This window comes from Molothrus ater, chromosome 3 (genome assembly GCF_012460135.2).
Source record: "Molothrus ater isolate BHLD 08-10-18 breed brown headed cowbird chromosome 3, BPBGC_Mater_1.1, whole genome shotgun sequence".
Taxonomy (NCBI): Eukaryota; Metazoa; Chordata; class Aves; order Passeriformes; family Icteridae; genus Molothrus; species Molothrus ater.
Window position 1 is genome coordinate 107836320 of NC_050480.2, and position 250698 is coordinate 108087017.

Consider the following 250698-nt stretch of genomic DNA (forward strand, 5'->3'; position numbering starts at 1 on the left):
TTCTTTATTTTTTGCAGAGTCCTTTTCCCCAGCAAATCCAACCCCTGCCTTCTCCCCAGTCTTCCTGACCCCCCACCCTGTCATATGCAGGACAGCAATTAAACACATTTTTTCCCTCCTTTCCCCAGATGGAACAAACCCAGCAAGACTGCAAGCTCTTCAGGGCTGAAACCATATTAAAAGCCACTTAGCTATAACCTATTAGCTATAATTCTCTATACTAGCTATATAAAATATATTAATATGGATATATCACATACATATTAACTATAATAGCTACATTCAGCTCATAAGTAAGAATAAATACAGTATTTCAGTGCCACTGGAAATCAAATTTGAAGGGTCCATCTGGAAAAGGATGCAATTTCCCATATTGTCAGTTCATCAGCCTTTCACTCAGCCCCTCCTTCTTCCTTGTCAGAGATCGATATAAACCCATCACTGGGTTTATAGACCCATTCTGGTCTTTAGTGCAATGATTGGCTCAAGCCCAAAACTGGGGCTTGACTGGGGCCCTGAGCTGTCTCTGGCTTGGAGCACCAAGGAGTGTGGCTGCTCTGGAAGGGCAGTGATCCCCATGTGAGGGCCTGGGACAGGAGTGTGGGCAGACTGAAGAGCTCAGGCAGCTCTGACCTTGTTAAATTTCCCCCGTCCAGCTGCAGGTGAAAGACACCACCAGAGGTGAAAGACACCACCTTGGTGGAGATATTTACAGACACTCCTGCCATAGCAATCAGAGGTTCTAGAGGACAGGAAGCAAAAGAAGCAGGCACACAAAACAGAAAAGAAAAATAAGCTGCAATCCCATGAGGTGCATAAGAGCTTTCAGCATTATACATGGATTTTACACAGAAGGCCATCAAACTACAGCCCACAAGGACACTGATCTTAAAAGGAATTCAAGTCAGGCACCAAATTACCTTTGAAGACCTGGACTTTAATTACAGAAAATGGTGTAAAACCTGCTGATAAATGGCTAATGCCTACCAGGAGTTCTGCAAGCTCTCAGCACAGTCTACCTCTGCTCTGAGGAACACTTCATATCAGACTGCAGGGAAAGAAAAAAGAATGAAGCAGAAGTTGAACAATGTCAGCCTGCACTGCTGAGTAAGAACAGACCCACTAAATGTAAACACATTGAAATACTAATTAAAGTCACAGACCCCCATCAGCAGCCTAGCAAAATCCACCAAACCCCTAGTGGAATGGATCACACATTTTGGGATCAAAGCTGACATCTCAGTAAGGTCACAGGAGTATGTGTGGCTGCTTTACCTCTCTCATCCTGTTCCTCCACCATGCTGGCAATGTGCTTTTGCTTACAGTAAAACTGTGTCAGAGGCCTCAGGTCAGTGCCAGATGAACAGGGCTAAATTACTGTGGAGTTTGTGTTCTGAAAATAGCTGCATGTTCTTTTGATATTTTAATTTCAGTAAAAACGCAAATTAGCAGAGAAGAAAATATCCCGTCTGTCATCCCAGTAGTGCTTCAGGTTGGCTCATTTACTGATGGCACTTTGCAAGAGGACACACCTTACAGGAGCCTGAGAATTTTGGAATGGAGGCTAATTCCAATGAGAAAAAATTGCTGTGTTGCCTGTAATTTTGTGTTCGTTTCCTGAAACAGGAAAGACAACAAAATCAGAGTAGTGACAACAGCCTTAAAAAATTAAGTTGAAGATGCTGTTGGAGACATAAAAAGGCACAAAATACCAACAAGTTTTAGAAAATATATTTAAAAATGTGGATAGCAGGTCTGTGACAGCAAATGTCACTGTTGTGTCTCAGAATAATGATGCCTTCTTCTTTGTATTACTCACACAGCCCTGCCAAAGGACTTTTCTTCCTCATTGTTCAAAAACTTCATACTAAAACACTGAAACTGCCATGTTTGAGCAAAGACTCCACCAAATCTATATTCTATATCATGTTTTGTGATTCAATGAAGTCCATTTTCGTGCTACTAACATGCTTCAGACTGTCTTTGTAACTGAACAGCCATCAGATAATCTGCTTTCAGAGGAAATTCTTCCTGCTTCCTAAAAGAAGGAAGGTTCTCACAACATGCTTTCCCCCCATTTTAATTTTTTTTAATTCTTGTTATTATGGTTTTAATTGCTATCATGAGCTGTATGTGCTCAGTTTTGAATCCTACTAGTCCAAGCAATCACACAAAATGCATTTGTTGTTGTTGTACTCAGGTGTATGTATCCCTCTGAACTCAAGGTTCAGTCTTACTCCTCAAAAACCATCTGCGTTTTATACAACCCAGTAAAGAAAATATACAGTTTTTGTCACAAGAAGTTTACATATTTCAGCATGATGAACACAGACTTTAAGTCCAGCTTATGCACACTAAGCTATCTGAAAAAAGTCCACGCTGTGCTTTCAGTGAGAGTGGATGAAAAGCGGGAAACAGAACAATTGCTTTACAGAGGCGTTGCTTCCTTTAATAATTTGTGCCACATAAAGAATACTTTTCACGCTAGGTCATTCAAGAGAGATTTTGGTGGAATGTGATCATTCAGTTTATGCAGCAAAACCAAGCTACCACGATTTAATTCTGCTGTGTGCTCAAATTTTATATTGTACACCCATCAGTTGTTAAAGCATAGCTCCTGCTAAGCTGAAAGCATAAAAGAAAGAGTCTCATTTCACTTCTGAAAAGCCTGAAGATGTTTTATTCATGTATTTGTAGCACATACATTGCTTGAATTCAAGACAGAATTGAACGACCCTTCACAGATGAGATTCTGTTAGTTTAGGATTTTGATTGGGCAGTAAAGAATCTCTCAGGTTTTTTCTTCAGCTCCAGGTCATTCATTCTGGACATTTTGATGAAGTCTAAACCAGAGCAATTATTCATTCATGAGCAGGATGCTGAGGGTTTCACTTGGAAAACTGAAGGCTGATAACCAAAGTAAGGATCAAGTATCTTTCCTGAGGCTAGTGCATAATGATGAAAAGAGCACATCTCAAAGCACGTATTGCAGAAAGCCTAGTGCTGCTGTAGATAAACTGATGGATTTAAAATAAGCAGCCCCTTCATCTGTCGAGGCTCAGTAGACCTCTACAGTGCATCAAACATAATGTGTGTTCTAGAATGAAGAGCTTTGTGCTGCTACGAGGCAGAGCTGACAGCTCCTGTTTCAAAGTTATCTTTAATGCAAAAACAAGAAATGTTCCCAACTGTATCCATTACAATAAAGATGCTGGGTGATAAAGTCTGCTGCCTAAATCATTTCAGTCATGTATGGGAAATCAAATCTCTATAAGCCTGAATGCACACAAAATGCAAATCACTCCTAACTGCCTCTAATACAAGCACATCCACATCCATCCTCAATTTCAGATACAAGGTGTTATTGTGAGCTCACTGCAGAGCCTGGTGTAACCTGAGTCCAGAGAAATGCTGACTTGGAAAGCTGTGTGACAAAGAGCCCAGCCCTGAAAGTGTGTGTTCCCATGAGCCCTTACAGAGGCAAACAGGCTGCATAAGAACGACTCTGGGGAGAAATTACTCCATATTAAACAGTGTACTAATAATATTAGAGAGCAGGCTGCAGTCTCCAGCTAGCTTGAGAGTATTTGCATTGTACAGGCAAACCCTAATTTGATGGATTTGCCTAAGAGTTGGGAATGGCTTGTCAAACAATTCTTTTATTGAGACATTAACAATGTCCCATCCCCACGTGGACAAAGGGAGATTACCTTGGTACAACACAGCATTGCCTGTACGTTGCTCTGGTGTGGAGAAAGGCTCAGGGGACAGGGCTGTGTCTTGCTGAAAACAAGGAGGCCACTGGCAGTGGTGTTGGATCTGGCCCAAAATACTTCACCTTGCAGAGATTTTTGCTGAATGGAAGTTGTTCATTCAAAGTCCCTGTGGATTTCTAAACTAGCTGAAAACTGCAATTTGGAAAAATTTAAGGGCTATTCAGAGTATGATGTTGAGAAGGAGTAGTAAGCTGCACACAAACTGTAAGTGCTCATTTTAGGTATTTCCATTCAAATAATAACACTGTACTTTATTCAGGACTTGTGTATCTAGCATATGTTTACAACGAAAGCAGAGCCATGCATCAGACAGAGCAGTATTGTTTCAGAGTCATTGCAACATACACTGTCCAGACACACTTCAGCTGGACAGACCTCTGAAAGTGAGAGGCACAGGTAAGAGCTAGCTCTAGTTATTGTAGGTGTCATTTCAAAAAATTAAAGAGTTGTGAAATGTGTAGGCTCCGTTGTGCTCCCTCCCCTCCCGCCCTCCCCGCTCTGTTAAATGCATCCATCACATCCTCCTTCCCTGGGTGGATTTCTTCATCACTGATTCCATTGTCCTGTGATGGAATGGAACAGAACAAAGGTTACCAGATCATTTTTCTAAATCACTCATCTGCTCTGGTGAAAACTCTAAAACTCAAGAGAATTTAAATAGCTTAAATGCTATTGAAGAGCAATCTGGCTCTATTTCTCAAATTAAAAAAAAAATAAATTAGAATTTTGAAAAAGGCATGGCACCAATTCAGCCAAGAATCCCATTATGTCTGATTATTTCGCAAAAACTTCCAACACGTTCCTTTACTTCTTTTATTGTGCTGGCATATCATAGAATTAAGATCCATTGTTGCAGCCTTTTTCCTTGTCTGCCTGTCTTTAGAGAGAGATTATTTTTAGTTTAATGTTTTTAAAAAGGGTCCACAGCCGGGTTGGTCGGTTTATCTTCCTGCTTTCTCCTGGAGCATTTGGAGAAAAGCTAAACAAAGGAACAACATGCTTTGATACTCCCTGCACGTTCCAAGATTTAGTTAAACAGCCAGCTTTGATAAACTTATCCTGCTCCTTGGTTTGCTCAGCCTACTGGAAAAGCAAAGGAACAGAAGCAAAGCCCTGCCACGCCGCATTCCCTCCCTCTGCAGCCTTGGGAGGCCTCTCCAGGGGTCTCTTTCCCTCTGACAAACGCAGCCTAGGCATGCCTAAGTGCTTAGGCACTTGGGAATGTGTTTCTCCACATGTAGGGAGTGAAGGTAACCACAGAGAACAACCTTGGGCCTTTAAGGGGTATTAGAAAGAAACATACCTGGGAAACAACACAGACACTGTTTTGGAATGTCAGGAACTGCAACTATTTGTTACTGAATGCTCATCTGGTTAATTTTTGCTTTAAAGCAATTTTTGCACAAATTCCTACCTCTTCCAGTCTCTGTCCTTCATCAAGCATGGTTCAGTTTGTATTATTGGGATACACCTACTGTGTTAGGGTAGTCTGTGGGAGGCAGAAACCTTAAGCAGTTAATTCAAATTGCTTGATATCCAGTAGCTGAGAAACAGCTTTAGCCATCATAAAGAAAACTGCTCATTGCCACCAAAAGAAAAAGAAAACTCTGTCTAAGCAATGTTTGTCTAACATGAAAACACAGTCATGCTTTAAAAGGGAAGAGTCTGTATAAGCATGGAAAATTTACTACAGTTACTGGAGATGCTAACCCAATCTCACTCCCTGGTTTCAAAGCAAAATCCAGACTCCCACAAAACCTTCACAAAACCTTCCAGAGAAATAAAACTAATTACACTTCAGCATTTCTAGACCTTGAGGTTTTTAATCACATATACCATCTTGCTTAACAGTTCATTCACTTAACACAGGCAAGGTACAGGTTTTTGTAGAAGTGTCTGGAAGTGCATCTAGAATGCATTGCCTGCCCACTGTTTTATTTACAGGTTTTTGTCAATGAAAATCAGTAGCTAATAAATCAAAGCATTATTACACAAACACAAAATACAATCATTAACACTTTACTGGATACAAATGATAAGCATAAGGAAATGTCCATGTACGCTCACTGACATGAATCTGTGTTAGCCTGCTACTAATATATGATACTGTGAATTGATGGTAATATAACTGAAAGACAGATGTGTATTAAAAAAAATTAGAGAGCCACTCATGTTTGACATGATCTTATACTGAGATAAATATCTACAGACAGTGGTATGATCATGTACATTCACATGTGATCATATCAACATAGTTAATTTTTTTCTGACAAGGTATCATCATCAAGGTAGATGAACCTCCTCAACAAAGCTTGCTAAGATCAAGTACCAGATAGTATTTTCTAAAGTGTTGGATGATACAGAAACAATCTGTGCAAGTGTAGCAATTTTGATTCAGAAAAAATTTTTAAAAAGTAGTATTTACAAAGGTAATTTTTAAATTCAGTGATTAAATTAAGACTCCAGTCTTCATATTCCAAACACCTGTTCATTTAATTTCTTTTTTTTTTTGGCGGTTTGCTCTCCCCTCCCCATTCCTTCTCCCCACCACAAATATTAGCCCAGGTTTAAAGTAGACTATCACAATTAAAACTCTTCAAAAAACAGTAAGTTATTCACCTTGTGCCAAAAAAAAAAAAAAAGAAAAAAAGAAAAATAAAAGCAACACTATAACATTACTCATAAGATTTCATAAATCCTTCATAATTAAGGAAAGTTCCAGGAGCAAAAAACTTATACAACTTGGGAGGAGAAATAAAGGAAATAGGAGACATACATCCATTGACTTGTTTGTTTGTTCGTTCTTTCTGAATTTCATTTACAAAAAGCTCCTGGTACTTTTTCTAATGTTTCCACACCTCCTTTCTCTGGCACATATGGTTTAATATACAAACAATTTAAATAAAATGTCAAATTCAAATTCCCACCATAAATAATTCCACTCTTATGAAAACTGGTGGGGTTTTAGCTATTTCAAAACTAGCCCTGCCTGGCTAACCATTTGGTTAAATAAGAGGATTCTTGCAAAAAATTTGTTATTCTATTTTAGCCTTGTAACAATTTAATACAAATGAAATCTAGAAGAAACCCTTTTCACTGATGTTGTTTCTTTTTCATACATCCTAATACCCATAAGTTATAACCATACAGGCTGTGCAAGAAACAGAATTATTTGAGCTTTTCTGTGTTTTCTAGGGATTCTATGAGCCTGATGATGTTTTTGAACTTAAACAAAAAATAAAAACTCTTGAAGTCCTTATTCTAAATGGTAGATAAACTCTCTAGCCTTTTTTCTTCGTGGACTGTTATTATCCATCCTTATTATAGGATACTGTATTTCTTCTCAGGTTTAAATTTGGTTTGTCAGCACTGTCTCTTTTTGTTTCCATCTTGTTTTTCGGATTCCAACTCATTTGGTGAAAGAGCTCATAATTTTACTTCCTTGCTGAAGCTGATCTTTTCACACTGGTCAGCTTTGAAAGTCAGAATACTGAGTGCTTCTCTAGGTCAGACTGGTACTAATTTGAGTATGGAGTGGAACCAAGCTGGTTTGATGTGGAGTTTGGATTGATTTCTTCTCATGCTGGGTTGGAGATCTAGCCATCTCGGGCGGTTCAGGAAACGGGGTGGGGAGTGGTAGCCATTTCCATGCCAGAGTCTCTTAACAGCAAAAATACAGAAGAGAAACGGAGAGAATGAAAAAAAGACTTGTGGTTGAGTGAAGAGAATTTCCATGTCCGTGAGTGGTGGTATTGTTCACTGAATTTGTGACAGCTGACAGAGAAGTGGAACTTGCTGAAGAATTGCTTGAAGGTGTTGGACTTGTTCCATTGGGACCACAGTAGATCTAGAATGTGGAAAGGAGGGGAAGTAACAAAAAGGGTTATATTGTCTCTTTTTAAAAGCCAGAATACATATTAGTAGCAGTGAACACTGTGTAGCCCCCCTCAGACACAGCACTCCAATGATACATACAATGCTCATGCCTTTCATTGTGCTCTTAAGGACAAAGACATTCTGAATTGCATGTGGGGGATTTGTTAAAGAAATAAATCTAATATTTTTATAAATGTATTTACATGACCATCACTTTATGGAAATCTCTTAATTCTTCTCTAAATTAGAAGACACATAGGTTTCAAAAAACCTCACCAAAAAAAAAAAAAAGTGCAAATGTAGAGCTATGTAAAGGCAGATCTTAGGATAAGAAAGACTTTCAAGCAACCATGTGAATTGCAGTCTGTGTTTGCAGACCAAGCCACAAACAAAAATATGAGGAAACAATGGTCAAGAATTTATTGATAGTGTTTCTGGGGTTGGTCTGCAGCTTCCTTTGAAGCAATGGTGGGGCTTAATGTGCGTGGATTTAATATTTCAGCCTCTCTTATCTTGCTGTGGTAGCACGGAACTGCAGAAGTTAGAACAATGAAACCATACTGATTAAATCACAACCTATTGGCATTCTAGAAGACACAAAAAAAAAAGTGCAGTGAAAAGACCATATATTAGCAAATTTTAAAATGCTGACAGAAAGCAAAATAAAAAATACCCTTTTCCCCTCATAACTCTGCATTATTGGGACAGAACAAAAACTTGCACTCTGTGCAACCTCAATATCAAGTTATTTCCTATATATGCACAGGAAAATTTTCAAAGATAACCTAAAGTATGTTTATTCCTGTGAAAAAAAAGCATGTGAAACACAAGGATGAAAGACAAGATCAAGAATCACATTATCTCATCCCCAAAAATGAGCCTAATACAGAAAGCTTGGCTTCAACCCCATGGCAGCAAACTTGTACCCCTCCAGAGCATTCTGGTAAGCTCTTAGACTTAATTCAAGTAAAACCATATTTTTTTAAAGAGGTTAGTTAGTTTAATAAGTAATTCTGTCCACAAAAGGTGTCCTTATTTTCTCATGTTTCTAGTACTGCTGAGAAAACAGATTAGCAGGGGGGAAAAAATCAATCCCTCAATACTGTAGCAATGAAGTCTATGTTAAATTAATTAGAAAATTGCATAAGCACTTTCTTTTGGTATTTCCTACTAAAAAAACCCATACAATAGAAAAACGTAAGAATGGTGTAAAGCTTCTGGTATTTAGCATTTCTGGCAATCGGCACCGTGCTGGAAGCAATTTAGGACAGCAGGATAAAAATCGCTGTGTTGAAGTTTCTGTTAAAACTGGTCTGAAAGTGATCAATAGTGAATTGCTGAGTTAATAACCTACAAGGCAAGTCCCAGCCTGCCCTGGAATTTTTTTGAGTCTTCATACAAAGACTCCACCATCATTCCACTCTTGGTTATGTATATTTTAAGTTCTCTTGGTTTTAAACAAAAAAACTAGTTGCCCAGTATTTGCTCTTTTTTTCGGTGGAAGCAAATGGGCTTATGTCCAAGATCCCCAGCATCACAGTAGATGGGACCCCAGAGGTTTTCTCAGCGTGAATGTGATAAATGTGATAAATACCGGCAACCCAAAGGGTCTGATCCTTCCCTCAATCACTGCCAAGGGTAAGACTCCACTGAGCACAAAGGAGAAGGGATAATGCCCTTCCTTGCAAACAAAGAGAGGAGGAGGGCACACGATCCAGCAATGCCGTTGCTGTTCATTTTTCTGATACTGTGCTATTCACCCTGTTGAAGAGGTGGTCTCTAGGAACAGCACACCGACACGGAACCTGCGAGCCCCGCTCGGCTTGGCCGCTCAAAGAGAAGCGGATCGCTCCTGCATCCATTACCTTTGCGCCAAGGGCACGGCTCGGCCAGCGCAGCAGCCAGAGCCTGGCGCCTTCGCTTCCAGCCCCTGAACCTCCCGCTGCTGCCGAGAGCCCAGCCCAGGAGCAGCCCCAGAGCCCCGCAGCTTCGGGAGGGGGAAGGACCAGACCCGGGTCCCGCTGCAAAACCCGCGCCTTCCCGGAGCTCTCTCGGCTTGGGAGGGATCGCTCTCCCTCTGATCAGGGGGAATGAACGCTCAGCTCCCGCTCACACCGCGGTTCTGCGGCTTTCCCTCAAGGATCCCACGGAGAAAAAAAAAAAAAAAAAAAAAAAAAAGGCGGCCAACTCCAACTTGATCTTTTTTGATTTGACCGGGGTAATCCACGGCACCGCCACCGCCGTCCCAGGGCTCCGGGCTCGCCCCGCCGCCCGCCCGCGCCCATCCCCGCCCGTCCGCAGCCGGGGCTGCCCGGGCTCGTTCCTCCCGCCCGCCGCCGCCCCGGGGCGGAGGAGCCGCCCTCCACCCACGGCGGGCTCCGGGATGGCGTCCACGAGCGGGAGCTCCTCTCGGGGGAAACCCGCCCTCCGCCGCTGCCGAGGCGGCCGGGGACGGTCTCGCCCTGGGGCCGGCGGAGGAAAAGCGCCGAGCCGCTCCGGGGCTCACCTGCGTGGGAAGGAGGAGGGCAAGGAGCAGGAGCCCCAGGCCGAGCCGCGCCGCCAGCGCCGTCCCCATGCCCATCTGATGCTGTCCCGGCGCGATGCTGGTGCTGCTCCTGCCGCTGTGGCTGCGGGCGAGAGGGATGCGCCGCTCCGCCGCGCCCGGCCCCTTTTATAGCGGCGCGGGCTGCCGTGAACGCCCCGCCGCCGCCGCCGCCGCCTTCCCTCCTCCGCCCCACACCTCTGCTCCCGCCCTCCGCGCCCGCCGGGCCCCGCAAGCCGCTGCCGCCCCCTGGTCCCGCGGCGCTGCGGGCTCCGCTGCCCCTGCCCGGGCTGTCCTGCCGAGCCCTCTCCGACAGAGCCGGAGCTCTGCCTGCTCCCCTGCGTTCTTACAGGCGCTGGCCCCTCTCTAGTGCCGGCGTCGTGCTCTGGTATGGACGGACCGGCACAGGGCTGTGGCGCTTGAGCTGCAGTTACTCCAGAGAAACACTTCTGTTTTTAAAAAAAAGAGTGAAAGAAGGAAAGGTAAAAGCGGCTGTAAATATTTCTAAATGGCTGGAGCAGTGGAAAAAAAGCTGGGGAGTTAAGATCCCATCTTGTTTGGAGCTGCCTCACCATCAGTGCTCAGGCTTCAGACCACAGGTTGCAATTTCAAGCACTCTTTGGATCTAAAAATTTTATTATTACCATTATTCTTTAAAGAAACCTATGTTACAAGTGGAACACAAAGTTCTTCCAGCTCTAGACTCTGTGTAGGCGAGGTTCTACCTTCTGGCACAATAAATGCTGTAGACTGATTTGGTGAGACCCTGACACGACCTTTCAGATGTCTCACTATATGGACAACTGAACAAAAATAGTCTGTATCCACTTTATAAGCTACAAAAAAGAAACACCCATGTGCTGGTTCTATTGTCACAAAACAGTTGTTTCTATCTAAGATTTTCTGCTGGCTCAGACAAAACAGGTTTCAAAATTGGGCAGATTTGTGTTTATCTCGGAACAAAGTGTGAGGAGATACCCAAGTCCAGCACTACAGAACTCATTGGCCATCTTCAGGGGCTGCTTTTGAAGAGCTTCCAAGGGCATTGCTAGAACTCAGTCCAAAAGCACAGGAAATGTGAAGAGATGCACTGTAGAACCTCACTGTAGAACCAGGTGCTGGGACTTGTGTTGGACAAGAATATTTAGTTCCAAACTAAGTGTTTCATTAATTGCTTCAGAATGCCCAACAAAGCTATGGTAATTTTATTTTTTCCAGAAATAAAGGCATTTTGCAAGCTGTACCACCCAAGATATCAATCCTTATTCTATACCAGGACAAAAGAGCTTTTGAGAGCTATGCTAGGTCTGAAGCACTTCTGAAGCAACATTTCCTTCATTCTGATCACAGTCATAGTCTAGTCAATTATAGAGAGACAGTCTGTCAGGAGAGTAACTATGGGAACAGTCAACAAATTGATGGTCTTATGTCTCTGAATATTCACTGGTTGTGAATCCACTGAAAGCTGGATGCCAGAAGATGGGTTTTCATGATTATGGAGATATAAGGAGAGAAAAAAAGAGAACTGTGGTGGACTTAAAATGACCGAGGAGTGACAAAGCTGAAAATATTTCTATCACTACTTTGCCTTGCCAACAGTTAGTTTTGGTTGTCATAGTTAAATGACTCACAAATGGGGGGCAAGGTCACCTTTTCACTCAGTAGATAAGCCTAACACTTCAGAAAAGTGAAATTCCCTGTGAGAGAAGTCATGTGAATCACAGCAATAAAGTCAGGGCTCACGTGATTCTGACACCAGATTCTGTGGAGGAGATGAAAAATGAAGGGAGTCCAGTTAGGGCTCAACAACAGCTAAAGCAAAGAATATTCTACTGTAAATCTGACAGAGATGGTTGCCATTATTATCTCTCCCATCTTGTTTGGGAGAAAAGGAAGTGATACAGCTGTTGCATGATCCCATAGGGATCATAACTGGCTGTTCCAGGTTGAAGCAGCAGCTGAGACACTTAAATGTCAACACCAGGACAGATGAGAATGAGAGAATAACAGTCAGATGGCCTTTCCCATTCTCTCTACCTGGGCATCTTGCCTGAGGTCTGTAACTGAAAAAAAGAGGATGATGCACAGTTCTTGTAAGGTGACATGAACCAATACAGCATGATACAATTGACTATTATTATTATAATTATTATACAGTGTATTGCATTTCTGGTGCTTTAACAAGTTTCAGTGAAAATGAGGGTATCTTTCTTTTTGCTAAAAATATTGTAAAGTCTGTTCCTCTATTTAAAAATGAAGAAAAATACCAAGGGTTAAAAACATTTGGCAGAAATTATAAATTATAGAAATAGTAAAACTCTGTAAAGTTTATGTTTGGAGGTCAAAAAATGCCTTTTTGAAGTATTCCTGAAATACTAATATAAATAAGGAAATGTACTGTCAGCAAGAGAGAAATGCTAAAAATATTTTAAGCCAAAGATTTTCATTAAAGCTTTTGTCATTGGAAATTATAATGCCTAACACTCCATTAGATTCATACAACCAACTTTCCCCATTCAGGAAAGCTGCAATATTGATTCCTCCTGAACACATGAATCATCTGCATTCCTAATTCCAAAATCTTTTTTTTACAGCTGAAATCTATCATGAGGTCTGCAAAAGATGTATCTGAGCAAGAGCCCAGGATCCAATATATGGATTTTTTGGCAAGGCAAGGAATGCTGTGAGCTGAGAACCATATGAAGTGAAGTACTGCTATCTGGTGGCCAAAAGGAACTTCAGCTATTTTTCTTTCAGAAAAGACAATGTGCTCCCTCAGTCAAACACCCTTTGATAGCAGTGTGCTCTTAGGGTTCTCATCATGCTGAGACACAGTGTTAAATATTGTTGAATCCCCATTGTTCTGCTTCCTTTAGTTTTTATCCATAGGTCAGCACCTCTCCTAGTTACATACATAGAATTTGATTAGAAAGGTTAGCAAAGAGAAGGGAGAAAATGACCTTGATCTTTTGAGTTAAATGTAAGTTCATGTGTATATTCCACCAGTGACTTTTAAGTCGATTGAACTTTACAATAGTCATAGTTCTCAGTTCAGTGAGCAGAAACAAAACTTGTGCTGCTTTGCATAATGCACTGGAAAACAAGATCAGCTAAAATAACTGGCAGAAAACCCCAACAGTTGTCTATAAAAGGAGGCAGAGAAGTCTACAAGACACATAAGTAATTTATTCAAATATACTACATTTAAATAAAAAAGCTTTAGCAAAATAAGTGGAGACAGAGCATTAAGTGGAATTAATGAGAAATAATTTTGAGTTAACCATTAATTTACTCTTACCTTTACGATGCTAATCTTGATTCATCTAAAATATTTTATGAGCATCAATTACCAGTGAGAATCACTGGATCTTGTGTTCCCCCAGCCAGCTCTTTACTCTTCTTGGTTGTACATAGACTAGAACATAGTATTTATATATTAGAACTTACTACACCTGTGGGTCCTCTCAGTATCTTCACCCTTTTCAAGGTGAAGCAGCTACTGCAGCTACTCAGGCTACTGCAGCTCTTAGTACTCACCTGAGTCATATTATGAGTTATTTTAGTTAATACCCACCTGTGAACTCATGTTTTTATGTAGTAGAACCTGATGTTTTTTCAAAAGACAGATTTGGAGAAATCCATTTTTGCAGTGTTCATCAACTAGCCCACATATGCTGATCTAAGCTGGCATAATCTGGTGATGTTTCCTTGATATCCATTTTTAGCATATGGTTATGCCTTGAGAAACTCACAGGTCAATATTTCCTAATATTTCATTAGTTAGGCTGGTCCTTCTCTTGCTGCTTGTTTAGTGGAAAGGACCTGTGTTGCAGCAGCTCCAGCCATATAATCAAAATTTGCCAGATATTTTGAAGCACCCTTCCTTACATTTGCATCTTCATTACCATTGCAGAACAAGACTGAAATACTGATGGGACTGGCTGAAACTAATTTTAGACAACTGGACAAAGCTGTTTGGCATGTGTCTTGGATAAGAACTTGGAATATATTTATTGAGGATTGCATTTCTTCTTCCAGTGAAGGGATCATATTAGATTTTTATTAGTAAAGCTTTTAATGGAAGGCTTTTAATGATTGGTGGTAATGTAAATCTCCATTTATTGGTAATAAATATTGATTAAATTCAGCTACACATGTCTTCAGACATGGGCCTTGCTGCCATGATGCAGAACCAGGATTCCAGCAGTGGCACTGTTTCCCTTCTGTGTTGATCTGAGACAAAGGTGTTGGGCTGGTGAGTTAGAGGTATAGTTATAGAAATAAGCAAAACCATGATTTCCAGACCTGGAATTGTAAGCCTGGAAGTTTGAGCAGAAGGGAAATTGTGATTCCAGAAACAGTCTCAAGAACAAATGTGTAAGGGTTGCTGCTTTAATGGCCATGGATCTTTTGACTTCAAGGGATGGTGTCAGCCTACACAATTAGGTGTGGCTTCAGATCTGCTTGAAAGCACACCTTTCTCCTTAAGTCAAACAAACTCTTGGGTGACATCAATACAAACAAATTAAATGGCAGCAGAGCCTGTTCTTTGGCCTTCAGGCCACCTGACATGTCTAACCCTGTCCACACTATTAAACTCTCCCAGTCTCCAGAAGATGGAGGCTAAGTCTAAACTGCCTGTTGGTACATAGCTGTCCCTGGCCTGAGCCAACTCCTGAATTTTCCATGGTCAGGAATTGTTTGGGAAAATGCTACTTGGAATAGGAGAAAAGCAAGACAGAGCTTTCCTTCACTCATGAGGCATAATGTCAGATAACAGGTCTATAGACATGAAGAAGTAAAAATGACCAAAGGTCATTTATTCCATCTTCTGATTTGAGGAAAGTTTAAACATTACACTCAGAAAAAAACCAGTGAAGGGTATTCCCCAGCCCATAGGCCTTCTGTTTGTTTGACAAACTATCTTTGCATAATATTCTCTTAAGTCTTCTTGCTGCAAGTTTACATTGCACTGCAACAATTTATTGCATTGCATAGTAAAGTGCACAAATAATAATGATGACCAGATTTGTAGCAAAGTGTTTACTGGCTGAAAACATATCAGACACTTTGCACTGAGAGAAGGAAGGGTTGCATGACAGCAGCCATCTACATCTAAGTGAGTCTCCCTGGAAACCCTTGATGGATGATGAAAGGAAACAAGTGCTTCTATGACGTAATTTATCTCATTTCAACACACACATCTGAAATAGATTAATCACTTCCTGGAGATGCTGACATCTCTTCACCAACTCCTAAAAGAGTATAGATGATTCACTCTGACATTTGCCACTATATTTTCCTGTAGTTTGAGGAGCAGATTCAATTCCTTCAAGCTTTCTTCACAGGATTTTTATGCTTTTTTTGTTACTTTCCTTTGTACTCTCTCAAATCTGTCTTAATTAGATCATCTTTTCCAAAGTAGCACACTCTACTCAAGATAAGACTTCATCATACAAGAACTCCATTGATGCAGCTTAGAAAGAACAATTTTTTCCAACTGTTTTGTTTTGTTTTTGTTTTGATGCAGTTTTGAGATTATCTCACTCCGGTTCTTGAGCAATAGTGCAATGTTAGCACTTTTCCCATCTCCCTGAATTTTCCTTCTATGATAAGACTTATTTGTAATTGCAATTATTGCAGCCAAGTTCTTCTTACCATTATCTTGAGCCCTAACTGTGATTTCTTTCACTGGATTTGATATTCTGCATTACCTCTCTTACCTGGGGATAAAAAGTTAGCTATCCTCATACTATGCTGCTACTTTGCTGTGCTTCTTTCCACACAAATGAAAATATATACACTGAAAATCTCTGCATCCTTATTAGTCATTTTAATCATCATCATTAGTTCATGACTGCTGGGATTTCTTCTATCCCTGACACTTTACAAGACCCATGTTTTCGGCCCTGCATATGAAGCATTTTTTTTTCTGATAGCAGGGAAAGTCTTTATCTTCTTTTGAGAAATGTTGAACACTTGTACCTTGCAATTTGGACCTTACGTATTCTGCTTCCATTTTTTTTTCTGTTTGCTATTGTTTCCTTGGTTTTATGGTTTGGTTTTTTGTTGTCATTGTTTATTTACCACCTTCTCTTTGCCAGTTAACAGGGCAGATTTTTACCCACAGTTATCAAGAAGATAGTCTGTATGAAAAGAGAGCTGTCTTATGGAGTGCCTAGGCTCAGAATTAATTACTAATCATGACTGCTGCATGGCATCCTGAAGGGTTATTCTTTTGTAATCTTTTCTAGGTAATTTCTAGTTTGAGTAGAGGACAGGCAGAGATAACAAAGTAACTAGAATGAGCCATGGAGAAATCTGATAAACAGGAAGATCTAAAGTTGGATGGGAAGACACAATATTATAAACCAAAATAAGAACAAATAGGATTAAAATGTGTGTAAAGTAGATCAGCTATTCTTACTACTTCATAATAGAAAAAGGGACCAGTCTAGGATTTGAAAAGAGGAATTGCTGAAAGGGAACATGTATCATGTATCACTGGGAGTGTTAAGACTTCATGTATCTTTTAAATGGTGAATACTTTATCACTTGGTATTGTTATGCAAGGCACAGAGAAGGAGTGGTCACACACTGATGAGAACACCCAGAGCTGAAACAGCTAGTGTTGCAAGGACATGCATCCCGGGAGATAAAGCATCCCAGATCTTCCTACCATGGGATTTACACATCTTTTACACCTTTGGAGCTGAACATTGTGAAAGGGCAGGACAGCCTTGACACCAAGCAATATTATTCTATCCCTCCTTATTGCACCTTTATTGATATTATTTCTTTATATATGTGTGTGTGTGTGTGTGTGTGTGTGTGTATCTCAAAGGTGCATTGAAACAGATAAAATTTTCTGTTTACAGATGCTAATCAAGAAAATTTGGTCCCTGAGTCACACTGGAAGCTGAAGTCCTTTGCTCAGCCTTTTTTCTGCTTTTAAAAGCAAACATGACACAAAATATTGTTGGTTTGGTTTTGCTTGGGGCTTTTAGTTTGCTTGTTTTAAGGAAACTTTAATTATACACAGATGGAGGAACAACTGAAATTTCCCTACTGGAAATTAATAATGCTAAACCTGTGTGTGTATATCTTGAATTAGTTGCTATCAATAAGAAAAGAGAACATTATTTTCTAGTAACTAAAGACATTAATCTGAGAAGAATACAGAAGAAACAAAGAAGTAAACAAATAATTCAAACTACTTAACATTTGCTCATGGACTATGTTGTTTTATGGCTAATAAATAAGGTTCAAATAATGAATGCTTAATTGATTGGGTTTGGGTTTTATTGCATTTGCCACCCACTGTTAGTGTAGCTAGATAAATCCTAGAGCAGCAACCAACAGCAGCAGGACCTGAACACGTTCACTACAGAATGAATCAAAGTCTCAAATCCTGTCTTAGGAAACAGCACGATAACTTTTCCTACAAAAAATTACTGTGTTTTAGACAATTAGCAAACAAGAAAGTGAGGGTGAAACAACAAAACAAATCTCATTGCAAAGCTCTCATCAAACTGGGAATGAAAGAATTAGCAGTGAAACTGCAGAGCTTTTAATCTTGGTGCAGCTGGATTTAATACCAGACTGGCTGAAGGAAGTTACTCACTGTTTTCCTCCCACTTGCTTAACCACTGATGTAACACCAGTTTTCACTGGCAAGGCAGCAATGTGTTTCTGGTTTAGGTGGTTCACCATGCTCTGACTGCTAGAGTGGCCTCACATCACTTCTTCAGTGCTAGTCAGAGCAATCTGCACTATCCACCTCCATCTTCTTTCTTATCATGGCTCAATGTAGCCTCTTACTTTAAAAGATAATAAAGAGTACAAAAGCCAAATTAGTCAGGTAGTGAAAAGGATGATGAAAAAAAGAAAGAATGCTACATTAACAAGTGGTTGTACCTCCATCACTTAAAGAAATACAAAACAATACCTGAAATTTATCCACCTTCCCCTACTCCCCTAATAACCCATCTTTAATGTCTAAGATGGATTTTCAAGGAATAAGTAAGCTGCAAGTAAAGGTGCTTTGTGAAAACTTGCAAGGGATGTCAATGTGGCTGCAGGGAAAAATGGACAGAAGTTCATAATGCAGTTGTTACCACAAGAGATGAAATGGCAACACAAAGAGTTGGTAAGTAGAAAGAAACAGGGGTTTCAGTGTGCTGGGATAGGAGCTGAAGACATTAAAGGTATCCTAAAGAGAATAAATACAATGTTTTATAGTAAAAGATAGCACAGTAGATTATATGGGCAAATGTGTGAGAAAGGGAAGTTTAGAGCAGCGTGTCAGCTGAAAAGGCAGCACTGGAAGAGCTGGAAAGGGAGATACTGCTGCATTATTTTTCAGAGAGGGGCTTTAGAGAAACAGATGATAGGATTATTTGGTCACAGATTGAATGCAAGTAACCAACCAGAGGAATTGTCTCTAGGCTATGGACTAAGAAAAAGGAACATCTAAGCAGTTACAACAGGTGTGACATTGAAAGAGGTGAATTAGCAGTCAGGAAGCTCATTATTCAAATGAATATGGACAAACTTAAAGGTGATGCTCGTATGGGAACACTCTGTTTGGCCAGGCAGCATAAATATGCATAGAACACTGTCCAGTCACCTTCTCACCTTGAAATAAGCACTGTAAGTTAAAAAGCGTGTGGTCTCAACAACGCAATGCTGGAGCTAAATCTGCAGAGACAAGTGATCTGGTGAGATGTGCATTGCAGAATGTTAGTCAGAGCTACTCACAGCACTCAAATGGCAGCATGGGGCTCTTTATTTTGAGATGCAATGAGTGTCAGCAGATCCAGCGCTGTCACTTGACTGACCTTGCAGGAAAACAAAAGTAACAAAAAACCCTAGGCAGTGGGGAGGGAATTCCCAGTTACAGATTCAAACATACAGCTCAAAAGCTACTGAGAAATTTTTCTCTGAGCTATCAAACCTAAAAGACTAATCTCCTTGTGAGTGAATGGCATAGGGAGTATAGTGAAATATACAAAATGAAAATCAAACAAGAGAGGAATTACCCTTCCTAGAGAGGAGATGACTCCACTGGAAATAAAAGAAATTAATCAATTCTATGAGAATAGCCATGGCAAGAACACATTTGGTCAGACTAATTATAAAATAAAAAATAGACCACCATGAATCTGCCAGAGATAAACGATCACTGTTTCTTACCGAAGCTGAAACTTTTGACTGTATGTTGCTGAGGTGTTATATTTAAAGAAAAAAAAAAGAAAAAAAAAGTAATCTGAAAGCAGCTTAAAGAACATCCTGCTGAGAGATAGCTATGACTGATGTGAGCTTGAGCAAAGCCTCTCGTGCTGGAAGCCTGAGCCCGTGACTTTGAGAGGAGCTTTTCAGTGCCATCTAATGGTAGACTGAGAAAAATTACACTGAGGTCTTCACCCCCTCGGAACATTTTGGTTGTAAATACAGTCCCATATATATAAAGCAGGATTAATCATTCTTAACTTAATTTTTGCATCGTTTTTTATTAAAAAGTGCATATACTGACCCAGGCTGGGAGTTCCCTTTCATGACCCTTCAGCTCTGTAGCACACAGGGAATCTGACAAGAAGACCTGAGAGACACTGAAGTTCCAATACAGTCCAGGGCTGAATGAATCCTGGGGTGGTGGTGGTGGGGGGAAATCCCAAAAAACTTTGGTAAGCATCTGCTTTCATGACTGAGATGTAATAATAACATGATGTACTTTCCAACCAGCACAACTGGAACAGTTGCCCTCATAGCTGGACTAGGAAATTAAGCAAGTGTGACAGAGGTGATGTCTCTGTTTGGGGTTGCGAAATGATGAGATAAATCAGACTTGTGATGCCTGCTCATGACAACCAAGTCACATTTCCTCTGCATCTGATTAATTTCTGCTTCTGTGAGATGCAACAGTGTCATCATATTTTAAAATATAAAAGACAGGGTGACTTCAGACACACTCTTTACCTTGCCATTCAATATGAAGGGGTAATAAGGATGTGTAATACCTGAACAACATAGAAAGGCACTAATACTTATATTTTGGTTTACTAAGAGTAAGTTAACTTCACTCTCAGCAATGTTAGATCATTACTTTAATCCTAATGAGACAAATAAAATTCTAAAAGATTTGAAGAGAATGGGATGTATGGAAAGACAAGCTTGGGGTGGTTTTTGTTGAGTTTTGCTTAAGTGGTTTTTTACTCCTTGGAGAAGGTAGCATTTCTGATTAGGGAATCCATGCTGCTCTTGGCATTTTTTTGTTTTGACTCACTATGTGCCACTATGAATGCAAAAAAGTTACTCTTACAGTTCTTCCCCCCCCCCCCCCCCAGTAAATATGTATGTATATTTTATGATATATAGGGGGAAAGTGCTAAAAAAGTTAGAGGCTATATTCTCAACTGAAATTGGTCAGAATCTCACAGAACTTGGCACTGGAACATTCAAAATACATAAAGACACAAAGATGTTCAGAGATTTCTTCCCAGTGAAGTTTCTAAGGAGGGGAAATAGCTTTGCCCATTAATTTTTCCATTACCAAATGTCCCTGACATAAAAACCTCCCATTCAAACATTTTATGACAAAGTTTATACAGGTGAAAAATTAAGCAAACACTTATAATACCTGTGCTAATTGCACAGGTGCTGTTCAGCAGTAGTTCTGCAGTTATATCACTTTTCAGATTTGCCAGTTTTTTTCCAAGGGATGACTGGTCTGTCAGGTGAGGTGGCCAGCATTTTGAAGCAAAACTGTAAATTTGAGGAGCTTTTCCATTTGCCAAAATTACCCTTAACCTTGTGCAGCCACTTACATTAAGGCAAGATACTACCAATCTGGTTGCATTCTGTATGGATACAAAGAATTCCCCAAATGCTGAGAAATCAGAGCATTCAGAAGCACCAAGAGACTGGTGCACAGCCTAGAGAAATCTGGGAGAAGGCAGAAGAGGGGATGGACCTCTCCTAGTTTCTGAGCTCCACAGAAAAGGAATTATGAATTATCCCCAGTAATGGACATGAAGAGTAAAAGAGGGAGATGTTATGTGAAGGAAAGTAAGGATAAGGGAAAACATGAGCCACAGAGGGGTTTGCATTAAATTGTCATGATGGCCAAGCCCTTCAAATCAATCTGTGGTTGGAAAACTTGTGCATCTGCTGGAGTGATTTCCCCAGTGAGAGATTTTAAATGTTTTCCTGGTTTGGGCATTTGGTCAGAGCATGAGAGCATTTTTTCCCTGAAAACACAGGAAAAAAAACTTCCCTAGAAAGCTGGGGAAATTATAATGGGAAACAGCTCCAGCACATCTCAGTGGAGCAGGAGACCATCAGTGGCTGGCCTAGCTGTCCAGCAGAGAACAGGCAGAGGTGGCCCAAGCACAGAGGGCTCCTCCCGTGGAGCCTCCCGGTTTGCTGAGGAGGGATCGGCAGGATACCCGATTCAGCCTTCTGCCCTCTTGCCTCTCTCCCAGCTCCCTTCAGCCTCTGCTCCCAAACCAGAGGGCACAGAGAGCAGAAGGGGAGAGGCAGCCCCAAATATCTAGCGGGAGGATGCCAAGAGGATGGAGCCGAGTTTTCTTGGTGGTGCCAACTATTAGGACACGAGGCAACCGGCAGAAAATGATGCACAGGAAATTTCACCGGCACATGAGGAAGAACTTCTTTACTGCTGGGATAACCAAGCACTGGAACAGGCTGCCCAGAGGGCTTGTGGAGTCTCTTCATTCACTCAACAACTGCCTGGACACAATCCTGTGCCCTGTGCTCTGGGAGGAAAAAGTAGTGCAGTCTCTTCGACATGACGTGATCTTGAAAGCTGGTCTTGACTTTTGAACCTTTTATTGCTGGAATAACTCAGTATTTGTGAGTTTTGGTTTGTTTTTTTTTTTTTTTTTTTTTTTTGTTGTGGTTTTTTTTTTTTCCGTGTAGCTTTTTTGACTCTCTAAATATATATTTTGGATGTATGGACATTCCTGTTTATCTCACCCTACCTGCCTCGAAACAGCCTGCTTGAACAGGGAGTTGGGACCAGATAACACTGTGGTGCCTTCCTTCCAACCTTGCCCATTCCGTGATTCCGTGAGAGGCTCGTCGGCTCGCAGACCGGCGGGCACGGGGCGGAGAAGGGGCGGCCCCCGCGCCGCCCTCGCTGCCCGTCCCGCCCCGGGGCGCCGAGCGGGTCCGCCGAGCCCCGGCCCCGGCAGAGGGCGCCGAGCCGGGGCTGCGGTGGCTCCGGCTCCGCCTCCGGCGGGCGGGCGAGCGGCGGCGCGGGGACGGCAGCGCGGCCCGGGCCGAGGCGCCCCGGCACCCAGGTAACGCCGGCCCGCGGGCCGCCCTCCGCCGGGGCGGGCGCGCCAAGGCTCCGAGGCGGCGGGGCCGAGTCGCGGAGGCGGCTGGCGGCGGCCGGCGGCGGCTGGGCCGCGGCCGGGCCCCTGCGGCCTCCCGGGGCAGCCGCCAGGGAAGGCGGGGCCGCCCGGTGCCGCCGCCACCGAGCGCCCCGCCGGCGGGTCGGGGGTGCCGGGACCGGCTCTGCCCGCCCGGGGGTTCCAGCGGGGCGGAGAGGGCGCGCCTGCGGCGCCGGGCGGGCTCACCGCACTCCCGGGCCGCTTGTACCCGCTGGCCTGCGCGGAACAAGCTAAGGTCGAGCGCTAAAAAAAAGAATAATATTTGTTTGCACGTTCTGCAAACAATATTTGCAATAATATTTCTTCGCACGTTCTTGCATTTCCAAATAGCTGTTGGAATTTGCCCCCGAACTGAGGAGAGGCCTGTGTCTTCTGCAGTCGCTGTACCGTCCTACAATTCAAACTATTTGTCCTATATTTTAAGGTCACATATTTAGATATAAGAAAAAAGCCAGGGGAGGTGTGGTTATTTTTATTTGGCCAGTAATTGCTCTCATTGATCAGGGCTTTTTTCTCAGCCACAAATACCGGCTCATTTAATGTTTCGGCAGAGGTCACTTGGGTGCGGGGAAGCCAGACTCTAATCTCGTAAGGAAACACGTGTTTCCCTGGATATGAGATCACAGTAAAGGCCAGCGCAGCGCCCAGCTCGTAGGGGCTGTAAATCAGTGTCTGAGAGCGTTGAAAGACATCTGGGGTGTTTTGGGGGTGTTTGCACCTCCTTATCCCAGGTCAGAGAGAGGAGCAGCAGCGTTGTATTGATCAGTCTGACACAGCAGCACCGGGGAGCTTTCATATGAGCCTGCTGTTGCCAGTGCCATTCCTGGTGTCACGCCTGTTGCGGTACATAGAGCCGTGTTATTTCTGCCGAGCACTACCGCGGCGCCAGTTCCCATCTGGAGAAACAGGGGGGGACGTTGTGCAGTGTTTTGCCACGCAGGGGTGTTGTGGTCCAAGCAGAAACGGAGGTTAAGCAGCTTTCAGCTTTTCTGGATTTGCTTGCTTGCAGTGTTCAGCTACTTGCTTGTATTGACAATGACTCATGATAATTAGAGATCTCCCCGTGCTTTTTATGACACAGATAGCGGCGTTACTGTGTATTTTGTGATTGTATTTCAGATGTAGGGAGCAAAGTGCCACAAATGTGTTTGCACAGTTAATGTTGAACACCAGAAAAGTAATTACAAATGAAGTATTCTGCTGGGCTTTTCTGTGTTTGTTTCTCATTGGGGTCATCAAAATGACCCCAATGTCTTAGCTCTTTGTAGTGTTGGCCAGTGTATGAGAAAGTCGGATCATAAAGCCACCTAAAGCCTTGTGCTTTCAGGTGATGCATCACTATATGGGGAACTGGATACTCATCTTTTTGTAGTAAGTGTTATGACATATGTAGGGAAATCCTTCCAATCCATCAAAGCAGTTGCTCATTTTTACATAAGAATGTTTGTTTTATTTTAGGTTATGCTATGACTGGCTTCAGACTCCCCATCAGCACTTTGAGAAAACTGAATGTCTGGTTTGGACTGTGGGAGAAATTTCCCTCAAATAAACTGTATCCCACTTGGAGGAGAAGCTTATTCTGTAGCTGTCAAGCAAGCACAGTAAACTACAGAAGATGTTTCAGTTTTTCCCCAGTCAGACTCAGTGCACTAAGACTCTCTCCGGAGTATATCTCAGTACTTTCTCTGAGGAACAAAAGCAGCAAAAGCTCTAAAAAGAGCAGACAAAGCTTACAAGAAGAGGAGGAAGAAGAGGATGAAGATGAAAGTAATTTGGAAGATGAATTTGAAAATGACCCCAATGTAGTAAAAGATTACAAGGATCTTGAAAAAGTAGTGCAGTCTCTTCGATATGACGTGATCTTGAAAGCTGGTCTAGACATGGCAAGAAAGTAAGTACAGAAGAAACAACTTGCTACTGAGAAAGATGTCATGCATCTAAAATTTGACTTTTGATAAGTTTTTACTGCTGGAATAACTCCAGTATTTGTGTGTGGGGGGGTTTGGGGTAGCTTTCTTGACTCTCTAAATAGATGTTTTGGATGTATAGATGTCATGCATTTAAATTTGACTTTTGATAAGTTTTTACTGCTGGAATAACTCCAGTATTTGTGGGGGAGTTTTTTGGGGTAGCTTTTTTGACTCTCTAAATAGATGTTTTGGATGTATAGATGTTCCTGTTTATTAACCTCCCTTGAAATAGCCTGATTTTGCTTTTCCCTATCTCCAGTATTTCTAAGATTGCTGAGGAGGCATTTGGTAATCACTTCCTATTTATTTAAAATTAAGGAAATGCAAAATACTGTACTGTGTAATATGAAAAGGTCTAATTTGAGATTGAGGGAGTAAAATAATGCACTATTTAAATGAATGGAGAAATAGGGGCTGCTAAGTATAAGTTTCACAGGCCACCAGGTAAATGTGCAGTCTATAAATGTATCACAGTGTTTGATCTAATGCCACCTGCAGAAGTCTAATATCACTGTGTTGTTGGAACAGAATATTAGTATAACTTGATAACTAACAAATTATTAAACTGGCTGGTGCAGGAAAGGGGATATTATTTATTGGATATTCAGGAGACAAATCTCTAGAAACAGCTTTTCTGGCACAGAGCAACTATAGGCTATTATTTCATTTAGTATTTGTGAAAGCCCTTTTCTTTACTTCCAGTTCAAATCTGAAGGTGTCCTTTACACACAAATTAGAGGTGTAGAAATGTGCCTTGCCTATGAATGGTGGTGTTGTGTTTCTGCAAAGAAACAATTGCATTTTGTTTGCTGCACACTGTAACTGCAATAAAACCTTGTTTTTCTTCAGTAAAGTAGAAGATGCATTCTACAATAATGAACTCAGGCTGAATGGAGAAAAACTATGGAAGAAAAGTAGAACTGTAAGACTTTTAAATTTTTTTTTTAATATAGTACAAGAAAATATCTAAGGCATCATCTCCCTCTAGATCACTCTGCAAAGGTGAATGCACAGCATTGCTAACACCACTTCCACCTGGGGGGGATGGTGTGACCATGGTTCCCTGGGTAAAACTTTATTCCCTAAGGCAGACAGGAAACTTGCGTGGCTGGAGAGTCAAATCTAAGTCTGAAAGTCAGGAGAAGGCAGCAAGGACGGAACATTTTAAGCTGCTGAAGGAAGTGATGATACCACTATGAGAGGTTGGTGGAGTAGCAATTATTAAATCTGAGATATTGGTGGAGCAGGCACATGATTAAAGAATAAGAGGAAGTTTGATGATAGAAAGGGATTGAAACTGGAGTAGCTGAGGGAAGGTTGTTGTACCTGTAGTAGAGCACACAAGACCACAGTTAGGAGAGAGCCAGAAGGATCACCAGACATGTACTTCTACCAACCCTTTCTTTATGTGAGGATGATCCTCAGTGGTGGCTACTGTCATCAAAGGGCAATGTGGTGAGAAGTTTTGATTCCTGATCCCACAGAGTTAAGGCTGGTTTATGAGAGGTGTACTGCTTCTGTGACTTGTGAGAGGAGCACAGGCACTTGCTGAGCACTCTGTTCTTTGAAACACTTTAACTGTTTTAAAGGCAGGAAGAAGAACTTTGCACTTTCCTGGTTTGTGTCTGTGTTGACAGGAAATAAAGACATACATGAAACCTTTTTCAGAGTTAGGTGTTGGTTGTATTACACGGAGCCTGAAGCTCTTGGCAGGGGAGGTCCTGAGACATGTAATTGTGTATTGCCACGGCTTTCCTGGAAGTTCATCACTGGAGGATCTATAATAGGTCTGGTAGTGGCTGCCTTCCTCCTCTCCTGTGAGATGGGAATATTAAGTGGAAAGAAAGGAACATGGCAGGGATTTGCCCAAGGAATGTTTATAATCACTCATCTTCTCTTTCTGTTTCCAGGTGAAACTTGGTGACACACTGGATCTCATAATAGGTGAAGATAAAGAAACAGGAACTGCAGTAGTTATGCGGGTAGTCTTGAAAAAATTATCTGACAAAACTGAAAATGAAAAATACAAAGTTATTTTGAGGCGTTGGAAAAACTTAAAAGTGCCCAAACAGGATGTACTTAAGTAACAAGGGGTTGCATGTGGCAGCATAAGATTTTTGCAGAAAAACATATTTTTTTGTTAAATATGAATTTTGGTTGAACAAAATTACAGTACCCTTTTTTAAGGGCTTGTGTCAGAATGTTATCTCACTCTGCTGCGTACATCAATAATCATGCAATAAAGCCTGTCACTTTTTGCTGGTAGCTTTGTCTTGTGGTACTGTAAGTTAAAAGATCCAACACTTACATTTCCAGGAAGTTTCTTATAAATAATGAATCAATAAAGACTGATTTGATCACTATTTAATTGCTGTCTAATTTTGTTAATCAGAAACGTTCCATTAAAGCTGACATCACATCAAGCAAAATGGCTTTGTTTTATCTCTGTATTCATGAAGTAGGACAAAAGCCTTCAATTATGTAAAGTTCCTTTTTCATTATTTAATCTTAATTAAAGGTTAACAATACCAACTCCATGCTTACATATGCTGCTGCTATACCAAGAATACAGCAGGATACTGATTGCAGTGACATATTTCTAAGCAGGAAAACTTCATGGTGACAGAGAATCATAGAATCAGAATAGTTTATGTTGAAGAGACAAGATCATTGAGTCCAACTATTAACCCAGCACTGCCAAGCTCATTGCTAAATTGTGTCTGTAAGTGCCACATCTACACACCATTCAAATACCTCCAGGGGTGGTGACTCCACCACTTACCTGGGCAGCCTGTTCCAATGCTTGACAACCCCTGCCAGTGAAGAAATCTTTCCTGATATCCAATCTAAAACTCACCTGGTGCAACTTGATGCTCTTTCCTCTTGTCAAATCATTTGTTGTCTGGGAGAAGAGACTATCCCCATTCCCATCACTCTCTGGGGTCCAGCCATCCGGAAAAGTTTTTACCCAGTGAATGATGCACCTGTCCAAGCCATAAGCAGCCAGTTTCTCAAGAAGGATGCTGTGGAAAATACCAGAAGCTTTACTAAAGTCCAAGTAGACAACATCCACAGCCTTTCCTTCATTCATTAAGGAGGTTGGTTTATCACAGATGGAGATCAGGCTGGTCAAGCTGGACCTTCCTTATATCTCCTTTCCAGAGTGTTTGTAAGGCTTTCTTTTCAGTTTTGCAAGATTTCGTTTCCCTTCCCGAAAGGAAATGTTATTTCAATGGGGATCGTTTGGGCAAGCTTTGGTTCCTGTCCCTACTCTTGATGGCATACCATGCCTTTTGATGGCTTTCACTTTGGCCAAGATTTTTTATTTTTTTTTAGTATCCATGCCATGTCCCTCATACCTTCCCCTCCAAGTTGTGTCTTCCTCCTTGACTTTTTTCCCCTGCTTTTGCAACATCTGTGAGCTTAGTTTTGGCCTGTTTTGGTCCTTTGCACTGCACCTGATATAATCCTGGTCCATTTTCTTGTAGTCACCAAATTTCCCAATTTTTTTTTTCTCCTCCAATTGCAATTCCTTTGATGGTATCTCTATTCCAGAGTATTTTCAAGTCCTTCCTTTCTGTTCTGGCCTTCAGCAAGGATCAATTTTGGCAAGCTTTGCTGCATGTCCCTGCACTTGATGGCATGCCATGCCTTTTGATGGCTTTGACTTTGGGACAGATTTTTTTTTTTTTTTAAGTATCCATGCCATGTCCCTCATATCTTCCCCTCCAAGTTGTGTCTTTCTCCTTGACTTTTCCCCCTGCTTTTGCAACATCTGTGAGCTTAGTTTTGGCATCTTTTGGTCCTTTGCACTGCAGCTCATTTCCTCACAGACCATTTTTTGAAGACACTAAATCTCCCAATTTTCTGGGTTTTTTTGGGTTTTTTTTTCAATTGCATTTCATTTGATCATATCTCCTTTCCAGAGTGTTTTTAAGTCTTTCTTTTCAGGTTCGCAAGATTTAGTTTCCCTTCCCAAAAGGGAATGTTATTTCCTAAGGAAATGTGCAAGGCCAAATGGGACAGGTGCAGTGCTAACCCAAAGGGCACAGGGCACTCCATGCCCTACAAAGCTTAACACAACTTGCCTGGGAAAAACCTCACAGCTTTCAGGGTCTAAAGTCATTTGGAAACTTTAGGGCATTGCAGTGTGGGGGAAACTCAGCATGGTGCCATCTTTGAAAGCCTTCACTTTCCCAAGCAGATGAGATAGGAACCCTGGCACAGGGACTTGTCTGATTTTTAACAATTTATGTCATATGTCCCAAATTAAACTTGTAAAAAAATCCAGCTTTGATTTCTTGCTCCCATCACCTGGCCCACTCTGGGGCTCATCACTTTATGCTTAAGGCAATGCCATTGGAAAAACAAACATGGATTTCAATGCCTGTGAAGCATCAAAATAAACCCCACTTCTCCAGCATCTGGGCTGAATGTTGCAGTACACAGACTCTCAGATTAAAAAGGACACTGAGTCCCCTGACCTGCTGAGCACATCCAGGGCTCTGCATGATCATCATAGGCAAAAAAGGGACAGAAGAACCCAGATGCTGAAGCCTGACACTGCTCAAACAGGGATCAGTATCAATATCACAACGCTCTCCACTGCAGAAAAACATCTCTGCTGTTTCTGACACCCAGCACAGTCCCCCCAAACCAACATTCAAATAGTCAAGAGTGACACTGGCCCTGGGTAAGGGGATACCCAGCACATTTACATCCCTGCACCTGCCCTGCTGCCCACAGCAGAGGCACCAAAATCCCTAGAGTGCCTTTAGCTTAGGCATGGAATCCTGCTCCTCTATTTCACATCTGAAATTACAAGTCATGGCTGTGAGGATGTTCACCTCTATGTTCAGCAATTAGGTAGAAAAGGGCTTTGGCCATGACACCCCTACCCACAGCACAAGGCAGAGAGCTTGAGTAAGTAGGCTTTGAGTAGGAAATGGGCCTGTCCTAGAAAGAAGTCAGCCCTTCAAGCTAAACATCATTTTTTTCTCTAAACAAACCAAAGTAGGAATCTACTCATAAGAGATAATATCACAGAGGAAAAGTACAGAGATCTTTTCTTGTTTAGAGAAGAGAGAAAATGCTGGGGGTTCGTTTCCTGTAGGCAGAGAGCTCTTGCTTGGGGTTTCATTTTTCTTGCCTCCACCACAGCATCAGATGAGATCTCCTTGGTTGCTGTGGTCCTGCTGTGCAAGGCCAAATGGGACAGGTCCTGTACTAACCCAAAGGGCACGGGCAGTCCATGCCCCACAGAGCTTAACACAACTTGCCTGGGTCTAAATTCATTTGGAAGCTTTATGGCACTGCAGTGTGGGGGAAACTTAGCATGGTGCCATCTTTAAAAGCCTTCACTTTCCCAAGCAGATGAGATGGGAACCCTGGCACAGGAACTTGTCCTGATTTTTACTCTTTCCCACCATATACCACAAATTAAACATGCAAAAGATCCAGCTTTAATTTCTGTGTCTCCCCATTGCATGTTCCACTATGTGTCTCATCACCTATTCTTAAGGCAATGCCATTGGAAAAACAAACATGGATTTCAATGCCTGTGAAGCATCAAAATAAACCCCACTTCTCCAGCATCTGGCTGAATGTTGCAGCAGCCAGACTCTCAAACTAAAAAGGACACTGAGTCCCCTGACCTGCTGAGCACATCCAGGGCTCTGCATGATTATCATAGGCAAAAAAGGGACAGAAGAACCCAGATCCTGAAGCCTGACACTGATCAAACAGAGATCAGTATCAATATCACAACACTCTCCACTGCAGAAAAACATCTCTGCTGTTTGTGACACCCATCACAGCTCCCCCAAACCAACATTCAAATAGTCAAGAGTGACACTGGCCCTGGGTAAGGGGATACCCAGCACATTTACATCCCTGCACCTGCCCTGCTGCCCACAGCAGCGGCACCAAAATCCCCCCCAGCAGCAGCAGCAGCTCTATAAAGCTCCTCTTGCCATCCCTGACACTCCACCAACAGCAGCCACTGACCTGCCTCAGGCTCTGCTGCCACAGCCCCCTTGGCCAGCACAGCTCTGCTCCCCAGCTCGCACCATGGAAGCTTGTCACCCTCCACAGCAATTCAATGTCACTGCATATGGGGCCACAACTGTGGCCATCATCACCGTGGAGGTGTTTGTGGGCATGTGGATAAATGCTTTCATCGTTTGTGTGCTTTGCATTGCCTGGGTCAAAAAGAAAACCCTGAACTCTAATGAGAAGATCTTGCTGCTGCTGGGATGCTCCAGGATTTGGTATTTGTGCCTCACATGGATATACCGCTTCCTTTCTATGATTTATCCCAATTTCCTTCAAGTTCAAACCATACGTCAACTAATTAGATCTTTGGCAACCTTTTTTAATTATTCCAACTTGTGGGTCTCAGCCTGTCTTTGTGGTTTCTACTGCATAAAAATTGCCAATTTCAGGAACAGGTTCTTCATCTACCTGAAAGTAAAAATTGACAGGATGGTGCCCTGGCTCTTGTTGGGGTCAGAGACTGTAGCCTTGGCTATCAGCATCTTTATCTCTGACCTCTCTGAAACTCTCCAAAGGAACAACATCACTTCCACCTGCCAAGGAAATTTTTGGGAAGTAGCTATCAGAAAGGATATACATCTTTTCTCTACTTTTTTACTCTCTGGTTTTGTATTTGCTGCTTCATTCTTGGTAGTCATCTTTGCTGCTGTTTTCCTTCTCTTTTCTCTCTGGAGACACAAGCGCACGATGCAGACAAGCTCCATGAAGGACCTCAGCATGGATGCCCACATCAGAGCCATGAAATCTGTTCTCTCCTTCTTAGTGATGTACAGCATCAACTTTGTATGTTTGGTCTTGACAATAATTTATGCCACGAAGAAAGAAAATATCATGAAACTCCTTTTATATATATATCTGTGTGCTTTTCCAGCTGTTCATTCTCTTATTCTGATTTTCAGTAATCCCAAGCTGGAAAAGGCACTGCTGAAGATTCTCTCCTGTGAGAGAATGTGTGAGTTTTTCATCAAGTAGGAACTGTGATAACAGCTGGAGTCCATGCAAAATCTTGAAAACTGTAGAAAACAAGTAATTTAATTTCTGATGCAGCTCTCCAGGCAGTGTAGATGATATTGATGTTCACTCTTCAACATCCAAGTTATGAAAACTTCATTTGTATCTTTTGAGCTAAATTATTGTGAACTAAATACCTTTTTATCATATTTAGATTTAGCTAAATCTTTGAGACATAAATTTTTTATTAACAAAGTCATTAACAAATTTTTTAGTAACGATGCCTAAGCCCCTGTGTGGTGAAGGGATTAATGGGGACATGAGTCTGCTGGTGGGGTGATGGATCATCAGGCAGAGCCCCTTTACCTCTGCCTGGGCCCAGTGGAAGAGGGAGTGATGCTAATTAAGTGTTCAGCCCCTTCCCAAGAGTCACAGCCTTTGCAATCACAACCCTGGGTATCCCTCATCTCCATAGCAGCTGGCTGCCCACCACCATTCACCATGGCAGCAAGGAGGTATTTTGACTGCAGCCTCACCTGCATTTCTCCCAAAAGTATCCATTTGGCATTTCAAACCCTCCCTGGCAGAGGATGAGACCATGACCCCACTGTGCAGACAGGACAGCAGGATTGCTTTGCTCTCCTCCCCAAACAGGGAACACCTCTTGGTTAAGATTTGCTCTTTTGATTTTGTCAGATTGTACCCTGGTGAAATTCTGTTCATAGGCCTACCTGGTGGTGAAGTTGAGCTTAATGAAATACCCACTGCTCTTCTGTTTTTCTTCTTTTTTCCTAAATATATTTAGAGCTAGTCCAGTGAGTGTATTTATTAGTGGCAATTCCAAATTTGTATTTCTACAATAAAATGCATGAGTTGTGATTCTGTGAATCTGAAAGTTCTTATTGAACATGACAAGACTTACATGTTGAATTTGCCATAATCAGAAATTAAACTGAGCTGCACCCAGGCCCTTTCATCTCTGAGGACCAGCAAGGGCTTTATTTTCTGCTAAATTTCTATACTCTTAATGGAACAGAAAAATGTGCAAGACTGGAAGACAAACTGGCTGCAAAAAATGGAATAACAATCCTGCCAACCTGCCACAAATGTTTTGGTATTCACAGAATGAAATGGCTGCAATGAATAGGTTTCTCTCTATTTTGGAACACATTTCCTTCTGTTGTGGCCCTGTGCTGTGGCATATATTATGGGCTGTATCAGTGCCTGGCAGTGGCTGATAGCTCAGTGTGAACACGCTGAGCCCTGTCACTCACCAGAGGTGGTCACTGAGCCACAAAGAGCGAGGCAGGAACGGCCCTGGGGAGCTCAGGGGGTGCTGAGCCCCCTTCCCACTCCAGCCCTGCACGTCCTCTGTGCCTCACTGCCTGCAAGGACAGGATTGCCTGCTCTGTGGGACTGCTCTCCTGGCCTGCTCTGACCTGGAGATGAGGTTGGCTTTTCCCAGTGCACTGTGGCTCAGTGAAACACCCAGCTAACAGGCTTTGCTCTCAATCAGGGAAACAGCTTGAGGAGTCAGGAGTGGAGGAGACAACTCATTAAGATCTGACTGCAGCCCCCATTCGACTTGCCCCTGTGCTGCTATGGAGGAGGAGGTGGAGGAGCTGGAGATGAAGAAGGGAAGTTGAGCCTCAGATGAAAGGAGTGTGGAGGGAGTGTGATCAAGTTTTCCATTTCTTCCTCATTATCCTGCTCAATTTTCTATATTTAAATAAATTACATTCATTTTCCTGGTGTCAAATGCATTGTGTACATGACAGTAACTGGTGAGAGATCTCCCTGCCATTCTTTCAAACCCTGAGTATTTTCATCATGTTTTTCACCCCTTCTCTTCCTGTGGGCGAGAGAGAAGGAACACCTCAGTGGAGTTCTGCCTTCTCCCTTAGGGCAACCCATCACAGCAGGTGAAACACGAAATAGTGTCAACAAATACAAAACAGAACCCGAATTGGTCATTTCTACCAGCAGCTCAGGTCCAGAGGCAGATTGTAAGCAGCTCTGCAAGACACATCTTCCCTGTGAAAGGCCTTGAAAGGACAGGAACAGCCACACATCCCTTCTTCCCCAGCTGCTGCTCATGCACTTCAACCTTTAACCTGACAAACCTGACCACTTTCACAGGAAAAACCTGGAAGATCCATCTCATACCCTACATCCATTGCAACATCCATCCCTCACAACCTCACATGCCACAAAACTCAGCAGGCAAAACCCAGCACCTTGCACATGTTACCACACAAAACACCACAGCCCCAGTGAACCATGCTGGGGTCCTTCTTCCATCCCCATGAAACCCCTGAGGATGTGACAGCCAGCACAGAATCCCTGTCCTGTGCACCAGCCCCACTCAGCTGGCACTGCAGGGGACAGGGTGTCCATCAGCACAGCCACCATGCACAGCCCATGGGGACAGATGCAGGATGTGCCCAGCCTGGAGAAGCTGACACACGAGAGGCGCCAGAAATCAATGGGAATGGCTGCTCAGCACTGGCCCAGAATGGAAAGCTGTTCTGGGTCACATTCCAAGTCTTTATGGTGGCCAATCAATGCAATTACGAGCATGTGATATCAATATTCATGTAACATATTCCTGGCTCTTATATCCCACAGAAAACATGGCTATCATCATTTGGAAGAGAGAAAATGCTGGGGGTTCATTTCCTGTAGCCAGAGAGCTCTTGCTTGGGGTTTCATTTTTCCTGCCTCCACCACAGCATCAGATGAGATCTCCTTGGTTACTGTGGTCCTGATGTGCAAGGCCAAATGGGACAGGTCCTGCACTACCCCAAAGGGCACAGGCACTCCATGCCCCACACAGCTTAACACAACTTGCCTGGGAAAAACCTCACAGCTTTCAGGGTCTAAAGTCATTTGGAAACTTTAGGGCATTGCAGTGTGGGGGAAACTCAGCATGGTGCCATCTTTGAAAGCCTTCACTTTCCCAAGCAGATGAGATGGGAACCCTGGCACAGGGACTTGTCCTGATTTTTAACAATTTACGTCATATGCTCCAAATTAAACTTGTAAGAAGTACCAGCTTTATTTTCTTAGCTCCCATCACCTGCTCCACTATGGGACTCTTCACTAACTCTTAAGGCAATGCCATTGGAAAAACAAACATGGATTTCAATGCCTGTGAAGCATCAAAATAAACCCCACTTCTCCAGCATCTGGCTGAACGTTGCAGCAGCCAGACTCTCAAACTAAAAAGGACACTGAGTCCCCTGACCTGCTGAGCACATCCAGGGCTCTGCATGATTATCATAGGCAAAAAAGGGACAGAAGAACCCAGATCCTGAAGCCTGACACTGATCAAACAGAGATCAGTATCAATATCACAACACTCTCCACTGCAGAAAAACATCTCTGCTGTTTGTGACACCCATCACAGCTCCCCCAAACCAACATTCAAATAGTCAAGAGTGGCCCCGGGTAAGGGGATACCCAGCACATTTACATCCCTGCACCTGCCCTGCTGCCCACAGCAGAGGCACCAAAATCCCCCCCAGCAGCAGCAGCAGCTCTATAAAGCTCCTCTTGCCATCCCTGACACTCCACCAACAGCAGCCACTGACCTGCCTCAGGCTCTGCTGCCACAGCCCCCTTGGCCAGCACAGCTCTGCTCCCCAGCTCGCACCATGGAAGCTTGTTACCCTCCACAGCAATTCAATGTCACTGTATATGGGCCCATGGCTTTGGCCATCACCACCGTGGAGGCATTTCCTGGCATGTGGATAAATGCTTTCATCGTTTGTGTGCTTTGCATTGCCTGGGTCAAAAAGAAAACCTTGAACTCTAATGAGAAGATCTTGCTGCTGCTGGGATGCTCCAGGATTTGGTATTTGTGTTTCTCATGGTTATATGTCTTTGTCTCAGCAATTTTTCCCTATTACCTTCAAGTTCATCCCATATTTCCACTAATTCAAGGTTCTTACAGCTTTTTTAATTGTTCCAACTTGTGGGTTTCTGCCTGTCTTTGTGGTTTTTATTGTATAAAAATTGCCAATTTCAGGAACAGGTTCTTCATCTACCTGAAAGTAAAAATTGACAGGATGGTGCCCTGGCTCTTGTTGGGGTCAGTGATGTTCTCCCTGATTATTGGAATTCTTGTCTACAACACTATTGATAAAGCTATCTGTAAAAACCTCAATTTCACCTGCCCAGAAGAACTTTGGAAAGCAACAATTGAAATAGACGAACATTTTTTCCGTCTTTATTTTCTCACTGGTTTTGTACTTGCTGCTTCATTCCTGGTAGTCATCTTTTCTGCTGTTTTCCTTCTCTTTTCTCTCTGGAGACACAAGTGGAAGATGCAGACAAGCTCCATGAAGGACCTCAGCATGGATGCCCACATCAGAGCCATGAAATCTATTCTCTCCTTCTTCATAATGTACAGCATCAACTTTATGTTTCTGATCTTGACTCTAGTTTATTCAATGGATTACCAAAGTCACGTGCTATTTCTAAGTTTCTCAATTCAACATGCTTATCCAGGAGTTCATTCCCTTATTCTCATTCTCAGCAATCCCAAGCTGGAAAAGACACTGCTTAGGATTCTCTCTTGTGTGAAGAGCAAGCTTTGCATGAGGTAGAAACTGTAACAAATGCTGGAGCTCATGCAAAATATCTTTAGAGAAAACAGTTTCAATTAATGCTCATTGTAACTCTCCAGGCAGAATAGACTGTAGAGAAGTTCAGCCTAGATGTTAGGAATATATATTTCAAACTCTTTAAACTAATGTTAGTAGGAGGCAAATGAATTTTTATTTGCATTTAATTAAAACAGCTCTTAGAATTAAATTATTGTACGTAGCAAAGTCATTTAGACCTTGTACAGGTGCTGGATGCAAAAGGACAATAATCATGCTGCAAACCTGGCTCAAACATTTTAGTTTTCACTGATTGAATTGACTGAATGAAACAACAGCTTTATCTCAATTTTGGTATATCCTTCCTTCTGCTGTGGCCCTGTGCTGTGGCATATATTATGGGCTGTATCAGTGCCTGGCAGTGGCTGATAGCTCAGTGTGAACACGCTGAGCCCTGTCACTCACCAGAGGTGGTCACTGAGCCACAAAGAGCGAGGCAGGAACGGCCCTGGGGAGCTCAGGGGGTGCAGAGCCCCCTTCCCACTCCAGCCCTGCGCGTCCTCTGTGCCCCACTGCCTGCAAGGACAGGATTGCCTGCTCTGTGGGACTGCTCTGACCTGGAGATGAGGTTGGCTTTTCCCAGTGCACTCTGGCTCAGTTACAGCCCCAGGAAGGTGGGTTTTGTGCAAGGTGCAGCGTGGAATGAAGCCACAGCTTCATCTCACAGTGACCCACAGGCAGATGTACAGGGTGCCTGGGCCAGGAGCTGCAGCTGGGGGCCTGTGGAGTCTCAACCAGGGTGATGTCAAGGCTGTCCCATGCTGGGAAAAGCCAATTCCAGGCACTCTAATGGTCCCAACACCAGACGTTGCTCATCTCATCAGCGACCCTTGTGGCTCCTCTGGGAAAAGAGAAGTCCTGAAGGACTGCAGGCCATGGGAGAAAGCCATGATGGAGCAGGAGAAAAATGAAGGAGACAACTTTTTATGAACTGACAACAACATTCCCTGTGCTCCTGTGCTCCTGAGGAGAAGAGGTGCTAGAGAATCTCTGAATGAGTTAAACTGAGCCAGAGATTATTGCTGGGGGCAAAGATCAAATATTCTAGTTGTGTGCATGTTCTACATCATCCTACTCTGTTTTCAATAGGCAATAAATTAAACTGATTTTCCCTGTGTCAAGTCTTTTTTGTCTGTGAGAATAACTGGGGAGTGATTCCCCTGTCTTGGTCTCATCTCATGAGCAGTTCCATCTTATTTTGCCCCCTCGTCCTATTCCAGAGTGAGAGTCAAGGAGTGACTGAGGGGGGCTCTAAGAGCTGCCCAAGGACAACTCACCATGAGAGTGAAATGTGAAATAGTTCCAGTGTGGAGGAACACATTCAGTGCAGACAGCTCAGGGAGCAGCTGCAATGGGAGGGAGCTGCAGGTTGTGGGGAAGTGCTGGGAGTCCCAAGCATGGTGCCAAGCCTTGCACAGCAAAGGGCACAGGGACTTGTGGCACCAGCCAGCTGACTGGACACTTAAGACACCCCAGTCATCATGTGCACAGACAGGAAGGACACAAAATCCCAGGGATTCAATTGTTTGGGCACCTCCTCAGAGGCACCTAGCTTGAGCTGCTTTTGTGCTACAGTGCCATGATTAAAGTGCTTGAAAGATCCAGAGGCCTGAGACTCCACTATGGGAAAGCCAGTGCCAAGCTGGTGAGGAAACCTGGTCTGGCTGTGAGCGTGGTGTGTGCAGGGAGTGGAGTGGGGCAGCTGCCCACAGTGAAGGGGCTTTGGTCCCTGCAGTGACAGTCTCTGGTGCTGGGCCGTGACTGTCAGAGGCTGCCTGGGTGGTGAGACAGGAAAATTTCCTTCACACCAGCATGAACAGAGCAGAACCTGAACTGGTCACTTATTTTACCAGCTCACGCTCAGAGGGTTGTTTTACCTCACACCCAGTGCCAGGTGTGCATTTCTCATCTCACCTGCCAAAAGCTTCCTTCCTGCTTCTGAACTGAGTGATACAACCATTTAGGCCAGAGCAACCTCTCAACCACTGCAGTATCACTTTTTCCAAAGACCACACAGACTAGCAGGCTGCCTCACGAAACTACCCAACTCTCCTTAAATAGCAACTCCCCAGAAACAAGCAAAGAAATAATTAATGCCACTTGATAACATGCCAATCCACCTTCTGGAGCTAGGAAGCATTTGGAGTTGAATTTATATTTCCATAACAAGTTCATGACACCTGCCCTGAGGAGATTTCATTTTGTTTTCCAGGGTTCTGAAAAAATTGTGGCCTTCTGCATATTGAAGGCCAGTTATGGATTGAATAGATTTTCTCAGAAGAAACTGGGCCACTAATAGCCTAACCAGTTGGCTAACGAAGGCTAATCCTCTTGGATTTCCTATAATAATGAAGTATTCTGGAGAGGGAAGCTGTTCAGCCTAAACCAAGCTCAGATGGAAGCAATGCAGTCTGTATGTGATGTCTCTCAGATCTTAATACAGCTGTGTGTCCCTCCATATGCATAAAATCAGCAGTCTGATGCATTTTGAGATGCACAAGGACATTGAAAAAAATACACAAAAGCTGGTAGATACGTCCTGGAGAATCCTTCCCGTTCTTCAGTGGTGCCAGAGGGCATGGATTTGAACAAAAAGCAGACCCCTGTCTTTCAAGCACCTGATCCATATTTTCTTGATCTCAAAACTCAGCACTGGAGATTCTGATTTATAGACACCTTTACTTTTTTTAAGGTACCATATTCCTCACACTGAGCTGATTCCAAGCCACAGTCACAGTGTGATCCCACTATTGTAATATTTTATCCTGGTTCTGACCAGGACAGGGTTAATTTTTGCCAGGGTAAATTTTTTGTTAATTTTTTTATCATCTCCAGGTAGATGATATAGTTGTTCAGGAGAGGGTTCAGTTCAGATGATACAGCAATCAGGAAAGGGCAGGGCCAGCACTCAGGGGTTATTCTATGCCACCTCAAGGACAGGGGGCAAGAGAAAGGCTCTGTCTGTCAGATCAAACAGAGAACAGTCTCAAAATCACAACGCTCTCCACCGCAGAAAAACATCTCCGCTCTTTGTGACACCCAGCACAGCCCCCCCAAACCAACATTCAAATAGTCAAGAGTGACACTGGCCCTGGGTAAGAGGATACCCAGCACATTTACATCCCTGCACCTGCCCTGCTGCCCACAGCAGCGGCACCAAAATCCCCCCCAGCAGCAGCAGCAGCTCTATAAAGCTCCTCTTGCCATCCCTGACACTCCACCAACAGCAGCCCCTGACCTGCCTCAGGCTCTGCTGCCACAGCCCCCTTGGCCAGCACAGCTCTGACATGGAAGCTTGTCACCCTCCACAGCAATTCAATGTCACTGCATACAGGGCCACAACTGTGGCCATAATCACTATCTTGGTTTGAAAAGACAGGTATCTGCTAAGGAAGGCAGGAGTCCCCCTTGAAATGGAAAATGTAAACCTTCTCTCTCCAGCTTACTATAATTTTGAAATTAAGGGGCTCTCAGGAAAAGACAGGGGAATAGGAATAGCAGTTCTTTACTAGGAAAATTAAAAATACAAATGGAAGGTACAAAAAAACCTACTTACAGAGTCAGAACACGACCTGAGACTTTGTGGGGCAGGGTATTGGTAGCAGCCTGATTGAATGGTGGCTACAGCCCTTCTGCAGTGCCAGGTGTAGTTCTGTTGAAGCAGTGATCCTGTAGAAGGGTGTAATTTTCTTCTGAAGGTGCAGTGGTGATGTAGATCGGCGTAGTCTTCCTCTGGGAATCCAGTGAGAAAAGGCTGCCTCTGGTGTTCCAAATGTCAGATTATATCCAGGTAGGAATTCTTGGCTCAGCCCCCTGGGCGGAGCATCTCTGAGTTCAATTCTTGTCAATAACAAATTCATTTAGATCTGGTACATGGGCTGGATGCAAAGGGGCAATAAGAGTACTGCAAACCTTCCTCAAGAGCTTTGGCATTTGCTGATTGAAAAATGACTTAATTTAGCATCAGGTTTATTTGTGTTTGGGTTTATATTTCTTTCTGCTGTGTCTCTGTTTTTTGCAATATTATCACTTGTAACACTGGCTAGGGTGGGTGCAACTTGAAAGACTGCAGGCTATGGTGACCCCATGTCAAAGCTGCCTGATCCTGAAGGACTGCAGCCCATGGGATTCACACTTGAGCATGGGAGAAAGTGAGGAGGAAGGAATGGAAAACTTTTTGTGGACTGACTGCAACCCTCATTTCCCATCCCCCCACACCACTGTGGCAGAGGAACTGGAGAAGCCAGGAATGAAAGAGTGAATTTTAATTTGTGAAGATGAAGAGGAGAAGGCAAAGGGTTCTAGTTTTATGTTTGTTGCTCATTATGCTACTCTATTATCAATAGCCAATAAAATAAATTCATTTTTCTCAACTCAAGTCTGTTTTCTCCATGACAGTAGCACCTTCTATTCTCCTCTTGGCCTATTGCAGAACAAGAATAAAGGAGCAGCTAGGTGGGGGCATGGCACCCACCCAAGCTCAACAAACCCCAGCATATTCTCTGAATATGAAATAATTCCAGCACGAGCAGAGCAGAATCTACTTTTTTCATTTCTGTCACTAGCTTGGGCACAGAGGGACACTTTTTCCTGTGCCTGGTGCTAGTGGTGCATTTTCCACCCATTCTTGGCAGGGTTTGTTTGGCCTCCTGTTCTCCCAGGAGGAAAGTATGTCAGAGGTGGAGACCAAATATCTGAGGCCTCCCTCAGGCAAGGGAGGAACTAAAGCCCAAGATCTTTTGGACACACCATTCCCCTGAGCAGAGTCATAAAAGGGGCTGGGGGCACTGCTAAAAACAAGGCAGTGCTCCAATGCTCTTGGAAGTCACAGAGAAATGAAAGAAGTGATGAGCATCTGTTCCCTTTTGCTGGGCCAGGAATGTGAGTTACAGCCTGTTCAACCCACGTGTCCAAAGAAAGCCCAACACCAATGTCTCCCCTTCAGCCAGAAGAGGCAACTACAGGTATCTGCTAAGGAAGGCATGTAACAACTACATGTTACAAAATGAGTGCTTGAGATTGCTTCAAAAATCACTGGCAGGGGTATCAGTAAAAAACAGATTTAATAATAAGCAAGAGCATGATGAAGTTTGTTGGCAAGATTCACTTTACTACTGCCTAGATAGTTAAGGCACACCAAGGGAAAAAACAGGAAAAAAAAATCCCATCAATCAAAACAGAAATGAACCAAGGACTATCTCTGTGTGTTTGTGTGTTAGTGAGTGTTTAGGTGTGTGCAACAAAATGGTAGAAAGGGCAAGGATAGAAAGGAATACAGCCTCAAAGCTTAACAGCACTCAAAAGTACTTAACTTTCTTCTTAAATTTAACCATTTAGCAAAGGAATAACACTTAACAGCATTTAACTTAGCTTTTAGCTTATATTAAACTTATTTACAGGCCTAATTTACATAAATATCTAAGATACTTAAACATCTAAGAGAGCAGCATTTCTCCCATATTTGTCAAAGCACATTCACACATGTATGCAAGGTACCTGTGAAAAATTCCCCTCAAAGGCAGTGAAATATTTGCTTTGGATGTCTTTACATCTCATCACCAGGCCAAGAGTTGAGCCTCGAGGAGTGGGGGATAGGCCCAGGATCAGGTTGTTGGTCAGGGATCTCTGAGTGCAGCAAACTTGAGAGTTCCCACCTATGTGAGGCCTCACTGGTCATGGCACACTAGGAGAGCTCAAAGGGTCTCATTTTGGACTCTCATGTTTGTCTAAAGGGCTGCAAGAAAGTGGGTTTTAGTCATAACAATGTTTCTTCCTGGCTGCACTTCAGTTCGACACTCCTTCTTTGAAAGTGTGAGAACTAGGATGTTCTGCCATTCAGGCAAAAAAAGTGATTTCTTAGGCTGTTGATAAAAAAAGCCCAGGATCTCATTAGGCAGCAGCAGTTCCTGGGAGCAGACAGTAGCTCTGATAAGCTCAAGAGGAGCTGGGCCCAGGTGCTGCTCACCAAGGCTGAGGCCTAACAGAGCATTTCTCAGATCACAGTCTGAAAAGGGGAGGGGGAAGCACCACCTCAACCCCACTACCAAAAAAAGAGAGGCACCACCAGAGGCTACAAAAGAGACACAACACACTACTGCTTCCCCCTTTTAGTTCCATTTTTGAGCAGAGGTTGTGCAGTTCTCCACAAAACATGGCAGGTTTCTCTCAAGCTCTTCTTTTTTGAGTTCCCAGTCGTCATCTCTCTGGTCTAAGGGGGATTCCTCTGTGGCAGTTCCTGCTCTCCACCTGTACAGCACAGACACAGCTGCACTCACAGGTGCCCATCTGCAGGGGTCAGGGGTTGTGGCTTGGTCTGGTCAAAACCCTGATGCCATCAACACTTGAGAAACACCACAGTGTGTCCAGCATGGTGCAGCCCCAACCTCCCCCTACAAGGAGCCCCTGGGCCCCAGCACTGCCTGCATCCAGACATGGACATTCCAAGTGTAAGTCTTGCCCAAGAGAAGACAAACCCTTTCCTCCTCCTGCAGGGCTCTGATTTTGTAGGCACTCAGGATTCAGGAATCTCTGTCAGAAACACCATCTAATATCAGGAAAAATCCTTTTTCTTTAATACTGCAGCTCTGTCCCATCACTGCAATGCTGTCCTGGCTGAGAGAATGGAGCAAAGTCAGAGGTTTGACACAGATGCACTGCTGCACCATGTCAGGTTTATATACTTCTTTTTTTGGTGAATTTAAAACAGTGCCAAAATTAGGTGAAAACAAGAAGGGAGGATGCTCTGAATTATTTTACTTGCAAAATATCTGCATTTCCTCCCTGCTTGTAGTGAGCTGGGACTGTTAAGAAGAGATAAGGCAGGAAGGGTGCAGGAGATCAGCATGCAGGTTCTTGAGATTAGGATTTCCTGCCCTCATTATCTGGATGGAGATCTCAGCCAGATTCACAGACACCAGTTCAATCTGCCACTCCTCAGCATCTGGGTTATCACCAGGGCACATTGGGAACATCTGCTGGGGCAGAGCTGCACTGCTCAGGCTGGCCAGCAGTAACACAGCAGTGACACAGCCATAACTCAATTGAAAATGGTACAGGATAAGCAGCCTGGAGATCTGGAAAAAGCAGGCTTTATCTAAGGCAAGTCATACAGGGATTCCACAACAAAAAAATCTTATTTCCCAGGGTGTCACCTGGGATAGGGGCGATGGGAAATTTTCCTCTGTGGGAACTGTTTCTCAGAGCATTCTTTCCAGTTGTTAAGGACATAAACATAACATTGTGCATTAGAGTTGATACACAGCTGTAATGGAATGGGCCAGAATTTAGGCAACCATTCACCTAACTAGCTAGCTAACTAAGGCTAATCATCTGGGATTCCCTATGTCATAAAGGGAGAAAGAAACAGATTCTGGAGAGGAAAGCAGCTCTGCCTGAACAAGCACAGATGGTACCAATTTATTATTTGTATGACGTGATTCAGATGCCAATACAGCTGTGTGTCCATCCAGATGAACAAAAACAGGAGTCTTGTGCCATTTGAGATGCACAAGGGCATCCAAAATATACTCATGGGTGGGAGATACAAAGTGTTGGATAACCCTTCCCTTTCTCAAAATATTCTGGAGGGGGTGGATTTGAACCAGCAGAAAACACCTGCATGTCAAGCACCTGATCCGTATCTTCATGCTTGAAAATCCAGCACTGGAGACTCTGATTTTATAGCATTATTTTTCTAAAGTGAAATATTCCCCACAAAGAGTTGAGGTCAGGTCCCAACCATGGTATTGTGTTGCAATTTAATTTAATTAATTAAAATTTTCATTTAATATCCCGGTACAAGATCAGTCCCAGCACAGGCAGTTCATATTCACATTCCTGTTGTAATAGAAATAACTTTCATATATCTCACAACCATATGGGAAGAAGGAAGGAAGGAAGGAAGGAAGGAAGGAAGGAAGGAAGGAAGGAAGGAAGGAAGGAAGGAAGGAAGGAAGGAAGGAAGGAAGGAAGGAAGGAAGGAAGGAAGGAAGGAAGGAAGGAAGGAAGGAAGGAAGGAAGGAAGGAAGGAAGGAAATTCCCTATCCTATACTATGTTTTTCTTCTATCAGCAAAACCATAGAGGAAACACACATCAAAGCATAAGGCAGACAACAGGAGTATCAGGAAATTAAAATTCCCTCAAGGCAATGCTCTACCCACCATCAATATAAAAAGAAACCAAAATAAAGAATAGTTTTGAATGAACACATCCAAAACAGACTTCTTTATTGGAAGTTACCAAGAGACAGAAAAACCCAGATCCTCAAGCCTGACACTGACCAAACAGGAATCGGTATCAACATCAAAACACTCTCCACCGCAGAAAAACATCTCCGCTCTTTGTGACACCCAGCACAGCCCCCCCAAACCAACATTCAAATAGTCAAGAGTGACACTGGCCCTGGGTAAGGGGATACCCAGCACATTTACATCCCTGCACCTGCCCTGCTGCCCACAGCAGAGGCACCAAAATCCCCCCCAGCAGCAGCAGCAGCTCTATAAAGCTCCTCTTGCCACCCCTGACACTCCACCAACAGCAGCCACTGACCTGCCTCAGGCTCTGCTGCCACAGCCCCCTTGGCCAGCACAGCTCTGCTCCCCAGCTCGCACCATGGAAGCTTGTCACCCTCCACAGCAATTCAATGTCACTGTATATGGGCCCATGGCTTTGGCCATCACCACCGTGGAGGCATTTCCTGGTATGTGGATAAATGCCTTCCTCATTTGTTTGCTTTGCATTGCCTGGGTCAAAAAGAAAACTCTGAACTCTAATGAGAAGATCTTGCTGCTGCTGGGATGCTCCAGGTTTTGGTATTTGTGCTTCTCATGGGTATATTGCTCCCTTTCAATAACTTCTCCCAATTACCTTTTTGTTCAACCCACATTTCAACTAATTGTATTTTTTCAAAGCTTTTTTAATTGTTCTAACTTGTGGGTTTCTGCCTGTCTTTGTGTTTTTTATTGTGTAAAAATTGCCAATTTCAGGAACAGGTTCTTCATCTACCTGAAAGTAAAAACAGACAGGATTGTGCCCTGGCTTTTGTTGGCATCATTGCTTTCAGCCTTGGCTATCGGCATTATCGCCTATGACATCGCTGTCTCAGAGCTCAGTATCAACCACAATTCCACTGGGCAAGGAAATTTTTCAAAAGTTAGAGGCAAAATGGATGAAAATTTTTTCCAGATTTATTTTATCTATGGCTTTGGATTTGTCACATCTTTCACAGCAGTTACCTCTTCTGCCTTTTTCCTTCTCTTTTCTCTCTGGAGACACAAATGCAAGATGCAGGAAAACTCCATGAACAGCCTCAGCATTGATGCCCACATCAAAGCCATGAAATCTATTCTTTCCTTTTTTATAATGTATAGTATTAACTTTATATTTTTGATTCTGTCACTAATTCCTTCAACAAAGGAAGAAAAGTATGTGGCACTTGTTAGTTTAGTATTTCTGTATGCTTTTCCAGGTGTTCATTCCCTTCTTCTGATTTTCAGCAATCCCAAACTGGAAAAGACACTGATAAGGATTCTATCCTGTTTCAAGTGCACAAGGATTGCATGAGGTAGGAAGTGTAATAAAAGCTGGAGCCCACACAAAATCTTGGTATTTCATTATAAGACACAAGTCAATTTATCTCTAAGGCAACTCTCTGGGCAGTGTAGATGATACAGATGTTCTTTCTTTAGCACTGAAGTTAAGAATAAATCTTTCAAATTCTTTGAGCCAAATGAGTATGAATTAGATTATTGCTAGTACTTCATTTTGGTAATTCTTTGAGTTCAATTCTTGTCAATAACAAATTCATTTAGATCTGGTACATGGGCTGGATGCAAAGGGGCAATAAGAGTACTGCAAACCTTCCTCAAGAGCTTTGGCAATTGCTGATTGAAAAATGACTTAATTCAGCATCAGGTTTATTTGTGTTTGGGTTTATATTTCTTTCTGCTGTGTCTCTGTTTTTTGCAATATTATCACTTGTAACACTGGCTAGGGTGGGTGCAACTTGAAAAATTTGCAGTCTGAGGGGCGCCCATATTGGAGACATCTGATCCTGAAGGACTGCAGCCCACAGATGGGATCCACACTCTAGCAGGGAAGAGAGCATGAAGAGGAAGGAGTGGATGAGAAAACTTTTTACGGACTCACTGCAACCGCTATTCAATGTCACCCTACACCATGTCGGGGAGGAGGTGGAGAAGCTGGGAATGAAAGAGTGAATTTTGAGCTGTGATGAAGAAGGGTGGAAGGACAGTTCTCTAGTTTTGTGCTTGTTACTCACCATCCTACTCTATATTCAAGCAGGAATAAATTAAATTAATTTTGAGTCTGTTTTCTCCATGACAGTAACTGGTGGGTGATCTCCCTGTCCTTATCTCAACCCATGAGCTTTTTCCATCTTCTATTTTCCGTCTTGACCTGTTGCAGAGCAAGAGTGAAGAAGAGGCAGGGTGGAGGGTCTGGCAGGTGTCTAAGTTTAACAATCCACAAAAGGTCATGTAAATATTAAATAATTCCAGCATCAACAGAACAGAATCTAACTGCTCATTTCTTTCACCAGCTCTAATTCAGAGGGACAATTTAGTGCATACTCAGTGCCAGGTGTGTATTTTTCATATTATCACCTTCAAAAAGATTTGCTCCTGTTCATGAAATGAGAGAAGCAACCTTTTAAAGCAGAGTAACATCTTAATCACTACAATATTTCCTTTTCCCAAGACCACACAGTCTCCACAGGGTGTGGTAGGTACAAAGTCTTGGTGAATCTCCCCCCTTCTCCAATGACACTGGAGGGGATGGCTTTGAACTAAAAGCAGACCCTGTGTGTTAAAGACCAAATCCACACATTCCATGCATTGAAAACCTGGTATTTGAGACTCTGATTTTAAATTATTTTGTTTTCAAGTGGCCAGATTCCCCATGCAGAGCTGAGCCCAAAATTCAGCCATGGTGTGGTCCTGCACAGTCCCAGCCCAGATAGTTCAACTACACACCAGTTGTAATAGAAATAAGTTCTACTCACAAAGATATGGAGAGAAGAAGAAAGAAGCAAGCAAGCAAGCAAACAAACAAACAAGGAAAAAAAACCCAACAACCCCACAGAGGTTTTCTATTCATTCAGGAAAAGAGGAGGAAACTCACATCAAAGCCTTAAGCGGAGAACAGGCACTATCAGGAAATCAAAAATTCCCTCAAGGCATATAGTCTGCCCATGATAAATGTAAAAAAAAAAAAAAAAAAAAAAAAAAAAAAAAAAAAAAAATTAATGCAATCAAAAATAAAATTGGACATAGTAGGTGACAAAGGATCAGAAGAACCCAGATCCTCAAGCCGGACACTGATCAAACAGGAATCAGTATCAAAATCACAACACCGCAGAAAAACATCTCCACTCTTTGTGACACCCAGCACAGCCCCCCCAAACCAACATTCAAATAGTCAAGAGTGGCCCCGGGTAAGGGGATACCCAGCACATTTACATCCCTGCACCTGCCCTGCTGCCCACAGCAGAGGCACCAAAATCCCCTCCAGCAGCAGCAGCAGCTCTATAAAGCTCCTCTTGCCATCCCTGACACTCCACCAACAGCAGCCACTGACCTGCCTCAGGCTCTGCTGCCACAGCCCCCTTGGCCAGCACAGCTCTGCTCCCCAGCTCGCACCATGGAAGCTTGTCACCCTCCACAGAAATTCAATGTCACTTCATATGGGGTCTTAACTGTGGCCATCATCACCGTGGAGGTGTTTGTGGGCATGTGGATAAATGCTTTCATCGTTTGTGTGCTTTGCATTGCCTGGGTCAAAAAGAAAACTCTGAACTCTAATGAGAAGATCTTGCTGCTGCTGGGATGCTCCAGGTTTTGGTATTTGTGCATCGTTTGGATATATAAATTTCTTTCCTTTATTTATCCCAATTACCTTTATGTTCAAAGTATACTTCAACTAGCTGTATTTTTTCAAGCCTTTTTTAATCATTGCAACTTGTGGTTTTCAGCCTCTCTTTGTGGTTTTTATTGTATAAAAATTGCCAATTTCAGGAACAGCTTCTTCAGCTACCTGAAAGTAAAAATTGACAGGATGGTGCCCAGGCTTTTGTTGGGATCAGGGATTTTAGCTTTGGCTGTCAGCATCGTTGCCTATGACATCGCTGATAAACCACACTGCAACAGAAATGCCACAAGACAAGGAAATTTGGGGACAGCAAATATCAAAATGGATGAACATTTTTTCCCTTCTTTTTTTCTCGCTGGCTTTGAATATGCTGCTTCATTCCTGGTAGTCATCTTTGCTGCTGTTTTCCTTCTCTTTTCTCTCTGGAGACACAAGCGCACAATGCAGACCAACTCCATGAAGGACCTCAGCATGGATGCCCACATCAGAGCCATGAAATCTATTTTCTCCTTCTTAGTGGTTTACAGCATCAACTTTGTATGTTTGGTCTTAAATATGGTTTATGTCACGAAGAAGGCAAATCAACTGACATTTCTCATTTTAGTATTTCAGTACATTTTTCCGGGTCTTCACTCCCTTATTCTGGTTTTCAGCAATCCCAAATTAGAAAAGGCACTGCTAAAGATTCTTCCCTTAGAAAGAAGTGTAAAACGCAAGGTTTGCATGAGTTAGGAGATGTAATAAAATCTGGAGCCCATGCAAAATGGTAATATTACATTATAGAAAACAAGTAGTTTAATCTCTAGTGCAACTTTCCAAGCATTGTATGTGATACAAATGTTCTCATCACTGATATTAAGAATATATAATTCAAATACTATGAACTAAATTAATGTGACTTACACAATATATTTTCAATTATAATTTCATGTAGATAATTATTTGAGTTTAATTATTGTCAGTAACAAAGTTTATTTAGACCTGGTACAGGGGCTGGCTGTAAAAGGGTAGTAAAAATACTGCAAACTGGCCACCAAATGCTCTGGCATTTTCTGAATGAAACAACTGAAATCAACTGCAGGGTTTCTCTCTATTTTGGAACACCTTTCCTTCTGCTGTGGCCCTTCTGTGTGATATATTATGGGCTGTATCAGTGCCTGGCAGTGGCTGATAGCTCAGTGTGAACACGCTGAGCCCTGTCACTCACCAGAGGTGGTCACTGAGCCACAAAGAGCAAGGCAGGAACGGCCCTGGGGAGCTCAGGGGGTGCAGAGCCCCCTTCCCACTCCAGCCCTACGTGTCCTCTGTGCCTCACTGCCTGCAAGGACAGGATTGCCTGCTCTGTGGGACTGCTCTCCTGGCCTGCTCTGACCTGGAGATGAGATTGGCTTTTCCCAGTGCACTCCGGCTCAGTGAAACACCCAAGTTTTGTTCTGGATCAGGGAAACAGCACGAAAAGGGAGTGGAGGAGACAACTTACTGGAACTGACTGCACTTTCATTTTCCTTCTCCCTGTGCTGCTGTGGGGGAGGAGGTGGAAGAGCTGGGGATGAAGGAGGGAAGTTGAGCTTCAGATGAAAGGGTGGTACAGGCAGCGGGTTCTAGTTTGTGTTTATTTCTCATCATCCTACTGTACTTTTAGTGGGTAAATAAATTCATTTTCTGCACATCAAGTCTGTTTCATCTGTGACAGTAAGTGGTTAGTGATTTCACTCTATTTTTCTCATCCATCAGCTTTCCATCCTATTTTCCACCCCATTTATGGGTGACAGTGAAGGAACAGCTGAGTGGGCATCTGGCTGCTCCCTGAGGGCAACCCATCACAGCAGGTGAAACATGCAGAATGGAGCAGAACCTGAACTGGTCACTTTTACCACCAGCTCAGGTCCAGAGGCAGATTGTAAGCATCTCTTCTGGACACATCTCCCCTGCGAAAGACCTTGAAAGGACAAAAAAAGCCACACATCCCTCCTTCCCCTGCTGCTGCTCATGCACTTCATCCTTTAACATGACAATCCCAACCACTTTCACAGTAAAACCCTGGAAGATCCATCTCATGCCCTACATCCATTGCAACATCCATCCCTCACAACCTCACATGCCACAAGACTCAGGCAGGCAAAACCCAGCACCTTGCACATGTTACCACACAAAACACCACAGCCCCAGTGAACCATGCTGGGGTCCTTCCTTCCATCCCCATGAAACCCCTGAGGATGTGACAGCCAGCACAGAATCCCTGTCCTGTGCACCAGCCCCACTCAGCTGGCACTGCAGGGGACAGGGTGTCCATCAGCACAGCCACCATGCACAGCCCATGGGGACAGATGCAGGATGTGCCCAGCCTGGAGAAGCTGACACATGAGAGGTGCCAGAAATCAATGGGAATGGCTGCCCAGTGCTGGCCCAGGATGGAAAACTGCTCTGTGTCACATTCCAAGTCTTTATGACTGCGAAGAGAAAGTGTTAAAAATGCTTTTGCCATGGAAAGCTTTGATGAGCAGAAGCAGAACTCAGTACCACTTGCACACCATTCCTATTTCTAGAAATATGAAAATGGCTGAAAACAATGCTAAAAAAAAAGCAGTGCTCCAGTACCCTTGGTAGTCACAGCTGTCTGAAAGCAGCAAGGGAGGAGCACATTTTCCCTTTTGCTGGGCCAGGAATGGAAGATTCAGGCTGTTGGACCCATGTGTCAAGTGAAAGCTCAGCATTAACATCTCAGCTTCATCCAGAAGAGGCAAGTACATCCCAATTCCAAGAAATGAGACAGGCATCACCAGAGGCTGCAAGTCCATGTAGAACCTCCTGGTTGACTCAATGACAGAAGCAAAGATGCAAAGGCCACAGACATCAGCAGAGCAAGCAGAACCACATTCCAAGATGCTTTTGTGAATCAGGTAGGATCAAGACTATTTTTTTCCCTGGCAATATGTGTAAATTCCATTGCAGTAACTCTAAACATTGCAGTGATTTACAGTATTGGTACATTTAAACATATCCTTCAATTGTTTTTATTTTTGAGATCAGGTACATAGAAACACACAGAGAGGCTGAAGCACTCCTAGCTCTTAAGGAGATTGTTTAGAGCGTATCTCTAAGGATGCACTCTTGTAGCCTTCTGCTTCTTCCATTCACCCAAATATCACACTAAAGATCCACCTGAGGTCTGCCAGTGCCTTTGCTCTGCATTGCAAGGATCAGAGGCACCAAACAGGCAGGGCACACTACTGCTTCCCATTTTTTCCCCCATGTTTCTTTAGAATAGAGGCCGTACACTTCTCCCAAAAACATGGTGGATTTTTCTTAAGCTCTTCTTTCTTGAGTTCCCAGTCTTCATCTCTCTGGTCTAAGGGTATTTTTCTCAGTGCAGCTTTCCTGCGGTAGTTCCTGCTCTCCACCTCTGCTCTGGGAGAGAAACCAAGAGTGAGCACAGCACACACATCTCTGTTCACAGGTGCCCATCTGCAGTGTCAGGGGTTGTGTCTCGGTCTGGTCAAAACCCTGATGCCATCAACACTTGAGAAACACCACAGTGTGTCCAGCATGGTGCAGCCCCAACCTCCACTCACAGGGAGCCCCTGGGCCCCAGCACTGCCTGCATCCAGACATGGACGTTCCAAGTGTAAGTCTTGCCCAAGAGGAGACAAACCCTTTCCTCCTCCTGCAGGGCTCTGATTTTGTAGGCACTCAGGATTCAGGAATCTCTGTCAGAAACACCATCCAATATCAGGAAAAATCCTTTTTTTCTGTAATAGAACATTTCTGTCACATGAGCGCAATGCTGTTCTAGCTGCCAGCACAGAGCAAAGTCAGCAGCTCCATATTGATGCATCTCATCACGTGGGCTTTCTATGTCCTCCATATTGATGCATCTCATCACGTGGGCTTTCTATGTCATAGAATCACAGAATGGTTTCAGTTGGAAGGGACATTATCTCATTCTATACCTTCTGCCATGGACAGGGACACCTTCCCCCAGACCAGGCTGCTCAAAGCCCCACCCAGCTTGGCCTTGAACACTTCCAGGGATGGGGCAGCTACAGCTTCTCTGGGCAACCTGTGCCAGGGCCTCACCACCCTCACAGGGAAGAATTTATTCCTAATATATCTAATCCTACCTACCCAGGCCATTCCCCCTTGTCCATGCCCTTGTCCAAAATCCCTCTCTTGTAGGCTCTCTTCAGGTACTGAAAGGTGCTCTAAGATCTCCACAGAGCTTATGTTTGGCAGTGGTGGTTGATGCCCCATGACAGCTGGTGTTTAAGAGGCATTTGGAAAATGCCCTTCATAAGATGCTTTGAATTCTGGTCAGTCCTGAAGTGGTCAGGCCATGGGATTAGCAGTAGGTCCCTTCCAACTGAACTACCCTATTGTCTTTTATTAAGTATCTGCTCCCAAGGGCAAGAAATATTTTTCTATAATCTTTTAAATATTAACATTTATTTATTTATTTATTTATTTATTTATTTATTTATTTATTTATTTATTTATTTATTTATACATGAGTATATGTATGCCCTGCTCTCAGACAGCAGGACCCTTTGGTGCAATTTCAACAGCTGGCCCTTTGCAGAGAGGCTGGCAGCAGACACAGGCTGAGGGGTCTCTCTCCCCTTCTTGGCAGGTCTCATAGCATCAAGAGTAAAACCCTTTTCACACAAACCAAATCTAATGCAAAATACACATTTGCTATTCAGAAGCAGCTGTTTTGAAAGCAGCTGTTTCCTAACTTTTGCATGTTCATGCAAACCTCAGTGAGTGGTACTGATACTCAGCAGCGGAATATTCCTAATATTTGCATGTTAATAATATTTCCATGTTGATACATGTAATATTTCCATGTGGGTGCAGTCTCAGCATAATTCAGTGGCCCAGCTCAGGTAGTTCACGCAGCTGGCAACACCTGGGGACCAACAAACAGCATGCAAGGGTCACGTGGTGCTAGAGGGGGCTGAATTTGGATTAATGAAGGATTTGGATGCTCATAGGCCTATGTAGATATGCACATCAGCCCTACAGTTGGTGCAGACCCTCAGATGGTTTTAAAAATTGCTTTTTCTCTCTTTTTGCATGACAGGCAAATATCCAAATCTGATGGGGATGGTATGTAACAAAATGTTCCTACTATGTGTATCCCACACACACCACTGTGTGGAGAGCAGAGATGCTCTGTGCTGCACAGCATTTTGTGCAAGCACACACTTAATTCTCTGTCTCAGGTGTACACAGTGCTGCCCTGTATCCTTTGGCACTGCCTGACCCTGGACATCACCTCTGGGAGCTTCTGCACATCTGAAGGAGCAGATGGTAATTGAAATTACACTACAAGTGACAACTGTTCCTCCTAGTTTACTCCAAGTTAGCTGATGTGACACCAGTGTGTGAGGGTGAAAGCATCCACTGTGGTCATAAATGATAGTGGCTGGTTTTAAAAAGTATTCCTGAGCTTCAGTGATAAACTCTTGGCTGCCCACAGGCTGGGTTATGGCCATGAGGTGATTGTACAGGCTCTGTGTGTGTTCTAGACTGGGCATTTGAAGCATCTTCCTAGTCATTAGATCTGCCAGCCACGCTGAGCCATGCAGCTGTGGGGTGAGTCAGGCCAGCATGTGGTTCTGAAAGACAAGTTTTCCACCTTAAATCGTGAGTTTTCCACCTTAAATCTGAGTCATTCACCTCAGAAAGCCCTTCAGCAGCTGACCTGAGTCACCATGGGCTGTTGCTAAGGTGTCTCAGACCACGATGTCAATCTGGCAATCAACCTGTCAATCATTCTCCCAGGCACCTCCGCCTGCCACAGGCATTGCCCTTTGGCATCGCCCTTTGGCATCATCCAGGCAATTCCCCTACCCCTTGCTCCCATGGCTCTGGAGCACATCCAGGGCACAGCAAATGCTACAGACTTGGCAGGAATTACTGGTGAGATTAGTGCAAAACAGACAGCATTGAATAGGCAAGTAATTGCTATAAATTTTTCATGCAAGGGGCAGAAGTCTGCAGACTTTCACCCTCTGGGTTAGATAATATTTACCTGTTCTGGTATAGAAACTAAGTATGCCAAGAGCTGAGAAGAATATAAAGAGAATCTCCACTGGAAGACAATGCCCCATTCTCAAAGGTCTGGCAGATCTGAGCTTTACTACCTAGACACTGGCTAGGTAGTAAAAAAATCTAATCTAAGCTTCATTATCAGCTGCTGGCTGCCTAAATGCCTTTAAACTGAGGGTCTGAGAGTAAGAAGAGCTGATACATCTGTGTGGAAGGAAAGTTGTGAATAGTGGGAGATTACAGCATGTCAGTTCCAAAACCAATAAGACTTTAGCCCTAAGATGGTCTGGATGCCCCATTCTGGCAGCGTTCAGCTCCATCACACTGGAAAGGGCTTTGAGCAATCTGGTCTAGTGGAAAGGGTCCCTGTCCATGGTAAGGAGTTGGAATGAGATGAGCTTTAAGGTCCCTTCCAACCATTCTATGATTCTGTGTTGAGTGGGCAGGTAAAATGCAAAGCTATTAGCAGCTTCCAACAGCCAGAGCTTGGAAACCAGAGCTTGTGTCTCCACTACAAAGTTTTCTGGGCTCTGTACAGGGGAATTTTGCACAGTTTGGTTGTCTTTTCTTATGGAAGGACTCTGATGTGTCAAGATAAAAGGTGGGCACTGGGCATTTCAGCAGGAACCAAGCTGAAGAAGTACAACAGAAGGACAGCAGTACCTACAGAAAAGTTTATATGGATTAATGAAAAGTGGCATTTGTCAAGCACTGGCCTCCTCAGATATTTGCCTGTCACCATGCCTGATTTCAAACTTGGCAGCTTGTGTGCTGCACTGACAAGCTGAGACTTTCGAGTTGGATAAATGCCTATTTAAAAAAAAAACAAACAAACAGGATATATATGATTCCAAAGGCAGTCTTGAGAATGTGGAAGAGGTGCCAGTGAAGGATGATGATGGGACTGTAATGTCACAGAAAAACCCAGGGAGAAAACACTTTTGGGAGCTCTCAGCACTCCAGGGTCTGGCACGTGTATCTTTCATGGGCAATGTGTTGAAGTAAAGTAGTGTTGGGACTGTGGCTTGCACTGAACAAGTTGGTTGGCCTCTGGTGATCTGTCCCACTCCTTTAGAGAGATGAAGGATGGGACACAGCTCAAACCTCTGCAGTAAAGCATCCTGATCCAGGAAAACACCTTTGCAAGGATGAAAATACTTGTGAGCCAAGCCAACAGCTGAAAAACAGGAATGGTAATTGGGAACCATTAAAAAACATATTTATTATGGCACGTGCTGCCACAGTGCTAACTGCAAGCAATTAAGACAACAAAGATTTTCCCAAAATTTGGAAGTACTATATGACCATCCTATTAACTGGTCTAATTTACAGTGATTATGTAAAAAAATAGGGTGTTTTTTTTTTCTTTACTATAAGAAAGCCAAATTATATACATATAAATATATATACACACTCAGACACACACACAGAGCTGCCGAGGGCTGTTCCTAAACAACTCAACCCGTGTATTTGCTATTCACCACTGTAAGGGGTTAACACTTGTCAGTTGTGCTTTCATTTCTGTTGCTTAATAATGGCTCTGCAACATCCTTACAAAAACAATGATGTCATGAAGTGGTAACGATTTTGAAAACATACCAAGGGAAACCGCAGGAGGCAGGGGAATAAAAGAATGTCTTCTCACGGCTTCCCCGTGACAGGCCCGTGTTTGCTCATCCACTACAGCTTGTGTGTCACGGCTTTAGCAGGCTTTGGGTGGGAAGATAAGTAACACACTTTGTGTATTCTGTGGTCCTCTGTGGAGCAGCGAAGTTAATTTTCAGTGCAGCCGCAGCGAGACCTGCCACCACTACTCACTTTTCCAAGAATTTGGAGCACTCCCGGTGTCCGTAGATCTCCGCGAGCCTCCGGGGAGTGTCTCCGAAGAGGTCGGCGGCATCCATAGCAGCGTGCAGGGAGTGAAGGGCGCGGAGCACCCGCAGCTTCCCCGCCTCGGCAGCGAAGTGAGCCGCGGTCCAGCCCACATCGCTCCGCAGGCAGTGCCGGGCACCGTGATCCACCAGGAGCCTGACCAGGTCTGACCGCCCTGGCGACGCGCAGCAAAACCAGGAGAGCAGATGCTTTACAATTTATATCTTCAGGATGCACAAGGCGGTCACACACAGCTGGTCATAATTCCCTCAGACACAGATTTCACCCACCTGACTCATATCATATTTATATATCAGGGATACTGAATAGAAAATGCTATTATTTTCTATTTTCTCCCAAACTCGACTGTTTCCAGAAGAATTTACAACAAAAACACCAACCAAATCAAAAAACTTTTTAATTTCTGAACAGCACATCTCAAGTAGTCATTGACCAATTAGCTATTTCATTGTTTCATTTTGGTTTTTAGTTCAATTGCAAAATAAAATTTAAACATTGAGAATGGGAAAACCTGTGAACAGCTTTACTAAAACAGAGTTTTTTTGGATAGCAAGTCGAGAAACTTCTACTTTTTCATTCATTTTCACATTTTTCTAACCAATGGAATTGCTTAAAGAAGCAAAAAAAGTTATTTCTACACCATTTCACACTGCCTTGACTGAGCTAGACTATTCCAAATTACATCTAGGCTCTGTCAGCTTCTCACCATCATTTTTGTTAAGAAGATCAGTCCCCTTTGCTAATGTTCAAATGCCTGATAATCCATCAGGACAAAACAAAAACATGGTCTTAAGTGTAAAACGGAAATCACACACTTGATTTCTGAGCAAAGACAGATATGATGACATGAGATCCCAACAAATACTGTAGCACAGAGAAGTAGAGGTCCAGTTTCCCATTTTACACTGTGTGCAATTATACATTATTTATTGTTGCATCATCTATTTTTGCGCTGCAAAGGGATATTTGAGTTTATCAGACACTTCTGAAGGTGAAGGACCAAATGGGAGCTGCAAGCAGCTCTGGTCCTGCATTGTTCATTCAATCATGTGGGATATAAAGAGCAATGTAAAAACACAGTTATTATTTTGTTCTGTTTGGTTTGATAAATACCTGGTGTAAATACAGTGGGTTTGACCTCCTGCTCTTTCCCACGGGTGTACATGAGAAATAAACTCAGGGAGTCATGTCTTAGAAAAGTAAGGGGGGAAAAGCAGCCATTCCCAATGTGTACATCATGTAAATTGCAAATTGTTGTGTGATGGAAGAAAAAAAGCTAAAAATCACTTCAACAGCAGTCTCATAAACTATTTTGTAGGCAAAGTTCCCATTTAAATGCATATTTAACTTTTTTTTGCACATTAGGGACAAAATTACCAAACACAAGCTGAGATTTTGCCAGCCTAGATACAATCACAGGTGATCAGCATCACCTTTTATGATGTCCATTTACAGAGGTAGTGGAGAGCTGGGGGTGCCCTTACCTTTGGCAGCAGCCCAGTGCAGGGGGGTCCTGTCATGCCAGTCGACGTCCTTCTGGTTTGGGTCACAGCGCCCTGCCTTCAAAATCTTTTTCACCAGGTCATAGTCACCCACAGCCACAGCTTCATGGAGCTCTGTCATGCTGCAAGAAGGCACCTGGTAACAGAGGAATGGTCATTCAATGGTGTTCACTGATGAGCAGCTCTCTCAGCAGCTTCAATAGGTCAAGCAGCACCTGGATTAAAAATGAGACAGGCACCGGTGAGAGACCAAGATTTGTCCAAAAAAGGGTAAAAGGAATGACAGGGGAAAAAAAAAAAATCTTCAAACCAGTGATCACAGACTGATGGTGGCTTTTGGTCTGTAGACACAGAAATCTACAGCAAAGTGCAGTCCTTTATATAAAGGACTTGTAGCTAAAGCCACATTGAACATTTGCCACAGGTTTGTTGTGCTCACTAACCATGGGAACTGGCTCCTCCCTTGCCAGTGCTGCAGATCTCTTACTGGTAGCATTTTATTGCAGAGAAAATCAGCAACATCTATGCAAGCATCCTTCTGATGTTGTGAAAATGATAAAAAGGGATAATAATAATTAAGCATATAAAAAGAGATGATAGGGCAAGGATGAATGGTCTTAAACTAAGATTCATAGCCTGTTTTACACCTAGGTGGTTGGACTGTGTAGATAAGATCCAAAAGAAAGACCCATATTTGTCTTCTACTGAGTTTGACTCCTCCACATCTGGGAAATCTGAATATATTAAAAAGAAAATTAAATTTTGGAGCCCCTAGTGGGCCAAAGAAGTATCATGGGATCTCTGTTACTCTAACCACCTGTGTACTGCTTCCTCCTCCTCATTGTCTCTCACTAACATTGAAGAACCTGTTCCTTTAGATTAAAAAAAAATCTTCTGACTTGTTCTTTCAACAGCATCAAATCTATCCTGAAAATGTCAAACTTTAATGCATCCAGCCCATCACTGAAGTGAAGTCTGGACAAGAGTACAGGAAAAAAAAATCTTGGACCTTTTCATACAACTTTCTTATTCTTTTCCAGCTTTTGCTCATACCCATACACATAGGGAAGGGAAGCTGCTGATCCCAAGGCAGGAGCTCAGCAGCTCTCCAAGGAGACAGTCCAGAGGGGCAATTTAATAAGCAATTTAAGCCAAGCCAAATTCTACCTCCCCTCCTCCCCTGCTGCCTCCCTTTGCCTGCCTTGCAGCTCATAAGGGCATTTCGCAGCTGTCGATCTCTCACAAAATTAATCTTTTATTACTGGTGCTAAATTAATCTTTTATTACTTCAGGTGAATTCCCTGAATTCAGCATTACTGAGGGGGCAAATGCCGGGACTATGCAAAGCGGGGTGAGTACAGATCTGCCCCACAGGTAGGAACCTGTGCTAAATTCCCCTGCAGCCACCCCAGATGTCACACCCAAAAGTGGGATCTGCCTCCCTAGACTGCGGCTATCCCCTTTATAAGGACAGAGGAAAAGATTTGTATTTTTACAGCACAACCTTGAGCCAAAGCGCCGTCCCCCACTGCTCACCCGGCCACAGGCATTGCAGCTCCTCCACGGGGTGTTGCAACCCATCCGGGGGAATTTTCTCTTGGGGTTTCTGCTGCTTGACCCAGCCCCAGCCGGGAGATCCAGAGCTCACGCACAAGGAGCCCACACATGACCCTGTCCCTGCCGTACCGGGGCACGGCCCAGCACCTCGGCAGCCGCGGGCTCCGCCGGGACGCGCGGGCTGTGCTTAGCATGGCTCCATGCCAGAACTTTGTTTTCCAGGCCCAGGGAGGATTTCTCTCAGAAAGATTGTCTCAGCTGGAAACTAAGGCAAAGTTTGGTCCCTCCCCTTCGGGGAGAGCCCGGCAGTCGCTGTGCCTGCCACAGAGGCGGCGTCCTGAGGGAGCAGCCGCTGCTCGCCCGGCTCCGGAGGGCCGTGGGTGGCCAGAGGGGACATCCTGCTCCTCGGGACGGCGGGACGGGAGCAGGGGGCGGCCGGGACCCCGCACAACAGGTACGTGAAGCCCTGCAAAGAGCAAAAAAAGGATCTGGGGGGAGCACGGGAGGAGCAATAGTGACGTGAGGGGAATTTTAAGGAGTTAATTTCTGCGCAGCGCCTCACGCAGCTTCACTGCTCGCACTCCCTGTCCCCAGCCCTCGAGGGATCGCGCTCCTCTGCTTCCTTTCTTCCTTCCAGCCCCTTATCCGGCCCCAAATCCCTGTGCGTCCCTGCGGAAGGGTGGGAGTCACTCCGGGTAACGGGGTGACAGGGGTGACGGGGGACGTGTCGCTTCGCCTATCCGTGTGTGGACAGCATTCAGGGAAATATAACCCACCTCAAACACTGCTGTGCCCAGCATGGTGATGGGAGGATGCAGCAGTCCCAGGCTGCAGCAGGGGAAACTCCGACTAGATGGAAGAGGAAAATATAATTCACAGCGAGAGTGATTAAAGTGTGCTTCGGGTGTCCAGCACTGAGACATGCAGATCTGAGGCAGCCCCATGTGTGCCCTGCTTTGAGCAGGGGTTTGGATTTGGTGACTTCCAGCATTCCTTCCCCACTAAATTCTTCGGGGAAGCTGAGGGGGCCAAGGTGTAGGAGGTTTGAGTGCTCTTCCAGCACGGCATTCACCGTCTCCAAACTCAGCATCCCCATACGTGCACGGGACCCTGTGCCTCAGCTGCTCTTGGAGCTGGTGTGGAGAGAAGGTGGTTTTAGGACGTGGTTTCCCTGGTGTGTTTCAAGTCCAAGCTCAGGTACAAGGGACAAGTCGAGGACTGCCATGTCAGCCACACGGACCCGCCGGGACAGCCTGCCTGCACTTTACCCTGTGACACAGCCATCCCAGCCTGGTGGCTCCTCTGGGTAGGGATTGGGGGTGGTGGTGCTGCCTGGGCTTGCACTCACCAACCCCGCTGACGTGGTCACAGCAGCCCAGAAACTGTGGTGATTTACTGCTGGGGACATGTGGGATCAAACTGTGGTGACACCCTGCTGGGGACACATGGGATCCCCTAACAGCAGCTCCAGGAGGAATGGGACATGCTCAGATCTCCATCTCTCATTAATTGGTGGCCTCCCCTTTCTCTGCCTGCTGGGAGCAAAATACTTTTCTGTCTTCAAAATCAGCTGATATGAGGGAGGAAGAGACTGCTGTGCTTGCAGAGAAGTGAGAGGAGGGAGTTCCCAGCAAGCACATTTCCCATTACAAAGTCCTGCAGCAGGCCTAAAACAGCAAGTGGGTCAGAAAAGATGCTTCACTGCCCAAAATGGTGTATTTAAAAGCAGGGACAAGAGCTGGAGCTCTCATGTAAATGTTGACATAACTCTTAAGAAAATAATCCCCCAGATTCAGTGAATATTGAAATGTTTTGGCTTCTGGGATAGGGACTAAGGTGATCCCATGCTCTGGTGATGAGAAATGGCAATTTCCAGGGTCAGGTCTGCCAGGGGATGTATTTAAAACCTTATTCAGAGCTCAAAAAGGGGACAGTGATGCTTCCATCTGCTATGGGGTTTCTTACTGGGAGTGCTGCAGACATGAGCATGGGGAAGTGCCCTTCAGCAAGGCTGGGAGGCCCTGGCCTAGCCCAGGATATAGGACCATCACCCAAAAACTTGGGAATTGCCCAGTTCCACCTTTATTTCTCAGTCTCTATTTCCCATCTTGAGAAGGGGGATGTACCATCCTTCCTCAGCCCCAAGGCTCATGGTGATGTGCTGTCAGTGATTGACTGAGGTCAGCACTAAGCCACACCAAAATGTCGGATGGAAGCAGCCTTTAAAACATGCAGCATTCTTGTTTACTGGGAAAATAACGTAGCTTAGATCAATGAAAAGCCACACATTTGCATTTCAGTGACAGCCTCAGCTTTTTACACACTGCAGCACAAAAGGCGTCAGTGTGAAGGACTCCTTCCTTCAGCTCCCCCACATTCCTCAGCCTCAGCTTCTCTGCTTTGGCAGCCTTCAAATAAAGTGAAAGCCAAGGTCAGGAGAAAAAAAAAAAGAGAAAATATAAAAGGAAAAAAATAAAAGAGAAAAAATAAAAGAGAAAAAAAAAAAAACAGAGGAAAAAATAACTCCCTCAAACCTAAAACCAAAGGCCCTGGTAAAACCTCCTTTCCTGCTGCCCACTATCCAAGTGAGAGCTCCTGCCTGGAAACCACTCGCTGTTTGCCAATGGCTTTTGCACTTCCCAGACCCCCCTGCAGTCCCGTTCTCCCTTTCTGGAGAAGCTGGTACCCCTGCACCCCCCAGGTCCTGGGACAGGCACATATGGAGGTGGCAGTGGCCAAGTTTTGTCAGGCATGGAGTGAGTTTGCCCCATCCTCTGTCCTGCAGCAACAACTTCCCACAAGACACATGGAGATGTTGGGGTACCTGAGGAACATCAAGCCCACTTCAGAAGGTACAGGGAAGAAGCACAGTGACACCCAGGACCCCATCCTGTTACTCTCACATGGAAAGTTCTCCTGCTGCAAGTCCCTGGAGCACTGGAGGGGAGAGTTTGAAGGACCTGGTCCAAAAAAGGGCAATGTTGGATCATATCCTCCTGCCAGTTTACACAAGACCATGGAAGCTGTGCCAATTTTACTGACATTGGATCAGCCTTGGAATTTAACAAAAGCCTCCATGTTTATCCAAGTGTTGGGAAAGGCTGTAGGAGCTGCTTCCTGTGCCCTTTCAATCCCCGGCTCCAGAACTGCTGCGGGAACCACCCAGCAGTGGCCACAGCATGTCAGCTCTGGAAAACAAACCCAAACACAGGAACTAAAGGCAAAACCACCGTGGAACACAAGGAAGCCATTATTTCCCTGGTTGTCATCATCAGCAGGAATGTGGCTGTGCTGCTGGAACTTCCATTTTATCTGTTTTATCTATTTTATTGTACTTGAAGCGGACCCAGCTCTGGTCGGGATGCGTGAGGATACCAGCCGCTAAAAAATGAGGAGCAGGACACTCATCTCAGGTCTCAGCTACTGTACAACCAGCACAGTTAAGAAATTCCAGACTTAAAGCACACAGACATATAAACACACAGCCTGATTTCTTAGAGAACATAAGAATTTGATTTCCAGTACCATAGGAGGAGAGCAGGGGTGATGGATGCTGTTATCCCACATATTTCTAAGGAAATCAATTCCCACGGTTTAACAGTCTACAGGGTTATTTCTCTTCTGTTACAGATGCTGAATGATAAAAAGTAGGTTTCATACAAAAGGAATGGGCTGATGATATAAACTGCAGAGGCTGACAGGCTGGAGGTTTGATATCTCCTTTTCTACAGTTCCTCCAAGGGCTGGACACATGGGGCAGAACAGGAGTTCAGCATCTCAGTAGTAAAATCCCCTGCATAGTAACTGTGCTATTACTTAAATTCCCCCAAAAGAGTAAAGCACAGCAGAAACACTGCTTTAACCTGCACCTGAATAAGGCACCTTCTAAATTTCCCAAGAAATGATGGCACTGTTCTAGAGGAAAGGGAAGCTGTGAAGGTGTTTAAAAGTCAGGCGTCAGGTGTGAAACTTTTTTTCAGGTTGTATTTCTTACCATAAGCAAGATGCACACTCTAAGAAAAAGGTTAAGATGTTGTTGAGGTTATGGTTACTGAAATAAATTAAAAGTACAAACAGCAGTAGCAGGCAAATGGTTTATCCACCTGTTTAGTGTCCTTTTCTTAGTATCTATTATTGCTTTAATAATTTTTATGCTTAATACAGCTGGCTTATGAGATTGGAAAGAAATGTAAACATTCTGTTTGCCTTATAAAAACTTGGCATAATATTTGGTGGCATATTGTAGTCATGCAATACAAAACGTACCTCAGCTGAATACTTTTTCTGTTCAAAAAAGCCACACTAAGGCATCCACATCCAGAGCTTTGACAGTAGCTGCACTCCTCCGGCTCTTTGGATTTAGGATGGACAGTCACAGCTCTGCTCCTAAACCTACTGCCAAATCCTTTCATAGCCCCGGGTAAGGGAAAGAGAGCATTCCTAGGATAAACATGTTACAACTCAGTAATAGCCTTCTAGCTATTAAAATAAAACCAGACTTACATAAGTTACATAAAAACTTAAATAAAAAAAGTTTAGAAAGGTGGCAAACAGGGCTTACTGGACCATTTACAAATCAGAATAAACTCAGAGAAACTATATCATAAAGCAGTCCACACACTTCTTCACCAACTAAGAAAAAAAATCCAACAGTTTTATTTTTGTTTTTCTGCTTTTTTTATCAAAAAGGAACAAAGTTCCCAACAGCCCCTGGCTAATGTACTAAATGCAGAAGTTCCCCCAAATCTGCAGTTATGGTTACACCAGCTTTTGCTCCAACACTTCCCCAGTTAGATCCTGGTCCATAAATGATGCATAATGGTAATCTGGAACCCCACACAGCAAAGACACAACTCATAGCATCAAACATCCCTTCACAACTTCACATGACAATAAAAGTTTTTTGTTTGTTTTGTTTTTAATTCTGTTTTTGGCTAAAACTTTTAACAGTTCCAGAAACATGGTATTTGGCCTTCTTGTTTACTGCTGAGCCCCAGAAATCCCCTCCTTGTTCCTTGATATCAAAAGAAAACCCTTCCAGAAGTAACTCTGATTCCTGTGCATTCACCAGCTGAAGGAGGAACCAGGACAACCTCTTGGAAAAAGAGCAGTGAAGCAGCTAAACTCAGTCTTAAAACAGCCGCTCAGCTTGGCTTAAAACCCCTTCCAGCAGCTGCTATTAAGCTGCCAAGCACTTAAGTCTGACCTAAATCCTCTCCTGCGACTGGGCAGAGACTTTTCCAATCACTTTTGCTTTATGGGATGTAAGGATGATGGAGATGCACTTTTAAGGATGAGGGAGCTGGGCACGATGATGGAGCTGAGATGTGTCCTGGGGTGATGCTGGTATCCCCATCTGTCTCTTGAGCCCAGAAATAAGTTCTGCACCTTTAGATCTGAGAGTGAAGCGGAGGAGAAGAAAAATCTGCTCTAAACCAGGACAGCATGCCAGGGATGATGATGGAGCTGGACCACTGGATGTATTCTTGAAGCAGTGGATGTGTAAAGGTTGTTCCTCTGCGTGGATGAATGGAACCATCAGGTGTGAAAGGGAGCCAGGAGCAGGTCAGTACGACACTGGAAGCGCACAGTTTCCTTCTGGCTCCCTTTGCAGGTGTGTGAATATCCCGTGGTGGTGCTATCGGTGAGCGTGTCCTGTGAGGCAGGGCAGCCCTAGGCGGCCAGGTCGAAGTCGTCACGCTCCTGATTGTAGTCGAGCACCTTCTGCCGCAGGCGCGACGCGTCCACCCAGGTGATGAAGTCCTCGACAGCGCGGGGCACGAGGAGCGCGGGGTCTGTCACCACCTCGGGCCCCACGCGGACGTGCCCCTGCTCCACGAAGGTGACGGCGTGGCGCAGGTTCTGCGCCATGCGCAGCTTCACCAGCAGGCACGGCAGGCGCCGGCGGCAGAAGGCGGCGGCCGAGAGGCTCTCGCAGACGGCCAGCGACTGCCGGCTGTTCACCAGCCCCAGCCCGTACAGCTTCTCCAGCAGCGCGGCCGCGCAGCGGGCGCGGAAGGCGGCGCTGGCCGGGCCCAGGTCGCGGAGGCGCCGCGCCAGGGCGCGCACGGCGCGGGCCAGCGCCTTGTACTGCACGTAGTCCTCCCGCCGGCCCACCCGGTACCGCCGCAGCGCCCGCACCTCCGCCAAGTTCCCGCCCGACACCTCCCAGTTCACCAGGTCCAGCCGCCGCAGCAGCTTCTGCTCGTGGTACTTCAGTTTCCGCACCATCTTCGCGGGACCGGGATCCGCCGCGCCTCAGAGGGACTTTTCCGGGGCGGAGCGGCCGCCGGCCCCGCGGCTTTTCCGGGGAGGAGCAGCCGTGACATCGCACTGGGAGCCCCGCCCCGGGCGGCGGGGGTACCGGGAGAAGGATGGCTCCGTGTCTCCTTCCCCAAGGAGAAGGCGGCAGATAGAGCCCAGCCCGGGATGCGGCTGCTTTCCCCCGCGCTCTGCGCATCGCCGAGGCCAGCCCGGCGCGGAGGGGTCAGCCCAGGTACGGCCACACCGCCCTGTCACCCGCTCCGGCACGGACAGCCCGACCTTGTCTCGCCAGGGGCCGAGCTTGGGATTCGTCATTCCTTCTGGAAGAATGGCAGCGGCGTTGTGTTTCTCTGTGACATCCCACTCCCCCTGATGCACAGGCCGGTTTTTCTCGAGGAGCGGCAGAATCCTTCCTCTGTGCGGTTCGTAGCACCGCAGATCTCCCGAGTGCCGCCGCGGGCTCGCCATCCAAAGGTTTCATCCCACTTTTCTGTAAGTGCACGGCGCTGTCTGCTCCTTGGGATTCAGGATACAACAAGGAAAATCCCCAGTAGAACAGGTCAGGTTGACAATTCGGGATTTCTTTGTTTCTCACAAGCAGATTTCTGTATTTGCTCAATCTTGGTTTTCCTAATTCTGGATTTTCAGCGTGCTGGATTTGTTTCAGTGTGGGTGGTCTTGTCACAGAGGCCATGATGGTATCTTGATTTGCTTTTGTTTTTTCCCCCAGATTCGTCGGTGAAGTCACCAGTAGAAATGTGGAGCACTAACAGCACTGAGAAGTTTTACAGGATCCCTGAAGGAAAGGGACCACACTCAGTTGGATGTACAGACCTGATGACAGAAAATGCAGTTGAGGTAAAGCTCTCGACTGTTTGGATTTAAGCCACAATGTTAGTGAAATAACCGGCTGCAGTTTTAAAGCAGAAGGTCTTGCCTGTGTGCTCCATGCTGACACTCACAGCTGAGCTTTCTATCCTCTCCATCCTGGTGTAGGATGTGTGCTGGGCATTTACCAGATGGATGTAACCTGCAAGCCTTTCCCATGGCCAATTCCTCCCTCTTCTAATGTCCTTGCCTTTCTGACTCTCCTACAAAAGATACTGCAAAGAAACTGTGTCATTCTGAGACCCACGGGGTTCTTCCCACCCACCCCACTGCTGCCTCCTGTGCTGGGCTCCTGAGGAGACTCCACGCACAGTCTCTGTGGCTGTTCTCATCACAAAGATCTCAACAGGATTTGGCAGGGTTTGGAGATGAGCCTATGTAGTGTTTCAGCTGCAGGGTAAGAGACGAGATGTCTATTGAGATTTTATCTCTCTGAAGATGAACAGGATGTCAATTTTGCAAGAGGTAAGCACAGTGAGAAGCCACAATAGTAAGACAGGGGCATTAACCAGACAAGTAATGAGCTTCATTGTGAGTTTTCTTCATTGTGAGTTTCATTTCAAATCCTCTTGCCTTTGAGAGAATACACCTGCATTTACACTGTGGTTTTACTCCACAGAGTAGCCAGATGGAGTGAAACTTGAGATCAGTTTGTAATGGTTCATATGTTTTCCTTTACTGAACTTACGCCATATCAGCACAGAGAAGTTATGAGTTTCTCTTTGCAGTCACCGCATGTGAGGTTTTTTACATAAGTATTATGAACAACTGCAGTTCTCTCAGGCATAAATAATGAACCTCTTCCCCTTTCTGGTAATCAGTTAGTCATTGGGGAGGTTCACTGGGACTGTTCTGAGATCAAGTTGATATCACTACCAATGTGGAGGAAAGTTCTTCCACAATGGTCTCTGTGTCAAAGGTTGATTTAAGTTTGATAAGTGAATAGAAACAAGCTTCATTAAACAAACTTTTGATAAACGGATAAATTAGTGTTCAAGAAATCAGGCTTTATTTCAAAGCTCATGTTTATTTTGGCCATGATTGTAACTTGCAAAACCAAAAGTACAGCTGGAGCAAGACAGTGAATTTTAATGGAGTATTGCAAATTTCCTTGCAAACCAGGAATTAAGAATGCAAACTGCACACAGTTCATCTGCTGGGAAGTCTGCTTTGTAGCATTGGTACATTGCTGCTGTCTGTGAAGGAAAAAGACTGACAAGGGGATATGGAAGGTCCTCGTGAGTGTGGAAAGCTTGGGTGCTTTCCTGGGATACCTGGAGTGCAGACAGTAAGAGATTTGAACTGGTGGTGAGAAACAGAGGCAGATGAAACACAGGCCAACAAAGTTGTGTTTAGAAGGATGGACTACAAGACACTTGTGAACATCTTGATGAGGAAGAAGAGCAATTTATTGTTCTTCCTTGCTGTGCAGCTGTCCAAGGGCTTTGCTGACAACCTCTGCTCAGTTTAGGCAGGAACACTACAGCCACGTTAGAGAGCTTTATTTTCTCCAGACTGAATGGCTCAGCTCTCTCAGCCTGTCATGCTTGGAGAGGTGCTCCAGCTCTCAGGTCATCTTCAGTCACCCCTTAAACTTCAGTCAGCCCTATGAAACTTACCAAAGCACATCATCAAACCATTCCCAGTGAAGAAGACGGAAGAAAAGATCCAGCAAGATGCTGGATTGAGCAAATAGGTACTGCGTGTTTGTAATAATTAACTTAATTAAATGAAGCATTTCTAATAAGCCTTAAGCTAACCTAGAGAAGGTGATGTGTATCTCCACCTGTGATGATGTCTATCTTATGTTACTTTAAATTCATTGTAGGCACAGGAAAATTGTGACATAGGATTGGGATCAAAGCCTGTATATGATAATAATTTTCTCATGAGATTCTCATCATTCTCTTGAACTGCATTCTTGCAACCAAAACCTTTTCTATAAATGTTTTAGTCTTCCATTTCCTCTTCCATATAGAAATAAATACCAATATTCCTTTTTTTTAAAAATTTTTCCTAATCCTAGGGAAGCTTTTTGCGCCTGTATTATCCAGCATATGATGCCACAGATATCGAAGAGGCACGATGGATTCCGGACAAAGAATACTATCAGGGACTCTCTGACTTCCTTAATATGTACCGAGTTGTAGGAGAAAGGCTCTTCCATTACTATGTTGGTAAGACTCCTTCTGGTTTTATTCCTTTATTCTTGTCACTGCCTCCGTGCTCCATGAGTAGGGTGTTACTGCTGCAGGGCTGAAAAAGAGTTTTTAGTTAAAAAGTGTGGTTTTGTGGGATGGGTTTGTGTAGTGAGAGTGCTAAATGTGACCCCAACTCTCAGCAGTCCCTGACTGCTGTAGATAGAAGTGTGAAGTGTCTGGGCAGTTTGCTCTAGGTCAGCTGCACTTGTGTGTTGCAATTTAAATCCCACAAGGAAATGTGCAAATATACAAAAGTCAGAGAGATCCTAAGGTCTGAATATCAGCAAGACCTAGATGCCTGACTATGAAGATTTCAGAGATATGTAGACCTTGTGCCAGGCTGTGGATGGGAGAAGACAAGTATCTTCTGCCAAGTAGAACGTATTTTCAGAATCAGATCCATTTTTGCTTTCTATTTTAAAGATGAGTCTTGGCACCTTATCTTTAGGTGATTGCTCTGATATTAGTGATCACTACATTCTTGGGATCTTTTCCACAGGAACAAATGCTTTCTCTCATTCCAGTAATAATGATGTACACTTCCATTTTTATTTATAATGATGTACACTTCCACTTTTATTTAGGTTCAGTGACCTGTCCTGCAAAGTCAAATGCTGCTTTTAAGCCAGGAGAAAAATACCCACTTCTTGTTTTTTCCCATGGACTTGGAGCTTTTCGGTAATTTTGCAGTTTGTTGATAAACTGGTTTTGTTGTCTGTGGAGACAGCAGTCTCCAAGGGTGGTTCTGAACAGATTTCAGTAGGGAGGTGAGATCCTTGTGGAGCTGAAACAGATTTGAAGAACAGGCTGCCATATGTCATTATGCCCCCACTGAAACAACAGCAGGGCTGGTGTATGGTTGGTCACAGAATAATAGAACAGCCTGGGCTGGAAGGGGCCTTTAAAGATCATCACTGCTGTGGGCAGGGACAGCTTCCCCTAGACCAGGTTGCTCAGAGCTCCATTTGTGTTTTACCTTTGTTATGAGGGAGGGGAAGATATTTACCAGCCCATAAGGATGTTGTGAAAATTAGCTGCTTAATTTTTGGACAGCTCTTTGAAGATGCAAAGTGCTGTATGTGCTACTTATTAAAAATCAGTGGCATCTTCCTTTCTGAACAGACAGTAAAGCAGTACCAAGGTTTTGTGAACAGGCTGTGGTGCCTGGCATACGAAATCTTGCTTTGCTGGGTAGCAAATTCAAAGAGAAGAAATATTGAGTGGAGACTAGTGTATACCTAGTGTGGTCAGCATTTAAAGAGCAATGGAACTAAAAGAATGACATCTCACCAGAGTGTGGTTTTTATTGCAGGACAATCTATTCTGCTATTTGCATAGAGATGGCTTCTCAGGGCTTTATAGTGGCTGCTGTGGAGCACAGGTGAGTGTGCTGGGCATTTTGGAGTTCTGATGGAAAGCAACTTTCTCACATTGAACAGAATGTTATTTATTCTAAAGAAGAATTTCTGGATTTTTTTAAAAAAGAAAAACTAACATGTCTTTTTCAGCCCTGCCCACACTGCCCATAGCTCAACTCTTCTCCAAACAAAGGGACTTTTGTTTAGATGAGCCTGAGAATGAAAAGTCTTGGGGTAGATATCATTTGTCATTTTTCAGATATGCTATTTGTTTCACTCTTTTTGTTAGAATATAAAGTAGGTGAAGAATATAGAGGAGGTGGGAGTTTTGCTGGGGTTATTGTATTATTTAGAAAGTCTGTGTACACTTGGGTTGCAATTGCAACAGCACTGGTTGATAGCTGAATCTCTTCAGATGAGTGAAACTGGAAACTTTTGTTGACTTCATCTCAAACCAAATGGAATGCACACCCAGAAATAACCTCTTGGTATTACAGAGATGAATCTGCTTCAGCCACATATTATTGTAAAAGAAGGTCCGTTTCTGAGTCTCAGGAAGAGTCTCCGCCTAACATGGAGAAGGAGTGGATCTACTACAGGAAACTGAAAACTGGCGAGGAGGAGCGTTGCTTGCGGCATAAGCAGGTGCCTGGGCTGGCTCTGTGCTCTGGGAAGTGTGGCAGGAGGGCTGTGTTTGGGGCTAGCAGAGTCTCCCTTTGGCCAGGGGAGCAGTCTTCTGCCATGGCTTGGGGAGATACAGAAATTGATTGAGTCCTGCACCCCTGAAGGTGGAACAGCCAACAATAGCTTTCTTCAGAGCACAAGCTGCTCCCTCAACAAAGCTTTTTCCTGAAGTTGCACTCTTGAGCTGAGTCATCTGTTTCTCTTCTGGTTCCACTCAACTTTCTGTTTTTTCTCTGTCTCTTACACTTTTGCTGCCCAGCCCAGCCTAAGAGTGACACAGAGTTGAGCTCAAGTGTTTGTGTGGCCTTAGGCTTGCATTAGCTTTCGTTTACTGTTCCATGGAATGATGAATCATGGCTGCTCTGAGTGGGATGTTTGTTTTATAGTCCTTACCACACTTGAAGGTGTTTTTAACAATGTAAACAGCGCAGACTTCCAATTTATTATAAGCAGTATCCAAGCTGGATGTAATGTGGCCATTCTGACAAGCTCTTCCAAGCATACACTTGACCTTTAAAATATGGGAGTGGTTTTTCCAGCTAATGAAAACTTAGCCAGGGAGGTGCTTCTCTTTATCTCCCTGGGCCATACAGACAATAGTACAAGAGTCATTTCCTGGATGAGTACAATGTCCTACCCATGAGTGTGAATGTGTAATGTCTGAGCTTGGAAATAGCCTTCAAAAGCTGTTGTCTGCAAATTTCACAAGTAGAGAAGTCAGGAGATTGGGATTGATTTGAAATTCAGTGATACACAGACATCTTGTTGGCTGCCTACACACTGTGGTTCCTAAGATCACAACTATTCCTTGGTTCTTCTTGAAGCTTTTCTTTTACTGACATAACAGTTGAAAACTGTTCACATGGAACAATGAAAATCTTTTTTTGCAACAGCTTCACTACAGTTTTCAAGGATGAGTATATATAAAACATGGGATGGGCTTCACTTTTTCTTAGTATGGTTTATCCAATGTAAAGACAGTTTAAAGGCTATTGTGTGATGGGGCAGTGATAGAATGATATTTGCTTATCCAGCCTGAGAAGCATCAATGAGTCAGCCTTCCTTGGAGTTTTGCAACTTAAGCCTTTGTACATCCCAACAACTCCTTTTCTTAGGCAGTGACAGGACAGAGTTGATGGCCTTTGGTGCATGTTACAGGGATGAATGCCTCTGTGTGTAGAGGATCTACACGAGAGCTTCAGCTCTTTACACCACCAGAAACTAATTTTGTTGTTTGTCAGATGGCTCCATTCTGCAGTTTAGAATAGTGGGGGAAAACTATCAGAGTAAGTCTTGTGCTCAACTCGAGCCTGGCAGTTGTCTGATGATTTCTTTCACTGCTCTACCCCACCCTCTCTTTCTCCCTAGGTGCAGCAAAGAGCACAGGAGTGTATCAAAGCTCTCAATCTCATTCTTAAAATCAATTCAGGAGAGGAAGTAACGAATGTATTACATTCAGACTTTGACTGGAACAGCCTAAAGGTGAGTGGAAAGTGCCACCTGCATTTTGTTAAACACCTAATAATGCTTCTGATTTCCCCCTTCCATTTCTAAACTGGTTCATGTAAAGTATTCTGAAGATCACTGTGTAATCTCTGAAAATATTCTCAGGTCATCCAAAGCTGGATAGAGAGTAACAGAGCTGAAATTATGCTCTTCCTACTTCAGTTGGGTCTAATGCCTAAAAAAATTATTCCCTTTAAAAACATACGTTTGGGAAAGAAAGTCTCTTACAGCACCTGGATTTTTTTGACAGGATTCTGTTGATACTAGCAGAATAGCTGTGATGGGACACTCTTTTGGTGGTGCTACAGTTATTGAAAGTCTCAGCAAAGAAATAAGATTTAGGTAAGTATGCAAAACGAGGCCAGAGACATTTGGCACTTGAGAGGTCTGGAGCAGGGCACTTTACCTAGGATCCCCTAACTACTGATTGACTTCTGAAGAACAGTGTTGTTTGGCACGTCTTGCTTTCTCCAGCAATGCTTTTTCCAAGTGTGGGGCTATGGTGGAACATAACAGCTGCATCTTATTATATCATGATGCTGTGGGACCCTGCAGTCCAGCTGCACCTGGCAGTGGAGACCAACATATGGAAAGAATGGACTAATTCTCTTCCCCCAGAGTAGAGATAATTATGAAACAAAGTGATTCATTTACCTGTTCAGTATCAGAAAGACTTTCTCTTTCCCATGTCTCTTGCAACTCAAAACATGTTCAGAACTTCCAAACTTTCTGCTTCTGTGCCAATATCCAGATGTTTTTGGCAGGTGTGGCATTGCCCTCGATGTGTGGATGCTTCCTGTAGGTGACGACATTTACCAAAACAGCGTCCAGCAGCCGCTGCTTTTTATCAACTCTGAAAAATTCCAGTGGGCTGAGAACATTTTAAAGATTAAGAAGCTCATCTCCAATGACACAAACAAGAAGATGATCACTATCAAGTAAGTGCTCAGGAGCCGTCATTTCCATCAGTGGTTGAAGCTTGTGTTGGAGCTGTGCAGTTACAGGTAGCTGCAGACAGACAGACAGACAGACAGTCTCTAGAGCACAAGCCTGAGGAGGAAGAGGAGCTGTGGGAGCTGGGGATGTTTAGCCTGGAGCAAAGGAGGCTCACGGGGACCTCCTCACTCTACAACTCCATGACAGGGGGGTGGAACCAGGTGGGGGGTCAGGCTCTTCTCACAGGGAACAAGAAGAAATGTCCTCAAGTCATACCAGGGGCAGTTCAGATTGGATATTAGGAAATATTTCTTCATTTAAACTGTTGTTAGGCATTGGACAAGGCTCTTCAGGGAAGTTGGGGAGTCACCATCCCTGAAGGTGTTAAAGAGACATGTAGATGTGGCATTGAGGGACATGGTTTAGAGCTGGAATGGCAGTGCTGGGTTAATGGTTGGATTTAATAATCTTAAGGGTCTTTTCCAGCCTAAATGATACTATGACTGTCTGTCCTCATGGCCCAGGTTTTCACTATATGTTTAAATGAGCCATACATCCCCTACAGCAGGGAGAAAAACCTCTCAAAGCAGCCAGGAACCCCAAATTTAAGACACTCCAAGGTGTGCATTCCTGCCCTGGGGCACAAGCTTTGTGCTGAGCCTTGAGCCTGCATTTGAACACTTGAAAGCATTCTGGGAGCAGTTCTGCAGCCAGAGGAGGGATGGCTCTATCCTGCACCACTGAGCAGGGAGACAACTTGATTTTGATGCTTTGCCAAACCAACTCTTTATTGCTGTTGTTACAGTGACTTAGAGCGAGCATGTACAAACCTTCCTCCCTTCTGTGGTTAGTGCAGAATTTCCTGCTAATCTTGTTTGTGAGATTAACCTGTTTTATCTTCTCTTAAAGACAGCACAAGACATTTGACTGAAGTCTTGCATCTTTTAATCAGGCAATTTAATGTAGTCTTACAGGCCTGTTGATCATTTTTCTCTTTGCAGGGGGTCAGTACATCAGAGCTTTCCTGATTTCACCTTTGTGAGTGGAGGAATCATTGCAAGATTTTTCAAATTAAAAGGAGAAATAGATCCAAATGAAGCTATTGATATCAGCAATCATGCTTCATTAGCCTTCCTACAGAAACATCTGAGTAAGTATCTGTTTAAAGCAAAGTAGGAAGTTGACTAATATTTCATTCCTGTGAAGCTTTTTATATAACTATTCTGTTTAAAACAAGATCAAAATAAGTGTGTCAGTGGAAAAAATAAGTCAGAGTTCTTCTAGAGGTTTGTCAGTTATTTTTGTGATCTTGGCAACTCAGAGGAAAATCACTGACATTTTGTTCTGGTACAAAAAATCTGGAGTATCATTTTTTCCTCCTTAAAACATTTTTCCTTCCCTACTTTGCTAAATTGATTTCATTTTTTAGTGTAGTTTTACAAAAAGCTGGTTACTTAACTCATGGCCACTTGGTTTTCTTTCCCCGCTCCTATAGGTCTTAAGAAGGATTTTGATCAGTGGGATTCACTTGTGGATGGCATAGGACCCAATGTTATTCCTGGAACCAATATTGACACATCTCCAGCTGAACCTGAGTAAGGAATACAAAGGAGTATTGTATGCCATGGACATCAGGACACTAATATTGGTCAGACATTGCTGAGACATGTGGTGGTATTAAACACCAACAAAGCTTTTGGGGTGTGGGGGAAAAAAAAAGGCAAGGCACTAAGTTACATAATCATAAAAACAGAGGTTTCTGTTCAAATGAGTTAGTGGGATGCTCTGAAATACTGTAATAGGGTAACTTCTGCTTTGTAAGCAGCTTGGGGAAATCACTTGGTATAATTTAAATGCTCTTTCTGGTTTTGACTAGAATCAAGTTTGCAGAAAGACAGATTGAGCTCCAAGGAATTCAGGTTTGTTTACCAAGCTTTATGTCAGTTTGCATCCAGCAAGCCTTTCCTGCAGGGTAGGGGGAAAGAAACAAAACAAAAAAGAACCCCAACCCACCACTTTCCTGTTTAGATTCTAAGTATTTCAGCTGTGCTCTGATAACAGTTGGGAGTTAGAGATGCCTGTGGAGGGTGGTCTTCAAGACTGTGTCTTGTTAAAATAAGTCACAGTAAAAGATACAGGAAGGATTTCAGCTGACAGCAGAGGAAGTCCAGACACAAGACTCCTCACAGGAGCTTAATCCACTTAAACCTAAGTATGTGTTTAGTGCCATACGTAGAGGATGATGTTTATATCTCAAAAGCTTTTCCCTGGGGCACACTAGTAGCAACTGTAATTGCCTGTGGGCAAAGCTCCAGCAGCTCCTCCCTTGTCTGTGTTTCCACTATCACTCAGTTGGACTGCAGGGGAAATACAGATGTGGCCCCTCTACAGCTCCCTGTATGTGCTCCTTGTTAGCACTTCTTCAGCTCCCGAGGTCTGGCCAGGTAGTAAACACTCCCCAGACACTCTGCTTTCGCCAGGTACTCACAGTGGTCTCTAGGGGACTCAGTTGGCTCCCACTGACAGATACAGACAGCAGTGGTAGTACCTGGACAAAGATTGTCAGCAGCCACCTGGGTAGTCTTCTTTTAGGCTCTCCTTTTTGGATCAGAACTGCCTGAAGCTGCCCCATGGAAGGGTGTCTTCTAAATTCTGTTAATTTCAAAATCAGCTTACAAACAAAACCACTGAAGCAAACAAATTAAGAAATTAACAGTGTAATTAAGTATTTTACATAATCTGTGATCTTAAAATGAGATTGTAATAACACCTAAGACGTGTCTTTCAGAATTTAATTAAATTCTCCCCAGCCTAGTGCTGTGTATTGTTTCTATTAAGCAAATAAACATGTTTGTCTTACTGAGTCAGCACTAACACTTGAGATCTATTATGAGATTCACTATCAGCCACCTTGGGTTTCCAAGTCCTTGTTTCAGCATGAAAAATCTACAGCTGCTGAAGAGGAGGGAAGCAGCTATGCTACACAGGAGCATGGAACACCACTATAAAATAGCACCCCCTTTTCAACACCTGAGGAGGGGAGTAAAAGGTGAGATCTCCTCAAAACAGCAGCAGGTCCTTAAAACAGCTCAGCATGTTGCACACATGTGGCAGCAAAACCATTCCATTGGGTCTTCTTCATATTTATAGGAAAAGCTTCATCTTTCATTAGTACAGCTGCAGCAAGTTCAATTAATTAAGTACAATTAATGTTTCAAAACATTCACCATAGCTCACAGTGCTCTAGAGAGCTGGTAAGGGTCAAAACACAACCAGTGACTGCAGAACAGCCCTCACACAGCATTTGAACGTCTGCACAGGAACAGACACAAGTCATTAAAACACAGAAACAAACCAATACATGCCAGCAAAGCTTTATTCCAGCTTCTTCCACTGCTTTGGAACAGCAGCAAATGCAAGACTTCAACCCAAAACAACTATGTTCCCCTATGGAGAGAAAAAAAAAACCTCCCCACCCCTACCCCTCAAAAATACCCTCAACTTTTTTTTTTTTTTTTTTGAGAAAAAAACACTTAACAATGCAACTTTTCCAAAAGCAAACATCAGAAAGCAGTGCTGTACAACACAATAGCATATACAGAAACTCACAAGAAACTTCTGTTGAAGAACCACCCACCAAAAATTCCATACAAGTCAGTGCACCCCCAGTCAAAAAAAAAAAACAGTCGAGGCAATTTCTTATTTAGGAAATTACAGCTATAAGAAACAAGCTAACAATAACAGTTTAGCAACAACAGCTCTAAGAAAACAAGCTGAAAATAACAGTCTGCCAACACTATTCCTTTATAGGGAAGCTCAGCAGTGACAGGTATTTGGTCAGTTAGGTAGAAAAAATAAGCCACTCAATGCTCTGCTGGTATTTTTGTTCCCACAAACACATTTGCATGGGAACATTTCATACACAGGCACTTGTTCAGCTTCATGTGGTCAACGTGCCACTTGGTTTCAGCACTGCTGGAGGACATGAGGATCTTCAGCTAAATTGCTACTGCAGCCAGTTTGCTTTTCTATAAGGAATAAATACAGATTAGACCCATCAAGATGTTTCTATAAATGTGTATAAGGGCATAAAGATCAAAAGGGCTTCAGACTAAATACTACTGCCATAGTGGACCATGTTAAAAGACTACACTTATTATACAAAGATAAAACAGCTGAAACAGCAGAAGATGAAGCAGCAGTGCTCTCAGTTTTCAGTTATGAGTTCAAGTTATTCCATCCCTCAGTGGGCTTGCATAAACCACTGCAGGAGTTTTTGCACCCTGAGTACTTCCTACTCAAACTGCCTTTCCAGGCAGTGGCAGTGTGTGCAGCAGGTTCCAGCTCTGTGACATGTGGGTGCATGACCCTGACTCACCTTTCCTGTGCTGGTGCTGAGAGTGCACACACTAACTCCATGCAAAGAGTTCAAGAACAGAAAAAAATCCACAAAATCAAAAATAATCCTGCGTTTGAGGGATGCAATTTTGGGAGAGAGCTTGCAGACTGATCATTTTAACATTTTATCAAATTCTTTAACTATCATTTTTCTTGCTCAACAGGCAACCCAATCTCTGTTGCAGGCTTCCTAATTTGTTACCCATAAACCAGTAGTTATACCGAAATACAATCACCAATTAATACCTGAAAGCACAAATGCTATGCCCACTTCAACTCAGTTTAGTTTTCATCAGGCAACCACAGAAATAAATTGCCGAGACAGGTTTTGGAGTCTCCATTCTTGGACAGATTCCAGAACTGGCAGTAAGGTCTTTCTTTAACAAGCTGATCTAGTTGGCCCTGCTTTCACCACCAGGAAAGGCCCCTTTCAACCAGAACTGCTCTACAATTCCATAATAGCATACAAACAAAAAGAATCTGTACTATTTATTTGGTACATTCAAGAAGTGTTTACCAGTAACACTTCAAAATTTTTAAGTAACAGTAAAGATTTACAAACTATCCTTACAACAACTAAAATGGTATTATTCTCGATTTAGATTTATAGATTATGGGACTGGGGCACTCAAATGCTAAACTAAATCCTTAATAGAGTCTGCCTAGCAGTTGCTCACCTTGCCTCAGAAACATGACCAAGAACAGCATGCTGATAGCAATGCTCAAAACCCTGCCAAAATCTCTAACTTGGGTCAACCACCCCAGCTGTTCCAAGAGGCTCAACTCATTAGATGAATAAATAAATACTAAATTGGTTTGTAGTCCAGACACAGTAACAGCTTTCATTCCATGTAGTCACCCTTAAACTGACATACATAAGGTAATGCTATCAAGAAAACCCCAGCAGTATCAACTACATAAGCTCAAATTAGTGTTTCAACTGTATTTTCCAAAATAAAGCATTTCCTAGAAAATTAGAAACCATTCAAACACAGAGTACACAAACCACGTGGGGGCTTAAGGTAGACTTACCTTGAAGTAAGGACTCCTCTGGTAAGGACTGCAAGTTTTCTGTTGCAGGGGTTAATGCCTACACAAAAAGGGATCCTGTTAGGAAGCTGGCACTATTGCCAAGACTTCCATTGAGGTGCTTCCTTTAATACTAGACTAACTTCTTACTGGACTCCTATTTACCATTGTTTTTCTCCCTTATAACTCACTTCATTAGTCTTCTGCCCACTTTTCACTTGGATACAAAGACTGCATGTGAAGAACAAACTGGAAATTCATGCTGTTATCATCACCAGCAACATGGCTCATGACCTGAACTTTGGATGAGTTTTTCATCCACTGGTAGGTCCTTCATGAAGAACACTGGTGAAAACCTTACTATTCCTTCCCAATTACTCCACAACAGAAGTATTTTTCATGACTTAGCAGTTAGCTAGCAGCCTCTCTTAAAACCTGTACTGTCCTGCCCAGCCCAGTACCACACTGCCATACCTCCGATGATCTGCGAGCCCCATCAGGAATTCCGTTCCAGACGTTCTCAGGATGCACAATCTCCTCATTGCCACTGCAGAGGTTCAACACCTGTACAGACAGAGCCAAAGGGGATCTAGCACAGCAGCAATACACCCAACAAGCAAGACACAGCTGTAGGAAAACACAGTTGAGGACTCTGTGCCTCTGGGAAGGCGTTGAGAAGTCTGGATCTTGTAAAGAAGAACAAGCTGATCTCTAATAAAACTGAATGTAGGGACTGAGATTGCTCAAGGCTCTTCCGGGCTCCTAACCCAGGCATAGTGAGAAAAGGGCAGCAAAACAACTACTAGATCAGAACCAGAAGGAAGCTGATGAATGAATGGGGATATCATTACATGATAACCCCTGACACTGTCTCTCATCTGAATGCACCTGAGCTTAGTTTTAGACACCCAAGGGATCTACCAGCACTAGAGCCGACTTGTACAATCTCAGACATTCCATCTTCCAAAAGGATGCTTTTATGAAACAACCTTTTGGATTTGCAATCTTAAATTATAACCTAGAGGTCATTTTATCTAAGTATAATGTCTGTGCATGTTGTACATCAATACACACTCCCCCTGGACTGAAGAAAGACGTTTCATTCATCCCCCAGCTCAAACAGCAGTAGAACAAAGCAGCTCACTGCATTATTCTCTGCTGTTAAAGTTAATTCCCACCAACCACTAATGCAATATACATTTCACTGAAGCAGGAATAGTTGTGGATTCATTATTACTTGTGGTATAGTTTGAGTTTCTTCCCAAGTTTCTAGTGCTCTAGCACTAACTCCTCAAAACACCAGTAAAATAATGGCGTGTTTCATGAGCATGTAATGGTAACACAGCTCTACTGCAGAACACTAACTTCAGGCCAGACAAAACCACACACATGTGTGCCTCAAACTGGAGCCAGATCCTTCAGTATTCCCAGTCAATAAAAGAGCATAAGATGTGAAAGGAACATCAAATGTTTGCATTTATCATCAACTCTATTTCAGACACCGCTGTTTCTCTCTAGTCTATAAATTCAGAATCAGCCTTTGAAATACTTAAAATTCTGTAACAAAATGTAAAAAAAATATTTATTTAGAGTTTAGAGAAGGATTAGATTCTTAAGACTGCAGAAAGAGTATTCAAACCACACTTACCTTGGTACCCTTCTCAGATACCTCCAAAATGCGAGCATCACACCATTTGAGAGAAGTCCACACCACACATTTGGAACCAACAGCAAAACCCTTCAGATTACAAGGATAGTCATGGTGTGCTACAAGAAATGGTAATTTTGCAGTGAAGGAGGAAGGAAAAAAACCTCACAAAACCCCACAAAAATCAACCCTCAAAAATCAGATATCTCAAACACTGCTGCCCCACCCCCTCCAAACTACTTGATATTTGAAAGATAAAAATTTGTCATCCCAAACAGTCTGGAAAATGCACTTCATGTTCAGAAATGGATTTCCACTCAAAATCATTAATATTCCCAAGTAAGACTAGTTGCTGAGACTGTCACACTACCCATGAGAAACTAAATTCAGTCTGCTGTCCTTAACTCATGAAAGCATTAACACTAATAAAATATCTTATTAGGGAATAAAAGTTGGGTTTTTTACAAGAAAGCTATTCTCATTTTTGAACGGCACAACATTTTGATTATTTAACTCTTTAAAATCAGATACTTTACCTGCACTGCAGTCAGCCAAGTTCTCATTTTGCTTTTTGTCTTCCCCAGGCTTACAGCCTAAAGACTGAACACACATATTTTCACTCTCTTTAAATGAGTCAGTCAAGTCTTGTTCCATCCATTCTTCCACAGAGTCACCTTTCCTCTTCTGCCACCCCTTATGTTTCTCAACTTTACAGTCACATGATTTCACAGAGAAAACAGGCCTTTGATTTGCTGAGTCTTTTGAAAGAAATGAAAATTGACTTCCACTATTTGCAGAACTCTGTAGCACAGCATGTTCCAGCCCTAACAAATCTTCCTCCCTGTCTTCCTCAGGAGGCTGAACATTAGGCAGCAACAGTTCCAGAAAGGGCTCAAATTTGGCTCCTAGCATCAACTGCTTGTCATGCATCTTCTGGTGCAGCTCTTTCTCAGGTCTACCACCAGATGATGACAGCCTTAGGGAAGGAGGGTCTGCTTCCATCCAATCACCTAGTATAGCTTCTGCTTCATGAATTCCAGACAAATTCACTTGCAGTTTCTTGGTCTCCTCTCCCAAAGAAGGCTGAACATCAGATGGAATCAGCTCTACTGACTTCTCTCTGTCACTAACTGGAGGCACCAGATTTTCTTTCTCATTAAGTAATGGCAAAATTTCAAGACAGTTCAGAGCTGTCAATTGCCCTGTCTCCTCCCTCACATCTGGCAGCACCAGCAATTCCTGCTTCAACACTGTCTCTCTTGTTTCACTGCCTGATGCTGCCTGCATTTCAAGAGACTTTGCTTCCAGTGCTTCCTTTGTTCCTTCACCACAGGAGGACTTTTCCGTAACTCCCTCTAGCCCCTGTAGGAGCTCATTTAGATCATCACATGGTAAGTGCATTTCTAATGGATCCAGTTGTCCTAATGTCTCTGCTCCACTGCTTGCAGATGGCTGTGCCTGGAGCACTGGCAATCTCTGCAGTCCCTGTTCTTCTCCTAGGAAGAGGCTGGCTGCTGGAGCACTGCCTGTCACTTCTGCTTTCAGCTCAGCCTCCTCTCCAAACAGTATTTCAGACAGGTCTTGTTCTTCAGCTTTCATTCCATTGCCCACAGTATGAGAGTTGCAGTTTCTCATTGGTTCTAGCAGCATACTGTTAGCACTGTCACCTTCAGACAGAGGCATCTCTTTATCAAAACTGTTCTCACGCTCTCCTATTTCACATCCACCATCAGCCTTCCCACTGGCAGCTCCCACTGACACACTTGCTTCTGCAGTTTCTAAGCACTCAGAAGTTACACTCAGGAAAGGATCAGAACAAAATAAAGCACTTTCACTTTCTTCCTGAGCTAATCCACAGGCAGCAGTAGTTTCTTCGTTGAGACAAAGACCCAAATTGCTGTCTGAACTTCTGTTTTCCTTTAGGGGGTTGCAAAGGTTTGAGGAAGCACTGTCACCAGTTTCTTTATTAGCCTTCCAAAAAGGCTTCATCTCTTCATTAATACTATTGCCAGAAGCTTCCAGCTTGACAACACACAGAGGGATTTCAGAATCTTCATTTTCCAAAATTTCTACAACTTCAGCTTCTAATACAAGGTTTTCAGTCATATCATAAAACTTCTTATTTGCTTCACTAAGCCATGAGCCATCTGGGGGACTGAAACCTGAGAGACAGCAAGCAAAAGCTTGCCCAGGCACTCCGAGCAGTTCACATGGCATCTGTCGGATCATCTCCAGCCTGACGTCTTCCTCGCTTCCGTAATCCACGTGTCTAACGACGACACTGTCATCATTCACACTGCTGATCTGAGCTCTGTAGAACCACCCATCTTGACTGTATTTTGCTAGACAAATATCTCCACTTTTAATACAAGACTTGCCATCATTCAGAGAGTTTAGTCCAAGCTTTTCAGCTTCCTCTATTTTTTTCTCTATGTAGCTCACGTCTTTGGTATCAGCACGGTGACACCAGAAGTATCCTGGACTATTTACTACTGTGACGTAAATTTTTAAAGTCTGACCTGCCTCTGGAAATTTCCAGATAAACGATTTACAATCATTTACACCAGAAATCTCATTTTGTACCTGAGGAGGCAAAGGCTCACAGCCAGTGATCATGTCATGGTTCTCTCTTTTATCAATTTTTCTTCTTGAGAAAAGTCTTTCTCTACTTGCAAGATCTTTATCAGCTAAATCCACTGTTATTATACCTTGATGGTCACTGAGAATAACTTCCCATTTATCCTCAACCTTCTTCACAAATTCACATGACAGCAGGATTTCACTTGTTCTCTTGGTGAAGTAAAACACTGCTTTCTCTGTCCAGTCAGCATTTTTTTTGCATTTGAGTCCACCTAGAAAGCAGTGAATGCTCATTGCTGGAATAGATGACAAGTTCTTAGGGAGCCTGCGTGCTTGATCAACACTAATCACAGAAGTGTCGCCATAATCAATATAATGTACCCTTATTGAATTGTCAGAAGTCTTCTCTTTTACTACAGCTCGATACCACAGGCTGTCTTCTGAATAAACAGCACTGATTAAATCTCCTGCTTGGAAAAGCTGTCCACAAGGGTCCTTCACTGACTTCCCATTGTTCAAACTTTCCAAAATGTTGTTAAGCTGAACCTCGTCGCTCCCTAATTGAACATAAAAATCCTGTGGGTCACTGACATAAGACACATACACTAAGGTTTTAAGAGATGGCACTATCTTCTGTGGTGGCAGATCAGATGCATTTTTAAGCATTATACAGCTGCCTTCAGCATCAGACTTAGTATCTGACAGTGTATCCATCTGGGAAAAGAGCAGAGACTCCTCCCCTACTTTATTCAACAAAACAGTGTTGTTCTTACTGTTAAGCACCTCATTAGGTTCTAGCAATCCAGCACTCTGTCCCTTCACAGAGTGCTGGAAAAGGTTTACAACTTCTTTGAAGTGTCTTTTGTTCCCTTGCTCTTGCTGGGCTTCAGGTCGACATTTTTTTCTTTCAAGAGGCCTGCCTGCACTGAAAGGGGACCCTGCAGTCTCATTCCTCCCATGCACATTTGTATTTCCAGCGCACAAAGTCTCACTGTGTACACGACCACGCACTCTTGTACTGTTTAGACTTAGCTCTTTCAGTTTTGTATTAATTTGAGTATTTCTATCAAACAACTCAACCAGCAGTGTATTATCAGAGTCCTTTGCTACCACTATTGCTTTTAATCTCTTTTCCAGGACAGCTTCTTTAAACCATGTTTCAGCTTCCTTAGAAACAGATGATACATCAGACACAGAACACTTTATGGCCTGCATTGGCACAAGCAAGATATCAGAAGCATCATTGGGTAAAATAAGCAGATCATCTGTCTCTATTGTCTCTGTGTTCCCAAAATCCACAAAGAAGACTTTAGCCCTAGGTTGTCTTTCTAGAATTACTCCCCTATACCACTGACTGTCAGAGTACCTTGCCAGACACAAGGTCCCAGACTTCCCCAAGGATCCTGAGCTGCTCACTCTCTCACTCAGGGAAGTAATGTTATCAGCCAGCTGTGCCAAGGTATCTCCACACCTTTCAAGCTGGCAGTAAAATGTCCATGGATTCTCAACATGTGTAATATAAACATCTTCCTCACTCCCAATTTTGATACCGTGACTAGAATAATAGAAAGAGTGAAGATGGACCAAAGATTCCAGATGCTTTTGAGGAAATAAAGGCCTGGCTACACCTCTCTCAGTGAGAAACTGGCAAGCACTCTGAAAAGGTGTGATTAAATCTACAATGTTAAACAGGTCCCTATTTATTGAAGCCAAGGCAAAGATTGTACACTTTAGGTCAAGGTCAGATGATGAATCAACAACAAACTGACGAAAAGCCCGAATTGCTTCTTCATCCCAAGCAAAAGGATTCTGACCATTGGGTTGGATTAAGTTGTAAAGGCTGCACCTGAATGCCTGAGCCTCTAACCTAAGGAAGCGTTCATTAATTGCACGGAGCTTTGTTAGACACACCTGCTCTCTGTTGCCATAGTCAACATATATGACTTCTACTTTTTCTGCACAAACTCCTTCACTAACTATTAAAGCCCTGTACCATTTTTTGTCCTCTGAGTACTGGGCTAAACAGACAAGATTTGGCCAAACATGTGGCTTGGATGAATTTTTGCAATGCTCCTGAATTTCATCCATTAGTATCTCAAGGTCCTGGCAATTTCTACTTAACTGACACCAAAAACAACTAGGACTCTCAACATATGACAAAATAACATTAACTGTACTTCCCACTTCTAAGTGACCTCCACAAGAGGAGCCTGGCTTAATTTCCACATAGTTCTGCCTCAAAGAGGTGTGCAGATTTCCCTTACCCTCATAGTCTTGAGAAAGAAGAGATTCACTATTTTCAGAATTATGAATGGTTGCAATAGGGCTCTCTCTGACCATCACACCCACATGAGAATCAAATATTCTATCACTGCTCTTTAGATCACATTCTTCTCTGAGCCTCTTTTCTGCATTTAGTTGGCTTTCCTCTGCAGCACACACTAGGGAAGAGGCCTGTGTCACAGACTCATCTGATTTCTTGCAAGTCTTGGGTATTTCATACCTCTGGTACTTAGCATAACCCCCCTGGGCCATGAGTTTACTTACGCCCCCCTCTCCTAACTGGGATTGGTCAAAAATTTCAACCATGTATTTGTCACCCTGCACATTCAAAAACCAAACCTTTAGTTCCTTATTCAGTACCATCTCCCTGAATGCAGACACAGCAGCTTCACTCCAACTCCCTCTTGGAGGGGAGACACCTGCCAAGCAACATTTCAGAGCTAAAGCAGGCAGTTCCCTGAACCGAGGGAGCAGCTCCTTCACAGCACACAGATCCACAGTTTCTGTACTGCCTCTGTCGACCAGGTGTATTTCCACCCCAGTGTCCAGCACCCTGGTAACCACTGCTCGATAAAAGACACCCTCGTTCCCACTGGCACAACAAAGGGATCCAGGCTGTGGGTCCCACCCAGCACCATCCAGCTTTGTGGAATGGGAATAAAAATTCCACATGCTCTGCTTCAGCTGTCTGAATAGCTGATAATACTCATGGAGCTGCAGCCAGAACTCAGATGGGTCTTGGACGTGGGAGACCTGTGCACCGTACAACATCCAGGTCTTCAAATACACACCAGCTACAGCAGCAGCAGCCAAATCCCCATGTGCTAAAATAGGAGGTACTTCTGGTGGCAATCCCAACTCTTCAACTAAGGATTCCTCTACTTCCAGCTGCTCATGATCCTCAGTTTGGCTCACATGACTGCTGGCCAGGCAGCAAGCCTGAGACCCAAAAAGATGGTTCAAATCAACACCATTTTCCCCATAGAGAGTCACATAATAGAGATGCTCAAAGGAGTTAAAGGCTTTGATGTGAGCACTCACTCCTCTGCCGAGCACCAACGCTTTCAGCAAATCAACCTGCAACGAGGACCAGCCACAGCCCCCATCCGAAACACCCTGAAGAGCACACGCGTAAGTGACCACAGGCATGCGGAAACACTCGGCAGGCAAATGGCGCAGGTTCGCTCTGGTCACAGTCTCCTTCTTGCCATAGTCCACAAAGATCACGAGAGCTGCATGCTGGTCCTGCTCCCCAGCAATGAGCTCCAGCAGAATGGCACGGTACCACTGGCCATCCATCCCACGGGCAGCACAGGGCGAGCCCACTTTGGGCAGTAAGTCCTGCTCCCACCTGTCGTAAGCATGGCACATGGTCTCAGAAAGGCAACAGATCTCCTGTGACAGGCACTGCAACTGGCAGTAAATGTGGTGTGGGTCCGAGACATGGGTCACTAGGACAGGCTCTGTCACACCCAACTGAAGCTGAGGGTAGTAGTAATCCAAGGCAGGTGACAGAGGCTGGTACGAGAACAACACATGGACAAGCTGTGGAACTGCAAAAGCTCCAAGGGAACACGCTGGAGGCTGCTGACAGAGCTGCTTCTTTAACTGGCCAGAAGGCAGGCAGCGCCTGAGCACCTGGCAGAACCAGCTGGGAGAGACACGTTTGGCCAGGCCCAGCTGCTGCATCTGAGCCACGAGCTGGGGCAGCTCGAGCACGATGACCTGCGGCATTATAACCTCCTGCACCACACCAGACACCTCCTTGCCTTGCAGGAAGCTGAGGAACTCCATCGCCTCCACAGTCCACTTGGACACGGGTGAATCGCCACTCGCTGTCCCCTCGTTACTGTGGGAGGGCATGACTTCGGCCACGACACAGCCCAGCACCTCCGGGGGCAGCTGGAACAGCTCTGAGCAGCCCCGTGCCAGGTAATAGGCGGATGTGGTCACCACGTACCCCTCGTCCAGCAGGAAAACACGGTAGCCCTGGGCACTACAACTCACCACACAGCAGCGGTACCACACACCCAACACTTCCACCAGTGCCATCTCTCCCGGGCACAGCCTGGTCCCGCTGGCCCCCGGCCCGCCGGACTCGGGGCGGGCCGCCAGGCGCGGCCCTGCCGCCGCCTGGATCTCGCGGTACAGGAGGGCATAGTCAGCCTTGCTTTCCCCCAGAAGCCCCCACAGCCGCAGGATGGGCACCTCGGATGAAGCCCCACGGCACGGACCCGCAGGGTGACGGTATCACCGCGGCCGAGGGACCCCGGCCCGGAGCTCATCGCGAAGCCACCCCGCCCCACCTCCGCTCCCCGCACGAGGCGAACGAACGCCTCGTCCCCCGCCCCTCGGCCTCATATAGAGCACGCGCCGCCCACGTGACCCACGGGGAGCCGTTAGCGGCTGCCCCAGCGGCCGAGTCCATTTCGATCCTCTCGGTGGGGTGGAGAGCGGCGCAAAGCGAAAGGAGAAAAGGAGGGGTGAAGCCAGCTGAGACGTGGCGCCGCTCCTGCTATGCTAAGAGTGCGCGGAGGCGCCACGAAGAGGAAGGTTACGGAATTATGTCCGGGGCGCCGCGGGGCTCAGAGCAGAGCCGGGCGGAGCTGCCCTCTCGCACGGTGGAGCGCTCCACGAGGGACGGGTGGCGGCGGGACGGCGGGGGCGGGGCGAAGGAGAGAGCGCGCCGAGCCCGCTTAGTTCCCATTGGTCAGAGCGGCGCCGGAGGCGGGACAGGCGTGCGGAGCTTGGCGGCTATTGGCCAGTGGCGGCCTGGGGGCGGGGCGTGGTGTGAGGGCGGCAGCCGTGGCGTGAGGACGGGGAGCTGGCGCTAGACACCCGTCAGGAATTGCTAACAATTCACAGCCGAAGAGAGAGATTTATTAACAGTTAAAGAAGTCTTTCTCTACGAGATTCTTACGAGGCATTTTTTGGCATTATTTTTATTTTGAGCTGTGCCTCAAGGGTCCGTATTGGGACCAGGGTTATTTAGTATGTTCATTAATTGCATAGATGAAGGGTTGGAGAGCACCCTCGGCAAGTTTACAAGTGACACCAAGTTGAGTGACACCAAATCCTCTGAAATCATTGGGATAAATAAGACCCTCTAACGCTGTCTTTTTAGTGTTAGCGAGTCAGGCATTATTTTATTCTTGGCCAAGAGGGGGTTGTGTGGGTGTGGCTGACAAAATCCTGGTCTCTACAGAGATGCAGATACAGAACCTTTATGTTCATTTATATATGTATTTTTAGCAAGCAAATTAATATTCACTGGTTCTAAATGACAGAATTCTTGTTCATTAATTAGTATTCTGTCTTCTGTTGGATATTGATTTCTCACTTCTGCAAATTAGTCTATAATCTTCAGTCCCTTTATTATCTTTTTTCCCAGGCAGGGACTTTCCAGCACACATACTAAGTCTTTGTTAGTCTCTTTTTTGTCTGCTGTTTTCTACAGAATGTCTTTGTGGTCCATAAATTGTGCACTCCTTGTATCCAGTTTCATCAATAGACCTCTCTTCCAGCTTTGTTAATTGAAGCGTATCAAGGTTATTCTAACAAAACTTAGAGTTTCAGTGATTTTCCCAAGCTGTGTGCCCATAAAAGTAGTTTATGGCAACTTTGATAAATGCAGGCTAAAAGTGGTTTTACACACTGGTTATGATGATCAGAGAGGCTGAGCAACTGTCCTTCGTGGAAAGGCTGAGAGGGTTGGGATTGTTCAGCCTGGAGAAGCTTCAAGGGGACCTGATTGTGGCCTTCCAGTACCTGAAGAGAGCCAGCAAGAAAGATGGAGAGGGACTTTTTAGAAGAGCCTGGAGTGACAGGACAAGGGGGAATGACTTCAAACTGAAGGAGAGCAGGTTTAGATTGGCTGTTAGGAAGAAATTCTTCACTGTGAGGGTGGTGAGACACAGGAACAGGTTGCCCAGAGAAGCTGTGGATTCCCAATCCCTGGAAATGTCCAAGGCCAGGCTGGAGGGAGCTTGGAGCAACCTGGGATAGTGGAAGGTGTCCCTGCCCATGGCAGTGGGTTGGAACTGATTTTAGAGGTCCCTTCTAACCCCAACTGTTCTATAACTGTATGATAAAAGTACTTATTCTGTCTTGTGAGAAAGGTAAAGCTGTGTATCCATCACTGGCTTATCGGGCTAACAGGATGGCAGCAGGAGCAGCAGCTTTGCTGCTTTGTCATTGCTGGTGCTAGAGTACAAGACAGAAAGAACTTGGATTTGATTCTCAGGATGACAGAAAAATACCAGGATTTCTGAACAAAACCTTTGGATTGATGCACAGGAGATTCTGCCTGAATACGAGGAAGAACTTTACTGTACAATGACTAAGACCTGGAGTGGATTGTCCAGAGAGGCTGTGGAGTCTCCCTCACTGGAGATATTCCAGAACTGACTGTGCAATCCTGTGCCCTGTGCTCTGGGATGACTCTGCTTGAGCAGGAAGGTGGAACCAGATGAGCCACTGTGGTCCCTTCCAACCTGCCCCATTCTATGGTTCTGTGACTCCCTAATAATGGTGAGATGAATGTTTTCCAAGCTGGAAGCACACTCCCAAATGCATACAGCCACAACTGAACTACAGCACAATCAGAACAAACAAGTGCAAGCCAAGAAAATACCCAAACTGTGTTCAGTGAGAAAATGGCACATTGGAGACACTGGTCGCAAAGACGTGAAGAAATCCTGGGTATTTATTCAAAGAGCCACATTTTCTACATTAACTCAATTACTAGATGTTACTAAATCAAAGCCAGCTTTGTTTTATCTACTCATGGCTGCTTTTAATACTGCATTAATTCAATTCAATCCAGTTCTGGGCCCCTCACTTTAGGAGGGACGTTGAGATGCTTGAGCGTGTCCAAAGGAGAGCAACGAGGCTGGTGAGGGGCTTGGAACACAAGCCATATGAAGAGCGACTGAGGGAGCTGGGGTTGTTCAGCCTGGAGAAAAGGAGACTCAGGGGTGACCTTATCACCCTCTTCAACTTCCTGAAGGGTAGCTGTGGTGAGCTGGGGGTCGGTCTCTTTCTCCGGGCAACAACAGACAGAACAAGAGGACACAGTCTCAAGCTGCGCCAAGGGAGATGCAAGCTAGAAATAAGGAGGAAGTATTTTACAGAAAGAGTAGTCAAATACTGGAATCATCTACCCAGGGAGGTCGTGGAGTCACCATCCCTCGAAGAGTTTAAAAAAAGACTGGATGTGGCACTTGGTGCCATGATCTAGTTGAGGTATTAGAACATGGGTTGGACTCGATGATCTTAAAGGTCTCTTCCAACCTAGAATTTCTGTGATTCTGTGATTCTGTGATTTTTGACTCTTGATTGCCAAAGGTGAACCTAGTGACAAACAGCACTAGTCTCCTTCTCCATGAAATCTGGAAGGCTTTAGGTTTAAAAATAAATAAATCACTCCTGTTGAAACCTTTTGCATTATTGAAGAGAACATTGTATTTCCATCGAGATTTAAAGTGGACAGAGTGCACATTTCCATGGAAAATGACCCAGTCTGCCACATCAGCACTGAGATTGTCACAGGACAAGTAGTTCAGCTTGCTCCTATGGAATATCCTGAGACCTTTGAGCATTGCAGAGCAAATTAGGCTTTTGAATTTCTGGGAACAGGACCACATTTCAATCATGATCTTACTCAAAGAGTTGAGTGGAGAGGTCAGGCCGTCTCTGGGAAGTAAGAGGAACACAAACCCCTCCACTTTTTGTGCAAAGCAGATTTGGAATCAGGTAAACTGCTTTTATCTTTTTTAATACCTAGCACTACAGGCTTGGTTTGCTGACACATCAAACTAACAAGAGGTAGTTCTTTATCTGTGTGCAAATTAACAACAAAAATTCCCAAATATTTTTATAGATGCTTAGCCACAGAACTTGTTCAGTGCATTGATCAACCTGCTCTTGTTTTTTAGCAATAGAAAAACAAAACATTTAGCAAAACCATCTCCATTATCAAACAGACAGTATTATGTTCTATTTGCTTGGTAGAATGTTTTTTATTCCTGTTTCCTGGTTCAGAAAGGTGATGCTGGCTGGTAGCTGAAGTATTGTTGTGACAGTTTTATCCTGTGGATAATATAAAATTCATGTAGAAGTCTGATAATCAAATAGTATCCTTAAGTCATGGCTCTTCCCAACCAGTAAGGACTGGGTTTGGAGCAACAAGCTACACATGTGATCCCTACCCTGTGGAATGAGAATTCAGCTTTTTGACTGCTCTCCTCTGTGAATATTGAAGGTTTTAAAAAGAAGTAACTCCACACAGCCTTCTGATTTGTTCATATGTAAGCCAGAATACCAGTGACCAGGGTGCCTGTGAAAGCAAACACTGAAGTTAGAGGCTTAAAACAAAAGTAACCCAATAAATAAATAAGCCCATTAGATTAAACTGTCTCCTCTGAAAAATCATATTCTTAAGTTCAGTCTCAAGTTGCTCTGGTTCCCAGAGAGGTTCCCAAGCCTCTGTCTGCTCAGAGAGGCAGAGCTCCCCATCCCTGAACTCCCCATCCCTGGAAGTGTTCAAGGCCAGGTTGGACGGGGCTCTGAGCAAGTGGAACATGTCCCTGCCCATGGCAGAGGGTTTGGAACGAGATGATCTTTAAAGTCTCTTGAACCCAAACTATTCTACAATTCTATGATTAAGTCTTTCATACAAAAATTGTAATTTTACATAAGGTTAGGGCTGCATCCACACTCCTCACATTTTAATGCTAATTGTTCTTGTAAAGAGAGTTAAAAAGCACGTACCATTCGCATCCAGGTTGGTGTAAAGCCTTTGTACAGAGACATGAACCCTTCACCCTGGACAGTCTGAATCAAGCAGTCCATGGAAGATTTATAGAGCAGACCTCTAGCAATGTGCAAGGAGAACAAACAGTGTTAGGATTACACATACACAATTAAAAAATAAAACATCCCCTCATAAAAATAATTTGTGCTGAGATTTTTCTACAAGTCAGAGTGCTTTTGTGAGCTCCTTGGAGCCTAATCCAGAACAGAAATGCACTGGTTATGCTTAGGTGGCCATCACAACACCCCCTAGACATTTACTAAATCAGTAAAATCATCTGATTAGAAAGATGAAGAGCCAAGTATCAACTTAGCCCTTCACTCCCAGTGACATCAGTCAGACCCATGGTTTCAAGGTGCTGCTGAAAAGTTGGTCTGCAAAGTGTCCATACCTTCCCTGCTTATCTCTTGGCTGGTTCATTATCCGGGTTTTGACCACGTCAGCAGGAGTTCCCAGAACAGCTGCTACCAGCCCAGAGCAGGCACTGCCAACAGCAACAGATACTTAAGGAAGAAACCAAGATGTATCATAAAAATTTCAGCATTGTGATTCCAGTTCTTATAATAAAGATATATTAAAACAGCTATCATCGAATCATGAGTAATAACTCATAACATAAACTTGATTTGGGAGACTGCTCTTGCTCAGATGTCCTCCCAGTGCCAGCATCCCTCACCTCTGTGTGCAGTTCTGAGTGAGGGATGAAGGACCCACAATAGGCAATTCATAATATTGTTTATATAAAGCAGATTTTTTCATCACTTAAGAGAGTAAAAGAGGATGTTCTGCCGAAGTTGTGTCACTGTGCTCCCACAGATTAGAGCAAAGGTATTTAAATGCACCAACAAGGCACTTCTAGTGAGGGCAGTTTTGTAGCAATGGTTACATCCTTTCTCTTGTGTCTTCTATAAAGTGATGTTCTCTAACGAAAAAAAAATAATTCTAAAGTTGCATTTCATCAGCAGTATCAAAATCAAAGAATAGGGTCTTCTGCTGGCACAGAGGCAGATGAAGACAGCAAGGCTGGAAATGCTCCACAGTGGAAAAGGGGCAATTGGAGAATACATCACCTGCTGACACTGTGAGTCACACTATTGTCCACAAGTGTCGTGTTCAGAAGCAAGAAGTGTTTCACTGTGTCATAAGTGGTCAGATCTGTAAAGAGGGTAATGAGAAAAAACAGCACTGTCAGGAGTGAATGGTGTGTGCTGTTCACAACACAGGATGTTAATTTCCATTGAGGCTCCTGCCTTTGGCACAGCTGGCACTCTGCCCCACTTTTTAATGAGGGCTGTGGCACCTGAGTCCCGTCTTTGGACATGTGAGTACATTCTCCTTTCTGCTCCCATCTGCTCTGACTTACCTTACAGATGATGCTGAACTGTATCTGGGTGACCCTCACCAGCCCTGTTGCTGGCTCAGCTTCCTGGCTTGGTCTCACACCTGCCTCATCACCACACACTTCCCTACGAATCTGGATCTTGGTGAAGCCTGGCTGCCTTTGCTGGCTCTGCCCTGCTCACCTCACTTGGGCACTGGGTTGTGGCTGGTGAAGTCCCTGCTTTGCTGGCCGTGGGACCCCTTCAGCTTCTGGCTCACTTTTCCTTAAATTCAGGTAAAAACTGTTACTTTTAAGCCATTTGATTTCCACAGGACCAAAACACAGGCGCACAAGGCAGAGGTCACCTGCAGGGTGCTCCAAATAGGGCCCTAAGACAAAGGGAGCAGCTGAGCTCCTTTTTCTTAAAGATTTGGTGGGGCCTTAAGTGCTGCAGGCCAAGTTATTCCATTTACCTCCCATATTCACCAGAGCAGCTCTCTGGACATTTGGTACCCATCCAGCCCAAAGTCCCCTTACTCCTCCTTCAGACAGGATCTTCAGAAATGCATGGTGCACGCCCCGAAACCTGAAATCAAGATGAAACCTGTGGGTAGACAGCCCAGTGAAATCTTTGCATGGAATTTATACCTGCAAGGATCCATTTTTGGATCTGTCTTTGACTTTCATGCCACAATATTTTACCAGAGATACCAGTTGCCTTGCAAAGCAGTGATCTGGTCCCTTACAGCAGACAAGCCTTAGATCCCACACTGGATTACAATACTAAATTTATGTGACACCAACTGGAATGCAAAGAGCAGCACATCCTGCTATTTGCAGAAGAATCTCAAGCCCTGCTGTGTGCCAGCCTTCCTTGTGCCTGTGCATCCTGCATGAGCCATTTCACTTGTGCTTTCTTCCATCTTCAGAAAGTGTCCTTCCCTCCCCATGGTGCAGTGCTGGCAGGAACGTGCTGCAGCACGGAGGATGGGTTTGTGGTCCCTGGGACCAATAAATCAGAATAAAGAAGATGAGTATAAATGGAATATGGAGGAGGTCTTGAATCCCTCCCCCTTTAACTGCCCAGAGACATGGGGTGCTCTCCCTGTAAAAGGGCACAGAGCAGCTAGGGAGAAGGAGTGGCAGAAAACACAGAGCAACACACCCTGGGCCAAAGAGTGATCAGTAACAGGGGAAGAAACACCAGCTCTGAGAGGAACCAACCGTAACGGCTTTCCCTTCCAGCTTCCTTTTTCCCTCCATCTGCATCTGCACCTTCACCAGGTCAGTTGGGCTGGCAAAAAACTGTCCAATGGCACCCGCAGATACGCCTCCAACCACAGCTTTCCTGCCAAATGGAGAGAAAGTGTGCTCCAGAATACACTGAAAATCCTCACAGGTCACAGTGCTCAAGCTGAAGAGTTCAGCAGCACAACCCAGGTGGAACAAGTGTTAATGGTTATTCCATATATTAACAGCCAAAGCAAAAGTAATAATTGTGGTGGCTACAGGTTGCTAAAGTAGTCAGTAATATTTCTGTCAATTTTCAAAAAGGGTTTAATCCTACCTGGGTGGGGAAAAAACCAAAACAAGGTTACATTTTGCTCTTTGCTTTAGGTTTAAAAGGCAGGATGGCAAAATACACAAGTAAAGGATGATGCTCCATGTATTATAACTGAATGCCCACCTGAAATTCCAAACTGCTTGCTGTTAAATAAAACTTTTCTTTCTCTCCCACTGCTACTAGATGAACTGTGTTAATTTTATAGGTCTATTTATTTTAGTAAAATCAGAAATTTCAGTATTATCCATAGGTCCCCCTTCCTGCAGCATTTGGCATGACAAGTTATTTTGCAGTAGATTTTTTCAATCCCATTCTAAAACCAGATACATTTTAGACCTAAGATATGGCTGTAGGTCTCCTACAGTAAGGACAATCCCCAAGCAAGCAATAAACATGCATGAATATGTAACATTACCAGAGAGGAAAGCTTTCACCCTCTGCCCTGCCAAGCACGGAGTCACGGAGATGTTCGTAAGTAACCATCCGAACACCACTGTATACTGCGGAAAACAAAAGCAGGAGACAGTTCTTGGGTCTGCCACTTCTGGAGGTCACAGTGAGAGAGAGACCAAGACCTTGGTTTATGGCACTCCAGAGCTCAGCTGGTCACTGCTCTCGTGTTTGTGATCCGAATGGGGAAAGAGGGGTTTGCCTGGTGTCAGGGGGAGAGCCAGGGCGTTTTAGCATCAAAAAGTCTCTGGCTGAGCCAGCAGTCTGCCAGGAGGCAACAGCAGCTTTGCCTGCACCCTAAGGAGATGGGACTGCATCGCCTCCTTCTGGGCTGATGCCAAGCAAAAAAACCTCCACAAGTGCTCTTGAGGTTTTTTGTTGTCATCATATTTCCAACTAAAGCACAGAAAGCTGTTACTTGTGTCAAGCTGTTACTTGTGTTTGCAAAAATTGCAAATTGTGCTAATGCATTTCTTTTAAGCAATTGTATTTTTCCCTTGTGCTTGCAACCTCATCATTTTCCCATCTTTTTTCCTAATCTGTCCCCACTTCCCTCACATATGAGACATTTTTTCTGAGAACTCTGAGTGTCTGGACTTCCTGAACAAGACATGCAAAGATGACAGAGAACTTATATTTTGTTCTCCCAGAAGCCAGAATAAGGCCATGAAGGAGTGGAAAAGGGAAGGAAGAGATACTATTGATCTGAAATCTTGTATATTTCAAAGTGGGATTGGCAAGGCTAGACTGAAAAGTCCTCTCAGATTTATTTAAAGTACAAGAAAACATGGTAAGCTCACTCCAAAAGGCTTGGCCACAGAAGGCAGGACCCATCGTGTCCCATCGCGAGCGGATATTCACCTATGTGGCGGTAGACGGCCGGCGTGGCTCCTTGCCAGAGCTTCCATACCCCCTCCTCCTGCGCGATTCCAGCCGCCGTGCGCAGCATCCCGCGGTACGGGACTGCCGGCCCGGCCGCAGCCTCACCTTGGATCTGCAGCCGGGTTTTCGTGAGATCCAGGGGAAATGTCACTGAGGGGTTGAAAGAGTTGATTTTTCTTTGATTAACCTTCATTGACCATGAAAAGGAAACTCCTGAAGGAATAAGGCCTTGCTAGTAACTTAGGCAACAGATCTGCCTGCCTCTTCAGGCTTTCTCTGGAAGCCCAGCCAGTGCAAAGCTTAAATTAGTCACAACTGCACTGAGTTAACGACTGCAGCCCTTCGGTCTCCGAGGCAAAGACTTCATCCTGAAAAACCCTCCCTCCAGCCGCGGTCAGGTGGCATAAAACACTTAGATTATGGAAAAGCCACGACTAGCACAGTGAAAAGCAGATTTGCTGGAGCAGAACACTGAGGAATGAGGCATCCGGGGACTGATGTACCCCTGCCCCCCGTAAGTAAATCTGACCCCCCTTCCCTCTCGGAAAACCACGGTGAGTTGTACCTAGTTCTGCCACAGCCGCTGCACAGGCTGACAGAGCGAATTTGCTGGCTCGGGGCCATCTCTCTGGAAGAGGTAAGCTCCTCTCTTCTTCTGCAGGTGACATCTAGCATCTCACATGAACCGAGGGTAACCAGCCACCCTGCCCGGCTGTGTCCGCAGCAGGAGCGGGCCCTAGCGCAGGGCAGCTCGGGGTGGTTTAGGAGACACGCTGCGGAAGGTCATGTTTCTCCAGCGCCAGCATCGGGAACTGCAGCAGCCCGAGTGGTTCTGCAGAGCTGCAAGGTCCTTCTGCAGTGACACAAGAGACTCCGGCGCAACAGGCTCCTGGGAAATGTAGTCTGTCACCAAGGCTGCTCTGTGCCTGGAAACCGGTGCTGCAGGTACAGACACACGGACGGATTTGCCCATTATTTACATTAAAAAGAGTAATTAAAGTTCTCATTAATGAGAGCTGAAGATTACGCGTGGGGTCTGTTTGCTTTGCGGGGTGCTGTCATTGGCAGCACTGCCTGGGGAGCCCCAAATTCTGTTCCCGTGTCAAGCAGCTGCAGCTGGAAGGGGTTAATTGATCCTGATCTGCTTTAGTAAGAGCTGCATTAGTAAGAGCTACGTGCCGAGCTGGGGCTGCGGATTAGGCACGCAGCACTGCACTTTGAACAAGGATCCCAGCAAGCCTGGGATGGCAGAAATTGATCATTTCTCAGAGCTCTTAAGTGAAAAGTTTAAAGCTTTTCCTGGCTGAGTGCTGAAGTCCTGTTATGCACCAGTCATAATTTCTCTTAAATTATTGTAGAGCTTTTCATTTATCATTAAGGCCCTAAGTTAATCATTAGCCATTAGTCAGTAATCCTCGTGCTGATTTAAGGATTTTTTTTGGTCACAGAAACTTATCCCAGAACACCTCCCCACACCTCTGACTGCCTAAAGCTTTGGTGTGTGGTCCCTGCCAAAATAATTCAGACAAATTAAGGGAGCATTGCAGGTGAAATATTCAGTTGAAGTTGGATGAATCTATCTCATTGGTCACCAGTAATTGGTATTAAATTGGATCCTTCTTGGGGTTAAAATTCATTAGAATTCATGCAGGGATAAAACAAACTCCTGACAAAGCCGTGGTTAAAAATGGGGACAGGGGATATTGCAATCTGATGCAAATGTGCCTGGCTGCATGGAAGGTATGAGTGTTCAGAGCCTGTTTCTGGACAGTTCATGCCATCTGCTGTGGCACTTGGTGCCTCCCTCCACAGCTGTTCTGTGGGCTTGGGTCAGTTTGTGCCACACTCTATCAGCCTGTGTACCATCAACTGTGATGTGGGTAGAGAGGACCTCTAGAGTTCACCTGCAGTCATCCTACAGTCCTCTGTCACAGCAGGGAGAGCTTTGGAGTTACAGCAGGTTGCCCGAGGTATTGTTTGGTCCCCTGAAAACCTCCCAGGATGAGGGTTTCACAATCATCCTTTAGCTCTACACCTCTGGGTCATTCTGTTTTCTCTATGACCATGCTTTAGGGAGTGGAAAACAACAAAAATCCCTCCTTAAAGTAAACCTCATAGCACTGCAGCATCCTATGGAAGGAGCAGCTCTCCATGGTCATTTCTGGCCTGAAGAAATAGATTCTTTTTTGAACCAGATGATTGGAGGATGGCTGTGAAGAGAAATATTCTCTTCCCACAGGACCTTTGAAATGAGCCTGACTAGAGGCAGAGGCTTGCATGGACAGCTCTGTGGTATGTGGAAAAGAAAAGGGCCAGTACTCATGGAGATCCATCCAACACCTGGAGTTCCTACATCCCCAAATCCTGAGAAGACAGCACCAGCAGAGAGGACCCTTCCTATTAATTTATTTCCATTCTCAGTGAGATGGAGTTTTTTGTTTCTGTCCCAAACCATTTTGACCAAAGGCTGCATATAGAGGGAGAGAGTGTGGACTTCAGATGGGGTGGAAGCCCAGCAGCAGGGTCTGGGCCAGCTGTGTGCTGCTGGAGAAAGGCAGCCAGACTGCCCAGTGCCCTCACCCCTGCCTCTGTGTTAGTTCACTTGGAAAAACCATTAAACATTAACCTCTGCCCAGCCTGAGGAAAGCTTGGCAGTGACTGCTACACATTCCTACTGGCTGTGTCCTCCTCACAGCAGTGCCTTGCATCTCATGTCCTTCACCAAATCATGCCCTACAAGTACAACCTAAACAAACAAACAAAAGGGCCAAAACAAAGACAAAAGCCTTTAATGAATGTCTTCACAGAGGCTTGAGGAACTCTCTGACCTGTATATATAGATCACTTTAAACTCACTACTTAGTCAGTTAATAAAAATATAACATGCATGTAATGAAAAGATGCATTTTCTCCAATATTACAAGGCCTTTAGTTCTCTTATCACTTTACCCCTTTATAGGAAGAGAAACAATTTAATGGATAAATAAAACCAGGAAATAAACATATAAAGAGCTGTGATAGCTAAACACAGAGGTGTAGAAATATCACAGTTAACAGTGATTTATCTGTTTGTTCCAGACAGTTTGCAAAATGGAGATCAACACCTTAAGTTTTACAGCTGACGTGTGTGAGCTTGTTCTTCTGCACCTACAACCAACATGTAACATCCCAAAGTATTTCAAAATGACTGTTTAATGAAGAACATACAGCTAATTTTCACAGCTCTTAACTCCTACTATCAGGTATATTTCTGCTGTGATACTTTTACTGTACTGCCTGTCTGCACAGATATAAAGGTTCCTGTTTGTGCACCTCTTCCTGTACAGGAAGGGAGTTAAACTGTATTTGTATCTGTATTTGTTTATGCCCATTGTCTCATGCCCTTTCACTGGGCACCCTGAGAAGAGCCTGGCTCCATCCTCTTTGCACCCTCCCTTCAGGTGTTCATACACACTGAGAAGATCCCCCTGAGCCTTCTCTTCTCCAGACTGAGCTGTCCCAGCTGCCTCAGCCTCTCCTCAAATGACAGATGCTCCAACCCCTTTTTGGCACTTCACTCTTGGCAGAGGATCACCTCCCTCAATCTGCTGGCAGCACTTTCCCTGATGCAGCCCAGGGTGCTCAAGGTCCATCTCTGACTTGTATTCAACCTGGTGTCCACCAGGACCCCAGATCTGCAAAGTTCCTGTCCACCCAGGTGCCCCCTCAGCCTGTACTGGTGCACAGTGTTGTTCCTACCCAGTGGCAGAGCTTGCCATTTCCCTTTGCTGAACTTCATTTATTTATTTATTTATTTATTTATTTGTTTGTTTGTTTATTTTTGCCAGGAAAAGCTGGACCAGGCACACCTTGGTGTGCCTTCTGAGCCGTTATTCTCTGATTTTGAGATAAGTTCCTCTCTGCCCATTTTCCAGCCTGCTGGGGTCCTCCTGAGTGACAGCACACTCATCTGGTCTGTCAGCCCCTCCTCCTGGTTTTCTGTTCTCTTCAAACCTGCTGAGGGTGTGTGGGGGTAGATGCTGACAGCACTTCCTAGGGGCTTTTTATACTTAATGTATTCTGCAAGTAATTTTGACGTGCCACTTTCACACATGCAAAGAAACTAATCTGACCTCTCCGAAACCTTGGCTTCTGACATGGCACAGATATAATAGAAGTGGCCAGCAGGTTTTGATCTGTCAGTTCTACCTCAGAAGCGTTTCTCTGCTTCTCAGACACTGGACACACATCCAGCCTTTAATGAGGTATCTCAGACAGGTGAGATATCCCTTTCTTAAGGTTTCTGCTTCAGGTGATGCCTGCAGAAGTTTCTTGCCATCTCTGACCTGCTGAAAGCTAAATGTCTGCAAATCACAGGATCTCTGCTTTGTAATCTCAATACTGCATATTTTTTAAATTGAAGAAGGCTCTGCACTGCTTTGCCAGTGTCCCTGGCCGTGTCCCTGGCTGCCCGGGTGGCCTTCCAGCAGCCGGTGCAGAGTCCAAGGCTTAGCCAACAGCAATATCTAGGTTTTGCAAGCAGCACAGTTGGTCCTCATCCCAGAACAGATCAGAACTGGCTCTGCCTTTAACAGAACAAGGGCTGGTGCCCTGTGCTGCTCAGGGTTTTCCCGCTGTCCCCGTGGCAGCGCTCGGCTGCAGGGCCGCTCAGAGACGATGAACTCGGAGCGCGGCCAGCGCGGCCATGCCGGGGCTGCGGCAGGCGGAGCAGCGGCCGGGCCGGGACGGGCGGCCGAGAGGCAAAATGGATCTCGCTGTGCTCTTGGCAGCGCTCCTGGGACTCCTCATTGTCAAGGCTCTTTTGTTTCAGCTGAGAAACCCGAGCTCCCCTCCTTGCATCAGGAGCTGGATCCCTTGGTTTGGAGCTGCGTTTCAGTTCGGGAAAGCTCCTCTGGAGTTCATAGAGCGAGCCAGGAACAAGGTAATGCGTGTGCTGGCCTGCCTGCCTGCTCGTGGGTGCGTGCTCAGGGTGGCTGCCTGCAAGGGGAAAGGCAAGCAGAAACTCCTGCGTTCAGTTTTGCCCTTTCCTGTCACGTTTTATAACGTCAGGAACATTTCAATGGTGAAGAATCGGCTTAGTGCCAGCAGCATTGGTGAGTTGTGGATCTGATCCAGGCACGATCTCTGTGCTGTGATCATCCTGTTTGGACCTCTGCCGTTTTGCTTTTGCAGTCTGGCTGTGTGTTAAGTCTTGGTTTCAGATAATGTGGAAAGCTCTAAGCCAAGTGCTGGGACCAGCAAACTACTTATTTACGTGCCTAAAGTTAGGTGAGATTTTTGAGCACCAGCTGGTGTCCCTCAGCATTCAAGCAACACACAGATGTGCTTGGCAGATAAAATTTTCTGTCCTAAAAATCTTAACTAAACATAGACGTCAGGATTTACCCCTTGGACTTGAATTTCTTTTTCTGTGTCTGTCGGATAGAAAGAGATCAAATTCTTAATTTCTAGATATTTAATAATAACTGACATAAACCCCAGTTTCCCACTTTCATTCAGGGATTATATCACCTGCTACTACAGTGTTATCAGCCTTGAGTGTTCCATGCTGAAGGATCACACAGCCTCACTACTTGCAAAAACTAGCTGAAAATGAAACCACTGTTACATCCTGAAATTTGAAAAAAAAAAAAAAAACCCAACACCACATCAATAAATAGTGGATCCCATTACTTTTTCATTTTGAACTGCTAGATTTCATATTTGTATTTCTTTTGTATTGTTATAAACTCATGGTATTAAAGCAGAGGATTAAATCTGATCTTTGAGAACAACAAGAGCTGTCAATCTTGTATTAAAGCACATTAGGTGCATCATGGGGTAAGCTTAGAGGTATGATCTGGAGTTTCTTGGCTTCTCTGTGCTTCACAGGCCAGTTTAAATTTTATATTACCGTGTCTTTGCTGTAGCTTTCATCTGTGCAAATGCACACTCATTGGCTCAGGGTTAATTAATTTTGGTGTTTGCCTGGAGACCCTCTAGGCTCCAGTTTGATGCTGTGGCAGCTGCTGACACCTCTGCACACTCCAGGAACACCTGAAGGACTTTATAAACCTCTGGTTTTGTTGGGACAGGAACTAGAACAAGGAGTATTTTCAATGGCTGAAAACTCAAAGAAGGAAGAGAAGGCTTTCTTACATCTCTTCCTTTATTGTGTGTTTGCTGGTAGGGCTTTTCCTTTGACTTTTAATCCAGCAGCTCCTTCTGACCTCTCCCTGTGCTCCCCCTGGGCCAAGGGGGATGTCTCCATCCATCCCTCCCAGGTTGGCCACCTGCCTGCAGCACCATCCCCTGACAGTCTCCCTGCCTCTGAGGAAGGCCACTTGTTTGTTGTCCCCTTCCTCTCCTTAAACCCTCCTCAGGCACTGAAGGTCTCCCTCCCTTCCCACCTCCCACACTGGCACACTGTGCTGAGGCCAGGAAAAATAAATCTTTTCCTGCCTGCTCCCTTTTAAAAGAGTAGGCACTGTTGGAGAGCACAGCCAAACCAAACACGTGCTGCTGCCAAAAGTGTCATTAGCAGGCACTACAGGGCTTGCAAAAGACATCTGCAATAATTCCAGGCTCCTTGATACTGCCAGAACAAGGTTAAGTGTCCTTAGTATGAGCTGCCCTCGTAAAAGATGTTACAGACTCAGGCTTTAGGCAGTGTGAAACCTCCTCATCTCTGCAAGGTCATTATCTTCAGGGGAGACTCTTGCAATTCCTCCTCTGGATTAATCCTTCAGACTGTCAAAGTGACACTCATGTCTTTCTTAACTCCTTTCTTCCTTAATTCCTTTTGTGTCTATCCTTCACTGTTTTTTCTCTCAAGTTCTGGGTAACACAGTAAAGTTCCACTGCTTCCAGCCTGCCCTTTGCTTGGAGTTTGCTGCTTCTATTTTCCTCCCACAGAAGAACACGTGGGCTGGAAGAATTGTCTCCTTTCCCCCTTGTGTCATCATTGGGACTAAGAAAAGAAAGTTCCCCTGCTCTAATAAAATATTTAATCTCTCATCTAATAAAAGATACCACCTCTTCCTCCTAAAGCTGCCTGGTGAGATAAGTTTTGTAGCAGTCTGGAAAGGACAGGAAATAACCAGAACCACCATGCCCCATAAAATACAGGGTGATCTGCTTAATGAGGGGTTCAAAGGGTGTGGCTCCCCAGTTCTCCTGGCAAATGTGGTAAGAGTTAGTAAGAAATTTCAAATTCTTCTCCTCAGTTTGCTAATTAAGCTAACAGGAGAAGTTCAGTTAAACCCAGGAGATTGCTGTGCACTGTTGTAGGGACCTGTGGGATCCACACATCCCTCTCAGAGACAGTGTTGAATTGCTGTGTCCCAGAACTGTTGGCCTTTCTGTGTGTGGCTGGGTGAGGGATGCCTCACTGGGTTACTCTGCAAGGGACACCTGGAGGGGAGCAGGCTGGAGAAGGCTTCTGGTGGAGCATTTGCATACTCAGTGTCCACAGCTGAGTCACTGAAGGTCTGTGACTGGTCCCAGGTGTAAAAGACCAAAATGCTGCAGTCCTTGAGCTAGAGAGGGGACATGGCATTGACCCTGTGTGTGTGCACACCCAGTGCTCCCAGCAGAGCTCTTGGTGCAATGCAGCTGTCTCAGCTGAGAGTGGTTGCTCCCTGTCAGTGCCCCTGGGGAGATTGACTCTTTCCCTGATTTCCTTTGGGATTTTGGAGAACATAATTCTGAAGTTTTTATTTCTCTGGTGTGTTACTTTCTTTAGGCTTGAATCTGTCTCTTACTGTGGCACTGAAGTGTTTCCCAATCTTTGGAAAAAAATTTGCTTTCATGAGTGAAAGCAATAAATCCTAAAAGGATTTTTTTTTTCTTTCTATATCTCTCTATGTTGTGGAGTGTCCTTAAAAGCTGTTTCAGAGCAGTAACCTGGGTGCAGTGCTGGCAGCAGAGCCTGCACTCCATTGGTACCTTCCCATAACACAAGTGCATTCCAGGAGCTGATTTTATTGCAGTGTAACATCAATGTAATTACACATTTTGACAGATGAACAGTTTGGTTATTCAGGTGTCTGTCTGGGACAGCAGCCATTAGGTGATGCTCTGTAACAGGGTGTAAGGAGCACGCCCAGGTGAGAGTATGTAGCCTCCTGCTTTTTCTTCCCAGCTCCTGGTTTAGGGATTTGCTGGGCTGGAATTTGCATCTATATGATTTGACCTAATCTCTTTTGTTACCCTGTGTATAAATTTGGCTTCACAGCAATGCACAGCAGTGAATCCTTAATTTAATCATGACTTATATAAATATTCTGTCTGTTTTTAAATCATCTAACTCCTAATCTCAAGCCCATTAGTTTTTACGTTATGAGGAACTGAGAATAATGATTATCTTTTCCTCTTTTCCTGGGATCTAAGTTCACTTAATCTCCTTTTATTCAAATATTCATGCATGTTGTCCATCCCTTTGACTTTGACTGGCTCAGAATATCCTGCTGAGATGGAATGGGCAGAAACACAAATTAAAGATGCAGGCACAGGATGGGTTTAGATGTTTCTTGTCCTTTTTCCTCTCCTTTCCTAGCAAGATAAGAGCTCCAGATTAATTATCATTGAATTGTTTGGGTTGGAAGGAACCTTAAAGATCATCTCATTCCAACCCCTTTGCCACAACAGGGACACCTTCCACTATCCCAGGTTGCTCAGAGCCCTGTCCAACCTGCTCTTGAACAATTCCAGGGATGGATATGCACAGCTTCTCTGGCAACCTGGGCCAGGGCCTCACCATCCTCACAGTAGAGAATTTCTCCCAAATATCCAGTGCAAACCTACTTGCTTATAGTTTGAAGCCATTTATTAGCACTTGCATAATAGATTTTGGAGTCATTTCAGAGTGTCATTATTCTAAGCCCTCTTCTGTGATATTTCTAGGTCTTCTCATTTTTTAGACTCTCAAATGACTCCGGATCATGAGTAAAATTTTAGTTCTTCTTCCAAAGAATGAATTAGAAAATACTTCTAACACCACACAACCTTATGTCTCCCTAAAAGCTGTACTGGGCTCTTTTGCAGTACATCCTATTTATCCACTACTAATTCCAATCTTTAATAATGTTTACTGTAATTTTTTGAGTACCAAAATGACTCTGAGGCTTCCCAGGTCCTTCTGGCACTATGTTTGCCTCTCCATCCTCCTGTTGCTGAGGATGATTTAACAGATCACAGTAGGGAGTTCTGCAACTTCTTATTTTAATTCCTCAAGAGTTCTGAATTGAAATATTTATCACTGTTTTACCTAGAACTTGTTTAAGTCTATTCTGCTCAATACTTCCTTCAAAACAAGGTCTCACTCCATCACTCAGTGAAAGGCTCCAAGGTGGGACTTGTCCTACACTGATGCAATCCCTAACTCAGGTTCCTTCCCCACTTGGTTTCCTTACACCTTGAGTGTTTGTCAGGCTCAGCAGCACCCTGGGAGACTTCCTGCATCTGGCATGCTTGGAAAAGTCTCTGTTGTTGGGGAGGCAGATTGCCTTTATTAGTTTGATTCTCAAACCTCTCTTAGTAGTTTAATTTTGCTTTGCATTCATCAAATGTCATATTTATTTGGACACAAAATTCTGCTTTCTGAAAGATTTGTTTGAATATCTGCCATGACAGTGTTGCTCTGTGAGGCTGACTTATTCTGGAGAAGGTCATCTATGGAGTTTTCTTTTTTCAGTTTTGTTAAATATTGGTCTAATTTTAATGATTCTAAATAGATTGCAGGAAGTTGGATGAGATTCAAACCTAGATTGTTGTGTGGGTGTTTGCAGGTTACCAGGATGGTCTCTGGACATGTAGTCAGTGCGGTCAGTGGAGTCCAAGGGCAGCTCAGCTCCCTCCAAAAACAGGAGTGCAGGAGATGGTCTGGTGAATTGGTGTTTGGGATCCCCTGACTGCACAGACTTGATTTCTGTTGTCTATTATGGGAACTCAGACATCTTGCTCACATGTAATCACCTAAAATAAAGTGTTCCAATCTTTAATTGAGTGTGACCTTAATTGAATAATTAAGTGTTATTGCAGGCTGCTATTAGTTCAAATTTAATTTTATTTTAAAATTAATTAAAGTACATTTTAATGTTAATTTAAAATTTTAAACATCTAATTTTTAAGCATGGTACAAATTCACTGATTTTTATCCAGACTGATGATGAGGACATGGACATCAAAAAGCAATCTTAGAAGTTCAGCTATTATAGAGTCACAGAATCACAGATTGGTCTGTGTTGGAAGGGACCTTAAAGCTCATCGTGTTCCACCTCCTGCCATGGGCAGGGACAAATGCCAGTGGACAGGTGCTCAAAGCCTCATCCAACCTGGCCTTGAACACTTGTTATTAAAACAATATTTTATTTATTATCACCCAGAGAGTTTGAACTGTCATTCTTTCTTTAATAATTTGCAGTTGAAGGACACAATCAAAATTCAACTGAGGCCAGGAGGAATCTTCTCCTTGGCTTCAAAGAGCTTTTGCTGAAGCAGGATTTACACTAGAGACACCAACAGCAAAAGAAATGGTTCAAGCCAATGGCATAAACAATGTGAGCAAGGTAGAATGATCTTTATATGCCTACATCTGACAGACAGAAGGTATTACACATTTGTTTTCTAGTTTAGAGTATTTACAAACATCAGTGATCATTTTGACAATGTAGGAACTCAGAATTGAATTCCTATTGCTGGAAGTTTCAAGAAGGGTCTAGGATATTAGATTAAGGGAAGATGAAGTTATGATTTATGGCATCACAAACCTTTCATGAACATCAATCTGTTCTGCTCAAAGGTTGTTAGCTATTTTGATATTAATCTCTACAAGAAAGAAATCATTGGTATTAGGAGAAAGGACAGGGGGGAGGAAGGGAAAGGAGAAAGGAAAGGAGAAAAGGAGAGGAAAGGAGAGAAAGGAAAGGAAAGGAAAGGAAAGGAAAGGAAAGGAAAGGAAAGGAAAGGAAAGGAAAGGAAAGGAAAGGAAAGGAAAGGAAAGGAAAGGAAAGGAAAGGAAAGGAAAGGAAAGGAAAGGAAAGGAAAGGAAAGGAAAGGAAAGGAACCTGAAATATTAAAAATATGCAGGAGGGTGGACTTTTTGCTAAAACAATGTAGACTGAAATTGTAGGATTATGGATTTTTACAGTATTGGTACTTTGCTGTAGCAGCCAAAGTATGCAGAAGATAACCCATACCTTGAGTTCTCTAAATCCACGTAGGTTGTATTGCTTGAGCTACAATGTAATTCAAATATAAAGTGTTAATTTAAGAGAAGAAATGTCTTTACTCTGCAAGAGGTCGGGCACTTACCACATTCCCTTCTGGTCATAAGTCTGCAAGTTTTGATCTGATTCATGTTCATCCTGTGCAGTTCTGAGCCAAGGTGTGCAGAGGGCAGGAATGACCAGGTCCTCCCTCCTGACCTCTCAGCAGCACTGAAGTCGTGCTGGGGCTCCTGCAAAATGTGTTAACAGTGTACTGACAGGAAATCTTTCTTTGTTCCAGCATGGACCTGTGTTCACAATATTTGCTCTGGGAAAACGGTTCACTTTTGTGACTGAGGAAGAAGGAACTGAAATATTTTTTAAATCTGAAGACTTAAATTTTGAACAGGCAGTACAGCAAGCTGTCAAGAATGCAGGTAACTGAGACCTGTCTCTTTTTTAAAAGGAAACCAAATCTAGTTACCCAGGAACATTAAATCCCAACCAAAATCCTGTTGGCTTTTGATCATGCCTTAAATGCTTATTTTAATCCATGACCGTGATGTGAAATGGTGAAATTCAGTTTCTCCATGACGACCCAGTACTGTAAACCAGCTGAGGGATTTGGATTCAGTCTCAAGGAATCAGAAGTTTCTGATCCAGGAAATGTTATTATTTTCACCATCCAGCAACCCCAGTTTGAGATCAGGTCCTTTGCCGTGGCTGGATGCCCCACATGCATGTACCTTGTTAAGAGCAATTGTAGGTAATCCTATCACTTCACTGGAAAATCAGCTTGCAGCAATAATTAGTTGCTACACAGTAGTACAGCAGTCATTAGAATAGGATGAGGTGTTTATGAGGATGTACTTCCATAGCATGGAGACACAAACTGGGGATTTTTCACTTCGTTCAGTTTTGTGGTGTGCCTGCACATCTCTGTACATCCCACTGGGGGGAAATCTCTGGATTGTTGGTTCTGGCACTGAAGCTTCACGAGGCAGGAAGATGTTACACAGACTGGGAGAAGCAGAGCCATTACCAAAAGCTTTGCAAGGTTACAAGGAAGCTTCCAGGGAATTTTACTTTGGGAAAATAAGGGTTAAGGCATTTAAATTACAAGTTAAGTGTAAAAATGTTCACTCTATCTTTCAGTGAAAAATCTACTTCCAAAAACGTTTCTGTTTCATTTTGTATTTAGTCTCTGTTCCTGCAGAAGCATTTTATGACAACCATGGTAACCTCTACAGCATGATGAAGGGGAAGATGAGTCCCAGTAACCTGCACATGTTCTCAGGCACTTTGTGTAAGGAGCTCCATGAGCACATGGCTCACCTGGGCACAGAGGGCACGGGCGACCTCAATGACCTGGTAAGGTAAGGGAGTTTTGCAGCACATCTCTAACTCAGGGGTGTCCTACATGGAAGGGAAATATTTCTGTAAAGCAGCTGGAGCTCAAAAGTCTTACAAAAGTTTTGTCAGGATGCTCATCAGAGCTTCATGGTTTCAAAGTGGCTCACAGAGTGGACAGGGCTTCATGTAAAGGTGTTTCTCCCAGTTAGGAGAAGCGTCTGAACTGCCTGTTTGGAAGAAAAAAGAAAACACAGCATGTTCCAACAAACCCTGTTTCCCAAAAGATGGGATAAAAGCTTCACATTATTTCTAAAGAACTTAGAAAAAATGCTTAATCTTCTGCAGGATGAGAAATTTCCATGTTTGAGCCAAGCTTAGCTTGAAGCTTAACTATGACCTTCTGCAACTGACTTGGCTGCCAGACCTTCACATTAAAAAAATTGTTTCATGTGACAGCAACAAAGCTTTTAACTCTTTCTTCTTCCTGATTATCTGGGAGAACACCTGTATCTTGTCTGTCCATCTGTACTGCAAGTTGAATATTCATGGAAACATAGAATAGTTTGGGTTGGAAGGATCCTTAAAGATCCTCTTATTCCATCCCCTGCCATGGGCACCTTCCCCTGGAGCAGGTCACTCAGAGCCCCATCCAACCTGGCCTTGAAGACTCCCAGGGATGGGGACAGATACTGCCTTTGGTTTGGACCTCTTTCTAACACTCACATTCACATTGTCTTTTGCTGCCTTTTCCTGCATTATACAGTAAGATGCAGCTGTTAGTGCAGTTAAATCACTTGGCACCTCTCACTCCAGTTACTGCAATTTGGATTAACTGGGAAAAATGTGGGGGAGAGGGGCTTTGAAATCTTGTAGGGGGTGATTGGTTCTGTTTTGCTAAACAAGGCAAAGCAAAAGTATTGGAATACAACACTGAATAATTGTTATTTAGCTGTCTCCAAATGAAATCCATAGAGCCACCAGATGGCCCCCTCTTCCTTATTATCAGAAAAGTGAGCACTGTTCCCTGAAATACTCATTTAGCAGCATCTGGGACACAGCAAAGGCTGCACAAGAGTTTCCTGGAGTACAGGAGAAGGGTCTGAGGAAGGAGCTCAGAGTTTGCAGGATAACAGAGGAGAAAGCAAGAAAGAGTGAGATGAAAAGAAACCAGAAAAGCATTATCTGCCCAGGAAAGCTGCAGCTAGAGGAAGGATGTTTCAGGATGTTTGGTCCAGAGGGGTTTGTGCAATGCCCAGAAGGTTCATGTGGGTCAAACTGAACTGAGAGGGGTGGTTTATGGGGAGAAGGGGACCTCGGTGGCCAGAGCCTTTCTGCTCCTACTCGAGTGACCAAACCCTAGCAGGTGAAGTTCAGCCATGTGTAGAAGACCAGCCTGAGGTCTGTGAGTCTCCTGCCTCTGTTTAAAATCTGAAATAAGTGGGGGGCTGAGGTGTGAGCCTTGTGCCAGCCCTTCCATATTGGTGTGACCCTTGAGTCCCACAGCTTCCAGGGTGGGCAATCCAGCATGCTAAAACTGCTGCAACAGCTTCCTGTGGCCCCTAAGTCTTGGACATCTTGTCCTTGCAGGCATGTCATGTATCCTGCAGTGGTGAACACCCTGTTTGGGAAGGGCATCTGCCCAACCAGTCCGAGTGAAATCAAGGAGTTTGAAGAGCATTTTCAGAAGTATGATGAGGACTTTGAATATGCTTCTCAGATGCCTGAGTGCTTCCTGAGGTAAAGGGGCAGAGATGATGAATGTGGTGTACCCACTACAGACATTTATTTTGCTGCAGTGTCAGCCATGGGAGATATTTCCCCTGGAAGATGATGCCCAGTTTATACTGATGGTATGCCCTCAAGTGAAGCAGCTTTTTAGCTAAGTGCTTCAAAAAAGTTCTGACCTTGTCTTGTGCATTTTCTGGTATAAAGCAGAAATAACCTGGCTTAGGTGAGCTTGGACCTGACAGGGAGCGGCAGAATGGGGTAAAGAGCAAAGGCCTGAGCCTAAATGTGAGTCCCAAGCTCAGGGCGCCTCCAATGAGGTGTCTTTCTGCTCTTTTCCACACTTCAGCTGTTTTCCCAATACCAGTCCCAGGTTATATGTCTGCACTGTCACAGAACTGACCTTGGGTGGAAACACCTAAACCCTGAGGAGGGGCTTCCAGACACTGTCAGTGCTCTCAGGGCCATCATTGCACCTTTAGCACCTCAGAATTCCTTCAGAAAGAATTGAGGATGCTCTAAAAAAATGGCCTTGATTTTCTTCAAGAGTATCATTCTTTAAACGATTGCCCTAAGCAGTCTGTCCAAATCACCAATGAAAACCTGTAATAAAAAGGTATGAAAATGTAGGAGTGTTGCAGTCCCAGGTCCTGGCTGCAAGAGGAGAGCTGGCCAAGGTGAAGGCCCTGGATGTGCTGTTCCTCATGCCAGTCATCACTTGGCTGTTCATCAGCTGACTGCTGCCCAGGGGCTTTTGGAAAGCAACCCAAGGAGGGCTTCTCATGGAAAAGGAAATGTTGGTTTGTGCTGCCTCAGTTCAGTGCTTCTTGTTTGTTGCTTTTCTTTACAGGAACTGGTCTAAATCCAAAAAATGGCTTCTAAAATTATTTGAGAAAGTAGTGTTGGATGCTGAGAGGACCAACCCTTCAGAGACCGCATCCAAGGTAAACATCCGAGGTTAGGAAATGAGATGACTTTGTTGTATATTCTGACTGAAGCAATGGAGGGCAGGAATTACTTCAGTACTGGAAGAAATAAGTCAAATATGTCAGCTTTTATAGCTATACCCAAATGTTCCAGTATTGCTGTCACCTGCAGTAGGACAGACCCATAACTTTGACTCCTGTTCCTCTATTTAGTTCCTTTCAAGCAATTCTGAGAATTAACATCTTTCCCTGGGGAATTTTAAGGCAAGGGGTCAGAGCTATGACCCATCCCCAGCCTGCAGTACCACGCTGCAGTGAGCAGTTGAAAGAGGTGAGAGAAAGACCCTTCAGTTGTTCCATTGAGGGCACCGTGCTGTGAAACTTCAGAACCTTACGTGTGCTATTTATAAACCCTGGTGTAGAGTGAGCAGATCCTTCAACAGCCAGACTGGTAGAAAATAGCAGATTAGTGGCTTGGGAGCCAAGTACCCTAAATATTGATTGTGTCAAAGCTGAGATAAGTTGTTCCCCTGGTTATTCTCCTGAGCTCTGGCAGGAATTCTGCCGATAGGGCTGACAAATGTGACGGCAGACTGGCCTGGGAATTTTGATCTACCAAATGGTTGTAGGACAGATCATTAAACAAAACAGGTTTTATTTAGACTTCAAAAGCTTTACATACTGCCATTTATTTAATAAAATAAACCAGATCAGCAGAAAGAAAGAGAAGGCTGGAGAGGAGCTGGTGGTGGGTAAAGAAGGTGCAGGAAGTGGGCAGCACAAACTTGATGTCTTAGGTTGGATGGGAATTTGGAAAAAATCAGCAATTTTTTTATTCAAGATTGGCCTTTTCCCCTCTGAAAAGTAGGCAGGAAGGTTTGCCTCAAGTGCATGGTTGCCCTGCGTTTAGGGAAATACTGTAAACAAAAGCTGATCCTAGAACATTAAACAGTTGCTATAGTTCCAAATATCAGCCCATTGAAGTCACTGCTTAGGTCACCAACAAGGTGCCTGAAACTAAGGAGTTTGCTGATGTGTCAGACCATCTCTTCATAAGAAGCACCTTCTGGGCATGATCAGAGAGAACATTTTCTTCATTTCCATTTGTTCAGCTGGCTCATTCCCATTTTGAGCTTCTTTAAAGCAGAGGTGTAGAGAAGGGATTAGAGATTTTTTTTCCTTTCTTTCACATACAAGCAACAACGGGGACTGAGGGAACCCACTCCTCTAAAACTTTAAGGAAATGGAAAGCAGTGAAAGTATTCAGGAGGAATTCATGTGGTGCACTGAGTTCTCCTTGCCCTCTGCCTCTGTGAGTTTCACTTTCTTTTAATAGCTGTCATCTCTACATTGTGCCTTCCAAAAAAGCTATAACTAACATTACTTCTCTTTGAGAAGCTAGTCCTTGAGCTCTGCCCTGCCTGAGTAGGCCCTGCCCCAAACTACATTTTAATATATTCTTGGAAATACAGATTATTTTCTTTTATTTTTAACAGACACTTCTACAACATCTCCTGGATAACTTGCAGGGAAAACATCTAGCTCCCAACTATGGTCTCCTGATGCTCTGGGCTGCCCAAGCAAATGCTGTGCCTGTAAGTACATCAGCTGCAGAAACACCTTCTCTCTCTCCTGCTCCAAAGCCTGGATTTGGGGAGGAAAGGCTTTGAAGCAGAGGTCACACACACTCCATGGATTCCAAAGAAAGGATTATCACGCCCACATGCATCACTACAAATATACCCAGGCTGCAGTGTCACAGAAGCAATGACAAGAAAAGCTCTTCTTGTATTTTTCCGAAATTATGTTGTCCCCTGTCATAACATTTCAGGAACATAAGCCTCACAGCTATTAAGATCACAGTCCTAAGCTGTGAAGAGCATTTAACTCTGTTTTGAAGCACTGTGGCTGTATTATAGAAAAGACTATTTCAGATACCCTGGTGTTACCAATTGTAAAGAATATCAAAAGCATAATATAGAGTAACTTCATCTGTGTGTAAACCCTCAAGTGATTTTTTCTCTTTCATTTTTGGGAAATCTGCTGTACAAATGCCAGTGGAAGAAAAGCAATAGTTTGATTCTAGAGCTGTTAAGTTTTGTCTGTGTTAGAAAAGGATTTGCTGGATTAATGATACTGATATAAGTATGCTAACAAGCCCAATATATCTAAGACAGCTTAGGCTGACCAAAGACATTTACAGGAATTTCTCAGATGAAAAATCCATAGCAGCAAAAACATCCTTTATTTACCATGACTACTAAGCTCTTTCCAGCACAGTTATGTCCATTACAGATGTGATTTAGAAAAACATGATAGTGAGTTATTTTTATATGTTCCCCTAACGGATATATCTATGTTTTTTGGAGATTGGATATTACTGCAGTTTAGCCTAAGGGAATTTCATCCATTTCAGTGAGGTTTCTGTGGATTCACGTGTTGGCATAAGTGGGAGGCATAGCCTGCTGTCTGTTATCAGGATAACTGACATTCCTTCCACAACACTTACTTCTGTAATATTCAGCTGTAAATAGACATACAGATATTTTTCTGTTCCTCAGAATAGTAACAACCACTGTTCTGGGGAATGAAATGACGAAAGAAAAGGCCTTTCACCTTCCAAGGGCATTTTTTACAAGCACTTTAAACCCTTTTATCTAAAACAATTCAGTTATCCCTTCTTAGCCCATGGAGAGAAGCCACAGTGTCCAAATGCTGTACAGGAAGGCTAAGCTACAAGATTTGCTTTTCAGAAGGAGGGCTGCATCCATGTCAGTCTGTTTGGGAAATAACAGTCAGAGTTTCATCCCTCACCAGCACAGATGGCCCACGACCAGATCTGTGTGCAGGCTGCACCTCCCGCTAGCTCAGCAAGAGGAGAGAGACTCCTGGCACTGCTGCCAGTCCTTCTGGTTTCATCCTGCTTAAGAGGATTTTCTCCTTTCCTAAGTTTCTTGATTTTCAACTTCATTGCATAATCAGTTAGCAAATTATTTCTGAAGGGGATATACTACTCCTTGTTTTGCTGTTAATTAAAACTTTTCCTGCCCATTTTAGTGTGACTCACTATGACAATGCCCTGCAAATTATTTAACCTCGTTTCTGCAAATGCTAGTATGAATTTATTTTTCTTTCATTCCTGCAGCTAAAACTAATCATGCATGATGATTTAGTAGTTCATTTAACACCTAGTTATTTGAAAATAAAGGATTCTGTGTTTCAAAGCTCAAGGCCAAAGCTATATAATGTTCCCTAAAGATGAGTACACAGCAGATGACTAGACATAATCTCCCAGGAGCTGAGCCCTTAGATATGGATTTACCCAGGAAGCACAGCTCCCCATGCATCTCAACCACAGCAGGCACACACAAAAAAAGTCCAAATGTTTTCACCTGCCTCTGTGATTTGCTGTTATTCTGTTCCATGTCCCTCAATTCAAGGATTTCCATCTCTGTTTAGGTTGCATTTTGGACCCTTGCTTTCATACTCTCTAATCCTGCCATTTACAAGAAAGTCATGGAAGACCTGGCTTCTGTTTTTGGCAAAGCAGGTAATAAATGTGATTTTGTCCTTCTGGAAGCTGGAAGTGATTTATCCTGTGTTGGACCAGCACAGGGCACACTTGGTCAGTGGCTGGGAATAATGAGTGTTCCAATTAAGGGTGCTGCTGATAGCATAGACAGCTCTCAGGTCTTTGCTCATATATGTTCAAGATGTATTTCTAAGCAAAAGCATCTCTGATGTTAGCAGAAGGAAGTAGGAAAAGAACAGTATGTGTTTGTCTTTTCGTTCCTATCAGAAAAGAACGCTGTGCTTGTTTCTTCATTCCTATCACTTAAACTTAGATTTGTATTTCCCAGTCTTGTGCTTTTTCCAGGTACCTAATAGTTGAGGTCTTTCAGTTCAGGTGCTTTTAATGGTGTGCTGTTCACCAGAGTTACAGCTATTCATGGTTAAAAAATAGACCAGGAACTGTTCTCTTTTCTGTCATCAGAAGCAATTTTTTCCAGCATGGCTCACCCCCCATGAGTAATTTCTTTCCCTCAAAAAGCAGTAACCTCTTTCCCTCAAAAAGCAGTCCCATGTCTTTGTTGACATGGATCAAAACATTATCAAAAAACATGTCAGTAATTAACCAATAAATAAAATTCCTGAAGCCTTTCCCCTGGCCTGGTTTCATTTTTTAATGTTAACAGAGCCCAAGAGCTCAGCCATGGCTTCTTGTCTTGGTGCCTACAGTCCCTGAGATTTCCATGCAGTATCCTATGAAAGTACAGAAAAACTCTGAAGACTTTTAACTTCCAACATGGCTTTGTTTAGCCCCTTCTTGAAGTCTTGAAGTATTTCACCCACAGTCCTAAAGCAAGACATGCCAGCCTGTATCAAAGCAAGTATGGAATGTAATGTTTATGTGAAGTATTCTTTCTCATGCCACAACAGGTAAAGATCAACTGGAAGTGTCTGAGGAAGACCTGAAGAAGATCCCTTTCATTAAATGGTGCACTTTGGAAGCCATAAGGCTGAGGTCTCCAGGTGCAATCACCAAGAAAGTCATAAACCCAATTAGAATTAAGGTGAGGTTTGGTTGTGGGGTTTTTTTCCCCCAAAGGATGCTGTGTGATTTGTCTGGAAAGGGTCTTCCCAATAGATCTGGTAAAATTACAGATATTGTGATAGAGATATTCCCCAGCCTCACATATATATTCTTTTAAATAGATTTATTTATCATCATTAATTTATGAGTGGTTTGGATTGTCTGGCTCACAGTCTTGCCTTCAATTTTGAATTGATTTAAGATTGAATTGAATTGAACTAGAGATACAATGGCATATAAAAGAGGAATCAGACACCACAAGAATAGTAGAAGGATCTACATTTTAGTTACTGATGAGACTCCTTTTTTGTCCTCTTCACTACCATTCAGAAGGAAGGTGTCAGCATTCAGGAATCTGGCAAAGAAATGTTTGGGAAAAAACCCACACTCTTAAGGAATCAGTGCTCATAACTATTTAAGATTACTGATCAAATTATCAGTATAATCTATCTACTGTCATAGAAGGCTTCCTTTGAGTTTCTTTGCATTGAAGGAAGTATTTATCAAAATATTTAGAAAAAAAGAAAACAGCTCACATAAATCAAGAAGCAGGAAAGACAGAAATAATGCTTCTGATCTTTTGATATCTAAAAAACCCAAATTACAACACAAATAATCTTTCCAACTTCCCTATTGTTTAGGTTTTATGGAAAAAATACCAGCAGTAAGAAGAAACTTCAGACATGTAATATGGCCACCATGGCTTTATCACTCTCACTTGTCTTTACTTAGGATCTTCTACTGCTGGTTGAGAACTATCAAGGAGGGACTGTTTGTGAGATTTTTAGTTCTTTTCTTAGAGATTTTTCTCTTTTCAGAATTTCACCATCCCTGCAGGTGACATGCTGATGTTGTCACCATATTGGTTGCACCGGAATCCAAAATATTTTCCTGACCCAGAAATGTTCAAACCTGTAAGTTGTCACTCTTAGTGTGGATATTTTGCTGCCTCTTCTTCCCTTCACTTATTTTACAATAAAGCACATGGACAAATGTGCTTAAATCTGGCTGGAGAATGGCCTCGAATACAGGGACATAAAGGAGGAGCCTGTAGGAAGAAAAAATTCTTTTAAATTTAGTGACATGTTGCAGGTACTATAGTAGTACTTTAGTATCACTTTGATCCTGATCTTACCATTCTCTGTAACTCCCTGAAAGGAGATTGCAGCCAGGTGGGGGTCAGTGTTTTCTCTCAAGTAAGAGCTGATAGGATGAGAGGAAGCAGCCTCAAATTGTGCCAGGGGAGATTTAGATTGGATATTAGGAAAAATTTCTTGACTGAAAGCACTGTCAGGCATTGGAACAGGCTGCCCAGGAAAATGGTCACCATCCCTGGAGGGGATGTGTAGGTGTGGCAGCTGGGGATGTGGTTTAGTGGTGGATTGGCAGTGCTGGGTTAATGTTGGACTCAATGATCTGAGACGTCTTTTCCAACCTAACCAATTCTGTGATTCCAAGTATTCTCCTCTCCCTGCCGGATGATTTCTCGTAGGTATTATCTCTGCTAATTCAGTAGTTAATCTAGTTTCTTGATTATTATTCCACTGCAGGTGGCTGTGTGGGCAGGCTTGTAACTGCTCTTTTTAGCACCATCTAATATAGAACAGTTTGTCTTTTTTATAGAAATACATCAAGAAGTAATTTAAACAAAACTTCCCTTCTAGCAAACTCTTCCTGATTTGAAATCCCTTTTAACAATTCCTGCTTCTTTGAAATCTGAAGCTGAAACTCTGATGCAGCAGCTTACTTTTTTTTAGTAACTTTATTCTAAAGAGCAAGTTAGCTTGTTTTTTAGAAACTCTACCTTTTTTTCAAGAGGGATAGATGAGTGCCCTTTGGACATTGTCATTCCAAATATATGACCTTGCTTCATCACCACGGAGATTGTTTTTCTTCTTTATTCGATTTTGATGCTGACAGGTTTCTTCCTCAGAAATCTCTAATCAGCCTTAGCTGAAAAAATCCCCCTAAAATAAATAAATGCAAGATGATGTCTTCTCTGGGACAGCTTCATCAGAGGAGTTCACCACCAGAAGCTTGACAGGGTGTTACTTGGCAGAGTAGCACTGAGTTCGTGGAGGCTGGTACAGTTTGTCACCCAGCAGTCATGAGATGTGCTTCTCTCAGTGTCACCCACCAGAACTTCAGTCAGTATTGCCTTTTTCCTTGTGTAGTCCCTTTCCTCTCAAAGTAATTTAGGATGGAGCAGGGATCCCTTTGGGTACAGACAAGCTGTTTTTTGTGGAGAGTCTTTCATCTTCTCACACACTGGCTTACACCAGTTAAAGCTTGTAGACCTTGCATTTGCCTGTCTTAGAAATGTTTTTTCTGTGCAAGATGTGTGTGAACTATTTGTGTGTCGTGACACAATTTTGTGGCTGAGGCTTCCCTCAGTACTGGTTGAACATTTGCATTTGTAGATACATTTAAAAAGAGAAGGTTGCATTTTAATAGCTCAAGATGCAGGATTTAGGAAATGGGGAGGTATAGGAAAACTGCTTTAGGGATAATTTTGAAAACTTCTCCAGCATTTTAAGGCACCTAAATATGTTTCAAATGGGACCCTCATTTCTTTCCCTGATCCAGTGTTGACTTTTGGATCCAGACTCTAATACTAACAGGTTGAGTGCAAAAAAATTGTATTAGTGCAACTTTGTGTTGAGATTAGCTGTCCAAGGTCATTTTTAGCCTGAAGAAATAAAGTTAAGCTTTATTTATATAAGGCTGATTTGGAAAAAAAAAGTTTCTTCCCACAGGATCGTTGGAAAGAGGCAAATTTAGAGAAGAATGCTTTCTTGGACAGCTTTGTGGCATTCGGAGGAGGGAAGCATCAGTGTCCAGGAAGGTCAGTGAAACAGCTGAGTTTATTTATTCCCAAACCCTGCAGAGAACAACTCTCTTGAACTGGGCTTCTCTTACTCTTGGAGATAACATGTTGCTTTGCTCTTTGTCAGTCTCCTAATGTTCGGAACCGTCTGCACCTTGTTTAAACTGATCTGAAAGTGGTTTCATTCCTGGAAAAGACAGGTGAAGTCACAATGAACAGGCAGAATCTGAGACCAGTGTATCAAGGGATATTGCCCCCCACCCAGGGAGGAAATTCAGCCTGGCTCTGCCCCTGCTGAGGTTTCTTTTCATCAAAGGAGAGTTGCTCCACTTCCATACACACCATTTTACAGACACAATTATTTAGGTTGCCTTAAACCAGTTCTAAACAAACCTACAGAACATTTGTCAGGTCTGAGACTCTTTCCATTCTCTGTAGTGCCATTAACATCTCTGCTGATCTTCAGGTATCTTAACTGGCTCCTCTCTGTTTGAATCTGGTCTTTGCATTAGGGCACACAGAATTGTAGAATGGCTTAAATTGCAGATCCTGTCTCACTTCACTCCTCCAGCAATGCCAGTCTTGGTACTTCCTGCATTCCTTCTGCTGTTTTCTCGGCTGTCCCTCTTCCTGGAAAAAGTCCCAGGGAGCCAGCTGCTCCTTGTTCCTGTGTTCAAACATCTCTGTGCTCAATCCTCTGCCTTCAAAACCTGAGCTCCTCCGAGACAAAAGTCTCCTTGGAACCCTTAAGACCAGTCATTTTACCTCGAGTTCCATGTGGAGCAAGGAACCTGGAGGGTGTTACAGAGGACCCACATTCTGCAATCTGCACCCTATGGCAGGCTAGAGATAAGTGCCAGATAAATTTTGTGAAGGCACTAAAGACATGAGCAAAATGAATAAAACTGCTCTCACCATTTAGGCTTGTCAGAGGGAAGTGCTCACTCACTGCTGTACCTCGGTGGCTTGTACCACATTCCTGAGCTAAATCTGAGCACAGCCTCATTCCTAGCAAGGGCAACAGCAAAATTCACAAGAGGCATCTGCAGGTACAGGGAAAGCTGCAAAATAATGTTTCTGAAAGCTGCTTGTTTTGTATCCTGACCTATATCTTTGTTCAGGCTGTTCTCTGGACTCTGATAACATCTTTCAAATAAGTTTTTGTTTAGAGAGGAAAGTATAACATTTCTACACACACAACAGATGGAGAATCTTTTTCTTGCTGAGAAACAAAAAAGCCCTTTCAGACCCTTTGGCAGTCCACATGGTAACACATACCTTCAGGTTTTTCAGCAATAATTGTAAAAGAATAATGTGATGGTCTTGAAAAAAATGAAAATTAAATCAAGGGTTGTATCAAAGATTCAGGTTGAAAATTACCTTCATACAACTGAATGGAACAATGCTATTTCAAGTTTAAGGTGCATTTTTATTTATTTCCGTAATGAGGTTTATAAATGAAATGTATGTAACATTTAATTTCTCCATTGCAAAAGTTCAGCATAAAATTAAAAGCTACTTTAATCAAACTGAAAGCTAGTAAATAACTTAGCTGTCCAATATTCTACCAAACTGATGTGGGAAGAGCTCCAAAAAGCCATTTCTGTGCCATATTTTTTACCTAAGAGAAAAATTTGATGTCAGTTTGACTACTTTGGTCAAACCAAAATGCAGATGATTACTGCTTGTGTGACTGTGCTTGTCTTGCATGGGTGTGTTGTCCCCTCAAGCACTGGGATCCAGAGCCACTCCAGAGCTCAGGGTGGCTCCATGTGCAGAGCCTGGTGGCTCTGCAGGAGTTACCTTGGGTCTGTGAGGCTTTTTAGCTTCCCCTCACACCTGCCTGGCCAACTCCATGTGTGGTCATGTAGCCTCTTCCCCTGTGAATTCCCCCATAGCTCTTTTATCCAGGTTTCCCCGCATTTCTCTGTACAAGAGCAAGGTGGTATTACTGTTTTAACTGGGTATTTAAGACTTGTGTCTAAACTCTGCGAGTGAGTAATCCCATGACCTGGCATAGGTGCACACTGGTGAATGCAGAAAGCTCTTGTACACACAAGCTTTAAAAACCAGTAGCCTGGAGGATTTCACCTGCAGTTATCCAAAATCATCTCTGGCCTAAGAAATACCTTTGGGAGAGTGTTACAGAAAAAAGAAACCATGCCCTTGGGTCTCCTACTGCATCCTAATGCTGACGCATTAAATAATAACTCCCACTGTCACTGCTCTCTGATGTCACCAGGCTCCCAGCTGTATTATATAACTTTATATAGCACAATTAGTCATATGGCCTTTTCTGTTTGACTGCCTTCTCACTCCTAGGAAGTTATTTCAAGTCAGCAAGTGTTAGGAGAACATAAATGTTTATACAGTGGAAAAATCCATAATGATAAGGAACTGGTTTAAAATAGGTGTCAGAAGGATACTGTCAGTCCAGTGTTTCACCAGAGAAAGAAGAGGCAGCTGCCACATTCGTGTTCTTTGATGAGCAACAAACCCAAACTACAGCAGTTTTCCTATGGAAGATAAACTTTCAGGCAGAACTAAAGCACAGAGTGTAAAATGTGTCGAAGACACCCTGTTTCTTACCTGATAATAACACACATGTGATGGTCAGTCTGGAGGGCCAATGCTTTCCTCCCTTTTCGTGTAGGTGGTTTGCAATCATGGAAATCCAGCTGTTGGTTGTGCTGTTCCTGTACAAGTATGAATTTGTGCTGTTGGATGCAGTGCCAAAGGAGGTAAGAGATCCATGCATTTGTGAGGCATTCTCCATCTTTATACCCTTCATTCATCAAGCTCAGCTGAAAAACCATGCTCAACTGTGCTTAGATAAATTTTGAGAGGAGTATTATAAAACATGTATCTTTGTTTTAACTCAGAAAATCCAGAGTAATTCCCACAATTCCAGTTAGTGCCAATACAACAAAGTGCTTACAAGAATGTTTTGTCTCATTGTTGCCTAAACATTACCAGAGATTTGATACTTGTTGCTCACAAAACCAGTAAATATGGAAGGAGATCACTAATACTTTAAAGATATGGAATCAGATGTAACACTTGTAGTGCTCTTCCACTCCATATTCAGGGTTGGAAGGTAAATGATTAGAGTAAGACTGAATGAGCGATTGAGACACAGAAAGGTTTTACACATAAGGTAGAATGGCATAGTCACCACTTCATTATTTGAATATTTTGAAAGTAGTATTCAAAACTGTGAGAGTTTCTTAAGAGCTCATGTGTCACCCTGACAGAGTGACTGGAATAATAATTAACCATGTAGGCCCTACTCGATGGCTTTGGCAAAGCCAAGAAATAATTACTGTTATTTGGTCTTGGCTCTCTAAGACTGAAGATGCAAGAATGCTTATATCTTAAGATTAAAGCACAATGGTAATTCCATTAACTAAACTAACTGATGTGTTTTTTCTGAATTTCTTCTTTCTTCAGAGCCCTTTACACTTGGTGGGGACACAGCAACCTATGGCACCATTACAGGTCCGGTATAAATGCCGGGAATGAAAGTTGTGCAGCACTGACCTTTCTTTGCCAGCCCATGCTGGATGGATGGACCACTGAGCTGCTTCCTAATCCCACATCTTCAGACAGCTTCTCTGCCTGCAGAGTTCTTGATTTCAGCTTTCAGTGCTGTACATTGTGCTGTGCCAAACCATTGCAGTCATACTTGTGCTCTCCCCTGGCTGCCCACCTCCCAGTGCTTCAGTCCAAGCTCTCCTGCTGCATTCATAATTTGTGGGCCAGTTACTCACTGACTTTGCAAATCTGACATACTAAACTCACCAACCAAACATTCAGGGCAAAAAGCTGCAGTGTCTGGAAATCCTGTGTGGAAGCTGTGCCAGAACCAGCAGAGAAGCAGCTCCCTTGGGCTAGGTCACTGCTTCCTGCAGGGCGCTTCAAACCAAGGCCAAATTGGTGCCTCATGCTAAGAAATCACAATGGTAACAACAAACAGCTCCCTGGTGCTGGTGAGCACAAAATCCAGGACAGTCTGAGCAGAGACTCTGGATCAGCTCCACATCCTAATAAATTGTGGGGACTTGTGTGTCACTGCCTGTGTGGGCAGGTGAAGGTCTGGCCTGCTCTGCCTACAACCAGTGCTGACATCTTGCGAATAAAATACATTTGTAATGAAAAAAATGCAACTGGGATCTGTTCCACTGGAGCACCTGAAATTTCTGCTGAGCTTTATTTTGCTCCACAGGATTCAGAATCGGTCCTTGCATGAATTTGCAATGAAGGTTTGACCGTGTTTAGCTCCCAATAAAAAGTGATTGCAAGGAAAGCTGTTCCTGCTCATGAGACTGATTGCCTATTATCTAGAACACTTTTACTTTCCCTTCCATGAGTTATAGAACAAATTGCACAAATCTAAGAATTTTTAATCTTGTAAAGAATACCTAGTAAAAGTTGTTTGAAGATGCTGTCAAATAAGTTCAGACACCAACACTTTAACTGCTGTCAGATTCAATATACAATAATAGCTGGCATGCATTTTTAGTCTTGTAAGTAATTATTCATCATTTTAAAAGTATTTGCAAAAAAATCCCCTCATACAAATAGACTTTGAACAGCAGAATAAACTATGGGAATAACATGCATAGGAAAATAATACATTGTATAATTCATTACATGGTTGGCTTACCTTCATGATGGATAGAACAACTTCAGTGATTTATATGGCTGGAAAATGATTCATCCAACTTTTATTTTAGCCCATAATGGTTAACTGTGTATGAGTTGCAATCTTAATTGCTGTTCCACTGTCTCTTCCATAACTGAAAGCCATTCCCTTGGATTTCATGCATGGTATTACCTGGAAGTGTATATTTTATTTCTAAAATTTGGAAATTACCATAATATTTGTAAGGCCAGGCTGGATGGGCCTCTGAGCAACCTGATCTAGAGGAAGGTGTTCCTGCCCATGGCAAGGTATTGGAACTGGGTGATCTTTAAGGTCCCTTCCAACCCAAACCATTCTATGATTCTGTGATCATTTTTATAAATATTTTGCACTCACAGACCTCCACCCTGATCTGCCAGAGCAGGGGGCAGGATGAGGCCACTGGTGCTGTTTATCTGAATGCTGAGTGTTTCTGTCTGAGCTGGCCACTGGAACCATTAGTGGATACACACATTTTACACATCTGTGGATGTGTCTGCTGGATCCAGGGGTGTGGAGCTGCAGCAGCCTCATCTCTGTGGGGCTACAGGATTTAGCAACTCCCCATCAGTCGTGAATCAGCCATGAAAATATTAGTCCTGAAAGGCAGGACATGTTTTTATTGGAAGTGCAGGCTTTTGGCAGGAAAGAAATACCTGTTCATGGCAGAAGTGAAGAAAAGTGGGCCTGACTGTGGGGTCCCATCACTGCCCTGTTGTGGATGACAGCTCCAGGCACTCGCTGTACTTTCCAAGGTGGAAAAAACAAGGGAGGTGGATTAGTAAAGCAATGTGATGGTCAAGTGATAGAGCTAAAAGGGGTCTTCTGCCTGGAAATAATCCAGAAGCTTCTGGGGGAGGGAAAGACTTTCCCATGGGACAGGGTTAAACAGGCATTAAAAGGTCATTGAGATACCCAGCGCAGGAGTGGATTAAGAGTATCTAAATTATTCCTCTTCAAGTGCTTGTCCAATCAGCTTTTAAATACAGCAGTGCCAAATTTCCATGGGGGATCTGTCCTCTTACCTGACTCTCCCTGCTGTTAGAAAGCTGTCCTACATATCAGGGCATAGCAGGAATCAGAGTAAGGTTTTATCCATGCCATTACCACCAGACTGTAAGAAGCCAAAGATTTTTAAGCCCACAGAGAAATAAAATGCATTTCAAGCTACTTTTTTTATTTCTACCTTCTATATGAAGTCTGGGTGTTAAAGGGAAAGTAATAGAGCATCCCTCAATAAAAATCTTAGAAAATGTAACTGTTCCTCCTCCAGATGTGGCAAAGGCCAGATCTACCTGATAAATTCCAGTGTCAAAGTTGTTGAAACAATGGTAAGAGTTGTCTTAATGAGACAGGAAATCTAGTGTTACAAGGAATGAGAAATAAAACTCTGTTACATGAATATTCCTTTAATAATTGTATTTCAGGGAAGCGTTTCACAGAAAAAAAATAAGGAAGCTAACACATTCCAGACAATTTTTTAATATACTTTTGAAGAGAGTATAAACATTTTCCCTGAAATAATGAATTTCCTGTGGAAATATAAAACTTCTGAAAACATTTCGCGTTAAAATTGTTGACCTCCTGTAAGTGAATCTTGTCCAGTCAGCACAGTGAAAAGATCACCCACAGTATCAGCAGCCACCTCCCAGAATAATCACAACTTCTTTCATGTCTTCCCTCTAATAAGCCTCCTCAAAGGCCTCTCTCAAGCCAAGTATGTCAAGTGGTCTTTCTTTTTTCTGTGGCACTGATTGTCACAGAACCCAGAACTTTCAGCTTAGCACATACACCTCCTCAAAATAGCTGTCTGAGGACTAAAAGATAGTGCTGTGGCCATTGAGAGGTGGGCTAAAAATAATGACTTTCCCTCAAAAAGAAATTAATTTTAAGGCCCTTGCTCTGTGCTGGGCTTAGGCACTTTGCCAAGCAAAACTCAACTTATGCATGTGTTTTGCCTTAAACAAACACTTAAAATGGATCTGGGGAATAAGAATGGATTTTGATTTAAGCACAGGCTTAAGTGCTTTGCTGAAGCAGGGTCCAAAAGCCTCAGTCCCTAACCTGTTGTTTAAAGTTAGTCTTGGCATCAGGATTGCAATTTTAAGGACATACAAAGGTTAGTGGAAATACTGAAATGGCTTTGCTCATTTTAGGTGAACCTGGCACACCTGAAAGGATTTTAGGAAGCATTTATAGCCCAAACCAGTAGGCTCTGTTGCCAACAAGCATCTTTCCCAGTTATTTGGTACATTCTAAATGTGTGGCTCATCACACTGCAAAAAATACTCCCTGTCCACCACGTGGTAGAAGGGGAATTGGACACAGGAAAGGCAGTCAGAAGATAGCAAGCACTTAATTGCAACAGCCAAGGAGAGGCTTTCATCATGTGGCCATTCTGGATGACATTGGACATGTGACTGATTGGCACAGCATTATTTGGGTTTTTCACTTTGATCATAAAATTACCAGGAAAGGCTTAATGGAGTTATAAATATCTTGTTTCCATGAGAGTCCTGGGAAGATAATTATAGCACTGAAGTCTTTACAAAGATAGAGCATTTATGAAATGATATTATCTGAGGCCTCCAATGGATAATGCAGGGAATTCTGCACTCTATTCCCAGCTCCCCAATTGACTCACAGTGCTCTTTGGGTGAATCACTTCATCCCTGTTTTCCTCACTCTGGGGTAATAATGACAATTACCTACTGCTGCAAAGTCTGTATGGCTTAAAAGCTGTTGCTCCCACTCATCAGAGCACTCCTGCCTGGTTATTGATAGCAATGGCTGTCTGGAAGGCTTTGGATGAGCTACATGTCTTCCTGATGTGTGCTACTGGTAAATTACACTACTTGTAGAGTTACAGTCAAAACACTCAGGAGAAATATTTTAAATCTCTTAATTCACAGTTTTTAAGAGGATGATGAAACAGCTGTAAGCCACAGTCTTCAGAAATACTTTGTTTTTAATGCAAAGCTTGGCATTTAAAGATTATGGACAAGTTCCTTGTTGAGTGAAAAGACAACTTCCTTTCATAAAACCAACCCCTATGGAGGAGCATTGTCCAGAAGGCTGAGTAGCAGCTGCCTGCGAGTAGGAACTACATCTATACTCTAACATTCCTAGCTGCACTCTTCCTGCTCTAAAGACACCATACATCATCTTTCCAACTTTGAAAAAGGCAAGTGAGGAAAGAGTGATGGCAAATGGGCAAATGATTGTCACATGGGATATTTTGCTTGAAGGCCCTAACATGGATTTTGGTTACAAAAACAAGCAGTGCTGGAGAGGAGATTCTACATCTCCCATCAACAGCACTGTAACAGCCCTGGCTGGGATTGCAAACAGCTCCTGATAGATTTGAGAGAGATCAGAGCTCTCCAATAGTGGATGGGCCTTTGGAGCTTGCTGTGCCTTTTTGCAGTGGACTGAAAGGAAAATGAGCAGCTTCCTACCTGGAATGAGGTAGAACTGCAGATGAGGAAATGGAATTGTTTTACCAAGCACTGAAATGACATTTCTATATGAATAGTCCTGACAACAAAATTGCCCATTTTTCCAAAACAGAAGCTGTTGCTCTGGAGCATGTGCATTCCTGGGGTGAAGGGAAGAGGAAAAGGCAACCTCATTATTTTTCAGGAATCTGCAAAACATAAACCAGGAGAGTCTGAAGATCTAAATTATCTATATGGGCATTCTGTTTCCATAAAGCAACTTCTAGGTAGTCCACAAAGGCAGAAAACATCTTTTTTTGAGTGCATTTCTCAGATCATGTAATCACAGCTGGGCAGAGAAATCTAAACCTAAGAAGGATCATGTTATTTACAAAGCATAATTATGGAATGGAAAGACTTGGCATTCCCTTTTTCCTCTGTCCTTGCTCAGAGGCAATTACCAGTGAGTTCTGTGAAGATCTGACCCAAAGAAGATCCAAGAGAGGCTCTGTGGATGTGGTCCCTCAGCAATGCATTTCCAAACTATTCTTGCTGTGGGGTCTTGCACTGGTAAAGCAGGATCCAAGCTAAAGATGGGGCTCTGTCACACCTTCCCCTCAAAGGTCTCAATTGTAGCCAGACTTGACTCATTTGAATTAAACACACTGGGTTCATAGTGTTGGTCTTTGTAACTGCTGACACAGAGGCACAGGTAGTTTCAAGGCACTGGCCTTTTATCTGACCTCTATTCTGAAGACCATCAATGCTCAGAAAAGCATTTCCTGTTTGCTTGACACCAGAAGAAAATCAAGTGATTTCCAGTATCAGGCCATGGGCCCCTGAATGTGATTCCCAGATTAAAATGGATAAGCAGCTTGAGATACTCAAAGAGTTCTGCTCTTTAAGAAATTCACGAGAGCTGAAGATATTGCCTTTGATGCTCTTTTGCCCAAATCTTAATATTACAATTTACTATTTTAAGCTTGTTTATAGAGCTGGAATAATATGCAGATAAAAAGGGGATAATTACTAGGGCGTTTTCAGGCATTAAAGCTGAGGTTTGGAGTTCCTTTTTCTGAGAAAATAAACCAAGGAATGTTTTACTATCTGAAATCCTGGCAACTGGTCTTTGCTTACCATGAAGTAAAATCAAGCACCACTTTGTTAAAAGCCAGTTTCAGCACAATGATCTAGTTGTTCCTTAAAATAATAAAGAGGCCTGAATCAGCAGGAGATGGTTTTATTCTGTCCTTTGGGTATAAATCAATATATCCAGCTAAATTTTTCCAGCAGACTCTGGCCTTGCAGCCTGGTTCAGAGATTTTGGGCACATGCACAGTTTGTACATTCAGTCATATGGGTCTGTAGGAAATGAGTTCTCTACACATCCAGAAGTCAGGACAAATCCAGGTGATTTGCTGCCATCACATCTGCCCTGAGCTGCCACACCATGGGAAGGAACATTTATCCCTCCACGCAGAGACTTTACAGGATTGGCATCTTTGTACAGGGGTCAAAGGGGGAAGCTGGGCAAAGGAGCTGGAAGCTGGGGCTGTCCTGCCTGCTGGGCTCTCAGCTCTCACAGCCTGGGAAGGTGCCATGCCACTGGATGTGACAGCCAGGGAAGGTGCCATGCCACTGGATGTCACACCTTGGGAAGGTGCCATGCCACTGGATGTCACACCTTGGGAAGGTGCCATGCCACTGGATGTGACAGCCAGGGAAGGTGCCATGCCACTGGATGTGACAGCCAGGGAAGGTGCCATGCCACCGGATGTCACAGCCTGGGAAGGTGCCATGCCACTGGATGTCACAGCCTGGGAAGGTGCCATGCCACTGGATGTCACACCTTGGGAAGGTGCCATGCCACTGGGTGTCACACCTTGGGAAGGTGCCATGCCACTGGATGTCACACCTTGGGAAGGTGCCATGCCACTGGATGTCACAGCCTGGGAAGGTGCCATGCCACTGGATGTCTTGGTGGGCTGGCTGAACATGACATTCATGGCACAGCAGGCTGCTCCCCAAGGTGGCCCTGGAGCAGTCAAAGGGCACAATCAGACTAGAGGCCCTGTTTCATCTTTCCTTTTTATCTTCCATTTACTGTTTCCATCCTCCCTAGGAACTTCAATAGTGCTCTTTTTCCCCCTTCCCAGCTCAGCTGTAAACTCAGCTTAATTTTCCTTCAGGGTTTTTTAAGACATCCAGGCTGCCAAGTGCCTGAAAAGCTTCAAGTTGCAGTGCAACACTGCAAGGGTAAGCCTGGCAGATCAGTGCCTTAGTAGGAGATAACTCCTGAATGGACTGGCTATCCCTTCTGGAGCTGTGTCACACTGCTGGGAGAGCAGGAGGAGGGGGCAGAGTCTTCCCTCTGGCTGATGTGGAAGGAGGACACTCCTTAGAGGTTGCTCTGCCGCAGTGACTCAGTGCTGTGGAAGCTGTGACTGCCCAAAAATATCTGTGTCACCAAGACTGTTTCCATTTTGCCATCCCCAGTGCTCCCCTTGCACAAGGGCTGGCAGGACAGGGGCACTGGCATCATCACTGTCAGTCACTGATGTGATCTCTAGAAAACCAGTGCTAAAATATATAATACAATGATATAAATACAAGCATACACAAAGAAAAAGTTTGTAACCAAATTATGTCTTAGTAGAAGTGTTGAAAAATTAAGTTTTCATTTCTAGGCACAATTCAGGCTCAAAAATAGAGTCTCAATTGTTACTTACCTGCTTATTTTCCATTAAATGGATGTGTATGTGGTGTCATGCTGACTAATAACACAGCCTTCTGCTTCCCATGATACTCCAATTATGCCTTCAGTAGTCACTTAAAAGTGCCAGAATAATGAATGAAAATTTCAGAGAAGAAAGAAAAACACGAGAAGCCTGAAGATTATGGATCACACTTAAGGAAACTGAAACATTCAGAATTTTTTTAATGATCTCTCAATATAAACAAAGCTCCTTAAAATGACATTTTGGAAAGCCTTCCTGTGTCAATCTCCATAATTAAGGATAAAGATTAATAAAAGGGAAATAAATCTCATACAGTGGACTTCTCCATCAAACCTGTCTAGCATTGCTTCAGAAATAGGGCTCCTAAATTCTACTTCTCAACAATTAATAAACATTAATTACCACAATATTTGCTTTAGAGGAGTAAATTGTGTCTTGCAGTGAATTACACTCTGTGGCCTTCTAATTAGCACATATAAAAATAAAACTTCTAGTAGCTTTTTTGGTTTTTTTCTTAGTTGTTTACATTCTGAAGCAAATTAAATAATACATTCATAAGCTCAGTCTGTATTTAGATACCTAAATGAGCATCTTGATTTTTAAGAGCACCTACAACTCTGAGAGTCACACAGTGCTCCTGAAAACCAGGCCATTTATTTAGGTGTCTATATTTAGGTACATGAGTTGGAAGCGTTTGGCTTGAGGTCACATAGCTATGGCTCATTGCATTTTTTTATTTCCATTTGGGTCACAATGGGCAAGTCTCTTCTAATAATTCTTATCACAGATGTAAGAAATAGCAGGAGACGTAGTAAGAATTACTTACTAAAAACCATCATGATGTTTAGCACTTCCTGAAAATACATGGAGTTTCATTCATGGAGAATTAAAATCTAAAGAAGACAGAAATCAGTGCATCAGCAAGGTAAGACAGTGTGTTTAGAGACTAAACTTATCTTGTGGTTAAACTGTGCTCATTTCCTGGACTGAATTTTCTGACATCTTTGTCATTGCCTCTGTAACCTTGTGACCATTTTGACAAGCCAGATGTTTCAGCTTCCTGTAGTTTGACTGGGTAAATCCTAGAAACCAAGTGTTTCTGCTTGTTAACACATGGCAGCAAACCACAGTTTATTCTTGAGGAATTTGGGCTGACATCATCAGTCATGCTCTTGAATTGTGGCTACACCTCCAAGATTGCTTTTGAATGTGCACAGTAGCTTGTACAGGCCTTGACCTTAATGAACCAATTATGCAATAAACAGTCCAGGACTCTGCTGAGAGCACTTGGAAAAGGACATAAGGAGTTTTAAAAGAAATTTTAAAGAAACAAGGAACAAAATGAAAACCTTCTATTTCATCATCCTCATTCAAATGTGACAATTTGCATCTGGCCATAATATTTCAGATGTGAGAGCTGCACTTGTACTGTAAGGATGTTGTTTGTTACAGTACAAAAGGTTTGTTTTTCTTTCTTGAAATGGAGGTTGTTTTAAAAGTCAATGAAACCTGTTTTTCCCCTTGATCTATCACGCATCTAGGCTGAAAAAACATCTCTTGGTTAAAAATATTCCTTCAACAGAAATGGGGACGTGCCATTTTTGTTGTCTTTAAAGCAGAGGGTTAGCTATAAGATAGTAAAGTTCTGTTTTGTGGGACTTTGTGTTAGGTAGGGAATTTTTGCAATGTGAAATCAAAAAGCCCTTCATTTTTTTCTAACAGCTCTCACTCTCTGAAGTAGATGTTAAATGGAAGGATTCTTTATTCCTGTTCTGGTTGCCTTAAAAGACACAAGCTCCTTGTCTGACCTCTGTCTGCTCCTGAAGATGCTCAGAAACAACAGGGATATGCCTGAGAGGAGATTTAGGGAGCAACAGAGCCAAAATGCAGGGGGTATCCCACTGCAAATGTGGGAGCTGAGGGGTTCCAGAGCAGTCCACAGGTTCTTATGGAATCACAGGCTGGTTTGGGTTGGAAGGGACCCTAAGGATCATCGCATTCCATCTCCTGCCATGGGCAGGGACACCTTTCACTAGACAATATTGTTCCAAACCCCATCCAACCCAAACCTGAGCACTTCCAGGGATGGGGCATCCACAGCTTCTCTGGGCAACCTGTGCCAGGGCCTCACCACCCTCATAGGGAAGAATTTCTTCCCAACACTTAATCTAACCCTGCCTTCCTTCAGCTTAAGGTCCTTTTCCATGTTCTACCACTCCATGCCCCTAATAAAAGCCCCTCTCCAGCTCTTTTGTAGCCCCTTTAGCTGCTGGAAGCCCTCACTAGGGCTCCACACTTGCCTGACCCCCACGTACCAGATTTGGAGAGAACAGACATCCCAGCTGGAGCACGTGCTTCCCTGCATATCCAAGCCCCTAAAGGAAACAGCTCTGCTCCATGATCAACCTGCTCATGGAGTAATGTGCATAAGGGCACTACAGGCACTGAATTTTTACAGCAGGTAGAGGATAGCCTGCCTTCCAGCAGGAATTTTTCATTTGTGCAATTATTATTCCTGTACCCAGAATGGTGTAAAATGCTCTGTAGATAAAAAGCAAGAAGAGGCAGTGTTTGCTTTGCACATTTTTGCTTTTCTTTGTAATATTTTGCAGCTAAGCTGCTCTCCAGTTGCTGAGCACACACAGACACTGGAGAGGTGTCGAGGCAATGTTGTCTCACTGCCCTGAGTGACTGGGTGATAAACCAGCAGATGAAGTTCAGCAGTGATAAGTGCAAAGCAATGCACAAGGGAAAAATAACCCCAACCACACACACACAGACACTGGTTCCAGCACTGCAGGACATCTGGAGACTGAAGTGGAGAACCCTCTGAAAATGTCAGTGTGGGGCTTTTCCCTTGGTCAAAAAGGGAAACTGAATGTTAAAAATCAGTAGTTTCCCCCTTAGATGATGAGGAGATCTCCAGAGTCATAGGACTCTTTAACCCAGATGCTCAGAGTTATTCAAAGTCCCTTGGCCAGACAGCTCTTGTCTATTCCAGACCCAGCAAAATTCAACAGTCATTTTAGCAGAATCAAAGTTTCAAAGCAGTGTTTTCTTGTAAAATTAGATAGGCTAGAGGGGATGGTGATAAAGTCTCCCAGTGAAAACAGAGAAAACTACATAAAATTTAAAAAGGAGAGCTGAAGAAAAATCCAGTTAAAGTCTAGAAAGTAATCACAGAATACTTTGGAAGGAGCCTATAAGATCATCTTGTTCCAACCCCTGCCATGGGCAGGGACACCTTCCACTAGACCAGGTTGCTCCAGTCTGGCTTTGAACACTTCCATGATGGAGAATCTACAGCTTCTCTGAGCAACCTGTACCAAGGCTTCTACAGCTTCACAGGGAAGAATTTCTTCCTAATATCTAATCTAAACCTGCCCTCTTCCTCCACCTCAAGTCAATCCACCTTGTCCTCAGATGATGGTGAGAAGGTACAAACAATAAATTTACTGCCTCTATAACAAAGGAACTCTTGAACAGGGGTAAGACTTGAAATTGTTTTTACACAGTGAAGAACTATCCTGTCACAGCACATTGTGGAAAGCAAAACCACAAATGGGTTCAAAAGGAGTCAAAAACTCCTAGAGAACAGGACCACTGGTAGCTACTAAGTGGAGTAACTTAGATTCAACCATGAATTCCAGAAATCCCTACCTCCCTAGTTGCTGGAATATTATAAGGTAAATAGGAGAACATAGAGCCTATTTTTACACTGATTTACTAAGCAGCCAGTCTTGGCTGCTGGAGACAAAAGACAAAGCTAGATGGATCTGTGTTTTTTATGTTCTAAAAAAGAAACAGAGACAATCAAGATTATAATGCTGACAGAGTCAACATTAATTTTACTTGCTTTATCCATTCTAATCTCCAGACTCAGCTATTTGCAAGAAATCATAATCCATATCTGGCCAAAGAATTTGGGATTATCCCAGTAAGCAGAAATGTAAAAGATGAAGCATGGACTTCTTGAGCATCTACAGATTTTCAGGCATTACTTACTTGTTTCTTCTAAAAAAGGGGAATTTGTCACCAGAACATCTGCAAAGGCTGCAGGACTTAGCCAGGGTTTGTATTTTGATGATCAGAAATCAAAGTAACATTGTCAGGGGGCAAAATCTTTTGGTTACAGTGCTTCAGTTGTGTTAAAACTCTCAGTGTCTGCTTCAGCACACTTGAGAGGCCACTTTTGCTTACAGATTAAATCTGGAGATGGGAAGCAGGTGCAGACTGAAGATAATGAGCAGCTCAGGATTTGGAGGAGACGGGCTAAGCCTGTGCTCTGGGATATCAGTAACAAACTCCCACTCAGTTCTGTGGGATGAGCTCACAGCACTGCTTGTGGATCCTGCAAGTAGCAGCTGTTTTATCACCTCCTTTGGTATCCTTTCCAGAATTACAGCTTCCTCCAGGTTTTGGCACTCTGCAACTGCTTGGGCTGTGGGAAGATGGCCACAGCCTTTAAGAGGCACAGGGTGCATGGCCTGAACAGCTCTGGGGTGAAGGGTGGGACTCCACAAAGGACCTTCTCTCAATTGCTCTTATCCTATTATTTTTGCAACACCATTTTTACATGTCTAAATAATATATTGTTGTGTGACCTTTCCTAATAGAAATCGTTAATGCTTATAACAGGGGATATTAAAATCCTACAATTGCTGCCATTCTGACAATTATCTGCTTCGAAGAACATTTCACTGCAATCAGTGGAATTTAGGGATTTTTCCCCTTCATCTTAGCAATAGTGCCTGGATGCATATAAACCCAAAGTGCTGACCTTGGCTTTCCTGATTTTTCCTGAGCATAGGTTGGTTAACTTGCTTTCAAAACTGCAGAGATTCCTATTTTACAAGGAAAACATATGCCAGGGCAGCTTCATCACAATGGAAACATCCTTCCCAATAAGAAAATTAATAAAAATTGAGACACAAGATACAGTTAAGAGGATGGAGATAAGAAGACACAAGGAAATTGTATAACATAAAACGCAGGACAGAAAAAGCCCAGTGGATGCTCTTCCTACTCAGAATATTAAAATAACACATCATGCAAAGGGAACACACATAAATGGAGACAAAGGAAAATATCCTACCAGGTTTAATTCCCAAAACAAAAACCAACAAGCAGATAATTTGATTTAAAACCTGATTAGTTTATATAGTGACATCTGTGGTTCCATAGCTTGCTTACTGTTCTGCATAATGCCTAAAGCAGTAAGATCATGGTCAGGGATCAATATTTTAGACACAAGGACAAATCAATGAAAATAATAATTACTATTATAAGTTACCTATTACACATTTAAAAATAAAAGTAGAACTGAAGCAGAAACCCTGAAAGGTATCAAGGCATAAGTCAATCCTTAGTTAAGGGACCAGGAAGAAACTCCTCTGTTGCAAATACAGCAATCTCCAGTGCATTGCTCTTTGCTGTCTGCAGAGATGAGGTGGGATACACTATTGATTTCATTCTTCACACTATTTATTTTCTGCTATTATTGGAAAGTGCTGCTATAAATGGCACACATCTTTTTATATATCTTTTAACTAATGGAGAATTATTCCTTACATAGATTTTTATAGGGTATTTAATAATTACAAGGGAGTCTTCTAGTTCTTCATTACATTCTATAGATTTTCAAAGCCATCTTTACAAAAACCTATTTACGTTTCTGTAGCACCCTATTGATTAAATCCCTTTGTATTACATTCCAAAGAAAAGAGACCACAGAAAATCAGTGTTAGTCTCAGATGTGCAGCTGGAAGAGAGAAAATAGCCCTTCTTTTAATAAAACATGCCTTGGGGGCATCTGAGGGCTTTCTCTTCTTTTTAAAATCATGACCAGCATCAGCCTTTTTCTATTGTAAACGTGACTTTCCTTTAGAGCCCTACAAATGCTTCTTCTGGTCTGGCATCATCTCTAGTGGGGAGATAGCCCTGATTCACCTGTTAGCCTGAAGATCTGCCTCCATCCCAGAGGGAGCTCACTCCAAAGGACAATTTGAGGGGAACATAGTCTTGGGAGCTTCATCCTTCAGAGTAATTAAGACCCCTGCAACATCACCACAGGAGGGCCTGAGGAGCTGTCACTAAAACCATGGCGAGGTGCCCTGGCACTGTGAAGATGTCCATCCCACCCCACCTGTCCCCTACCTTATCCCATCACCCTTTCTCACTCCTGTTCTATCCCATCCCACCTCTCTCCTACCCCATCTTTCCTCACTTCCATTCCATTTCATTCCTTTCCACTCCTTCCCATTCCATCCCACACCACCTCTTCCCTACCTTACCTTACTCCACCCATCCCACCCCTCTTCACTCCCATTCCAACCCATCCTGTATATCCCTACCGAATCCCCTCTTACCCCACCTCTCTCCTACCCTAAGCCATCCCATCCCACCCCACCTGACTTCACCCAATCCCACCTCACCCTCAGGGTAGGGGCACGGACACCTTGAGGGAGAGCAGCTTTGCCACGGGAACACAAACACGGCCTGGTTCCTACCGCGCCCTGTGTGCTCGGGGGGTCAGGAGCTTCCGCCCTGGCTCATCTGTGTCCCCTCACTGCCCTGTGTCCCTCCCGCCTGTCCCTACACACCTGCCACTTGTCGTCGGTCATCCCTTGTCCCCACACATCCCTGCCCGGCTCGCCTGGTACCACTCATCTGTCCCCGTGCATGCCCCGTGCCCTCTCCTCTGTCCCCTGTCCCCTCACGGGCCCCGCCGGTCACCGATTCCCGTAGGGTCGCCGTGGGAGCTGGGGGCGTGGCCTGGAGTATGGGAGGCGGGACCAGCGCGCTTCTCGCATTCTCATTGGCGGCGCTTCTTGCCTGTTTAGGCGGAGGCGTTGCTGATTGGGCCGCCCCGTCCTCCACCTTGGCGGGCGCGGCGCGGGCGGGCGCGGGGTGCTCTGAGGGAGCGTTGGGCGCGGAGTGAGGCGGACTCCGGGCGGGCAGGGAAGGGAAGGGCGAGCCAGCCGCAGGTAAGGGCACGGCCGCCTCCCCAGGGGCTCCTTCTCAGCCGTGGCCGCAGCGCTGTCCGGCAGACCTGGGTTACGCAACCGCCCCGCGGACCTGCCCCGGCGCCGCGCTGCCCTCGGGGCTCCTTCCACCCGCGGCTCTCGGGGGATGCGCGGCGAGGTGGCGGCCGCCCCTCGGGAGGGATTGGGGCCGGGGTCGGTGTCTCCCCCGGTGGGATGCGGAGGAGATTGCGAGGAGGGATGGGGAAGTAGGAAGGGGGTTTGCGGCCGTGCTGGGAGGAGGTCGGGGTCCATGAAGACCCGGACCGGGTGCTCGGGCAGCTCCGGGCAGGGCTGCGCCGGGAGCCCTCAGAGAGAGGCTTTTCTCGGGATGCTTTAAACTTGGCTGCTGTCGCCGAGGGGGAATGAAGGGGCTTTGAAGTGAAGGAAGGTTGGTTTAGATTAGATATTAGGAATAAGTTCTTTACTGTGCGACCGGTGAGGCACTGGCAGAGGTTGCCCAGAGAAGATGTGAGTACCTCATCCCTGGAAGTGTCCAAGGCCAGCTTGCATGGGGCTTGGAGCAACCTGGGATAGTGGAAGGTGTTCCTGCCAATGGCAGGGGGTTGGAACGAGATGGTTTTCAATATCCCTTCCAACCCAAACCATTCTGTGATTCTGTGATCCCAAGCCAATATCATTTAATGCTTATGTAATAGATAGCTCTCCAAACTTGCTGGTTTGGGTTTTTTTCCCCCTCACCTCTCCTATATTCTTTTGTACCTCTTTAAAATATTCTGTTCCTTTATTTCTTGAGTTTGGAGTTTAATGAATGTTCCTAAAAACAAATGTATGATAAGTTTATACAGCTGAAAGAAATCATATAAATGAGAATTGTAGTTTAATCAGGGGTTATACTTTACACCAGCCTCTGTCTTTAGCTTTTATGTTTTGCTCTTGGAAATCGTTTGGTCTTTTAGCTAGTTAGAGTGGCTGCCCTGATGAAAAGGGAAACTCCTATTCTATGAAAATACATGACTGGTGTTGAGAAACTGCTGCATTTATCTTGCAGTAAAGCTAAATTATATGGTTGCCCATCATGCTTGTACAGATGGAAGTGAATACTGTGGTAATGTCAAACATTACAGAAAACTGCTAACACATCTCAGTGAACAAGGACAGAAGAAGATTTTCTGTAGATGATCATCTCTGTTAACAGTCTTTCACAGCAGGATCTGTCCTATACTCCTTAAACTTCTGAGAAGTTGTCAGGTGTGTGATTCAGTTTGTCTGTCCCCTTCCAAGTATTGTAGCTTGTGTTCAGATTCAGTAGCTTGGTTTGTCATTGTTTGTGTTGAAAACATTTGTCTTTGCGTTGGAGTAATTAATTAAATAATTTATAAATTACTAGATTTTGCTAGCAGGAAATCCTTTTAGAGGGGGGAACTTTGAAATGTTATTCCAAGTCATCATTGTGTCCCTGAGTGTTTTCTAGGAGTTAAGCCCTGTGAATGGCTCCTGCTGCAGGGAGTTCTGGGTGGGATTTGGGGCACAGTTCTGAGTTTCTGGAGGGCTGCTGAGCGAGTGAGTGTTCCAGTGACCCCTGTGTGAGGTGACAGCTCTGGCTGAAGGCCGGTGACGCTCTAATGCTGTGTGCCCCTTATGAAACGGGCTTGCTTTAAATAGATTAGCATAGAGGCCGAGTGAAGGTGATCAGGAGGCTTGTTCTGGTTTCTTTGTGTTTGTGTTTGGGGAGGGTTTTTTTGGTTGGTTTTTTTTTTTTTTTTTTTTTTTTTTGGTTCTTTGAATACCTTAATGTTGCCATGGTTACTGTAGTGCCCAACTGATTGAAGCTCAGCTTCTTGACTTTGGAGAACAGCACAGGGAATCTTCCTTCACACCTGGCACTGGCTGCTCCAAGGCATTACCTTCCTTTTGTGCAGTGGCACTGGAATTTTGGCTTGGTTGGGTTCACCAGTGCCTCCTGGGTTGTTTTCTCCAGTGCTGGAGGTGCAGATTATCAGCAAGGCAATGCCAGAGTCCCTTTGTGGTCTCAGGATACATCCCTGGTGTGGGAGGCACAGCTGAACCTGCAGTGTGATGTGCATGTCTTGGACTGCTTGAGCTGACCACTCCTGCTTTAGAGGAATAAAACTGAATAGTCCCTTTGGATGTTAAAAGCTTCCAAAAATAGTTCCCAAGTCTCAGCTAAATTTAATGCGGCTAGAATGTCAATGGAAAGGATTAGAACATTTGGGATTTGCACCAGTTAGCATTTAGAAAAAAAAAAAATTAAAATCCTCTTCCTCATATCTGCCACTTTTGTAAGAGGAAAAGTGGAGATTGGCACTATTTTTGTGTGGTGCTAACCAAACTGGAGCTCAAATGTGAGTGGACTTCCCTGTACTGATAATTTTGATTCCTGTAAGGGAATTTGCCCAGGTGGGAGATCAGGGTGAAGGCTGTGGGTGGGGGTCACTGTAGTCCTTGTTGCTTTTGAGGCTGCAAAGGTTCATTAATCCTGTCATGTGAGGTCCAGTTCTGCTCTTTCTAATTAACTAAAAAGCCTCTATTTAAGTCCATAGGAGCTTTCCACAGTGAAGAATTAGCACCATTAAAAGTAATGCTCATCTCCAGTGTTCATTGTGCAGAGTGGAATGAAATTCCAGTAAGTTACTCTGTGACCTTCCCTGATACATTTGTGCTTTCTGACAGAGCCTTCCCTGTGGGGCCAGTTGGATTCAGCAGGAGGTGCAGCCCTAGGCTGGCACCACTGAAATTGGTGGCTCTGCTACTGTAAAGTCAGTGAATATTTTAAGTAAAAAATTATTCTTGCAGTAAGATCTTATTCACTGGGTTTGATTTCCTCCCTCCTGCCTCTCCCCTGCCTTTGAATTATGGTAAAAATTGCTTTTTTGGGGCTTTTTTTTTTCAGTAGGAGCCAAGATGGAATCCCTACACTTCTCCTGGACCCCTTCTACAAAAGCAACTGCAACTTTTCTTGCTTTGTTTTTTCCTCCAAATTTTCTTAAATTCCTGCAGATTAGAGTTTCCAGGTTTGCACTCAGAGCTTAATAATACTTCTAGTTTATAGTGATTATATTTAAAGCTTCTATTTGTAATGTTTTGTTTGCTTTATTCTATTTTTAGTCATGTTGTTTGTCATGGCAAGCAGTGTTTAATAAAAAAAGTTAAGTTTCCTAGTGATTTCAAGAGATATGTGCCTGTTTCTTGATGTCCCTCAGGGATTCTTTTTAAAAACTCTAAAGACAGGGAAATGTTCACCAAGGAAATGCCTTATTAGTTTCCATAAAAACAGTGGATACATCCATAAATGCTCAGTGATAGAGAAGGCATTGGTCCATTCAGACACTTCATGTCCTCAAACTGTCTTAATTCAATGCAATTTCAGCTGAAGGTTTTGGCTCTGCAGGGATCTGACTTCATGAGAAGATGTGCATCTTTACCCTTTCAGTTTTATATTAAATAAGTGTAATTTTTCAAAGAGAAACTTCAGTGAGCTACTGCTGTTTTCCAGTGAATATAATTTTCTGCTGGCCTCTGTTAATTTTAATTAGAGGTGTACTGTGTCTAAAAATAGTGAGGTAACAGAATGAACACAGAGCTCCCACTTGGAATATCTACAGAGATTTTGGTCACAGCATCTCTAGTGCTGAACACTGACATGACCTGTGCCAGTGGGAAGGTGTTTGCCTTGTGTTTGGAGAGTTCCCAAATTAGAAACCTTTGCACACCTGGACCTTGGAAGTTTAAAGTAACCCACGTCAGAGTGAAGTGATGTGTAGGGTCTGGGAGGGAAGTGGCTGCTGTGGTTCTCCAAGGGTTAAAAGTGCAGCACTCTTGAGGTTCTCATTCTGTGGGATGTATTAAAGTTGAGGGTCCAAACATTACACCAAATTCAGAAATAACACAGATAACATTCAGGTAGGCTTTAAATAAAGGGAATAAATGGATGTGGCAAGTGCTCAGCTTTAGCTGGAGGTTCCATCAAGTTGTTTGGCTCAGGTTTGAATTTGCCTCAGTGCCACAGACTTTTCAGGGGAACAATCCTGACAGAGTTTGCTGTCATGATCCCAGGTAAGATTTTGGATAATTTAGCATCAATATTGGTTCTGGATAGTGCCTATATTAGTGTATAATTTGGTTTTTTTAATGGCATTGCCCCTTTTTTTTGAAATTCTGTATGGCAATTTCTGGTATCTCAAGTATTTGTAAAATCTGATTTGGGAGGGGAGAAGCAAAGGCATAACTTGATTTGAATTCATGCATTTTAAAAGGAAGGTAAGTCCAGTTTACTGTTATGTGAGGATTTTTGGTTGTTTTTTTTTAATATAAAAAGGATCCTAAGGGGATGAAATTAACTAATTTTGTCAGAAGCTGTGGAAAGGAGCTTTAACATAAATGGGAATGTGATCCAGTGATTGTATTATTGTAACATAAAAGATTACTTTTAATTGGGTTTATTTGATATGGAAATCCAGTTCATGGATGATACATGACTTAGAGTTAATTGTTTTAAGAGATTTGAAATATAAATTCTTTTATTCTAAATTAGTTGAATAATTGGAAAGAGAATATTTTTTTTGTCAGAGGACTGCCTGAAGTGGCTAAATCATTTCAAAGAAGCCAGAAAACACTACCAACAACATGATAACTGAGCCTTCAGGTTTGACAGACATAATAAAGGATATGTAGTTATGATTTTTTACACATATATATATATATGTAAATGTTTGTATGTGTAACACTATTCATAATATGGAAAAATGTAAGCTTTCCATCTTATGCCTGAGGGTAACTTCTGATTGAAGCCTGCTAACAAATGTTGATTCAAGTATGTTTGTCCCCTCTGATTATCGTTCAGCTCAGGCTCATGGGCAGTTTATTTCTCTTGGGGAACATGTATGTGAACATGGAGGGGAACATTTTCTTAGTGAGATTTCTGTTTTAACTGTGGTGCTGTTCTTTCTATGGTGCAATGCATGGCAGAGGAAAATCTGTGAAACAACAGTTACTCCATGCAGGTGTTCTTAACCACGCCATCATAAATTGGGCAGAGGATTTAGGAATCGGGTCTAAGTTAATTTGCTAGTGGAGGGAACACTAATCAGAACTCTGGATGTATCTTAAGAGTAGAAGATGCCTGTCAGGCACAGACACCTGCAAGTCTGGGATAAGAGCTGGCCACAAGCCTGTGAGACAGTGACTTTCTTCAAAAGACTTGGCCAATACCCAAGTCCCACTGGGCAAAAATGTCTCAATAATTGGCTGAAAAAAAAAAAAAGAATCAAGTTTTTTCTATCCAAGAGCTCTAGCAGAGCAAGACTACTGCCACAGGATGTAAATATTTATTAATTTCTAATCCTGGCTGCTGCAGCATATGTTCATTTTGTTACTGGTTAAAAACCTGAGCTTCATGGTTATAACTTAAAATCCTGTTCTGTTTTGTTGTCATAGTGGTTTTGCTGAATTCCTAACTTAAAAGCTTTCCTATGTAGTACTTATAATATGCTCTCCCAGGAGAGAAAAATAAACAACTGCTTAGTGAGGAAGCCTGTAGACTTCTGACTTCTTTCTTAATTGAGATTCTTTGCTTCTCTGCACAATTAGCCTTGTTATGCCTTGGGACAGGAGGTATGAAACTTGTTAACTTTAACATTATAATCCAGATTTCTACAACTTTAGCATGTCCAGTGTAACTCTCAGATGGTCAGCGTCTTCCCTGGCTGCAAATTTTTTTGCCTGTTGGTGAATGAAATTCTTCCCATAGCCTGGCACAAGTCTGCTCTGCCATGTAAATTGTGTTTTGTAACACTGGGCTTGAGGTTCATTTCCATAAACCTAATGACACAAGCTAGACATGATGACAAACATACTTAGAGATGATTGTTTTTGGAGGAGATGATTTATTAAAGCTTTTTCTAGAGAAAATACTGCATTCTGATGTGAAGTTTCTGGCTGCTATGAGGATTTCTTTCCAGTATTTCCCTGGATGTGTTTACCATGAAATGTGCAGTAACACAAAGCTTAAGTGAGTTGGTTCAAATACCAGGGGCAATGTTGCTGTGAGGGTGAGCTCTCCTACACTAACATGTACTCCTGAATTGTAGCCATCTCTTCTGCCATTTGTTCAGGCTTCCTCTTTCCAATCAGAATTTAATTTCTAAACTGAAATTAGTTGGAGGTAGTTGTGCTACTACTGGGCTGAGCTGCTGAAAGCAAAGTGTGTATTTGATAGCCTGAAACCCCATCCTCAGGTTAACACAGTACTTTTGAGCATGGCTTCAGCTTGTGTACTTGAGAACTTCTGTCATTAGCCTTGAGACTCCAGCAATAACAATTACTGATATTTCCATAACCTTATGTTATGGAATGATGTGCTCTGTCATCATCCAAATCTCATTTCAGAGCAGAGGTTATATGAAAGGCACAGCCATGGCAAATTAGCTCCATAATTTAGCTTTACTGAGATTAAGTGTAATAAACCCATATGGTTTAATTTTGGACAGCAGTTCTATATAGTGTGTTTGAGCTAATATTTACAGCTATTTATAGAGAATAGCAAGTATGCAAGAGAGCAAGGACAGAGCAGAACAGATGAGCACACTGAGTTTATGTAACTCTCTAAATGCTTGTGCTAGGAGGAAAAGCAGCTAATGATTGTATATTGTTATTGAAAGAAACAAATAAAAGGGAATAGATTATTATCCAGTAAACTTCTAGTTAACTCACTGGGGCTCTCTAGATGCAATAAGTTGATGTCTACTAAGGACTGCTAAATACCTGATTAAATACTAATTAACACACTGATCATTAATTGGACCTTTACTTACTCCCCTTGGCTGGCATGAAGCTTTCTCTCATAACAACAGTAGTGATACCTTTTAATGTATGGGCTCATTATGTGTGCCCATCATTTTGTGTGCCTTAAAATTACCTTTCTCTACTGATGCATTTGGGATAAAGGCTCCAAAATCAGCAGGACTTTCCTGAAAGTGCTGAAAGTCATCTTGAGTCCACTCTTCCCTTAACTTTATTTGCTACCTAGTGTGATTAAGATGCAAAGAAATTGCTAATGGGCTTTGAAAACCAGCCCAAGTTCTGTACTTAAACTGTAGAAAAAATTGGCCGTGTTCTGTGTAGCAGAGATGTGTCTTGGTTGTACTGGTTTTTGATTATGCTGTGTTCATGCTCCTTTCCATAAGGGTCTTTTGTTTTTTTTTTTTTTTTTTTTCTTGAAGCCTGGTTTAAATTTCAAGGTTATTTTCAAAGTTCTTCTTACCCTGAGCATTATGCTTCCTGAGTTGGCTGCAGACTCAGAAGCACCAGCAGCCTGCCCAGTAACAATCATGGTTCTTTTAAACCCAAATACAGCACAGTGTTTTCTCATAGGGCAAGGGGCCCTTAAGTAATGTCTCTTCTGTTTGTGTTCAGAAACTTGCACTGGTATGTTTAAGCATTTTCTGTGCTAATAAATGAAGTTAAAGCCCCTGTTTGAACCTTGGTCAGACTGGTCTCAGTGCCCTGTGTCAGAGGCCAATTGTTGCCTTGGAATTGTGTGAAATTTACTTTGTACAAACAGAGCCACCAGACTTAAGAATCTCAGGATTACCTTGTGGATGTGGAACATTTAAATACATTGTGTAACTGTGATGTTATCTTCTCTGCTGCCAGGGATGAGGGGAGATTCTTACTTCTTTGGAATGCGGGGCCTTGGCCAGTATGGCTGCATCCCAGAGGATGGAGGACAATTCCTGCTCTACTCTATCAATGGAGACAATGGCCTGAAGAGATGTTTTGCAGAGGAAGATTTTCATGAAATAATTGATTTCAATGATCTCCCAAATTCTCTCTTCGCCTGTAATGTTCACCAGTCCGTGTTTGAGGATGAGGACAGTAAGGTACAGTGTCTGTTTCCAGATTTTCCTTGTAAGAGAAACCTGTGCTTTATATCTGTTTATTGCTGTCAGTGAAACAGTTTCATCAGTTTCATGCAAAGAAACTTGATCACAAGTATGACTTCTTTCTAAGGTAACAGCAGCATTCTGCTTTGACATTTATTTCAAGAGCTTAAAAGCCTCTTTGTCAGCTGAGGTCAACAAAAATGTTTTTCTTTTGTTGAGATTTGCAGAATACTGAAATGGATGTTTGTGTCTTCATGGCAACCTTGGCTGCAGGGATGGTGGGAATAGCAAAGTCAAGCATGTGATGGCTGCTCCTGCTTGCTGATCACAGATCACTGAGATGAGAGGCTGCCTTTCTGTATTTTCTCACAGAATTAGAGAATCCTTAGGTTGGCAAAGACCTTTAAGATTGAGTCCAACCATTAGCCCAGCACTGCCAAGCCCACCACTAAACTGTGTCCCTAAGTGCCACACGTACACATCTTTTAAACCCCTCCAGGGCTGGTGACTCAACCCCTTCTCTGGGCAGCCTGTTCCAATGCTTGACAACCCTTTTGGTGGATAATTTTTTCCTAATATCCAAGCTAAACCTCCCCTGGCATGCCTTGAGACCTTTTCCTTATGTCTTACTGATTGCTGATTTGGATAAGAGACCACCACCTGCCTCACTCCAACCTCCTTTCATGTACTTGTAGAGAAGAGAGATAAGGTCTGGCGTGTTTTAAATTTTCAGTAATATTGTGTTCTCACTGTCATACACTTCAGATTTTCTAGATAAAAACACATGAGAAACTTCATGACAATATTTTGAACTCTGCAATTAATCTAAAACAATGTTGAGAACAACATGGTCTTAAGATAATAATAATAACAAAAAATCAACTCTTGTAGGAAGCATTCAGTTCCTGTTTCTTAGTCTAGTGCTATTTCTGACTGAGACTTCAAGAATATAAAACTGCTAACTTGGGGCTTTATTGTCTGATGAAATGAGTCTGAGCTAATTGTTATAGGCACATCTCAAGCTACTCGAGTGTCCTGTTCAGAATTTTCGATTCAGAAACAAGCTGGCAGTGGTACAGTGGGTTTTGCCAGAAACTGTCTGAGGTACCCAGATAAAACTACAAAATCACTGGGACCAGAGCTGGCCAGAATGGACAAAGACTTTTTAGTGGGGGGATTTCCAGATATAAGAGGAATAAAGCAAGATTTCTAAGGATACAGGCTCCCTCTTAAAGGTACTGAAGGTGATGTCTGGTGAGGCTGTACAAGTGGAATTATTTGGGTTTAGTTTTTTAGGCATTTTTGTCTTCTGTAATAATGTCTTGTGTATGTTTGAGTAATATAGATTAGTGCTGCAATATGAGCTTTAAAATGGGCAATTATGTATTACAAATTCTGCACTCTAAATTGCAATTTTGAAAACCAGTTCCCATTTTATTGAACAGGCCTTTTGCTAATAAGCACCTTGCATTTACATTCTGCCATTTTCCAGAATTTTATCACCATCTGGTAATGAGCTTGATTAAAGTTGAAGAGGTCTGTAAGTCCAGTTTTAAAGGGAGAAAGCAGAAGCCCACCTGGAAGTAGAGAATCTCTCTGTTTACCCTGCAGAGATTCTATCCCCACTTGCTCCTGAGCTTTCCCTTTTGAGGGCTGCATTCTGGTATTTAGCTGATGGCTTAGTTAGAAAATGGAATGGGAGATTATGTAAGTATGTGGGATAGCAATCCCCAAAGACTTGCAGGACTTAAGGATGTGTCTTAAGAATAGCAGCTGGGTTGTGGAGGTGGATGTTCTGTGCCACGTGGGTCTGTGAACGCCCTGTGCCTGCTGTGGGTTGAAGCTCTGTTTGCAGGTAAGTGCTTACTCCTCTAAGTCTCTATTTAACAAGATGGGATTACCTTCAGATTTCTCATTAAGTCCAAGAACCTGGGGAGTTGATGATGGTTTTTATTATTCCTGTAGAACATGTTCTTGTGTTTCCAGTTGATTAATATCCATAATCCTTTCTATTAATAACTGTTGCTGCAAGATAAGAGCACACATGAATTCAAAATAAAAATATTGTCACGTTGCTAAGCTAAATTTTAAAATCTCACATGATCACTGTTCATAAATGGTGCTAACAATCATATCTTCAATTATATATTGACACAAAGTATATGTAATGGTACACTAAGCTTCTAAAAAGTATGTACTATAGTACTGGTTATATCTAAAATTGTTTAGTTGTGGTGTTCATTCTGCAGAAAGTAAAGCTTTTTGTAATGTATTTTTGACTTTTACTCTTGACCTGCACTTTTAGGAGTAAAGTGAAGGCATGATTGGAAGTTACAAGTTAGCTAGTAAAGGAAGCCAGAGAAGGCCTCATTGTAAATGGCTGGTTTGATTTGGTGTGGAAAGTTCTGAGTGGCTTTAGCATGGAACAGCATTAAAGTAAAGAAGTTACCCTGTCAGTTCTGAACTTGCATTATCTGAGGTGTCCAAGGGGCTGAAATGTCAAGTTCAGACTTCTAACACACTAATATCTAAGCAATACACTCACTAAAGACAGGTTTTAATTGGAAGGCATTTAACTCTTTTGTATCAGATACAGGGTGAATTCCAGATTGTGCTGGAATGTGGACTTGCAGCAGCTCCTGGCAGCACATACACCTGTGCTGGGGATAAGCTGATTTGGTTTGTTCTGAGTCCTGTGTCAGAAATACCCTTTCACCAGTGCTGTGTGTCTACAATCCCTCTTAGAAAGGATTCAGTCTCCTGTCAAAAGCAATGATGGCACCTGCAGGGAGCCTGAGTTGGGATGTTCATTCTCTCAAGGTGAGGAATTCTGGCAGCTGAAGGCCATGTCCTTTGCAGGGAAAGACCCAGCTTGTGTTTTCTCCTGGCTGGCACCCTGAGGTCTCACTATGCTGAGCCTGAAGAGTTGTGGACTCTGGGATCTGAAGATGAGTTTGCCATCAGGCTTCAAGGAAGCTGCTTGGAACTGACTCTCCTGAAACACTGAAGAAAAGGGGAATATAGATTAACGCTCCCTACAACTGATCTTGCTTCAGTAACAGAGCATCTGGTCAAAAAATATTTCCCTACCTTCCAGGCTGTGTTCCTGGAAAGAAATGTGTGCTTGGATCAGGAGAATGCCCCAGATAAGTGGGTCCATACTATGGGCATTTAAGGATTTGTGCAGGATGTTTTAGCAGCTTCAGAAGGATAGCAGCTTGCTATAGCTGAGGGGAGGTGGCTTTGCTTATCTCCACTCCCATCATGGACAGCCTTCCTCCTATGGAAAATGAAATTGTATCTTCTTTGCAGTGTGCTCAAAATACAGAGCTTTTTAGTTCCTAAAGTGCAGCAAAGGTGTGGAGAAGATTATCCAACAGGATATCTGTTGCTAAGCTGGGAGCACATTCGGTTGTGCCCCTGTCACTGTCCTGTGTTCTGATCATTTGTTTTGGCATACAGCTTAATACAGTTAATGGTAGGGGCAGGTTAATTTGGTGTTTTGGAGTCTACAGCACTGACTTGGTTGGGTCATGGAAGTCTTACTGTAAAGAAGCAAAAAAAAAAAATTACGCCTTAACCCTGGGTTTTGTTACATTGCTGGGACTATTTATGTGTGAGCAAGATATGGCAAAATTGAGACTTATTTTTGGCTGGTACTGTGACTGAATGGGAGGTGCTGCTCCTTTTAGCTTTCCTGATAAAGCAAATGTGTTGGTGAGCCAAAGGCCATGACTCTGATAACTCCTGAGGGTGGGCATTCGAGTGTTTCAGCAATTAATTGCTCCCCATAGCCTTTAAACTCTGGCTGGTAACTCTTTTGTTGTGCTTTTGCTGTGCATGTATCACTGTTTGTAAAACCAACCTTTCTGTTCTGTGACTCCAACTTCCTTCAGGCTGGGGCTGGTAAACACACTGTCAAAGTGAAGCATCTTTGTCTCTTAGGATGGTTTCTTCAGATGCTGTAGTGCCTCAGGAGACACTTACACAAAGCTAATATTATTAGCTTCTTCTTCTAATAATATTCATTATTAGAATATGTTTTCATGAGGGAAGGATGTGTTTCCTCGAGCATTTTAGAAGCTGCATGCTCCTTTTTTTACTATTCTTTTGGCTCAAATTGGAAGGAGCACCAGTTAAACCTGATGGTTTTATTTCAGATAAAGAATGATTCATGAGTTTCTGAGCATTTTAGTTATGGTGAAGCTGCCTAGGCAGTGATAGCCAAAGTCCACCAAGTGCTTTTTCTTGCCAATGTAATCTAAGCACTTAGGAGATATATTGTTATTTCTGCATGAGAAAATACTGATCAAATGTTTTCAGTTCTGGAATTTCCAGCATGAGGAAGATGTAGACATACTGGAGAGAGGTCACAGAGATGAAAGGATGGGAGCCTGTCTGCTCTGAAGAAAGGCCTAGGGAGCTATGCCTGTTGAGCTGGAGAAGGCTCAGGTGGATCTGAGCCGTGTGTGTGAACCCCTGAAGGCAGGATGCAAACAGGGCTGAACCAGACTCTTTTCAGTGGTGCCAGGAGCAGAGGCCACAGGCATTAACTGAAATGCAGAAGGTTCCCTCTGAGCATCAGGAAACATTTTTTACTGTGGCAGTGCTACCACAGGGTGCCAAGGGAGGTGGTGCAGTCTCTCTCTCCCCATGGAGATACTCAAAGCTCTCTGGACATGGTCCTGGGTAACTGAGCTCAAGCTGACCCTGCTTGAGCCAGGGGTGTGTTGGAAAGGTTGACCCTCAGAGGGTCAACCTTTCCAACCTCCTCCAATCTGTGATTCTGTGAACACTTCTTGAAGTGTATACTAATTCTTCTGATGCTGAGGGCCAGTGTGGGAATGCAAGATTGGGGAGTGAAGGTGATTAAAAATGCATTTTCTGAATTGTGAGCTTAATGGAGGTGGGGTGGGGCAGGAAGGAGAAAAGTCAAACTAACAAGCCAATGGAAAAGATAATCCTATTTTAATAGAAGGACTTTACTATGAAAACAATTACTATTTTCATGAGGGATTCTTTCACATTACAGCTTTATTTACATATATTGGATGATTGCTTGCTCTTACTGGAGAAGCCTCTGTTAAACTTCCTCTGACTTTATTTTTTAAGATGTATTGAACTTGGATCCTGAAAAATATTTCAGGCTCCCTCAGGTAAGTGCTGAAATATTTGTCCAAGGGTGATGGTTTAAGAGCTCTTTGTAGCCTTACTTGTAAAGGCTTTTTTCCCTTTGTACTTGCATTCAGATTTCTCAACAAAGTCCATTTTCATGCTGCTATTTTTATTTTTAAGGTTCAGTGAAAGATACTGGACTGCTCACTGGTGTGCTGTGTTGTCTTTAACTTTTATATGTTAATTCTGGAACTGAAACTTTCTGCTTTGGCTGAAGCAGATAATTGAAATGTGTCTGTTCAGTGCTCCTTTTAAACAAAGTGGAGCCAGTGTGTCTGCTGCCATGTGTGAAATGTTTCTTCAGTTCCCTTTTCATACAGGCTAATTCAAGATGATGCTCTGGGAGGCTCTAGGCAGGATGTGTGTCTGCAGGGGAAGGAAAATCTGTTCCTTTTGACTTGAGTTTTAAGCATCTAGATTGTGAAGTCAGAATCTCTTTGTTCATATTACGTCACCAAAGCCTCTAGGTGTTGAGTCATCATTATATTTAGAGGGTGGCACACTTCTTTTTAGTCTAATATTAGTATTCAAGCCTGGACCCAGTGGAAGGTCACCCTAGCAAAGATGAAGTCAGGCTCCAAGGCTGGAAAGGAATGCAGGCTTCACTTTGCCTTCCTGGTACACTTGCTGTTGCTTTGTTTTACTTTCAGTTTTTCTACCTTTTAAGGTTGGTGCTGGTTGATATGATAACATTATCAGAAGCAGCTGCTTGAAGCAGACTGTGCCTCATGCTGTGGAATCTACCTACTTTTCTTTGTCCTGCTTTATAAATGGGATGAGTGTTATTCCCTGTCATTCTGTGAAAATGGAAGTGTTTCTTTACTATGCTCTGTCTGTGCATCTAATAAAATGAAAATACAGAGAGCTTGCAAAGAGTGGCTTGCAGGAGCAGTGTCCTTCATGAATCACAGCTGCCCCCTGGGAATCCTATTTTGCACTTTTCCCTGGGTGCTTGTTTGCAGACAGCCAAGCACAGCTTTTTTTGTATGCACTTTTGGAAGCACTAAAATAAAGCTCTAGGAGGCTGTTCTTGCTTTAAGAAATATGCACCCTGAAGTTCATTTTCTATTGCACTTTTTTTCTGTAACTAATTTCAAAAACTTTTCCTATGAACCCTCTCTGAGAAATACAGTGTTTTGTCTGAAAACACCTGTGATCTTCCATGCTCTGAATCTGATATTCCATCTGACTGCTGGAGTGGTAAGCCTGATTTTTTCAGCCTCATTATGCACATTCTCTCTCCAACTTAAACAAGCTGTTGATATTTAGCCTTAAAATGGCCTTAAACCAAAGGGGGGTAGGTTGACATTAGATATTAAGAAGAAATTCTTTACTGTAAGAGTGATGAGGCCCTGGCACAGGTTTCCAAGAGATGTGAATGCCCCATCCCTGGAAGTGTTTAAGGCCAGCTTGGTTGGAGCTTGCAGCATCCTGGTCTGGTGGAAGGTGGGAATAGCTGGGAATAGATAATCTTTTTAGATCCCTTCCAAATCAAACTATTCTACCATTCTGCATTTGTCATTCATAAACCTCCCTTTTACCCCATGGTGTAGCTGCTGGACCTTGTTATCCAGCTCTGTGTTGGCACATGGAATGGGATGTGGTGTCACAGCTCCTCCCAGTAGCTGTTGTTCCTGTGCTTTGCTCACAGGTCAGGTGTGAGTTCTGTTGAGGAGTTCCAATAAGAAAAGCAGTAACTTCATGAAGTTGGATGTCCTGTAGCATGTGAACTCTCTAACCATGACTGGCAGTAAGATCCACAAAGCATTTCAGCATCTGGAACTCCTTAGGTCTCAAGCCACAGTAACCATAAGGAGCTGAGGTTTTACTGGAGAAGGGGAAGTAGGGGAATTCACCTTCACTGACATTTGGGATCTGTTGAGTATTCATTGTGGTGCAGAGGCAGAAAATGAGTTAATTTTGATTGGTGTGTTTTGCATATTCAGAATGTCAATGCATATTTATAAGGAGATGATTTAAGGCTGTTCTTGTAGCTCTTAACAAGACAACTTGCATTTATGTATGTATATAGGGTCTGATGGTAATTTCCTCTGAGGTGATCTGCAGAATTTCCAAAGAAGCTGTAAGGACTTGTCAGTGTAGTTCAGGCATTCCTTCCATCTTCTCTTGGGTTGTTCTGGAGATGATGCAGTTAGCATGCAGGAATTACCCAGCTCTGAATATTCCTCAATTGCATCAATATTCTGCTCTGAAAATGTGGTTTGGTGTTTTTGTGGTGCTGCTGGTGTTGTTTTCCTTTTAAACAAAAAAACTCCTCAGCCAACCAAGAAGTTAGTAACAAGTATTTCTGGGTCTGAAAGGCCACTGTCTGTCATGTAGATGCTGTCTAATAATTGTTACAATACTTGAGGTTATTTTCCCATCCATGCACAGTGTTCTTGGTAGCACAAATGCCCCTGTTTCGATGGGAGAACGTGCCTGGCAAAAAACCAACTGGGTTAAAGGTAGGCCTGTATTCCTTGCAGCTGAAATCTGAAGTAGTGCTTCAAAGCATTTAACTATACTAGTTGTTTGTAAATTACAAAAATAACCTGATTAATGTTCTTTCCAGAACACACAAGACAGCAGTTACTGTCTGCTTTTTAAATTTGGAAACATACTTTTTTCCTTAAGAGCAACTATGGAAAAATTCTTCCAGTGTTGGCTTTCTGTGGCTGTGTTCTACTTTGCAGTCTAGAGGGAATGTGTTATCTCAAACCAGGATGGGTGGGAAATCTTTCCTGGGAAAGGACCATTCAAGGTATTTCCTTCTTTCTTTCTTTTTTTTTTTTTTTTTTTAACAGGAATATGATTTTCTTACCAGTTCTACTAAAATACAGACTTTTGAATAATTAGACATTTTACCAAAGGTGTTAGTAAATCCCTACCAAGGTTTATGAGGGCCTTCAGTTATGACATGAGTAAACAGGCTCTGGGAGCCACAGGGAATTGCAAAGTCTTGTGTGTAAGTCAGTAAAAAATCATCCTCTTAATTACTCCTTTCTGCAGCACAATGGTGATTGTAGCATTAACTGTGGGTAGGTCTGACTTAGATATTCCTAAACACTGTACAAATTTAGGTTAAGATTCCACTTGGCAGTTGTCTGTCTCCTGTAATAGGTTGAACTAAATTCCTGGACTCAAATGCCTTTTGATCTTTGAGGAAGTTGGATCTGGCCTGGAACACTGAGGCTGGTGTGGCTTTCCTCTGAACTCCACCAGGGTTAGCTGGAACGGGGCTTCAGCCAGGGACTTCTGCTGCCTGAGTTTTGGTGTTGGTAGAGTTTTCCTTCTGATTATCCTTCTTGAAAATACTGGAGTTTGACTGCATGGGCATGCAATATTGAGCCTTTCTTCTCCAGGATGATAGCAGGATATACTGTTTTCTGGGATGATAAGATTTATTGTAACTGGTGATACTTGCTATTCTTGAGCAGTGTTACTCCTGTTTGGGTTTTTTTCCCCTTTTTTTTTTATTTGTCTGGCAATCTAAGTCATGGCATGTTTTTATAAAGCAATAAAAGCCAAGATGATAAGATAGCAGGTCACACTTGGAATAAAGCACAGCTATGAACTCTGCAGGAACTTCCTTGGGCCTCATTGAAACTGGCACATTGCATATTAAAGGAAGAAGTCAACCCTTCTGGTATCTGCTGACACGAGCAGGAGCTACAGCTCCCAAAGGGAAAAGCTGCCTTTATGTAACTTATAGAAGAGTCTTTGGTTTGTCCCACTAAGAAGTTCTTATCAGCAAATATCTGCTAATAATCAAACACAGTTTTGCCCTTCTCCCTCCAGCAAACTGTCACTCTGAAGTCAACAAAAATCCTGTTTTTCTAGCTGATAGTAATCAAAAAGTGCAGTAAAGCCATTCTAATGTGGTTAGGACAGCAGCTGTTCTTTATTTTAATAGCATCAGAGGTCCTAATCCAACCACAAGTTCTGATATCAGTTTTCTGGCCCAAGGAAAAGGCTGCTAAATGAAGGTCAGCCTTCATTAGCAGTGCACAAAGACACTGCATTTACAGAAGCAACCTTATAGTTTAATCACATTCAAAACAGTAAATTTACAACTGTAGTTTCTACTTATTTAAGGGAATTTCTCAAATATTTAATACAAAATATGTGTTAACACTGCAAGAGTTAAATGCAATTAATAAACTAATGGTTAATAGAGGTGGATAAAAAAATACTGCTTGGAGAGGAATATTATCTTAGAAAATGAGGGATATGGGGAGGTGGTGTGAGAAAATACAGGGTGGGGAAGGGAGAGATGGCAGCTTTAAGATTGTGGCATTAGTTAAGAATCCGCAACAGATTTGAGCACAAAGGTCAAATCTGATCATAGTTGATCAAGGTGATACAAATTATCAGTTACTTCTGTGCATTTGAAAACATGTTTTCTTCTGTGCCAGATGAATTCTTGATTCTTTTCCAGCTGATGGAAATTTTAGCATTTGCTGCAGTAGTGCAAAAATTTCTCCATGGTTTTGTTCTCAGGTCCAATCCCTGAGAACAGCGCTACAAGATCTGCTATTACCATTCCACCAGTGAGGATTTTGCTCAAATTCTCAATCTCCTGTGTACTGTGTATGTACTTTTAAAAATTGTCTTGGTTTAATGTGATTACTTTTAGGTTGTTTTCTTCTAATTCGATTGCATTTTCTGGATGCTCTACCCTGCTTAAGTTACATAACTTTTGTACTGGGCTTTGAAACTTAATCCAGAAGCAGAGGCATTGCAGATATGATAGATGTAAAGTGTTTGTCTCAGAGGGATAAGAGAAGCCTTCCATGTGATAGGGACTGATGAGCTGGAAGTTAAGATGACAGTAAAATGGGGAAAAAAATTACAATATCTCTGGCAAGAGAGTAATGAAAGCAACTCTTGTGCTGCAGCACGGTGGACTCAAATCTCCGTGTGTTGGCTTTACCTGGCCTTGTGGTGAGTTAAAAAAGCATAAAGACATTGTAAGACTGCAGCATGCAGAATGCAGAAATGTTCCATTTCATTTTACTGGATCCAGCACTGGGGAGAAATCGGATGGTTTCATCCCTGTGTTTCCAGCGTGTGGCTGCCTTACAAGGGAAGAACAAGCTGGGAACTTCAGGAGATGCTGAGGAAATGAGGTACCAGCCCTCAATTGGCTGGGGGGGGGGAGAGATATCCCCTGTGTGAAGGCCTCCATATCAGACTGACATGTACCAAAAGCCATGATAAAGTCAAGAAACCCATGTTTCTTTCATTTTTATTCTTCATTACTCTTTTGGAAAAAACTCATTGTTTTTCTATTTCTTCTTCTAAGCCTTTGGTGATAGTTTTTTTTTTTCTTTTTCCTTTTCTTGGTTTTGTTTTGTTTATTGTTGAGCAGCTGGATTTTCTGGTGTCCCTGACTGAAAGCAAAGTCAATTCATTCAGGCTGAAATACCAGCAGTCTTGAAGAGAAGGGAATGGGTATTTCACATGGCTGAGGTTGTGTTGCATTGAGCCACAGGGCCATCTGAATCAGCCTTCTGCCAGTTTGGGGACTGAAGTTATTTTTTACATGGTTTTCTTTGAGTTCCTGGGACAGGGCCATGTACAGACTGAGAGCACTGACATAGCTCAGAGGCTGCCTCCTGTGTGATATCAAACATTTTTAATGTACGTCAACAAGTTGGCACTGCTTGCTTTCACTTTTTTGTCTTTGCAAAGCTTCTGTGTGGATTCTCCCAGGAATGTTTCCTCAACAAGCAGAGACCCAGTTTGGGATATATAATATTAGATGCTTAATGAGCAACTTATGGACCCATTCAGTTCTTACATACTGGTGATCCTGTTCCTCTGAATAAACATGCAGGGCTGCTTCAAACTGTCGGACTTGAGGGATTTGGTCACAGACACTTCCAAATTCCTTTAAAGTCTGCTGCTGCCAACAGGAGCTGTGGAAATATATCACAGAATGCTGTTATGTTGTCCTTCCTTTTTGTGTCCTTCTGAAATCCCTTTATCTTCTGCATCTTTAACTACAAATCTTCTTTTCAGGTATTTCTTTACCTGGTGTCCATTCTACCTGCTGTGTGCTCTGTGATGCAGCTGCTCCTGTGATTTGCTCTTGTTTCCCTCACAGTTAGGAAGAAGAGACACACAGCCCAAATGGTATAGAAGTGTTTCTTAGGAATATAATCTGCCTTCTTGTTTTTCTATTCCAATTTCAAATGATTTAAATGAAAAAGCTTGTATCTTTTAATAAGTATTTCCCAAAGAAATTGTTTTGTTGTCTTAATCAATCACTCTTACAGTTCTGAATGGAAGTTTTTCTGACTCCCTGCTGGTTTTTGACCTATATATAGCAGATGCAGTTTGTCCTGTGCATGTATTTAGATTTGAGATTTTTTTTTGGTGGAGCTGTCATGTAGTGAAGCACAGTTCTGATTATCTATTCAGAACCCTGCTGCATCCCAGTCTTTCTGTTGATCTAAAATGTATGATGTGATTGATGCCGTGTGGCGACAGCACAAGCAGCTGCTTAAAATAGCTGGTCCAAGCTACGTGTCTGAATTCCATGTGTTTACTTCAGGCCTAAGAATTAAATCCTTATCTGATATTTGTCAGTCTTGAAACAGAAAAAGATGGATGTACACCTTATCAGTAGCTTGAGTGAAGATGAGATTTTTCCATGTCTTCCATTCTCAGCACAACCCTGTATTTTTCCAGCCTGTTCTTTCTCTAACTAACAGGAGGAAGAAGAAAAAAAAGTGTTGCAGAGATCTGCATTTGGTATGAGAATTAGTTTTGTGTAAAAACCAACTACTTCCTAGTGGTATAACTAAAAGGCAGAAGGGATGATGGAGTTTGAATGAGAACAATAACAGGCACTGGAATTTCAGAAAATTTTTTATAAGGTGAAAATCATGTGAATACAGTAACATTTTTAGAATTTTGTGTGGTTTATGTACTGCAAATATGCAGTATAGAGTTTCTGGGTAGTCCAGTCTCCTTGAAATATTTAGTACCTGTCTTACTTTTTCTTCCACATTGGCAGTTAATGCCCTCCCTACCTTATTTTGGTATTGAGGACCTTCAGCTACCCTGTATCCATTCTTGTAGCATAAGGACTGCTGTTAACCCCAGACCTAAAAAACATGAGTTGTGTCAGTGTTGTGATACTGGTTTTTGAGAGAAATTTCGGTTCTTTTGAATGCCTTCTGGCTTTTGACCTAAGTTGCCTAATTAGATTGCATCAACATCAATATGTTGATTTTTTTTCTTTTTTATTTTTTGAGGTTGTATCTTAGGTGTGTGTTTGGCAAGGTGAAAGGGAGTATTTGCAACTGGCATTCTTGCACAGAAACTGATGTAAACTGGGGTAAAAACACTGGTCCTGTGGAGTTTGAGATTAAAATTATGAAAGTGAAAAGCACCATTCCACTTCTTTCTGATGTCTCCTTGCATCTGAATATCATGCAGCAAGTCACCTAGGTAGTGAAGGTGAACTTGATTTATACACACTTGGACCATTTATAGGGTATAAGGGAAAATCCTGGCTGGTACAGGAAAGAAGTCCCAGGTTTTTGTGAATAACCCAGCCCATGTGTGTGAGCTAAGGGCCAGCAGGGTGTTTGTGCTCTGGTTCGTGGGTGCCATCTGCTGACTCGTTCCTGCACCACACAGCACTTGCTGTTGGAAGAGGGAAAGATAATAGATGCTAAGGAATGCAGTTTTAAATACCCCACCAATGGAATATTAAATACAAAATGCACTTTTTAATCCGTGCTAGTTTTGTGGAGTTCGGACAACAGTGTTCCCCCTAAATGTGTTCCAGTTTCATTTCAGCCCTGCAAAATAGTTTTACAGGAATTATTATTACCATCAGATTTCTTTTGCAGTGTTTTTTCCTGTGGTGGACCTAGATCTTAATTGCCTGATTGTATTGTGGCTCAGCACCTGAACTCAGCCTCTAGCATTTTATCTTCAACATTTTTGAAGTCTTTTCTTATTCTATGCATTTATTCCATCTGTGGTATCCTGTATATAGGTAGGAAGTCAGACTGAAATAATTTCTGTGTTGTGCTTGCTTGGAAACCTGGTAAAATAGGTTGTGTTGTCCTTTGTGACCATACCAGCAGCACTACCAGGTAAAGTGGTGTAAATAGGTGATTACACCTGATTTAGTAACAAAGCTGAGAGAAGGGGCAAACTGGAGGAGAACAGTTTAGCTAGATCCTAGAGTAGTTTACAGCCCACTGATTAAATTGGTTTTAAAGGCAACTTCTCTTTTGTCTTGCTTGTCATAGGTTTTCTTTAAAACCTAAAATAGATTTATTGCTTTGAGTCACTCAACTGAATGTTGGTGAGCATCTACTGAGAAGGAATTCAATCCTAATAAATATGGCATATGTAATGCTGTTATCATGGGCTGCTGTAAATCAAATCCTGTTCTGGCAAGGGCTGCATAATGATAATGTGAGATTCCAGCTAATCCTCAGTCATGGAGCAGCTTTGCTCTCTGTGCTGTGGAGAGGAGGCATAACCAAATGATTATTGGTCTGTTTAGGGCTTGGGACCCAAATTGTGTTCAGGTTTATCTTTCTCTCCTGACAAGGACACCATCACAATTCCACCCACTGTAGCTGGATGTTGTTGGGGTAAATGCAGTCACAGAGTCCTTATGTTGGGAAAGATCTCTGGGATCATGGAGTCCAACCATGGGCACCACTAATCCATGTCCCCAAATGCCACATCCACCTTCCTTTTGAGCACTTCTAGAGAAGGTGATTTCACCAATTCCCTGGGCAGCCTGTTCCAATGCCTGGCAACCCTTCCAGTGAAGAAATGTTTCCTAATATCCAATCCAAACCTTTTCTGGAGCAACTTGAGGCCATTTTCATTCATTCTTTTGCTTCTTACCCAGGAGAAGAGACCACCTGAATACAGCCTCCTGTCGGGCACTTGTACAGAGCAAATGTATCCCAGGAATGATTTAAGGCACTTAAGCCTGACTGTTACAGGAAGCCCCTCATATTTTTTTTTTTTGTTTTTGGTAAAGTAAAGGAGGAGAAGTACTGTTGCATTAAGAAGATTAAAATCTGATCCATGTTTATGCATATTTATTGTCTTATTTGGCAAAACCCTACTGAAGGATATAGGATTATTTGAAAGCAAGGTAATGCATAAGATGGATAAAGTTTCATCCTGGTTTAGATGAATGGGATCAGCTGAAATATGTAGTAGTGAATTATTTAAATACATTTACAGTGTTTTTTGAGCTAAATGAGAAGATTGAGTACTTGTGCTTTTCATAGCACAGCCTTGCTAAGGAGACTGTTTTTGGCAAAAATAACTTGATAAAAAGCTCTACTTTTAACTTTGAATCTTCTAATTTAAGAATATATTGCTTGTGCCTTCTCCACTTGACTGCTAAGGGGTGGGGAGAAGTCTTTGGTATTCTTATCTTTGTGGGGGAGGTAGAATGTCCTCCAGATATGCAGAGAAATACTTAGCAGAGCTAATTGGTGCCTAATGGGTACAGTCACTGTCTAATATGAAAAGGTAGTTAATGAATGGACTGAAGAGAATGCTTCCTGAAATATTTGAATACATCAGTAGTTTTAAATGCATAAAACATAAGGAAAAAAAGAAAAAAAAAATTTCAAGTCTTGCGATGAGGACTGATCTCTTTGATGTGGTTATTGGTTATCTTAAGTGAGTTAGGACTGTGATGCTTGTTAGTTCAGCACCTAATATAATGTCCTAGACTCTAGAGGAATAAACACAACCAAAATGAATAATGTAACACTAGAGATGCCAGGAACAGTTTTTTTTAGGTAGATATGACTCATGTCCCTCTAATACCTTAAGTAATCTTGGTGATATCATGTCGTTTATGCAACTTGGACTTTTCAATTAATCCTAAGCCAGAACATTTAATTATGAACTTCCTGCTCCAAAGGTAATAACAAAAAATGCTTCTGCTGTGTATGGAAAAAAATTAGCATAATATGTTTGCATGAACTGAGTGTGATTATTACTTTTTTCTGTGTTTTGAATATGTAAGAGCAGATATTAAACCTACCTACCAGACGAATTTATTTTGCTGTTTGTTTTTCTGTGTTGCATGTGCATATGCACATAGTGTGTGTACAACCTTCAGGAAAATAATTCTGATATGGAAGCTCACTGTGATTTTCTTGGACTAGTAGAACAGCCAGACAAAGGTGTTACTGGAGCAGTTTAAGCAACTCAGACTGGGCACAAGAAATTTTTTAGGTAGAGAGACAACTCATCACTGTAAGAGTTGCTGTTTTATTTGCAAAACAGTTTTCTCAAACTGCAATTCAACCCTGTATACATCTTATTTCTCTTGGCAATGGTGGAATATCCTATAGGCCAGCTAGGTAAAGGATGGCTTTAGATGCTCAGAAGTCATTGTGATGAATTATATTGTAATTGAAAGTTTGGGTAAATGTAGTGAGCTATTTAAAATGTGCTTAAAGTGATATTTAAGTGGCAGTCAAGAAGGAGTTGACAGAGATTTGTCAGACAAAAGAGAGACTCTTCTCTAAGCTCTCAGCAATACGGAGTATATTGTATTATTTGACTTGGAATTTAACTTCTCTCTCTACTTGAGGTTTTTTGAGTCTACAAGTAGCAGATCTCCTTGCTTTTCCTTATGTACATTATAATTAAAAACCTGTAATGAGGAGGTCTGAAACTAACACACTCCTTTTTGAGTCTGAGAGTGGTAACATGTCCTTGAGTAGAATGGGAAGTGTTTTATTTGGTGCATCTATGTGTCAGACTAAGATATGCTTTTTCCTCACTGTGGGAGTATTTGTTCCCCAAATTACTATTGCTGTCCTGAGCAATCAAGTTCCTGCATTGCATCTTCACAGGATCACAGAGACATGGGTTAGAAGGGATCTCTGGAGGCCATCTGGTCCAGCCTCTACCTCCAAGTTTAAGACTGTTGCCAACACTAGTTGAGGTCAACTTTGACGTTTTTTCATCAGCTCTTGAAAACCTCCGTGCAACTCCACAGCCTCTTTGGGGAGATGACGTCTGTATTATCCTTCAAGTGAATTTTTTTTTCAGCACATTTGCAATTTGTCTTGTTGCCCAAAGTGCTTAGGAAGATAGTGAGCAGTCTGTGCCCTGATACTGACCCTTGTGATATTCACCCGTTATTTTTTGTCAAATGGATGTTGAGCACTTGATAATTAGTGTTCCAGCCTGTCAGTTCAGCAAGTTCTCAACTCATTTTAACAGTCTGCTCATGCAGCCCATACTTCCTCAGCTCGCAAACGAGATCATTGGGTCAGCATTTAGATGTTGGTCTTAGTCAAAGCTCTTTAAACTGCTTAAGAAACAGGTGATATTTGCATAATATTTAAATGCTTAGTATTAGTGTATTATTTCTTCTGTCCGTGGTTTGGTTTTGGGGTTTTTTTGGGGTTTTTTTTTTGGGTGGTTTTTTTTTTTTTTAATGTCTGAGAGTGATTTACAGAGCTCAGTTTGCCTTCTATGAGCTACTGGACCCTGAAACCTGCTGAAGGACCAAAGAGATGTTGTTTTTTCCTTGGAAGCAGCTGAGCCCTGGGAGAAGCTTTCAGAGCAGGAAGTAGCTGGCAAGAAGAAAGGTGAAGAGGAAGAGACCTGCAGTGTAACAGTTTTGGTAAGACAGAAGCACAAACTGCAGAGAGACTTCCCAGGGTATCAGAGAACATGTTGAGTTTCCTGCAGTGCAGGAAGCCACTTTATTGCTGGATGGAAAGCCCCCACAGGGAAGCCCTTCTATCTCTGAGGATGCAGCAGACAGGGGTAGATTTGCTTCCAGCTGTGTTTCATTTCTATTTTCTCACTGTGAGGTTTCTGTATTTTAACACGTTAAGATTCCAGTTTTCAGTCCCAGGTAACTGCCTTGTGTGCTGCTTCAGCAGGAGCAGAGCCAGCAGCTGAAGGGGATGATTTATTTTAGTTACTGGTGAAGCCACATCTGGGACAGCATGTCCTGTGTTGGGCTTCTGTACACAAATAAAAGGTGTAGACAAGATGGAGAGGGGCTCTGAAGGGGAGCATATAATGAGGACAGCCTGTGTGTGGAGCTGGGTTTCTTCAGCCTAAAGGAGAAGAATAAGACTCTGGAGGGACCTAATTGTCCTCTGCCACCAAGTGAGTGTGGAGAAGAGACAGCCAGACTCTTCTTGCATGTGCACCATGAGAAGAGAGAAGGCAGCAAATAAACCCTGTCAGAATTTCCCACCTCAAAACTTACAAGGAAAAACCAGTTTTCACAATGGGTAAGCACTGAATCAAGCTACTAAGGGAGGCTGAGGAACCTCCATCCTTGGAAGATTTTCTTGGAAGTTGACTGAACAAGGCCCTGAGCAATCTGATTTGATCTTGAAGCTCTCTGTGCCTTGAGTAAGAGCTGGTACCAGATGACCTCCAGAGGTCTCTTCCAAGGTAGATTATTCTGCTGGCCTGTAACACATGTTTACGTGGCAGTTTATTGGAGTATCCTGGAAATTAATGTGGGTTTAGGTACATGTCTGTTTTTTTGTTCTTTGACTTTTGAAGGTCATTCAGCAGTCAGTCATTTCTTTGTGCTGTGTTTCTCTAGGGTTTTGTAAAGCATTTAATCTTTCCATGTGAGGACTGACACCTACTGAAGAAAACTGATTTCATTGAGTCTGGTGTCAGCCTTTTTCATGTCTGATTGGCAAATGTAGAGTTTCCTTGTGTATAACCTGCCATAGATGGGAGTGTGGGTGGTTGCAGGCATCTTAAAATCCTACTTTTATTTGGACACATTCCTGGCCCTTCTCTGCATTGTTGTTACTATAAATCAGAAGTTTTCATACTTAGTGTTCCTTCCTGCATGACTGGGAAGAAGTGGAAATTAGATCAGCATTCTGACACCAACCTTATATTTCTTGCATTGCTTAAATTTAATTTTTTTCCACATAGTGGCCAAATACCCTCTGCTGAAGTTCTTACTTTCTGACAACCTCTGCTAAAGGAAGCTGTCTCTGAGCTGAGATCTTGCCAGAGTGAGTCTGTTGTATTTCTGTGTGGATGTGGTATTTCAGAATACTTTTTAACCTAATTTGTGTTCTCTGGAGTGAGCATGCCTGGAATGCCTCTTCCACTTCAGTTTTTTTCCAAGAAATCCAATTTGCACACTCAGCCTGAGCAGTGGTGTGGAACAAAGTGTGATAGGTGAGGGTTGTCAGGAGGTTTGCTTCAAAAGCACAATCCTGGTCTGAACTAAATGCAAATACAGTTGCACCCATAGAATACTGTTGTGTGTGTGAAATGTATAGTAGTTGAGATTTTTCTTACCTGCTTATGGAGACTTAAAATTTATTCCTGGGGTATATATAGCATGAGCCTTAGTCATGTAAACTCTCTCAAACATTTTAAAAGAAAAATACATTTTTGATAACGAGTGACGACCACATTACCATGGATTGTGCTCTGATCTTTACAAGTCTGTGTTGTGAAGCTATTGAACAGCCATCTGTGGTTGTACTAGGGTGTGCTTAGCTGAATTTCAGATGTGGAGAGAGACAATGAAGAACAGAGGGGCAAATAATGGAAAAAATGTTAAATGTAGTGTTTGGTTCATTCCTTAAATGATAGTGTGAAATGTTAAATATGTGGAAAGTCATGTCTGATGAACCTGATGATAGTCTGTGCTGAAGTGATGACCTCAATGGATGAGGGCAGAGCAGTAGATACCCTTTATCCTGATTTTAGGTCTCTTGGCACTGCCCCTGTACCATCCCCAGGCACAAGCTACTGAAGGAGGTACTAGATGAGTACACAGTGATGAGGTGTAGTGGGTCTAGTGCTGGCCAAATGCCAGTGCACCCACTAGAATTATTTACTCATTTTCTGCTGCAAGATAAGGATTAGGAGGAGAGCAAAGCAGGCTCAAAACTTTAAAAGGTATAAAGAAAACTTTATTAACAGAACTAAAAGAAAAATAATAAGAAATCGGAATAAACCGTCAGAATACTTCTCCTCCCCCCTCTCTGATAACATAAAGAGACAAAATTTGGTATTTTCAGTCAGTTTACCACTTCTAAAATAATTTTTCTGAAGTACACTTAGGGAGAGGAGTCTCCCTTGCCATGCCATGGAGTCTTTTCCACAAGAACCAGTTCTCTCATGGTTTTAATTTTCACAAATAGCAGCTGCCCACAAATCTGCAATCGTGAAGTCTCTCCCATGCTTTGGTGTCTTCCCACAACTACCACTATGGGTCATTTCAGCTTATTGGGGTGCAGTTTTAAGGATGAACTGCTCTAGTATAGAGACAAAAGTTCCCTTCTTTTAGAGGTTTTCTTCTTCTATCCCTGGGGCAAGGTTTCTCATCTCTCTCTGTTCAAGCTTCTCATTGGATCTCAGCTACTTCAGCATCTGCTTGTTTCAACACTGGTGCCTCTGGTCATGGCTGTAGTTGGAACACTACATCCCCCCAGTGCATTTCATGAGTTACAGGGGAAAAAAGTGTCTGATGGATCAATTCTGTCTTCACCATAGCCTTGCAAGAGAATCTCAGCCCAAGACTAAGGCATCTCCTCATTCTTCTCCCATCTGGGATTTGACTCCTTTTTCACTGACCTTGGTGTCTCCATGTTGTTTTCTCTATGTGTCTTCACCCTTTCCATTTCTCCCACTTGAGAGAAATGCAGGAAGCAAGAGAGTTTTTCCTGGCTTTGTTTGTCTTTAAATGTGATCTCACAAAGGCATATTCAGCTCTCTTAAGTGGTTTAACAGGGTGTCAAGATTCAAAACTAGCCAGCTGATTGGTTCTGTCAGGTCCAAAGGAAGCTGCCAAGGTCCTTACAGGGAATCACTTCTGTAGCTCATGGATTTTTTTCCTTAACTAAAAACTAAACTACGTTAAACCGCAACAGGACGATTGAAAAGTGGCTCAGCTGCTGAGATAAAAGGGTTGAGATCAGCAGCACAAAGTCCAGCTGGAGGTCAGATATTGGTGGTGCACCCCTAGGGCTGCTGCTAGGGCCAGTGCTGAGTGTAAGCATCTCCTGTAGAAGAGTGAATAAGCTGAATCCACACTCTTCTCAGTGGTGTTCAGTGAAAAGAAATACAGTGGACACAAACTGAAAAAATGGAAAATTAATTTAAACATTAAAAAAAATTACAATAAAGCCTTCTTTATATGGTAAGGTGATCAAGTGTTAGCACAGTTTGCCTTGACAGACTGTGAACTCAGTCTTTGGAAATATTTGAATCCTGACTGGGCATGACCCTGAGCAACCTGCTCTGGTTTGACTCTGCACAGAGCAGGGTGTTGGACTAAATAATCTCCAGACTTGCCCTTCAGCTGCAGCTATTCCCTGACTCTTACTCATCTTTCTTCCCTAATAAAAAAGTCACAACTTCATGCGACACATTCCTATAAAAGCTCTTTATAAAGCAGAGTTTTCTTGGTACATTCAGGAGTGTTGATGTATTGGTATCAGACTGCTCCTGGTTCCTGTTTGCCCTCGCATTGCAGACAACTTAAAATGATCAATTGCTCATACTGATTTAGCACCCCTTAGGATCATTTTATCACAGACTTTATTACACAAATTTGGGCACTTTTTTGACTGGCACTTGTTGAGGTTTTTACCCAAATGAAAATCAAACTCTGTGGAAGTAAAATAGCTTCTAGCATGTTCTTTGTTTAGGTTATAACAAGCTCCTCTTAGATCTGGGTTTGAGACTGCATTCCCAGTTTAATGATAGACACAACCCACTATTGGTGCTTCATTGGCTCTTTTGGTAGGAATCTTTTTTAAGTTGTCCTGGATCATTGCTTTTTTCCTCCTGATTTGAGTCATCACTACAAAAGCTGGAGTTGATTCAGCTTCCGAATTCTTACCTGGCTGCTTACATCCAGTTGGCCTGGTTTAGTGTTCATTTACGTGTGCTTTGCTGGCAGTGTAAGGACTTGAGTGACTTCAACCAAACACTTGTTCCTTTTCTGATGCCTTTTTTGTTCTTTTATGCTGAGTGTGTTGCAAACACCTCTGCTGTGGTTCCAGGTGGCAGGCCCAGACAATCAATCTAAGTTTATCTGTGCTCAGCAAACTTCAAGAACTGTTCTTTCCCTGATTCTGTGGCTGCAGGAATGTGTTTGACCAGCGGAGCCTCTGAGCTGAGCTGACCATGCACTTGGGTATCACGACTCCCACACTTTCTCCCAAGCTATTTCATTATTCAGCATTGCTGTTAAGCATCTTCCCTGTGAATCATTGTGCCCATGATTCTGATGTATTGGAAGATGTAAAATGGTGTGAGATAGGAATGTGCTCAGGATTCTTTTTTCCCCTCTCCAACGCAATCGCTCTTACGTATTCATGCTGCTGTTTTACATTTCCGTTTCAAATTTATCGCCTTCTTTGCTCTGCATTTATTCCCTCCCACACTTAAAAATCCTTCAAATCACTCCTCTCTTTTTCTTTCCCACAGCAGTGCCAATCATCCTGTCCTGTTAACATTCCCACAGACATCTTGGAGTTTGTTCTTCAATCACAGGAGTTATTCACTTCCTATGCCACAAGCATCTTTTCTCTCTCTCTCTCTTTAAATTGTGCTGAGGTGTTGTGAAGTGACATAATCACTTCTCTTTCTTTACCTGGAAATATTCTGCTCCTGAAACCTGGGAATGCAGTGGCTTTTTCCAAACGCTAATTATGTTATCTTATGTGGGTTGTTGGTCCTGGTCAGCTTTTGGTCCCAGTCCTGATCTTTCATGCTTTGAAAACTTTGAGCCATCGGCGGATTTGTGAGTGCTGACCTGTTCATGAGTTCTCGTGGGTCACGCGTGGGTTGTCATGAATATGACAGATAAAATTGCTGCTAAAAATACAATTCAATAGGAGATATTCACAACCTTCCCATGGATTGGTACTTCTGCTGCTGGCACTGAAGAGAGTGTTCCCCTCTTCTGCACTTTGTTCTGCACCAGTCCTGCCTTCTCTGCATTAGCAATTTTCTGTTTGAAATTATTTATTATATGTGATCCCCCATTCATTTATCTGAGATAAACCATACTAGACCAAAATCTATTAAAAATTCTCTTCAAAAAGAGTCGAACTTTAAAGTTGTGCTGCTTTATTTTAGCATTCAGGTGTATGGATTGCAGTGATCTCTTTCAAACACCTTCCAAACGTCTGTTGAATTTGTGCAGGCTTGTGCTTACCTACCACATTTCTGCCTGTATTTAAGAAAGCTGTGTTTATGTTTGTCCAGTCATGGGGTTTTATGAATTGGTGACACAATTCCAGGTTGATGAAATTTAAGGTTGTCCTAACGCCCTGCTTTTGATTTGAAGTGCAAGTTTCAGATGTTTTTTATTAGAATTAGTAAACAATGCACTAAAGCAAGAAAGCACTCAAATAATGAGATCTCAAAATTATTTAGGAGACAAGGTTAAAACTTTATTCTGCAAAAACAGGATGTAGAGGGAACACAGGAGTCTCTTTTTCTGGTTCAGCCACTTTGGTTTTCCAGATTGCAGCAGATTCTGTACATTGATAAATGGAGGTCTGAGATACTGGAAAGAAAGAAGCTTGGGTTTGCTTCTCTGTTATCTGCCATTTTGAAGACTGAAATCTCTGTCTGGGATCTGTTTGTTCTTTTCCTTTGAATTTAAAACTGCACGGACTTCAGGCCACTTTTATTTATGTAAGTTCTGCAGTGTTCTGTTACTTAACAAATTCTTGTTGTAAATACCAGTGACTCTGGCTTCCCATTCACCAAGGGAAGTAATAGTTCAATTCCAGACAAAGGAAATTCTGTACAACTGAATTCTCCATCATTATTACATGTAAAGAATTATGGACAGAAAATTATTGCATATTAAAAAATACTCTATTGGTTGCAGCATGCAGCTGTTCTGTAGATTATACAATCCCTGTTTGAGAATAATGACTTCTAAACAATAGAAAAAATACCTCTGTGTTCTTTTTCTGCCTTTTAAAATTTTGCTTTGAAAAAATATTCCTTTCATCACCTTTTCCTCTAGAAGTACTGCTAAAATAGTTCTTAACCTGTAATTCTGCCTACATTTTAGGAACTGCTGTTGGTTTTGAGCATTAAGCTTGCATAAATGTTTTACTTCAGAAATTTGTATAGTAGTAAATAATCCAGCAAAAATAATTATTTTCCGTTTATCCTGATAAATGGAAGAATTTAATTAGCAAATTGAAATACAGCAGTTGTAACTGGGGAATGGCTCAAAGGCATTAGAGGAAAAGTCAAAGATGTGGGCCATTAAAATTTAACTAATTTTTTTCTAGACTTAAATTGATGTTTAAAAAATCCTAGCAGTGCATTGAAGATTCTCTGTGGCATGATTTTGTATTGGTAACTACTCTGTCTTCCAGAAAAGCTTTTGTAATCTGTACTTTCAAAATGCCCCATCCCTAGAAATAGCCAAGGTCAGATTCGACAGATTGCTCATTGCAGGGGGGTTGGACTAGATGACCTTTAAAGGTCCCTCCTATGATCCTGTGATATTTAGTAGCTTTTGAACATTTATTTTACAGCTTTGTAACTAACTCTGCATGAAAGTGGATGTTAATATAGAAACCTGTCCGTCTGTTATCCACCTTTCCTTTACAGAAACAAGGCAGCAAGTTGGGACTGTCTTCAGGGATGCCAGGATATGTGTCTTTATCAGTGAGTGTGGTTTCAGTCCCTGTGGGTTTGTGTGGCTGCCAGGGTGGGCTCTGTGTAAGCCCCTGTGGCTGCACAGTGCCCCTGCTCTGTGACCACCGCGCTCCCTTGGCTTGTAGCCTTGGCAGACTGATGGGAGTCTTCTGGTGCTTAGCAAGGGGCTTTTTGTGTGCAAATTTTATATATTATGTCCATCACTGCAGTGAATGTGATGCCTTGAAGGCTTTAGTGGGCTTCTTTTAGTACAGTCTAACATAACAGACTGTCCTGAGACAATCTGCAACTTGTTAAAGGAATTGTTTTATTGGGAAACTGGTTATTTTTAAAATCTGATCACTGTATATGGCCTGGTCCGTGTCCCTTCAGAAATTTGGCTGCATTGTTGATTTATGTAAAATACTCTAAATGTAAAATACTGTATGTAAAATACTGTAAAATATGTAAATGGCAGCCAGACATGGCCATCACATTTTAAGATTTACAAGGACATTGACATAACAGAAATCAGTAGCTCTTTCAGTTGCTCTGTCCAAAAGATAAGACACTATTTTCTTTGTTCAAGTTGTGATTCAGTTACCTTCAAGGAATGTTTCTTGGTCTATGACTGTCTCCAGTTGCCTCCACGTGTCCCAGAAACACAAACACGCTTGAGACACACTGAGATTCCTTCCTGGTCTAAATTCCTGCATCAGCTGCAGGGCTTATCCTTGCCATGAGAAGGGGTTGCTATCACTGGATGTCATCCAATGTTAGAACTCTCTTTAGCGCTCTTTTAGTGCTAATATAAAGAGTTGTGCCCTTCCTGTGTTACACACATTTTGGAGCATGAATTTCTTGTTGTTTGACTTGATGAAACCAGGGCCATGGAATGAAACAAAGCAGTTCCAAGTGATCCTTTGAGAGAGCAGGTGGTACAACCAAGGTGCCTCTTGCTGTGTGTTGTAAAATCTGAGCCTAAATTTATCTCTGTGGCCTAAGAAAATTGTAATATAGTTGGTGGGATCTCCAGTGAACTGAAGTAGGATTTTGCCTGTTTATCTCAAGTTGAAGGATGAATATGAAGTTCTGACTATAAAATCTCAGTTTGTGACTAAAATGCACAGATACTACTTTAAAAATTCATAATAAATTGCGAATTAATACTTGAATCTTTTTTGTCTTTTCAACAATGAGGAAGCAATCAGCTTTCTATAGTAAGCTCTGCTTGCTGCAAGGAAAAAGTGTTGAAACAAATTCATATTTTATGGTAAACATTAGTATGGAACACCTCACATCAAAGAGCACAGGGTGTGGAGAAGACTGGAGTTTTTTAGTCAGACACTTTTTCCCCTTTAACTGAGATACTCTGCACTGTATAAAAATGAGGCTATTGGATTAACTCTTTCATGGTTGAAATTTTTGAGTGCTTCAGTGCTTCACTCTCCATTCATAGCTTATTTGCATTGTTCTAATTTAATTGAATTAAGAGAAAATTAAGTGGTCTATAGCTAGGTCATAAGCTTTTAATTGGAGTTGTATCAATAATTCCGTGAATTGATTCGTGTGACCAGAATAGAATATTACTATGAAATTGTGTTAACAGAATGCAAAAATAATTAACAAATATAAGTTAAATCACCAATAAATATTCCCAGATAATTTAATGAGCTTACTTGTGAAGAAATACAAACAACTAAATATGCATTGCTTGGTGCTGAGGTGAAGGCAGCTGTGATAAGGTTGTGAGCAAAAGTCAGAGCAGAATTAACTAGGGCACAAGTGGTCATGAATAGGAATGCAGAACTGAGTAGGAGGTAAAGTCACTGTGTACTAACAGATAATTTTAACTACCATTTCTGTTGAAGACTTCCCTCATTTGGATGTTTAAATCTATGTTGAACAAAGTGATAGATGGACTGGGCTACAGAGTACAACTGCCATCAGATTATCGGGTCTGCATCTGTGTATCTGGACATGCACAAGTCAAAGGCAGTTGCTGTGGGACTGAAGTTATGACTTGATAGAAGTTTTACTTTACAGTTTCTGAGATCCAGTGATTATATGGGTTTTTGACCTTTGCAATTGGAATGTTTTAATACAGTTAAAAAAAAAGAAAGATTGAACAGGTCCATTAGGCTCTAGAAAGTATTGATTGATAAAGTGTGGCTGGGAGTGAACTAAAAGATCATAAACATGGTCAACAATACCAGCACAAATGTGGGACTGTTGCATGCTACTGGGTGTCAAAACCAAGCTTAGAGTATTCCTGGAAGACTTACTTACCTGGAGTAACTGAAGGTGTGGTTTAGGAATCAGTGCTAGGTCCCAAATGTGTGTAGCCACTTAATGTGAAATCTACAGATAATTAACCAACATATTCCCAAAGTTCAACAAGTTCATAAGCTGGGTTGGCATAGGTGTGAAGTGACCAGAAGATTATAAGAAGCTATGGAAGAATAAAAAAGTAGAGGATGAGAAAGTCTTTTTTCCAAAAAACAAGAAACTTCACAGAAAGAGTTATTCCTGATTTCTCCAGTTTTGATAGGGGCTTCTGATTAAAACTGAAGTACTTAAAGTAAAATGAACAAAAAAAACCCAAAAAAACAACCAAACAAACAACTTACAAATAAACCCTATTCTAAGGTAACAGCTGAACTTGCTGTAGGTTAGTTGGACCCAATATTTGGGTTCTCCCCCTTCTGCCTTTGGCTTTCCTAAACTTTTTTTCCTTTTCTACTTTCCTATCAAAAGTAGAATGAGTTGGAATTTTTGTATGGAAATGTTCTGCTGCAGGAAGATGCTTTGGTTTGGGGAATATCAGGCATCTGGGTTCATTGTTTGAAGCTCCATGTTTCAGAAGGAAGCTGTCTGTTTAAATATAGATCAGTTGCTTTGAAATAAGATCAATTTTCTGTCACTCACTTGTACTTTAATGTATTTGCTATTTAATTATTGTCAGTTTAATATTGACGATGCCGTGTCAAGCTCTTTTATATTAGAGAGTGGAGTAGCATTATAGAATAACTAAATGGTTTGGAACTGTTTTAAATACCTTCTGAAACCACACTGATATCTCATATTTGAAATGCCTATATAGGAACTAGCTCTGCTTCAATTTTTAAATTGTTTTATTTTTGTGGATGTCTCTTTAGAGCTGTATCACACTTCATAAAAATATGGAGATGCTGAATAAACAGAGTTCAAAACATAGGAACAGAACTGGTTCTGGTCCTTTCCTGGGCTGGGTCAATGCAAGACTGTTTCTTGAGTTCAGGTTAGGAAAATAAGTTTGGGTTTTAGGGAGAGGAAAAGGGGGAAACTAAATCTGATTTGTCTTCAAATAAGATACAGGCTGTGAAATGGCCCATCGTGGTCTCTTTCTTCTGTTTGTGAAATCAATGAAATCAGTCTTGTAAGGAGAAACTAGGATAAATCTATTTTATAAATACATTGCAAGTGCACTAATAACTTAGAATTACTCAGGTTTCTTTCTTCTTTTCTTATTTCACTTTAGAGCCATTGGAATCTTCATACCTGACTTTTAGGTCTTATTGTATCTAATCTCCATCTGTCTTTTGAACATAAATAAAACAATAATAGCAGAGAATTGATCAAAATAGACAATAATGTCACCTGTAAATCAAACAAAAAGTAATATTTGGATATGGCAAATCTTAAGTATCAACACCTTTTTTTTGTCTGCAATTTAATCAGTGGATTAATAGAAGAGACTATTTGTTTTAAAGTGTTGCAGTAAAATAAATCCCACCCTATACTATCAGGATAAAATAACAATTACGTAAGAAATCTATTATTCATTGCTTCATTATTTGCTGTCTGACTGCATGCTGTTTGACAGTGGGCTTTTTTCTCTCTCTCCTTTTTTTCCCCCTTTGAACTGGGCTGCTTTTGCTGGCTTGGCAGTAAAGGCTGTTTTCTCTCAGCATAGCCATTAAATCTCTCACCTGCGTGTCCTGTGCAGAGCTGCAGTTGAGAGATAAGGTTGGTCTCTCTCACAGCAGTGAGCATTGGTATTCCAGGCTCTTCTTTCAAGGGCATTTTGCTGTCATGAAGCGTCTGAAATGACAAGGAAAACATACAGGCATGTTAAATACCCTTGCTAGTCTGAGACAAGTAAAGGTAAATGGAAATGATTTTAAAATACATTTTGAAGCTGTTAACAGAGCTTGTGGATAACTGCAAATCACAGTTTTAGGCAGGAGCATTACGGACCAATTCCAACTGGCATCATCCATTAAATAACAAATAGTAATGGAGAGTCCTTGTCCTGCCCAGATTACACTTAAAATCTAAATAAAACACAAAGCTCTGAGCCATTCTGAGTGTGTGTTCCTGCATGCTCTTCATCCAAGGTTACAAAGGTGTAGTTCTTGTGAAGAATTGAATCCATTTCTTCAGTGTCTTATTCCTGTGACAGCCCCTGAGCACCTCCATCTTCCCACTGGGAACCGAAGGAGATACTTGGGATTTCAGTTTGCTGCAGCTGTCAGAGCGCTGGCCTGGCATCCTCGGTGTGTGTGAATCTTGTACAGAATCCTTATGGGACCTGGGTTTAATTCGGTTTTCAAATACTGCAAGAAAAAACATATGTGAGGACTTCACCTGTTTTGTAGTCTTCGTCATTATAACTTTTATAAAATTAAAGACAGCATAAAAATCTGTTTTACATGTGCTCATTAATATTGGATGCATTGACAGAGCAGGTATCACCATTCCTATCTTGCTGTTGGAGAAATCGAGGAACAGTGATAACTTTATGGGTAGGATTCAGGTTATAGATTAGCACTTAAATTACAGCATCAGTTTATACATATGTACATATGTGCTAGATGCTTATCTTTCTGTTGTAGTTGCTGGAAATCTCATTAGCAGTCAGAGGCTGGAGAGAAATTCAGTCTGTCCTAAAATACACAGCAAGTGATTGATCAGCAAAATCCCACTCTAATAGTCTGTGGAGTACATTGAACAGGGAGTGTTTTGAACAGTTGCCCAAATAATAAGTGCTAATTTAAATATATTAAAGAACCTCTTGAGGCCTCTGGCTGATGGTTCAGAGGAGGGCAATTTCCAGAGGTCCTGGATCATGTCTGTCAAGTCTGTATGTGTGTCTTGGATACCCTAGGTATCTCCCACTGCATTAGCTATCCATGCTGGAGCCATGAAATTAATTCCCAAATCTGTTGCTTATACTGGCAATGTGTATACCAGCATGTGGGGATCTCTGTTTAGTTTTCTTAATTTGAAACCTATGCAATTTATCAATGATCCTGTGTAGCTAGGCTGCAAATAAGTTCAGCTAACACTGCAGGGTTATGATATTCTTCTGTTGCCAGGGATTCATGTGTGTGTTATGTATTCTGTAGGTGGTCGTGGGTTCACCAGATGAATCAAGGATGTCTTGACTCCTGAACTGCAGCAGTTTATTTTACCAGAGAGAGAGAGAGGATTGCAATTTGGGACCATAACAGTTGTTTTCCTGTGTGGATCTGGCACAGAAAAGGATTTGTAACCATTCTGAGTTGACAGAAGACACACGCACAGATTTCCACCCCCTCACACCTCCCTGAATTTACTTGGAAGCGAAGAACTATGAATGGTACAGCCACGTTAAAATAATTGAGCAGCTCTGACTCACAGTTGCAGCTTGTGTGTAGCTAAATGAGACAGCAGAGTGATGCTGCCTGACTGACACAGTTGTTTATGCAGTCACTGAAGTATTCTCCCACCATGTGCAGGCCTTTGAGTTGTTTGGTGTTATCTTTATTAAAGAGGGAGAAATCCTTCATAATGCTGATGATTTGTTTTATTTTCTTGGATGCCCTCAGATTCCGAGACCTAGAAGCATGACTGACAGAAAATTATTGCCTACAGAAAAGCAAAATATCACTTAAAATGCAGAGAAGCTGCCTTTCATGAAAGCAAAGCCAGCCAAAGCATTTTCTAAAATCAAAAGTGTCTGCATGTAAGAGAAACTTACTGATTTAGGATTATTCTAAATTTAATTGAACTTTTATTGTCTGGTCAAGATTCTGTGTCTTTAAAAATCTTCATAGGAATGATTATTTATTATGAGAAGTGGTGAATTGGAGTCCTTTTTTTTGCCTCAATTGATGCCAATTTAAGATTTGTAGAAACTTTATCTTGGGGGTCAGACTCATTGTGGGAAAATCAGTGGGTTTGTAGCTGTTGTTCAGTGTTCCTTATTCACTGGAAATGATAGCTAAATATTCTCTTTAAAATATACACTTCCAAGCAGTTTGATGACTATTCAGTTTGCCAGTGTGTTCCTCTGGCTGGATTTGTCTGGTGCTTCCATTGTTTTGGGGGTAATTGACCTTAGCACAAGCCAATGCTCACTGCGTTTAAAAAAAAATAAATTCTTTCAGTGGGTGAGCTGAACCCTGCCCAGTCTTCAGTGTTCTATTTTCTTTATGTCCTTGTGAAACACCTCTTTGAAGAAACTAACTTTGCTCCTGAAGAATGTTTGTGGTTGGCCTTTTTTATCTTCTGCTGTAGACAAAGAAATTGGAAGAACTGTCTTCTTTTTCTTCTTTGCCTAGTTGGTAAAACCAACAAAGTTATCTTTTTCTGGATTTTTTTTCAGGACTCTCTTACATTTCTAAAATTTTATGTGGTTTTGAAAGTATTTATGATTTATAATACCATTAAAAATGAGATTATATTTGTAAAAGTATGCTCCTACTGACATGTAGGAGCATGGTTTAAATGCTGTTTACTTGTGTAGTAGGCTGCACAAGATCAATAGAGATGCACATCATTAAAAGCACTTCAATCAGCCATAATGTGAATCCATTCCCAGTGTTCCATTCAGCCCTCAATGGGTCATTGATGGAGGCCTCCTTTTTATTTTTCTGGATTTGTACATTGACTGAGTAAGGTTTGCACCTGCAAGCAGAGCTGCTGCAGAACTAACCCCTCTAGTACCGGTGATAACAAGCACAAGCTTCATCCATCGAGCAGAAAAGTCAGGATCTGATTTTAGCTGCTGGGTTTGGTTACCACGTGGCTGATGTTACTGTGAGGTCCAGAGCCAGTGAAGTTGCCCTAAGGCTAAATCAGTGGTAGTTTGCTTGCAAAAGGAGGGTCAAGATTTTGCAGCAGTTGTTTTAATGACTTGAGAGTTGAGCTGGAAAATCTTAAATCTGTGGTGCTGCTTATATGTGTTAAGCTGAGACACAGCTGGAACTACAGGAGGAAAACAACTCCACACACAGGAGTAAAGGCTGTGCTGCTCCAGGAGCTGTACAGATCCAGAATGGTAGATTCCTGGCTGGAATGACATGACTTTAATTTTCCTTCTAGTTGAGGAAATGAAAATATAAAGGCTGATGAAAATATGAGACCTGATTATCAAGTGTTAATCATCAGAGTCTAGTGATGCTATGGGGTTACTGTGGTGCTTGTGAAGGAGCAAGAACCTGGAATATTGCTCTGAGTTGTAGAATATGTCTGATGTCTATGCATGTAACTGTGAAAACTTGGTATTTCCATGCTCAGCCTGATTGTACAAATGAGCCTCAGGTGCTCCCAAACTCAGCCCCCCTGAGATATTCCCAGTAGTGAGTAGTGCCCCTTGAATTTCCTGCAAAACTGCTGCTATGGACAAACATTAAAACAAATTAAGAAGCTTTTGAATAACTGTTCAAAACTCTCCACTTTCGACTCTCAGAATGTATGGTCATGGTCTTAAACCCCATATAAAATTGGTGAGGGATGGCAGTAGAGTTACATACTGGTACCAGTTTGTGATCTAGAGAACCTACTGAGTATCAGTACAATGCTGAAGTGCAGGTCTATCTATAGCAATTTCTGTTTACTAAATATAATATTTTAAAATATTCATGAAACATGGCTTCTTTTTTCTTGTGAGTTTGGTGAACTGCAATTAACAAGACCATCTAGAGACAGAGTTAAGAATTTTTTGAAAGAAATTGAAATACTTTTCTTTAAATTTGGATGAAAAGCAAGTCTCCTGAACTGGAGAAATAAGTCAATATTAACCAATTTTAAAGTGTTCAATGATAAATTTTTCATTAACATTAGGTGAGACTACAAGGAATTGTGGAGTGCCCTGAAAAAAAACCATTCACACAGGAATATGTCTTGATTTCAAATGAGAAGTGAGCAGTAGCAAATAGAATATGACATATATTCAAAGATATTAGCTGGGGTACTCAAAAGCTTTATAGAGTTCTTCTGTTAGGTAATCTTTGTTTTCAAGAGGCAAAACCAACTAGGTTATCTTTGTAAAGAGCTCACTAAAATACCCTAGTTAGCTAGAGTGATTTTCAAGGGGAAAAATTAGGTTATACTTTGGAATAGGCAAGAAGAAGCAAGAAATGAAAGTAATTGTGATCTCAGTAAGGTTTCCTTATTCAGATGAAGTGGAAAAATTGCAGTGATTCTCTTTTGAAAGGAGATTAACAGTGGATGTGCAGGAATAATCATGAAGTGGAGCAGGTCAGTTTGCACATCAGGTGCCAGTTTCCATAAGAACATTAAGGCTATTGAAATTGATAGGTGACAGTTTTCATAAGAAGAAAGGAAGAAAATAATTCCAGAACTATCCAGTGTAGCTCTATAATGTAAGATCATTTTTCCATCACTGCTGTGGAACCACATTCAGGCCAGGCATCACCCTCACTCTGGATGCCTTTATGGACCTTAGAGACCATCATCATCTGCTTCTTGATCTTTTCCTTTCCCAAATGCTTGTTATGTGTTCATCCTGTTGGTCCATCACTGTTATAACCTTCATAAGACTCAGACACATGACTCATCTTTGCTTTCAGTGTTTCCTTCCAGCTCTTTGGTAGCACTTCTGGCTTCTCACTTTTCTGATGCCATGATTTTTCCCTTGCTGTCTGCCTACAACTTCAATCAGGCCTTTATGGCTTTTTTTCTCTTTTAGCACATACATACTATATTCAAATATACGAATAAAAGGTCCTATAAACACTCACAAAAATGTTAACTTCAAAATATTTCTAAAAAGTGGTTTCCTGTGGTTTATGAAAAATCTTGACAGTGATTAAGTGGCCAGTGCATAAAGGAATTGATAATTGTGACAAACAATATTGATTCATTTTCTGCTTTCTGCTGCCCTATCCATTTCTGTTGGTCTGTATAGTCTGGGTTTGTAAAATATTTAGTGCTGGGATAGGATTTGTCCTGGCTGTGGATCTTGGATTGTGATTACTGCTGGGGAAGTTGCTATAAATGCAAATTGAAAAGTGAGAAAATTATTTAATAGAACTTGAAAAAGAATACCATGATAAGAGATATTGGCTCATCTGTCTCAGCATCTAATGCCACTGCCCTCTCACAGTAAAGAATTTGCTCCTAACACCTAATATTAGTATAATTAGGAGTTTATCTGTGAGTGAAGTGGAGGTAAGCAGAGCAGTCTCTTACTCCTGTGTTCATAACCAGTAGTTAAATATTTAATTCTCCTTATTTATCTGATGTATCCATAAATGCCAATTCTAGGCCTACAACAATTAATTGTAATTTATGGATCACGAGAATGAAATGGTAGAGAATGAAATGGTCACTTCAGAAGTCGCAAATATGTAGATATTTTATTTCTATCATTAAAAAATTATAAAACTTGCAAAGAATAAACAGATCACTGAGTCAGCAGGTGTAAAGCACCTTCACTTCTACTTGTTTCTTTTGTTGAATGCTGTTTTATTTGTGAAGGGTTAACCCTTAGGATGGATGGTGTAAAGTTTGCCCAGTGTGAAGTCCTAATTTCAAGGAAATTTTCATGTTCTGTTCTTTGAAGGGGTATTGACTTCCAAATCACACACAGACATGCCTCTGATCTTCCTGGGGATGAGTCACAGTGCAACGTGGATGCGAAGCACTGGCATCAAATTTGCAGTGTGTTGATCACTGCTGGTGACAGGACAAGATGTTCTCTAATCCTGTGTGTGGGGTTGTAGAATGTGCTTTATTAAAGAAGAGGACTTAAAAAAGAGCTATTAAAACCAAAGGGCTGAGATCTTGTTGATTTGAGGGGTTTTTATTAGTGCTCTGCCGTAGATTTTCAAGTATAGTAAAGTAACAAATGTTACCTTGAGATTAGTGGCTTTAAATGCTGGGTTAATTTACACACAGAGTGGAGCTTTCAGTGTCAGGCGATCTCTTTCTCTTTTTTCTTTTTTTTTTTTTTTTGCCACCATAAGCACTCAGCTGAAACAACAGCTATGACTCAGTTGACAGTGAACGCTGCTTGAATTGATTTAGTCCGAGTTCAGATTTAGCACATAATCATGTTCAATTTGATCCACTGTGCTGCCTAGAGATAAAAGGGTTGAAAAAATAGATTTAGCTTATGTCAGTCTTTGTGGTGATGTCATTGCCATGAGAGATGGAATAGCGCTGTTACTATGCTGTGCCTGCTCAGTTGGTGGGTGTACGGGGGACAGGCAACCAGCAACTCACTTTAAGTGCACAGAGCTCGTGTTGGAGGCTTGCAGGCATTGCCAGCGCTGAAACTGAATCTTGGACTGTTCAATTGCAGTACTGAAGATTTTTTTTTTAATTCTTTTGTTGTTTTCTTGTATCGTTTGTGACTCTGAGCTTGCCTAACTCAGTGTACAAAGGCGGGGGATGCCAGCCCGTAGCATGGACTGTGATGTTTCCACTCTGGTTGCCTGTGGGGTTGATGTGGAGGTTTTTGCCAGCCAAGAGGTTAAGGTATGCGCCTGCAATCCTTTTGTTGCTTCTTAGAAAAGCCTTTGGGAGCAATAGGCATTTGTATGTAGCAATTGACAATAAGGGGGCAGATGAGATTCTGCTGCGGTGGTAAAAGAAACGCAGTTTAAAAAATCTGTTAGTTAAGGGAGAGAAATATGGGAAAGGAAACGTGTCTGCTTTTTTCTGTGTTTTGATAAGCTGAAAGAATAGCCTGGTGTTTACTCTTTAATGATGTAAGAAATGGGTTATATAACTGACATCTGTGCATATGCATGTTTCATATTCATAAAAAAATCTTTCATTGTTAATTTTGTCAAGTTATTTTTAGTCTAGTGTCACTTTTTAGATCAGCTTTGCCATAAATGTTATTTATTGATGTTGATAACCTTCAGATATCTTTACTCAGTCGAACAGTAGTGGTTTCTTTCCTTCACATTCAAATCAAATATGCAAACATAAATTTTTTGTGAAGGGCTAAAAGTTTGTAGTAAGTATCTTTGTGCATCTGCAGTGTAACAGAACACAAAAAGTTATGCATCTTGCATATCATATGCATACCTGAAAAACAATGCTTAAATCTAAGGCTTGATATTCAGGGCTCATAGTCTCTTAATTAGACAACTGCTGTAGAAAAGTCATTGTGTGTAATTGCTTACTGTTGAAATCAATTATCTTTTTCATTTATTCTCATATTATTGCAAGAAAATCACTGCAAATTAAGTTTGAAAGAGGAATTCTAAGTATGCTTTTCACAGATCATCTGAAAGAGCTCATAGATGTAATACAGTGATATTCACAGTGATATTCAGCAGTTTATAAAGGACAAAGGTACAGACAAAATTAGTTTCTAATCTGATGGTACTTAGTATTGAAAGACTGGAACAGGGTAAAAAGGATTTACAAATTGGAGGTCAAATTTTGAACCTCTGCTCTGTTTGGTTCTGAGTCAAACATTAAAGCCACTGGAAATAAAACTACTTTGATTTGCAAGAGGCTCTGATGATTTTTATTTGCCTGTTAGTCTGTTAATGTATGAGATCATTTATACTTTATACAGGTGCTTTTGTGTTGGCATCAAGAGATTCTTCTTAATTTAAGAATCTTTTTCTTAACAGTTTAGTAGTGAATTTAGAGATGAAAAAGTGAGTAATTCAGAGGAATGATTCAGGTGAGGAGCCTTGCCTGCGTTGGGACATGTTTCTTGTATTATTTTGAAGTAGTAAAATGTTTATCTGCTTATTCATTTTTCTTTTCTTTTTTTCTCTTTTTTTCATTTTAGAGCATGTTCTTTTAACATGTAGGATTTACATCTGCATTGATATGATCTTGTTTCTGGGTCTTTTTGTGTCTGGTCCATGTTAGATGTAAGACCGTGCAAGAAATTAAAGTAGTAGTGAGCTTCTTGTATCCTCATGCTGCTCATATGTCAGTAGCAGGCAAAATCAAAATTCTGACTAACATAAATCAGCAGAAAGCATTCCAGTGACTTGGGTAAGATTTAGATTAGCCTGATTTAAGCTGCAGCATCTATAAAGTGTGGGCCAGGAGTACAAGATAAGAGAACAAAAGGGTTACAGAGACATTACAGGAATTGTAACCCTTTTGTGTTTCTTGGACTTTCTGTACCTTGTTTGCTTTGGCTGAAATTGCCCTGTTTTGCTTTTTTCCCCCCACCATATGTTAGAATTAAAATGTTGATTGCAAAGACTTTGGGTATATTTACAGTGGGGACTGCACTGCAGACTGCACTGCAGCCTAGAAACGCAAAGTCTGCTTGGAAGTTGCCTGGCTTAGAGGCTGTGAGCAGCCTGTGCTCCGTGACCCACAGCTCACTGCAGCTCCTTTCCAATGGGTTTGTCCCCAAACTCTGTTCTGGAGGCTGTGGGCAGCTCTGTGCTCATCCCCAGACTCCCCATGCAGCAGCCTGCAGTGTGGGCATCCTCTTTGGGAAAGTTTCACCACTGCTGATAATTTAAAGCTGGAGATACCTACTGCTCTTTGCTCACATCCTGGAGAATTGCAGGGAAAAGAACAGTATGGGGGGTGGTTTTGGTTGGTTTTTTTTTTTGGTTTGTTTTGTTGTTTGTTTTTTTTTTTTTAATGCAAAAGGGTTCACTTCAAAGTGAGGTTTTTTGGTGACAGTGTGGTCACAGCATAGAAAAGTTTATGTTGACATTGATAGGATGAGGATCAGATTTAGGGTTAAAAAGGAAGGAGGCTGTTGCTGAGAAGAGATGGGTGTGGAAGTTGAAGAGCAAAAGCAAGTGCAGAATTCCTGTCTTCTCCACCTACCCTGTGAGTACCCCTCTGCCCAGCCCTTTTGTGGGTCAGCCTGAAGGCACAGGTAGCATGACAACTGAAGTCCAGGCTATTGTCACTTCTCTAATAGAAGGTTTTATTGCAGAGAATCTTCTCCCTGTGTGAAGGGAATGTTCCCTCAGTGGTAGAACAGATACTGAAGATCTTAGAGTATGTGTGGTGCTTGGTGAGATTTGCTAAAATGAGCAATTGAGTCCTGTAGAATAGTTCTCTGATGTCAGTAAGGGTTGTGTTCAGGATTTAGGATATGCTTACAGCATATCTCACTTTTATTTCGGTTTAGGTTTAGAACTGACATGAGGCTTGGGAGAAGGATGCTGGTGTTACTGAGCCATTGTTCTCCCAGGAGGTTTAGGGAGAAGGATGCTGGTGTTACTGAGCCATTGTTCTCCCAGGAGGTTTAGGGAGAAGGATGCTGGTGTTACTGAGCCATTGTTCTCCCAGGAGGTTTGGGAGAAGGATGCTGGTGTTACTGAGCCATTGTTCTCCCAGGAGGTTTGGGAGAAGGATGCTGGTGTTACTGAGCCATTGTTCTCCCAGGAGGTTTAGGAAGAGGATGCTGGTGTTACTGAGCCATTGTTCTCCCAGGAGGTTTGGGAGAAGGATGCTGGTGTTACTGAGCCATTGTTCTCCCAGGAGGTTTAGGAAGAGGATGCTGGTGTTACTGAGCCATTGTTCTCCCAGGAGGTTTGGGAGAAGGATGCTGGTGTTACTGAGCCATTGTTCTCCCAGGAGGTTTAGGAAGAGGATGCTGGCAACACGGAGCTGTTGCTCTGCACTTTGCAGTGTGTGTTGGCCACAGCTGCAGGCTAGGGGTGTGAGGAGCTTGCCAGGACTGCAGTAGCAGAGCTTGGAGTGTTGGGCTTTGGAGCAGCAGTTCCCACAGCAGGTGGCCATGGGGACTCCTGGAAGTTGCCACTTCTCAAGAGCATCGGTCCCTCAGAGCTGCAGAATTCTCATACAAAGCTGGCTTTGGGCACAGGACTTGGAGCAGAGGGAGCTCTCCAGCTTATTGCTGCTTTTCCACCTCTGGAGACCTTATTCTGTAGCCATTATGCTCTTAGAATCTGGCATTCAGGCTTGGAAACACTCTGTTTCCATTTGGCCTCTGGAGCAGGGGAGCACTTATTTAGTACTGAAGGCTTTTTGGTTGCTGCATTTGGAGCTGCTCATCCTCTCTGAAAAGCGGCTTGTGTGGGTACCTTGGCAGTGGCAACTTGCCCCCAGCACTGACACCACAAACCCATCCAACAAGCCCTTCACTTCTGATCAGCTGCTGCTTTGAGTTGGCTTTTCTAATCCAGAAATTGGGTCAGGCTAATCAACATGCCACTGACTGTAGATCAGGAACTAGAAGAGTTGAGAAGAGAAGGCAACCAGAGGAATCACAAAGTGCAGTTCTGCTTTGAAGTTCACCTGGATAATTAAGATTCTTTCGGTGCCTCTAGATGATAATTTCATGTAATGATCTTTGTTACATAAGCAATTAGTTAATGAATATCTTGTTTATTTCTAATAGAGGAATCCCAGACATCACTGAAACAGTGGAAGAGAATTTAAACTTGTATTTCTTACTCTAAGCAATGTGTCTTTTATATGATTAATTCTACATATTCTCTTCTCATTTTTGTTCTCACAGACCATTCCATTCAGAAGCAAGGTAGGACTGGGGTGACTTGGCATTCCTATAAGAGAGAAGAAACACTAATGATCCAGATGGATCACATCCTGAAGACAGTACTGTAATGTGGATGGGACCATTATCTTAACACAGGGATAAAACCCAATGTGTACATGAGCCAGGCAACAAAGGGCAATAGTAGGAATAGTTTCACTATTTGGACTGCTGCTTTGGAGGATTAATCCCTATTGGAGCAGAATCTCTGTCAACCTGTAAACTCATTTCTCAGTTCAGATGCTCCAGTGAGCACCCTGCTAATGGAAATTGTTTGGGATGGATGGGTGGGAGGTTCAGTCACTGTCCTGCAGTTGCCTATCAGAGGTTTAGCAGTCTAAACTTCTGAGGTCTAAAGGGCAAAAGCACACTAGATGCTTGTGGTTTTTGCTCTCCACTTCAATTCTCCACTTGTCTAAGTGGCTCATTCACAAAGATGTTCTGAGGTTTAAAGTTTAAGTACTCTAAGGCCAGAGTCAAGTGAAGAAAATTGGAGAAAGGGGGAGAAATGTTGCTGCCCCTCTGGATGGTGCCAGCTGTCCAGTGGCAGGAAGCATGACTTGCTGGGAGAGTTTCTGGGTTTCTGCCTTTACATCCTTCTCCTTAGCCATGTGAGCTTGATCCGTGGGAAGAGTCTGTTGCACAGTCATAAGACTTCACAGACGGGCTCTAAGGAGGGAACCAAACAACAGCATGACTGCCAAAAATACCCTGATGGCTCGAAAGGCCTGCTCTGTACCTTCTCTTGGTATTTTCCATAGTTGGTAGTTCTTTCTAATTGCAAATAAGGTTGAGTCTGGGAAATCTGCATGATCCAAGAGTTCTGGAGAAATAGACTTGTGTGTCTTTTGATCTCTGCTGACTGTCTGTCTTGATCTGGAGCAAGTAATGGAGAGGAGCTTTCCAAATGCTGTAGTGCTGTTTCCAGGACACTGACCCTGCTCTTGGCTTCAGGGTCAGCACAGAGAGACTCTGACAGCAAAGCTGGGGCTTGTGCAGCCGGTGCTGCTGCACACTGAGGTGCTCCCAGTTCCAGTCACAGGCTGGGCTTTGTCTCTGTCCTTCTAACACCCTTATGGGAAGGCAGCTGGACTCTTTAGGGAAGTTCCCAAAGAAATGATTGAATGGTAAGACTTCTGAAGGTCATAATATGCTCTTTAGGCTGATCTTCACTTATTTGTTCTCGCTTTTCCCCTACCTCAGAAGAAGGGGGGTGCTGCTATTTCACCAGAGATTGGTGGCAGCTGCAGGTGTTTACACACCTCTGAATATGGCAAAGCTTCTCCATCTCCTTCTTCACCCTTTTAATGCTAATAGGGAGCAGCAAAGCAAGTCAGAGGGCTTTGTATTTTCTCTGATCCTCCTTTCTATTGGAAGTCACATGAAGATATTTCCCTTTCATAAGGATAGCTAGACACTTAGTAATTTGTCAAATGAAAATAAATAACAACTAGAATGTGTTGGTAGAAGGTGCAGAATTAATCCAAGGCAGGTAATAAGGTAAGATGGAGCTTGTAATTCTACTGACAAATGGCCCAGCCTGTGTGAGGAGCACTGAAGAGATGGTGATTTTCTTAAGCAGATTTGAAGAATTAATCAGTGCAGCTGTAGATTGATGTACTTGTAATATGGATACATGTGTGATACTGATTTTTCATTAAATAATTACTTAAATTATTACAATTTTAGAATAAAATTAAAATTCTCAGAAGAACCGAGAGAGATAAAGTACCCAAGTTCTTTCTCCTCAAAAAAATAATTATCAAGGACACATTATTTTCAGGTCTGCAGTGATCCAGTCTCATTTTCCTCTGAAGGTGCTGTAGATGTGCACTCTTTTGTCTCAAATTTTACTGATGCTGTTTGCTGCTGCTTAGCATGACTAAGATTTGATACTGAGCAGTGTTGCAGGTTCTGAGGCAGAGGTCTGCACCAACCTTTTATGTATCTTTAGGAATTTTTTAGTAATTTATAGCAATTTTTTTTTTCTCATAGACTAATGTACATGCTTAGTGGTTGGAGAGGTCTTCCTTTAATATTTTCTACAGGTGATTCTACCAGAGGCCTTAAATAATCTCAGTTTTGATCATTCAAGTGCTAAACAGCCTGTTTGCTTTGGAAGATGCTGCCTAATCATATGCTAGAGTGCAAGCAACCGTGGCGGCATGGTCTTGAGCAGAGAATTCTTCCTTGGCAAAAAGACACTGAGTTTGTCAAACACTTGGCTGACACACAGCCTGCCAAGGACCAGAAACCAGCCAAGCCAAGCTCCAGTCAGTGGCCACTTGCTGGAAGACTGTGTTTTCCATGCACATTTTACAGTGGCACCAGCATTGTGTGCATGAGCCTGTCCTGAAGATTTCCCCCTCTAATACGATTTTCAATAAGCAAGGCCAACAGAATTGAAATTTTCCTTCTAAAGGCCAACAGAATCAAAATTTCCCCCAGGGGAGACTTCTTCCCTTTCTTTTCCTTATTGGCAATGTCTCTAAAAAGCAAGTGCAGCCATGGAGTTTGGCTCCAGCCTGTTTTCCATCTAGGATTCTGTTTGATTTCTGCTTTGTCCATGTCCATTCCTGGAAGCACAGACTGCCTTCTCACAACATCAGTGTCCTTGTGATGCCTTTAACTATCCCCACATGGATTTCTCTTGGTGCTGAATCAAGGAGAAGCCTTTGGTTTTAGCAGTTGTGATGGAGCAAAGAGCTCTGCTGTCCTTGCAAGGTGGGAAAACAGCTGGATGGGTCCTTGTAGAGCTGGATGCTGCAGCAGCATCTCCATGGCACCTTCTCTTCTGTACACCTTGAGTTGCTGGAAAACCTCAGTGATGTTATAGGTAAAAAGTTCCAAGTGTTCTCATTTGCACATGGAAAACTAAGGAACCAGGAAGTAAGTTCTCTGCTTAGGAAACTGGATTTGGCATGCAAAGCTGGTGTAATTAATAATTCTTGCTTTTATTAATCATGTTCTGTAGATGTTCAGTCTCAAATGTTGTTGAGCTCTAGGCATTTTCCAGAGACCAAGGAGCTTTGCTGAGTTAGTAGCTGATTTTGGTTGGTTTTTGGTGGGGGTTTTTGTGGTTTGTTTTTGTTGGGGTGTGTGTGTTTGTTTGTTGTCTTGTTTTTAATTTGCCCAAACTTGCTGCTTTTCAGAATCTGCATTTGATTCTGGCAGACAGAAAGACTGACTTTATCTTACAGGATGGCTTCATATTTATCAGGAGCATGGAAGAGCCTCCAGTTTTGCAGCACCAGGTAGTTCCACCTGTTGAAATAATAGTCCCTGAGCTGAGAAACCCAATGAACCCATTGAGCTCTGAGCAGAGGCAACAGGCAGCTGTACAGGGGAATTTCTGCAGCTCAATTTGCCACTTGCAGAAGAATCTCTCTGCTTCATCTGTTGCAGTGAGGGATATGTTTGCTGTTAAAAGGTGGAGGCATCCAGAGGGCTGAATCATGCAGCAGGACTTCTGCTGCACAGGCAGAGAGAAGCCACTTTTTTATTCATGTAGGTCAGATGTGCTGGTGTGAGGCAGATGAACAAATAATGGTAAAAAACCTGCTAATCCTCTCAATAAAAGATATTCCATATATGGAGAAGATAAGAAGATGATTGTTTTATTTGCTGTACAAATTTTACTCAAACATTGCCATCCTCAAGTTTCATCATCCTTTGCTGTGTATCTTTGTGCCTGGTGACAAGGTTCATTCAGTTTTGGCTACTTGTCCACATTTCTTAGAGAAAACCTATAACTAAACCACTGAGAATAAAAACTTTTGAATTGTCTGAATAATTACGTCTATGCTGACAAATTTGGTCCTGGCCTCAGTGTCAGCACATGAACAGGTGCACATTAACCTCAAAGCAAATGTTGGTTGTGGTGGGGATGTGGTGGAGTATATTTTGTTTTGTTTGGGGGATTATTGTTTTATTTCCTACTACTGATAGAAAAGCAAAACCAAAAGCAACCCACCAGGAGAAATGGTCTTTCTCCCCCAGAGAACATATTTTTAAGAGAAGCAAGTATCTCTAAGGGGCAAATCATAGGTGGAACTGTTCTGAGATGAGGGAGGAGGAAATCAGTTGTTATTCAAAATGTGGCCAAAATGAGGAAGAGGAGCATGGGGATTGAGAGGAGGGAAGTCACTCTGATGAAGTTCCTCTGTTGGAAGGACCAAGAGTGGGGAAAGCTCCTGTGGAGGCTGGGGCAGGTGGTGGCAGGACTGGTGTCTGTTGGGGGTAATAGCAGCAGGGGAGATGGGATGGAAGGAGAGCCCATGAAAACAGGAGCAATAATGGAAGACCAAGGTGAGAAGAGATGACTTTGACTTCTTGTGCTGTAAGTGGAGTGATTTAAGGGCGGAAGATGATACAAGATGCTGGAAAGACCCATTGATAGTCTAAAAAATGAGGATTTTGTGACAAAGCTTTCATCAAGCAGGTGTTATGCATCATTGAAACCTTAGTTAAATTAATCTTGACAGCTTTCTGCTTTACTGAAAGCATCTTCCACAGGCTTCCATCCCACCTCCAGGTAACAAAATCCCTTTGTAAATGGGTACTCTGGGCTGCTGCCACTCTGCTTTCAGTTCCTTCCCTCAAAACTTTTTGCTGTTAAATATCTCAAAAGGAATTAAATGATTGAACATGACTAAGCTACATATGCACACAGAAAATAATTTGGAAACCTTATAAAAAAAAATCTCTTTTTATATATTCTATTCCCACTTCCTCTGTCTTTCTACTTCATCCTCCTGGAATGCAAGAAGGAATTTTGTGTTTTCCCTTGTTTTTGTTCAGTATGGTAGATGATATTAGAAACAAATAACAGTAATTTTTAAACTGTTGGAAATAACCAACCAGTAGGTGAAACAGTAAGACAGATATCAGATTATGAGACTGTTCTGGGTACAGTTTTTTTAGCAAATGGAGGTAGGTAATTTTATTTGGTTTTCAGGTTTGATTTTAGCAATTGAAGAAATTAATAATGGCAAGTACTGTTGGTGAAAATTATTATGAAGTTAGCTTTTGAAATAAAGTCTGAAGTCAGAGGAAAATAATTTTTCTGAAAAGTCATTTTCAGTGACCTTATGGAGCTGGTAAATAGTGTCTCCTAAGAAGATTATCTGAGAGACCAAGAAGACCATGAGAATTAGCAGCTAAGGAGGCACTTTTGAATGCATAATGGAGATTATCTATCCTGATGCAAAGGATAGATGGAACATACAATGAGAGATTGTTAGGGCTACATCAGATACTCCTTTTGCTTTAGAGCAGTTTAAGGATTTAAATATAACATGAAAATCAAGTGTGCAAAATCACCAAATAGGTTTCCATTATCAGAGATTTTAAATAAGAACAAGGGAAGTCTTGTGATATATAAAAATTAGGAGGAAAACACTGTGTAAATCCATTAACAGCAAGATACATAATGTGGGGAGGGTTATGGTGTAACTGATTTCATTTATGTTATATAATAACACAGATAATTACCTAAATTAATAGAGAAAGCAACCCTAGTAGTGGCCACAGCAGAGAAAAAACTGCTAAAAATGCAGGGGTAAGACAAATATTTAAGTGTACAGGAGCTGTTAAAATCTACCTGGGTATGCTTAAGGATGCAGCTGAAATAATTCTTTACTATTTGAAATGATCTTTTAAGAATTCATAGGTTACAAAGAGACTGCTGAGGATGAGAGATTAAAAAATGACATTTGTGTTTAAAAGGGGGAGAGGAGAAAGACCTGAACAATTACAGATATTTTTATCTGACTCAGATTTTGGAAATAAGTTTGGAAGTACTTTGGAAGTAACTAGGCCTGGATTGTTAGACCAAGTCATGTCAAATCAATGTGCCTTCCTTGTTTGACAGGGCAATGGGATAAGTGGGATAAAGGAGATGTGGAGTGTAGATATTTTGACTAAAGCTTTCACACTGTTCAAGTCATTTCCATAAGTAATCTACATTCAAAATATAATTTCCATAAGGTGGGTGCATAGTTGTTTACAGAATGTCAAAACCAGAACCAGTTCATCTCAAATGGTGAAGCCATTTAAGTGGATGAGCTCACATGTTCCTTCCTGAAAGCAGGTTGAGAATAATGGCAGTAGTCAAAAGGGAAAAGCCTCAAAAAAAGTGTGAATGACACTGTGTTAGTAGGGCAGGGTCAAAATTCTGAACAACCCTTGCTCAAAAAACAGGATGAAATTTAGTGCAAGAAGAAATAAATCAGTCACAGCTGTATAAAGACATTCTCATGACTAAACAGTTGTGTGAAGCAAATCTCTTGAGTTCTAGTGAACAGCAGTGGATAATTAGCAGCAGTATCACACTTCTGTCAGCAAAACAAATGTGGATTTACTGAATGGTTTGGGTTAGAAGAGACCTTCAAATATCATCTTGTTCCACCCCTGCTGTGGGCAGGGACATTTTCAACTATCCTAGGTTTCTCCAAGCCCCATCCAGCCTGGCCTTGGACACTTCTGGGGAAGAATTTCTACCCTAAGTCCAATCTTAACCTGCCCTCTTTAGTTTAAACCCATTGCTCCTTGTCTGTCACTACAGGCCCTGGTAAAAGTCTGTCTCTGTCTTTCTTATAAGAGTCTTTCTCCATCTTATCTTAAGTATCCCAAGGCTGCCATAAACCTCAGAACTCCTAAAGCCTTTTCTTCTCCAGCCCAAACTCTCTCAGCCTTTCCTCACAGGAGAGGTGCTCCAGCCCAAGTTTGTTGCAGCTGTGCTGTTTGTCCCTGGTGAGACTGGTTAGAATTTTCAGATGCACATTTTCTTGTGTAGAAAGGAGATTTTGTGTTGCTACCTTGTTTACAGAGCCTAAGAAGAAAACCACTGAGCTGTGAAAAGTAGTACCTTTATCTTTAGAAACAGCTGATTCCATGAGAGGAACTGCAGGCTGTGTGACCAGCCAGCTTTCTGCAGGCGGCTGCCAGTCCTTGAACCACAATTGGAGAGTTGTTGAGCTAAAAAAAATTCTTATTAATCAAGACAGCTGGGAGCAAAGCCAAATGCTGGGCCATAGCAGAAATGAACATGCTGCTTATGTTAGACAAAAGTAAATTATTAGTGTACTTAAAATTTTAGAGGCTTGGAAGCTGATGTGCTTTTGCCTGATTTTTTTTTTAATAAGTGAATAAAGGGGAAAGATGTTTAGCTATCTGCTTCATGCTTTTGTAGCAAATTATTAGACTGACACTGTTGAAAAACTGTAGTGATGTAAGCAGGCTGCCTGCAATCCTAACTCCCAAAGTGGTGATATTTTTTGGCAAGGAGTGTGCATACAGTATTCTACTGGATGGCATACAGTAGTAATCACAAAACAAGAGTTTACTCAATGCATGTTGTATCCTACAATACAGTAAAGAATATTTTTTCATGTCATTGTCTCAGTGTAAAATTCCTCCTTATACAGTTTCATAGTTTATGTGTTGTATAGTGAAATAGAAGCAGAGCAAAGGAGTAACAATTCTATAAAGAAAAGGTCTTGGATAAGGGGAATTTACTTTGGGAATAAGTAGTTGGTATAAGGATGGTAAAATCATGGTATAATAGGAGTGTACACTTGTGTGTAAAATGAGGTGTGGATGATAATGCTGCAGGTTGGTACCTATTTAATTACTCTATTTTAGAATCATAAAATTACCAAATCACAGCCTGGTTTGGGTTGCAACAGACCTTAAAGATTATCCAGTCCCACCTCCTGCCATGGCAGGGACACTTCCACAGACCTGGTTGCTCCAAGCCCTGTTCCACCTGGTCTTGAATGCTCCAGGGAAGGGGCAGCCACAGCATCTCTGGGCAGCCTGTGCCAGGGCCTTGCCACCCTCACAGGGAAGAATTTCTTCCTGATACCCAATCTAAATCTGACCTCTTTCAGTTGAGGCCACTTACTTATATGAAGGTACCCTCATTGGTTTATTCCCCACTAATGTTTTCCATTAAATTTGAAGTTTATATGTAGCAAATCCAGTTATATTGTGTTTCTGGTTTGAGTATCCCTTGGAGAAAGTCTGGACTATGCTGAGCATGAATGTATTCACTTTTATAAGTTGATAATTTGCCCTTCTTAATTTAATACTAATATCCTATACTGATTAAATACACAATGTCCATTTCAATTCAAAAGTGTAAATGCTGTTCTTGGGGCTACAACTGATGCTGCTTCTGCAGTGCAGTGATTGCAGCTGGATGCAGGCACAGTCCATGCATCAAGCTGAGTGGTCTGGGACACCCTCTGAACTCTGAAGATGTAACCTCCACAGGGAACAGGTGGCTTCCCTTTATTTTGGACAACTGCTTCCACCAGATTTGGCATCCCACTTCTCCTATCATTTAGAATCTATATGCACCAAAAAAACTCCTTGACCTCAAGTCCAGACTCCTTGAGTCTGCACAGTGTCATGGGAGGCTTAGGTGGAATTCCCCAGAGGGTGATTGGGCACTGAGTGGGCTCCCCAGGGAATGAGCTCAAGGAGTGTTTGAAAAACACCCTCAGGCACAGGGTGGGATTGTTGGGGTGTCCTGTGCAGGGCCAGGAGTTGGACTTTGGTCATCCTTGTGGGTCCCTTCCAGCTTTGGATGTTCTTGGGTTCTCCATGTTTATCTCCAGCATTCCAGACTGGCACAAGGGCATTTGCAGGGCAAGTGCAACACAGAGCCAGTGTGAAACAGTGCCACAGGGCAAGAAACTATGGGACACTGATTATTTTTGTGTCCTAGTTATTTGTAAAAAACTTGTTCATAAAAAGAAAAAAATCTCAATTTGTTACCACTCTGCTTGCCAGTCACAGGGCTCGTTCCTTCTCACCAATTGCTCTGGATCTGTGGACAGCAGCTTCAGTTTCATAATCCCACTCCAGTATCTTTTTAATATCATGCTGTTACTGATATATTTTTCACATCAGGAAATGAAAATGATTTTGATGAAGAGCAGTGCTAGTTTTAGCTCTAAGATAGGATTAGTCTACGTTTCCAATTCTTGTTTCTAAACAGAATTCGTGCCAACTGGAAATTTTCCAGTTGGTTGAAAAATGACATGGGAGCAGTTTGGTCAGGAATATTTGCTTTTTCACCCTGGGGCTCCTTCTGTCTGCCTAATAAAACAATTACATCACTGTAAGACTGAAATTCCCTGTGCTGTCTGGAAGTGGATGGTACTAGTGGCTGTTGAGTCAGATGGAAACCTCTGCTTATTTTTCTACCCTTCTGTACCCAGTACAGAACTTGTATCTGTCATCTCAGCCTTTTTGCCTGCTGGAATCTGCTTACTAAGTCCACGCAAATCCTCTTTCCTGGCCTGCACAAGCCCAGTTTTCTGATGTGTACTAAATTCTTGATGTCATGAGGTACTGTAACACTGTAAAGTTCTAGCGGCTAATTAAGTATTGTGGTGCATACTGGAAATTAAAATATGCTGTTGAGGTATTTTTAATAGGCAGGTAAACCATTGTGTGGTGTTCCTTTGGTATTTCAGCATCTGTGCAGCTTGAGATCCTGAGATCCTCTCAAAACTGGGACCTCTGATCGGGAAGAAAACAGCCTCTCCAAGTGTAAAAATGTTTCAAGCACTTTTTCTTTTTTTTTTTTTTTGCCTCACTGAAGTTTATTCAAACTGGAAGGCATGTTTGTTTTTTTGTGGGTCAGTGCTGAACTGGGGGTTCCAGTGACAATCTAGAAGCAGCATGGAGGGAAGAGTGTCTCATCTCTGTTTATGCAGATGCTTTCCATTCATTTTCTGCCATGATGTGCAAAATCAAATTCACAGTTAAACTTTTCAGACTGGTAACAGCATTAAGAGGAATTAGACCCAGCAGATTACAGCTCATTTGAGCCTCCTCTGAGGGCACCAAATCAGTGGATGTGGGAGAATGAGAAACTCACAGTCTTTTATAACTCTTTCAATGCAATGTGTGAACATTAACATTTTAGTCTGTGGAAGTTCTGCTGTTTGAAGTTAAGAGGAACAGACTGTTTTCTGTAGTTATTCCTTTTTCTGAACTGAAATTTTATATATATATATATGTATTTTATATTTATTTATTTATTTATTTACACTGCTGTCTTTATATTTTAGCACAATTCCTGTTGTTTGGAAAAGTCTATATAATATGTAATAGCTTAAAAAAAATCTGTTCAAATAAATGCATCAAGTACAATTGTTCTCTTATAAACAGTTAGTGAAGGAAGGACTACAAGGAGGAAATTAGGTTAAAAAGAAATACAAATACGCATAAAGAATTGCTGATGAACGTGGATTTTCACTGGCAAGTTCCAGAAGGAGATGTGCTCCATTCCTCTGAGCATGTGGCCTCCTCTGGACCTGCTCCATCAGGTCCATGTCCTTTTTGCAGTGGGGTCCTCAATGCTGGATGCAGAAGAGGGGCAGAATCCCCTTCCTCACCTCCTGCACTCCTTGCCTTTGGTCCAGCCAAAGATATAGATGATATATATGAATGTGATGTCAATATCCCCCAGTTTGGCACATTTGTAAACAGGACATTTCCTGCTTTTCCAGCCCACTGATGGTATTTTCTTTAGTTTTCTTTTTACCACTTCCTTACATGTTTATCTCTGATGCTTCTGTTTATGCCATTAATTCTGAAACACCATTTACTTGTAGTTGATGTAGGTTTGTTAAAGACTCCACTCAGCCACTTGACTGGAGGCAAAGTATTCCCATCCTTGGTTTATCTTCACTGTACAAAGGCCTCCAGTCTCAGAGGCTGCAGCTCCTAGGAGCTGCTCAGAGTACAGACAACAGACCTGCTCGAGTAATTTGCAAATGAAGTGTAAGACAGGGAATGACAGATGGTTGGGACAGACTGGGAAGAGCAAGGAACAGTCAAACAGCACAAGCAGAGCATTAGATAGTGGGCACAGTGCTGCTGGCTGTGACTGGGGGGTCACTGACTGTGGGCTGCAGAGGATGATGATGAGAGGATGTGCATTGGTGGGTCAGGAGTTCCCCTTGAACCTTTTTTCATCAGTTAAGTAACATTTATGGAGCTGCATGATATTAGATTCTATTCTGCTCTCCTAGTTTTGTTTTTTTTTTTTTTCTTCATAGTCACTTTCAAAATTGTCAGTGTCCTTTCCAAATCCAGACAAGTTGAAACTGTATTTTTAGTCCTATTCATGCAGTTTGCAGTGTTAGAGGAGAGGAGAGGGAGAAAGCATTCCCCATGACTGATGAGAACAGCTGAAATGCTATAAATGTTGATCACTGTAGGCAAAACAGTAAATCAGGAATGGGCAATGCAAGCATTTTATTAGTTTAAACTGTCCCATGGCTTGTTCTTGTTTATTTTTCTAGTTTAACTGGGTTGACAATGTCAGGGAATAAGTAGTGTGCATTTTATGGTTGTTTTACAACGTTGCATCTCCAAGACTATAAATAAGACACAGTTTCTCAGCTCTTGGTGTTGCCTTTATTGTAGTTCATCCTTGCATTTAGCATTTTGCACACTGAGGTCCTGATTCTGCATCACAGCAACAGAGGTGTCCCCTGACACTTCCACAGCCTCAGTAACAGTTTTTCAAGAGGCTGAGGTTTCTATACTCCAGTTGGGGATTATGTAAAAATAAAGTGATTGAGAATGAGTTAGGAAAACTCTGGTTCTACTCCCATGGTTTCCCACTGTGGCTGTGGGTCCGTCCTGGCCTCAGTGTCACCACATGAACAGGACAGTGGGGTGGCCTCAGGAGGCCTGAGGACATGAAATTGCAGTTGCCAAAGATCAATGAAAAATAGTGTCATAATAAGATGGATATTTATGTAGCTTTTCTTACAGTATCAAACTTTATACAGTTTAAAGGAAGAAATTCTTTGATGTGAGGGTTGTGAGGCCCTGGCAGAGGTTGTCCTCATAAGCTGTGTCTGCCCCATCCCTGAAAGTGTCAAATGCCAGGTGGGACAGGGCTTGGAGCAACCTGGTTTAGTGGAAGGTGTCCCTGCCCATGGCAGGGTCTGGAACTTTAAGGTGAGCTTTAAGGTCCTTTCCAACCCAAACCATTCTATAGTTCTATGAATATGAATAATTTTCACACAGCTTCTCATAGTAAATAATTTCAGTCCTAGTTTTGTGCACAGGTTTGACCACCAGTCCCTTATTTATTATTGTCTCTAGCACTTCAGTTTGGTTGGGGAGTTATTTTATTCTTCTCCTGGAGTGCCAGCTAACTATTTTTATGAGAGATACAGGCTTGTGTCTACATTAGCATTTTGAGTCTGAGCTGGGCATTCTCATGAGGCAACTTTCCTGTTGCTCTTCATTAACTGTGCTTTTTGTTCACATCACAGAGCAGTTCATGAACTGGATGCCTTTCAGATGAAATTCATATAGAAGATGCACTCTAGGAGTGTGCCTGATATGCTCCAACTGCTAATGGGCATTCAGTCTGTGGCACCTGATCAGAAAGTCAGCACCAACTGTTTTGCTGCAGAGATCTGCTCCTGGAACATTCCTTATTAACATAAATGTAGCAGCTTTTGGTAAAAACTAATTAAGCTTGTTTTTCTTCCTTATTTTGTGTGCTAAATTAAGATAATAAGAACTTTAGAAACATATACACAGTAATTTGTTCCTTTTGCTGCCAATTAATTGTTGGGCTTAACAACAGGAACAAGACAAAAGCAATAGCTGGTATTGTACTATGAACATTCTTAAAACCAATGCAGATGAGCCCCTTGGAGTTCGCTACATACATTATCTACTCAGTTATTGTTTGAAATCTTAAAGCAAACAAAAATAGGCAGTTTTTTCAGGACAGTCTGATTTTTTTTTCACGTCTTTGTTCTTAGCATTATTTTTACCATTCTCAAGCCAAAATGTTAGGCTGCTATTTGGAAAACAAATGCAATAAATCTTCCACAAATCTGTTCAGGCTTTGATTTTTTTTTCCCACTGACAAACACAATGCAAAAGAGAAAAATAAAAGGCAACTATTATGTGATGTTGCACAATGATGGTAGCCAGTACTGGAGTCAAATGTAGCTTTTCAGGGAACAAAGAATGATGTCTCTACAGAACACTCCCCAGCACTGGGGTTGAAACTAATGGATCTGGTCATAGAATGTGCACTTTGCCAGCTGCTTTGAAAGAGCACTTCCAGCATTTCAGGGAGCTCATACAGCATCTGGAACTGGAGTACTTCAAATATGGTGTGCTCAGAAAAGCTGTGGCTGATGATACAGTAAAATAACAGTGTTCCTATAAAGAAGAAATGTAAAGTGTGGATTTTTCTTTTAGCTCAATCGTTGGGTGTGAAATTGAATTGAGAACTCTCCAAACTATATTAAATCAGCCCCTTGGCATTGCCACAGGAACAATTTATTTCATCTTGAAGGAGCCTTTGGTTTCCAGATCAGTGGAGCTAAGCAGGAGGAATGTGCGTCACATTGAGGTAAACAGGGATGTGAGCTGGTTAAAAACAGAAAAGGCAACGCAGCAGAATTCTGTGCCCCTGACATTTGTCAGCCTCTTCCGAAATGTGAATGCATTCCCATTAAGCTTTGGGGCAGATATTATCTCTGTACCTTTTGTTGTGCTGATGAGCTGGAAGAGGAAGGAAAATTTATTTGGTTCAGCTGATTTTTCAAGAGGGACATCTCTGTTGTTCTGTTCACTAGGATGTTTGCAGTGCTCTCATGCCGTGGTGGGCATGTAATGCAGGAGGGCTGGTGAGGGATGGATGCCTCCTCCTGCCAGCATGAGGTGGGACCAGCAAACTTCTTCCAGCTCCTGACCTACTTTTGCCATCAGGGCTCTTTGAGAGATGATGAGTTACAAATGTCTCTACAACACTGTGTAACGTCTGTTAGACTTTCTCAAAGTCCCTCTCTGGACCAAGACACTGGATCTGTAAACAGTAAACATTACATCAAATATTTCTGCTGTCAGAATGATTTTGGCACAATGTGGAGGGCAGAAGCATCCTTTAGGATCTAAAAGTTCTATGCAGATGCCTGTGAAGAGCCCCAGTGTGTAAGGGTAACACAGCAGGATGTGTGAGCCATGGGCCAGGGCTGTGTTTTGTTGCCATTGTGCTCCTGTTTAGGGTTGGTTCACTGCAAATTGTGGGGCAAGGAGGCCACAGAGCATCACTTCTGAAATACAAACTGCATTCTTTACATAGTAAAGCTTAAAGGTATTAGGCTCCCCTTTAAAAGGTTTGCAGTAGTGCAGGCATATCAACCTTCATTTTACTGGAGAGAGCAAGATTTAATGCTTTTTGTAATGCCCCCCATCTTGAAGCCCAGCCTTAAAATTTTTTTGGCTTTACTGTTTTATTTCATCTCTGATTCGCAATTTACCTGACCTTCACCTCTTGAAAACAGGAGAAAGCCAAACATAGAACAACAAACTGAATGGACTGGGGTAGCAAACTGGATTGGTTTGTTCATGTACTGAGGATTGTTCAATTTTGGGATATGCTAATTACTGCCATGTTTAATGTAAATAAACCCAAGCTCTTTCTAGCCCTATCTTAATGCTCTAATCCAACTTCATGAAGAAATGAGCAGGGCTGTGCACTGAGTTCCAAGGTAAGGAGCACATTTTAGACAATACAGTAACCAGAAGGTCATTGTAGAGTACTTTGTGATTCTGATTATCTGACAAAATAGCCACTGTTCCCTGGTTTTCCCCCCTTTCAAAATGTCTCACATGAAGAAATGTCCTTTTAAAATGTACCCTGGTGAATGACAGGTGGAAAGACACATTTTTCCATTCCTGTTGCCAGCTGAGAGATTTCCTTTGGTAACAGAAGAAACTTTCTGCAAACCAACATTCAGACAGTAATACTCAGGGTGAATATTCAAATAATACCCTCCCCCACTTGTAAGGAGGGAATAGGAAGATCCCACACTCTCAGCTACAGCTACCCACAGTGAAAGGTGAAATAAGAAGCTACAACCTGGAGACCTTTGCCTTGAGGGGATCTCTAAATGGTAAATTTGTGCTTTATTCTCCTGCCATTACTTAAAGACAGCAGGACAAGCCCATAGGAATTCTCTATTTATCATCACTGCTTTAAAATATTTCCTCTATTTATAGCACTCCTGGAATTTTAGCTGAGAATCAATAGTGGTTTTTCATATACACTACCAGGATTTCCCAATGAGTTTCATCTTTTTAGAAGCAGAGAATTTGAAGAGGCTGTTGCTTACACTGGCTACTTGTGGGAGTTCTTGCTTTTAAGGAATTTTCACGTGTGAGTTGTATCAAGTTGCTTGCTTCTTTTGTGTGGATCATTAAATAATTGTTAAAAGTACTTCAGATCAACCCAGTTATTTTAAGTTTTCATTAGACAAATCAAGATCCCTTTTTGTTTTCCTCTAGTCTTTCCTCTCCTTTGGTCTTTGAGAACCACAGAAATGCATAGTGCTCTTCTCTAATCTTTCCTTCTTACCCTTTTCATCAAAGCAATTAGGCTTTTTTCTATTTCTGGGCCAGTGGCATTTTGATATGTTACAGGTCTAGTGCTAAATAACTGCCTCAATTTAAGTTTAAATCTTTTAACAGGCAGTCTTTGTTTAATACCAACACTGTTGGTTATTTTAATTCTGCTAATCTCTTTCCCTTTACATTATTTATTGATTTCCTTACAGACAGATGCAGGAAATCCCTCATACTTCAGGTTCTGTTTCCCAAGGCAAGATCCCAGAATCCCAGGACAGCTTGACCTGGAAGGGACCATCTCATTCCAGCCCCTGCCATGGGCAGGGACTCCTTCCACTACACCAGGTTGCTCAGGTCCCTGTCCAGCCTGGCCTTGAACACTTCCAGGGATGGATATCATCCACCTTCACCTCCTGTGACAGGTTCACAACTTCTCTGATCATCCTTGCAGTCTTTTGTTGCTCTTCCATCTTGCCTCCATCTTCCTTAATCGAGGAAGAGGAGAGCCACACAATATCCAGGCTAGGTCATTACAATACCCTTCAGGAGGCTTTGACATATCTCAATGCTGAAATCACTTCAGCTCATATTTTCTAGGCTTCTGTTTTAGTATTTTTGTTAAATGTATGTCACCTTAGTGACTCCTTTATCCCTCTAGAAGTAACTGGTGTGCCCATCCTCTTTGGTATAAACAGGGAATTAATCTGTTCTTAGATTGTTTTTTTCTACAAGACTCTTCAGTGCACAACTTCCACAGTTTTACCAGATTCTGTCTTTTTTCTTGTGCCTCATGAGAGCTGTGTAGAGTTGCAACCAGCATGGCTTGTCTGGAAACAGAATACATTCAACTCTGAGATAGGAGTTTATATCTTACAGGGATATTTATATCCACTACAGAATTAATTTCAGGAAAAACTAATTTCATAATTGTGAATTATATCCCTTTCCCTATTGTGGTTAGTTCCTTGGAGTATCTTTTACATGAATGAAGGTGAAGAATTAAAATAGGAAAAATACTTTCTTTATTTGCTTGCAAAACTCTAGGAAAAGCATTTGGCTAAAGTTCTAAATCACAACCATATCCTAAATCAAATGGTAGCAAGGGTGATAATGAGAGTAAACACACTGAATAATAAAATGTAATTTGGGTTCTGAGTTCTAGGGCTCTAATCCAAAGCTTGCTGATGTCTGTGGAAAGGCTTCCATTGATTTGAATTAGGCCTTGGCTTTTGTCCTGAATGAACACAATACCAGTGGAGCTATTAATGAAAGAAATGTTTGGAAATAAATCACAGGAACTTGCTGTGTCAGAACCCAATTCACTTGCTAATTATGGCTGTCATGTTTTACAATGCTCATTGTGTCGATACTTTGTCATAGTCCCTCACATGAACTAACCAAATTCAATCTTAAAAAAATAATTTGCTGCCACTGCTGTAATTGGAACGTTGTTTCTGGATCATTACTCTGATGTTTGAAACCTTCTTTAACTTCTAGACTAAACCTATTTATGCCAATTATTTCCACTTGTTTTATGCCAATGTGGTCTTCTAGATTTACACCATACATTGGGATTTGTCCTTGCTCTGAACAGTACTGGTAAATTACTGATGACTGTCCTGTCTCCTCTCAGACTTTGTTTTGTTTTGCTAAATAAGCCAAGCATTTAAATTTCTTATTTAGTAAGTTGTTAATTCATGGAATTATGGAATGGTTAAAGATGGAAAAGACTGTAAGGTCATCAAATTCAACCATTAACCCAGCACTGCTGTGATGACCACCAATCCATGTCCCCAGGTGCCACATCCACCTGCCTTTTGAGCACTCCCGGGGATGGTGATTCCACCAACTGCCTGGGCAGTCTGTTCCAATGTCTGTCAACCCCTTCAGTCAGGAAATTGTTCCTAATGTCCAGCCTAAACCTCCCCTGGCTCAGCTTGAGGCCATGTCCTCTTGTCCTGTCCTTGTTCCCTGGGAGCACAGCCCGACTCCCACCTGGCTGTCCCCTCCTGTCAGGAGTTGTGCAGAGCCAGAATATCCCCCTGAGCCTCCTTTTCTCCAGGCTGAGCCCCTTTCCCAGCTCCCTCAGCTGCTCCTCCTCAGGCCTGTGCTCCAGACCCTTCCCCAGCTCTGTTGTCCTTCTCTGGACTCATTCCAGCACCTCCCTGTAACCTTTATCTGGATCTATTCCCATTAATCTGCTTAGGATACAGGCAACAAACCCTGCATTTCTAATGAGCTGCTATAGTGCTCCATACAATGCTGTTAATGCTCTCCTTGCTTTACTGGAAATACTTTTCCAAATATACCCAGCATCTTGTTTCCCTCCCTATGGCTGCATTTCACTGATCTCTGTTACCATGGGACTTGCAGGGTCTTGGTCCCAGATGAGCTCCCATTTAGAGCTAGAAATAGTTTTGATTCAAGGAGGGCATAGGTTTGCCCTTGTCCTCAGAGGCTTTTAGCTCCTGTCTGTCACTCCAGTGCTCATTTCTTCCTTGCATGCTGCTCTGTTTGTTCTCAGCATTGGCTGTCCTAAATGATAACCATCAAGCTGGAGTAATCAGCAGCTTTAATTAGTATGGTCCTACTTTGTGCTAATTTGGTTAATTTAGAAAACAAACAGAAAAGAACTTTGGAAACTGCTAGAGGCACTGAGTGATGGGAGCTGACAGAAGGTGACAGGAAAGAACTGGGGAAAGGTGCCCAGTGTTGGGCAAAGGAATAATGAGATGAAGAGAGGGCACAGGGCCTGGGAGGGAGAAGTGGGAACTTGGGAAGTGAAGGTTGCTCACATCTTCCAGAGCATTAATTGGGCCTCATTGAGACATACTTGGGATGGATGAAGACACTCCAAAATCCCAGAAATAAATGCGTAACTCATGACTTTCTACATTTTGACTTTTTAAGAATAGCAACACTGCTGCTTAACTTTGGATGTTTCCTTTTTTTCCCCACAAGTTTCAAAGTGCTCTGAAAGTTCAAAGACTTACTTTCTAAAAGCATTTAAAAGTACTGAATCCTAAAAGCACTTTAAAAGTTTTGAATTGAGAGGATTATGAGTCTTGAATAATTTATCCACAAAACTTGAAAGGGAAAGAATTTGCTTAGGTCTTTATATTGTATATGATAAATTTTCCTATAGATTGGAATGACCCTGAAAGACTTTTATCCAGATAAGTGCATTCAGCAGATATTAGAAGTCACAGGCAATAGCAATTAAGGCATAAGGCTTTTCCTGGGAATTGATATCAAGCTCAGAGGAGTGAGGATGGCTCAAAATGCAGCTGAGGGCCATTAACTTCACTTGATGATTAATGACCTCTGCTGAGGTCATTATTATTATCAGCTGAAAACATAAAAAAATCCAGATGTATGAATCTTTTTAATGGGAGTTGCAGTTTCAGTCAGTGCAGTGGAAGTGCCCCCACTGTGGATAGACTGCCCTTTAATAATATCAAATACAGAGCTTGATTTCCCTCCTCCCCACAGCGTTTTCAGGAGCGTTAATCAAGGCTGGGTCTCTAAAGCTATGCCAGTAGAAAATTGAAAAGCAAGCAGAATAAAGTCCATAGTGCTTTAAAGTTATCCCAGTGTGGCAACAGCATCCAGGACTTAATCAGCTTTTTTGCAGTTCTCCATCTATCCCTTTCAGTGCCTAATCAGAGTGAGTCTCAGTGTAGCCCAGGAATGTGCCCAGCACATTCCTTGTGCTCACTGTTCTTGGACCCACGTTTGAAATTGTGTCTTCCCTAATGTTGTGTTAGGTCCCTCACCAAGATCTGGACTCTGGCTTGTGTTATAGAGGGGGCAGGGACACAGCCCTGATTGCTGCATCCAGACAGGGAGCATCTTTTTGTTAATAAACAGGTAGTAGGAATAGATACTTCCCAGTGTCCACACAAGTCCATGCATGGTTCGTTCCACTCTTGGTGAAACTTTTTTTTTTATATGATGAATGTTGTTGTTGACTTGTAGAGAAACTAAGAGCTACTACTGGGAAATGTTCACCTTGCTGCTAATTTTTGGCTTATGAGACTTCTGTTATAATGTCTTGATCATTCTATACATACCTACATACATACACACACACACACACACACACACACACACACACACACATATATATATATATATATATAAATATCTTTCTATCTCATATGTATTTAAATTTATTTCATTTTAAAAATGTACTGAAGAGGTCTGAAGTAGGTAATAAAGACAACATGAAGACATAAGCTTTAATTAGCTATGTTTCTGAGTGATGTGTGAGTCCTACTTTACACAGACACTGGGCCCCTGTCCCTTTCTCTCCCTTCCCCCAGCCCTTTTTCCCTGGTCATTGTGAAGGTTGTAGCATCAAAATTCCAATCAGGACAGGACTGAGATGACTGCTGCTTTTGGCTGACCTTTATACAAATGCCACTGGATGTAGGCTTCTGCTCAGGAAAATGGAATTTTCAAAAATATAAGCAAAGCAGATAAAAAGCATAACTGAGGTGTAACAATTTGGACATTGGGTGGTAAGACTAGACCTGCTTGTACAAACCTATGCACTTCAACTGTTTTGGGAATTGCTGCATGCCTTTAGTCAGCCGCTGCCAAAACACAGAGCTCTCACCTCCCTTTTTTCTTTTTCTTTTTTCATTCCTCCAAAGTATCTCCTGCAGTGAGAGGAAGAGGTGAGTGAGGTCAGGCAGAATGAAATGAAAATCATGAAAGCTTAATAGACCATAGGGAGGTTCCTTTGAAGGGGTGCCAGCAATGGAATATCAGTTATGGGGAGGAAGACCACAGAGCTGGCAGTGAATGAAAGGAGATCGGGCGCATGCGCTGTGGTGTCACAGCCCTGGCTGTGGAGCTGGGCTGCTTCCCTGTTAACTCCTTAATAAATGTCCCACTCTGACAGTAGTTACTCCCACAGTGCTGTTAGTGCTCCCTGATGCAGCTGCACTGTGCTTCTGGATGAATTTTTCTGAGAAGTTTTGAATTCTTTGTTTTGCAGGTAAGCTCAATAGATGAGAACTGAAGTATTGATGAGATTACATAAATTGCATTTTCTTTGTCTTCTGTAGTCTGTACCAGTTATCTACTGTAAGGGAAAAGAAATTGTTTTTCTGGATGAGAAGCAAAGAAGTCTTTTAAAGCATGTAAGAATGTGCGGACTTGCAGAGATAGCAAGAAAACAGAATCCTGAAATGGTTTGAATGGGAAAGAACTTTAAAGATAATCTCATTCCAATTCCCCTACATGGGGAGGGACACCTTCCACTAGACCAGTTCGCTCAAAGCCCCATCCAACCTTGCCTTGAACAATTCCAGGGATGTGGCATCTACATCAGGTTATTGGCAATATACATTAGGTTATTATAATTATACAAACCCTGACATAACAGCCCTCAGTGTATATGAAATGGTGTGGCAAATCATCTTACCAGTGGTTTTGGTTTTTTTTTTTCAGAATAAAGCACTCCTAAAAGCAGGGGCTTTGTCTGGCTGATTCTCTATCTTACAAAACTTCAAGTCTTGATTGCAGTAGCTGAAATGCTCAGATTTGATGTGTGACTCACTGGATAGCAGTCTAAAATCTAAGTAAATATGAAGGCTGGACTAAATAATAACTCTCCCCTTTCAGCTTTGGCATTTTATGAATCTGTGCTTGTGTGAGTGAAAAGACCTGTGCAAGTGTCAGAATTGATTTAAGGACTTTGGGTTTATTTGGTGGTGTGGAACTTAGTCCTCTGTATGCTCACAGCTTGCAGAGAAATCATGGAGTCTGAGCCTCCAAGGCTGCCAAAGTGCCTTGAGTTTCTGTTCATTTCCAAGTCCATGGGTGTGGTAAACTTCAGACCTTCGTTTTACAATGCTAAAATATCCCTATTTTTGTCATGAGCTTTTGAGCACATTTCTACAGCTAAACATTTTGAAGCCTGAAGTTTCTGTTTCGGACAGATCACTGTTTTCGGTTGTCCAATTTGTTTCCAGATGCTGTAGGACCTCTCAGAAAACAAGTGTGTATTCTCTTAAGTTTTTAAATGACAAAACATCCAGAAAAACCTATCATGCAATACAAAATGACCCTGTAGTGCTGATGTGGATGTAAGCCTCAGCTGCAGCCTTTGTCTGCTGACTCCACTGTAATTCAGCACAATGGTTGCTTCTGTGCAGATGAGCCCACTGTTGTCTGGTGTTTTCAGTCATGTGCCCTTTCAGCTTCATTTCATGTATGAAATGAAGAGAAAGTAAGAGAAGTTCAATAGCTGCTGGGTTCTCAATTTGAAGACCTCTTCCCCTAAACCCTTTGCAGAGTTCAGCACTACCAGAACGACTGCTTTCCTTAATTTCTTTTCACAGAGCCTTTATTTGTCTATGGACACCTGTCCCCAAAGGCCACAGGTTGAAACCTCCTGCTTAAACAACTGTCAAATTTCAGATTGTTGTTTGACTCAGACTGATGTGACAGAGCACAAAGTGAATCTTCAGCATTATTTCTTTTTGCTTTGCAGGAGAAATTTGAAGGTTTGTTCCGTGCCTATGATGACTGCGTGACATTCCAGCTGTTCAAAAGCTTCAGGCGTGTGCGGATAAATTTCAGCAGTCCCAAATCAGCTGCTCGTGCCAGAATAGAGCTGCATGAAACACAGTTCAGAGGGAAGAAGTTAAAGTTGTATTTTGCACAGGTAATGAAATCTGGAATCTTTTGTGTTACTGCACAATATTTCTTTAAAAGCTATGCACTAACACTGAATAAAAGTAATAAAGGTTTCTCCCTTGCCCAATCTCTCTGATAGAAGATTACTTCAACCTTGTGTTGACTGAGCTGTTTCTGCCCTGAGGGTCTGCAGTAAATTTAAAGGACCACTTAGGACTAAAGTTGCTCATTCAACACACAGAATTATGTATCTCAGAGGTGATTTACAACACTGGCTGTTGTCTGTGGGTAACTCTCTTAACTAACCACGAGAAAGTGCTAATGTAAAGAATCCAAGTGAATAAAAAAGGTGGGGCTGGATTACATATTTGGCTGCCACCCTGAGCCACAGTCAGGCTTCCTCCTGCCTTTTTGGCTTTTCCTTACTGAATACATGAATTACAAATACTGAATTCTCTAAAAGGAATTTATTTAGTCCAAGTCAAAGGAAGAAGGTAGGGGAAGAAAAACAATCCCAGCCTGGGCTGTAGGTGATTATATCCATCTATTGGAACTGTCAGGTGGATGTTTAGTTCTCCTTGGCCAAGGGAGAAAGAACATAGATCTCCCACAGCAGGCTGGGCCCCAGCCAGGATAGAGAAGGTTGAAGGAGGTTGAGAACCCAACCACCACCTCTTCTGAATGCAGTTAAATAAATTGATGTGGTCACTGTGGCTTGTGAGATAACCAGTAGTGTTTATAAGCAAGGTAGGCGTGCTTTGAGCTGCCAGCTTGGCCCTTCAGAGGTCTGAGGATAGGGCTGGCTCACTTCAAGGTATCAAGCAAACACACAGTGTTAAATTATGAGCTTCTTCATCCTGGTCAGAATAGGAGCTGTTTTGAGCCTAGGCAGGAGCAGAACCACAGGAAGATGGGAAGCTACAGCTGTGAAAAAAAAAAAAAAAATGTGCTTAACGAGTTAGATGAGCTCAGAAGATCTTACAGCTGGATTTAGGTATGAAGAATCTGCCTCAATCCTATTTTCTATGCCCTGATCTCCTAAATCTAGCTCTGAATTTTCTGAAAGGTTTTAAAACCTGCAGTTAGGCAGAACTGAGAATGGTTTCATTCTAACTGTACATTCAGGAGGCTAATTGAAAACTTGGGATAACAACAAAAAGAAAAATGTGCACAACAGTGATTAGTCTCCCTATCTAAGCTGATTTCCTGCAGAGCCATTCTGATACCTGCACTATGCTCTCCAGTACACTGGGTCTTACAAGAGCTTATTAGCCATGTTCAGGGAGTGAAGATGTGGAAGCAGCAGTGTCTGGAGCAGTGTCTGGCCTCAGCCAGGCTGAGTAACCACTTCCAGACCTACAAGTTCTGGGGAACATGGAGTTGAGAGATTCAGACTGGTTCTTTGCAAACCTTATGTTTGCTGTCATGGAAATAGAGTTTATTGTGCTCAAGGTGGTTGCAACCTTGCTTAGGTATGGCTGCACTACCATTAATTTATATCAAGGCTTCTTTAACATACTAGAAAAGAGCAGGAATTAAAGCAGATAATTCAAGATGGGTATAAAATAAGGGCACTCAGTTGCAAATGACTAAGGAACATTGTAGATTCCTTTTTCACTTCAACTAAAGAAATAAAATCTGTAGAAACCTTTCTGAAGTTACTTACAAGGCCTCGGTGCAGGAATTACTTGTGTGATCTCACTTTTTATTTAGGCCTTTAGACCAGATCACAACAGTACCTTTACAGCCTCAAAAATCTCTGAGCTAGCAGCTGGAGCTACCAAAGCTCTGCATTTATCCTGAAGGAATGTACACAAGAGGCACAGACATTGTAGCTTTGCTGATGTCACAGCCCCACACTGTGCATGTACTGCAGAGGCACCATCTGTAAGGCTGAGGTGAAATTCAGCTCCAGGCCTTCTCTTCTGAGACTGATGCTGAAATCCTGCCTGGGTGGCATTTGGGATGAGAAGGGTATGATTTGAGCAGTCATTCCATTTAGCCATCCTGTGGGGATGAGAAGCTGGACAATGTGCCCTGGCACCCCAAATATCCTAGGCTGCATCACCCACAGTGTGACCAGCAGGCTGAGGGATGTGCCTCTGATCTGGTGAGATCCCACCTGGAGTCCTGTGTCCAGCACTGGGGTCCCAGATGCAGGAAAGGCATGGACCTGTTGGAGTGAGGCCAGAGGAAGCCACAAAGATGCTCACAGGGCTGGAGCCCCTCTGCTGTGGAGACAGGCTGAGAACTGGGGGTGTTCAGCCTGGAGAAGAGAAGGCTCCAGGGAACCTCACTGTGGCTTTTCAGTACTCAAAGGGGGCTTACAAGAAAGGTGGGAATGGACCTTTTAGCAGGCCCTGTTGCAATAGGACAAGGGGGAAATAGTTTAAACTAAAAGAAGGTTGTTTTAGGCTGGGTATAAGGAACAAATCTTTTACAGTAGGAGTGTGAAACACTGGCACAGGTTGCCCTGAGGAGTTGCAGGTGACCCATCCATGGAAATATTCAAGGCTGGATGGGGCTCTGAGCAAGGCAGCAGGGTTGGAGGAGATGACCTTTAAAGGTCCTTTCCAACCCAAACCGTTGTGTGATTCTTTCCTGTACTAAACAGTGTCTTTGTTATGCTTTAAAGATTCAGACCTCTGAGACAGATGGAGACAAGCTTCATTTGGCACCACCACAGCCTGCAAAACAGTTTCTCATCTCGCCTCCAGCCTCCCCACCTGTAGGGTGGCAACCAATAGATGATGCAACACCTGTCATCAACTACGACCTCCTTTATGCAGTTTCTAAGCTTGGACCAGGTAAGCTTGTGGTCCTTGGGTGAAAACGTGGCAGGAAAAGCAGACAAGAAATACCAGTGTAGATAATAACTGTAGAGGGAGTTGGCATAGAGCTGGAAGTTGCATTAAAATTTGGATTTCAGTTGATGGATGTCACCTGGTTCTTTCCTTCAGAATGAGTTTTGCCATGTGTAGGCACAGAATGTGTGTTATCTGCAGCTTGTGAGAGCTGATCAAAGCTTTGCTTACACCATTTATTCTGCTGAGGTTTGTGCCTAGGTGACACAGCTGATAGTTTAGGTGGGGACTGGACAAATGTTTGGCTGTGGATGTGAGGAGTTTTTGCTGTACATGACATCTGCTCAGTTCTGCATTCCAAGGTGCAGATTTCTCACTTGAAAAAGTGCACATTCACTGGAGTGGAGAATCTCTCACATTGTTCATTGAGAGAGAACTACTGTTCCCCAGTCCCAGTGGGATTGCTCTGTTAGGAATGCTCATTTCCTGCTGAAAACTATGCAGGAGGAATGGGATAAGTTGTAGCCTCCCTTAGCACAAGATAAATGTCAATGGATAATGCATCCAGGCTTTCTTCTGTCTTCCCATCTTCAGCTAACGCCAGGAGTTGAAGCTAGCCGTGATTTTTAAGCAATGCTTTCCCTTGGAAAATGCACATCTGATAAAACCAAAACTTTACATAGGAGAGGGTAACTTTTGATTTAATTAAGTCATCTTTACAAATAGTTTCCTTTCAAAGCTGTTAAAGCATCCTGTTTTAGAATTTTCAAAATGAGAAAGGTTCCAGTTTCAGGTCCAAGCAGTATCATTTACAAATTAATCTAATTTACATTCATAAGCCACAAGGAAAAAATAACCTATTAAATTATCTTCAGTACCGAAATAAAACATTTCAGATCCAATCTAATAACAATTGTGGGGGTGAGCTCATGAAAATTTAGCAGTTTATTTTTGAAATTCTTGTGGGATGAGAGAATTGTTTTCTCCCCAGCTGTACTGGGAATGCTGCTTGCTCGCTCCGAGAGCAGCTTCCAATTGCAGACATCTAATCATTGGGGCTTTTGTGCAACTGCACCAAAGGAACTCAGAGCTGGAGTGCAGAGGGTGCAGAGGGATGTTTCACAATTCACAAGGTTTGCAGGATTATCTCCTGTCTTTTTCAGATGGGATCTCTCACAAGAGGAAAATATACATCAGGAGATTCCTATGGTTTGTTCCCCTTCAGCAGGAAAAAGGCAGTAGTAAAAAGGCAGTCGGGGGAAGACTTCATACAATATTGCATATTATTATTTCCAGGAGTGATACTTTGCTTCTAAAATGCTGAATAAAAGAAAAACCAAAAACCTCCTTTTTTTTTTTTTTCCCCTTTGATGCAGCAGTGTTATAAATGGAAACATGTAAACGAATTCCCGAGCTAGCTGGGTAATAAATCAATTCCTGTTCTGGAGCAGTGGAATGTGAAATATCACTCATTGTCCCACACTCTGGGACAGCTTTGCGTGAAGGTCAAATTCACCCGGATTTAAGGAGCCTGCAGGGAGCACTATGAAAAGCCATTGTGTGCTCTCTTCTTTCTATTTTTAGCACTTGTTAGAGGGATCAATTTTAGTTAACTGCAGCGGCGGGTTTAAAATAGTGTTGCTGTTCTCAGTTGTACATTTACTATGTTTAGAATTTCATTGAAAAACAAATCCCACTAACACTTGTTTCTCAGTATTGCAGCAGTAAAACACTGCTGGACATCAAACAGCATTGGTAGCCTCAGAGAAGAGATTTTTTTTTGTTCAAAAACACAATTTAAAAATGTAACTACGGCTTATCAGCTGTCGAAAAATACTCACTTGGCACAGTTGTTTACAGAGCTGAGAATGTTAGAATCTGACTTCCATGTCTTTAACTTGTGAGGAATCTTTGCTGTATTAAATGCAATGATGTGGTATAATAAACATCTGAGCACCAGGAAAACTCATTAGTGCTTCTAAATAGTGAACAGTGTCTTTGTATGCCCTCAGCATAAGATGAGTTTTATTGTCCTACTTCACTGGAAATGCAGGATGTCCCACCTGGACACAGACCCATGCTCCTTTCCCATTCCCTGAATCCAGGTCATGTCCTGTAACAGTATGGTGCCATAGTCATCATAGCCATAAAATTAGACACCAAAACTGCCCCTGGTTGAAAAATGTTGGGAAATTTCCTCCAGGGTGTAAGGAGTATGCTGGAAGTGAGTTAACAGATTTGCTGTGTGCCAGCAGTTTTGGACAGGTGTTTTAGCTGGAGCAGTGACAGGCTGGCATCTTGGAGATCTAATGGAACAGATTTCTTTCTGTGCTCAAAAGGAAGCTGGTTTTGGTCCCCTCACATGGAATTGAGATCGGTGAGAGTGCATTTACTCCTTAGGGAAGATCGTGGCATATTTAATTAAGTTCCTGGATGATTGATGTATATTCTCACTTTCTACAGATGCAGAAATTAGGCTTTAAATGAGCCATGAACAGAGTGCTGTAGATCAGTCAGAGCCAGGAACCGTGACTGTGCCTGGTGCTGACCACCAGCCTACAATCTTTTCAATATATTGCAAATAAAGGAGTGCAATTGTTAACCAGTTTGATGGAAAACACTCTCACTGTCAAGACAACTTTGAGTAGTTTGATATGCTGATGAAGATGTGCAGACATCAGGGCCTGGAGTACAGAACAGCCTGGCAGGTTGCAAGCATTCCTGTAGGAAAAGCTAGCTCCAAGTTAGGCCAGGTGAGGATACAACCTGGACCTGACAGGCAGACAATCAAACAAGCACCCCATGTTGCAAACATATTTTATGTAAGAAACCTTTGCAAAGTGGAGGGAGAGGGAGTCTCCAGGTCCAGCCTGTGTCTACAGCAGAGCTGCTCCTCCAAGGACAGGCAGCTGTTTGCCATTTATTAGTGCAGTGATTTGCAAACTATCCTCTTGGCACTAGAATATGGTCTTTCTTTTCTGGAAAGCAGTCCCTCCCTCTCCCTGTCCACTCCCCAACCTGACTATATCTGCTCTCTTGCCCCACTGCCTCATTCTTCACAACAGATTGCCCTGTATCCCCTCATTTCTAACTCTGCACTCCAGAGTGCCTTTCCCCAGGATCCCAGGTGCCACCCTCACTTCCCCTTGCCAGCCTCAGCTCCTGCTCTGCCCTGGGTTTGGCTCACCCTTTCCTAGGGAACGGGGAAAACAGGTGAGAGCAGGACCCTGCCCAGGAAATGCCATACATAGGGATTTCAAACCATCTCACAAGGCAGATTTTCTGTGCCCAAGTGTTTTCAAACTCTCTTGTTTGTCATCACTGAGTCAAAGGAAATACTAAATACTTCATATGACTCCCAGGGAGGATTAAAAGGGGATGGAGGGGCAAACAAATGGTGGTAGATAAAACTTTTCATCTCTGTCCTTCCTCTCCCTGCTGTTCTGTGGGTGCTTTTGCCCTTCCCTTCTCTTACCAGGGGCAGGGTACAGGAGAGCTGCTGGATGGAGAAAACTCTGGTTGGAAGAGGATATAACATTACTGATGTTTCAGGAGAGGTTGCCCAGCTCCTGCAACATCAGTAATGGGCTTCCAGGGAGCAACTCCTCCATTTTGCTATGGCAGATTCATGCTATAGAGGTGTTTTATGGAGGTGTTTTGTGGGATGGGCTGTAGCTCTTCTGTCACAAACATGCATAAGGACCTCCTGTTACTTGCATCCTGTTATTTGTAAAGCACTTGGATGAAGGGACTGTAAGTGGAAGGTATTTTCATGATGCTAATGCCACATTTACATGAAATGGGCAGCTGTGAACTCATTAACCTTTGCTCATAAGTCTGAATTGGGGATGAAGTAGCTACACATTATCATTAGCATTTTTACATTATTCTTTATGTATATGAGCTTGATCTTTACTGGACAAAAGGGCCCTGTTAGACAGGAACTGCACCATCAAGGAAAGGTCACAGTATTGACTCACAAAGGGATAGAAAATCCTATACCATTATTTTTAATTCTGAAATATCCTAAGTTGCTTCTGTGCTCATCTTTCTCGCGTCACCCAAGGCTGTGGGTTTACTCCTGGCTCTTGTGGTCACAAAAAGTAGGGCCCAGTGACATAAAAGCAGATGTGCTCACTGATAATGGAGAAGACTTCAAATTCTTACTGGTTTTCTTATGCAAAGCAAATAGAGAGGAACATCACTGCTGTTTTCAGGGGCTTATCAGAAAGTTTTATTGACAAATCGATATAGTGGACGTGCCACAGCTGAATTCTTCCTGAAGGGCAGAGTATATTTGATAAATTTTATGATAATTTTCTGAGTAAATTTATGTGAGTTGCCACTGTTAGCTTATGTAAAGGTTTAAATTTATTATTACAGGATAGAGATAGGCCAAGGACAGCTGGAGGAGAAAAAACCCTGTCCCCAAGAATCCTTTGGCTTAGCTAGCCTGTAGGAATTCTCCAGACAAGCAGGAGAAGCAGGAGCATGGATCAGTGTAGGGCCTGGGAACACAGAGAAGGCCATGTCAGAGACAGCTGAATGAGGTCACTGGACAAATGCTTGGGTGGGATTACAGAAATTGGTGAATCTTACCTATGTTAATTCAACTTGCTACTCATAGCTTGGGACAACCTAGGTCTTCTCACTCCAGTGACTCAACCATTGCTTCAGTAGCTGAACTGCTGCAGGCTTAGCTCATTATTTTTTTTCTTATGCTGGAAATTGTGTTGAAGAGAAAAGAAAAAAAACATAGAAACAGGGAAGCAGCAGAAGGGAAGAGCTAATCTGGCTGTATCTATTGGATTATTTTGTTCTTATCACCTTAGTGTTTTTCTGCAAACACTGGAACTTTGGAACAAGATATGGCTGTACAAAAGTCCCAGAGTTATTGTTGTCCTGTTCCTAACTCAGCCATTAAAAGGTTTTGTGCTGTTTGTGTAAAGAACAGAGTCTGCAGCTCATTTATGCTCAGAAATAACTCTATGCCTTAAAAACATAATTTATGAGTGCATCACATTTTGGTTTGCAAAGTGACATTAATTGCTGCTGCAGTTACTTGTGCCAGAGGCATCTGAATATTTTTCCTTGCATCTGTACTTTTTTCACTGTTCTTTTTCAGCAGAAAGAGTCCTTCTGGGAGGGATTTGAGCAGTAAAAGAATGTGGCATTTGAAGTGGCATTATTACCTTTTAAGAGGGCAGTGAGTGTGATTTCCTGGGCGGTGCTGCTGTAGGAGGACAGCACTGCGGAGGGAGCTGCCTGCGGTGACAGTGACCAATGCAGCCCTCGGTGCTGCCTGGCGGCATTGACGTCAGCCCAGAGCTGAGAAATTAGCTGAGGCCCGCAGGGAAAATGGGCAGAGAAAAACCATATAATTCCTCAATGCAGCACAACCAAGCTATTTCTCTTTTTATATTTTAGCCTATCAGCAAGACCTGTAATGCTTTGCTCGATTTGGATTCAGAGGAAAGGTTGCCAAAAATAGAGCAGTTAAATGTCAACATTAATGGTATCACAGCAGTAAAATATTTCTCACAGCAAGGTGCCTGGCTTATATCTATTATTCACTAGTTGCCTTCTTGTTTTTAGGCAAAAATACAGTGTGTCCTCTAGTCTCAAGCCACCCAGGCTTATTTGGACCAGGAATTTGTCAGCACAAGCAGCATGTGAGCACAGTCCCAGAACTGCATGTGCTAATGCAGGGCCAAACCTAAAACCCCTTCTTCACATGAATTACTCAGCCACAAAGTGGCAAACAAATAAAACTCCAGATTAGTACCACAAGCAAGCCACAAGTGCTTTGAGGCAGGGACTGCTGTTTGCTCCCATGGTACAACATGTGGCACTGCTGGGTTCTGCCAGTGGTGCAGCATTTAGGAGCCACTGCACCACAGAGGCCAGCTGGGTTTGCTGGGGCCTCACCTTCCTCATCTCAGGAGATTTTGCTGGCAAAGTTGGTTTTCTTTAAAGTCTTAAATTCATTTCTTGCAATTTAATTACCAATACCTACTTGTATCCCATGTAAAATCCAGAATACATGTAGTGCCAGAAGGCTGAATTCAGGACTCAAAGCCCTATGTCTGATCCTTTGTTTGCCTATGGACTTTTGTAGGTAACCACCCAAGCCCATTGGGCCAGTCTCTTAATAGCTGGACTCCATGACCCTTGGGGGTTCCTTCCAATTCAGAATATTTTCTGTGAAAAAAAAAAAAAAAAGCCCTGTTCATCTTCCTCAGAGGAGTACTGTGTTGAGACTTAAATAAGGAACGTAGATAGTTAGAAAATATATGTACTGTTTAGGCATTCAGCCTGCTCTAGTGAGCATTTATAGACTGCTCTGTAATCTCATCTGTAGAGGCAAAATTTGTTACAGCCCCAGCTAAAGAGCTTTGAAACTCAAAATCTGTCTGCAGCAGAGATATGGGGGAATTTATTTCTGGAGAAATTAGATTAAGTGTTGAAATCTGTCTAAGAGCAACAACTGGGCTTTAAATGGGACTGAAGGAAAGCCACAGCAAAAATAAAGAATCACCCCAACCCAACAGGTGTGAAATAACTTCAGACCACAGGTTGAATAGGCTGGGTTCCAGCTCATCTTTTTAACCATGAATTTCTGTGTTCTTTCTCCTTCCTCTGCCTACTTTGGGGGTTTGTTTCAGTGCCATTGGCCACCAATATTAGTACCAAAACCCAGTTACAGACACGAGGATGTGTGTATTTTATGATGCCTTACAGACCTGGGATCAAACTGCCTCCAGGGGCAGGATTCCCAGGATGTGCTGTGGCAGCTGACAGAGTCCAGCCGTGCTGGTGCTCACCTGTTTTTAGGAGCAGCACACACTCAGCTCCCTACCCAGGTGTGGTGTATTCTGCAGTCCAGGAGTGCCACGGGCTGTGTTGCTACTCAGATTGCCATCGTTTGATGTGATTGCTTTTCTCTGCTTCCAGGAGAGAAATACGAGCTGCACGCAGGAACAGAGTCCACTCCCAGTGTGGTAGTGCACGTTTGTGACAGCGACATGGAGGAAGACGAGGACCCAAAGAATTCTCCAAAGCCAAAAATCATTCAAACTCGACGCCCCGGTGTGCCGCCGCCTGTATCTAACTGAGCGTCTCTGGCAGAAGCAGGAAGCAGCACTTCTCTCTCCTCCAGCACAGCTCTTGGTTTTTGTTTGCTTTGTTCTGTTGAAAGGCAGCCTTTGCCTTCTGAGCACCGGGACACTAAGGTCATTGAAACCCCTTCACAGTAATCAAGCCTCTGTAACAAAAGGGCTAGGAAAAAGATCTTTGTACCTGTAACCATATCACACACCAACTGATAGATCTAGCTGGAAAGGACAAAACAAGGCTGAGGAAACAAGGGTTGGTTTCAGTCTGAGGATCTTTTCAGAGCTGTAATTTGCATACTGAAACACTACTACCAGAGATCGTTTGGGTGGGAATTAGGCCAATATCAGTCTTGATATTCAAACTCCCAGGATTGCTACTGCCCTTCATCAAGCAGCCTGCCCCTCTGCCCTCCTCACCTCCCAACAGTCTTTTTCCCTTTTCCCTTTTTTTTAAGGGGGGTAGGTGAGTTGTTTTTGCTTTACTAGCAGCTTGGTGGCCTTTGCACCCCCCTGGAATTTTCTGTAAGGAATACTATCTTTGCAACATTTTCAGAAACAACAGAAAACAACCCTCTTCCAGCAATAGCTGTAGAGAACGGTGGTCTGAAATGGTGGCAGGGATCTGAGATGGAGCTCCCTGGGCTGAGGGGAGAGGCAGCAGCTGCTGGGGGGTCTGGTCAGTTCTTCTCTCTGGAGAGAAGGGAGCCAGAATATCAATAGGGATTGTCAATTCATCTTCTATCAAGGGATGAGTGGTGCTTCTCTTCGGGTCTGAGGAAGAGGAGCTGACTGACTGCTCATTTAAGATGGGATTCCTTACTCTCTGTCATAGCTGAACGTTCCAGTAACATTACAGGCTGAATGCTTTCCTAGTGGTGTGGTGAATAGCCCTGAAATTGTCAGTAATTACTTGCACATCTCTAATATTCAGCCCTTTTCCCTTCCCATGTCCTGTGCTTCAAAACCCTTTTTGAGCTGTATGCAGTTTGGGTTTGTGGAGGTGAGCAGAGGTTAGTTGATTTTTTTTTTTCTTTTTTAGGCCAAAGAAAACAGGACCATAATTACACACTTGAAATTAGACTGCATGCAACTGAATCCCCTTTTTTCACCCCATCCTGCATGTTTCTTTCACTTGCAATATATACTGGGTTACAAAAACTGTTCTGTGTTTGCATCATGGCTGACAGCAGACAGGTCCCGGATTCCCTGTCTGGCAGACCTTCCATGATGATTTATTTTTTTAAGGCATACTTGTCATTTGGAGAACATATTTTCTAGACATTTGAGCTCAGATTTTGCATATATTTAAGCATGCGCTTAATTTATGCACATGAGTAGTTCCACTGAAATTAATACTGCAGAAACTGAGCGTATGTGCAAGGTATGGTGGGATTTTTAAGCTAATTAGCTGCAGCTGTACTCCCCAAAGTGTCTATAAAATGGCACAGCGAGCCTCCATGGTTTAAAATCCTTTACAGCTTAAAATAAGTAAATACATCTTGGAAGCTTATTCTAGGATCTGGAAAGTCAGCTTAGGTTCTGTAATCAAGATTTTTGTTATAAAACCTAATGATCTGGTTTCTGAGGGAGGGTTCCATCACACCCTTAATTAGCAGCAATGCTACAAAGCTTCAGCAGAATCAAGTCCCCCTTGCAGGGGTTTTGGCTTGGCAGCACTTCCAGGACAACAGGCGTGTTGCTCTGTCAGTGGGGACAGGAGATGGCACTCCCAGCCTGCAAGGTGAGGACATCTGGGAATGAGGACTTGTCATTCTCACATAGTTCAGCCTCCTCTGACCACCAAAGCCCCCCCTGGTATTCCTGATGAGATGCAGTTCTTTGCTCAGCACTCAGTATATTTCCATAATGTGATAATTGTTACTGCATTATGGGCATTGTTGTGTGCTGTTACACTGATGGAATACTGGTCATTAAATACAGCAGAGACTGAACAGAAAATGGGGCTTTAGTATCTTCATGATACAGATGTGAAGTTTCTTTAAAGTAACTCCTTGGAGGTGCCACATCAATTATTTTCCCAGTGATACATTTAAAATTGATTTGAGGAAACAAATTGTCACTCACGGGCCTAGGAATGTATTCTGTTGAAAACACCATCTTAGGCCACAAAGGATATTCCAGGAGTAACACCACTGGCTTTTTTGAGAACACACCCAGCACTGATGTCCGTAGGATTTAAACACGTGAATGATCAGATATCATTGCTAATGGATTTTTTTACAGGCAAAACTGTAGGAGGCCAAATCTTGTCCTTGTATCCATGTCCTCAAACTTTGGAGAGACGTGGTTCTGAACTAAGTACTTTGGCCTCAAATGATGTAAAACTACACTGCAAATTAAAGCACTGGACCTTAAATGTTCTTTCCTCAAAGTGCATTTTCAAATAGTATTAAAACAAGGCCCCATTCAGTGACTACTCCGTGCTTTGGAAAGCTGTGTGGTACTACCCAGGAGGCAGCAGGACATGGCTCATTGCTTGAAGCATTGAAATAGAAACACAATTACAAACCTGAAAATTCAAAGCAGCCTCTATGGTCAAAGCCTATATATCACCTGTCTGTGATAAAATAATGATCATCATTAAAAAAAAAAAAAAAAAAGATGTTTCATGTATTATGGAATAATGTCCCTATCATCAAACTATAAGCATTTGTGACTCTTGAGAAAAGCTAGTGTTTTACTAAAGGCTGATTCTTGCCTGACATGGAAAGAATGCTTCTTCCAAAAAATGCTGACTATCTGGAAGGGGAATTGTCCTATTCAGTAAATTACAGGCAGAGCCCTCCTCCTTATTTGAGCGGGAATTTGCTTTTCTGAGGTCAGCCACTCTGATTTGCTTTTCTCACAGGGTGTCAGGGGTTCTCTCCTGCTGGAGCCCTGGAAGAATGGAGCTCAATGTTACACTGTGGCTCCTGAGGCACAGTGGCACAGCCTACATCCTTTTAATTTCCTCCCCAACGCAGGAGCTGGAGGGAGTGGCTGGAGGTGATGCCCTGGGGCCTCTGGAGGGTGGACATGGCTCCTGCTGCTCTTTGGAAATTAAAAGAAGGAAATCAGGGGAGTACAGCTGCTGCTTCTGTTGCCTGCTGCCTACTTGTCCTTTCTGACCTCTTCAGAAATGTAACTGACATTTTAATGACTTCCTCACTACAGTTTAAAGCATGAAAACATTTCCAGTGCATGGAGAAAGAGTGTTTTAGAATCTGCTCTTTTGGAACAAAACAAGTAATTTTTGTGGCCTTGATTTTTGTGATTAAGACAAGGTGTGCAAACTCCCCCCTTCCTAACATACACAGACACACTCCAGTAAACTTTGTTTTCAGCCAAGAAAATATGGCAAGAGCATCCCTTCCTCAACCATATAGCAAGACCACAGCCATAGCCACTGTAAAGAGTTTTAGGTTATAAAAATTCTCCCCATGCATAAATTTTGTAGCACTAATTTGATCCTAAATTGGGTGAGAAGGGTGGGTTGGTTTTATTTTGGTCTTTCCCCTGCTCTGTCCCATTCAGCAACACTGTAAAAGCTTTCAGCAAAAATACAGATTGTTGTTTGTATTGAGGAATGGACTGAACTCCTGGAAGGATTTGATTCCAGTGGTTTGTCTAAGCACTGTCACAGATGCCATGAGCTTTTCCATTGTATTGTACATAACTTTTGAAATATTACATTTAGTCATATTTTATAGGAGTATTAAAAAGCTACAGGCTAATTAATCACTTTTACACTTGTATAATTCAGAGCTTAGTTTAAAATAATAAATATGGCAAACAGTATTTTTGTGTTCTGCTTGCACTGGTGTTTGGAAAAGCAACATTTAAAGAGTTAAACTATATCAATAAACTGAGTAGTACCCCTGCTAGAACTGAAAATGCTTAAACGTGTGACATAGGCCAAACTCTGTTTCAGTAGAAATTAAGGGGAAAGGAGCCTTCTTGTTGGCAGGCTATGCCATGTTCCATTTTAAGCTGCTGCAGTTTCACAGTCATGTGAACTTGCTCTGGCTTGCTGTGGATTTGGCTTGGTGTACACAAAAAAAAGCTGCAGTGCAGTCCCTGATGAGCAAAAGCTCAGCATGTCCCAGACCCCTGATGTGGTTCTCATTGTGCTTTTATAATCATGGGTGATGCTGTGGCCATGAGTGCTTGGACAAGGAGCATGGCATCCAGCTGCCAGCCAGGCTGGGGTAAGAGGTCTGTTAGCATTCATTATTATAAAAATTGAAACCAATTGTTGTCTCTTGCATCAGTTTGTGCTGGGTCTTGCAAAAGACTGGAAACTGGGAGGTGAGTTTGCTGATAACTGTCCTGTGAAATTCTGATATTGAATTGCCTAAATCTGGATTTAAAAAAATCATTTGTTTTTCTGTGTGCCTGGCACAAAATACTCATTTCTCAAAGGATGATTGTTCATAATTCTGAAAACTAGATCTACTTAAGAAGCCTCACTGGAGAAGTAAACTCTGAGCTCTTTAATTCCTTTGAAAAGGACAGGCCTTAACCTCTGTGTTTTAATCAGAAAAACTAGTAATAGCGAACTTCTTCTGCGGTTCTTATCACCTCTTTTAGAGGTGAAAGGCAGGAAGCCTAGTTTATTCTTTATTGAGCACCAAAAGAGCTTCCCCCACCAGCGTGAGTTTCTTCATCCACCCGACTGAAATGCTGTGTTTGTGACATGCTGGCTGTGGCTTCTCCACCGTGCCTGGCACTGGACACAGCACTGGGAAATGAGCTTCAGGGCTTCAGTTGGGGATGGCAGAGAGCTGTGTCCCAGAGGACCCGACTGATCACAGTCACAGCGCTTCCAGATCCTCTGAAAAATATTCACTGAATTTATTTTTGGTCCTTCTTTAGTGGCAAACACCTCAGCACTCAACTTTTTGCAGTTTCAGGCTTTCTCTCACATACTAGTGTGAAAGAAATACTTTTGCATGTCCTTGATTCCCTTTTGCCGAAGAGATCACTTTTAATTCTGGTTTATCAAAAAACAAAACCAGCTATGGATTAAAGTCCTAGCCAGACCCTCATTTATGCTCAGCATCATGCAATGCTCTTGACTAGTGAGTTACACTAGCAAAAACCCCAAACACTGCTTTTCCTGGTTTAACCCATCTTCTGGGGGAGTACAGCAGATTTCAATATTCTAGGCTCCTCTTAAAAAGAGATGTTTTTATAACAGTAGCTGTGCTCTTTTTTTGAATACATGTAGACTGCAGCATTCAGGGGTAAAAGGACAAGGGAGGAAGTGTTGTAAAAGCTCTTTCCCACAGGTCTATTTGAAGTGTGGAGTGTATTTGCTTTGGCTTGGAGGGGAGAGAAGCCAGCACTGTTAGAGGCAGAACAGCAGCAGCACTCTGGATGGAATGGCAGGAACCCTGAAAGTCCCTACTGCAGAGATGCTCAGAAAGCTTAAAAAAACCAGCCTGAATTCTCTCTCCCCTTCTGTCAGTTTGTTCAGAACTACACAGATTCTGGGGCTGCAGCAAGAGTCATCTTAATATAGGATTGTGTCCTGATGCAGCAGCTACAAAGCTTAAATAGGGACATTTTTTAGGGAGGTTCTTGCTGGAATAAGGCTGGGAAAGCTGTGAAGTGTGAGCAGCCTTGAAGTTAATGAAAAATAAAGATATTCAGAACCTTAAAATGGACTTCAGGATGCAGTCATGTACCTGAGAGCTGTATTAAGGGCCCATTTGAATCAGGGGCTCACTCACAACATTAAGAGTACCCAGCAAGAAAGATTAAAGCTCTCTATTGTTCTCACCAGAAAATCAGCCTTCTTTTAACAAATTATTGTAACTGATCATATATCTAGTGCGAGAAAGTTGTGTCTACATTAGTGTCACACAGATGTGTTCTCTTCACTGTTGGGTTAATGAAGGTGAATGTTTTGAATCCATTTTAGAGCAGAGTTCTTGTACAGAAACTTCTGACAGAAATGCCATCTGTAAGGACTGGTGGACCCTTAAGTGTCAGTTTGGCAAGTTGTCCTACTGTGGGTAGCTGCAGAAATATTTCGTGTATGTTGTTGTAGATTTAAAAGCATTGCTCATGGTTTCATTCGAGTGTCTGCATTTCTGACACGGATGTGACATATCTGTATATATTATAAATCAATACTATTTTTAACCACATATTTTGTACAAATATTCACATTAGCTCTGTACTTCAATGAAAATCTATGATGGTATTAAACATTTTGGTGGAATTAGCAAACTCCTTGTCCGTGCTTTGCTTTCATTTTATATCAGTGTTAAGCAGCTGAGCCATTTCTGGCATCCAGGGCAAATATTATAATTTCCATCTATTCATGTTGTTCCTTAAATCCAGGTGCACCTGTACCCTCTAGTGACTGATCCCAGCCACTGCAGAGGCAGCTCCCAACACTTCTGGAGAGCCCAAAATCAAACCTGAACCAACAGTAAATGTGAGCACAGTTTTTTCTAGCTAATGAGTAACAAGGTGGGACAGCACATTGCTGTTGAGGGACACCCAGCAAGAGATTTCAATACACACAGGTGCAGTTTTATAACAACTTTTTCCTTTTTTCCCTTTCTCCAAAGTTTCTGGTGGGGTTTACAGCCAGGAATCAGATGATGACTTTGTCCTACAGGAGCAGAACAGCGACATCCACACAGGTTCTACCAGGCACAGCAGCAATGTGATTCTCCAGGCTTGGACTAGCTCAGCCTCACACCTGTAACAGGACAGCAGCAATGAAGGAGGGGGAAAAAAGACATGAAGAAAACAATTAGAAGAGCCTTGTTCCCTAGTACAATCCCTGGTGGTATGGTGAAAGGGAAAAAGGTATCACATATATGTATACTGATATACATATAAAAATAGAAAATTAGAAATATAAATATATACATAATTATTTGTTTATTTATTGAGTCAACAGGCAGTGCTTGTGTGCAGCCTTGACAACTCTATGATTCTGTGTTCCCATGCACCAGTAAGAAGAGAGTTTTGTACTGCCATGAATTGGGGTGGGCTTTGTGAACATACACAGGACGCGGACTTTGGACTCATACATAACACAGGTCCTCAACTAGGAAAGGTGGGAAACCTAGCTTGGATTTTTGTCCAGTTCAGCATTTTAGATTCTAGTGAGATGGGGAAGGATAAATTTATTTTCATTCCAGGACATAGCTGTGGATCTGGACATGAAAAGGGGGGGAAAGCATCTTCTGGGAAGCAAATGGAAAATTTAGAGCCTCAGAACACAAGAGGAGAAAAAAAGGCTGATAGAAAACCAGCAATTTTAAAATTATTATTATTTCTAACCAAAGAAGCACTTCCAGCTATCGAGAGAATGAATTTTACTCCTTGTTTTACAGTCAGCTGAGCCAGCCCTGCCCAAGCTCTATGACATGCAGCAACGCCCTTACTACCCTTGTGACATCCGTGCCAGGGCTGTACTGGGGAACACCACCCAAGATCACCTCACCTGTGACCTGGGGTGCTGGGGACAGCAGCTGAGCATGAGCCAGCTGTGCCCAGGTGGGCAAGAAGACCAAAGGCACCTGGGCTGTAGCAGCCATGGTGTGGCACAGGGCCAGGGCAGTGACTGCCCCCTGTGCTGGGCACTGCTGGGGTCACCTCCAGGGCTGTGCCCAGTTCTGGGCCCCTCAGTTCAGGAAGGACATTGAGGGGCTGGAGCGTGTGCAGGGAAGGGAACGGAGCTGGGGAAGGCTCTGGAGCACAGGCCTGAGGAGGAGCTGCTGAGGGAGCTGGGAAAGGGGCTCAGCCTGGAGAAAAGGAGGCTCGGGGGGATATTCTGGCTCTGCACAACTCCTGACAGGAGGGGGCAGCCAGGTGGGGGTCGGGCTCTGCTCCCAGGGAACAGGGACAGGACAAGAGGACATGGCTCAAGCTGGGACAGGACAAGAGGACATGGCTCAAGCTGAGCCAGGGGAGGTTTCGGCTGGACATTAGGAACAATGTCTTCACAGAAATGATGATGAGGCACTGGAATAGGCTGCCGAGGAAGGCCGTGGAGACACCGTCCCTGGAGGTGTTCAAGGAAAGACTGGACATGGCACTGAGGGCTGCGGTACAGCTGGCGCAGTGGTGCTCGGCCACAGGCTGGATCTGTGCTCTCAGAGCTCTCTCCCGACCCAACAGACGCCGTGCCTCCGTAATTCCGTAATTAATTCCGTGTCCCCCTCCCGCCGGGCCCGCCCCGCGCCGTCCCGCCCCGCACGCTCTGAGTGACGGCGCCGGGGCCGCTCCCGGGCGGGGCCGGGCCGGACCGGCTGCTCCGCGGCCCCTCAGGTAACGGCGGCGGCTCCGGAGCTCGGGGGGTGCTCGGCCTCCTCCGGCCCGGGGCTGGTGGGGGCGTGGGCGCTGCGTGTGGGGAATGGCGGCCTGGGCTCGGCATCCGTGTGTGCTGGGCTCCGGCGGCCGCCGAGCGGGGCCAGGGGCGCTTCTCTGTCTGTCTTGTCCGTCTGTGTGTCCGTGTGGCAGCTCCTGCCCTTGGCAGTGCGGTGGGTTCGTCCCCCTGGAGCCCCTCGGGTCCCCAGAGTTTTGTGGGGCCGAGTTCTGCAGAGACCCAAGTCAGTAGATGTGCTTAGGCTGTATCCGCAGAAGAGCAGTGTGAGAAGGCCTTGGAAAAAAACCAAACCAGCCGTCATTTATTATTTATTGAGAGCATGCAGTTAAGGAATTAGAATAAAAGAATTATAGATCATTATGAGATCATTAGTAGTGTAAAATTCAGAAGCAGAGACTTGATTACACTTGAGAGGGCTTCAGTCCATACTCATCCCTCCCCAGAAAGGGGATTTATGGGCTATGTCTAATTTGGCAGCTGGGATTCCGATGAACACAACATTGTGTTGTCCCTTCGTCCTTCAGGTTCAGCTGGAAGAAATCCCCCATCAGGTGGATCTGAGGTAATCCACAGCCTTTGGGTCTGTGTTGCTTGCTGAAAGGGGAATTTCTGGAATGTCAGTTTGTTCTTAGCAGAATTCAAGGCCTGGATTTTAATTTTGGGAGAGACACAATTTTGGTGTAATGTTTGACTGCCTGCAAGTCGCAGAATCCTATAATCACAGAGTGGTTTGGGTTGGAAGGGACCTTAAAGCTCATCTCATTCCAACCCCCATGCCATAGACCGGGACACCTTTCACCAGCCCAGGTTGTTCCAAGCGCTGTCCAGCCTGGCCTTGGACACTTCCAGGGAAGGGGCAGCCACAGATCCCATTCCATTGTTGCAGTGGTATTCAGATGCTTGTCATACCGTAACTTCTTTTATTCACTAGGTTATTTATGTACTCTGAGTATTAAGATGGGTTTATTGGTTGCAAATTCACTGTTTTCCAGCTGAATTTCAGTGGTGATTTAGTCCCAGAGGATTGCTGAAAAATGGGAACCTAAAGGGAACTCTAAGGAATATTGGTATCACCCATATGCAGGATTGGATTGAGCAATATCTGGTCCTGTGGTTAAATGATGCCTGTTGAACAAAAAGTGAGGAATATTAGCATGAAATTTTAGGTCAGTTACAGACAGAGAAGTTCTGTGTGAGGGTTCTTACAGGGATCTTGCTTTGAGTAGTTATCTGAGTTTTAAACAAGAAATTGTTTGGGAAGAACAGGAGGAAACTGGGGCAGGGGAGCACAAGCCAGTGCAAAGTGAAATTATGTGTCATATTTTGTCAGATAAGGACATAATAAAGACTGTTAGATGAGGAATGCCTGTCATAGCTAGGAGGAGTCAAAATCCTTGAGTCTTATGATCAGAATTCGAATCACAGAATGGTTTGTGTTGGAAGGAACCTTAAATGTCATCTTGTCCCAAGCCCCTGGCATGGACAGGGATACCTTCCACCAGACCAGGTTGCTCAGAGCTCTGTCCAGCCTGGCCTCTCACACTTCCATGGATGGGGCAGCCACAGCTTCTCTGGACCTGTTCCAGGGCCTCACCCCCCACACAGTAAATAATCTCTTCCTAATATCTAATCTAACCCTGCCTTCTGGCAGTTTGAAGCCATTCCCCCTTGTCCTGTCACTGCATGCTTTTGTAAAATATATCTTAGAGGATATAAATACATAAGGAATATTTTAGCCACTCATTCTTAAAACTTAAGTTATGACTGACAACTTCTGCCTCTGCTCAACAGATGCCATGTTGCCTCAGAAGAGAGGACAGATGTCTTCCAGAATAGCCATGAGCAGTTACTGGAAAGTCCTGGGAATTTTCTTACTCTCTCTTCCAAGTGCGCCGTGTCTCCAGGCAGCCCAGCCCGGGGTGCTGCTGGTGTCATTTGATGGGTTTCGCTGGGATTACATCTACAGGGTGTCCACTCCCAACTTCCACTATGCCATGGAGAGCGGGGTGCACGTCAGGCAGGTGACAAACGTGTTCATCACCAAGACCTACCCCAACCACTACACCCTGGTGACAGGGCTCTATGCTGAGAGCCACGGCATCGTGGCTAACGAGATGTATGACCCTGTCCTGAACGAAACCTTCTCCCTGAACAAAATGAACACCCACAATTCCAAGTTCTGGGAAGAGGCCAGTCCAATATGGGTGACGAACCAGAGGGAAGGACATAAATCTGGTGCTGCTATGTGGCCTGGAACAGATGTGAAGATACATGGAGTCTTGCCTACACATTACATGCCCTACAATGAATCTGTTCCCTTTGAAGACAGGGTAGCAAAGCTCATCGAGTGGTTTACATCAGAAGAACCCATCAACTTCGGTCTCTTGTACTGGGAACAGCCTGATGAGTCTGGACACTTTCTGGGCCCAGAAAACCCACTTATGGGAGCGATAATCAGTGACATTGACAGAAAACTGGGCTATCTCATTTCTGAACTGAAGACAGCGAAGCTGTGGGATGTGATAAATGTCATAGTCACGAGTGATCACGGAATGTCACAGTCGTCCTCAGAAAGGCTCATTGAGCTCGATCAGTACGTGAGCAGAGAGCTCTATACAGTCATCGACCACTCCCCTGCAGTAGCCATTTTGCCAAAAGAAGGTAGGAGCTGCAGCAGTAACGTTCCTGAGGAGGTACTTGAGTATCCAAACTTCATAGACTGAGTTGATGGTAGCAGCACTGATGGCAGTAGGACATCAGCCTTGAACAAGGAGTACTTGCAGGATCCCTTTGTTCTTTTTGTGGGCTCTGCCAAAAGCCTGGATGAACTTTCAGAAAGTAAAAGGGAGCAAATCTGTTTGCTGTGTGCTAATATTGCCAAGGATCCTTTAGTCCTTGTGAGAAGTAAGATAATCTAATGGCATTATCAAGGCTGAATGGTGCTCTAGATAGATAACACCTGAACGTTACATATCTTGCCTTTCATCAAGATGCTGAAGCCATAGTGGAAGAATTATATTTCTAACTCAAACAGTAAACTGAGAACAGATGGGGATCTTTGATAAAAAGAAAGCCTGTGTTGTCTATTTGATTGGCTGCCAGCTATTGTAGTTCGCTGAGGTTTTTCCCCCCGTCCTGCTGAACAGCCAGGCAGTTACATTTATACCATTTTTATTTAGATAAAGGTGGGCAAGAACAATGTTGGAATCAAAATCTGAAATCTGGTTGCAGTCACCTAAGAGTTGCTGAGGTGTCAGGTGTATGTTTAGTGTCACTAATGCATCTGCTTTTTATTTTGATGATCAAGTACTGTAAACTACTTGGTGCAAAAATGTAAACCTGGAAAATAACACCCCTGCCCACACAAAAAAAGTGCTAATATGGAAGTTGAATTTCAAGGTGACCCTCTGGAAAGGTGTTTTTAAAGAATTCTGTAACATTTGCATGAGTAGTGGATAGATAGTACTCTGTATTTAGTGCCTAAGCAGGGAGAGTATTTTGCAGAATTAAGTGACCTGTAAGTCACTTAATTAAAGCCTGAACAAATGTGTCTTGTCATTTTTAATTTGAAGAATACTCCAGATTCAAATGTGAGTATGTCCAAACTGAGGTCTCTGCTGCCTGAGCAGTCAGGCCCTGTAGCTGGGTGCTGTTTCTCTCTGTGGTGATAAAAGAGCCAAGTTTGGAAGCTTCGTCCCCACAGAGGTTGTCCAAGATGTTCTCATTAACAAATAAAGAAGCTGTAAAAGTAAACTTCAGTGCTGACACCTCCCTAATGCAGTAAAGGAGAACTTTAAGATGTGTAACTTGATTCTCCTGTCTGCTAAATGCTGAAAAGAAACAGTGTCTCTGCTGCAATTAGATGACAGAACAATAAAAAAGCCATTTCAGTGGATTTCAGGAACAGCTTGGATTTGATTTTGCCCAGAGATTCAGGTATTTATTACACTACCAATAAACAAGAATCAGTTTTGAGCACAGCTAAAATTCTTTCCTTCAGTGGTACCAGATGTGATTTTTATTATAAAACAATGAGTGTCACTGTCAGTTCAGGTATGAGCTAATAAGTAAGCTAATTAAGTACATAACACTGATTCTTCACCTGCTATTCAATTTGTCTTTCTTAAACCAAAGGGATGGTAAAACTTTGTGAGATTGAGGAAAAGTTTGAATGCTTAAAAACGCTGCAATTTCTTTTAACTGTTTGACTATCTATTGCTTCCCCAAGAGATGGATTAAAGCCATTATTTACCCATGCTGGTGCATTACTGTGTGTGGAGAACTAGCTGTTCACAAAGAAGCTGTACCTGTACCACAGCTGGTGATGCTGGCCTTTTTCTTGCATTTAATATAAATATATTCATTCAAATCATTAGGGTAAAACCAAATTTGCTATATCTGGGACTTCTCCTCCCTGCTAGCCCAAATAGAAAGCTGGCATAGCAAAATTCACTTTATTACTAATATAGTCCTAGAAATGCTACATTAGAGCCCCTCTTCTTGTTGCTGTAACTATCTCTGATACCTTCACTTTTGCTGTCTCATCTTGACCTTTGTTTTGTTTCTTAATTTAGTGATTTTTTTTTTTTTGTGCCAGTTTGACATAAGAAACAATAATGTGTTTCCTTCAGAATGTATAAATTAATGTCTATTCCTTCAGATTTTCTATATTGGATTCGAGGAACTGAGGGGGAAAAGGAAAATGGTTTCTTTAGAAACATTGGCTACTTTCTCCCAGATTTTTTCCACTGATACCCATTCAAAACTCCATGGATACTGGAAATGGCAGTCTCAAAGGGGCCTGCAGACACACAGACACATTCAGCTGCATGTGTCACACAAATACTTACCTAAGTCAAGAGAGCTGAGGATTTGTTGTGTCACAGGAGTCTCTTGTGTGCACTCCACGGCTCTCAATAGGAATCTGGCCTTAAGTGGAGGTGGGGAATGAAGAAATTTGGTCAGATGTCAATTCCTGCACTTGCTTTGGTGTTCCTGGCTGTTTGTTCTGGTTCCTCCATTCTGTGCACTGGTGTTCCAGCCAGCTTGAACAACTGGTTGTGGCTCTTCAGTGGCTTTTACTGGAAAGGCAAGCTCAGAAACTGGAAATAAGCAAATAAAGGACTGGGGGTGGAAAATGCCTATTTATTCAGTGTCAGTAGAGCTCCTGAGGGTTTGTGCTCACTGTGACTAGGAAAGGAAAGGAGCAGGCACTAGGAATGCAGAGGAGTAGCTCATGCTGTTGGCTTTTACTGAATAATAAAGGAAAGCAACAAAGTGCTTTAAAATAGATTAAAAGTGTCACTTGCTGTCACTAGGTGACAGAATTTGGCCTGAATGCAGCCATTACCTCACAAACAGGTTTAGGAGGTGTCTTCTTGTTTTCAGGCATTGCACAAAGCTAGAAGGGTTTGGTTGCTTTTCCAGGAGTCAGCTGAATGCTTCCTAACTCATTCCTGTGAGAAGCTTACATTCTGATAACTGTGAAATTAGGGATTTTTCTAAAATTAGCAAGGCAGTAATTGCTTGGGAACAGGCTGTGAATTCTGGTGCTGAGGGGAACCTTACTGTGACTGAGGCTCTGGGTTTCTCACAGGAACTTCTGTGCACACACTGTTGTCTCTTACAGTTATAATTCACTTGTGGGAAAGTACATTTTGCCCTCTTATTTCAACTACTGATGAGTTCAGCAATCACACTGATATGTTTCATTTTTGTCTTTTGTCTCTTTTGTTTGTTTGAAGGCAAACTGGATGAAGTATATGAAGCTCTGGCCAACGCTCATCCCAACATGACTGTGTATAAAAAGGAGCAGATTCCAGATAGATTTCATTACAAACACAACCGTAAAATCCAGCCCATCTTAGCAGTGGCTGATAAAGGATGGGAAATTGTACAGAACAAGACTGATGGTTTTCTACGTGAGTATTCTGTCTTTATAGTGTTTTGCTGTATCTTCCAAGGCAGGGACCTTATGTGGTACTTTATCTCCTAGTATCAGCAACCAAAGTTCATTTTTTTTTTTTTTAAGGCTGGGAAGGAAACTAAAGTTAGTGAAATTTATAATTTTTTCCCCTGATGGGATGGGAAGCACCCTGCTGTTAGGGGAGGAGGATCTGCACTTACTGTTTCTTTAAACATTAAACTTGCTGAGATAAGATTGATCACATGTTTTAGTGGCCCCATACTTGAGGTCTTTCAGGATGTAGCAAAGCAACAAGCACTTCCTGAGAAATGAAAAAAGAAAGTTGCAACTGAATGCGTTGAGTAGAGAGTGAATAGGGTTGTTTTATCATGTTTTTCTTATTTACTGGAGAAGGGTTGGGTTGGAAGATACAAGAACATTTTCTGAAAGTTCTCACCTTGTCTCGATGCTACACTTGGAGTAACCTCATTCTATTGCTACCAAGAGTCTTTGGATATTGTGTTACTGCACACCGGTGATTTTCATTTGCCTTGGAGGAAAAAATGCATTCTAGGTGATTTGGAGGAATAAAACCCCCAACACTTTGAAGTTCCTCACCTTCCAGTTTTGAGATTTATTATAGGTAGCATGGAGGCAGTGAAGTCTAACTTCTTGGTAACCTAAAATACAGGTGTTACATGGTCAGTTCTTGCATTTCTAATTGAGAACCTTTTGAACTTTGCTGCTGGTTGTGAACTTGAAGTGTGTTATCAGCAAGACTTAACAAGATTTTCAGTGGCTGCTGAAAGCACCTTCTAGTGCCTGTGTGTTTGACACATTCCCAGTTTCTAATGCCCCTGTCAGGAGTGGGCACTGGACATCCACCAGTGAGTTCTTCTTCCTTGTTGAGGAGTTGATGGTGCACAAAACTGGACAAAATTTCAAAGTGTCTCCTTGGAGTCACATGGACAGTCTGACTCTACATGTTTGGTTTTTTTTTTAATTTTCTCTAAGAGATCTGGGCCAGTTGCAAAGTTGGTATTTTTCCTTGAGGAAAATCAAGGAAGTGTGGGTGTACACAGTGTGCCATTGACAATGAGCTCACTTTTCCCCCCCTCTTTGTTAAATAGTGCTCTCTGTTGTGGGTTTTTAGGTATTTTCTTTTTGTAGTTCTGAGCCTTGGTATTTGCTAGGAGACATTTGTGCTGTCAAAACAACCCTCTCTAAGGATGCTGTGCCTTTTCTGCATTCTGCTAATTCTAGGAAAATGTTCAATGCTTGTTTTGCAACTTTGGAATATTGACCTTTATCTATCTTTTATTTCTAGTTGGTAATCATGGATATGACAACACTGTACCAGAAATGCATCCCATTTTTTTGGCAGTTGGGCCTGCTTTCAGAAAGAATGCCACCAAACAATTCATGAATGCTACGGACTTGTACCCCTTACTGTGCCATCTGCTTGGCATCAGCCCACTGCCCAACAATGGTTCCTTCAATGCTGTGAAGGATATACTTGCTGAGAAAGTTCCTGGAGCCCGTAGTGCAGATTCCTACTCCACTGTGGTAGGAGTCTTCCTGGGCAGCTTGCTTGTTTTTGTTTTTACTGCAGTTTTTGTTAAGCATTTTGTCCTTGCCCAAGCAAATTCCATGCAAATCCGACACACTGAAGCTGCCCAGCCGCTGCTGCAAGATTAATAACAGCCGGGATTATTTCCTGTTTGGGGCTTAAAATAAGCCTATACAAAGAAAATAAACAGTGGAGGTGGATTAGCATGAATACGTGGAGTGAAAGGAGATGGATGCTGATCCCTTGCAACCAGGGATGGAGAGAGAGCATGTTCCTGTTTCACACTGCAGCCACTTCAGCTTCCAGGGCTTGAAGATATCCTAGGTAAACCTGGGGAGCTCTGTGTGTATGTAGACCTGTAGTGACAATAGACCTCAAATACCTTATGGCTATTTTTAGGGAGGTAACATCAACTGGGGTGCACCTCACAGACTATTAAAGGTGATTTCATTTCTCACCCTCTTTTTTGTTTTTTTCTTTGAGGCTTTTTTTTGAGTCTCTTTGATTTTAACAAGTCACTGAATGGTACTAAACTTCTTTGTTAGTATTTTCCTTCCCTGCCCAAGGAAGCTTTTGCATGGATCACCATGACACATAACTTGGTGGGTTAAATCCTGCAGGAAAGAACATTATTATTCAGCTAGGTCATGCAGTGCTAGGTGTCTAAGTTTAGAGTTACATATATTTCTTCAAATTACTGTATTAACTGTAGCCCCAAAATACAAATCTTAAGTGGTATTGCCTTTAGCAATCAGCATTAAACTGCTTGATGCTTAATGTTTTAAAAATTTGTTTAAGTAAATAAAGGTTTTTACCACTTTAGATATGATTTCAGGTAAATGTAGGTCTTTACTTTTTTTAATTTCCTGTACACTGCACTAAATTTTCTAGGAGTTCCATGCAGCTGGCAGGATAAAGACATGTACAAGCACCACACCTGTATATCCAAATGGAGTCTTTTGTATTTCTGTGGTAGTAAGGGAGGTGAATAAGTTAAGGAGCAAGGTTGCTCAGGCTGGTTTCAGAGTGTTGTCAGGCTTGTCCCTGGTCTGCTTCTGGAGATTCTGAGTTTGACCTGTGACTTGTGTTTTATCTGCTCTGTCTGGGTAGGCCTTGGAATGGCATGATCAGGATTACACATGCAGTTTAAGGGGCAGCTGTATAAATCTTAAGCCATAAATGTTCTTAAATCTGAAAAAGCACATTTTAATAATAATCAAAAAAAAGGTGTAAGACCGGAGTTTAATTTTCCAGAGGAAAACCTCTGTCAGGGAAAAATATTAATTCTGAGTCATCAAAGGTACATATTCTGATTGTGTGTGGCAATAAATCTTCTTGCTAGTGTAGCTGTGAAGTTTTTTGTGAGCTCAATTAAATGGTGAGAATCTGCTGACTAAATTTTGTATGAAAAACATTCTGAAGTGAGAAAAGTTGTCTTTTTGTCAGACTCCTCCTCTTCTCCCTGTGAGATGAGAGAGTGTTTCTCTGCACTTTGTTGCTGAGTACAATGCCTGAAGGAGAAAGAAACTTTCAAAATTAGTGCAGAAGTAGCAGACTGGGTATTTTTAAATGCAGTTCATGTCTGTATCCACAGCCCCCAGCAGAAGGCAAGGATGGGAACACCTCAGCTTTGGATGTGCTCTGCCAAACCAAGGGCTTGACAGTCAGTACTGCAAGGGGAGGGCTGGGGTACAAAACTCTTTTTGCTGGGCTAAATTCCAGACTTAATGAAGATCGGCTGTGTTCCTCTGTGATGGCAGGGACACTTGCTTAGCACCAAGCTGTCCTGCAGACAGATGTGGACATTTCCAGAGGCCACATTTGGATACAGGGAGTGCTTCAGAGGGAAGGCAATGAAATAGCCCAACTTAAGGGTTATGCTGAAAGTTCAGCTGTAATAGTAACTTTAGGAAGGCAGGAAAAATGCAGGTCTGTTAGAAGACAGCCCTTGATTTGTGGGATGTGTATGAAATCCTGTGAACTCCAGCTGACTCAGTGCTGTTACTGTGCTGTGAACTGCCTTGTTTTCCTGCATTGCCATTTTCTTAAGAAAACACTGAAGGAAAAGGTCTGTAAGGCTGATTCTTAGTGAAGCTGGCCCTTAGCTGTGCCTGAAGTTGAATTTGCTGGCACAGGTAAAACGAGTGCTGCAGGGGCTCCAGCTGAACCACACCATCTGTAACATGTTCACAGCAGTTTTCAGAGACCAGAGAAGTCTGAGCACAAAACCCAAACCTCTGAGTTGTTACTAATCCCTTCCCTACCCACCTTCCAAAAAGTGGATGGCACACAGCAAACTGATGCACTGAGTCCACCTTTTCTTGCTTATTTGCAGCTTAAAAATGAATAGCACAATGGTATTGTGTGTTTAAAGGAAGATCTGCAGAGTTTGATAAGGCAATAACAGTAACAATTGTCATAACAATGCCATAACCCTCACCTCTTGCTTCTGCACTTTGGAACATGTTGCTTTAGTAGAAATTCTTCTTATTGCAATAATTTCATAGCAGTGATCATGGCAGATGTAACAATAACTGGGTTGTAATCTCAGAGCTTTTCCTTAAACCCCACTTTTAATGGTGGCAAGTGTAGTTCTATCATCAGCCAAAGTGAGCCTTGATTTTAAGGAGGGGGCAAAGTTTGTCAGTGTTGATCAGTCATTTGGGACTTAGATTTACCTGCCCAAATATGCAGCAAGGACAGAGCAGTAGGTTTCCCCCAACAAAGGGTTTGGTAACAATAATACCAGAATGGGCTGGGGACACAAATGTGAGAATTGTTGATGTCATTGTTCTGTATTGCACTGTGAGGCCCTTCTTTGAGGAGGGCAAAATAAAACTTTGTAAAAAATGAAGGGAATCTTGTGGCATTTGGGTATTTCAGATTAGGATCAAACAATACCTTTTGTCTTAGGTGTATTTGCAGGTACCTCTTGGGTAGTTCCTTGTTAGGACATTTGCCCAACTGTTTTAAGTTGCTGGGTGTGAGCTCAATGAAATTGAAAGCACAGATGATGCCACTGGAGAAAAGTTGCGGCTTTTTCTCTGATGTGACATTTTTTCAGACACCTTTTTGTGTGGGGGGGATGTGGGATTTGGTTTCTGTGTATATGATACTTTCTATGATGTATAAACAAGTTTATTGGAAAGAGAATTTGAGTACACTGTGTACTGCTTGTAACTTAAAACTTGGAAACCAAGAATGATGCATGATGTGTTTCATTACTGACCTGTGGAGCATACAGATGTCAAATGTTTTCTTTGTTTCTTCTTGTTTGGAAATGCTGAAGTTAAAATACATCTTTGCTATAATGCTGTCAAGGATGGAGTGCTGGCTTCATTGAAAACACTTGTGGAAAACAAACTTGAACTGGGGAGAGATGACTGGGGAAGAATGGTTTCAACTTGTATGAATCCCAAATATTCCTTGGACTCTGCAGAGTGTATGGCTTTGTTAAAAATAACTGGAAGTGTGATAGAAGTTTGGAATTTTAGGTCACAGTTCTTATGTAACAGACTTCTTATTTCCCACCTTGCTGCCATATATGGAAAAGACAGCTATTGCTTACCAATAATGGGAATCCAATTTCTTTTACAAAAAAAAAAAATCTTCCAGACTTTCTTGGTCAAGAGCTGCAGTAATACTGCTACAAGAAATGCAGTCTCAAAATAAAAAAAAAAAAATTAAAAGCAGAAAAATCAGATTCATTAAATCACTTAGGTTGGAAAAGTCCAACCAGTAACCCAGAACTGCCAAGTCTGCTGTAAGATGAAATGTTGTACAAACTGACTTTTCACACAATCATAGAATAGTTTGGTTGGAGGGGACCTTAAAGATCAGCTCATTTCAACCCCCCTGCTCCCCTGACCTCTGTCAGAAGTGTAAACAGCACAATCTTGACCTGCATGTGGGAGAAGGACAAATGTGCAGTGCTTGGGTCCTGTTGTTTTGTAAAATGGAAATCCAACAGACTTACTTCCCAGTCTCCTTCCCTGCTTAAATAATGCCATGGATGCTGTGTTGGCCATACCTGTGCTGCTGTTTAAACCTTTCATGGCATGTTTGCTCTACAGTAAAGGTGACAGAGCATTATTAGATAGTAAACTACAAAAATTGTTGCAAGCACATGAAAATTATAAATTCAATAGGGGTACCAGCCTTTCCATAATGAAATCCTAATCTGAATCCTATTAACAAATCTCTATTACTGTTTTTTGCAATAAAAGATGCTACCATGCATGTTACAGCAAATATCTGTCCCTGTGGTCTGGTCCTTGGAGGTACACAAAGTTGCTTTATTTTCACAGGCAGTGTGTAGGCAGCAAGTTACTGAAAGCAGTGTTTCAGAGCTGTAGTCAGGTGAAATCAGCTCAATTCTGGAACTGTTTCTATGATGCCAATGCCCAAAAAGCACAGAACCCCAGAGGGGTTTGTTTTAGGGCTGCTGTACCCAGTGTGGAGTGTCCCTGTGTGGAGGCAGTCAGTGTAATGAAACATCTGCTTTCAGTGCTGGAAGTGTCACTAAATATCCCCTATTCCCCTCTAAACTGCAAAGCCAGTTAAGGGTAGGAACTTCCCTTGAATTAACCTGCCCTATGTGACCATTGCTGAGTTGTGTCCATTTAGCAAGTCATGAAATGCTGTCACACACTACTCTCCCTTTACCACAGCCTTGAGGAAGCACAAGCCACAGCTGTGCTGTACTTGCTCTGAACGGCTGCCCAGAAGGAAATCAGCCACTGGCTTTCATGAGAAATACTTCACACAAGCCAGAATGAGGCAGTGGAAATGTTTTGTCATGTTTAAGTCTCTGTTGTTAAAAATAATCATCCTTAAATAATCAATTGCATGTCTTAAAGACAGAAAGATGCTTTTTCTAGATTTGTTCATGATCTGTATGAAAGTGGATGTACAAGAGCTACTGTGAAACCCTTTGTGCCAGGAAGAACACTCAGCACCTTTACAGACCACACCACATCTTTGAAAATGAAAATAATCAACAGTGCAACTGGAATATAGTTTATCTTACTTCACACTGAAACTTCCTCTTTAAACCCTTTCCACAGGAGCACTGTCTCATCTTCCTGCTAAAGGGAGGAAGGCCAGAGGGTGATCAGGATTTCTACTAGACACAGCCACTTGCTGGTTTCACAGCAGCTCAGTGCCTGTAGCAGTTCTCATCAGAAGGGGCTGCCTTAGTGCCAGGAGTAGAAATGCATTTAGACCTTGATTTCCCCAGCTGCAACAACATTCCTATTTCAGGTCAGAGTTCTGCCATCCTCCTTCAGTCAGCATTTACAGCTCTGGTCACCAAAGCCTTGCTGGTAGCTTTGCCACCTGCCTGGATGCACAGAGGAACTGAGAGCACATCAGCCACTCTCTGTGTGACAGCTGCTGGGGGGAAGGAACACAGTGGAGAAAATACTGTCCTAATCAGTTTTAGCTTCTAGAAAAGAACCCCAAACTCACAGGTAGAGGAGAGGATGTTTGCCAGAAAGGTAAAGTCAGTCAAACCTTTCCAAACGCAGGTAATGCAAAGCATCTCCAGTAATTCTCTGAGTGACCCTCTGAGGATCCCAATTAGGATTAGCAGAATTACCAGAACGTAACAAAACTCTCTCCAACACAGGAATTCAAGCATCCTCCCTTTTACAGCATGTCTAAGCCTAGGTTCTAGGCTTAGACACATTCCCTGCAGCACATTCCCTTTGTAGTTACTCATTAACCTGACCTCTTGGTGCATGTAATTAATTAATTTAAATATGACAGGATGAGGAAGTGACTCTGTGTTCAGTCCAGCTACTGCTCTAGAATATCAACAGGCTAAAATCCAGTACCCTGTCAGTAACAGCACAGATATTTCAAGGGGCCTGAGCCTTTTCCAATTCAGCTGAACTCTTTCAAATTCAGATCAATTCAGAGTAAAGCATTAGTAAGTAATAATTAGTAGTTATATAAAAAAAAAAGGCAGAAGTGGTTAGATTTTAGATTGTGTTTTTAATCAAGTACAATGGAATCCCTAGAGAGGAAGACACACATTACTACAACTTCCACATATTTGTAAAACTCAAGTTTATTTTTTCCAGTGGGCAGTTCAAAGTAACTCCTTCCCTCCAAAGTTCTTGCTCCCTCCCTGTTGGATCACTAAAAGGCTGTGGCCAACACCAAACTGCAATGAATCTGAAGTTGTGAAAGAGAAACCCCCTTGCTACCAGGTATCTCTGTCACTTTGTTTTTTAAAGCCATCAGACTTGTAGGAGAAGGACCTGATAACTGTAGTTCTCTTTTTGGGTTAGCAATAACAATATTATCTCACTGAAAGATAAGGTATCATTTAAGGCTTTCTCAATCAAACTATTTTTTTATAGCAGGTTACTAGATGACCATTAGCAAAGAATCAAGAGTTTCAATTAAGAGAACAGTTAGCTCTGGTCTTCAGCAGGAATTTGCATCTATGTACCTCAAGCATTATAGAGAATTTATTTTTAAATTAAGATCTGCTAACTTCCTCCTCTTAATTTCCTGGGTTTAAAATACAAGTTTGAAATCCTTGCTTGATGACATGCATATCAAACTTTCAGTTGTTGCTTTTTGGCACAACAGCCTTCAAGAGACAATTATGAGCTGGTACCCAGGGCAGAACCACCTTTATCTCAAGACGACCTTCAGCAGAATTTACTCCTGAGAAATTTCTGATAGGGTGCAGGAGCAGTGATTTTACACTACAGCTGATGTAACTGAGTCCCAGGTTAAACTGACTTTCTTGAGATAAGGCAGTGGTGCCATACCAGCTGGACCTGTGGATCGAAGTCATCCAGAGACACATATCCAGGAATGCCAGAGCCATGTGTCCAGGCTTGTAAGTGCTGAACCACATAGTTTATTGCTCAAATACAAGAGATATGCACCAGTTCTTTAATCACTTACTTCTATTTTCTTTCTCAGAAATTTCTTACTACATTGCTGACTTAGGGTAGAAACAGAAGTCTCAGATCTTCTCTTTCCCCAAATTTAAGGACACATCAGCATATACTCTCTAAACAAAACTAACTCCTAACTCTCAATAAAGTTTTTCTTTCCAACACAGCTGCAAGAACACTAAAAGTAGTCAATATTAATTTAATACAAAAAAGCAATTATCATTTACAAATATTAAAATTCACTTTGTCTATTCTGGCTAGTCACACTCTGGAGTCTCCTTCTGAAAGTGTTCAGAGACTTGAATGAAAAACTAAGCATCCTTATTTTGTTAAGCATCTCTTCCAGTAAAAAGCCACCTGTTCACCGTCTGGTTGTGAAAATATTTTTATATTACACTAGTCACACAAATCAGCAGGGTCTGGCTGTACAGTATTTTACACAGATAAAGTGCATAAACAAAGAATGCCATCCAGTGCAAATTGAAACTGTTCTCCTGAAATCCCAAGGCAGGAAGTGAGGGGAGGCTCCCTCTGCGCTATCCAATCAAAGGATCGTCGTCATCGCTCTGTAACTGGAGCCGGGCAAAGGGCCGGGAGGGAGCCACTCTGTTCTTGGAGATGATGATGATGCAGGTGAAAGTGCTCAGTACCATGAAAACCCCGATGATGATCCCAATGGCCTCGGGCACGCTGATGCACCACTGGTCAGCCAGCAGGCACTTGGTGTTGGCGAAGGTGCCGTTGTGGGGCCGCGGGGCCAGCCCCAGCACGTGGCACATCATGGGGTAGATGTCCACGTTGGCCAGGCTGCCGTGGCTGGAGCCGCGCCGGAAGGCCGGACCGCGCGCGGCCAGGAACGGGTGCATGCTGGGCAGGGCGTTGTCATAGCCGTGGTCCCCCACTGCAGGGGGGCAGAGCACACAGTCACTGTCACAGCCACTGCTCCCCTGCCCCATCTCCCCCACCCCCAAAGCACGCGTGCTCACCAAAGGTTAATGCTCAACAGAAAAGCAGCTGTTGGATCAACCGCAGAAGGAAGGCAGAGTTTCTTCCCTCTTCTCCCAAACCCCACAAGTCTTTTCCCATACTGGCCTTTCTACATGGTTCTCACTCCTATTAATCTCTTTTCCTTTCAGTGCTTAACACTTCCAGTGTTCCCCTTGCTATTCTTCATGCCAAAGTTGAAAGGGAGGTTGCCATTCCACAATGAGTCAGTAGATAGAATGCAAATTTTTTACTCCTCAGATTTTGGAAAGTCATCTCTCCTTGCAGAGTGGACATTTTAATTACTTATTAAAAATCAGGCACCTTTCCCTTGATAGTGCTCAGTTTGAGCATATGAAATACCCTCAATTCATGCTTATCAGATAAAGTACTTCAGCTGAAGGGACACCCAGAGAGTCAAAATCAAAAGACAAAGGATCACTGTGCCTCTGGCAGGCACACAGCAAAACCTTTGTGGCTATAAGGTCAGGAGAACTTGGACATCTGGTAGGTTTTGAAGACTATAAGCAGCTGAAGAGCAGCCATTGTCAAATTTCCTAACAGCATTCCTGAAAAACCTGTCCAAGGTGCCAGAAGTCTCTCACAGCACAGTATTTGAGTGACTGCATTTGAGTCCATTTCTTAGTAACAGTGGAGGGATATCCCTGAGAACTGTTTCCTTGGGTGCATCCCTGAAGCTTCTGATGCAAAACATCCAGATTCCAACTATTATGTCACACTCACCGCTTCACTGAGCTTCCTCTCTAGCCCTTTTTAATGTTTTCCACCATTCTGTTTGTTACCACATCTTGTTTGTTTTGACTCATGGCTGCCACTTTGTCCATGAAGACAACCTTAAACAGGCTTTTAGGCTAAAACCTCCCCTGCCTGATTCTGGGAAGCCTTCACAAATAAAACTGATTTGAAAAGAGATTTACTTCAACTGATACAATGTTGTTCCTTATAAATATTCACTTACTAACTATTTTTAAGTACATGAATTGAATCTAAGCAGAAACAAGAAAAAGAGAACTCTGATCAGAGAACACCTGTGCTACATGTTGCCAAATTGAAGATAATTGTAGCAAATCCGTGGGGAAATTAAAATATAAACGCATCCTGTATTAAACAGTAGTACTTCTGTACAAATACTGAAAAAACCTGAACTTAATTCTGCAAAGGGCAGACAGTAAAATCAGCTAAACTGAGTGCAACCAGGATTTCACACCACTCAACACCCTGTGCCTAACAGCAGTCATACAGGGAAGTATCCAGGAGGGATATCCCTGACCTTACGAACCAGGTGAGCTGTTGGCTGCTCAGAAACTTCCCAGAAGTTGGTACTTCTGTATTTAATTTCTGTTAATGGATTTTCCTACCAAGAATCTGTCTAATCACTTTCTGAACACACATATACACACACACACACTCTGAGCCTTCTTCTGCAACCAGAATTACAGGTTGAATTTTCATACTATTAAAACAAGGAAATCTATCTGGAATTTCTTCTTTGAGATACACTTTCATGTGACTGTTGCATTTTTTTCTATAAATTATCCATGCCTGTTGTCTGCCAAAAAAAACCCTGCATATGGAACACCTGGAAATATATACACCTACATATACACACACACAAAAAACCATATATATGTGTGTGTAATTTGACATTCTAGCAGGAAGAAAGTGCACAGCATAGCAAGACACTGAGAACTGACACCTGTTGAGTTTTGTCTTTCAAACATGCTGCTGGGTTCCTACTATTTTTAGTATTTCCTGCCATTTATTTTCATTCCCTAGAACATGTACTGTAATATTAAATGTTGTGTGTTGCATGCTTTGATTTGTGCACCCCTACATATGTATTTTATATACAATAAAAAGTCAAACCACACTCCAGGGAAAGCTTGAGACAGACTGCTAACCTGCCTAAGATAACTCAGGCTATTAAGTCGAACATGTCAAAGTGTTTCAGCCAACAGAATGTTCCCCATCTCCTCCCCATCTGTTAAACACTCCAGGCTCAGGCTGAGAACGTTCTAGAAAATGCTGCATTATTCCTAAACCTGCACAGTGTCAGGACTCCCCTCACTAAATGAGAACCACCCTGCAGCTGGCTGGAGTAAAACAAGGCAGTTTACCCACACAAACCACAGAGGAACACACACTTACACTTGGAAAGGGACTCGTTCTGTACGATTGTCCAGCCTTCATCTGCAACCAGGATTATGGGCTGGATTCTCTTGTGATGGCGATAATGGAATCTGTCTGGAATTTCTTCTTTCAGGTAAACCTTCATGTGACTGTTGCAATTTTTGAGTAAGTTATACACATCTTCTTTGTCTGCCAAGGAAAATATTGCGTGTGAAACAGATGGAAATTAACTCCTGTTTACTACAATTAATCTGTCATTAAACCTAAGATCCATTACTTCAAAATAATTAATAATTTTTAAAAAACACATAGAAAAGGAATTTTTCGGTGTCCCTTATGAAATGCTGCAACGGTTGACGTGAATTTCAAAATTTGCTTTCATTTTAAATCAGACTCCTCCCAGATGTGGGTTTGGACCTACAACTCAACTTACCATCTGGGCTTGAAGGGCAAAATTCAAGCAGAGAAATCAAGAGAAAGCAATCACCCCCTCAAGTAGACAATATTTTACCCAATGCAGTAATTTTTTTTTGTTTTGTTTTTACTGTAGGAATCACTTTGTTCATTAGTCTGACCACAGAGAGGCCAGCAATGTCATGATTTCAGACATGCCTGCTGGGGACAACTCCAAGACACAAAAATGGAATTCATGGTACAAAATCTTAGGTTTCACTCCCAAAAACAGAAGTGGTAAAACAATCAAAGTTGGGAGACTAGATTTTTACTTGGAAACTTACACAATGACATTTTTTATTCTGAATAAACACATGGGTTTATTTCATGCTCACTGTGAATCACAGCTGCACAGACTGAAGTGAGCATCAACAGAGCAGGCAAACTAAGTACCTACCTACTTTCTCAACCACCTGTACCAGGGTTATCCTTATCAGCCACAGCAATTTGACAAAAAACTCTCCTTGTCCCACTGATTGTCAAAACAAACTTCCAAATAAAAATAAGCCATCATTCTTTAGCTTACTCCTTATGCAAAAGTTTTGCAACATGAACTCCATAGGTTTTGCAAAAGATGAGAACAGCCTAGCATACTGTGTACTTTTTAGAGGCAAGATCAAGGTTTAATTCTCAGTATATGCCTTAAAAAATAGCCAAACCCAAACATACTCTGCCTTGGCAGCACTGCAGCAACAGGAGTCCTGTCTATCAGGGTGTAGTTATTGCGCCCGAGGCATTTGTCCAGGACAATCAGCCTCTCTGCAGAGCAGGAGGCCATTCCATGGTCACTTGTTATTATGACATTTACAGTGTCCCACAGGCCCGATGCCTTCAGCTTGTTCATAAGGAAACCAACGTGTTTATCCACTTCTTCCAACACTCTGTGCATGTTCTGGGTGTCGCTTGGGCCATACTTGTGCCCACTCGCATCTGGTTCTTCCCAGTAGAGCACAGCAAAATTGACCACTGGGTCAGAGCTGTTCAGCCACTCCACAATTCTCTCCACTCGCTCCTCAAACTTCACAGAGAAGTTGTACTTCATAAAGAAATGAGGGGTTGTGTTGTTGATTTTTACATCACTACCGGGCCACATTGCAGCAGCACTTGCTCCCTTTCCCTGCTGTTGGTTTGTTACCCAAATTGGAACTGCATCATTCCACCAGAAGGGATCTGAATCGTTGAACTGTGAAAAATATTTCTTGGCATCAGCATCGTACATGTCATTAGCCACAATGCCATGGCTTTCCTCATATAAACCTGTCACTATGGTGTAATGGTTTGGGAAGGTCTTGGTGATGAAAGCATTCTTGACTTCTTTTACAAGCACACCATCCTCAATGAATTCCTGGAGGTGAGGAAGTTTGTAGGTTTCCAAGTAGTCAGCCCTGAAGCCATCAAAGGACACGAGGAGCAACTTGGGTACCGAGTCACCAGCTGAGCGAGCGCAACAGAGGAGGATTCCAGCAAAAAACAACATCAACATCGAGCTCATTGTGGAGACTTTGAAGTGCTTCCAGCAGGTAATCAGATGCACCTGAAAAATTTAAACAGACAAGGATGTAACCAAAACAATTCTACTGTGACCAGTTTAACTAGCTATACATTATAGACATCTTCCTTCCAGAGGGTAATTTCAAAACACCCAGTCTAAACAACCACTCGATTCAGCAGTGGATTTCCCTACTGACTGCAGAGGTTTCTCACAAATTATCAGTTTTTCATATATTAAAATAAATGTGCAGCGAGATTTTTTTCCACTGAAGACTAAATGAAAGGAAGAATTGTTTTCTTTTGATCAGTTACTCCATTGTTGTGTGTGTCCTATTCCAATTCTACATTCCAAGACAGAAAATCAGTATTTTTCCAAGCACAGGCACAAGGACTTGAACAGCTCCAGACCCACATTTAAGAGTCCTCTGCAGCCCTAAATTCTTATTACACATCACTGTTAATGTCAGAAGCCTTTTTCCTACTATAATTGTAGTTTTCCTTTTTCATCTCACTTTTCCTTACAGTTTCCACCCTCTAGAGTTGCTGGAAGACTTTTCAGCCTTTCAACAGTCACATTTACTCATTGCTCATTCCATACACAGAACTGTCAGGAGTAACTTCTCCTTTCCTTCTAAGCTGCTCTACATCTACCATAACAGCATTTAAACCTGTCCTTCTTACACCACACTTTTCTCTCTATAAAAAAACCCAAAATTAATAACCTTAGCTATGAGGTAAGTATTTCTCAGCAAGGAATTAATGGTTATGAGTGCCAGGTACAATCTGTAAGCTTTGACCCTCTCTTAATGTATTATGTGTGACTTAAGCACTTTATTTAGGAAGCTACAGAACGATGCTCTGTCTTTAAAAGAGGAAACGAAGCTCCAGGTTTCACAAAACCTTCTGCAATGTTGTTAGGCAGTTTATTTGCTTCTCAAGAAGAGCCCCATTCCAGCAATTTTTCCCTTTCTATTTCTTTTATCCTTTATCTTCCTTTATGTGCAGACAAACTGTGATTCTAGGAGGCACAGCAGCTGCCTTCCCAACATTTTTAACATCAGTCCTTCCCGCAAGCTCCTTAAAACAGCAGGGTTATTTTAAAGGCGTAAGGAGCTTTAATGTTAGCTGTAGCTTTAGCAGTGACGGGAATTCAAAGCACGGGAAGCCACCCCCTGCCCCGGTCTCCAACAGTTAAATTGTCTGCAGAAGATACAAAAGTTACAAGGATTGTCAAAAAACAGCACTAAGGCAGCTCTTAGCACCGAGGACTTGGAGGACACACGCCTTTTAAAGAAGAAAAGGAGAAAAGAAATGGGAAGCGCAACGCAGCGGCGAGATCACCCCTTCGATGTTGTCAGGTGCTTTAGAAAGCAGAACCAGAGTTTTCCACAGCGCAGTAAGAGGCAAACCCGCGGCGTTCCCTTGGAAATGCTCCGCAGCTGCTCAGCACTGCTGTTTTTATACACGAGTGGCACGTTCTAACCAAAAATTAACTCTGCCCCAGGCAAACCCAGCAAAGCAAGCCAGCTGTGAAATACCACCAACACCAGTCCACCTGCTCCCGGACCTCCCGACCAGGTTTTGGAGTGGCTCGGCTGGGTCAGAACGGAGGTTATTCTGCCTGCAAAGCGCGCACACGCAGCACCGCCGACCAACCGGGCGCTCCGGGTCGGGTTCCCCCGCGCCTGTCCCTCATCCGCACTCGGACCGGGCTCACCGTCCCCACAGCCTCCCGCCGCGGGACACCCCGGTCCCCGCCGGGGCCCCGCCGTGAGGTCCCGCAGAGCTCTGGCTCTGCTCGGGCCGGGACGCGCGGGCGGTACCGGAGGTGACCGGGGGCAGCGGGGACGGGGGTTCAGCGCCTGCGCACCCGCCGCCCGCACAGCCCCAACCGGCAACTGACGGGCCTTGAGGGGGGGCGCGGGAGCCCGTCGGTGAGCGCGGCCTCCGCCCGCTGTGATTGGCTGAGGGCCCGCTGGCGGGAGATCCGATTGGCTGCGGCGTGAGGGGCGTGGCGCTGGGATGAACGGCGGGGGGGGGGAGCGGGAAGTGAGAGGGGCCGGGGGGGGGGGGGGGGGAAGTACGCGCGCTATGGGAGCAGCGGGGAATTTCTGTGACTGAAGTGTCACAGAGTCAATTAGATGGAAAAGAGCTCTGAGATTGTCGACCTCAACCTATGGCCGGCGACCACTTTGTCAACTAGACCATGCCTCTCAGTGCCGCGTCCAGTCTTTCCTTGAACACCTCCAGGGACAGTGACTCCACCGCTTGCCCGGCAGCCCATTCTAATGTCTAACTGTTGGAGTACCCTTTTTGTGAAGAAATTATTCTTAAGGTCCAACTAAAAACCTCCCGTGGTGCAGCTTGACACTATGACCGTCCTGTCCCTGTTCCCTGGGAGCAGAGCCCGACCCCCACCTGGCTGTCTCCTCCTGTCAGGAGTTGTGCAGAGCCAGAATATCCCCCGAGCCTCCTTTTCTCCAGGCTGAGCCCCTTTCCCAGCTCCCTCAGCTGCTCCTCCTCAGGCCTGTGCTCCAGAGCCTTCCCCAGCTCCGTTCCCTTCCCTGCACACGCTCCAGCCCCTCAATGTCCTTCCTGAACTGAGGGGCCCAGAACTGGGCACAGCCCTGGAGGTGACCCCAGCAGTGCCCAGCACAGGGGACAGTCACTGCCCTGCTCCTGCTGCCACCCACCGGGATGAAGGGGCAGAGCTGAGGGGAGCCATGGGGGCTGTGGCATGAACCCTCCCAAGGAGAGCAACGCGGTGTTTCCAGGGAGCTCAGGGGTTTGTCAGGGATGTGTTGTACCCCCGGCGCGGGATGCACAGCTCACTTTGGGGCTGTTTGCTGCGCTTCCCATTGCTGTAGAAGGGCACCGTGAGGTGAGGCTGCGATGGGACACGTCCTTGGGAGTGCCCCGGTGTTTTCCCAGCACGCCCATAATTTGCCTCCTGCCTCCTTTGCAGGTGCCCGGCAGCCCCAGGCTGTCACCTTTTCGAGGCCGTGCTGCTTGTCACCATGACTCCTCCATGACTCCGTCTCCCTTTTGGTCACACAGCTCTGTAAATTGGATGTTCGTATTCTTTCACGCACATTGCCTTTTTGTGGTCTCTTGTGGGAAAAAAAAAAAAAAAAATTGTTTACCCTAAAACTCAGAATACAGTCAGGAAATAGTCAGGTGTTGCTGAATGTACTCTGAGTGCCACTGCAGCAGAGTGTACTACAATGAGTTGAGATTTATTTTGGGTCCTGGTGTAAGTTTGCTACATAAATTAAGGCAAATAGTTTACATTCCCATGGTTTCCTTTTATTATGAGAAGGGATTAGTAATTCTGCAAAACCTGTTAAGTTACTGGGGCTGACAAACCATGAGACCAGCTCTATGTAAATAGAGGAATGAAGCATCCTTTAATAGCACAGAGCACAAATCATCACTATTTTAAATTTCATCCTAAAAACTGAGAAAAAGACATGCTTATAGCTTCATAACTGATTGAAGTGGATCTGAATTTCATTCTGTATACCCTGCTAGATGTTTATTCTGCAGTGTAGATTTCAGCTTGTTTCTTCCTGATGGCTTTCACATATGTATGAGTTAAGCAGGTTTTGCTACGTGTGTGTGCCAGCTGTGGAGTGGCTCTAAAATGTGGTACAATAGGCTGAATAAAGTGACACACCCCTGATTCACCTTGATTTATGGAATGTAGCAGGTGTGGCAAAACACAGGCCTGTAAAAGAAGGAAAAAAACATCTCCAGCTACTCAGGGGTTATGTGTCAAGTTCAAGTCAAGGTCCTTCTGGGTTTTTTTTCCTCTGAGTCTCTTTTTGATTACACAAATTCAGCTTTGTGAATATGCACATGGCAGCTGATCATGTGGAGGAGGGATACGTCCTTTATAAATGACTTTGTTGTATTGCCTTAAAAATATTTTTTACACAGAGTGAACTAGAGCTCCAGGGAATGTATAACAGACAAGGTGCAATATTTTGACCAATTTCATTAAGTTACAATTGAGTTCTTTTTAAAAACTTTATGTGCAGTTGCAGGCAACTTTTAAGCACTGAGGCTCTTTTGCCAGCCTACTTTTGTAGCATACTCACTCAGCTATTCAGTCCTGAAAGGTGTGAGTAATCTCTTGTTTACCCTTGCCCACATGCTTTGAAAACCATTTGCAGTGTTCACTTATTCACAAGCCCAGCCTAATGTGTTGTGCCCAGTTTGACACATCATACAGGCAGCACACCACAGCAGCTCTGAACTCTGAGCTGGTCTGGCCAATATCTATCTAATGTGTTTAATACAGCTCTTGGTTCCATTTACAGTGTTTGCCTACAAGAAATGGCTGAGTTACATGTATACTGACATTAAGAGGAGTAAAACTGAGCACTACTGAGATGTTTGCCTTTCTTCACCTTGATTTCTCTGTTGTATTTTAGCCCATGTTTGCCTTTAGAGGAGGCAGTTCTAAGCACTGGATGCTGCCAGAGCTGTCCAGATTTAGTGCTGGAGTACAGTTGAGCATTTGCAGCTCAAAAAACATTGGTCAATGCCAGAAGAAAAGAGCAGGCAACTTCAAAATATTCTCAGGGGTTGCTAGGTTTAGTACAACACTTAGATGAGAAACCATGCCCTCTAGTTGGCAGTGTTGTAGAGGTGAGGCAACTGAATTTATATGGATTAATTAAATTTGCGGTTAAACTTGGACTAATTTAATTTGGATTGTTTAACCTGGAGAAGAGAAGGCTTAGGGGTGACCTAACTCTGGCCTTCCATCACCTGAAGGGTGCCTACAAGAAAGATGGAGAGGGACTTTTTACAAGACCACGGAGTGACAAGACAAGGGGGAATGGCTTCAAACTGAAAGAGAGCAAGTTTAATTGGATATCAGGAAAAAAAGTCTTCCCTGTGAGGGTGGTGAGGCCCTGGCACAGGTTGTCCAGAGAAGTTGTGGGTGCCCCATCCCTGGAGGTGTTCAAGGTCAGGTTAGAAGGGGCTTGGAGCAACATGGGCATAGTGGAAAATGTACCTGCCCTGTATTGCATATTTTCCTGAACAAGAACTATTTCCTGTATGTCCAGTTTTATTCTCAATTTTATCCATGTGATGGAGACCTCTGCCACCATTTTTCCATTTTTGCTCAGTAGTTTTTTTAATCTGTCATTTAACTTGTAATTTACTGTGTTTTGATGCATCTTCATAAAATTGAGATGAAAAAAAATAGACGTTTCATGAAACCATAAAAAGAGCTGGGTAAGTAACAGCTGTTAAACTTTATTAGACCTTAAGCTTTTAGTGCCCATTTTATCCAAAGTATTGCTTGTGTATGGAGGCTATAAAGAAAAAGGGCTCTTAACCTTTCTGTTTCTCAAAATATGTGGAAGGAGATCCCTAAGGCTGTATGACAGGGTGATACAGAGGACTGTAGTGTCTCTGCCTTCTTTATTTCAGTTACCAGAGCCTCCACTGCAAACAGGCTTGAAGCTGGGTTGCTGAGCTTTTCAAGGGTACTTAGTTTCAGAGGTAAACAAGGCTGTTGAAATTATGCCAGATTTTAAAGGCAAACAAAAATGTTTTTCTTGGAGCAGTTAGGCAGATAAAATGTTGGTATTTCTTAGGCTCTTAGGTATTCCAATGCAATTTCTAAACATGGACTTAAAGACCAAATCAAGTAAAGTTTTACAAAATGAACTGTAGAATACCAAAAATAAAGGGCTTTGAAACATCAAAATTGGGAACAATTAGGTGCTGCAGCAGGTAAAGCAGTTTTTCAAATGTATGTTGACAGTGACTCCTGGTATTTTTAACAACTAAAAGCTGTTGATAACATGAGAATTAAGTGTCCTGTGCAAAGTGGTTTTCTATTGTTTGGCTGGTTCCAAGTGGAGAAATGTCTGTCATATGCAGAGTGAAATTTATGGGTGTGTTGGCTTTAAATATGCCTTTTATGCAGCCAGCAGGCAAGGAAATCTGGGTGAATGTGAATCACCCTTACTACAGTGGGGTCCTGGATTCGTGAACCAGCCCCTCAAGACTGCAGAATCCAGGTCAGTTCAGCAGAACAACAGATGGATTTCTGGATGCCTGCTTCAAGGGTGTGCTGACTCCTGTGTAAAATGTGTCATCCTGAACATTTTCCAAACCACTGTCTTCTGAAATAATTCTTTGGTGTGTTTGTTTTTCTTACTGCAGTACAAATAGAATACAGATAAAGGAACATAATGTGGGATAAAGTCTTGTCCTCGCGCTGTTTAGTGCAAGATTGGCAGTGGATAGAGGATTAGATGGATGTTGATGAACTGTGTAGAGATGAGGTGCTGCCAAAAGCTGAGGCTGGAAATGGTGCAGGAGTTTGTGGTTGATTTCCTCCAGGTGTTGAGTGCAGCCAGGAGTGAAAACAAAGTGGTATGAATTTATTGCAAGTCCCTTGTAGTATATCTGTAAACCATGACCAGTCTGTCTCCTAGAGTCCGCAGTGTAGTTTTGATGATGTCCTTGAACTACATGTCGCAAAGCTTTGAAAATTTTGAATATTTATGAAGGAAAAAACTTGGTTTTTTGGTTTTATTTTTGTTGTTGTTGTTGGTTTTCTGTTTTTTTGGTTTTTTTTTTTTTGTTGTTGTTGTTTTTTGGTTTTTTTGTTTTTTGTGAGGGTTTGGATTTTTTTTTGTTTTTTGTTTTTTGTAAAACCAACATCCTGAATGGCCAGGAACCTTCATGATTTTGCATTGAGTGCGCTTCAGTGTAAATGAAGGGTCTGATCCTCTGGGATGCAAAGATCCCTCAGAAACTGAGGGACAGTAAACTTTGTTTACCATCATTCAGTTTCAAGTTCAGCTGTTTCCAAGAACTCTGAGTGTTTTAACCATTCAAGATTTTTTTTGCATCTCTTTGTCTGGAAAAAGATACTTTAGAGCAAGCAACTGAAGGGCCTTAATTTCTTCAGGTTATGAGGAATGATTTACAGGCTCTTTGCTTCAATTGTGCAAGTATCTTCATTGAGAAAAATAAAACTGAAGGACTCTTTTATTAAACCATTAAAACTAGAGGAATATCCAACTGGAAATGACCAGAGAAATTCCTATAAAAGCAGGTTGCTATTTCTAAACAGGGAACCACTGAAGCTACTTGTGGCACTGATGGATGAGTTGAAGTTTACAATATTATGGAATGTCTAGAGTATGTGCAATTTATTGCTTCAATAAAGGTGTACCCAGGTAGAAGTCTTCAGAATCTGTACTAAATAGTGTCATGTGGGGTTTTGCCTCTGATTCTTAATCTCTGAGAATATGTGAGGTGCTCTCTTTAGGGATCTGATATTCTTGTCACTCTTTGTTCTTTCCACCCTTCTCTTCTATTCTGGAGGAGAGGGATAACTGACTCTAGCAATGCAGGAATTTCTTTACAAGTCAGTCAGTCTTCTGCTTGTCATTTTTAAAATAAGTGCAAGGTGGAGGAGCTGATTTCTGTTGGGGTTTCAGGGTAAACTGCTGAAGTTTCAGTAGTAGCTTCAGCAGTCTGAGTGTGTCATTGCCCTTATCCTTCAGATAAATCAAGTTGCTCTAAGCAAACAACTTAAATACCAGTAAATGTCTCTGTGTGTTTGGGCTGCTGAACTGAGCTCAATGTGTCTCTGCAGAGTGAACCAGGCAGTGATCTGGGTTCCTAGGCTCAGTTTTGATGTCCATTTGTGGGCTTCTAAATGTAGTTAAATATCAGCCTTGCTGTCTAAACAGACAAATCTATTGTGGGGAGCTCTGATAACTGGACTGTATAAAAGACCATCTTCATCTCCTTTTGATGTAATTATTTCCATCATTTTCTATGATGTACTTTGAGGTGCTTGTTGGTGTCCACTGGACTGTAGAAAGAATCAGTGATCTGCTTATTCCAGGTGCTGAACACTAACAAAATTTTAACTTGTGTCTAAGTATGCTAACTGGACTTGTTGATTCTGGTATGTCTTCCTTTAAAAATAATAAAGTTGAAGTAAAATCAGAAATTCAG

The 250698-nt window shown here is 42.7% G+C and overlaps 15 protein-coding genes across 24 annotated transcripts; 9 read left to right on the plus strand and 6 right to left on the minus strand.

Moving 5' to 3' along the window:
* Window positions 1-5579: 5579 nt before the first annotated feature.
* Window positions 5580-10305, minus strand: CD24 (CD24 molecule). The gene is made up of 2 exons (XM_036381017.2): window positions 10159-10305; window positions 5580-7623 (listed from the first exon to the last, which is right to left on the minus strand). Exons 1-2 carry the CDS (start codon window positions 10231-10233, stop codon window positions 7438-7440), a joined length of 261 nt encoding a protein of 86 aa, XP_036236910.1. The 5' UTR covers window positions 10234-10305; the 3' UTR covers window positions 5580-7437.
* A 12134-nt stretch (window positions 10306-22439) lies between these two features.
* Window positions 22440-26943, plus strand: MTRES1 (mitochondrial transcription rescue factor 1). Its single transcript, XM_036381064.2, has 4 exons — window positions 22440-22517; window positions 24069-24501; window positions 25430-25502; window positions 26491-26943. The coding sequence occupies exons 2-4, from the start codon at window positions 24077-24079 to the stop codon at window positions 26665-26667; spliced, it is 675 nt and encodes a 224-aa protein (XP_036236957.1). The 5' UTR covers window positions 22440-22517; window positions 24069-24076; the 3' UTR covers window positions 26668-26943.
* A 3706-nt stretch (window positions 26944-30649) lies between these two features.
* LOC118684582 (taste receptor type 2 member 9-like) lies at window positions 30650-31606 on the plus strand. Its single transcript, XM_036379519.2, has one exon. It carries the CDS (start codon window positions 30650-30652, stop codon window positions 31604-31606), a length of 957 nt encoding a protein of 318 aa, XP_036235412.1.
* A 3635-nt stretch (window positions 31607-35241) lies between these two features.
* On the plus strand, window positions 35242-36195 carry LOC118684583 (taste receptor type 2 member 9-like). The gene has a single exon (XM_036379520.1). It carries the CDS (start codon window positions 35242-35244, stop codon window positions 36193-36195), a length of 954 nt encoding a protein of 317 aa, XP_036235413.1.
* Window positions 36196-44863: 8668 nt separating this feature from the next.
* LOC118684726 (taste receptor type 2 member 9-like) lies at window positions 44864-45814 on the plus strand. Its single transcript, XM_036379794.1, has one exon. The coding sequence runs from the start codon at window positions 44864-44866 to the stop codon at window positions 45812-45814; it is 951 nt and encodes a 316-aa protein (XP_036235687.1).
* A 2097-nt stretch (window positions 45815-47911) lies between these two features.
* On the plus strand, window positions 47912-48871 carry LOC118684581 (taste receptor type 2 member 7-like). Its single transcript, XM_036379518.2, has one exon. The coding sequence runs from the start codon at window positions 47912-47914 to the stop codon at window positions 48869-48871; it is 960 nt and encodes a 319-aa protein (XP_036235411.1).
* A 35-nt stretch (window positions 48872-48906) lies between these two features.
* On the minus strand, window positions 48907-59334 carry ANKRD66 (ankyrin repeat domain 66). Of its 3 annotated transcripts, none has more exons than XM_036379521.2 (4): window positions 59122-59334; window positions 57568-57721; window positions 56009-56237; window positions 48907-51547 (listed from the first exon to the last, which is right to left on the minus strand). In XM_036379521.2, exons 1-4 carry the CDS (start codon window positions 59164-59166, stop codon window positions 51367-51369), a joined length of 609 nt encoding a protein of 202 aa, XP_036235414.1. In that variant the 5' UTR covers window positions 59167-59334; the 3' UTR covers window positions 48907-51366. The 3 variants fall into 3 exon arrangements, with proteins under 3 accessions (XP_036235414.1, XP_036235416.1, XP_036235415.1); XM_036379523.2 differs by having other exon boundaries at window positions 57568-57800; window positions 59122-59331; XM_036379522.2 differs by lacking the exon at window positions 59122-59334 and adding an exon at window positions 57896-58003 and having other exon boundaries at window positions 57568-57800.
* On the plus strand, window positions 59236-75842 carry PLA2G7 (phospholipase A2 group VII). Of its 3 annotated transcripts, none has more exons than XM_036379515.2 (11): window positions 59236-59596; window positions 66137-66264; window positions 68321-68471; window positions 69080-69173; window positions 69808-69876; window positions 70351-70498; window positions 71906-72019; window positions 72294-72385; window positions 72808-72981; window positions 73981-74129; window positions 74475-75842. In XM_036379515.2, the coding sequence occupies exons 1-11, from the start codon at window positions 59251-59253 to the stop codon at window positions 74576-74578; spliced, it is 1569 nt and encodes a 522-aa protein (XP_036235408.1). In that variant the 5' UTR covers window positions 59236-59250; the 3' UTR covers window positions 74579-75842. The 3 variants fall into 3 exon arrangements, with proteins under 3 accessions (XP_036235408.1, XP_036235407.1, XP_036235410.1); XM_036379514.2 differs by lacking the exon at window positions 59236-59596 and adding an exon at window positions 65501-65965; XM_036379517.2 differs by lacking the exon at window positions 59236-59596 and adding an exon at window positions 65504-65638.
* On the minus strand, window positions 63780-65414 carry IMP3 (IMP U3 small nucleolar ribonucleoprotein 3). The gene has a single exon (XM_036379524.2). It carries the CDS (start codon window positions 65371-65373, stop codon window positions 64816-64818), a length of 558 nt encoding a protein of 185 aa, XP_036235417.1. The 5' UTR covers window positions 65374-65414; the 3' UTR covers window positions 63780-64815.
* A 934-nt stretch (window positions 75843-76776) lies between the features above and the next one.
* Window positions 76777-87202, minus strand: TDRD6 (tudor domain containing 6). The gene is given in 6 exon segments (XM_036379513.2): window positions 76777-77007; window positions 78410-78467; window positions 78881-78970; window positions 80055-80173; window positions 80591-87133; window positions 87136-87202. Coding segments are annotated over 6 exon segments (6939 nt in total). The 3' UTR covers window positions 76777-76945.
* A 2393-nt stretch (window positions 87203-89595) lies between these two features.
* On the minus strand, window positions 89596-96680 carry SLC25A27 (solute carrier family 25 member 27). The gene is made up of 10 exons (XM_054514350.1): window positions 96514-96680; window positions 95928-96098; window positions 95032-95116; window positions 94257-94400; window positions 93526-93638; window positions 92802-92886; window positions 92123-92215; window positions 91689-91791; window positions 91127-91254; window positions 89596-91007 (listed from the first exon to the last, which is right to left on the minus strand). Exons 1-9 carry the CDS (start codon window positions 96614-96616, stop codon window positions 91183-91185), a joined length of 969 nt encoding a protein of 322 aa, XP_054370325.1. The 5' UTR covers window positions 96617-96680; the 3' UTR covers window positions 89596-91007; window positions 91127-91182.
* A 3952-nt stretch (window positions 96681-100632) lies between these two features.
* On the plus strand, window positions 100633-122865 carry LOC118685326 (24-hydroxycholesterol 7-alpha-hydroxylase). 2 transcript variants are annotated; one of them, XM_036380804.2, is made up of 12 exons: window positions 100634-100869; window positions 107436-107571; window positions 108336-108510; window positions 110075-110224; window positions 111063-111156; window positions 112635-112733; window positions 114598-114688; window positions 115579-115712; window positions 116551-116646; window positions 118489-118577; window positions 121213-121300; window positions 122010-122865. In XM_036380804.2, exons 1-12 carry the CDS (start codon window positions 100693-100695, stop codon window positions 122079-122081), a joined length of 1401 nt encoding a protein of 466 aa, XP_036236697.1. In that variant the 5' UTR covers window positions 100634-100692; the 3' UTR covers window positions 122082-122865. The 2 variants fall into 2 exon arrangements, with proteins under 2 accessions (XP_036236699.1, XP_036236697.1); XM_036380806.1 differs by lacking the exon at window positions 118489-118577 and having other exon boundaries at window positions 100633-100869.
* A 13487-nt stretch (window positions 122866-136352) lies between these two features.
* RCAN2 (regulator of calcineurin 2) lies at window positions 136353-221101 on the plus strand. 2 transcript variants are annotated; one of them, XM_036379681.2, is made up of 5 exons: window positions 136353-136404; window positions 144076-144302; window positions 204800-204973; window positions 207581-207752; window positions 214704-221101. In XM_036379681.2, exons 2-5 carry the CDS (start codon window positions 144078-144080, stop codon window positions 214862-214864), a joined length of 732 nt encoding a protein of 243 aa, XP_036235574.1. In that variant the 5' UTR covers window positions 136353-136404; window positions 144076-144077; the 3' UTR covers window positions 214865-221101. The 2 variants fall into 2 exon arrangements, with proteins under 2 accessions (XP_036235574.1, XP_036235575.1); XM_036379682.2 differs by lacking the exons at window positions 136353-136404; window positions 144076-144302 and adding an exon at window positions 178610-178886.
* Window positions 221102-223075: 1974 nt separating this feature from the next.
* ENPP5 (ectonucleotide pyrophosphatase/phosphodiesterase family member 5) lies at window positions 223076-234015 on the plus strand. Of its 2 annotated transcripts, none has more exons than XM_036379924.2 (4): window positions 223076-223162; window positions 225012-225881; window positions 228965-229141; window positions 230453-234015. In XM_036379924.2, exons 2-4 carry the CDS (start codon window positions 225017-225019, stop codon window positions 230821-230823), a joined length of 1413 nt encoding a protein of 470 aa, XP_036235817.1. In that variant the 5' UTR covers window positions 223076-223162; window positions 225012-225016; the 3' UTR covers window positions 230824-234015. The 2 variants fall into 2 exon arrangements, with proteins under 2 accessions (XP_036235817.1, XP_036235818.1); XM_036379925.2 differs by lacking the exon at window positions 223076-223162 and adding an exon at window positions 223753-223782.
* A 2657-nt stretch (window positions 234016-236672) lies between these two features.
* ENPP4 (ectonucleotide pyrophosphatase/phosphodiesterase 4) lies at window positions 236673-244537 on the minus strand. 3 transcript variants are annotated; one of them, XM_036380899.2, is made up of 4 exons: window positions 244412-244537; window positions 241873-242737; window positions 240769-240939; window positions 236673-238516 (listed from the first exon to the last, which is right to left on the minus strand). In XM_036380899.2, the coding sequence occupies exons 2-4, from the start codon at window positions 242693-242695 to the stop codon at window positions 238152-238154; spliced, it is 1359 nt and encodes a 452-aa protein (XP_036236792.1). In that variant the 5' UTR covers window positions 242696-242737; window positions 244412-244537; the 3' UTR covers window positions 236673-238151. The 3 variants fall into 3 exon arrangements, with proteins under 3 accessions (XP_036236792.1, XP_036236794.1, XP_036236793.1); XM_036380901.2 differs by having other exon boundaries at window positions 244351-244522; XM_036380900.1 differs by lacking the exon at window positions 244412-244537 and adding an exon at window positions 244250-244387.
* Between the last annotated feature and the right edge of the window lie 6161 nt (window positions 244538-250698).

Excerpts from the sequence above, each read along its gene's own strand:
- CD24 (XM_036381017.2), bottom strand. The coding sequence starts at position 10,233 with ATGGGCATGGGGACGGCGCTGGCGGCGCGGCTCGGCCTGGGGCTCCTG. Across the intron at positions 7,624-10,158 it reads CCCTCCTCCTTCCCACGCAG|ATCTACTGTGGTCCCAATGG; the intron begins GTGAGCCCCGGA and ends TCCACATTCTAG.
- MTRES1 (XM_036381064.2), top strand. The coding sequence starts at position 24,077 with ATGACTGGCTTCAGACTCCCCATCAGCACTTTGAGAAAACTGAATGTC. Across the intron at positions 24,502-25,429 it reads GGTCTAGACATGGCAAGAAA|TAAAGTAGAAGATGCATTCT; the intron begins GTAAGTACAGAA and ends GTTTTTCTTCAG. Across the intron at positions 25,503-26,490 it reads TATGGAAGAAAAGTAGAACT|GTGAAACTTGGTGACACACT; the intron begins GTAAGACTTTTA and ends TTCTGTTTCCAG.
- LOC118684582 (XM_036379519.2), top strand. The coding sequence starts at position 30,650 with ATGGAAGCTTGTCACCCTCCACAGCAATTCAATGTCACTGCATATGGG.
- LOC118684583 (XM_036379520.1), top strand. The coding sequence starts at position 35,242 with ATGGAAGCTTGTTACCCTCCACAGCAATTCAATGTCACTGTATATGGG.
- LOC118684726 (XM_036379794.1), top strand. The coding sequence starts at position 44,864 with ATGGAAGCTTGTCACCCTCCACAGCAATTCAATGTCACTGTATATGGG.
- LOC118684581 (XM_036379518.2), top strand. The coding sequence starts at position 47,912 with ATGGAAGCTTGTCACCCTCCACAGAAATTCAATGTCACTTCATATGGG.
- ANKRD66 (XM_036379521.2), bottom strand. The coding sequence starts at position 59,166 with ATGGGTTGCAACACCCCGTGGAGGAGCTGCAATGCCTGTGGCCGG. Across the intron at positions 56,238-57,567 it reads GCACTGGGCTGCTGCCAAAG|GGCGGTCAGACCTGGTCAGG; the intron begins GTAAGGGCACCC and ends GCGCGTCGCCAG. Across the intron at positions 51,548-56,008 it reads TGCTCCAAATTCTTGGAAAA|AGCAGAGGTGGAGAGCAGGA; the intron begins GTGAGTAGTGGT and ends TTTCTCTCCCAG.
- IMP3 (XM_036379524.2), bottom strand. The coding sequence starts at position 65,373 with ATGGTGCGGAAACTGAAGTACCACGAGCAGAAGCTGCTGCGGCGGCTG.
- PLA2G7 (XM_036379514.2), top strand. The coding sequence starts at position 65,572 with ATGCGGCTGCTTTCCCCCGCGCTCTGCGCATCGCCGAGGCCAGCCCGG. Across the intron at positions 65,966-66,136 it reads GAAAATCCCCAGTAGAACAG|ATTCGTCGGTGAAGTCACCA; the intron begins GTCAGGTTGACA and ends TTTTTCCCCCAG. Across the intron at positions 72,020-72,293 it reads TTGACTGGAACAGCCTAAAG|GATTCTGTTGATACTAGCAG; the intron begins GTGAGTGGAAAG and ends TTTTTTTGACAG.
- SLC25A27 (XM_054514350.1), bottom strand. The coding sequence starts at position 96,616 with ATGTCACCTGCAGAAGAAGAGAGGAGCTTACCTCTTCCAGAGAGATGG. Across the intron at positions 96,099-96,513 it reads AGCGGCTGTGGCAGAACTAG|TGACATTTCCCCTGGATCTC; the intron begins GTACAACTCACC and ends TCAACCCCTCAG. Across the intron at positions 91,255-91,688 it reads CACCAACCTGGATGCGAATG|GCACCCTGGTCACTGGTATT; the intron begins GTACGTGCTTTT and ends TTGCTTTCACAG.
- LOC118685326 (XM_036380804.2), top strand. The coding sequence starts at position 100,693 with ATGGATCTCGCTGTGCTCTTGGCAGCGCTCCTGGGACTCCTCATTGTC. Across the intron at positions 108,511-110,074 it reads GACCTCAATGACCTGGTAAG|GCATGTCATGTATCCTGCAG; the intron begins GTAAGGGAGTTT and ends TTGTCCTTGCAG. Across the intron at positions 115,713-116,550 it reads TAAACCCAATTAGAATTAAG|AATTTCACCATCCCTGCAGG; the intron begins GTGAGGTTTGGT and ends TTCTCTTTTCAG.
- RCAN2 (XM_036379681.2), top strand. The coding sequence starts at position 144,078 with ATGAGGGGAGATTCTTACTTCTTTGGAATGCGGGGCCTTGGCCAGTAT. Across the intron at positions 144,303-204,799 it reads TTGAGGATGAGGACAGTAAG|GAGAAATTTGAAGGTTTGTT; the intron begins GTACAGTGTCTG and ends TTTGCTTTGCAG. Across the intron at positions 207,753-214,703 it reads AGTTTCTAAGCTTGGACCAG|GAGAGAAATACGAGCTGCAC; the intron begins GTAAGCTTGTGG and ends CTCTGCTTCCAG.
- ENPP5 (XM_036379924.2), top strand. The coding sequence starts at position 225,017 with ATGTTGCCTCAGAAGAGAGGACAGATGTCTTCCAGAATAGCCATGAGC. Across the intron at positions 225,882-228,964 it reads AGCCATTTTGCCAAAAGAAG|GCAAACTGGATGAAGTATAT; the intron begins GTAGGAGCTGCA and ends GTTTGTTTGAAG. Across the intron at positions 229,142-230,452 it reads CAAGACTGATGGTTTTCTAC|TTGGTAATCATGGATATGAC; the intron begins GTGAGTATTCTG and ends TTTTATTTCTAG.
- ENPP4 (XM_036380899.2), bottom strand. The coding sequence starts at position 242,695 with ATGAGCTCGATGTTGATGTTGTTTTTTGCTGGAATCCTCCTCTGTTGC. Across the intron at positions 240,940-241,872 it reads TGCAGTGCTGCCAAGGCAGA|ACAAAGAAGATGTGTATAAC; the intron begins GTATGTTTGGGT and ends TTTCCTTGGCAG. Across the intron at positions 238,517-240,768 it reads GAACGAGTCCCTTTCCAAGT|TGGGGGACCACGGCTATGAC; the intron begins GTAAGTGTGTGT and ends GCCCCCCTGCAG.